This window comes from Aythya marila (genome assembly GCF_965140915.1).
Source record: "Aythya marila genome assembly, chromosome: 2".
Classification (NCBI taxonomy): Eukaryota; Metazoa; Chordata; class Aves; order Anseriformes; family Anatidae; genus Aythya; species Aythya marila.
This window is the reverse complement of record NC_139043.1, coordinates 151,644,918-151,933,275: the sequence shown is the minus strand read 5'-3', so window position 1 is coordinate 151,933,275 and position 288,358 is coordinate 151,644,918. Positions and strand designations below refer to the sequence as shown.

General features: G+C 39.5%; 1 protein-coding gene across 1 annotated transcript; it reads left to right on the top strand.

Moving 5' to 3' along the window:
- The first annotated feature begins 78,823 nt into the window (after nt 1-78,823).
- FAM135B (family with sequence similarity 135 member B) lies at nt 78,824-273,531 on the top strand. Its single transcript, XM_082753173.1, has 20 exons — nt 78,824-78,847; nt 131,442-131,537; nt 166,244-166,323; nt 198,060-198,199; nt 204,989-205,059; nt 206,826-206,999; nt 218,226-218,352; nt 243,594-243,747; nt 246,745-246,794; nt 250,971-251,126; nt 253,169-253,242; nt 258,259-258,413; nt 259,436-261,503; nt 263,126-263,292; nt 264,671-264,762; nt 267,346-267,443; nt 267,745-267,896; nt 268,464-268,574; nt 271,004-271,117; nt 273,136-273,531. Exons 2-20 carry the CDS (start codon nt 131,461-131,463, stop codon nt 273,339-273,341), a joined length of 4,266 nt encoding a protein of 1,421 aa, XP_082609299.1. The 5' UTR covers nt 78,824-78,847; nt 131,442-131,460; the 3' UTR covers nt 273,342-273,531.
- Nucleotides 273,532-288,358: the final 14,827 nt, after the last annotated feature.

Here is a 288,358-nt window from a genome sequence, read left to right as displayed (position 1 = left end):
GGATGTTGTAGGCAGAAATATCCAGCTCCCTACATTCTTCAAAATAGGTACCACTTGAACATCATAAGAGGAAACTGTATAAAATAACTTTCTTTCTATAATGTGTTGCTTTTTCAAATTACTATCCCTGATGGGCATGCTAAACAATGAAGCTGCACAGAACAGAATTGATTAGCATATCATTTGTTTCATAAGTAGATCCTGGGACTGTGGGTATGCTGTGAGTAATCCTGGGGATGCTAATGATAGCTGTTGTGGTGGTTTTACCGTGCTGGGCAGCTAAACCCCACAACCGCTCTCTCACTCCCCCTCCTTTAGATGAGGAGGGGGAGAAGTAAAGCAAAGAACAACTCACGGGTTGAGATAAGAATAATTTAATTAAAGGGAAATAATTATAATAATTAAATAAAGACTACCATGAACTAAACAATTTAACTAAGGGGAAGTAAAAGGGAAAAGAGGAAAAAGGGAGGAAAACAAACAAACAAAATAAATGAAAGCTATATGGAAGTGCAGAGGAAAGAAATTACTCTCTACTTCCCACAAATGAGCGATGATTGACCACGTCCTTGAAGCAAGGCCTCAACGCACGCAGCCGGTGTTCGAGAGGAGGACCGACGTCTTCTCAATGAGAGCCCACCCCTCCCCTCTTCTTCCTGTTTCCACCTTTTATTGCTGAGTGTGACACCACACGGTATGGAATATCCCTTTGATTGGTTTAGGTCAGCTGCCCTAGTGATGTTTCTCTCCTCACTTTTTGCCCACCCCCTAGGAGGGTTAGAGAAAGGCCCAATGCTGTGCCACTGCTGCTCAGCAGTAGACACAACACTGGTGTGATAACACTGCTGTTCCAGCTACAAGTACAGAGTACGGCACTGAATGGGCTGCTGCCGGGAAAGTTAACATTCCAGCCAGACCCAGTACAGCTGTGAGCAGAATTAAGGTGAGGATGGACTGTGCTTAAACATCAGCCCTCAGCAGTAGAGGAAGAGTTCAGGTGTTCCTCGCTGGCTATAGATGGGAACCTGTACTGAATAGGACACAATATAGTAATCTAGAATGTCTGTGTCCATCTGGAAGAGTTCCACTGAATTTATTGTAGATCTCAAAGCTGAAACTGGAATAGCTATATCACGTTCATGATATAGACACTTTCATTGAGCTTGCTTACAAAACTGTGAATATGGTATTGCCACTAAGGCTGTTACAGAATTTAAAAGGCACACAGTAAAGTAATGAATTAAAATGCACACTCCACATGCCTCTCATGTGCCAGTGTCCCCAGAAAACATTGTTCTAGCAGTTGGTTGTGGTGCTCCCTTGTGCATGGAGGCCATTTACTCCAGGGCTGACCATGCTTAGCCATTAGGAGATGAGATCGGATGAGATGACAGCCTGTGCAGTGTCACATGTTTCTGTTTATGGTCTTTTTTTCTTATAGCATTTGCTGCTCTTGTGAAGCAGTATCACAGATGAGATCACTTTAGCTTTCCATGGGAGGAAGATCTAGCTGATGCAGCAGGTATTCAGAACAGGCATGTATATTAGGTTCAAATTCAGCTCCTTCATCTGTGGCTGTCTAAAATTTAGGAATCTAGCCTGAGTAAGTTGTCTAGTAGTTCATGGAGAGAGAGGTAGCTCCAGGGGACAACACATCCTGTGGTAATATAGGGGTCTAAATTAGGCTGGAAGAAGGATTCTCTGGGGCGCCTATTTCTTCTGGCAGCTTTACCCTACCCGCCATGAACTTGGATGTTGGAGCCAACTTTCTGTTTTGTCTTTTTAAAGCCAAATTAGTAAGGAAGCCATTAATTAATAAGTCAATTAAGAAGGAAGAAAAAGCAGAAAAATAAGATAATGCTCCAAGGATGGAGCATTATGTTTTGTTTGTTTGTTTTGGCCAGGGAAACAACTCTGACAGAAATCTTTTAACAGTGTCTACGATGAAAAAGGCAGTGTTATTTCTGTTTCAGCCAAAGATAATGACTACATTTTGTGGTCTATTGCATTAATTTCTTTAATGAGCTTGTGTTCCTGAGAAGAGATGACAAACCTAGATGCAATTCCTGTCTGCTATAGGGCAGTTACAGCACATCAGCTGTCACGACACATCATGACACACATACAAAGATTTTACAGGACTTTGTGCAAGAAAGAGTCCTTCTCTCTATCTGTCATTTCCGAGAAAATAAGAAAAGTGATAATTAGGCCTATTTAAGAGGTCTGGTTTAGCATCATGTGTCTTTCACACAGGCTACTGGGAAGTTTTTATAAGAAAGAGATTTAGTTCATGATTAATCCAAACCTTATTTAAACCATGACCTCACTCATTCATTAATTTATTTCTCAATAGAGTCTGGAGTGAGGAAAATTATGTGTGTTTCTGTCACATAACGTGTTTACATCTGTAATCTCTTCCCATCAAAAATACCAACCTACAGACAAAAATCACTAGACCTAGGAAGAAACCCCAACTTGTGAATCTGAGTCTTGTGGGCCAGGACACATTTTATTTTGGAAGCATTTATTTCTCTTTTAAGTGTAATCATGTAAAAAGTTAAACATTAAAAACAGCAACAAAAGAAGATTATTGATTTATGTAACATCATAAAGGCATATCAAAACCCAAAGAACTTACCTCTGAAGTACATTTTAAGGGATGTACACTGCATAGTAAATTAATTTTACAGTAAAAGTATGGAAAAGTGGATTAATTTAAAGTTTGCTTATGAAACCTGAAACAGAAATACATAAATGGAAAAAAAAAAAAAAAAAGAAAAGGAAAGAAAATTGTTATGCAGGCATTACAGTGGAAGAGCTTACTGCTACAGGGGAAAAAAAATCAGAGGTTATTCCCACAAAACTACACTTTTGTCCTGGTTTCATTAGTTTACAGAATTATATGCATAAATCTCATTGCCATCTATAAATATTAATGTTTTTCAAAAAGTCTAGATTCCTACGTCTAGACTGTGGATACTTGACTGAAACCACTGCCAATGTCTGTTTAATAAAGGTTTTTTTTCTACAGAAAAAGAAAGGATTATTCAGGGTACTTTGTCTTTTCACGAGGTCTGAGTGCCAGTCTGGAGGACTCTGTCTCTCCACTGGCACACCGGCTCCTTAGAGGGAAGATGGATCAACTTTTTGCACTGGTGGATTGAGTCTGGACCTCAGTGTTCATCTGGATATTGGCTTTTCAGTCACAAAGTGATCCCAGATATAAGGATATCTGCTGTGAACAGAAAATATGCATGTGATAAAGAAAGCAAAGTTTCTTCATTTTAAGCCTTGATATACAGGCAGCCCAAATAAGGTACATACATACAATCAGGTCCCAAAACAAACAAACAAAAAAAAACAACCAACCAACCAACCAGAAAACATATTTCCTAGTGCAAATAAAGCCACCGGGACAAATTGTAAAGGAGAAAAAATGTATTTTGGTAATGAGATTGGCTATCTTTCAAATAAAACATTTTAGTTTATCTATCTGGCTTGATGCATATATGCTTATTAATAAAAAGTGAGCTAGATAAGTAATGATTATGAATTTCTGTGTTATTACAACTCTGAAGAGTACTTCAGGGGTCAGGAACCAGCAGTATGTGGGGATGTCGTAGACATTTTGAATGGGATGTCACAGAGCTGTGCCTGACTTAGAATGAGAGCAACTGGGCACAGCACCAGTGAGGAGACGAAGGGTCCCAATGTGCTCCCAGTGGGCGCTTTGTAGGGTTGGGTCCCTAGTCTGGCAGCATCAGACTTCATGTCAGAGCAAGAGATAGGTGTCACCACTGGAAGGAACCTGGGAGCAATGCTGCATTTCATTTAATTCCTCAATGGTAAGGCTGGTGAAAGGACAGCAGAAATTAGTACTGTTTTGAGGTACTAATGAGTCAACTAAATGAAATGAGGATAGCTTAAAAAGGCTTAGATCTTGTTTCTGATGTGTAAAGGAAGATGAAATGATCAAGGGAAGTTCATGGGCAGTGATATGCCCAGTTAGCTGCTGAGCAGGAAAGGAGATGAACTGAGAAGAGTGTTTTCACTGTGCACAGAGGGGGATGAGGCAGACTGAGACATGACTATTTTTGTACCTTAAAGTATAGGAAGTGGCAGGGCAAATTTTGGCTATGATCCAGTAGTAACCACAAATTATCTTATATAGACATTTATATAGAAGGAATAAATTTCTAACTTGGTTAAAATTAAAAAGCAATAACCTAAGTAATCGACTGGTTGATAAATCAGTGCAGTTCTGGGACAGAGATAGAAGGGAAAGAATCAAATGAGAAACATAAAATCATGAGTCCAGCTGGGATAACTCTGAAAAACATATGTTAATCACCTTTGCAAGAAAAGCCTCTATAAGCCATAGTTCCTAACACCACCTCCAGTTTTCCTGGTGCACAGCTGAGAGGTTGCCTTCATTTCAACTTTCACAGGACAGCCACATGAAATAATTAACTAGCCAGTAAACACATCATCAGCACAAGCTGCTCCAAATTAGAGTGACTAGAAATGATAGAATGATCTCACCCTCCTCAGATGTAAGTCAACTAGTAGAGAGGCCTATTTTTGTTAACACCACATGGCTTGAAATAAATCATATAGTCACAGAAACCATCCCTGGTGATGAGCAGGGACAAGGGGACACAAGGACTTTGGCAAGCAATGTCAAGTGCTTGCTTTTGTGTGGGTGCTCAGTAAATCTCTACTTGACTGCATCACTCAGGAGATACCAAACTCTTCAGGCACTGAATTTCCAGGAGCAAATTTTTCAGACCCTCATCTCTCTGTTCTTGAATAGGTTTAGAAGTACTTAAGTCTTGAAAGTCCTAATTAGCTTATATATTTATCCAGATCAAAAGTCTGTAGTGGTGATCATCTACTTCTTTTACTTTTTGTGATAAAAAGGCTTGAAGTATCCCTTACAAAATCTGTCCTTCAGCAAGATATAGAAGGAGGTATTATGGCACCTTTCATCCAATGGATCAGTGGTTATGGCAATTATGGAGGTTTGGGAGACTTAAACACTTCCTTTGCCTAAGGAAATAACATAGAACTATGCTCCAAATTCAAGGCAAAGACCTCAAACACTGGGTTTGAGGATGTTCACAAAAGTTCCCTTCATATAGTTTAATGAAGTGGTTTCACTTTGCTTAAAATAGTGAAATACCCTTAAGGCCAGCAGTGAGAGTATGTTTGTCTTAATGGTAGCTCTCCCCTTGTCATGAAGAAATGGAAGACTTTGTTTTAGTCTTTGGTTCACTGAAACCTGAAAGAGGAAAGAAAAAATAATGAATAGTATAAAATAATGAGAATAGTATTTCAAGGAACAAATCCCTTCAAGTAGACTGAGGGGAGGAGATATGGATTAAGATCAACACAAGCAGGGCAAGGGAACTGGTCTTGAGAGTCTATCATGTGGTTGTTAATAGTCTCTTAATAGAATTTCTGGATGAAAGGCCTAACTGTGTCTATTCTGGCTTTGTTTTATGAGGAGCCTGAATACAGAAAGTACAGTTATAGGGTCCCTGTGCTTCCCTTTTCCTTCCCCCAAGTAGTACTCTTTGGTAGTACTGGAAGAAGAATTGTTACCTTAGGGGTCCTCCCTGATATGATCCAGACCCTCAGATATTCTGACCTCCCTAAGGAAAAATATGTCTTGATATATTGTAAAGCAGCAAATTAAGTGCCTGGAGTTACTATTGCTGTTTCTGGTGCATCATAGATAAAGGAGGAGCTAAAGAAGGATTTTGAAGCTTATGATTTTGAGGACCCTCATGCTGACATTCTATTGATTCACAGTAGAATATATGCAAACAGTGTATATACCAATGGAAATCAAATGTCTTACATGCAACAAAATATGGGAATATGTAACTGGAAGGGAATGCCTGGGTCCTTTAGTTCAATCCAGCCCTTTGCAAGCACCAGGAAGAGTCAAGTCAACGTTACATCTGGATGAGTCTAGAGAAGGTTTGTTGCATATCTGTAAATGCTCTGATATGTGTGCATGTATATGCATGTATGGATTCACCTGCATAACGCTGGTACCAGTTCCTGAAGACTGTATAACAATGAAAGAAAGTGATCAAGGATGAACTCCTGCAGTAGGAAGGAGTTAGTTATGGCAAATACAAGTGAATAAGACTAAAAACAGATTCTAGGTAACTATAGGTCTGATGGTATTCCTTAGCCATCAGAAAAGAGATCGTAAACCAGCATCTCTGATCTACAGTCACTGAGGTCCCTACCACCAGCTCTACAAAGCAGACAATGGGTGTGAAGGGTCTACTTGTCTCTGGGGGTCAGAGAGCACAACTGAGCAATGTGTGGAGGCATGATGACATACTTTAGATTTGAAACATTTCTTTCTTCTGAAAAGAAAGTGTCAAAAACAGTTGACCCATCCCTGAAAAACATATGCTAAGATGGATACTGTCTGACTTAAAGTGGGTCAGTAACTCCAGGGGGCATTTTAAAATAAATAAATACATGAACAAAAAGAAGCCACATTTGGTCTGAAAGCTTTTCTAAGGTGTGTATGTGAGGGGAAAGCCTTCCATTTCCACTGCTGCAGTGCAACTTGCTGCACACTCCAATGTGTTGCAATGGCAGTAATATATGCTTTGGTCTCTCTATTGCTTGCTTTTGATGTCAATGCAAACCCACTGGACATGCAGAAGGTTTGACTAGATCTGACAAAAGTAACCAACCAGATCTACCAACAAAATATGCAATTTAAAAATAACTTAGTCTTTAATAGCAACTAGAAGAGCAATCCATTTCAAATTTAAGAACTAAAATTATCTATATTTAAATTTGTGTATTTCATATGAGTTTCTAATTGTTGCAATAACCTAACTGCATGGATTTTTCTTCTTAAAAGGAAATTAATCCTTTTGCTCTACCTTTGGGCATACAATTGATTTCTCATCATACTGGAGTTCTCATCAGCCTGTGCTAATTGTTATCCTAAGCAGCCAAATTAAAAAGGGAGGAGGCTTAGTTTGTCATCCCTAGAAGCATTTTCTCCACGGCTGGATCATGCTGGTGGAGCAGCATGATCAAGGTAGACTTTGCAATGCCTACCTTGTAACTATTTTGAAGAGATACAAGGTGAGTCCTCAGGGACTCAGTATATTACCTTTTCCCCTGCCCTAAATTCACTCCAATTTGTTTCAAAGGATTATTGATCTGAATGCTAAAGTCATTAGCCTCAGCACTTAACTGAGGATGTGAAGAAGTACATTTAGGTTAGCATCACCAGGTCAAAGACACATGTGAGATGAAAATCATTTCTGGAGTTCCTGTGAAATGATCCAATAAAAGATAATATATTTGCCTGAATTCCCTGGTTCCCATATGTCACATCTTATTTCCATATACATTTATGCCCCCATGGTAAGCCATTCTGATTTATTTATTTATTTATTTATTTTTACAAAGTCAGTAGCAAGCTAATAGAAAAGCGAGAAGGTGGTAAATTTTAAAGAGAAACAAGAAATTAGTGTATCAAAGAGGGCAACATGAGATAACTGGATACAATGTATCTTCTACTCTGTACCTTGGGCTAAAAAACAGTCATATAGAGTTGCTCATGTAGATGTTTTTAAGTACTGAGTATCAACGTGTCCTTCAGCATCCATAGTTCTCACCTACTGTGGTGGAGAAGACTATCTCTGGGCAGAAGGTCACTATGGCTCTGGACTGAGAGACTGCAATTTGCCCAAGAGCAGCAGAGGCCCAACCCCACTCATTTGAAACCATGGGATAGGACTGAAATGTCAGAAATAACAATTGGAAGATGTGAATAATCGGCTCTGCAAGCTGGGACTCATCCAGAGCCATTAATATTTGGAGATTGTTTTAAGCCCTACAGCATGAGATTTAATGTCCTTTCTCAATGTTGTCTGAGGGTGAATTATTTTAATTAAAAATTTTAATCATCTATAAAAATAACCGTGAGACTTCCTGGTATCTTATGTAGATGTTTTATCACATTTAGAATCCTGCTATTTTATTATTATTATTATTTTATTTTATTTTTGGCCTCAGCCCCATCCTGTAGCAATTAATTACAGTTTAATCACATGGTGAGTTAGAAATGACATTCCTTTGATCTCCCTTTCATTCCTCACCTCTTAATTTCCTTGAACATCTATTTGGACTCATGAGACAGAATCTTCTCCAGAGCATTCATTATCTTATATTCTTTTACCACATCCCCTCCTAGCCATCTGCTTTCTAAAATACATAATTGCAGCCTTTCTGAGGTTAGAATTTTGAATAGTCTACAAAGTGCTTTGAAAAAAAATATGGATCATTCTTAGATTTTATTTTTTTCCTTATGAACAGAAACTGTAGATATGCTGCATTCAACTGTGAGCTACTACTGATATTTGAATGCTACTTTATTACCTTCATGTTTCCAACTCCTCTGGGTCATCTAATGTGTCATTGCTGACAGAGTAAGATCAAGGCTGAAATTCCCCCCCAGTTTAGATGTCAGCTCTTGATGCCCCATTCATCTTGCCTAATCTGCTCACTATGATTTATTATACCCCAAACTTCTCAAGTGCAGAAATACGAGTGTCCTGGCTGGCTGTGTGTGTGGTGATCTCTGACACAAACCTCCATTTCATACCACTGTCCTCAGCCCCCAGAAAGCAAATAAAAAAATCTTAACCAGACCAAAGCCATGAATAGGTAGCAGGCAGGTTGTGAGGAAATGGCCTCAATATGCATCGGGACAGGCTTAGACAGGTTTAGACTGAACATTATGAACATTATTTTCACAAAAAGAGTTGTCAAGCATTGGGACAGGATGTCCAGGGAGGTGGTGGAGTCCCCATCCCTGGAGGTATTTAAAAGATGTGGATGTGGCACTTCAGGATGTGGTTTAGCATCAGATTTGTTAGTGTGAGGTTGATGGATACACTTGATGATTAATGGTCTTTTCCAACCTAACTGATTCTAAATGCTTTAGCTGTTTCCTTCCTGCCTCTACTCCTGTGTGACTGGGAAATCCTTAACTAAAGCCCATCCCTCAGCTCCTTTGAGCTCTTGTATTATGTTGGTGAAGATTACTGCAGTTCTGCAGCTATGGGATATAGAGAATTTGTGACACTTTTTCATCCAAAAGTAGAGGTTGTGGGTCTGTGGGCCTGCTGAGGGAGCAAAAATCCCCTGAGATATGCATGAAAATCGCCATGATGGAAGTATGCATGGTTGTTCCCCCTAAAACAGGGACTTTCGCTTCCATGCTCTTTTCTGGATCTCATCTAAGGTAAAGTGCCATGCTTCAATTATGTAGATATGAAATTTAGATATCACAGAATAATAGAATATCTGAGTTGGAAGAGACCCACAAGGTTTGTTGAGTCCAACTCCTGGGTCCCCAAAGGACCACACAAAAAATCAGACCATATATCTGGAAGCACTGTCAAAACACTTCTTGAACTCCAGTAGGTTTGGTGCTGTGACCAGTGCATTGGGGAGCCTGTCCCAGTGCCCGACCACCTCTGGGGGCAAAACCTTTCCCTAACCCCCAGCTTGACCCTCCCCTGTCCCAGCTCCATGCCGTTCCCTCGGGTCCTGTCGCTGTCCCCAGAGAGCAGAGCTCAGCGCCTGCCCCTCCGCTCCCCTCGTGAGGGAGCTGCAGGCCGCCATGAGGCCTCCCCTCGGCCTGCTCTGCTCTGGGCTCAACAAACCAAGGCTCCTCAAACATCATCCCCTCCAGACCCTTCACCATCTTTGTTGCCCTCCTGTGGACACTCTCTAACAGTTTTATATCTTTCTTATATTGTGTTGCCCCAAACTGCACACAGTATTCGAGGTGAGGCTGCACCAGCACAGAGCAGAGCGGGACAGTCACTTCCCTTGACTGACTAGCAATGCTGTACTTGATGCACTCCAGGATATGGTTGGCCCTCCTGGCTGCCAGGGCATGCTGCTGGTTCGTGTTCAGCTTGCTGTCAACCAAAACCCCCAGATTCCTCTCTGCAGGGCTGCTCTCCAACATCTCATCCCCCATTCTGTATGTACAGCAAGGGTTGCCCCTTCCCAGGTGCAGAATCCAACACTTGCTCTTGTTAAACTTAATATTGTTGGTAATTGCTCAGCTCTCCAACCTGTCTAAATCTCTCTGAAAGACTTCACCATCCTTGATGGTGTCGATAGCTCCAGCCAATTTGGTATCATCTGTGAACTTTCTCAAAAAACTCAAAAAGTCCTTCATCCAAATCATTTATAAAAACACTGAAGAGGACTGGTCCTGAAATGGAGCTGTGAGGAATCCTACTAGTGACAGGTCACCAGCCTGATGTAACCCCATTTACAAAAACTCTATGGGCCTGACCCATCAGCCAGTTGTCCACCCATCTTATTATGCTTTTATCTGACTGTTTTCTGGTCATTATGTCCAGAAGGATACTGTGGGAGACAGTATCAAAAGCTTTACTGAAATCCAGAAAGATTACATTGACTGGCTTCCTTTGATCAACTGGCTGGGTGATCTCATCATGGAAGGAAATAACATTTGTTAAACATGACCCTCCCCTTGTGAATCCATGTTGGCCCTGACTGATGACTGCATTGACCTTTAAGTAAGTCCCAGAATAATCTCCATAATTTTACCAGGCACTGAAGTGAGACTGATTTAACCTGTGTAAATGCACATTGGTAAACCCCTCTAATATGGTGTACTGGGTCTGGCTGGAATGTTGACTTTCCCTGCAGCAGCCCATACAGTGCCATACTCTGTACTTGTAGCTGGAACAGCAGTGTTATCACACCAGTGTTGTGTCTACTGCTGAGCAGCATTGGCACAGCATCGGGCCTCTCTCTAACCCTCCTAGGGGGAGGGCAAAAAGTGAGAAGAGAAACATCACTAGGGCAGCTGACCTAAACCAACCAAAGGGATATTCCATACCATGTGATGTCACACTCAGCAATAAAAGGTGGAAACAGGAAGAAGAGAGGTGGGGTGGGCTCTCGTGAAAACGTTGGTCCTCCTCCCAAACACCAGCTGTGTGCGTTGAGGCCCTGCTTCAAGGACGTGGTCAGTCATCGCTCATTTGTGGGAAGTAGAGAGTAATTTCTTTCCTCTGCACTTCCACATAGCTTTCATTTATTTTATTTGTTTGTTTTCCTCCCCTCTTTTTATTTTCCCTTTCCCCCTCCCTTTTCCCCTTTCCCTTGTTATTTCCCTTTAGTTAAATCATTTAGTTCATAATAATCTTTATTTAATTATTATTATTATTTCCCTTTAATTAAATTATCCTTATCTCAACCCGTGAGTTGTTCTTTGCTTTACTTCTCCCCTTCCTCATCTAAAAAGAGGGGGAGTGAGAGAGCGGTTGTGGGGTTTAGCTGCCCAGCATGGTAAAACCACCACATATGGGCCAGTAGAATGTAACAAGGAAAAAAATGAAACCCTGAAGGGAGATATTAAAAAAGTTAGTTCATCTTGGAAGTCTGTCTTTCTGCTTCTAAGAAGAAGGAAGAAGAAAACAAACAAAGAGAAAACAAACAAGCCTAATCTGCTTCTATGTGATTAAACCTAAAAAGCTAGGACAGAAATAACAGGGAGAGGGTAGGAGAAATTGTTCCCCAAAAAAGTTTGAAATTTAATCCTTTAGAAGTATGACCTGCCCTCACAGTCAGGAGCTGAAAGGAAAAGCTCTGCACCTGAGATCAAACAGGCACACAACAAATAGCAAGTCCTTACATGTGGCTGCTGCAGTTGCGTGCATAGAGGAAAAGAGGGTGCATCAGGAAAAGTCACATTGCAAAGGAACCAAGCAGGAGATACAATCGATGTTTGCACATCACCTCATTAACACCAGTGGGTCTGTGCCAGGTGTTGTCTTGTTTCAGGGCTGGAGAAAAGGGCTGGATGCAGCCCTCACACAACAGTGCTTGCTATTTTTGTCTGTATATAGCAGATTTCTGATTTAGAAAGGACTTGGGCTGGAGAATAGTAGCATATTCCTGTACTTTTAGGAAAGCGTCACAGCAGCTTGCTCTCTACTCTGTATTCAGGTGCAATGAGAAAGCCTAATACTTATTTTATTCCCTGGTATAGCTGCATGGTGCAAATGAAAATGCATGAAACATGATCATAAAGGACGCAAAAAGCCCTTTTTTTTTTTTTTTTTTTTTTTTTTTTTTTTCCTAGAGGACTTAATTACTTATAACTCCAACTGCCTTCAGTTTTTGGACTCAGTTTTGCAGACATCAGGCCTGAAATGCAAACAGAAAACAAAACAGCTCTGTTCCAGACAAGAAAGGTGAAATGAAAAAAGTACTTGAACATTATTTTTTCAGCTTTAACTCAAACTGACAGCCACTATGGTCAGATATATACTATAGCAAAACCTCATTACTGCAAAATGTAGTTTTCTGCAGTACTCAAGTAAAATTTTATTCAGCTATTATCTCCACCACTCTGCTGTTGTAAACATCATTGCATTAAATGTCTGTGTCTCTAAAGGGATTTCTGCTCCTTATGACAACACACTCGCTTTCAGGAAAAGAAACAAAACCAAACAAATCTTCAATACTATACACACAAACTATGTGCTTTGGCATCAGCCACTGCTTGCAGCAAGACAAGCTCACCTAATGCTGTCAGTGATGCTGTGGGTGTAGATGAATATGTATGCACATGTTTGGGATCTTAGTCCTTCCCACCACTTAACATAATCTTCACTGTGGCAGAGCCTCTCCTATAAATACTCTGCCTTTTAAGGCATATATCTTTGTTTTAAAAAGCTACCACACAGAAGGGAGAGCTAGCTTAAACAGGTAAGTTACTTGTACTAAGAAATAATGGAGATGGAGTAAAGCAGACTTAGAAAGAAAGAAAAAGCTATTCTGCATTGGAATAGGTTAGGGTTGGAAATGGATGTTACAGGTCAATATTGTTCTCTTTGCAAGGAGAGACTAGAAATCTCCTAGCTGTCTGTCAGTCTTGACATTAGTTCATTATTGTGCAAGACTTTGGTTATTTTCTGCACATAATTGAAATGCTTTGAATTCTCCTGTTTGAATGAGGTGTCAAGATCAGCTGCTAAAAAGCAACTGCAAAGAAAGTGAAATACCATATCGACTGTAACTTCATTAGTGGTGTCGTCTTCCCTGTGGTGATTATATTCTGTTCTCACCATCATATTTTTTTCAGTTATCTGAGGTAAAGGTGATAGTTTAAGATATTTACTGATCAAATAAGGGAAATCTAAGTTGTATGGAGTTTCCAAAAAATATTTCTGCTGTGATGGATGTGGAAATTGGTATGATAGCCTTTGAGGTTTCCTTGAGGATCTTGATATATTAGTACCCATAATGATGCGTGATGTAGTAAAAGCCACGTTGAAACAAATTATTCAGGGAAAATGAAAAGAGTAATCTGCTTGTTTACTTGCTGATCCCCAGCTTGGCTTTCCAGCTCAGTGGCTTGTGCAAAGTTCTCCTGTAAGTTACGGACTTGTACACAGATGTATTATGCTTATTGTAGAAATTAAATTAAATTTCTAATAGGAGACTTCTATTTCTTTTTCTATTTTTTTCCCTTCCCCGGGTTAAAAACAAACAACAGCAAAAAACAAAACAAACAAACAAACAAAAAAAACCCTACCTATCTGCTGCTTCTAAAGCAGCAGAAGCTATTCCACATAGTAGGGGGAAAGAAAAGGAGGATCCTAGGAGGATTCTTATGGTGGTGCTGATCTGAAGACATAATGCAATCTTCTCCACTCAGGACTTGCTAATTTGGATCAATTAACAGATTCAGCTGTTCAGATGACTATGACTGTTAGGCCTGAGAAAATGAAGTTTACTTTTCTGAAAGCATGCTGGAAAGAGATCTAAAATAAGGTTACTGTTGAACACCAACCCTTTAAGAAAGGATGGACAGCATTGAAGGAGGAGGGATCTATTTAGAAAGCTATAGGCAACAGGTGAGATTGTACCTTTAAGTAGCTAGTTTCATCTTCAGTATGTTGTCATACTGCAGAAATTATTGTGGAGCAGCTTGAAGACCAGCTAAAATGGAATGCAATTGGTTATTCACAGGTGCTTTATGTTTATTGAGTACCACCACAGAGTTTGAAAGAGGGAAAGCCTTCCAAGCAGAGTAGTGGATGTCTAAATGCTGAGGATGAGGGAACTGCTGAAGACACAGGGGAGGTCTAAACATGCAGCCATGGGTGTTTGCGGAGTGTACTTTTTTTTTTTTTTTTTTTCCCTCTCTTAAATATGGCTTATTTGAAATTTTTGGAGTAATGTTAGGAAAACCATGTGGCACGATGTCTTGAAAGAAAGACAGAATCATGTTCAGAAGGGATAAAAGTTGTGGACAGACTCTTTGATTATTGCACTGGATGGTTGCCTTGTCAGAGTTTACAAAGTAACAGGATGTGGATAGAGCCATGGGTGGCATCTGTAATAGGCCATTACAACTCTGTGTTTTATTGTGGGGGGGTGTTCTACAAGTAAGAGGATCAGCCCTGCTCCCAGGCAAAGCTGATGCCTACCTTTGCCTGGAGCAGGAATGACTAAATTTTACATCCTTGTTTGACTCACCATTAAGTCTTCGCCTCCCCAGGTCTTTTGCATGCCATTTATCTGGCCTGACTGGGGTTTAGTAGTTCACTTGTTCTAGATGATCTCCTTTCTGCCAGGAACTCAGGTAACTTTTGCCATGGTCCCTTAAATATGCATCATCATAGTTGCCTGGACTTGGCAAGGCATTGCACACACCCTTCAAATCAAAGGCAATGCCAAGCAGAACTTGCTGGGGTGTTAGCAGTGGTTTAAACAGAGTAAAATGTAATGTGTGAAAGGAGAGACTTCAAAGGACAATTGCACTACTGCATGTTTTGAATGTTTACTAATGTTAAGCTCCACTAAAATTACCAAAAAGATGAAGGTGCTAGTGATGGAAGGTAGGAGGCCGTAGGTGTTTCCCTAAGTGTTTGTGTGGTTCTCCTCGGGGATGTCCATTATTGAGGTGGGCTGTGGTGCTCTAACAGTTCTGATCTTTGCTTTGTTCTTCTTAAGTCTCCTCTGGAGATCAGACCTTCCCCAGCAGGTGTTTTATAGTTCTGCCACCTCTCCTGCTGGTATTTATTTATGGGCTCATTAAGTAGTATTTTACATAGTTAGTTTAATTAGGGACTCCTCAGCTCTGATAAAAGATTGTATTAAATCTTATATAATCCCTGCTTGGCTTATTTGTTTGCAGGCTAATTCTCCACCCATGTTAACTTAATAAGACATCTTTTAATACTCTGCTCCAACCTCTCTTTCTGGGATGCTAGTGGAAACTAAAGCTTTACTGGGAAACTAAGCCAGCCCCCGTGCAAGGAGACTGCTTTTTTTTTTCACTGGTGAAGTTAATTTAGACCTTGTGCAACCTCCTGGTAACACTGAAATCAGTGGAATGCACCCTGAAATCAGAGATGTCTAGGCTCTTCCTATAGATAAGGTCTAAACTAAGGACTTGATTTTATATATATATATATATTTTTTTTTTCTTACTTTTTAAGATAAAATTGTTTCTACTCTGAATACGCACCAGATAAGATCTATGGGGTGAAATCCTGGCTTTTGTGAAGACTATTGACACTGATAGTGCCAGATACCAGTTTATTTCATGTCCTTAACTCTGGTGTTAAATGCTGTGGTGGCTGAGTTGTTCACACAGAGCTGGCAGACGTGACACAAGACCTGCAGGAGCCCTGGTCTCTTCTGGAGAAGCAGCTGAAAGCCAGTGGGAAAGCCTGGGGTATCTCAAATGGCATCAGACACCTCAGTTTAGGCAACTGAATGCCACCATGGGTGAGAGCCTGTATGATGTAAAATCATCTCCTCTTTTTCCGTAAGAAATCCTTGCAATAAAGTATATTCCATATAAATTTAATAGTTTATATTTTCAATAGTACACTGTAAGCAAAGTGATTTTGATGTTTGCTGCTGCTCTGCGCTCTTGTGGTGACTACCAACCAGAACAGTTCTGCCAGAAACACAAAAGTTTAAGCCACGAGTTTTTAGCACTTTGACCAAAGGAAAATGTGTCAGATTTTCATCTTATCTGACAATTCTGTACATATCTTAATCAAAAATAGCAAGCAGTAATATAATTAGGGAAGACTGAAAATTCCTTTCGTTTTGAATATCTGAGATGTCAGAAAATGAAAAACAACAACAACAACAAATGAGCAAGGTGAGGGAATTAGCAGAAATCCTGATTTTTTTGGAAGATCTACCCCAGGCACTACACTTTCAATTGCTTTCTTGCATAAGCAACTTGTAGCACAAGGCTGGGCTGTGTTGTCATGGAGACTTTCAGGATACCTCATCATTTTGCTAGAAAATACAAGTTTTGGAGTGGCTGTCATATTAATTTAGTCACAGGACCAGACTTCCTACTGGTCCTATCCCTTCATCCCTCATTGCTGTTTACACTAAATCTTTTTTATGCCCTTGCAGAGCATAAGGGTGGTTGCATGTTCTTTTATGAAGCTGTCTTTGCATGAATTGACAGGACACAGTGGAATAAATTAGTGTGAAGAGGGATTTATGGCACGGCTGAGAAAAGAGTGCAGAAAGGCTTTGGTTCTCTGAGGGAAGAAATCTGTGTTGCCATCACCAAAAACATGGTTTATCATTTGCTCGGTCATGTGGCACTGACCAGATGGTGCCTGGAGGGAAAAAAAAAAAAAAAAAATCCAGTTTCTGTGTATGAGAGAGAACCTGAATAACTCCATTGTCTATATCTGACATGATTCCAGATTTAGTACCATGTGCAAAAAGATCTGGAGCCTCAGCTGACATTAGAAATGCTGAATATGAATGTATTAATCTGTAAAATGGTTTGTGTGTGTAGTAGAAGGAAACTTTCAGACCTCCAGGGCTAGAAGTCTTAAATGCCCCCAGGAGTCTACCTCTCCTTCAGATGGGATTTGCACAGCAATTATGCAGCAAAACGGATGTGATTCCTGGTGTGTGCAGTGCTGGTCTCAAGTTGTCAGCCCACTTAAAAGAGTATAAGAGAGAATTGACATTGAATTGTCACGTGCAGCTCTCAACCATGGTTTTCACTCTGACTTGTCTCTTGTCCTTCCAACCATTCTTTGCTCATTTTTGCCCTGACATCCACACTAGCATTCCTCTTTGGGTATTCGTGAATCTTCACTCACTTCATCCTCTGCTTTCCCTGCCCCAGCCTCAAACACAATTACACCTCCATGGTGCTCCTTCTTATCTCAGCTTTGCCTCACTTCCTTTTGCCTGAAACCAAGGAGGCTACCTGATGCTGCTGCTATCAACCAAGTTACATACAATTTGCAGGGACACAAATTTCTATTCAGGTCCTTTCCAGGAGGTGTGTGTAGGTGGAGCTGATAGATGACATTGGGACCTCACAAGGCTATTTCAGACAGCGCAGAAAGAAAATGAGCCTACGGTATGTTAGGTTGCTGTGTCCTGTCTGCTGTCCCTCAGATTTATTTCACTTCTGTAGGATATATATGCTACAAGAAACCTATTTCAGGCTATGTCCTGAAAGTTCTGTTTGTCCCCATGTCTGCCTTATTTCTTAACCCAACCTCCTTCACCCCCAACAGCTAAAGGCAAATTAAAATGTCTCTGGGTGGTTGTAATTTGTCAGTGCAAATTCTCACATCTCTCCAAGTCAATTAATTGTTCAAGGAGAAGGGGCGTTACACTTTGGATTCTAGCTGCTTGGTGGAAAAATTCTGTGCTTTCTCCTTCTGAATGTCTTCTTCCACGTTAAGGGATTGAGTGGTGGTGGGATGCCAGCAAAACCCTGGCTGATTGTAGGGAGGGAAAAAGTTCCCTGATGTCCAGAGGATTTTCCTTTCCTTTCTTGCCTCCTAGACTTTTTCAAGCATCTCCCTGGATGCTTTAGTCCTCTTGGTGGGTCTGTGGTCATCAACATTTCACACCAGTGGTTAGCCCTGGGGACCTGTACAGATGGAAACAGGGGTGTGCCCTGGTGGCCAGCAGGATGGGACATTCCCTGCTTGCCCCAGGGCAAATTACATGGTAGGGTTTAGCACTGTTGTGCTAAAACTTGGGGGTGATGAGAAATAACATTTGACAGGTTGCTCTGTAGTCTTCTAAAACCTGCTGTTGGTATTCTTACACATAGTTCCCCTCATGTCTGAAATGTCCCCCAATTCATAGAGATTTTCAGGTGCACAGGAAGGGGAGAGTCTCTGCTTCTGTAGAGCATCTTGACATCTCCTCTGCTCCCAGTTTAAGTTAGTGGATACCTATCAATTTACATTTCCTCAGAATTATTCCCAGAGAATGTTGTTTTCTGCTGAACAGCTCATCCTACTCATCTCTATACCCATAATCAGCTTCAAGAAATGCAATGAAATGGGAATGGAACTGGTTTCTGTTTGTCCTCACCTTCAAGTTGGTTGTACTCTGCAGTATGGAGAGCTCTCCCAGAGAATGGGTCCCTGTGTTGCTTCTCAAGAGTAAACAAAGAAAAAGGAACTATGTTTTCTTGCAGTAATAAAATGCAAAACATTTTCAGAAATAGGGATTTATTCGTTATACCTTTATTTTATGTTTGGTGGTGTGTATTCAAGCGTTTCCAGCAGAAGGCATTCTAGTTTCTGCATTGCTGATCAGTGACATGTTTGAGCAGGTAGAATTTTTCCCAAAGATATTGAAAGAATTAAAATCAACTACAGAGTGACAAAAGAGGAGTGGTTACAGTTGTAGTGTTTGTACAGGATCCTAGGCAGTTCATTTGGGGCCTTTAGACATGATACTGTTGAAAAGGACATTTGAACTAGGTGCTTTGAACTTCAAAGGTGTTGTAGGTGCTTAGTCCCAGTTAAGAAAAAAAAAATAAAATAAAATAAAATAAATATATATATATATATATATAAAACAACAACAACAAAAGCAAGCAAACAAACAAAAAAAAAAAAAGCACAAAAGACAACTCTTGGTCTCCGAAAAGCTAGGCAATGATAAGTGTTTGATAGTTATTTTAAGTAATCTTCTCTTCTGCATTTAGCAAGCCATGATAAATCTTATTTATAAATGCCAGCATAAACATTTGAAAACTCTTGACATGATGAAGCAGACTGGGGCTTTTAAGAAATTAGAGAAAAGCTAATTCATGTGTCTCTTTACCTGGTGCATGCTGATCTCTTCCAAATGCAGCACATTAGCCAAATTACTTGCAGTGCATCCTACTAATGCAAGCGTGTTTGTAGCAGAGGTATATATTTTATAACCCCAACAACATTCCTCTATAGTAAGAGACAAAAGAAACCCTGAGATATGTCAAATCCTGCAGTGATCTCTTTCTTTAAGAGATATTTAAATCTATTTAATAGTGATTGACTAGAATGTCCCAATTGTGTATGCATACAGAAGGCTTAGAAGAGATGGATTAAATGATTTAGCAAATTTCTCACCCTGCTTGGCTCAGATGGATGCATATATACCACTTATATTTACCTGGCAGGTGTTCCTTTCCCCTCTGTCCTTTGGTCTTGTTCCTTCTTCTCTTACTCCAATCAAGACTTTAACAAAAACAAAAAAAAGAAATAAGCAAGATGCTTAGGCAGTCTGGGCAGTTGGTATGAGTGTAGCAGTATGTAGGGCACCCAAAGATCTGTGAATATCTGAGATTTCCTTCAGACACTTCTGTGTGGCTGGTTAGGTAGGAAAGCTGAGACAGATGAATTAAGACCATGCCAATTAAAGGATTGTCTCATGGTGGGAGTTCTTTGTTTATCTAAATACAGCATTCAGGTAACATTTAGCTTGTTGGTATCTGTACAAAATTTTAGTAATTTGATGTATGCCCTACCTTACAGCAGCATGTCTACACGGCAGGAAAAATACTGCCACATTTTGAAAGACTGGGTAACAAAGTACGTGATAGAGAGTTGGCCTGGCTAGCATGTTTGAAGTCTGGCCTGAGCTCAGGCTTGGAGCTAAAGGCTGTTGAGCGTCAGGCAGGAGATACTTTGCCATCTACCATACTGCTAACTCCAACATCATGACAATGGAATACAGCAAATAAACCTAGAGATATCAGCCTAAGATATTTAGAACCTCAGTGTGAGCAGACAAGTCCTGTGTCTCTCTTATGCCACCTCTTCAAGGCAGTGGATTACCATGTATAGGGTCTTAGTGTCAGCTTCCTTGTTTTTATTTTCTCCATCCACTTGTCCAAGGATGCACGTGTCTTTGTAATTTATCAAGACAGGTGCTGTGGCAAGAGATTATGGCAGCCCAGGGGAAGTCTGCGAATTGCAGGTAATGTGCCAGCTTCCAGCTACATGGCCAGCTTTTCCGGCTCATTTGGGTGAGGGCTGTTCTGTTTTAAGATTTCATTCTGGACACCAGAACAGAACACCTTCTACCTTGTGGACACTGTGGTTGTCCACAGCCTCTTCATAGAGACTGAGAATAGTCCTATACCCTTCTGTCCACCTGTAAATGAAGCCAAGGGCTAGACTCTCTGACTTCTGTCACCCCAAATTATCAGTTTTTGTGTCTGTAAACCATTTTAAATACCTGATGCCATTATAAACACTTATCTGCCAAACTTGGAGGGACGTCATAAGGCTTAATTAAATGTTTGCAAAGTGTTCTGCCCTGCTGAGATGCAAGGTAGTGCAAAAGACAAAATATTATTACAAATATAAAGTCTATCATGATCTGGGAAAGTAGGTGTCTATACAAAAGCATAGTCACTTTCTGTTGCAGTCTGCAAAGGGAGTGTAAATGACAAACTCCAAGAACTTCTCCCCAAAGGCAGATTCTAGGTTGACACAAGATGCTGTTTCCTGCATAGCAGGTAAATTGTGAGTGTAAGACAGCTACACAACCAGAAGGTGAGATTAATTAAGTTTGTTTTTCTTTCTCTCTCTCCCTTTTTCTCTATTTCTTATAACAATGCTTACCTTGTTGAGGCCAACATCTGAGCAAGATACTTTACCTGTCTTTATAGCTGAGAAGAGAAATGAGCTCTTTTTTCACAGTCCCCAAATCTGGTTTTGGTTCTTTCTTTTGGGCAATATGAGTTTTGCCCTATATGGTTACTAGGAGAGCAGTTTATGCTTTTTGTTATATTTCTATATCTACCCTGTATACGCTTAAGTAGGCGTATACATGTTTCATGTCTTGAAACATGGATCCTGTCAGCCAATGTGCTATAGAAAGATTTGGGGTATAAGTATGACCCCTCCCTTTTCATGAAGATGACCTGTTTATAGTCATCATGGGTCTATCATTCGGTAATGTTGGCCTTCATGATCCTTGTGGGTCCCTTCCAACTCAGGATATTCTATGAATCTAATGTGTTAGAAGTGCTACAGAAAGTCCAAAATATCTTCAATGAAGCTGAAATCCAGTCCATGCTGAGACCATGAAGCTAAGCTTGTTTTAGCTGGTGAGTCTGAAAATTACTTTCAGAGAGATTGTCCCCCATGGGCTGGGCATCAGTGCTCTCTTCAGATCATGCTTTTTCTGCAGATGGGAGATCTCCACTTGGTGTAGATCATATCAGCAAAACTACTCAGCTTGGTAAGGGTAAGACCCATGGATTACACTTGCTCATTTGCTTTCCATGCTGTTACTAGTTTTGCATTTGATATCCTTTTCTGGGTAAAGTAAATAAAACTTGTATGTCACTAAGCAGCAGCCATAAAGGAAATCGGTTAAGCTTGCTGCTGGTGTCACTAGAGGGGAGCAATACTAAAAGCAAAAGAAGATGATGTGAATCATGTGTAAGAAGAAAATAAAATTCCCATCTCCTTCTGCAACGTCTCCAGGCATCATTTTATACTACAGCACAATCACAGCCATTGGAAAAACTCTATAGATCTTATTGCTGCTCCTGTTTTTATTAGTCTGGAATTAGTGCTGTCTGTAGTGTTTGTCAGTGCAATCTGAGAACAGATTAAAAGTGTCATAATGCAATATCAGGGCAGATAAACTGAGGATTATTCAAGAATATTTTGTTTTCTTGCTGGGACAGTATTTAGTCATCAAAAATTTTAAGGTATGGAAACCAACAGGCTTATGATGCTTGGAAGGAAATAACTAAACAACAGTCCATAAAGTACTTTCCTGAAAATACTTTCCTTTTTCTCTCCATGGGTTGGTATTTGATACATGTGTTTGGGAAGCTGTTGCAGAGCTAGTGACAACAGTGGAGAGTGTGACAATGGTGCTGCAACGCTAGAACTATTCAAGCAATGATGGGAAGAGATACTGGCCAAATGCTGGGGTCTGTTAGAGGAAAGTGGGTGTGGACCAACTGGCAGAGACAGCAAAGCCTTAAAATCTGAGGTGCAGGCAGAAATCAGTGGTGTTGTAACTCCTGTTTGTCCAGCATATCCTACTTAAAGGAGACTTCACTTCAATGGGAAAGCTTCCTGATGTTTTCTGAAAATTGAGTCTATTAAATTAATTTTGATTATATTTAATTAGAACTTCAAAACAGTCTGCTATCCTCGGCTCCATCAGTGTTAAACACTTTTATAAGATAGTAAAGCTACAAGAGCAATTAATGTACACGCTAATGCAGGAGCTGTAAATATTTTCAGTACAATCAAAGTGTCTTAAATAGCACTTACAGCATTGCTCTTTGTTATTCAAAGAGAAAATATTTTGATTCATCTGAATATGTGTTAAAAGCATTAGTGCTTTTGGAAGCATCTGAAGCCATGGTGATTTGTACTTCTGCCCCGACATTAATTTTCCCATTTCTTCACTAGTGTACTAATCATCAAGGCAAGAAACCTTGCACGTAAAGCATGCAAGCGTGAGCCTGGCTTGCTTCTTCCTGGATTTCTCTTCCTGCCTTACCACCACTGTTGCATTTATTAGTCCAGGAAGAAGACGGGAGTAAGAACAACGATTAAATGATAGCTATGCCACAGAGCCTCTCACCTCCTCTGCTTAGCCAGTCATCCATTCCACAATTAGGGTCAGCCTAAATTGCTTTAAGTTAATAATAGGCTAGTTAATCGTGCAGATTGGAATTGGTGGTGCTCATAGGTCAATCCTTTCTGCATGAGATCCCCTTCTTCCAGCTTATTTCTGGCATCACCTATCTGCTTCAGAGGTGAGAAGAGATTTTAAAGCATGAGGAGATTTGAAGTTTAGAGTAGGGAGTGTAGAAACTGCTTGGGAGAAGAACCTGCTGTGGGAAAGATGATGGGAGGGAACTGGAATGGACAGACCCCAGATTGGTGGGAGGAATGGAGTACCAGTGAAATTTGTTCTTAAAACCCTGGGATCCTCTTGACCAAGCTTTTCTGTTTCTCATTTGGGATGAAGAAATATTTCAGCAGACAGATATAACAGATCGAGCGTTTCTCACAGAAAAATTCAGTGGACTTTACTTCCTTTCTTTTGGTCCAAGTTCTAGTGTCTATGGAAAGGAAACTTTTTTTTTTTTTTTTTTTTTTCTTTTGGTGACAGATTAAATAAATCAATTTTAAAGTTCTTTGGCCCCTTCACTTTGATTTTATTTTTTTTTTTTCCTAAATCTCTTTCCTATTCATCTTTACTATTCCTGTTCTAATCAGCCTGTTTAAGAGCTAACTGAAAATTGTTCTGGAAAGAGGTGGATCACATAAAAATGCTATAAATGGTGTGATGTGTGCCCTGAATTTGGGACTGAATGCAAACTTAAACTATTTTAAGAACAAAGGAATCTTGAGAGTTAAACAGTAACAGAGATCAGCTGGTGAAAGATGAGCACAGAGAAAGGGATAGAAATTGGTGAAAACAAAGATACTGTTTTTTATCTGTGGAAATCTTTTTCAGAAGCAGCTACAATGAAATGCTCTCACTTTAGAGTTATCCATCTGCAGTTTTAGAAAAACATAGAGTTAAGATATACTGAGTTATTTTTCTATCCCTGCTCATTTTTGGGGATTATAGTTGAAAGACTTTTCTCTCATGATAAGGATTAAATATGCTACATCAAAAATGGGTTTTGACTTCAGAACTTTGTTTCTGCAGTCTTGTAATTTAAGAAAAAATAACAACAGTTGTGAAGTCCAAAAAGAAAATGGCAAATGAGCAATGGCATTACTGTGAAATGTCTGGCTTTCAATTGAACAATTGTTAAATGAAGCTAAAGTATACATTTCACTGCTGTTAACTGTTAGTGATTTGAAAAGATGTGCAAGAATTAAAAAAAATAATGAGACAGTGTCTTAAAAATAACTTTATTGTGAAGTTTAATGATGAAATTAATTTTGTGTATAAGTGCATCTGATGTCCAGCAATTTAAGTTGTAGGCTGTCTACCTTCTGTAGCTTGGCAATTTTGATCTGTGGGACTTGAAGAGAACAGCTAGGCTCAGTCATTACCCACCAGTGCGCTATGGATCTGCATAATCACAGCACTGTGACAGTTAAGTAAATATAGGATTTACCAGTAATATTCTGTAAGCGTAAAGTAGAAGAATAGCTCTCAAAGTGAGTGCATGCAATTACAGCCACCTGACCTAGAGATCAGCTAGGATGGAAATTCACAACAGCTTCATAATGATCACCACACATGTTGAGGCTATAGTGAGCAGAAGGCAGCTCAACTTTCATTTAAAGTGCAATAAATTACTATAGATTTATCGCGGCAGAATAACAAGTCAAAAGCTAAAACCTTGCTTTTTTTTTTTTTTTTTTTTTTTTGTATGGCTATATGAATAAATTACCAAGAGCTAAACACTCCACGTGAAACTTGTCGTTGTGGTAAAGGGATCAGGACAGGCTTTATTTTTATCTAAAAGAAAAATAAAAGGCAATTTAAACATTAGTGCTTTTAACTAGGGTCAGCTTTATACTACTTTGACTTGGCTATCTAATCTGTTCTACATAGCCTTTTATAGTAAATATCTCAATAATGGAAGATAGTATCCACATTGCCATTAGTGCTATGAAGATCTAATGCATAATCAATATGATGTACAGTAAAAGAAAACCAATTATTAACCAATATGTTAATGAAACAAATTAGCTAGAAAGATGGAGCTTGCACTTGGACATTTGTTTTGTGTAATTAAATTCCAATGAATCATGTGGGGCATCCTTCAGAGTAGCTCTAGAGAAAAATGAATATAGAAGAAATGAGAATGGATAGGGAGACTTATTAGCCCTGTGTTGGACATTCACAACTCAAATCCGGTATTGTGTGGGAGGAGGAAAACTTTTTCCTCAGTTTGAGGGAGGAAAAAGTTTTACTGTCTTAAGTCTGAGGAAGAAAGTTGTGGTTTGTGGTTCAGTTCCAGACCCTATCGGAAGGAGGATATCTGGGAGACACTTGCTTATGTCACAGCAGCAGCAATCAGGACAGAACTTATCAGGACATAGTTTTCCATGGTTGTTCATTCCAGTATATGAAAGTAGAAAGAATCTTATTTATCTCTATCTACAACAGAACTAAAAATGGTTTTTCATTTGTTGGATCCCTTTGATATAATTTGACTGTAGTAGTTGTCTCGTGCAAAATAAGAGGATTTCATCTCATCCTCAAACTAAAGCTTGCTTGCAATATACCCTATCTTGCTAAAGAAGAATCTTTGCAGGAGAATATCTTGTAAATACATTTATTTATTTATATATTTATTAAATCTGAGTTGTTCTTGCACAACTCTTCTGTTGCATCATTTTTGCAGAGATTTCTTCTCAGATATATCCAGAAGATCTTGAGAAAAGTCCTGTTTGCATTGTGTTTGGCACCTTACTACAGTTAATAATCTTGCTAAAGCCTCAAACTCAGAAATGTATTATGCACTAATCTAATGTATCTCAATATATCATGGGACCTCCCAGTCTGTGTGTGGGATAGAGAGCATCTGTAACATGGGGTTGTGTCATTACGTGTTCGTGTTGCAAGAATAATAAACTTACACGTCTTATCACGAAGCTATATGCAAAGCAAAAACAGTCCTTGAGAGCTTCAGTTTAAACAAACAAACAAACTACAACAAAAAAGAAACATGCTTGTAGCAAACTTACAGAACGTATTAGTCACCTTGATGTAGAGCTTATTCATCTTTTTCATTTTAATTGTAAAATCTGTTCCCTTCTGGAACCAAGGCAAAAATCATTCTCACAGGTGAAAATGCACAAGCTTTAACAATATGAGAAAATTCATTTCTTACTGCCATCTGCCTCTGGGATGTAAATAGGAAGGGGCTTGATACTGTATATGCTCTGCCTTTGTGATTTAGCTAATCCTGCTGTGATATGGTCCCACATCTGAAGCAGTGACTGTCAGCAGTTCCTCTGCAATAATGCACATCAAAAGGAGGGTGAACAAAAGAAATACAAAACCAAGAGGAAAAAGAAAACACAGGAATCTTAGTGCATGACAGCTTCACAATCAAATTAAATATTTTCCTGTTTTCACGTCACTTTTTTCTATCTTCTAAGGACTTTCATAGAAGTGATGGTCCAGTACTGTGTGGAAAAGCTTATACACTCAGAAAAGGAGTTTTTGGCTCTTTTCTCTATATTGGGCTTCCTTTGTGACCACTCTATGACTCTGGGTGCAATCTCACATTACAGAAATGGAAACACTACCATATTCAGGCCCCAGAGGGATTATGATGCCATGCCACTGAAGGTGGTGGGGTGCTCGTATACCTGAGTACTGTAACTGCAGTGAGTGCTGCTGTGGGTAAATACCAACAGGACACTGGTTTTTGCTTCTTTCTAGATCTAACTTTCCCTCTGGCTGTTTCTGGTCCTGCAGGTACCCTGATATTACCCTGACTATTCTAGTTTCAGCTGCTCAGGTACTGGCCAGCATCAATACTGACTGCTCCGTCTCTCTCTCTCTGGGTACCCTGACTTAGTTACCTTAGTTACAGATCTAAATTTCAACAGCAGATTTGTGTCACAGGCTTTGCTGCTTTACGCAGTAAACAGTAAGCCGAGGTATCCATGGTTAGCCACAACACTGAGCTCAGCAGCTGGCATGTGAGGGATGCAGTGCAGGTCTCTATTACATGCATTTAACCAAGTCCCTGTTTATTATATCATGTATTTTCCTATTGACTGCTTTTCTTTGCCACGCATTTATTTGAACTGCTAAGTCTGTTTGTGTGCTAAGCATTTACTTAAATTCCAGATATCACTTTTACTATGGGTTTACATTCATATTTCATATTTTGGAAATGTTTCACCTGTCTTCATCAGGTGATGCAAGTATTTTGGGGTGATATGTGGTAGCTGGTCCTGCTGCTTGATAGCCATTTCAACTCCAGGCTGACAGCTGAGCACTGTGCCTTCATGTTGGTCTTCCAAGTACCTCTCGTGCTGTATCCTCCTTCCCAGGGCCAAGGTGTGGTGTCTGAGCCCCTTCTTCTTCAGCTTTTTTGCATGCATGCATCACCCTTGATACCTGAAAGCACATTCTGAATACTCAGTGAAATAATCTATAAACCTGACACTACTGCTGACACTACTGATCTGACAGCTGGATGCAATGTTTCATATGAACTCTTGTACAGAGTACTTATTTATTTTTTTCCCCACACAGGATTTATCTGTATTTTAGTGAACTCTTTCTGAGGTAGGTAGAAGAGTTAAGTTAGGGAAAAAAAAAAAAAAGTTATTAAAATGCATTTTTTTGACCTCCAAGAATAAATATTTACTGAAAGGGATTTTTATTTTTTTAAGGTGATTTTATCATAAACCCATAATCATATCTGGGAAATATCCATAGAAGTAATAATAATAATAATAAAACAAAAAGAGCACATAAATGTACATTCCCACAAAATCTGTTCTGAAAGTGTCATCCTGTGTTTCAGGTGGTACCCAGACTCTGTACAGCAAGAAAAGAGGTATCATAGGCAGCAAGAATTGTTCACAAAGCTGTGAGAGATACTGGGTGCTGAGAGCAGAATGACCAGATACCTTGTTCTGCTTTAGCAAAGCAGATGGTGTTTTGGTCAAAGACAGGAAAAGGTCTTGTGACAATGAAGCTGAACTCTTGTACCATTGCATGAAGATGCTGGTCAATATTCATTGTCCCTAAAAACTGTCACACAAACCGAGGGGAAAGGATCATGATCATTTATTTTATAAAACTCTTTGTATAAAACACCAGACACAAGATACCCATCAGCTGTCCCAGACGTCATCTTAAATAGGATCAACATCATATGTCTTAGTAACATTTTTGACCTCATTCAACCACAGTTTAAAGAACTTAAATGTAGAAACCTCCTAAGAAAGAAGAATCTTTCCTGCTGCACTGAGTGAAAGGGTCTGAAATTGTCCTGGAGTAGCTTAGAAAAGATGATTGTGTTATTCCCTCTGATCTTGCCTTGGAAACCATAAACATATACTCTGGGAGATCTATGACTTTTGCTAAACTTTGTAATTATTTCTTAGCTTTAGCCTGACTGTAACTACATGGCCATATTTGTTGTTATTGCACTTAGTTCTCCTCAGAAACTGAGTTTGTGTCAATAGAAATTACACTTTTAGCAGAACAGATTGTAGGATTCCTTTAATTACTGGTGCCAAGGTTAAAAACTCAGCCTTTGCTAAGCCAAATACACCAAACTTTAAAAGCATATGAGTGCTTGGATGATAGTTGGCTTTGGAATATCCATCACATTTGTTCATTGAGCACTGAAAGTGAATGTTTGCTGGCAGGTCTAAGTTGGGTTAAGTTTCTGCTTAAATCAGAAAACATCTGAATTTGGTTCATTCGGTGCCTATGGAGAGGAGCAGGAGCTGGGAGTTATTCCAAAGTGCTTCTTAGCCCCATGGGTTTGAGCCTCAGATCAGAAAAACTTAGTTGTATGTGGAAATATTATTACTACCTTACTCTTTATAGTGGTCATAGTGACTGAGGTGTTAGAGCTAAACCTGTTCCAACTAGAACCAAAATGAGCTGAGCACTCTGAGCCTAAGAACAAAGGCTGCCAGGATGACTGGCCCTTAAAAATGATATAGCGTGTTTCCTGAACAAGATGAAATATGAAATGAAATAAAAGTGAAATAACTGTATATACATACATATATATATATATATATATATATAATTGACACTGGAGTTGACTGAGGGTAGAATTCACAGCTGAACAGTGTGATTTAAACACATCCCTGTTTTGTGCTCCCTCTGCTTAAGAGACCATTCCTACCTTAACCACCAAGAAAAATATTGAACGATATTATTTGTTTCTTTTGCTGGAAGTACCTTTCTTAATTTATTTTTATCCAGTTGGTGCGAGTTATTGTCCCTCTGTAAGGATTGTGTGAGGCCATAAATATCTGCTATGCAGACTGCCAACTCAGCCAGGGCTGCTGATTTATTTATTTTAAACAGCCTCTTTGATATTTTTTTTTTCCAAGATTTATTCTGTAGTAGGAGATGACACTGTTGTCTTGTGCCATTAATGTTCTCCTCTTCCAGTGACACAGCGTGTTAATTAAAGAAAGGAGATAAATTAAAAGCCAGGTGGTCGTCTATAAATCTTGACTGAAAAAGATGATTTTTCTTTCTATCAGGGTTTGGCACTTTTATTCTAGCATAAAAGAAATACGAGTGTTGTTGTTTAAAAAAAATAATAATTTTTGCTACTCAAGTTTCAATAGTACATATGTTGCAGTAGACATTGAACCATTTAAAATCTGAGTGTTTTTTATTTAGTTATGGGCTTTTTAGATTTCTGTGCTTACTCTGAGTTTTCTAGCTCTTGCTATATATTTCTTACAGGTGTCTTCATAGCAGTTAGCTTTCAGAAACAACATGATTTGTGTTTGCACAGTTTTTGGAGATACAGCTACAAATTATTAGATTTGACCCCAATAGAAAAATGAAATTCTTCCACAAGTTGTTGCAGTCTGTCTACCTGTGTCAGAAGCAAGAAGTATTATTTATTTCTCAGTGATCTTTCAGGCCAAGGGAGCACCCAACTTTTTAAACTATCCCTAGGCAGTAGCACGAGAGCTGAGTGCCAGGAGGAAAATAGCAGCAGCAATCCAGAATTTGTCGATGTCTCAACACATTCCTCCTTTGGGTTTACTTCAGGGCCAGGACTTCAGTCAGCTTGCCTCTTGGTCAGAGCATAGAAAAGGGTGATTGCAAGTGGCAGAAGGCCCAGAGAGGAGCCTCCTTCTGCTACAAAGAATCGACTGTACAGACAGGTTTCTGGGTGGACAAAAACTTCTCTTCCAGCTTGCTTGATTCAGGCATCTCTAGTGTTGAGACTCCAAGTGTTATGCACGCATCTTAAAAGAACACAGCAATTCTTTGCTGGCTAATGCCCATGGTAGACAGCTAGGTTTAATGACCTAGCACATTAAGCATTAATATGCTCACCACAGTGTCTTTGCTGGCAAGGCAGTCATCAATCAGACGGGGAAGGGCTCATCTCCATTGCTCCCTGGAACAGGCTGATCCCTGATGCTGCTGAGCTGCCATCTTCTGATTCTCTGCTTTTTTAATTAGGGTTTCATACCTTTTTTTTTATGTCAATATTTGTCTCTTGAATGCTGGAGCTGCTAGCTAATGCATCACTGCAATTACTTTTCTTTCTTTGTTTTTACTCTTCTGGTCTTGTGTAGCTTTTTAACTAATGGGTGTTCTCACCATGAGGATGGACTTGCTCACCACCATCTCTCAACAACGGTTGTGTTAGGAAAATAGAACCAGGGCCACACAGCTGTTCTGCACCAAGCTTGGTATTTTTTCATAAACAGCTAAGGGCTTCAAGGACATCAGAAAACAGGAAAAACTGGGCTCTTAAATATTATAACATGTGAACCTCTTTTGGATGATTCTTCAGGCTATAGCAGGTTACATAGTGAAGTGATTTAGGATGGGTTTTGGGTTGATTTATTACTGGAGGTAGAGGAGACTATATATATATATAATATATATATATTTTTTATTAAAATATATATATATATTTTATATATGGTCAATGAAAGCTGGTTTATTTTATCCTTTTGCGTATGCAGACTGCTATATGGTCCATTCTTACCGTAATCAGTTTGCTGATTCACCAGAAGATTGTTTCAGAGGTTTACATGTATATGCAATATTCTGAGCTTCTTCTGCTCATTTCAGCACTCCCTGAAATCAGGTCTTCAAGGGTTCAGGATTAGTTTCCAGTTGAAGAGGTAGTGTTCAACTTTCTCCTTTCCCCCATACTGTCTGTTTTGTTGACTGCAAGTCAAAATGTTCTTTGTGTTACACTTGGAGTAAATACTATGGATCTGATAGCTGTGTGCATAAATCGTTACTGCTTTGCTGACCTGGATTTATGGCGGGAGTTACTGTATTGATCGTCTAAGAAGACATCTGATTTGTTCTCTCAAATTATACTGTACAAAACCCAAACACAATTTGTCTCCAGCTGAGGGCTCATTTCTAAATGTGTCCCTCTCACTTCTTCCACCCAGTGCTCTTGGTTTAATAGGCAACAAGTTAAGCAACCATGTAGATACACTACCTGGTGAAGCTGCAGTACAGTTTCACCCTGATCTTTTTTCTTTGTTTTGTTTCTTTTTCTTCACAGTCTTCATTTTCCTTTATCTTCACCTCTGATCTCTGGACCACAATGTTCACAGCTGCTTCCTACAGCTATTTTTGTCTAGAAAAATAAGCCCAGTGTAACATGAGTTTGAGGATAGCTATAGCACTGAAACAGTGGGACCCCTGTCTTGTGGGGAGCAGTTTGCATCAACTCCAAAGAAGGTAAGGAACATCACTTGCACAGAGGGAAAGAGATGTTTCATCATCTATAATTCTATTTCTGCCTTTCAAATTCGGACACCAAGTCTTGTGGCTTTGCACCAGGCTGGTTAATTGGGAGGAGGCTTAGCACTATCATGTTGGAGTAAAATTCAACCCCTTGTTGTCCTGAGTCAAAATGGGACTAATTGGACTGGAGGGCACTGACCTGTGGAATGGGAAATAGAGTTTCTCCGTGGAAGAGCAGAGAGCTGCTGAGTTGATATACACCCTGGCTGCATTATTTTTCCAAGGCAGTCAGGAGGAAGCACTTTATTTCTGAAGGTCTTGTTGACTTCCCTGCTTCTGCCCTTGTCTAATCCCACATGCACCTAAGGATGTGTCAGGAGCTCTATGAGGGAAGCAGAAGTCTCTCCACAGCTAGAGACCTTCTGTGATCCTAACTGGTGCAAGATAATTCAACCTTTGGGTAATACAGGGACGACCTCGCAGGCTCTTCCAGGATGCACAGTGTTGGCTGAGCTCATACCTTTAGATGTGACAAAGTAATTTGACCTTTCAATAATGAAATCCCTAAATACTTCTGGAGGAAGAATGAAGGCATAATCCATGTCTTGGTGGTGCTGCCCCGAGAGTCTGTTCTCTGTGCTGGAGCTGGGAAAATGAGAATCTTTGGTTTCCATTAACGTGATGCCTGTGAACTGGACAAATATACATTAAACTAGACTATTCTAACATGAAAGAAACATTTGGAAAGGGGTGATGGAGGTTTTTACTGTGTCATACACCCTGCAAAAGCTTCCACAGATGGGATATTTTGATGAAGCAGCTGCCCCATCCAAATGTAGCTGAAGCAGTTGGTTGGTTCCCGCTGAGACCAGAGATACACTTGGCAGGATACTAGCAAAATGTTAATGTATTGTGAATGTATCTGCCAGCCAGCCATTTGAACTGTCACCACTCTCTGCTAAACATTGCAGCATGGCAAGGGCAGGGCCACGGGCACTGAATTTCAAGGCATTTGTCAGAGCTGTCCTCTTGGTACTCTCTCAAAACAGATTGCATGCCAGCAGCCAAGTTTTGTTCAAAGAGAACGTCCAACTGCATTACTGTCAGCCTCTTCGCAGCACGAGCTGTGCTTGTCCCCAGGTGATTCCTAACTGTTGTGCAAGGAGCAAGCTTCCTTTCTGGAGAGCAAGGACACCTGTTAATATTTATTTATTTATTGCTCAGTTTTAAGCAATCTTTAAATCAGGGTGATATATTTGTTGGGCAGCACGGACTCAGAAGAGAGAAGCAGCACAGTGTCAAGCAGCCTTCACTGGGCTGTGTCGTATAGCTATGAAAAGCCAGGATCGCAGCAGGAACTTGGGCATGGTGAGCGGATGAGTCTAGGAGGGGTAGAGTGGTGGAGGTGACTGTGCGTGCCTAAAATAGGCACAGCACTTGATGCAGATCCTCATGACACCCAAATTAGAATGGCTGTGGGTGTGTGCCTGACAGGTTGTCCCTGCCGAAGATGTTACTGCACCACTGTCATCCACAAAGGCTGAAAATAGGTGGAAAGCCTGGAGAATAACTGCATTTTAATAAGATGTCCAGAATTTCTTAAAGGCTAGCAGAGGACCACTGGTCAGATGGTGCCAAGTGCTACGGGCATGTAGATTTGCTGGCACATTGAAAGGGTAGTTCCTCCACTGTACTTGTGCAGAGGTTCATGCAGATGTGCCTCCAGCTGCAGTCCTTTTGTATGATCTAGTCCATGCTGGATCTTTGAATGTCTCATTAGGCACTGAAACCTAGTTAATTTGGGGGAAAAACAGTTCCTACTGTTCCAGGAAATGAGACTAAACTTGTTCTTTGTTCTTCTTCTTCTTTTTTTTTTTTTTTTTTTTCTTTCCTTTATTAAATAAATTCCATGTACAATTAATATATTGTGGGTGCCACTTCAAAGGTAGGATGTATGAGGTGATGTAAACTTGGACAGAAAAGCACAGGTTTTGTAATGGTTAATTGAATTGTTTTTGATGGAATTATCTCTTGCCTTTTCTCATAATGAGAGTTATACACATATCAGAATTCAATGCACCAGTAAAATTATTCCACGTGTTATTTTATATCCCTTTATTGGAGACTTCCTCTTGAAATTGGAATGACTCCAATACCTCTAGTTGTCCCTAGTGCCAACATAACTAACCTCTTCCATAATTAATGTTTGAATATAATTAAGAATGTAAACTTAATGGTGAATTCATCACTGAAGAGCCTCTCGCTTTCATGAAGAAAAAGAGTAGTGCTAAGACGAATGAAGATTACGTGAATTTTCTGAGATGGTGTGAGTGTACCACACTGCATGTTCCCTACTCCACCTCTGTTTCTGAAACAACAGCACCAGAAGGTGGCTTACCTTTCTGTCACTTAATGTATTGAGCATCATTAAATACTTTGATGTAATTCATCATGAAAGTAACTTTATCTTTGTCACTCTGTATCTTCACAAACAGTCACAGCAGTGTCATATAAATTGCCAGGATAAAATGAAATGAAAGAAAACAGACAAATAACATGAAAAGTTAGGAATGGTGCTTATGAGTTATAAATAGTAGTAAAGGAAAAAAAAAAAAAAGCCTGTTTTCTCATTACAAAAGAGCCTAGAAAATGCTTCTATGTGAGTTTGTTTCTAAAGCAGCTGAGATACCTCTCTGAAGGTCAAAACATTGGGATCTTCAGGGTGTTTATTTTGAATTAAAAGCATATATTTATTTTGAAATAAAACATTGGCCTCCTTTGACACAAATTTATCAGGTTTATTGTATGTCTGGATTTGATTTTCAAATTTCAAATTCAAGACTATATTATAACATTGTTTAGTAAATCATGTGTGTTTCCTAGAGATTTCTTATGTTTTCAATGAAGAGGATAGATAGGTATGTGTTCCCTGTCAGAAAGCAAAGAGGATTTAATAAGAATGATCCAGGAAAGACAATGATTCAGGAAAGAGCTGTGACAGACAGGCTCAGGTCAGTGGGAGCACAACTGTGCAGGACCGGGAAGGAAAAGATAAAAAGGTGATGCAGGTAAAAGGAAGACAATAAAAAATCATTAAAGAGCTTAGATGACAAACATTAAGCTCTAGACAGGAGAGATGTTTCTTTCCTAAATGTTTATTCCAAATGTAATGAAACAAGAATGAAGACCTATGAAAAAAGCAGAGGCTGCAGTTGCTGCAGGAATGGAGGAAAGTTGGATAAATGATTGAGGGAGACTTTTGCTAGATATTGCAACAGAGGAAACCAAAGAATTTATACATGCCTCATACTTTGAAAGCGAGGAGGAAATATTCCACTGTGGCTAGGAAAGAACAAGCATAATTGATTAATAGATATTATTAAGAAAGGAAAAGGCCATTATGATATCAATATTAATTTCATGCGTAGACCTTCCCTTGATCCTAAACCAACAACTGCTGTATTCAGATCCTGTCTGATCTGCAGTACACATCCAACTAATAAAAAAAAGATGGAGAAAACAGTTAAGAGGCCTGACTTCTCAATTATTATTATTATTAACAGATTATCCAGGAAAAAAAAAAAGGGGGGGGTGCATTATAAAGATATTAGGGTATTTTTCAATGGGAACAGAAGAAACTAGATTGCAAGGGTGCTGCTGCATCCGTAAATAGTAAAGCAGTCCAGGCATTGCTCTCTGGCCCCGAGGTCAAATGATGTGTTGCTTGTATCCACCCAACTGAACTCCCTCTCCTCCTCCCCTTCCTTCAGCCCACATTGCCTTCAGGGAACAGTCCGTGGCATGTTCTCTTCCTAAACCTGCCTGAAAGGCTTCTAATTGATACTTTAATTACATCAGAGCCTGCACTACCAATTAAAAGGTATGAATGATTGCAGCTAACTTTTGCGACTGTGCCATGGTCCTGTTTTTGTGCACTAACAGGTCCTACCCAGCAGAGCAGGAGGTGGTGAGGCCATTAAAGTTGAGAAACTGTGCCATTAGAATTTTGAATGCATGGAAAGGGACTCTTGGTTTCTAAGATGGGGGCTGAAAAAGGTGTTGCTTCCATGCCTGGGAGACAGGCATGAATATGACAGACATTGAATAAGGAGGAGAGAATTATGCTGAAAATGAGCCAGTCAGAAATCCTGGAGAGATGGGGTCAAGAGAGCAAGCCAAAGAGATAGAGATCAAGAGCAGGGGAGACAGCTCTGAGCCAGCAGCACTGGAAGGGAATCAAGTGAATTTCTCTCTAATGGCCTGGGGTCTTTTTATATAATATCTCTGCAGTGCTGGCAGCAGCAATATTTGCTGTAGCAGATGTGGATTTAATTAATGTGAGGCTTATTTCTTTCTACGGGTCACTTCAAAACCTCAAATGGAGGGCAAGGGTGTGTGTGGTGAACTGCTTGCAAGTTCAGGTGGGGTAAGGGGTGACAGGAGGATTGCTCCTGGAGGTCACAGTGTGAGGGAAGGAGAGATAGCTCTATCTCACCCTCATCGCTAGACTGAATTTGAGGTCAAGGGTATGAGTGAGACATGCTTGTTGTTTCTGAAACTGGAGCTCTGGGCACTGTGGCCAGTACAGTTTTCAAGGGACTCTTACAGCAGCTCATTAAGCTCTGGACTGGTGTGTTTGGCACGGCTGTGCAGGTCACTGTGAAATTTGTTTTCTGCTCAGCTGCCCTTTCCTGAGAACCCACCGAAGCCCACTTTTTTTTAGGAAGTGTTTCTCCGGAGAGTGCTATGTGACAGCAAAAAGATCATAAGGGAATGGATAAATGGGATGGTGTTGGCAGCAAAACTTTTTTTCTGCGCCTCTACCCCTTCCCTCTGGTGGGCATCTTGACACAATTCAACACTTTCAATTTTTAATAAAATTTATAAAAGTAAAAAGAAATGTTCCAGAGGGAAAATACTGAGGTTTGGATTTCCAGTATGTTATTTTGGGGAGTGAGGGGTAGATTTTTAGAAAGATATGAAGATAATTATTTTGATGGATCAGAATATGTCTCTTGAATGGGTTGCAAAGTTATTAGTGGAAAATTTCACCCCATAGCAGAGTTGCAATGCACAGTAAAACTGAAAAAAAAACATTTCCATTTGGAAGCCTTTTGTACAGGGTCAATGCCTGATACCCATGGCAGAGATAGCTGGGCTTTCTTGGAAGGGGTTGAACCTGGCAAATGTGGTTTTGGCTAATGTAAGATTGATGGAGGGCGATTTCACTTGTCACACACCACTGAACGGAAAAATGACAGCAGCACTACAGAATCACTGAATAGGTAGCTGAGATCAAAATGGTTAGATAATACCAATTGTTGGAAATGTTGGTAAAGAGTGGACAATTCAGGGTAAAGTTTTAAATGGCTGTTGACAAAGTCTCAGCAAAAATTTCTCTGCCTGTTACTGTCAGATTCACTAATTTTGCAGCTTGCATCTCCTGTTGAACCTATTCCTGCTTTCTAACCCTGCTACGATCACGCCACACTTTGTTCAGGACCTGCCTGCTAGCCCAGACCTGTAGATTCACAATCTGCCCCGGCTGAAAGGAAGCTTTGCAAGCTCTTTTGTTGTGAGGCTCCAAAGAGTGACTGATCATCTGCTGTGGCCAGTAATTTCATAAGGCACTTTCTGCTGTAGGTTGTAGGCATAATAATTAGTTGGACTGAATTTGGCTGGGCTGATTTATAGTAGGAGAGAACAATAAAGTCTTTTGGCTCCAGCTATGGGGTCATTAGTTTTTTAATCGCCAAGGCAATGCAGAACTGTCTCTGATAACAAATTTCTTGTTCGCTTTCTATTTCTATTTGGAAATATCTCATTTGCTAAGTGGCTGCCTCGCTCTTCTTGAAGATCAGCCAGGTAGCAACAACAGAAGGAGGTTATATTAAAGTGTTCATGCTGAAAGAAAGTATCTAGGGCTAAAACCTCTGCCAAGGGCTTGTTCAGACTTAACTTTGGGGGTTTCATTTTTAATGATGGATGTATTTGTTCCCCATTCAGAAACTGAACGTGCAACAATATAAATGAAACCCAAAATTCCCAGTGCCAGAGTCAAAACAGACAATGACAGGCCTCTTGTCCATATTCCTACATAGCTAGGAATGAACCATGTCCATTTGTGAAGACCAATTTTTATAACAAGATTATTTGTTTGTATTACAGTACTGCTAAGGAAACTGTCAAGGACTGACAAATATTTTATACAAAGACAAATATATGAATTAGTGTTACTGCTGCAGTCTAAGGGCCTAAGCAAGGTCATGTAAAACAAGTTCTGTAAGGAGAGGCAGTGTCTCTTAATAGACTAAGACAGACAGCCTTTTGGACACAGAAATAATTTTTAAAATAACTAAACGTATACTTCTGCCAAAGTGCTTCCTGCCTAACTGTAAGGATACAAGTGAACAGATGGATTTTAATGGGACAATGGATTCAACATGGAGTCAAGGCTATTTATGGCTAAGCTGACCACTAGGGAAGTCTTCAATCTTCAACTGACCCCTGAGAAAGGGGTCTATGGTTTCCTCTCAATTGTACTTAGATCTACCACATTTATCTCATTTTGGATTTAGCCTTCAGATCTTGGTGCCCTGAGGATGGCAGATCATTGCGCTGTCCTTTCCTTCTGCTTTCCAGCACTTTTCACATTCCCAGTGCTCCCACTTTGTCTCATAACTGTCTGGTTTTTAGCCTCCTGTGAAGGAGCTGGCAGTGAAAGCTCCACCAATAAAATGTTTAAGAGGAAAATAAGGGATACAGGAAATGGGGAACTGTGCTTATTTTGGACAACTCCAGCTCTTGTACAACTCCTGTACAAGCAGTGTGGTAAGGCTCTCTTAGTAATGCTGAAGGAGCTCGCCCTCTCCTATTATCTCTAATGATCTTCAGCCTGGACTTGCCTGTTTCAGAAAAGGTTTTCTGGACAGGATCTTATGGTGTCTTACCCTTCCCATACCTGCTCTATTCCATGAAAAAGAAACCCTCACTATCACAGTCTTTAATGCTCAGATCCTGTTCCTTTCTGTGTAAATGGATCCACTTAGGTCAAGTGCCCTTGCTTATAATTTCTTGGCTCTGGATCTCTGTGTTAAAAGATGTTAGGACTTGCTAGTCTTTGGAAGTCATTTAAAAGCACACCATAAAGGTTTCTGACTTATTCGCAAGCTTGTATTGGATAACAAAGAACCATTTTTTGCAAGTTGGAAATCCAAGACTTTGCTGCACTGTTTTCTACAGTGAACTCTTCCTGATGTGAACAGTGTTTCTGCTAAAGAATTTATCACTTCTTTGTAACGAAGGGATTGACGCATAACCAGATAATTTCCCCAAAGACATATGCTTTGAGATCAGGTGGAACAGGTTCTTGTCTGATCACCATCAATGAAGAAAGTCGAAGGACTTGCAAACTGGCCAATAATTTCTGCCGGTTTAGGAAAGTGATCTGATGATTGATGTAATTTCTGCATTTAATGATGGATATATCAAAGCTAATTTCTTCAATACTTAATTACCTTTTTCTAATACAGAAAAAATAGTTTATGACTAGCCTGACTTTAATTTATAATCTGCTACTGCAGGAAGCTTAACCTGCAACAGAGAGCTTTGTTTGACTGCAATAAAAAAGTGGAGAAATATTCACAGAAGCTGGTGGAAGATACTAGGACTTGTATTTTCCCTTGGCATTGGAGGTTTTATTTTGGAGCTGCTATAAGGACTGTTTCATAATTCAGTTTTGGGCCCCTCGCTACAAGAAGGACATCGAGGTGCTTGAGCGGGTCCAGAGAAGGGCGACAAAGCTGGTGAGGGGCCTGGAGAACAAGTCCTACGAGGAGCGGCTGAGGGAGCTGGGCTTGTTCAGCCTGGAGAAGAGGAGGCTCAGGGGTGACCTTATCGCTCTTTTTAGGTACCTCAAGGGAGGCTGTAGCGAGGTGGGGGTTGGCCTGTTCTCCCACGTGTCTGGTGACAGGACGAGGGGGAATGGGCTTAAGTTGAGCCAGGGGAGTTTTAGGTTAGATGTTAGGAAGAACTTCTTCACTGAAAGGGTTGTGAGGCATTGGAACAGGCTGCCCAGGGAAGTGGTGGAGTCACCATCCCTGGAAGTCTTCAAAAGACGCTTAGATGTAGAGCTTAGGGATATGGTTTAGTGGAGGGCTGTTAGCGTTAGGTTGGAGGTTGGACTCGATGACCTTGAGGTCTCTTCCAACCTAGAAAATTCTGTGATTCTGTGATTCTGTGATAAGGGGCAGCTTTGGCTTGCAGAAGTGTATGCTCTGATACCGATGCAACAGTGCACAGTATAAATGTTTACCTTTGACAATGAAACAAAATTCCCCTTGATGCAAAGATAATTTAGCACCTTACTTGCAAAAGTACTGTAAGTCCTAGACCATCAGACCCTTTCATCATGGCAGTGAAAAACTGCCAAAGAGCAAAATGGACAGAGTCCCTTCATTCCATAATGGTTCTTACACCATCAGATTGCTCAAGAGAAAGTTCAGAGGAGATTATAGATACACCTTCAACATTCAATCCTCTCTCATGAATGATTCATTCAGAACCTTCATTTATTTATTTATTTTCAGTAGATGCCAGATGGCATTTATCAACCCTGTTTTTTCATGCCATGTGTTTGAAGTACCAGTCAATCACTTGACCCTCACAGTCAAACTGTGCAAGACCAAAGGTCTTGCTGGCCGAGGATTTGAAGTGCATGTCCAAGGGGAAGCTAAAAAAGGTTGAGCATCCTCATGATATTTTCTCCTCATGTAACTCTCCCAGCCTTCTACCATTCTCACCTTCAGCAACTTGCTCAGTCACAATTGTTTGCTCCGTCTTTGCAAACTGCATTGAAATCTGCATTGGCCTTGTCTGATTTCACTTTGACACCATTCAGAATTGTGTGCTTGAAATTATTTAGCCCAGCCTGTCTCTCTGGTGTCTAGTGCTCCTGTCCAGCCCTGATCCCAAATAAACAAAACCCATAAAACCACATATCAACAAACAAACAGAAAAAGAAAAGCAAACAAATAAGTTGCAGTATGCAGTATGTTTCCTAAATGAATTCTCAATACCTTTTCATTTGGGAACAGTCAATCTAGAAAAGCCTGCATTGTTACTACCTTAGGGGGTTGTTTCACGGAAGGAAAAATATTTAGAGTTGTAGGTGTTTTAAATCAGCACCTTAGCACCTTTCAGGAGCTGTATGCTTACAGTATGGGAAGTGATATATCACAAAATATAAAATATCTACTAATTATGTGCTTTTTACCTCCCCTCCCAGCTACCCCACTTGTTTTTTGGAACCAAAGGAAAGACTGTGGCCAGGCTGATGGGGAAAATTGAAGAGCAGATCACTTAGTTAATCCCATTCAGCTGCTTTTGAAAGTAGTGTGGAGCAAGAACAAGCAAATCTATTCCATTTCAGAAAGAGCACTGAAGGTGCTCCAGTGCCACTCAAATGCATGCTAAGAGCACAAGGATTGGTGAAGCTTTGCCCTTTCCTTCTCATTCAGTGTTCTACATGGCCAAAGATGAGATAAAATTTCTTCATTAGTGAGAAACTATGGAAGTAGCAGATTACTTTTCCTGCAGCTAGAGAAGGAACTGTACCTTTCTGCCAAGTTTTACTAATTGACAGCTCTTGAGGAAAGGTGTAGGTCTGTGCTAACCTCCCACATATACTTAGCTGGGAACGTACTAGCTATTCTGATACACACAGAGCATTTTAAAAACATATATATATATATATATATATATATGTATATATAAAATGAATGAGAAGTAGGTATTGCTAAAACCTCAGTTCCATGCCTTTCTTTGGCTGAGGAACTTGATTCCAGTAGAAGTGTTTATTGATTTGCTGAGTCTTCAAGGAAGGTATCAATTAACCAAATGAGCTGAAACAAAACAAAACAAAACAAATCCTTGTCCCTTTTATTTCAAAGGCTTTGGAATGTCATGGCAGTTCTCAGTAATTTTTTAGTTTCACTGAAAATTTAAATAGCTGCTTCAGTTTTACTCTTCTGACAGCTCTGCTATTGCTTTTTTTTTTTTTTTTTTTTTTTAAGTCAAGTCTCTGGCACTTGGAATCCTGTGATACTGTTCAAAAACTAAAACAGCTATATAGGCTGGTTTCACTCTACCTTGCATGTTGATTTTTTTCACCTGCTTTACAGCCTAGCCAGTTTTACTTTTTTTTTTTTTTTTTTTTTTTTCATACTATGTTGTTAGTTTTTTTGTGTGTTTGTTTGTTTGTTTTTTCCCTGTCTCTGCCCATGGCTGTGGGGTTGGAATTAAATGATCTGATGATGTTTAAGGTCCTTTCCAACCCAAACTATTCTATAATTCTATGAGTTTGTCACTGTCAAAAGACATTCTATAATTCTTTTGCTTCTCTGTTTTTTCTTTTTTTCTTTTTTCCTTTTTTTTTTTTTTTTTTTTTTGCTTTCCACATTTGAGTATTGATGAAACTTCCTGAGTGAGTTTGTATTGTTTAGGATTACTGTGAAATGTAATAAGCTCAAGAGACCAGCAAAAGAAAACTGAAACCTTAGCATACTGTTTTGCAGCTGTTCCTTACTTATCTGATACATTCAGGATTCACTGGAGACCTGCAAAGAAATGTGCTTTTTGAGGAATCATGAAGACATCTGGAAGAGCTTTAGAGCTCATATATTCTTATCTATAAATAGACGTTTTCTTTCCTGTCCCTGAACTTTCTTCTCCCTCTCCTCTGCTCAGCTGCAGCTAGAGGAAGAAAGCATGTTGATAGTTAAGTGGCTAGATTGGTGATACTTCCTATCTACAGAAAGCAAGTAAACCAAATGTTCTCTTCTGACCTCAGAGGTGTCTACTATATTGAATGTGCACCAACTGTGCCTATCCACATAGGCATCCCATCACACAATAAATCTGAATTGCTCTCTTACCAAGCTACTTTACTTCACTGAGGGCAGAATTAATTGAGATGGTATACCTGTCTGAAAGAATTTTTTTTACAAAACAGTGTTGAACTATACAACTATGAATTATAGCTCTATATTCTTCAGCACACTTTCTGGAAAGTGCTCTGAAATAATTTGGCAGCTTTAACAGTGAGCTGAAAGCACTGAAGTTGAATTCAATGAGAGCTCCTGAAAATAGCACATATCTAAAGGTTAGGTTGCAACTACAGATTTGGGGTTCTTGGAGATGTGGTTCTTGATGATTTTTTGGAGTGATATATTTTCAGTAAACCCAATATTTTGGAATCCACCTTAGCTTGATGAAAGCATAATGAAGACCCTTTGTGCAACAGTGCTGTAATCTTTCTCTCTCAAAATAAAGAATATGGCTTCTTGCCTTCCCTGGCAAAGACAGTAAAAGCAAATTTCTATTGCTTACATCTGTATTTACTAAAGAGTAGTAATTCCTGAACTGAGAACTTTCTGTATTTTTCTTGTCTTTGGTTTCCTAGAAGATAGCAAATACTCTCTTACTTTGCAAATCCTTTCCTGCAGGGCTTAACTTGGGAACTAATTTGCCTATCAGTCACTCAGCCAGCTCTATATTTGTATTTTCAATGGAGACTTGATTACATAGGCTCAGCGTGGGGTAGATGCTGTCTGGCTCTCAGTGATATACTTGGAAGGATTCTGTTTGTGAAAGTATATTTAGTGGGTGAAGAAGTGAAAATGCATGATTTAATTCCATCCTTGTTTGATTCAATGTTTGAGTAAAATGGCAGGAAGTGTTGAATATGGATCAACACGAGCTTTGTTGGGGACAGAATATAGGGAGCACGTTTCATTTCATTTGCCCTACTTCATTCCCTTGGACCTAGAAGAGCTGTAATATGTAGGTAACTGTATTTTGTAATAAAAGAGTGCTCATTTTCATTCTTCTGTGCTCAATGCTCAAAATAATTTTAGTGGAGAAAGTGTGGGATTAGGATTCTGAATCCTATCTGTATCTGTACTGGCTCATCAGAAACGAGAGACCTGGTTAGCTTGTTCCAGTGAAAAGGAAGTCTCCATCTCCTGATGAATGCCCAAAAATGTTTAGACTGAATGGGTGTGCCTGAAAATGTTTGATCATACTTGGTAGTAAAATCAAAGATGTATTATACTATAGCACATCCCTTTTAACAGCATTCATTGTGTCTGTGAATTCAGTTGGTGTCTCTCCAGTTTCCCTCTTTTATTTTCTTCACAGCTAAAAGGAAATTATCTTGAGAGCCCACCTCACTTTCTCTTAGTGACTCCTATTTATTAAGAAATTCAGATATTTTGAAATGTCTCGCAAAAGAGAAATTTCCTTGGAGGGAAAGTCTTCACATTTAATTGGCACAGCATGACTACAGCCAACACAAGGTAGACCTGCAAGGGCAAAAACTGTCTTGAAGGCAAAGTATATTGCTCTTGTATTTTCTGTGTCTCAGGAAAGAAGAGGCTTAGGGAGATGTGCAGACTCTGAATTATGAACACTAAGGATGAAAAGTTTTCTGATAGCTATTTAACCCAAGTCCTCTAACAGGGCAGGGAGCAGAGGTTTGCACAATATTTGTATTAGAGGGCGTCTTTCTGCAATATAACAAGTCTTACTTTTGGGACTTAAGTGTCATTAAGTCCAAAGCTTTCTTTTATAGTGCATGCAGTGTTTGTGAAATGCATCATGGCAAAGGAAATATTGGATGGATAAAAATGTGATAGCCGACTGATTATTTTTGAATGTTTGCTTGTGAGCAGGAAGACCAGAGTAAGGGGAGAAAAGATTTGACAACCTCAGTGTGCTGTGAATGTCACTAATGCTGAATGAGGGGTGAAGTGAAAAAAAGGACAAAAAATGAATTGAGTGATTTGTATTCAAACTGTTTTTGGCAAAGAAGGAGAGGTAAAGGGTTACTAAAGCAGAAAATAACCCCATGGCAAACTAGGAAAATGGCCTTTGAAACTCCATTCCAAGTAGACAATGACCACAGCAAGGCTGCATTCATCAAGGCAAGAGAAAAGGCTGTTTCTACTAAGGGAGAGATAAGAGGAGCTAAGGGATGAGGTTTAGCTATGTGCAGAGATAACAAAGTTTCTGTCAAATGAAACTGCCAAAGTACAGACTAAATGTAAGGACCTAGATGTTTTCATTTAAGTTTAAGATCTTGCTAGATCAAAGTTTCTGTTGCAGGCAGAATAATGATTAAATTCATAGTGATCAAAAAAAAGAAGTGACCAGAGGTCAACTTTTTAGGAGGATGCTGGCCATAATTTAGCAGAAACTCTGGAGCTGACCATGCTGTGTGTTTTCTCTGATAATAATCTAATATAAAGTAGTGAATATAAAAACAAACAAACAAAAAACACTTCCTTAATGTATTTTATAATTTATTTTATTTATAATTTTATTTTTTTCCCAAAAAATATCCTTGGAAGGGAGGCTGGAAACAAGATTTCAATAAATGCTGTCAAACCATCTTTGTAATTAAAAGCAGTAAACAAACAACAACACAGAAATCCCACTATAATCAACACAACCTTTTCATATATATATATTTTTATTATTATTATTTTTTTTCCTATCAGTTTAGATTTGTGGGGAGCAAGTGTTAAGAAAAGAAAAATATTAGCTTTCAGAAAACATAGTCTAGAGGTTATGGAGCATACAAGGTGAGGATCTTGTAATTAGTCAACATAAGTGTTCCATATCTCAGAAAAATAAGATACTTTGATATCTATACTTTTTTCAGAGCAACTGAAACTGGACTGTGTGTTGTAGAAGGAAAATTAAAATTTAAAGTGATGGTGGTGGGGCTGTAAAGAATTCCAGGTAATGATCTAATGATCTGGGTTACAGACAGAGCCAAGATGACCTCCCCAAATAAAATTCCTCTGGCTGAAACGTCTACATGAAAAGACCCATAATGATTCTTTGAATGCATTTGCAGGCAAGACATTATTGCTGTATTAAGTCCCTAAAGACTGAGACAAGAACTGAGAGTGCAACTCAAGAATGGTGTAAGAGCTCTTTTATTATAGCCTGTGTACACTGGCTGGCGCAAACTCCCTCAGATGGATTGTATTCAAAGCTGCCACAGGCATAGTCATGCCAGAACAAGGCCCATTTTACAATTTAGCTGTGGCCAGAGACTGATCTATACTGAACAGTTTTCTCTGCAGTTGGCAGTGTTAAATGCTCAGTCACTACTCTGAACCAGCAAGCTTTTGTCAGAGATGATCAGGACGATCATGTTTTTGTAATGGGAGTGTGTTTACAATCACTTTGTTTTTCTTATCTCTGACTAGTGCTGTGTTGTATTGATAGTGGTGTGAGGAAAACCTCTACTGACTTGTGAAGAATGCAGAAAGATGTCATAGGACAAAGTCACTCGGTTGTGTATGTGGAACAAATTAGCTCAGCAAAGATAAGTCCCAGCAAAGATGCTAGTGGTGGTTCTGCAGGCATCACATACCACGTATTTGCAAAATCAGCCCTCTGGGTTACAAACTTTTTCATGAAAGCATACATAGGTTTCCATTTCTATGCGACTGAACGTTTATGAACTCCACTCAAGCTCATCAACTCTGGGAGGACTAACACGTCTCCCCTCTCATCAAATTATATTTGCATTGACACTAGTGTATTTGGGGGACTGGATTGAGCAAAGATGCTCTGCAGCAGATGGTCCTTTCCCACAAAACCCTCAATAACATTTTGGTAGACTTGTGCTCTCAGCCCAAGGTCCCAGAAAATGGAAGCTTTTCTTATCTATTGTAAGAAAGGTTAAAATCCTTGCACTTGCTCACATTGAGGTCTTCACAGGGCAGATGTCGATCTTTCTGAAAAGACTGTGGAAAGCAGAAACAGTTATGGATATTTTTGAAGTCAGAAAGGGCAAAAAAGTCGGCTTGGGGAAGATATTGTGACATTGCTGTAAAAAGATTAAATTCTGATTTTACATCCAAAAGTTTTCATCTTAGAATGAAGCTAAGATTTCTAAAGGAAATGTAAAAAATCACCTTATATTAATATTATCCACTAAATCTTTATGGAAGTTTTGAAACTTCAATTTAAAATTTCTTGATTTTTGTCTTTGTTTCATCCCTGGCAGCCTTCTATGCCACACACCTCTGAAACACCACTGCTGTAGGCTTGTGTTTTCTCAAAAACATTTGTATTTGTGTGCATTTTCTCTCTACAAAAGATTACTAAAATGTAGATAGAGATTGAATGCACTTACTGAAGTAGAGGTGCAAATTAATAACTGAAGTAACCTAAGAAGCCAATTACATTAATTCAGCTTTGTCACAAAAGACAGACAGGTATACTGATCATTACTTTACTGATGGGAACACTGAGAGCATGAAGAATGATGCTCATTGCTTCAGACTCTGCTGTGATATATGCAGAGAATCTATCACATGAGATATTGGCAAAAAGAGACAAAAGTAAACTTCTTTTGTTTCTTTATCTTTTTGTGGCTGGAAGGTGGCTTCAACTTCTATCTTACTAACTTCAGAATATCCTGAGCCCTCTTCTCCACCTTCTCTTAATTTTCTTTCTTGTACCTGCTTGTATATGAAAGATTATTTATGGCTTTAATCCACTTGGTATGTGGTTGCTGTGGTTTGCTCGAGACAATATCCTGTGGTTTTTGCTAGCTTCCACTTTGGATACCTCCCTGTGTTCATTGTGGTGTCTTTATTTTCATATCTGCTGATGAAATATGTTGTCTTTGAAGGTCTCTTAGGGAGTTTTCTGTGCCCTCCCCCTCATCTCACTTTTTACTGATGTTTTATATTCCCAATGAGATTTGAGAACCAAAGACTTCTAGTTGTCTTTGTTAATTTATTGTTTCTCATTCCTGAGCATCCTAACAGTGCCATATGCCATATTAGCAATTTACTGAGACCCTAGCTTTAAAAGTGAATTTTGCAAATTTGCATGAGTGTTTGGTACTTATCTATCCAACAAGGAGGTGAAAAATGTTTTTATTTATTTTATTATTTTTTTTTTTTTAAAACAAGATGATACTTATTATCAGTTTTGTTCTTTTGTGGTGCCTGAAGCCTTAGTATTGTAGTAGTATGTAGCTTAGGATTGTAGTACTATGTAGCTTTCCAGGAACAGTCTGGCTCACAGGCCATATTTTGCAATAGGAATGTATTTGCCATTTGATTGGGTTGATGAGAAGAGATTAAATTTTCATTTTGTTTCAAAATAAAAATATTTTCTCTTGGTTCTTTTGTATGTTTCTATCTAGTTATATAGCAGTACTTCAATAATTACTGTTTGACTTTGCTGGCTTACATAAAAAATTATCATTATCTCTCCTATCTATTCATATTCAATTCTAATGAGCTTGCATCCCCATTGGAGGGTTTTTCTTTTCCCGAGTGGGTAAGTGCCACTGAGCATGTGGTAAGAATTCTTACTGCTAGTGCCCTGCCGCAGAGATTTTTTGCATGCCCCAAAAGTCCAGGTCAGGTAGGACTCTTCCATTACACTGCAACAGAGCAAACAGTTTAGCAGAAGGGGGGAGGGAAGGGAGGAAAGGAAGAGAGGAAGGCAGGGAAGGAAGGAAGAAAGGAAGGAAGGAAGGAGGAAAGGAGGAAAGGAAGGAAGGAACTATGCCTTTTTTTTTTTTTTTTTTTGATGTTTACAATCTTTCTGCTTACTTTGGACCAGATCATGAGATCATGCTTGGGCTCACAACTTCAGTAGCTATAGTAATTACTGTGGTATTGTGGTATGTTACATATCTCTGACAGATTTTTGGGACAGACTTAACCACTTAAAATGCTTTCCCCAAATTGTTCAAAGATAGTTTTAAGACATGGAGGAAACTCCATATCCCAATGGAGTACAACCTAGCAGGAGATACCATGACGTTACTGCAGCATTGCAAAATATGTAATCTAAATACTAAATATACTACATTGTGAGGTTCAACTTTGTTTAGTTCCCTATTTTTTCTTTCTTTTCCACAAATGAACCCCCTCACATCTCTAGGAGGAACTCCATCTCATTCACACTATTCACACTATGAATAGCTATTGCTATTTCAGGAACTTTATACTTGAACAAAACAAAAACAATTTAGAACTATACAGACAGGAAATAAAAATAGAAATCAAGACTTATTATTTGCTGTGCCACTGGCAGTCAGCCTTTGCTTCCCCCTTTTCTTTCTACAGGCATCTGTCTAGGCCATTCATCTCATGGGGTCTGCCAGGGTTGCTAAGCCTTGTTAACTCTCCAAGTCTGTTGCTCTTTCCTCAGGAGCACTGCCACTAAGCAGCTAGCAAAAATTAAGCTCTTCACTTTGTACACTATTTGAGAGCCAGATTTTGGAGGGCCACGCAACCATAAATTCTAGCTGAAGCTGGTGGGAGAGTTTTAGCTGCCCTATACACCTGAGAAACTCAGTCTTCTTTCAGTTTCAAGAATTGCTGTCGAATTAAACATAGTGCTGTCTGAAGGCATTATCCCAAATATAACCTAAGTGAAAGAAGTTAGAAAAGAGGGGAAAAAAATGTTTTTGTTTTTTTCCATTGGTTTCCATTACTCATGTTCAGCACTACATTGGTAACTAGCAGATTTATTGATTCTTTCTTTTTCCTAGTTCAGGCTTTGATATAGAAAAGGGAAGATGTTCCAAAAGACACATCATGTGGTTCTGAAAGCATGAAAAGTGGCAGAGAGTCTGTGCAAAAGCAGAAGTGGAACTCAACGAGCTAATTAAAAAAAAAAAAAAAAAAAAAAAGGCTGAATTTTAAACAGTTGATGTAAAGTTGCCTTTTATGTCCACTTCAGAAACTTGACCTGTTGTTCAAAATCCTTGCTACAGCTATTTTCATGAGGGAATCTTGTTTTCTTCTTTAAGGGAGAAACACATAAGATGAAACTATAGGTATTTTAAAATTCCTTTTAAATCAACTTTCAGCTGGTGAGAACCTGGTCCTGAAGGCACTTCAGTAAATTATCATCAATCTAGAAAGCACAGAAGTCAACTGCCATGGCACAAAGAACTGCAATCACAGTTGCTGTTGATAATATTGGAAAGAGAGTTTTATTTTACAACTGTATAAAAAAATCAATTTTACTTTCTTTCAAGAGATCTCAATCATTTGGTCCAAGGTTGGATGGTCCTCATTATTTGGACAGAAAGACATGACTAGTTTTATATTTTTAACTGCTTTGAAATAATGTAATTGAACAAAACAAAAACAAATGAACAAACAAACAGTTTTGTTTTGTCAATTGAGATTTTAAAAAGCAAATCAGAAAACACATTAGGATATATAAAGATTGTGCTGGAAGTTACTGAGAATAAAGTGCATTTCTACTTGAGATAGTATGTGAAGAACCAATGCCTTATCTCCAAAATGGTATTTCATACTTCAAATGAATGCAAAGAAGGATGATGACTCTTTGTGTACTGGAAGAGGTCTCCTCTGAAGAAAGGCTATGAAGTTTAATAATATGAAACAAACAAACAAAATATTTAATAGTGTAGAGGAACTAGATCAAGAGCTTTCTCCTTATTTGAACATTTGGACAAAAGAACAGTTAATTAAACTAGGTAGTGAGAAGTTCAAACTCAACCAAGAGAGCTGTTATTTCCCACACAATTTGTGATTAAGCTGTACAAACTCCTGAGAGCGACAGTGAAAGAGAATTAGAAAGGGATTAGATGTTTGTACATGGATAACAAGAGAGTCAGTGGTGCTGGTGGTATATCTTTTAGAGTGGATCATAAATCCTGTGCTTTGGCACCTGGAAGGCTGATGGAGATCGAGTGAAATGGATCAATTTTTTTCCCTGTAGTGTGTCATTCTTTGGAACCTGTAATACCAGGGAGATGTAACATACTGTAACAAATAGACTTCTTCTCCAATCCAGGATGGTAATTTGGGATATCAGGCAAAAGCATCTTATGCTTTCAGCTAGGAGTTCAAATATGATTCAGCAAATGATGTGAATTAGATATGCACTTGAAATTAAAGACTTGTCTAAGTGTATTCTATAGGAATATATTTGCTGTCAAGAAAATGTTCCTGTTCATAAAATGTTACAGAAAAAGCTGTACAAATGAAGTCAGCATGAATTCAAAGTTTTTTTTTTTCCACTTAGTATTTTAAAGGTTTTTATCCAGTGTATATTCAGCCCTGATATGTTTAGAGAGTACTGAAAGCTGGTCTCAAGTTTCTTCTGCTTAGCAAAATGTTGTCACTGCTGCAATGTTCTTTCTATCACAACTTCTTGGCTCTATCCTTAATTCTTTCTTTCTTTATTTTTTTTGTTGCAATGGTTTGCAAATCTAGGAGCTATGTTCAGAACAGATCTGTGTAACACAAGCATATGTCTGTATATGCAAAGCAAAATTTTCAGTTGACCTATAAATATTTGTGGCTCTTTCAGTCAGGAAAAAACAAACAAACATACAAACAAACAAACAAAAACCACTACCTACAATTCATATCCTGGTAACCTAATCTAAGCATTTTGTGTGTGTGTGTGTGTTTCTAGATTACTATCATTAATCTTGCCGACCCACCTCTAATTCTATGTGCGTTGTCTTTATGAAAATATCAATGATCACTCTGAGAGCTCAGATTTCCAATTAACCTAGCTGGCACCTTGTCAGCTTGGTATTGTCTGGATTCTGTGGGGCGGTAAAGAACAGCTCTAAGCACTGTGCTTGGTTGATGTCTGTGTTTTTAGAGAGAAAGTTTTTTTTGTTTTCCTGTTCAAACAACATTTATTGCAACATAGTTACAGGTTGAATTATGTTGTAATATGTTGATCGTGTTGTAATATGATCATATCATGATCAACATATCATACGTGGTAATATGTTGAACATGTTCCCTTTCTAATGGACTCATAAAGGGAATGGTGACAGTGTTATTTCAGCCTCTTCTAACATCTAAATCTATCTAAGTAATTCAATAAAAACTATAGCTACAGTGAATCATAATTAAGTTTATGAAGGAAGACACAGCTACTCCATGTAAAAATATGAGGAGGACCCCTATTTATCATATTCTCCAGACACATTCCCTGTTCACTGTTAACATAACAGCAAATAACACCTTACTCATACTGAGCAAATAGTGCAATTGTATCTTGAGAAAGTTAAGGCCAGAAGATATCCTTGCACTGTTTATTACAGCTGTTAAGGTTCGCCTCATTAGCCTGTGCTTAGTTCTAAGTCTAGCTTGACATAACATCCTGATCTCCAAATTGGAGAGATATGGATTTGATGGGTGGACCATGCAGTGGATAAGGAATTGGCTTGAAGGTCACATCCAGAGAGTGTTGGTCATTGGCTCCATGTCCAGGTAGAGGCTGGTGATGACTGGTGTCCTTCTGGGATCTGTCTTAGGACCAGTGTTATTGAATGTATTTTATCAATGACATAGAAAGTGGGATGGAGTACACCCTCAGCAAATTTGCAGACAACATCAAGCTGAGTGATACAGTTGATACACCAGAAGGAAGGAATGCTGTCCAAAGGGAGCTGGACAAGCTTGAAAAGTGTGCCCATGAGAACCTAATGAAGTTCAACAAGTCCAAGTGCAATGTGTTGCACCTGGGTTGGGGCAACCCCAGATGGGAGTACAGACTGGGGGGAGAACTGATGGAGAGCAGCCCTGCTGAGAAGGACTTGGGGATTCTGGTGGGCAAAAAGCTTGACACAAGCCTGCAGTATGCACCTGCAGCCCAGAAAGCCAACTGCATCCTGGGCTGCATCACCAGAGGGGTGGGCAGCAGGGGAGGGAGGTGGTTGTCCCCCTCTGCTCTGCCTTCGTGAGGCCCCACCTGGAGCGCTGCATCCAGTTCTGGGACCCCCAGCACAAGACAAGTGTGGATCTATTAGAGCAGGTCCAGAGCTGGGCCTCTAAGATGCTCAGAGGACTGGAGCACCTCTCCTATGAAGGAAGGCTGAGAGGCGACTTTGGGGAGACCTCATTGCAGCCTATAAATATGTAAAGGGAACTTATAGAAAAGACAGAGAATATTTTTTTTACTTGGGCAAATAATGATAGGACAAAGGGCAATGACTTTAAACTAAAAGAGGGGAGATTGAGGATAGATGTTAAGAAATTTGTCATTTAGAGGGTGGTGAGGCACTGGCACAGGTTGGGTGGCCTCTCTGCCCATGCCCACAGTGGGTGGCCTCTCTGCCCATGGCTGGGGGGCGGGAGGGTGAAGGAGGGTTTAACTAGATGTTCTTTAAGGTCCCTTTCAACCCAAGCTGTTCTATGATTCTATGGTTCTATGATCTTCCAGTTTAGATGACAAGGATATTTAAAGCAGCTGATCAAATTTGTTCAACTAGACCACATCAGTTCCTCTGTGCACCCAGTTAAGCATTTAAAAAATGATTAAAACATTTAAAGGACCAAACATTATGAAAAATTTTGAAATGGGGGAGGCTGATATGAGTTTGATATTCAACCATCTACATTTATATCTATTTACTTAAGTAAGACTTCCTTGGTATATAGGACTTCATATGCCACCCAGTTTCTTTGACTCTTTTGTGTAGTTAAACTTTCAAAGTGCACTGTGTTCTTGAACAGCTTCTGAATGCCTGCTTGCTTTTGGGGTTAGAGGAGGTGAACACTAGTCAAACAAAATTTTTGCACCAAAATAATTGGATCAATTCCCTTTAGTTTGTCTTATCAGAATCCGTTCAGCTTGGTGAAATTCTGCCTTTCAAAGAATAATAGTCCAAAAAAGACTTTTTTTCTTTTTTTTAAACCACTGAGGTTAAATAAATAATCAAAGGAATGAGAAATACTGCAATACACTCTAGCATTATGCAATCAGTGTGACTGATGTGATTTATAAGTCTTTTACAGCTCCTTTTGCTGCCAAAGGGACTCTTCCATGAAAAACATTCTGCAGAGTAGGAGAGATGATCTTTTAGGTATGTCTTATTTTTATGACGTGCATCAATGTAGTTTCACTAAATTTATAGAAAAAGCCCACTAGTCACAAACAGCTTCCTTTTGCTTCCCCCCATCCTTGTTTTCTACTGGGATTCACTGCTTGGGGATCATGCCCTCCTTTTTTTCTCTGAACTACTGAGCCAGCAGCCCAGCATTGTATACCTGTAAGGAACACAAGTATTTCCTTGCTATGTGCTTAATATTTAATATGTAACATTCAGCTCTGTGTTAAAATGTTCAATAGACTATATATTATTCAATAAGGAAAACTTAGCATGTTAAATAAGTAGGAATTTAAGAACCATTTTTATAAATGGGCCTGATTACCTAACATTTCCTTGCTTTATTGTAGGTTCATTACTACTTTTAATTCTTTCATTATTTGATTAAGTTGAAAGTGAAGCAGTTTTCCATCCAGGACACTTCTAGCATTGACCTCCTTTCTTCTAGATAAGTACAAATGTGTAGTTAGTACCTAGTCTGAGTGTGTAATGCATGCAAAATTAATAGATGGGCAAAATCTGCTTGAGTGTTACAAAATTAGGACAAATGAATGTACTGGGTTATTTATTTATTTTTTCCTCTATATTGTTTAGAGACAGAGATTTAGAGACATTTTTGCAGAGTCTTCTTTTATTAAAGAGGGCAGAGGATTCATACTTGCTGGGACATGTGGATTACTTATGCATTCTCAGCTCCTATTGTTATTTATGTCACAATAACAACAGAAGTCCACATAAGGCTGATGTGCTCTGCATGCACACACTAAGAGTAAGGCATTTTCAATGACCCACGGAGCTCACAACCATCTGAGTCTAGAGAAAGGCCAGAGAACAGCAGCATAGATTTTTTGTGCTTTATTTATTGACCAGAGATTTAAGCATTTTAAAAAAAATAATAAAATAAATAAACGGGGGGCAATTTTTTCAAGACATTTGCTTGCCTTGCTCCCATTTATTTGAATGTGAATTAAGTGCCAAAACTGTCTGTTAGTGACAGCTAAAAAATTATGCCTTAAAGGCATTTTTTTTTTAGCAGTACCATCGACTCATTTGATGGTTATATATAATGGTATTAACCTTCCCATCCCCAAAGCAGAACCTAGAGCTGCTATGGTATGATTGCTCAAGAAGTAGGAGGGCTGACTGTTAGCACTTACCCTATTTTCCTGCAGCAGCAGAAATTCAATCTAACAAATCCCCTCTGAGATCTGAGGAAGATGACAATGTCTAGTGGTATCAAGACACAAGTTTTTTTCCCCTCTCTTCAATCCATGAGAAACCTTATCAGGTTTGCCTTGGCAAAACCAGTGTTCTCAGATAGATAGAAATTATCTTGTAATTTCCAACCTAAATGTATTTCTGAACATTTTCTATCCAACTGATCTTGTACTAGTATCATGCTTTAAGTTAGCTAACTCTTCCACTATCTTGACATTCATCCTTTAGAAGCTTGAGTAACCATTTTTTCCCTTATCTGTTGTACTCCTATGCCAAGTCAAGCTTTTTGTATGCTTTTGTCCCTCAGTAATCTCAGCTGACCTTTTCTGTTCCTGTTTCCATTTCAGATCATTTCTTTTTGAAAACAGATACCTAGAAATGTAAATAAATTCCATCCAAGGAATTACAACTGTATGTGTAATTTCTCACTTGTACTAAAACAATTTCAGAAAACTTTGCCATGTAGGCATGTACAGAGCTTGGCAAACACCATGAGTTTGTGTTGGCTATGGCCTTGCTGTGAGGTATTTGCTCATGGGTCTGAGCTCTTATGTCCACACAGAGGAAGAGCCATGGAGATGAGCAAAGATGGGGTGTTGTTTGTTGGATGTGCATTAAGAAAGGACATAGAAGGCCACGAAGGAAATACATTGGCCTTGAAGACACAAATTGTTGTTTACTTGCTGTTTTATCCTTATGAGCATATGATTATTTATCCTGTCATGGAGAGGTCGTTTGGAGGCACTCTGTTTCTCCACATGAGCATGTCGCAATAAGATCTCTACAGAATTCATATTAAAAAAAAAAAAAAAAAAAAAAAAAAAAAAAAAAAAAAAAAAAAGGATGAGATTGTATTGAGTGCCCAGGTGCTGGCAGGGGCTGCCCCATGCTGGACATGGCCCCATGGCAGGGCAGATCTGAGCCCAGCACCAAGCTGGTGGTGCCTTGGGGAAACCAGTTTTCTGAAAGGGCAGAGCGGGCACAGGCCAAGGAGGAGGCCCAGGGCGAGGGAGAAGCAGCAGAGGGCACAGGCCCCAGGAGGAGGAGGGCAGGAGGGGCTCCAGGCCTGCAGCAGAGACTTTTCCCTGCCAAGGTTAACACACCACAGAGATACCGAGTTCTTATAACGCTTCTCAGAATGATTTCCAAAGGATGGTGAGTACCACTTTTGTTTTACCAAGGGAGAAATACCCATTGCAGGGTCAGTTGAAGTGTCCCTTTCACCCCACCTGAAGGTTTACCATCTTGATGCTGCATTTATCCTCAATTGCCAGATGTCTGAGAGAAGGATCTTGGCTCTCCTGGCTGGCCCAGAAGAGACAGGAAACAGCAAAGTTGTTATCTGGGTTTGTGCGGGCTGTTTAAAGCCAAGTCTGAGCTGGAGACCATGTAACATAGATACATGCGGCTGTACACAAGTTAGTAAGTCCTTCTGAGAGCCCTTGAGATATATTAGCTCAGGTTTTGAGCCACACTAATGCAGCTGTATGTCTGTGCCTATACACTCAGCCAGCAGAGACCGGCTATTTTTTTTTTTTTTTTTTTTTTTTCTCCCTGCATAAATCCACAGGATGTATTCTCAGAGACCCTGGACTAAGGCTTGCCAGAAGAAAAATAATCCTGGCTCAAAGAATAGCAGATTTTTATTTTACTTTTTTCAGCATTTAGAAGAAAGCAGTTTCTCAAAACATCTAGGTGCAATTCGCATAGCACTAAATGTTGTGTGTGAGATACTGCGGTGCCTGTATTTGCATTTATGCTGAGAGAGCAGTGCTGCACCAAGAAGTGTGTTTGTAAATAGTACTGGCACATCCTTCTGAACTACAGCAGTCTTACAGGTTTCTGGTGGTGAGAAAAGACATGTTAAGGATGTGCAAAGTGATGAATGTTAAGGATGAGTTAAGCATGATTGGTTCATCCCAGGTGTGATTTGGAGCTTTCTCTGAGGCCGTGGTTGACTTTTTAAAATGAGTATTTATCTTGGCTGTCCTGCAGTGAGGGTGGATTGTCTCAAGTCTTTATGGGCTTCCTGTTTCTGGTAGCACAGGGGAGATAAACCTTTGGATATAAGCCTAAAACACGCTTACAGTTTCTGGTGTGCATGGGACTTTTGCCTCTAGTAAAAGCCATCAACATCTGGGAGTAATAAAAAAAATCATCTTTTACTCTCAAATGTAGAAAACTGAAGTGTATGAAGAAGTAGGAGAGGGGGATGCATCACTGCATGTCAGTGTTTGCTGAGGTAGAGGAACTGTGGCTCCAGGCTGGAATGAGGAAGCGCAAAGTGAGATGGGTGCCAAGTCTCATGTTTACTGTGTAAACACTTATTCCTAGGCATTTTGGTGGCTGTAACTCAAATGCACTTGCAGTATCAGTATGCATATGAGGATGTGAAGGATCCTTCTGGTTTGGTCCACAGGAAGGCTCCTGATGTCTATAGAGTTATTGCCATGAGTTATTTTCCATCAGCTGCAGGAAGCATGTAAGCAACAGTCTTTCAGCCTGGAAATCTGAATGAGATTTTTCTTTTCATGAAGTTTCCACCTTTGGTTCTCAAGGAATACTTAAGAGAAAAAAAGTAATGCTATGTAATTATGGTCATTGTTGTAGATATTTAAAGATAAAATAATTAATTATAGAATGAAAAAAAAAATACGAAATTATAGAATTAAAATTTTAAAGTAAAAATATTAATTTTATTATTATTTATTTATTTATTTATTTTTGTCTGAATGATGAGTGATAAAATTGATGGTTTGTTTCTGGTCTGCCCTCTAGTGTCCAGGACATTGTATCCTTTGCTTGCTCACACTTGAGAATGTGTCCCAAGAATTTCTCTCAGTACAGGAAAGAAATACATGGAGTGCAGAAAAAATGGAAACGGAATAAAGGATGAAATGGTGGAAAAACCTTTCCAATATAATTCACAACATGAGTTTAAAGAATTCAATTTATTTCACTGACTAGTCATATTAGAGAAACAGGAGAAAAAGCTACATGGGAAAACTGATCAACAGTTCCAATCTCATCTCGGCTTTCTGAGTTGCTTAAAAGATAGAGCTGACAAAATCTTTGAATATGTGCACAATAATGACAAGATTGACATTTTAAGATATCTGATTGAAATAATTATTTAGAAATAGAAGTAAGTTTGGTGTGCTTAAAAATTGAATGATATATTAGAACTTCAAAAATACCAATTTGAAAATATTTTAGACTTTTTTTGTATGTGTAAGGCATAACAGAAATTTTGTCTTAATTAATTACAGAACCAGCATAGTTCTGTAAGACCTGAACTCATGTTTATGCCTGTACATAAAAAAGCACACATACAATTTGTAATATTGTGTAATACATGATTATGAACTGAAATATATTTTCTATGTGGATGTATATATGTGTTTGTATAAATTCATATATATATGTTTACAGAATGTGTGTATATATGTGAATATATATAGATACATAAATGTACAACATTAATATTTAATACATTCAATATTTAATATATTTAATATATAATACATATTGTATATATATTATATATTATACATACATATATATATATATATGACAGTGTCACATTTCAGCCTGTTTATCTGCAAAATCACTTCCAACTGCTTGTTAGGTGGCACATCATTATTCTGCATCCAGCCTGACCCTGTTTGTTCGTTATGTTGCTGCCAGAGCTCAGCAGAGGATTTACTAATGTTCACCTCAAAGTGAGTAATGGCACTTTTTGTTTACAGAGTAGGACAGAACAAAAACAATTCCACTTTTTTTTCTCTGTTTCCAAAAATAAAAACAATAAATAAATAAATAAATAAATAAAAAGAATGTATGTGAGACAATCTGGCCATATTAATGAGTCTGTTTCTGACTGGAAAGAGAAAGGTCCACCTTCTGGGGACTGGGATCCTGGAGGAGCCTGTGCAGTTCATGGGAAGATAACCAGGGTTTGAATAAGTTTTCTCGAGGTTTATGCCATATGTAGATGGCAGGGGATGATGCTGGTGCCTAATTGAAGTATAGAGGAGATATTACCATTCCTTGTCCCATGCGGCAGGGCAAACAGGGGCATGTTCTGTGATGGGAATTGGACAAAGCAATAGATAAGGGTTCTTCACATCTCAAGAGACAAGCTACTAGAATGGTCTTTACTGCTTTCCACCTTCATCTGTTCCTCCTTTCTCTTCAATCATGTTCTCCTATCTGGGTGTTGGAAGGGATCTGGGTCATGCAGGCTCCCCTCAAGGTGGAGGGAAATGTTTACTTTTCCCTTTGCACTGAGGAGAGTGAGTCTCTCTCTCTTGCCCCATTTAATTTCAGAGCTGGGTAATGAAGCCAGTGCTATTGCTGTGTTTGTGACTGGAGAAAAAGGGGAAATAAAATGAATGTGATGTAATGCTCTGATAAATTCAGTGATTATCTTTAGTGTTCTGTAGTTTTCCTTCTTATTGGTTTGACATACACCTGCTGTGCCAATCTGTTCGCCAGAATGACTGTCGTCACTGAGAAGTACGGATGCAGATTATCTGTCTTTCCCTTTCACAATAAGTATAAGGCAGGCTACTTAGAAGATTTGGAAACAGGGAAAGAGACTTCTGTAGTGAGCCAAGTCATAAGTATCATTAGCATAATGCAGGAGTCTTTTATCTCAGCTCCCTGCTCAACATGGTCAGCTGTAGAGTCAGTTAAGATTGCTCAGGGTTTATCCGGTCCAGTCTAGAAAACTTCCAGGGATGGAGGCTGCAGAACCTCTCTGACAGCTTTTTCCGCTGCTTGATTGCCCTCATAGGGAAAAAGTTTTAATTTCTCTTATTTAATCTTATGCCTATTTTCTCTTGTTACCGCTACCAAAACCGGGGTAGTGAGGTCTGAAGAATGCTGAGGAGAAGGGTTCAAAACCTCGCCTTGATGTACAAGCTGCTCACTTGTTTCTGCCCAGGAGGCTGTTGGTCTTTGCTGTCAAGTCTCACATTCAGCTTAATGTCTTCCAGAACCCCCAAAGCCTTTTCTGCAAAACTGCTCCCCAGACCATCAGCCACAGTCTCTGTAGTTTTCAGGGTTTCTTCATTCCCAGTCTCCTGTACTGAATCAGCTACTCCAAGGATACAGCATTGTTTGCATGGGCCATGTTTTGCAGTTCTCTCATTGATCGTTTGCTGGATCTATATGTAAACAAGATGTTTTCTCCCCAGGCTGTGATGTGGTTTCCAGACGAGGACCAATCTACAGTTCTGTTGCTGGGTGGAGAGTACTGCAGAGTGCCTCATGCTCCCACCTACAGTTTCTGCCATAGAGTGTACACACACAGTTTCCTACTTGCACTTCTGTGGTGGGGAACAGCATAACACATATTTGAAAGATGGGCCTGTAGCCAGGGCATTGGGTTTGATTTGGTCTGTGACTGTTAGTGCAGGTAGGTGTTTTTGTTTTTTTTTTTTTTTCTTTTTTTTTCTTTTTTCATGCTGGAGTGGGATAGGGCAGGGGAAACAAAAACAAAAACATTCCCACCCCCACCGCTACCAACAACAAAGAGTGCCTTTCCTTCTGTCACATGTTTGTCCAACCTCTGCAGTCACCCCTGGACTCTGACCATGCCAAATTGTAAAAGGTGTATTGCAGCTATTCATAAGAATAACATACTGGTATCAGTAACCAGGCTATATGGTCTCAGTGTTAAAGATAGGCCTACATGGCTGGGGCATGCAGTGAGAAGGTGCTATGTTGCCATCACCCTGGATTAGCTCCATCTCCATGTCTGCTCCGTCTTTGTCCTCCCCATTGGGATAAACCAGCTGGTGGCACGTATTGCGGCTGACTCTTGTTACCATGTGGTCATCAGAAGCATACTGACAGCTGAAGAGGAGGAGATGTATTCATATTGTGTACTCATGGACTTCAAGATAAATCCTGCGCTATAGCAAATCCCTGAAACCCTGCAGTTGCTCTCTGCACCTCTGCTTTACCTTTTGCTTTAGACTTACACTAGTACTCATTCTCTCTTTAATAAATAATACAGTATAAGATAAGCAGCAAATGTCTACACAGATATTAAGATGTAGTTCTGTGATTTCTTATGCAAGGTAATATCTTTCACCTTTCTTTGAACTGACATGAACTAAAGAGCCTCATACAGCTCGAGTGTCCCCTCTTTTACATAAACCTTTAACATTCAGCTTATCTTTAAGGTGAAACACGTGTTTTCATAACCATTGTTTGGCCTCACATGCAAAAGAGGATTTTTATTTTGTTAAGCATTAGATTGACAAATCAGGTTAGTTTGTTTGCCGTTTAATTTTTCCAGCCACCCAGGAGACAAGTGAGAATTGGGCCTTTAGCACTATATAGGCATGGTCTATGGGATATCAGATGTAAGACTAAGACTCAGAAACTGTCCTCTGAAGTGCAGGCGATTTTCTGCTTCCAGTCCTCAATTTATGTAGGCAAAAACTGTAAGGCATTTCAAGAAGTCCAGTTGCACTAAACTTCCACCTTTCTATACAAACAGTATTTTTTCTCTCTGACCAAAAAATCCCAGGTTTTACTTTGATTTTCCAGTTAAGTCTTATTCTGAAAATAATAAATAAAATGAAAGCAGGCATCAAAGAGAAAGCTATCCTGAAATGAACCAGTGGCTGCTCTATCTTCTACAAAAGGAGCAGGGAGGGCCCCCAGAATCTTGTCCCAACATTTGATTATCCCTTAGGCTTTGTGGTGTATGCACTTGTTATAATACACAAGAATCATGCAATAGTTGTATAGTTATATTTGTGTAATCATGAGCTGGACGTTTGTTTGAGTTCTTTCAGGAACAAGGAAGAGCAGAAATAAAATTTAACACCAGAAATGCTCTATTATTTTCCTTTTTATTTTTATTTATTTTTTTATATGTGTATTTTTTATTTATAGTAAGATCTCATGAAATTTGAGTCATTTACTCAGTGAAAGAAGACTCTCAGCAATTAACTCGTGTGAAAGGTTTAGTTTGATCTCTTCTTCTAGCTTGCTTTGCTGACTTGCCAGAACCCAGAAACTCAGCTTTATGGTATACATCACCTTCATGCCTTTTCGGTTACAGGTTCATTGCTCCTCTCTAGATTAGTCTATTGTAGCCATTACAAACTTGATAACTTGCTTTTCTGGGAAGGATCTGAGGTTTCCTGCCTAATGATAACTTAAGAAAGGAGAAGTGGACACAAAATATATAGAGAGAATCATTGGTTATGTATTTATTTCTCCTTGTAGAAAGATTAGTAGGTTCACTTAAGGAATATACTGCTACATTTACACTCCCTGTGGAAGTTGTTCCAAAGCAATCTGCAATGTAGACGTGACTTAAAATTTTCTGTACTGAACTCCTTCTACCATGATCACTACATTCCCTAATAAAGAGTCCATCCGCAGCTTTCCTGTAGCCTCCTCCCCGGAGCCTTCTCTTCTCCAGGCTGAACATCTACAACTCCCTCAGCTTGTCTTCACAGGGGGAGGTGGTCCATCCTCTGATCATCTTTGTAGCCCTCCTCTGGACTCATTCTAATACTTCCATGTCCTTCTTGTGCTGGAGGTCCCAGAGCTGAACTCAGTACTCTAGGTGGGGTGTCATGAGAGCAGAGCAGAGGGGGAGAATCCCCTCCCTTGACCTCCTGGCCACATTCCTTTTGATGCAGCACAGGATACAGTTGGATTTCTGGGCTGGAAGTGTACATTGCCAACTCACATTCAGCTTCTTGTCAACCAACACCCCCAGGTCCTTCTCCTCAGGGCTGCTTTCAGTCCATTCTCTGCCCAGCCTGTTTACGCGTTGGATTGCCCTGACCCAGATGCAGGACTTTACACTTGGACTTGCTGAACCTCATGAGGTTTGCACAGGCCCACTTCTTGAGCCTTTCAAGGTCTTTCTGAATGGCGTCCCTTCCCTACAGCATATCAACTGCACCACAGAGCTTGGTGTCATTGGCAAACTTGTTGAAGGTGCACTCAATTTCACTATCCATGTCACCGACAATGATGTTAAATACTGTCGGTCCCAGTACTGACCCCTGCAGAACATCACTTGTTACTGATCTCCACCTGGACATTGAGCTGTTGACCACAACTCTTTGAATGTAATTTTCCAGCCAATTCCTTACCCACCAAATGGTCCATCCATCAAATCTATGTCTCGCCAATTTAGAGATAAGAATATCATGGGGGAACGTGTCAAATACTTTGCACAAGTCCAGGTATTTTGGTGTCGGTTCTCTTCTCCTATCTACCGACACTGTATCTGCCAAAGCAACATCCTAAGTTGCTTTGCTGAGACCTGTCAGAACAGTTTATAGTTTGATCTTATTTCTTTGCAACATTGACCTTCCATTCTGATTTAAGAAAGACAGTAATGTCTCTTGCAGTTTCCATATTACTACTTTTTAAATGGGCCTGGACCATATGGAGTTTTTAGCTGGTGATGACACAGTTGAGAGCCTCTGGGCAAGTGTTCAGGGAAAGCAAATAAAAGCAAATAAAGTGGATGTCATTGTGGGAGTCTAATATAAACCACCCAGCCAGGGTGATGACACCGATTAATTATTCTTTAAGGAACTAAGAGATACCTCTAGATCAGCTGCCTTTGTCTTTCAGGGGGACTTGAACTTGCCAGATATTAACTGGGAATATCACACAGCTGATACAAAGAGGTCCAGGAGATTCCTAAAACACCTTGATGATACCTGTACCTTCTTGGTACAGGTACTAAGGGAACTGACTAAGAAACATGCCCTCTAGGTCTACTGCTTGTGAACAGAGAAGGTCTCATGGGTGAAGAGGTGATTGGTGGCCGGCTTGGACATAGTGTCCATGAAATAGTTGAGTTTAAAATCCTTGGTGATAGGAGGAAAACTGCCACCAAAACTTCAACCTTGGATATGGGGAGAGCAGATTTCAGACTTCTCAGGGAGCTAAGCAATGCAAAACCTAAGTGAGTTCCCCTGGGAAACTGCTTTTGAAGGCATTGGGGTCTATCAGTGCTGGTCAGTTTTTAAGTACCACCTCCTATGAGTGCAGGGACAGGCAATTTCAGAATGTTGGAAGTCAAGCAGATGGGGCAGAATGTCAGCTTGACTGAGCAGGAATCATATTCTAAAGCTTTGGTGTAAAAAGAAAGTGTACGGCCATTGGAAACGAGGTCAGATGACATGGGAGGACTACAGAGATGCTGTTTGCCCTTGAAGGCAGAAAATTTGTGTGACTAAAGCTCACTTAGAATTGAAGTTGGCCAGTACTGTGGGGGACAATAAAAAGTGTTTTTAAAAATATGTTAACAACAAAAGGAGTACCAGAGGAAACATTAGTCTATTACTTGATAAGGATGGTGACCTCACAAACAGGGACATAGACAAAGCAGAGACATTCATTGCGTTCTTTGCCTCTGTCTTCAACACCAATGATAGGATATGGGACCCCAAGTGCCCTGAGTTGGAGGACCACGACTGTGGGAATGATAAACTCCCAGTCAGCCCCAAACTTGTGTGGAGTTGCATGGATGCATATAAGTCTGTGGAGTTTGATTCATCCCAGGGTACTCAGAGAGCTGGCTGATGTCATTGCAAGATCTCTCTTGATTATTGTTCAATGGTCTTGGGAATCTGGAGAGGTCCCAGTTGACTGGAAGCTGGTAAACATAAACCACATAACATAACATAAAGCACATTTTGAGCTCTCGAGTACTGAACTCTACCACTGTTGCAAATGCTGTTTTGCCACTTGCTTGGGTTTTAAACAGGAGATTGCCGTCCAGTGGCTGAATAACATGTTGCATGTGAGCATGTCTCAGGGTCGGCTGTTTGCTACCCAGTTCTTTTCCTACCTGTCATAGAATTTTCCTCAAGGACAGTTAGCTTACATGTGCTGTGGCTTATCTAGAGACAAGTAAGGATGGTGTTTCTCTTCTACATTGAAGGCTGCAATGTGAAGCTTATTGAATTAATATTGGACAAGTCTTTTTTTCCCCCTAAATTATTATATGCAAACTCCACATGATAGCAAGGTACTACTAGTACTGCCTGCCAACTGGTATTTTGCATTTAAAAGATGTATATAAAAAAGAAGCTGGAAACCACTAGGGAAGAGTCTTAAACAAACAAGTCCATCTGGCTGGTTAGTAAATTAATATGTGTTTTAGGTGGGAGAGATACCAATGAGTGTTGTTAAGGTTGTCCAGCATTTCTTATAATAACGCTCTAGCTTTTATTACTTATAATTTTGCTGTGTCTTAATTGCTTGGGCTGAAACTCTCTATGCAGGGGCATCTGCCTTGCACTGAATTAATTTTGGAAAACTCTAGCCAAAATAGTTTAGCTGCTTCTGTAAATGAATCGAGGAGAAATAATCAGTTTTGCCTGCATTTGAAATGGCTCATATACTTTTCTTTGGAATACTTGCACTTATGTGCTCTTGGGAGCAGATACTACAAAGAGAAAAGAGAAGGAGAAATGTTCTTTCTTTTGTGTCCATCTCTCTGAACTTCTGACCAACCTAAGCTAGCCCTTAAATGTTTGAATAAATACAGTTTTCTGGTGTTCAGCAGTAAATAAACATAAGCAACTAAGTTCCTTTGACACATCGAGTGCAGTGGATGATTTCTAGGCTGCATCAAAGGCAACATTCTCTACAACTTACCTGCCTTTCTCTGGGATGCTGTGGGTTGGATCAGCTCTGAGGTAGGACACCAAGTGGAATACCCAAGGCTCCCTGCACTCTGCCGAGGCTAAATGGGGGAGGAAGTTGCCCTTGTTATTTGAAGCACAAAATTGGTGTAGGAGGTGATGAGACCTAGGAAGAGACCGAGTGCATTGGGTTTTAGGATATTTTAGATTGACTGGGTTGGGTGTTTGTGTAGGGTGTGACTGAGAGGCAATATGTGTATGTGGAGAAAAATGAGGCTATGCTTAAAATTAAAGGAAATTGGTAGTGGGTGAGCTGAGTGGGTAGAGACTGGGCATCTCTGGAGTGTGTTCTGGGAACAGCAGGGTACAGGACTCATTCATGATTTCAGAGAGTAGTTGATAAAGGAAGGTACCTCTGGAGAACACCTTGTCCACCCTCTATCTATCTTGATTGCCACCTTCAATCAAGTTTTGAATATCCTCAATGATGCAGACTCTAAAACCTCTCTAGGCAATCTGTTCCAATGTTTAGAGACTTCAGTACAGACCTTCAGAAAGTCTCAGCCGAGTGTGGGGGTCTCTGAGGAAGTCCATGCTGTGTTTTCCCATGTATCAAATAAGTGGTAATGTCAGTCCTTTTTCTCATAGGGGTGTTCAGAAAAATAGTGATCATGATTGTGTGAGGTACTACTGCAGCTCATGAAGGTTTATATAGCTTGTTCTTTCAGGCCCGTATTACTCCCAAAATCCTCTTTCCCACTCCCCCATGGGCATGAAGCTGAACCTGGAGGATGATAGTCTCCACACTTGGGCTAAATTTTTGTTCATACATGCATTTGGGTGCATTGGTCCAGTTTCATCCATGGGTGATCTAAGGGACAAATCTCCAAATTAACCTCCTGAATTTTGCAGAGGTCTCTACAAAGATGTGCTTAAATAGATACATCACTCACTCCTTAAAGATATCCAGAATTTGTTTATCTCTCTTTCCTATAGTTCATTATGTGTAGATGTGTTATTTTTCCAGAACTTTTTTCTTTGACACACAAAGACACTTCAGAATTTGTTTTTGTGTTCCTAATACTGTTGTAGTTCCTTCAAGTCCTATCGGTTGTTTGTGTCATCTTAAGCACTTGAAATGTGCTTAGCTTATTTACTCAGGATTTTCTATCTAGTTTCTATCTAGTCTTCAAGAGTTGTGAAGGAGATGATTGTATTCCAAGCTTTCCAATTGCCTTCCAGGTAAGGGAAACACTGGTGGGTAAGCTTTTTTTCTGATTTTTTCTTATTTGAAACAAGACTATTGACTTGGCAGGTTGGCTGTAGCAAATAAGATGATGGACTGCAATTGAATGGCAGAATGAAATAAAATATCGAATGGGTAACAGCTGAATGAGGACTCTGTGTCTTTAGGATGTGACAAGTGTAAAGGAAAGGACTTGGAAGGGAAAGCATAAGCTTATGTCCTTGAAGATTTTCTTGGATACAGCTATTGTGAGCAAGACAGGTCTTCATGATCCTTGTATATATTATATGATACATATTTTGTGTAAAATATACACTTAGTGAAATGATGCAGTATACTTTATAGATCAAGAGATTATTCTCTTTCTACTGCTCTAGTTGTTCGAGTTAGTTCTCCTGTATGATATGTAAAAATGTCATGTGATTTATACACACATTTATACTGTGATACTCGCTTAGAACCTCTTATATTTATTAGCTCTGACTTTCACCATCTACAACAAAATAAATATAGATACATTCTAGTTAACCAGTCTGGACACACTTTATCAAATAGCAGCATGAAAGTCATCCTCTGATCCCCTATCCTGTTTTCCTTCTTCTCTCTTTACTTAAATGCTCCTTTGTTGCATAGCATGAAACTGGATTATGTGAGACTGAGTTGCCTATCGTGTCAGAGGGTGTTTCAAAAATGCTATAGCAATATGGTACTTTCCTTCCAGAAAGAGTCTTGGTCTTATGAATACTCCTGGAGAGTCCAAGGGATCCAGCAGAAATCAAACCCCCAAGATTTGAAAGTGCTACCTGTTCTTGGACTAGACACTTTCTGATTGGACCATACCTTTTTCTGAAATAATGAAAAGTGAGGAGTACAAAGAGACAGTGCCATAGAAACTCTGCGACACAACCAAGAGGTAAATTCAGCTTCTCAGTTAATCAAATGAACAGCTTGTTTTTTTTCTGTGCATTAACTACAGAGCTGTTGAACATCCTGCTGCTTGCCTAAAGCATGCATGTGGGCCTACCTTCTGCTCTCTAGCCGTGGTGTTGATGTGTTACACTTCCCCAAAGCAGTGTCAAAGGGTTTTTGTTTAACTGATTTGTTTTAGAAGTCTGCATTAGGCTAAAATGACTTACCTCTTTAGACTATTAAAGAAAAAATAGCTAGAGACAGGATGGAGATGCATAAACACTGGTGTCTAGTACCACCTAAGGTATCTGTAATTCCTGGCTTAAAACTATGACACAGTCTCTAGCTTTAAAAAAAATAAAGTTCTGACTAAAATTGCTGTCATTCCTCTAGGATATGCCAAACATGTCTGTGAGATATCCTTTTTACAGAATTTTATCTACTCATATCAACATACTTTAGGCATTGTATAGGACTTAGTTCCCTAGTGTGCCGATGCAAGTCATTGCTAGACGTCCTTGCATGACTGAGGACAAATTAATTTTTTTATTTTTATTTATTTTGGTGGTAGAGAATCACGTTCACATTGTACTGCTGAAGATCTGCACAGGTGCCAGACATTGAGGTAAAAGAACCATGGGTTTTAGTGGGGTGGATTTTTCCTCTGTGTTGCAGACCAGTGCTAGCAAGAGAATTAAGGTGGTGTAACACAGCCACAGCCAGATCCTTGGTGGTGTAACAAAGCCATGCTGATCTGAAGCACCTGAAGCCAAAGGGACCAGCTAGCTTTTCTCATACATATTTTTGAATTCAGAGATGCAGCTCTCAGAAAATAGCCCTTATAAGCAGAGATGGAAAATGTATGCTTTCAAACTGATTACGTGTATCTCAGCAGTTACATTTTGCAACACGCTCCCTGACTTAGCAGAAATAAGATCTGTCTGTGGTTTCAGTGATCTTTTCAGAATAACCACACATTTTGCTGTCAGCTAGTTACTTAGGGGATGGGTGATTTGGATTTGCTCACAATCAATAATGCAATGAGATCTTCTCCCCTTGCACCCCAAATCAGCAGAGAAGCCCCTGGGCCATACACCAAGTACTATTTTTCAGCTTATTTTTCAGGTTCAGAATACTGTATAATTTTACATGTATACCATTTTTAAAGGTTAAAACAGATAACATTTTTTTCTTTCATTTTCTGAGTGGTAGAAAAGCCCTCTGAGACAACTATTCCATATAGTCTCTGAGTGGGAATCAGAATTGCTGCCTAAATTAATACTAAAATTATTAATTAAAAACCCTATAGCAGCAATGGTGTATATAGCAACTAGTTTTATAAGATACATAAAGACAGGGAAATGGGAAGCTATTCCAAGGAAGTCTGATTTAATGAATGCGGGCTGGTGTGTTTTGCTCCTCAGATGGGTGGTTCCAGGTTCTCTTATAGCAAGGAGATAAATAGAAAATGCCTTTATATGAACCACATTATGAATCTTCAAATGAACATGGTTTGGAGACACTGTCTTCTAGAATACTTTGGGGTGAGGTGCTGCCAGCACATCTCCTGGAACTCCTTCTCCAGGATAATTTAATAGGAAATACTATCCAGTGCATCTTCTTGGTGTCTCAGACTCAAAGGTTAATATCCTCTGTGGCATCCAGGCTGCAAGTAAAGCTCTGACAGTGGGAAACAAATCCCTTTAGAAAGTTTCCACCAGTGATTTTTCTTTTTCAGTAGGTTTTAGACAGGGTATCACAACGTCCTGCACACAGTACCAGCTCTGGAAAGAACTGTCATGGCATATGAATGTTACGCGGCTTTGCACTGACATTTTTGGATGGAAGTGACATTTGATTGTTGTGACCTTGCTGCATCTTGTGATGTTCCAGTGCAAAATCAGAGCCTCGTGACATGCGTATTTGATAGATAAATGGCAACTGAATGCCTTGATTTCACATGTCTCTCTCGGTTAGGACTCCACGTTTCGATCCTGTGGCAGCCAATCCACCTTGGATTCTTTCCTTTCTTGTTTTCAGGTCCCTAGAGAAAGGCAAAGTTCAGCTTGTTTGCTTCATGTAATTAGGCATGAATTATTAGTGTCCTGGGCTGTGTAAGAAGGCTCCTTACAGAGAGATTTTTTTTCTCAGTGTTTTCTAGTAGGATGCAGCTCTATCCCTTCAACAAGGAATTGGCTCATAAGGGGGTTTCTCTATGCAAAAAAACAAAAAACAAAAACAAACAAAAAAACACCTTTACAAAAGATGGTAATAAAATCCTTCTCTTAAGCCCTGTTTTAAAGAAAAAGGATTGACCTTCCTTTTAAAAGAAAAAAAGTTCAAACTTGCATCAGAACAGGAACTTTGAAAATTACTCCCCTCCTCTGCTTTGCTGTTTTCTCCCCTTCCTAACAGAAATGCAGAGCAGCCCCGAAAATAAAACCCTGGCCTCGCAGAAGCTGGTGTTCGACCTTCACAGGGCAGCCAGCTTTTCACCCAGGAGCGTGCAGGGACTTTATTTCCATGCAAACATTTTAGAGACATTGCTGCATGTTTTCCCTGAGCTCCAAAGAGTGAGCGACCTCCATCCTCCCTCTGGAAGGGCTTTGGGGTGTCCCCCCCCCTGTTCCCGTCCACCCAGGGCCCTTTGGTGGGTGCCGAGGAGGAGATCTGGGTGCTGGGGCAGCTGTTGCGCCGAGCAGCTCCGCGCCGCCGAGTTGGGTAACCATAGCAACAGCATCACCGCCAGCATCCTCCTCCTCCTCCTCACTCGCTCTCCTCCTCCTCAGCATCATCAGGAGCAGCAGCAGCAGCAGCCCTGGCAGGAGCCAGAGCCCGGCAGCCAAGGCTGCAGCCAGCCGCCTGCCGTCCCCTACCTGCACCGTCACCCCGCCACAGCACCGGCACTGGCCCCGCTGCTCCCCAACGGGGGCAGGAATAGGGGAAAGGGAGCTGAGGGAGGTGCACTGCAGAGGGATCCCAGACAACCCAGGTAAGAGCCACGGGGCTGCTCGCAAAGTCCCCGTGATCGCTGTGGTGTGTGCCTGGCGTGTGTTTGCGTGCGAGTGTTTGTTGCTAGTTTTTCCGGCTCTCCCCTTCCAACAGCAGGGTGATGACAATTCAAGGCAAGCATGTTTTCTGGCTCGTGGTTCCCGTCTCTGCCATACTGTCCCTCTCTGTCTCCTCCATCCTGATGTATAAGGAATAATAAATAATATTTTAAGAGGTTGTTTGAAAACGGGGTGATTGGGGAACCTGATGTGATAAGAGTGCCGAACGGCTGTGCTTCCGAAATAAAAGTGGGCAGCAGCAGCACAGCAAAGGTTGACATGGTAATTAATAACCCTTTTAAAAAAAATTTAATGCGACAACGCACTTCTGTCTCTGCCCACTCCACAAATAAATCTCTCTCATCATATCCAGCAGAGAGCTGTAAACCAGAGAGGTGTATGAATAGCCAAGACTAGCAACCTCACCGTTAGTCCAGAACTGGCACGTTTACCTTAAGTGCTTCAAAGCCAGACTAAGTCATTGCAATAACAATGCAATCATATCTGTAAATATATATATATGCACATATATATATTTGCAGAAATATCTCTTAAACCTTACACTTTCTAAGCAGAAGAAAAAATGTATCTTCTTAAAGACGTGGGTGTGATGGCCAAGCAGTAAGTGATGCTCACTTCATCTGTGTATGAGAAAGCACGTATTGAATGCATTTTAAAAGGTAGGAATAATAGCTCTAATCCAAAGGCATACGGGGACAGTCCTTTTCATTTTAAAAACAGAAAGGATCCAAAGCTGTGGAGTGTCCTTGTGCAGGCAAATATCTGTGGATGAGTGTGTACATGTCTGGAGAGCGTGAAGGGGGAGAGAATAAGAAGCAACTTTAAACCAAGCTGTAAGTGTTTGCTATGTAATGACTGCAGAGAGCTCTTTTCACTTCCGTGTAACAAGTATTATATGTATATATTTCTTACTATTATATATATATATATATATTTTTTTTTTTTTTCTCTTTTGGTCAGCTGTAAAGAGAATGAGAGCTGCTGCTGCTGTCTCTGTCTCCTTCTCTAACCCCCTGCTCTCCCTGTCTGGTGTCCTTATCTTCCCCTGTCCTCCCCAAATAATCCTTGTCTGCATGGCTGGAAGTGCCCCTAGCTTTAATGATGATAACCATTTTAACAGAAGGCTTTTGAGCGTATGATACAGTCATAACTTTACTTCCTATTTATACTGTAGGGACAGTCTTGATATGACCCAATGCCAAGCAACACAGTCAAGGGGCATCTGTCTTTTATGTGAAACCTGATTAGAAAATCACAGGGCTTTTTTTGTTTTTTGTCCCAGTCCTGTGTTTTGCTACTTGCTTGCAGATCCCCCTAAAATCAGCTGGAGCTGGAAGATAACCTGTGATTTCCCAAAGAGGTATAGAACAGAAAAAAACACAGAATTGGGCCCACCTTTTCTATCTGATCATAAACATCTTCCTCCTGCAAGCTACAGGAGAGCAAGGAATTTGTGTAGGCAGGACCTTATGCCTGGTTCTTATGCAGAAATGTTGTAAAAATCACCTGGGACCAATGTCCCATTGCAAGTAAAGTCGATGGGATGAGGGACAGAAAAAGAAAACAGAAGCAAGTTTTTGGAATCAGTGCTATGATTTGCAAAATAATTTCCTTAAGAACCTGACCTTATCATCAGTACAGGTCTGCAAAGGGCCATTTGACCCTTGTTAATAACGGTGCTCATGGACATGAAGTTTAACCAAAGGGGATGATTTTGTATCCTTGTGCTATTTCAACAGAGGCACCGTAAGACTACAGTCATCAGGACATTGGACTAATCTAGTCACGTTACAGGGTATTTCTGTATGAGATTTGGTGTCTGCTTCAAATCAGAGAATGTTTCAGTTTTGAAACTTCTTCTGGGTAATAACAGGGAATAAAAATACCTATGAAATTGACTCTAAAAAGAGCACAAACCTCATCATGTTTTGGGCATGAAGACATCAGAGACAGGATTAAAATGCTGTTTATACATGTTGCAGAGATCTAAAGTGCACCTCAGTATGGCATGGAGCCGTGATCATCTCTATCTCTCACAAGCACAAGCAAATGACTGAAGGTCAAAGGGCTTCTGTAGTGTTACACTGCAAAACTTCTCCTAGAAATGGCTCTGGAAAAGGCAGGAGATGTACATTTTTTCATAAACACTGTTTTGTTATAAAACTCCTCTGTAGAAAAAGCACTGTGAAGTGCTGTGTGTTTTTGGAAAGTCAGGGCATTGTATCTGATATCAATGTAAACAGCAAAGATTTTTCCCACCTCAAATAACCAATTTTTATTGATTAGTGTCCCTCACCTCTACACCTCTTCCCTTTGTTTAAACTGGAAAGCTTAAGAGGGATTATTTTAATTTTGATTTTATTTTACCTTATGGCTTGTTCTATTATATTTTATTTCTATAGTAATGGAAGAGAACAGTTTTTCTATTGATTTGTGCACAGCTGTTAACAGCTGGTCTCTTGATGCCCACTTAGTGTTGCTCACTAGCGCATTTCTAAGCAAAAAAAAAAACTATTTTTCTATCTAATGATATTATTAAGTATCTTTTAAAATCCAGATCCTTATTTGCATTAGTCACCCGCTGTGTCTCTTGGAGCTCAGAACAAAAGAAGACTTGTACAATAGTTGCTGTTCCGAAGTCAGCATTTGCCAACAGGTTGAAACAGGCATCTCTGAAATGCTGCAGCCAGGGCTTTTTTTTTTTTTTTTTTTTTTTTTTTAATAAGGAAGCTGCCGTTTTCCAGATCCTACCATGTAGTAACCCGAGGCAAGAGAAGATCTGATGATCAATGTTGTACCTTGCATTTAGTTTGACAACGCTATTCATTGTATTTTGAGGCTATGCGTAAACTGCCTTTTATTACTCCACTCAGTAATCATACTTTGTGATTCTCCTTGTTTCAATATTGTAATTCTCTGCCTTTACACTATATGGAGATTGGCTAGATCTGCTGCTTAATGAGGTAGACATGTAACCATGGAAAATAAAAGTTTTCCCAGTGAGTAAGGGGAGGATGAGATCTTTTCATCAAAGATTGGACACTCCATATCTGCTTGGTTCCCTTGAAATTAGCTGGAGCTGTGGTTTGATAAGGGAAAAACTTTTTTTTTTTTCTTTTTTTTTTTTTTTGTCACCACACACCTTTTTGGGTGATCATTCTGGTATTGGCAGGTTCTTAAGTTCAAATTGTACCTGGATCTTACTGTCCATGTAGCAGACACCAGACTTTTGGTTAGCCTTGAAGTGGTCAAGCAGTTGGAGTTGATGATCTTTGTAGGTCCCTTCCAACTGAACTATGTTATTCTGTTCTATTATGTTCTGTTATATTCCATAACTTCACTTGAAAAGGTTGTAACTCCTTTCTCATTTATTGGCTCAGGAAGTGTAAGCTCTTAGCCTCTGCTCAGCATCTCCTGGGGTCCATCATCTTCCTCGAAGACGGGTTAAGACCTTCCCCCCAGCTTGGTGAGACAGTCTGTGAGCCCATGCTTCCCAGCAGCACAACTAGAAGGAACTGAGAAAAGTGTGTCCAAAGGCATGATTAGCACAAGTGTCTCACTGCATTTCTTCTGATCTCCCCTGTATCCAGTTCCCGTCCTTGCACACTGGCAGCTCCTGACATGCTGCAAGGGAAGAAGGGCCTGTGATGCAGCATGACCTTTGCTAACACTGCTCCAGGAGGTAATGGGCTGAAACAACCCGCAGTGGTTGTGACTGCTGGGCTGATCGGAGTCCTGTTTCAGAAGGTCAACACCACGGCACGCCTGATCTCAACTTGTCAGGCGAGTGAGTCATAAATTGGTTTCTTCCAAATCTAAATCCAAAAAGATATAATTTTATTCTCTCTCTAATCCTATTATTAGTGCCTGCAATGTTAAGGATGCTGTTATTCAGCAGTTTTACTTTTCCCCTGTCTGACTGCAGCAGATGGAGCATCCCAACAAAGTGTAAAAAGGGAGAATTCCTTTTCTTTGCTAAGATGCTGCTGACATCCATGTGTTGACGCGAATCAGCAGAGAATCCCTTGCAGAGGGGGATGCTCTCTCCAGTCCACCCACAGACCTTCCAGAAATCTGATGTCACTTCTCTCCCCAGATCAGACGTGCCTTGGTGTGATATCTTTGGGACTGGAGCACCCATCCCTCAGATGTGGTTATGTTTCAGTACTGAAACAAGCGGTTTGTGTGGCTGCATCACATAAAGAATGATTCTGGTTCAGCTGATTCCACAGAAAAAATGAAGCTCATCTTCCATGGACACAGAGGGAGCCGCACCATTTACTTGTCTTACTGCAGTTGAGGCACTATAGGTAGATGCACATTTCTGATGTGTAATTGATGTGGTATCTGTTTTCTCATTCTTAGGATCATACATGTAAGACTGTCTAAGCACTATTTTGACCTTATACTGGTATATGAATTTACAAATTTTTTGCTTTTGTACTTTCTGATCAGTTTCCAGTAGATGTATTTATCTTATTTTCAATTTGTTCTTTTTCTTAGCTATGTGGTATTGTCATGGATAGGCTAGACCTTACACATCATATGGGACTTCAAAGGAGGAATTGCAGATGTTAATATTTACACTACAGACCTCTAATGATAAAACACAGCAGTGGTGCTTCAAGAAGTCGGTGTCTCTCTCTTTTGCATGGAAATTTCAAATTCTGTCTTCCTGGTAAAAGTGTGGCATTCGAGGATTCACAGCATGCAGCACAATGACAAGTGGGGCTTTCTTAATGTAACTTGGTTTGGGAGGGACCACTCATCTGCTGCCATCACTTAGCAGCATGGGGAGCAGCAGGCTCTTTCTTTGTCCAGTTAGTTGGGCAAACAAATCTTTCCTGTTTTATTTCCACCCAGATCTGTGTGATTGGGAAAGAATCTGGCACCCTCAGAATCTTTTAACGTGTAATTTTAGCTTCTAACATGTCGCTAACATTGAATTTATTTCCGAGGCTAGAAAGCAGTGTACCATTAGTTTCTTATGGCATAAAAGAACATGAGTATTACTTGGAGGATATACCTTGAGTGAAACATTGTTTGCGTCTGTGTCAATTTATCAGCCCCTACTGCCAAAAACACTGTGTTTCGAAGATTGAACAGTAGGAAAAGGAAGCCTCTTTTCTGAAAATGATTTCAAAAAGAGAGCAAAAGGGCCGGTATTTTCCTCACTGAATTTTCTACAAGTGGGTTTTTCTCAATATGAAAATCTCCATTCCTATTATATTATGTCCTTCTTTTCACTCTTATCCTATGTTGCTTCTCAGTGGCTGTGTCTTGACTTTATTGAGGGCAGAGGATGCATGTGGATGGTGTAACCTCCTGATCTAACTAAAAAATGCCCTTGACTTGTGAAAATCAGCTTTGAGGGTGTCTGCATGAGATCATGGTGAAATGATTTTGTCTACGTAAGGAAACTTCCCTTTTGCTCTAGATGGGGAAGCGTGGGTCAACACAAGAATTTGGAAAATCAGATCCCTTTGACTAATCCTATTCTGGATTTGTGTGATCTAAGAAAATTTGTGTTCTGGCTGATAATTTTGTTTCTGCAGAGATTTAACCCTCTGAGCTACAGGTTTTGAGCCCAAGACAGAGGCTTGCAAGCTGCTGGAAACTGTGTCAGCTGCCCACCCGCTGCATGATTGAGTAGTGGAGTTCATCAGGTACCGGCTTACATCCGCAATAGCTCCTACGTTCTACTAGGACCCGGACTATCCCACACCTTAAAGCATGAGGAACTCCATGGGACAATGTAGATGGATTTCATTAGAGCAGAGCAGGATCTGCTGCTGCAAGGGACTTCTTACAGGTGTTTATAGACTACACCACATTGCTTAAATCTATTCTGTGCCATGCAGCAGTGCAGTCCTATTTATTTTCTTTGCCTGCCTGTCTTGGTTTAAAATCTCAGCTGAAGACATCTCTTTTCCGTCCATGTCTCCTCATTGTTTTCTCTCTGTTTCCCTCTCCCTTTGCAGCTGTGTTTAAGCTGAGCTGTGTGAGGGTACAGCTGGCCAGGGTAGATGTTACAGAAAATAAAGTTGCATTGTGTTAGGTTCTAGCATGCTTTGCTCTATAGACAGCCAGTCCTTTCACTGCTGCAGTCAAGAGGATGCTTGCCACTGACCTCAGAAACAGCAAGATTCATCTTCATGCACAAAAGGCTTTTCAGGAGAAAAGATAATGCACAAGGGTGCAAAGAGATTGTTGTTTGAGGAAGGTGTGGAAGCCTGAACCCCGTCAGTGGAAAGGTTTTTTGTTGGCTTTTCTGGACGGATCAAAGTCATGATCCAGTTTTAGCCAGCAATGTCACGACCACCAGAATGTTCCTCACCTTTGTGTGGGGAACTGAGCAGCAAAGTCAGGGCCACTAGGAGGCAGAAGAGGGACAAGGTAGAGAGAAGTCATTTCAGGAAGGCTACTCTTTCCTTTTTTTTATTTTTTTGCAAGAAGTAAACATCTGTATATTGGCCCAAAAGGAGAAGGAACAGCAACTCAATGTTATGTTAAAAACACTTGGATATGATCTTTCATGGTAGGATCCTTGGGAGGAGATTTTAGATTGCATCAGTCCTTTTGTCTGTGGAGGGAAGAAACATCATCAAAGAAGAAAGAAAAGCTAGTGAGAAATGATCAGCAGACTCCTGCTAATTTTTAGTAGCACTGTAAATGAAGCCTTGTTTTCTTTAGGTGACTTGCGTTGGTAGTGGGTGACATTAATGCTTTATTAAACTTGCCTCGCCGAGAAGCTCATCAGTTTTGCGTAGCTAATAATAATACCCTAATCGAGAAACAGAAGGTGGGATAACTCGGCATCAGAAATTGGAATGCAGAAATAGTTGCTGCTAGATGAACTAAAAATACCCAACAGCATAACTCTTGCCTACAGCAGCACATGCTGAACACACATTGGGCTCTGGCAGCAGGGAGAAATCGCTTTCCTTTATTTTCGGCAGCTGCTAGATCAGCAGTCCTCTATGGTGACCCACACGCATGACCGCCAAGCTCCACCTCAGATGAGTGCTAGGCCTGCTGTAGAAAGTTAATTAGTATCCTCAGCAAGTTAACCATTATCCAGAGCCATAAACAAGCTATGTAGGGTGACTTCAGAAACCAGTTTGTCCTAGGGTAGGACTACCTGATCAGGGTAGTACCCAATGAGGGTGGAGTGACCTGCAGCAGGGATAGGGGTATAACCTTGACTACTCTGTTCCTCTGCTCCACTCTCATGCTTTGGGATAAACATCAGATGTCATGATCCTTGCTGAATTAGGAGCCTTGGAGTTTTCACTATTTAAAGGTTGCTGGTGCTCAAAGAGATTTATACACTTTTCTCTGCAGCCTCTTAGAGCTTACCCAGCCTGTCAACTTGGGCTTTACGAGGGTGAAATTTGATTTAGCGTGTACATGTTTTTCTGCTATGAACTTTGAAGTCTCCATGCCAATAAGCTAAGAGTGGCTCAGATGCAGTAGTGATGGGAGACCCTGAAATAGGTTAGTTAGATTTAATTAGGACACATCTAATGCCAGAATCAGCCATGCAACGCGGAGTATCTACTGCATTGTCAGACAGTAGATCAAAGATGGGGCACACAGTGTAGAGGAAGAAGGGTGCTCGATGAAAAGAGAAAATTAATTGTGTTGGGCACACATGATGAGGCATTGTCCCTGGACAAAGGACACAAAAGCAATGTAGGCCTAAAGGAATGAAGGCGAGAAGCAAGGGCTGAATGCTCTGATTGAAATTCCTGCAATATGGATAATAAATCCCTGGCTGTGGTGGGAATCTTTCACTGGTTTGAGATAGAGACAACTGTGGTTGGGTTAGGAGTGCAGAAGGATATGACTGTGGCTAGTTTGCTCACCACACCTGCAGGTGGGAGGAGTACCTGTGGCTGTATTAGCACTCGTGCCTTGCTTTCCTTCCCAAAGTCAGGTGTCTGCTTACTATATAAGTACAGGTGCTTGCCTCGGAGCAGCAAATGGCAGTATGGTCTTTGGAGAAGTGTAGCTAACAGAACTTTTTAAAAGATTCAACCTAAAGGTAAGCCCTTTCCTTGATGCACCTGAGCTTTTCTTCTACCTATTTTCCTTCTGTGATGTATTATAACCAGAAAGTCTGAGGATGTGATTCTTCCTTGTGTCTCATCTAAGACTTCTTGGTGTCAGGGGGATTGGCTGTAGTCAGGGCAGGAAGAGCACAGAGGTTATTTTTTCTGCAATAGGTGCCTCTTCAGTGGACTTCTATGGTCTGAGGTTACTCTGGATAAAGGGAGCACCAGGAATGACAAGCTTGCTTGCCTGTCCTCCTTGGCCAGTCTTAGCTTCTTTCTGGGTGTGCTATTCTACTTACTCTTTGATGAACTGAATAGCAAAAGACATTTTTGCTCATTCATCATATAACTCAGGCTGTAAGGAACCTCAGGAAGTCTCTACTCCAATTTTCTGCTGAAATCGGGGTCAGCTATGGGTTCAGACCCTCTCTCTGTGGGCTTTTTTTCAGCCCAGCTTTTTACTCATCTATATTGAAAAGAGCACCCAGAGCCTGTAAAAGCTTTTGAATTGTCAGCACTAGGGTCAGCAGGAGCTTTCAGGAAGAGATCATATTCAGGAAGGGAAGAGATCTGAGAGTACATGCAAAGACCATTTCCATGAAGACTTCTGACCATGGAGATACTCAGAGGAAGCTGTGGCAAACACTCTGACAGGAGAGTGCCAAGCAGAGTGTGACAGAGGTGAGGACGAACTTATCAAAAGCATCCTTGGGCTGTCATGGGCAGTCTTATTCCTAGGCATAAATGGCTTCCTCTGGGGACTTGTGGAATATGCTTTGCCAGGGGGAAAGTGCTGATGTTTATAGTGCAATGGGTTTAGCTTGTCCTGCTTCTTCACATGGCAGATGACTCTTTGGGGAGACAGTGCCTCAGGTCAATGATTTAATTATGTCTGGTTTGGAGACCTTTTACCACACCTGAGATAAGGTTTGAAGGATGGCTTTTGGAAGAATCATCCATTGGGCAGCAATAATCACCAATTACTAAGATAAGATTATTTTAGAAAATAATCACCTTACTTAGTTGTTTCCCTCTTATCCCTTCTTGCCACCAAAAGCTCAGTTTAAAAAATCTTTGCTTTCAGGAGCAGTGCCACTGATAATCAGAAACCTCTCATTGTAAGCACATTTAAGAAAGAGTTTGAGGACCAATTATATAAATGTTTCCCTTTTGTAAAACAGCTTGGGACTTGTAAACATACTCAGTCCACATCTCTCTAAATAATTCATTGTGATGAATTATTTAGTTTTGTAAGCTGTGTTTTATGTAAGGAAATGCTTTTATTAATGCAGAAATTTTAGATATTTTCCAAAGGGGTAGCTGTCATTTTGCTCCTTTGCTTCCATCTGCATTACAATTGATTTTTGTTACGAATGTGTTCTTCAGGAGTGGCTGATGCCAGGTCTACAGCATGTCAAGGTGACTTCCTCAGCAGTGACAATAATAAGATCTTTTAGCAAAATAAGGTTTAGCAGAAGTCAAGGAGTCCACTTCCTATTGGAGATGTGAAGAGGGCAAATTTTAGAATGATTGCTCATTTTCCATAAAAAAATCAAGGATGACGACTTTAGTTCATGGGAGAGGAGAAAAGGGGAATGCTGTTACTGCCTGAGTCTTTTGCACAATGCTCTTTCAGTTTTGAGTCTTAACTGTGAGATTAACTCAAATTTTATTGTTTTTTTTTTTTTTTTTTTTTTTTTTTTTTTATATTATGATAATTCTCTTGCACTTTCTTTTCTCTCCCCTTCTTTTTCTCCCTAAAACAGATGATTTTGAAGACAGCATGAATGAAACAAAATGTTGGCATGTCCTAGCTGGATTTGCTGACAAGATAAACATTAAGTTAAATGTGAGACATATGCCTTAGTGTGTGACTGTAATTTTATAGGTTCTTTTATATGTTATGGTTGGCAGCAGAATCCCTGTAGCCTATTCTGGCTAGAAAGAACAGTATTTCTTAGTCTTAAGACAGACACACAATCTAAAATCAGCATATACCACTAGCTATAGTGTGAGTGGTGGAGTGAATCTTGGTTACAAGCAGTTTCCATTATGTTACATTTTATAAATGGAGGTCATTATTCAGACATGGTTCATTTGTGATAATAATGATGGTCTCATTATCAGTGGTCCTCTTTTCTGCCTTCATCCCACACTTGGTGTTGAACGACCTGGAGGCATTGCAGCTCCATGCACTTTCACTGTGGTGGACTTGCTTTGGGCAAGAATACCTAGTGCAGTGGTTGCGTAGGTGGAAAATGAGGTGTATATTGACTCCAAGTCATTCTGTGAGACGTCATTTTGTGCAGCCAAGACCACTGGAGTGGGAATGAATGACATGGTTCTTCCCACCCCCTCATGTTTGAGGACCAGTCATACCATCTGGGAACATTTTGAACTGCTGTGAAGTCAGCTCTCCCACCTTACTGAGAAGCTTGTACAGAGTCTCATCTTCCCCTTACCTTCTTATGTAAAGATCTCCATGAAGAAATGCTATTGCTAGCCCATGTATGGGAAGATGGAGACCCATGTGTGTTTACTTTTTATACAAGATCCTAGTCATGGGTGGAATTTAATTTGTTTTGCGTCGGTTATCTGTGATGGGGTCAACTTCATCTAAAGTAGATTCCAGCCTTCTCTTTTTGGACAGGGCAGAGGAGCAGCTATTTTTAAGGCATTAAACATAAGCTTTTAAGTGCCTACTTTAGCAGAGAAAGATCACACACAAGCTTTTTCTCCACTGTCTAAAAGAGAACCCGAACAAATTGCTGAGGAAGACTTCTTTACACTGTAGATGTCTGTCACTTTGCGAGGTATATCCACTCTTATTTACTGTCAAGATATGGCATAGACTATGGACATCCTGAGCCTTATCCCTCTTCTCCAGGTGCCCTTTCCACTTGTTTGTAGGTTTCCTGCAATGTGGGGCATAATGATTTTTGTTTTGCAGGAGGCGGTCACTTTTGTCATTCACATTTCCAGAATGTTCTGGTTGTTGGCTTCACAAGATCACCTTTCTCAGTATGATTTTCCCACTTTGGACTTAGGGCTGGTAGCTGCACTACCGCAAGTGAAAGAATGGTGAAGCAGCTGTTAGCACTGCTTCACCTTAAATATACCAAAGGATTTTAATGGTAAGACGTAGTTAGGGAATGAAGGGTGTATTTGGAAAAAATGTAGCATATTTGGGGAAATGCATTTGAGCTTTGAGGTTGCAAAGGCCCATGACTCATCTTGGATAGTAGACACACTGTAACTGCTTTAGCATGATGTCCACCTACAAGAGGACATCACTGGGATCTGCTCCTTTTTGCTAGGGTCTTTTTCGCCCTAGCAGAGCACCATCCTGTCTCAGCCATCCTTTCCTGAGAGAGCTTGTTCAGATGCAGCTTAGGCACACCTCTGCAGTGGTTCAAATACGCAGTACCCTTTGTTTGGAGGAGTAATTTAGTTCTTTGTGTGGGTGCTTTTATGGGAACACACAGCTTCTCTAAAAGAAATACGTATGCCTCCGGTAGTTGCAGATGTAATGGTGTACGTTAAGGAAAAAAAAAAAAAAAAAAAAGAAAAGACAACATTTTGGTGGAGGAAATTTCCAATATTCACCAGTTCTTTGCAAACAACATTATTAATTGTGAGCATTGCATTTGTATCTTAACGACCTTTTCTGTTCAGGGAGAGAAGGCTAGTTGGAATTCGATCCTCAAAGGGGTGAAGTATATCTGGTAGTAAGCACATCAACAGCTTTTTGAAAAGAATTGCACCATAAAGACCTGTATCTACAACTGCTATTAGAACCACAGTAAGCTATGCAGGCTCTTGAGGGGGACAGTGAGCCAATAAGGCCTGAGCATTGCTGCCTTCTTCATGACTCTCACCCAGGCTGCCCTTTGTCATTCTGGAGTCTAAACTTCTCATGTGCTTGTAGATTTTTTTCAGAGAATAATAGAATATCCCAAGTTGAAAGGGACCACAAGGATCATCAAGCCCAGTTCCTGGCTCCACACAGAACCACACAAAAATCAGACCATGTGTCTGAGAGCATTGTACAAATGCTGCTTCAAACTCTGGCAGGTTCAGTGCCATGACCACTGCCCTCTGGAGCCTGTCCCAGTGCCTGACCACCTCTGGGTGCAGAACCTTTCCCTAACCCCCAGCCTGACCCTCCCCTGTCCCAGCTCCATGCTGTTCCCTCGGGTCCTGTCGCTGTCCCCAGAGAGCAGAGCTCAGCGCCTGCCCCTCCGCTCCCCTCGTGAGGGAGCGGCAGGCTGCCATGAGGCCTCCCCTCAGCCTGCTATACTCTGGTCTGAACAAACCAAGGAACCTCAGCCGCTCCTCATACCCTCCAGACCCTTCACCATCTTTGTAGCCCTCCTCTGGACACTCTCTAATAGATTTTTGTCCTTCTTATATTATAGTGCCCAAAGCTGCACAGAGTGTTCAAGGTGAGGCTGCACCAGTGCAGAGCAGAGCAGGACAATCCTTTCTCTTGGCCAGCTAGCAACACTGTGCTTGGGGCACCCCAGGGTATGGTTGGCCCTTTTGGCTGCCAGGGCACACTGCTGACCCATATTCAACTTGATGTTGACCAGAACCCCCAGATTCCTCTCTGTGGGGCTGTTCCCCAGCCTCTCGTCGCCCCAGTGTGTACATACAGCCAGGGCTGCCCCTTCACAGGAGCAGAATCTGCAATTGCTATTGTTTAATTTCATGTTGATGGTGATTGCCCAGCTCTCTTTGTCTTGTCTCATTCATGGCAAGGAGAGCAGCAGTATGTCAGATGAATAACTAAAGCCTCAAGTGTGTAGAATTGAGAAAAAATTGAAAAGTCCTGAAAGCCTCAGACTGGTGTCTGTCTTCTCCTGACCCACACACACAGACTTGTCAAAATGGAAGTTGTAGATGAGGTACAGTCAAGGCGCCTATCTGGTATTGAGTTCTGTGTTTCGCACACCAACAGCTCTTGTGGCATTTTCTCTTGAGCAGGAGGATGTGCCTTGATGATCTGATCTGTGGTGTCCTCACTGATTGTGGCTGGTGGTGCAAACTGAGATGATCGTAGAAATGCTGATGTGAGGGGCTATAGCTGCTGGTGGAAGCTGTGGCTCTTCTCCAGCCTGTGGGGAGACAGTCTCTTTGCATAAATACACTGATGCTAATAGGGGATCTGATGGGACAAAAACACTGATTATTATTATTTTTTTATTATTATTATTATTTTTTTTTTTTCTGGCAGAGCATGCCACATTTTGGAAATTTATTCCAGAAATTGTCACTCCTGATTAGTGTCCTCTCAGGACACTTTATGCATTGCTGACAATACATTGGAAAGACAGTGGTTGTTTACTTCTCTGTCTGCCATTGTGCAACATAACAAATGATCTTGCACAACTGTTGTTCACTTTAATTCTGTGGTTGCTCTGGTAGGTTCCGCAGATCTGACATGTTGGTTATCAGCAGGAATCTAAACTATTCATTTAATTTTCTTCTCTTTTCCAGTCTGGGGCAATGGAACTGTTGAGAGAGAATACAAAATGCTTCCTCTTAATTTTAAGAACTTTATTTATCTTATTTTCCTTATGAATATTAAAAAAAAAATCACAGCAAAACTACTGTGCATTGAATCAGCATTGAATATATTAAATCAATGATCTAGAAAAAAGGGATGATCAAGAAAGTAGTAAAGATAGTAGGAAATCTGAAATTACCAAACTCAGTGTGCAGAAACTTAACAAATCTATATGAAGGAAACAGAAATTCTCTGTTGATGAATACAAGGTAATGTACAATGGAAATAAATAATTTTAATATTTAATACCCTTTGTTGAGTTCTAAGTGAATTCTTACCGGTTGAAGGGGGAACCTTCAGAAACCCTTTCTTCATGTATATTCTTTGTGTATAGTTATCTCAGGTAAAAAAAAAAAAATCTGTAAATAAATAGAATACTTGGTGCATAAGAACTGGAATGAGGATTATTTATGAAAATAGGAATTAATCATGTTTATTTTCCTTCAGTGAAATGTTTGTCAATTAAAATCTTTTTATTTAAATTAACATCATCCTATGGAAAGGATTGATCTTCTAAAATTTGGTTTCTGAAGAAGCTGGAAATTAAGTTTACTCTAATCCTCTTGGAAAGCTCAGGCTGTTTTATTTTGAAATGCCTTTTTTATTTCAAATTGCATTTGTTTTGAAAAAAAAAAATCCATAGAGATTAAAAAAAAAAATACACCAAAAAAAAAAACAGCCACCACAAAAAAACAAACAACACAAAAGAAATATGCTTATTCATTGAAACATAATTTTTCAGATCCATCAAGATACTTTATTTCTGTCAAAGATGCAGTTCTGTGGGAAATACAGGGTTTTCATTTTGAGTCTGAACACAAATAAACACACACCTACTCACACAGCCAGAGAATTACTTGCTATAGGTCCTACAGCATGCTCTCCAAAACATTTCGGTGTCTTATCAGAAGCATGGAATCCCCTAAAATAGTGCATTTTAATCAGATCGTTGTCTCTTATGGTGTTTATATCTTAAGTAGGAGGTTTCAGAAGCAGGTGACCAGAACTATTAGTGATAGGAAGACTCTTCCATGCTTTGGCATTGTGTAAAATGAATATATTATTTCAGTTGTGAATGTAGAATGATATTTTTTTATTTTTTTTGTTAAGCTCCTATGAAGTTAATTGAAAAAATTCCTCCTGCGTGTAGAAGGGTTTTCACCCCTGTTTTGAGGTCAGAGAGGTAGCTTATTTTCCAGGCTAGATGCAGAGTACATTCCAGAACTAGCTGGTGGGTACCTAAAATAATAAGTGGAGAAATGATTTACATTTTTTTCCATAATTTTTCAAAATGTAAGGAGAAGACAGCATTCTATGAAAGTAAAAGGCAACACAATGAATGTAGATTAAGAAATGTTTTTAAACCATGAATGTTGCCAAAAAGAAAAAAAGGAGGGCTTAGAAGAATTTAAAGAAGTGGAAGAAAAAAAAAAAAAGTAGTGTTCATTTTCATAGCCAGTGAAAACATTCACAGTTTCAGAGTGAATTTAAAATCTCTCATGTCCTGATGCAGTGGCTGAAAAAAGAAAGATTCCCATCAGATTCATTTTTGCATCAAGCAATATCTGAGGGCAATTATGACAAAACCTGCCCATCGGGAAATATATTCTGTAACTTTTCATTGCAGAATTATTTTTACTTTTCATTGAATCTTCTTTCATTGGTCTTGCTGTTGCATATCTGCTTGCTGTACTTGTCTCTGGTAGTTTCAAGTCAAAAGGTGAACTCTGACATCTATTTTTTGGTTCATAAACCCCTATCTGTATGTAGAGACATTTGTAAGTTGTTTTTTTTTTTTAGTGCTGAAATTGTTATGCCATAGTGCACATAGCACTAGACTTTAGTACAGAGGCTTCTATCTGTATTTTGCTTTGCTTTTTAAATGTCACAGTGCATTCCTTGCTAAAAGGCATTCAGAAAGCTTGGTTTTGGTGCCACGTGCTGTCTTCTGCAGTAATGTATATATTTTAAAAACTGTTAATTAACTTTCTTAGCACTGCTTTTTTTTTTTTTTTCAGTGAAAATAAGAATTCCATTTGTTCAATGTGTAGAAAGTAAGACTATACTGAAATTAAACTTTATACTGAAAAGAGAAAGAAATATAAAGACATTGCAGAATGCTGGGCCCCAGTGTATACAGAGAAATAAGATGTTTGTGACAGCAACAGAAAACAAAGCTGAAAGCAGTTTTCTCTCTTCCACCTGCATGGTGAGCTTGTCCTATAATAAATTGGTTATTAGCAATCTCTTCTTCAGGGCTCAAAGGAAACCCATCTGCTTTACCACAGTAGATTAAAAGTAGATTTCCTCTCTGAATAGTGACAGGACCCGAGGGAACAACATGAAGCTGCATCAGGGAAGGTTCAGTTTGGATATTAGGAAAAGGTTTTTCACTGAGAGAGTGGTTGGGCACTGGAACAGGCTCCCCAGGGAAGTGGCCATGGCATGGAGCCAGTTGGAGTTCAAGAAGGGTTTGGACAATGCTCTCAGGTATATGGTCTGGTTTTTGGGTGGTCCTGTGCTGCAGACCCAGGAGTTGAACTCAGTTGTCCTTGTGGGTCTCTTCCAAAACAGGATATTCTGTGATTCTATGAAAACATTCTGTTCCCTTCTCAGGAAAAATCTCTATTATGCCCTAGTAGGATTTAATGTTTTCAATTAATGTGTAGCTGAGATTGTGAAAGGCAGCTAAAAACTGAAGTGTTCATGATGGCACATTGAAATCATGAAGGCTAAAGCCAGCTCTAAAGCAAAGCTCTGGTATTTTTTTTTTTTTCTGTCTAGCTTAGAAACGTCCATTCAAGACTTGACCCCACTCTTTCCTCTTTTCTGGCATCTTCTGTAACCTCTCCTAGGTCATGTGTAGGATGGAAGCAGAGCTATGTAGATTAGCTCTCAATATAATGGACTTCTCATAGTGTTCAGGCCCATTCTTATCTCCTTGTCCACAGATAGTAGATTACCACAGAAACAAGGGAAATAGTCTCACAGCCACTTCCCTGTGAATGCATTGTGCCGTTGCTGCTTCGTGCAAACCTATCCTGGCGTTATTTGCCATAAGGAATAGGGCCTGAATTCACTTGGTTTACAACACATAGTAGCATTGGCCTGCTGCTGTCCAGCTTCATGAGCTTGCTTGTTGCTTCCTGCTGACTTGCCCTCAGCTCCTTTCTCTTTGTTTCTCTTGCCCCTTCATGGGAACCTGCCAATTTTCAGTTTCATCTCACCATGAAAACAGTTTGTTTTCCCTTTTGTCCCTTTCCCCATTAGACAAGACAGAGAGCTGTGCTGATCTGTCTCCTCTGTTTTTTGTTTTTTTTTTTTTTTTTTTTTTTTAGGGTAGTTTTCCCTTTCCTTCCTACCTTACCCTCAAAAGTAAATCTTATTTCGCATAGAATTGTAGAATAGCCCAGGCTGAATGGACCTCGAGAGATCATCAGGTCCAGCCTTTCATGGGAAAAGGGAGCCTACATGAGATTATCTAGTACCCTGTCCAGTTGCATCTTGAAAACCTCCAGTGATGAGGATTCTACCATGTCCTTTTGGAGGTTGTTCCATTGACTGATTATTCTTGCTGTAAAAAAAAATAAAAAAATAATCAAAAAAAAACCACTTTCTTATATCAAGACAAATCCTTTTCTGATGCAGCTTGCACACAATTTCCCCTCGTCTTCTTTATGTGACTCTTTGTGAAGATGTGAAAAGAGTCTCCATTATCTTTGTAGGCACCCTTTAAGTACTGAAATACTGTGATGAGGTCCCCCTGAGCCTTCCCTATTCCAGGATTAAAAGATCTAAGCCCTTCAGTTTTTTTCTCATGGTGCTTGCTAAACCTTGTGGCCCTCCTTTGGACCCTCTCCAGTCTGTTTCGAATTGTGGGGACCAGAACCAGGCACTACTCCAGGTGCGGCCTGACAAGCACTTCTCACACTTCCACCCCCATATCCCCCCACCCAATTTGGGAAGGTGATATTAAAGAGGATCTGTCCTTTTGCTTCCTCGTCTCATAAGAAGCATGTAACTCCTTCCCTCCTTTGCGTTGGTGTCTGTCTTTCTGGGAAGCAAAATGCGCATGCTGCATCCTCAGAGGTTTGTTCAGCTCGGAGGATTTAACCGGTCCCTGAAAACTTAAGTCACACAGAAATCTCTTATCTTTAGCCCTTTTATCTTAGGTGGGCTTGGGATTGTTGTATTTTCTAGTAAAATAAATGGGATCATCTTTATTCTTGCTTTAATTTGCTGGCTTCCCTTTCTGTACCTGCTTTCCTTTTCCTCCCAGCCTTTAAGCAATTTTTCCTTCACCAAAACCTCATTACCTTTCCATAGGAATGGGGCTTTCCTATCACTCTCTCTTCTCCTGCAGCACTTTTACAATGTAGATCCCCATGTTAGTGAGGGCACAAGTTCTTCCATGTTCTTAGCTCCTCTCCCATCTGTCTATTGGAAGGACCCCATCCACTTCTAACCCAGGAAAAGAAAATGGCAATCTTTAAAATTATCCCTCTCTAAGCAGTTGCAACTAATTACAAAGGCTACAGCTACTGTGAGAGCAGCTAATAAACTCCTTGAACGGGTCTCTGAAGTCTGTATTAGAAGTGGATGAGTCATAGTTGCACCAGCTGATTTCAAATAAGTGGGTGGGAGGGGAATAGGCCCCGTGCTTTATTCTGGCAAGGTAAGAATAAAAGAGCTGTCAGCAGGCCCAGGAAATGAGCAGGGGTGAGTTTGGACTGACAGCTCTGCAACAGGGGGATGGAGGCAGCTGAGTCTAAAAGTAAAACCTGAGATTTTGAGTTAAATCATGCTTTGGAAGCGTCCCATCCCAGTGATGGAAGTGGGAGATCAGCATAGGAACTGTTGGGCTGTGAAACTGTGGTTTAGCATGCTGAGTGTAAGATTTACTGTCTGTGCACTGGCCTCGCTATTTGTATGTAGCCCCTTGAACATAAGTGTTTGGAATAATAATGTGCTGTGATTTGATTCAAATCAGCAAATGTTGATTCTTTTCCAGCATTTAAGATCAGTGGGATGAAGCTATCTGTATACGTGGCCCAATACCCCCGTTACCACTGTCAGGGATTCCAGGTGTAAAATCAGATCTGAATGGGGGTCCTCGCCAAATATAGGGTGAAATTATGTCAGGGTCCATGCTTGCCCCCATGATCTTGCAGAGGCTGGAGTGTTGTATTTGATTTGCAGTAAAACTTTGCATCTTTTTTTGAGGAAAACCCAGAGCAAGGGAAGCTGATAAAATAATTTTGTGCATCCCACGGCAGCGAAACACCCTGCCCTTCCACATATTGCTGCTCAGCCTTACTGTGGTTTGTGTGTTATAGCACTAGATCAGAAGAGATTTGTCAGCTGTGTAAAACTAAGCCTTGGCCTGTGGTTATCTCCTGAGACTTAAGGAGAAACACCATCTGTATGGAGAAGATCTTCTGCAAGCACTGCCCCCCTGATGGATGAAGCTTCTTGTGGATCCCATCAGTTTGCAGAGTTTCACTGAGAGTGGCTGTTTCTGTGATTGGTGTTTTTGAATGATAAATGCAGCCAGCAGGATTTACAGGATTAGTGTTTACAGATGATAATATTTGAGAATACCATGGAGGGTGGGGCACAGGTCTGTGAAGATACAGGTCTTGTGCTTTGTTGTTGAATGTGTTCTTATAAATTAGTTCTGCTCATCTTGTAAAATTCACCCAGCCTAGACTACGTAATGTTTCCTGCTCTATCCAAGGAGATAACACATTTACCATCTTTGACACATCTTGCTTGTTGGTTTTTTTTGAGCCATTATTTGGTCTTTTGAGTTGTGCATATCAGCTTGCTGCTTTCAGCACGTCACAGGATATATAAAGCGGGATACAGTCTTGCAGGTGGATGCACAGTGGTGGATGAAGAGCCAAGAATTAGGTTTAGCATAGAGCCAACAATGCATTTCATACTGGGAAAATAAGCTATTTTCATGCCTTGGGGATGAAGACAGTGTGAGAATGTGGTCTTCTTGCAGCATAGAAAAGCAGCCCACACTGGCTGATCAGGAAAAAAAATAATTGTACAGTAAGTTAAAACAATTCAGCCAGACACATCATCAATAACTGATTATTTGCAGCTAAAATTAGACCTGGAATTGGCATTTTGTATCTTAATTAAAACAAAGCTATCTTTATCAATAAACTATGACAACTTTGAGCAGACATTTCCTAGTGAATGTTAATCCTTCAGTCTCTTTTGATTAGTAGATGGGATTACATTAAAATCGATCCTCCTCCCGAGGTCCATTTGTGCACTCTCTCTCTGTATTGAATTACATAGCTGGCCTCATGCCAGGCACAGGTCCCCCATCGGGACAATGAAATCACAGCCGCAGTGATGCTCATTTGTGTTTTACAGTATGCCATTTATTTATTACAATGGGCTCAGGAGACTTAGCGCCTTGGTGAGATATTATCTTAGGCTTCAGATCTCTGTCAAACCTTATTACTCTCATTTTAGTTCAGTTTGCACATAACTGGCTTTTGAAGATAGGAGGGGAAAAAGTAAGGAAGGAAAACAAAGTCATATTTAAAATCTAGGGCTAGTTAGATTTCCCTAGGTGTACAGGCTGATTTGAGAAATTGCTAAGTTTCAGGCTGGGACAAAACATCACTGGAGGAGCTCAGAGGAATGGATCACCTTGGAAGGTTGTAGATCTTTTTAAAAAAGATGGTCCCCTCTTATTAATGTTTGAACTTTGGACAGCCACACCCTGAAAGAAGCTGTCCCTAAACTGCTGAATTGTTATAACTGTACTTTTAGGGTCCCTGTGAAGCTGGTGGGAATCAGTGACATGGTCCTCACTGAGCAGAGAACTCCAGTGTCTTTGTTTTCTGTTTCAAAGTTGTTTCTTCGAAATTGAGAGTAATTAAACCTATGAATAATTCTTCTTAGGGAAATTGAGAAAAAAAAAAAAAAAAAGAAAAAACTGCATAAAAAGTAACTGAGAAGAGCTGTTGACAGTCTGGTAAGTGTAAGAGCTGGACAGCTTTCCATTTAACTCCCTCCCACCTTTTCCATCTGTAGCTCTTGTCATCAGTCAGCAAGCCAGCCAGGAGACGGTGATAGCTAAATGGTGTGCATTCCCTTAAGGTTTGAGATTACATCTTTCCTTTCCTCTCTGACATCCTTTAATAGCCAGCTGCTTTTATAAAGTGTTCTGTTCCTTGACTTGTGCAGTTGTGATCTGGAAGCTATCTTCCAACACCTGACTGGTTCAGTGGCACTTGGAGTTATAGAAGCATCTTGTGAGGGTGTGAACTAATCTCTTAACTGCACCTCTAAGCTTAATTCTGAGCCTGCCAAGGCTGAGATGTGAAGTGGAAACATATATATAATTTAGACAGGAAATATAAAACATTATGGGATTCCTTACACTGTTGTAAACAATACTCTGTATCACTTTGCTTATGTGATTTGGCATTTCTAACAAAAGTAATGCTCTGTGATAATGCTAAGAAGGATGCTGTGCCAGCAGCATGGAAGTAATGTGGGATGGTAGTGACTGATGTTCCTTGAAACAAGGAATATGAGAGGTTCAGGGTAGCAGACCAATTATGTAGCTTGTTTACTTTTCAAGGAGGGTCACATTCCTATGATTGCTGTCAAATGGAGAAGTCTGTTTCGTTTTGTCTTGGATCTGATTATTCTTAGATTACAGGTTGATCTTTGAATATCTGGGGGATATGATAGCAGTCGCAGAAGAAGAAAGATAGACATAATACCTTGTTGTACTTTGTAGTAGTGATTCTCTGGTGAAGATTCACACTGGATGCATGTTCCATTTGATTTATTTGCTTATATGGTATCTATGCACAGTGTTCAGGGTATTCATCTTTGACCATGTTTCAGCCAATATCTCATCTGTAACCTAGCTTGTGCAAATACACTAAATTCTATACAACACTGCGTGTTTCCTGAAACTACACCAACTCCACAAAAGTCTGGGAGTTTGTATTTTTTTTTTCTTTTTTTCTTTTTCCTTTTTTTTTTCTTTTTCTTTTGTTTTTTTCTTTTTCTTTTTTTTTTCTTTTTCTTTTTTTTTTTCTTTTTCTTTTTTTTTTGTTTTTTTAACAGTGATCTTTTAACTCAGGAGAAAGCAGCCTTAATTAGACTGGTTAAGACACAGAAATGTTAATGAGGTTTGCCAAGTGGAGTTGATGATGATAACTGTCTTGGAAAGACAACATGAACATGAACATATGTATCTTTAAAACAGCTAGTGTCTTCTGTAGTGTGCTGAGGCAAGAAACTTCCCATGTGAAACTGAAAAATAAATAGAATACCTTCAGTAGTAAAAAAATAATTAAAAAAACAAACCAAAACAAAACAAAACATACTTCAGATCTTCAGATGTCTTTACAAAGCTGTGGGAAACATGCATTGCCTTGTTTCTTGGTTCTTTTAGGGCATCTACAGTGTAAAAAAAAAGTTGTCTTTACACTGTTTTTGCTTGCAGAATCAGGGTCTTTGCACTCTCCAAAGACCTTGTGGTGTATGTCTGAGTTGTGCTTATTTGGGATGCTGCCTCATCTGACTTTTTCAGGATACTCCATTTTGTCATATGATAGCTGACAAATAAAAAACAACAAAAAAGGATGAGGAATAGTGAAATTTCCTTTTGTATTTCAGAGTTTCTTCAGTCTCGTGTGGCCAAATCTCTTCATGCAAAGGATTGTTTTGTTTCATTTCATTTTCCTAGATGTTAGTGGCTGTCTCCCAACACAAAGAAAGCTTTCAGTAAGCAAGCCAGTTCTATTTTTATGCCTACCTTGCTGTGTGGAAGCTGGAAGTTGCTTCTTACTGCAGCAAGCTCCCTACTGTTGCGATGAGCCTCGAAGAGTCTTGGGCTTTCACGTACATACCTGAGCTTCGTGGCAGCATTCCACATGCCTGTGTTACCTGAAGTCAACTGTTTTTTATAACGAAAAATGCTGTTCTTCAGCCCACTGATTTATTTGGGGGACTGGGGAGAGACCGCAGATCTTTCTGACTGCCACAAAATCTAATAAACGAGTAGATCTGTGCATGTTTTTGAAAGCCAACTGAACTGTTGCTTAAATTTGTTTGATTTTACTAGAAATGGAAGGAAGCGTATTTTGGGAGCAATCAATCCAGTGGTGCCAACTCAGTGTTTGACAGAAAGCATGAAGAAATACCACAAAACAAAACACAGTGATTTGGAGCGCATTGCAGATAGCAAAGTCTAATTCCCTGTGGATTTGCTTGCTCAGGTTCAGGCACAATTTTTGCACACTATTAACCTGGACACCCTCTACTCTGGATGTTGTGTCTCCAAAGTCAGGCTTGACTGCGACCGGACTTGAATTGCCATGTCTCCAGGTTGACCTCAGTATCACATTTTGTCTGGAAAAACAGAATTTAATTTCTTAGGTGTTGCAAACAAATCTGTTTGGTGCTTTTTCATTATTAGAAAGATGATTTTACTTGATTCCTTGTCTGTTGAGACAGCATTTTACTTGAGCTTTCTGGTCTGACACACAGAAAAGAAGCATTTGTTTGGGCTTTGTCAACCCAGTAGACCACTACAGATAATTCCCTTGTACCTTTTGTACAGTTTCTGAGCTACAGTAACACCGTTCTTCCTCTACTGGTGATTTGAGTTGTTAATGACTCGGGGGTGAGCCAGACTGATCAATGCCGAAATCAACCCTTCCTGCAGGTCACTGTACTCCACTGATCAATGCAGAGCGAGGTGGCAGCACTTTGTGGCCAATTAATTGTCAGAGTGACTTTAATGATATTGGTGAATATGAGACAAAGTAAGGAGTTCAGGGCCAGCTTAGAAACAAGAATTAAGTTTGATTTGAAATATAAGTGCACTCAGTGACAACTATCCGCATAGGGAAAATTTAAGGAGTTTCAACTGGTTCTAGTGTTTTAAATTATTGAAACCTATCCCCAGGCATGGAAGCAGAGAAACTTTTTCTCCATATCTACTTCCCCCCTGCAGTAATGCTGAGGCACCTGAGATGGACGTGTTCAATGATTCCAGTCAGTCACTGGGGGCAGGTGAGGTGGCTTCTTCAGAAGTCTGCTTACCTAAAACGATCTGCTGGTGCCTAAATGAGACAAACACCACCATGAAAGTTAGTGTTTCAAGACAGGCATTCTCTGAAGTCAGGTCAAGAAATTTATTGGCTTGAATAAGACCAGGATTTCACCTGCTAGTTTTTCAGAATTAAGTGTTCAGAGGCTTATTGTTGGACAATCAATAGCTGCTGCAAGAAGAGTTAGCACAGACGGAGGGTGAATAGCTCTGTAGCCATTTCAAATGTGACTCTTTTTTTTTTTTTTCTTTCTTTCTTTTCTTTTTTTTTTTTTTTCCCCAGTTTGTGTGCATCTAGCAATTCTTTAATTATAGTACCCAGCACTTACAGCTATTTACCTCTTCAAAGCACTGCAGAATTATTAACAAATTAATTACTGCTTCATTTCCCTGTGAAATAATACCCTGATAGTTGTCTGATTATTGGACTGTCATCCAGTGAATGAGAATAACCCTATTGGTTATAATACTAGGTCACCTATGGTAGAAAGTTCAAATATATTTTTTTTTGGCCAAGAGGGACAGCTGAGACCACACATTCCGATGATCAATGTTTATTTGATGATGTAATAAAAATCCGGTAATGTGGCAGATAACTTGGGGAGAACAGGAAGAGTGAAGGGATGTTTCTTCAGTCAGTGGAGCAGTCATGTGAGCTTCTTCTGTTTCTATGAGAATTCACTCTGGTAGGAGTGGTTTAACAGGCAGAGAACTGTCATCTCTGCAAGCTCCTTCAGAGAAATGGGAATGCAAATGCTGTGGTTGAAAGGAATAATGTCTGAAATGTTGCAATTAGAGGAAGGTTTAGGTGTACAGAAAGTCCAAACTATCTTTTTGGAAAAGGGGAGCTTCCATTTCATTAGTATTCTTACTTTGCCTTCTGCAAATTTAAGTAGTTCCTTCTAAGAAAATATGATCTAACGTGAGGATTAATTAGACTGTTAACCACATTTATCTCCTTTACACAAGAGATCATTCCCTGATGAGGGGGGGAAAAGGGATGTTTTATAACGAGTAATGAAAATATGGCAATTTAGGGAATTAACATAGTGTAGTGGCTGACGCAAATGTTTTTCTATTTATAAGACTAAATATGTTAGGCTGTCAGAGCCTCGAGAGCTAAATGCTGGGAATGATGGACCCCTATTGCCAAGGCTGTACAAACAAGCAAGAGGAAGAGTTGCTTGCTGAGGGCTAAAGGGATCTAAGTGACATGGGAATTGTTCAGTGCCTCATAAAGCTCCAGTTTCTGTGCCCCGCTGCCTCTCTTATGAAGTCTACAAGTTGAATATATATAAACGCATTTATCAGATTTAGGAATCTTTAGGATTTCCACTTGATAACTTTGAATAGACTTTTGTGTGTGTGTGCATGTTAGATTTAGTGCATTTAGCACTTCTGAGTGGTGTCAGTGGATACTTAGGTTATTGGCATGAAAAGGCAGCTTCTCTCTCTAACAGCTTTCTTGTACTTCCTACCTGTGTTGTCTAATGTGCACCATGCTGGTTTGGGTTAATAAAATGGTGGGATTAGAAATCAGCGGTTGCCTTGTGAGGGATGCAACCACACATCTCTTGTAAAAATTAGGCTTCTTGTCCAATTGGCCTCCAAGGCACTGGGAAAAAGCAGTAAATTCCTGCTCAGAAAGTGTCCTCCCTTTCTTTCAGACAGTCACAAGTGTGTTGTGTGAACCACAGAGCTGAGCTACAAATGTTCCTAAGGCATGTGGATTGGGGTGGTGCCCTGTCAATTTGATGCTGTGGACGCAATTGAGATTATGGGTTCTTCTGTAAACTCTTTCTCCCCTTAGTCATTCTTTTGTTCACTATTATTACTGCTTTATGGATTTGTTCTCCTTCTTTGGAACTTTTTTTTTTTTTTTTTTTAATTATTATTTTTAAAGCAGGTTATACATCTGTTTTTCTGACAGTGTATTTCTGTTCTCCAGCTTTTAGCTGAAGTTTCTGCTAGAGACACTGAGTCAGTGATTTGGCCATTAGATTGCTCTTGCCAGATTTGTTCCTTGCCATTAAAATAAGACTGACAGCGTGTCTCTGTGTTTTTCATTTAAAAGAATGGGTCTTCCTAGCTAACAGAACCCTAAGCAAAAAGGATGGTTTTCCTGTGAACAGTGTTTATGCATATGAAATTATTTCATTCCAAATATGTAATTAAGATCTTGTTTTGTAAGGCCAGGAATAATGTCACCATTTTTTTAGTTTATTCTAGCACTTTAAAATTTAGCATGTAGATTTATTTTTTTTTTCCAAAAAAGATTAATGCAGAGTTGTAGACTAAATAGTTCAGTACATCCTCTTTATATAACCTTTTTGCTGGGCTGGATTCCAGATTTTCTTGATTTCATATGTTTTATATCTCCTCAAGAGAGATTAATTCTATGTTAATTACCATATTAGGGTCAGCAAAGTTAACAAATATGATTTGTGATTTACATAACTTTAACAGCACTTTACCTGCTAGCTTTTTTAAGTAGAATGTTTGACTACATTCAGGAAATATTATTTTTTTAAGAACCTTTTAAAAATTTTTTTCTCTTTTCCCCCCCCCCCCCCAAAAAAAAAAAAAAAAAAAAAAACTAAAATAATGAGAGACTGAGAAGCAGTCTACTCTACTCACTGGCTGCATTTCTGATTTTCCTATTTTAGAATACATTAGAAACTCCCCAGGCTCCACTACTGACTGCAATGGGAGATTATCTAGATGTTCATGTAGACACCTCCACTCAGATGTCTGAATATGGAGCTGATCCCATATAAAGAGGTTCTCTAAATATTCTCTGTCATTGCATGGTTACATGTTCCTGATAGTCAGCTCTTGCTCTTTGTTTCAGTGTTGCTGTTGAGTGTGTTTTCCATGTTGACTTTGAACACCATTTCACAAGTAGTCAATATAAAGATTATATTTAATGCCAATACCATGGCATTACCAATAGTTACACCATGAGTATTTGTACCATGTTTCCCTATGTCCCATTGTGTTGCTGTTTGTCAGCAATGGTAGCAATCTGTATTACCTGTGATTTTCTTAATTTGATCTGAAGTCCAGCAACAATTCTAATCTTTAAAATATTCTTCCACTGTTTTATTTAGAATTTGTTTTTGTAAAATTTCTTAGTCTTTGGATATACTGTCAGACAAGCTATTTAAAAGCTAAAATTGTAGCAGAGTGTGAAGATTCCAGTGTAGATCTGCCTCTGAAACGATAAACTCTGACCAGGTCACAGTTGCTTCCATGAACTGTCATGCTGTGTGCAATGTTTGGTATATATTTCTTCTAGTATATAATTGTTTTAGTATATATTCATATATTATATTTCATTGAAGCATTAAAGATTTTGAAAGACTCTCATTGTCTGCCTGTAACCAGTGGTATGCATGACAGCTTCAGAAGCGTTTAAAGAAAAGTCAGGTCTAGGAAAATAAAAAATTTAAAATCATGAGACTGCAATGGGGGAGAAAAGCAGGTTGTAGTTATGTGTTGCCCAAGTACTTCAGCCAGTTTCCCACACTGTCAATTCCAAAGCTATCTTGTTAAGTATTGGTTAAAGGAAACGCTTATGGGATGAAGTGAGAATGGATGGTGAGCACTCGTGGAATGCTGTTCAGTACCAGAAAGCTGGAGCACAAAAGGCCTGGTGTGATGGAAGAAGAAGAAAGTACTGGGAATAACATAAGAAAAATACTTTCTGAAGTACTTTCCTGGGATTCATAGCTCTCATGCCTGTGCATTTCATTGTAGCCTTTGAGCCAAGTGAGTGCTATTTGTTCTTTTTTTTTTTTTTTTTTTTTTTTCATAAAGGGAGTAGAAACATAAAGAAGCTAAATGACTCATCCAAAGTCAGCTAGAAAATGTGTAACAACATAGAAAAAAAATCAGATTTCTTTTATCACAGGGTTGCACAGTGTTCTTTCAATCATTCTTCCCCTTTGAGATGTGAGCAGAGTGCAAGGCTATATTGTGTTGAATAAATATCTATGCAAGAGCGGGGATGTGATAGGAAGTTTTGGAAATGATACAGTGGCTGCAGGAAGCACAAATTTGAAAAACAGATTAGGTTTGCTGTGGGTCTAGCCAAGAAACAAATGGTAGAGAAATCCAAGTAGTAGGTAGCTTAGGTCTAACTTCAACATGCTATTTGGAGCTAATAAAAATGATGGTTAGAGTGACGTTTTGTCTCTTGACCAATTATACTAGCTGAAGTGACTAAGAGGAAAAGAGGCAAAGTTCATAGGCAGAGGAATTTTTTTTTTTTTAATGTTTCATAAAAGTTCCCGGTCTTTATGTAGTTTCCTTTGATTGGAAATTAGCTACTGAATTCCTTCTGAGTTCTTACTGGCATCCATGAGTGACAGCAGTTACTTTTCGCTCTATATGAAAATCCACAGGAGACTGGCAGGTGATGGACAGATTTTAATTTCATTTCTTCTCAGCTGAGTTATGAAAATGTGATATTTCTCTGCATAAACCTCAGAAATTCCAACTCATACAGAATACTGAAACACGTCCCTTCAGAGATCAGGCAACCAACCCCAAGGAGATATATTTTATCTACTGTCCAAGAATAGCTGAAACATTTCAGCCTTCAATAGCATCAAACAACTACATGACACCTCAGAGATCATCTAATGATGATGAAGAATGTGGTTTGTTAGACAGCTCTTCTGATCCATTTGAAATGTATGAGATAAAAGCTCTTATGCATATAAGAGTGGAATTTTTCAGTGGAAAACCACAAAGTGACATTCCAGAAGCAGCAAAAGACTGTCATGTCTCACTATTCTGTCCATAAGAAATATTTTTTTAAAATATTTTTTTTCTCTAATGCAGACAGTGAAATGAATAGCTAGAAACAAAACTAAGCTGGAAAGGTTAAAATTTTTTAAAATTCCAAACCTGTAAAACCCCTCTGTGAATCTGTAATGGAAATCACAATTTTTTTGAGGTTTCTGCTGTATTTGAACCATTCTTGGAAGAGAAAACCAAGGAATCCAGTTCTGATCGGGCTTGCTGCATAAGTCCAGGCTATAGCAGAAATGCACCTTGATGTCTGACTGGTTTTGCTTTTGTAACTTGTTTCAATGCTGTTGATCTTTGTCAGCATCATTAAACTTGAGGGTGCCCTTTTTGGGTTTGGATTTGAGCCGGCAATTTAAAAGGGTGCTCCTTCAGCAGCAAATGCTAACACTTGATGAAGTGAGAGATGAGACAACAGCACAGTGACTGGCTGCAATTTGAAGCATTTTCAGTACAAATGATAAAAACACTTAAAACCGCAGGGTCTGCTTTTCAGTGTTGACATGCACTTGGCATGTTTGTACAAGTCTTCATTCACCATCTCCCTGTGCTTCAAATAAGCACTCAGGATATTTTCAGACACTCTGTGGCAGAGGATGAGCTCAGATATGGAACAAACCCCTGCTATTATCAGGACTCTTGCAGGGATTGCTAGCCACGCTCATAAACAAGAGGAGTATGTTCTCCTAGAGGTTTAGATTTAGCTATTAGATATCCTCATCATCCAAACAACAAGCCTGGAAGTTATATAAAGAACTGCCCTGTATTTGTGGTATGTAATTCAGCGGGTGTGGATAATTTAGTGCATGTGTCTGTGCATATGCACGCACACATGTTGGTAGGCATATGTCTTCTTTCAGTCTAGAATAAACATAATTTAAACAAGCATCAGCCTCAGCCACAGGGTTTCTTTCCTTCTAGTTTCTGTGGTCTGTTGACTAAGGAAATCCTTCACTAGCAATACATCTTCATAGCTTGTTTGCAGACTTTAAGTACCTAGCTGTATTCCTGTTGTGGTTTAACCCAGATGGCATCCGAGCACCACAAAGCCATTTGTTCACTCCTCCCACAGTGGGATGGGGAAGAGAGCTGGAGAAAAAAAAAAAAAAAAAGTGAAACTCATGGGTTGAGATAACAACAGTTTAATAGGACAGAAAAGGAAGGGAGAATAGTAATGATGATAAAAGAATATACAAAACAAGTGATGCACAATGCATTGCTCACCACCTGCTGACCAATACCCAGCTAGATCCTGAGCAGCACCAGCCCACTGCTCCAACCAACTCATTCAACTTTTTTGCTGAGCATGATGTTATATGGTATGGGATGTCCTTTGGCCAGTCTGGGCCAGTTGTCCTGGTTCTGTCCCCTCTAGCTCCTGGTACACCACCAGTTTCATTGCTGGCAGGGCAGCAAAAGATGCTGGCAAGTCCTTGGCTCTGTGTGAGCACTGCTCTGCAACAACTAAAACATCAGTGTGTTATCAGCATTATTCTTACTCTAAATCCAAAACACAGCACCATACCTACTAGGAGAAAATTAACTAGCTATTAGGAGAAAATTAACTCTATCCCAGCCCAAGCCAGTATAATTCCTTCACCCTGCTGAGGACTGAAAAAGAAAGTACTGTTTCTTATCGAAACATGTAGCCACCTCTTCGTAATGACAAAACCGTCTGAGCTGTTGACAGGTGGAGAGGAATGAAGACAGACTTCACAAAATGTGGCATGTAGATACCTCCCATGTGCACTTCTTGTGGCAGTAAAGTGTAATAATCCACTCACTCCACTCAGCTGGAGTTTTATATGTTGCAGAATATAAAAACTTTATATATTTTAGTGTGACGATCTCTGAGAAGGAGGGATGAGAGCTGTTTCATTGTTTTCAGCTGTTGACTGAGTATAAAAGGATTAAGAATTTAATTATGAATTTACTGAAAACTGAATTACTTTGGTACTTCAAATTCAAGACAGCTTCCTTCATCTCTCATCTTTGCTAGTTAAATGCCTAGACATATATCACCATGTTTGTACACCAGATTGACAGAGTATCTGATGTCCAGGCTAAACCTGAGCTTTCTTTACTGAAATCCACTTACTGAAGCATCAATAGTGGATTATTAGTTTTGAGGTTGCTAGATCAGATGCAGTCTATGGCTGAATATTGTTTTTTTTTGTTTTGTTTTGTTTTGTTTTTTGCATACAAAATAAACTGCAAAATGGAAGGAATTTAGCTTGAAGTTTTCTAGTCTTACATAACACATCAAAACAAGAGACAAAACTTCTTTAGGGTTGAGAGAGGATTTTAGCATGGGAAACGAGAGAAACAACTTTTTCTCATCCTGTAAATAATTCCATTGACCTAGGTTGCTCAATGTATATGCAGGCCAACAAGGTATGGCTCCTAAAGTCAATTTTCATGTGTACTAAGGGTATAAGGAAGATATTATTTCTCATATCCTCCTGCTGCAGCTCAAGCTGGGCCAATGTTTGTGTTTCCCATAATCCACTGTCATAGGTTGCTGGTCTTTGGATTTTGAAGTGGATGACTAGCATCTATTTTCCTTCAAAAAATCATGTTCAGATGTAAGGGAAAAATTTAAAGGACTAGAGCCAATTCCTCTAAAATCTTCAGATATGGTGTGTTACATTCATTGTGTGATAGTAGTTTGTCTAGGCTGGGCATGCAATAATCATTTTCTTGTAGATGATTTTGAGACTGTGTACATTCTCAGATTCATACAATCACAGAATGGTTTCGATTGGAAGGGACCTTAAAGATCACCTAGTTTCACCCCGCATGCCATGGGCAGGGATACTTCCCACTAAATCAGATTGCTCCAAGCCCCATCCAGCTTGGCCTTCATATCCTGCTCAGATTTGCTTTGCTCCCATTTGACCTCTGTGATAATATTATTCAGTAGCTGACTGCAGATTATAGATCTAAATTCACGGGTGGAGAAATCATCCATATATCAGACAACACCTGCATTTCTAGTTTTCTATTATCCTTCTCCACTTTTTTAAGTAAAGATTTTTTTTGTCTTTTCTCTTTTCTAAAAAGCTATTTTTAAATAAACGCTCTCCCACTAGGGTGCAATGTAAGTAATTAACTAAGCAGAAAGTTTTTATATCATAGATCATGACAATATTAAAAGAGAAGCCTTCACGTATTGGTGAGCCACAAGATATTTACTCTATGTGAAAAAAAGACAAGTTCAACACTTTGTTCTGCAGTCTGCAGCTCTTATCAATTTAATGTCCAGTGATGACTGTTGATACAAAAGCAGCAGTACACTTAAAAATCCTAGGAGAAGGTTATTGCCTCTTGACCACATCACAGATGCTTTTAACTCAGTTAAATGAATAAATGCTTTACTGTACACACATGAAATTGCAGAACTTGCTTCTTAAAGCAGTATCAAAATTTGTCACATGAAGGCGCACATTAGTTGAAATGGAAATTTATGTAACATACTGGTTCTCTGCACATATAGTAGCCTTGTGTACGTTAGAGTTTACGTGACCATACATTTGTTGTGTAGTTAAATACTTGCACTAATGAGAATGCCTGGTTGTGCTCTGTTGTAAAAATCATCTTTTATTTATTAAATGAGTGCAATAGTGATACGCTGACTGCACAGAAATAGATCATTGGCGCTTGTGTTTAGAATAAATACCAGTTCAACTGGCTAAATGACTTTGAACTACTAATGGGAGATTTTTACAATAAAAAAAATGAGTTTCTATTGTTCCTGCAATTTAGACTATGAAAAATCCATTGAAATGTTAATCTCTGCCATGACCACTGCTGGCTAACAATTGTGTTGATGTCCTCTTAGCAACACTGAATGGCTCCTAAAGCAGCTATATTGGCATTTCAGGCTCTTCCTGGCAGAAAAAATATACAGTGGGATGGGAGTGGGTTCTGAATTGGTGGGTTGTTTCAAAAAGAGGATGTACCACAAATATTATTTGTTTAATAGCTATCTGAAAAAGCAGATGTGCAGATAATGTATTGAGCTAAATGAGGTGTTGAAAGGGTTAGGCATTTGCTTGCGTGGCACATGCATACTTCACTAACAAGACTTCCAGGCGGGCTGTTTACAGGTGTTTTTCAGTAATTATTAGTTACTTAGATTATTAGTGACTTGCTGATGTTAAAGTACCAGTGTGTTTTATTTTAATGTACTTCGTTTTGTGGGCATAGGGGCTGATTTCCAGATGAGCTGGGCTTCCACAAATTGCAGCTAATGGGAGCTGCAGGTGTTCAGAAGCTCTTTAAAGAAGAGGTGAGCAAAGAGGTGAGCAAAGAAAATCTCTGATTCGCCTGCAGTGCTGCTGCAGCTGCAACCCCCCGCCTCCTCCCACTTCTGGAGTTAAGTAACATCAAGGCTCAAGTGCCATCCATGAGATTTTAGGAATTTAAAGTCCTCTATTTGGGTGGTTTGATTGCTAGAGAAGACTACCCAAAGTAGAACTGAATCTCCCGTTTCCCAGGAGAGAGCTCTGCCAGTGATGCAGAGGGTTTTCCGTTTTAGAATGGGTCTTTCTTGATTTATTTAAATTTTCCTATTTTGTATTTTAAAAATTAAATGCTAATGAGAATGTGGTTGGAGCCAATGTCTCTTGCATGCCCTCCGATTCTTTAAACCCCACTTGAAGAGAAATTTTCTCTGTGTAATCAAATTTTTGGTTATTTATACACATTGGAACATGTCCACTGGGGGAAAGCCAGGATGAGGCATTCTAGAATTTCCCCCAATTACAGAACTGTGAGGATGGTGAGTACTGGGCTACCTGCTGTAGTTAGGGAAGAAGTAGAATACGAAAGCCAGCACTTTGCCTCTCACAAATGACCTAGCCACTGGGACAAGGAGGGACACTGATCTCTTTTTCTTCTGTCCTCTCCTTTTTTTTTTTTTTTTTATTAAGATAAGTTTTGCTTTTAATAAAATTGCCTATCAGAAGAGAAAAATGTTCTTTTTCTTTTTAATAATCATATATTTTGCTATTTATATGCATTTATTTTGAGGAAGGTTGGGGTGATGAAAAGAACAACGCTGTAGTTTAAGCTGATCTTTATTTCACCCAGCCAGTGAACTTGCACCCTCTTCTAAGTCTTCCCATTCATCCTCCTTTAGGATATTTCTCCATGTTCAGCTATTTCACAACACAATTGTTAGAGAGAACACAGGAAAAAGGTGTTGATCCTTCTGTTGCAAAAGCCAACCTATGGATGTTAGCAGTGGAGGAAACAGTAAATTTCTATTTAACACGTTTACTCTTTGTTTTGTTTTGATTCCAGGGCATGTACAGTAGCTAATCCTCCCCTACGGTTTTAAAACAGAGTTCTACCAAGTAATGAGATGGCAGCTACTATTCAGCATGTTCAGCTTTCACCATCTCTCAATATGCTTAAAATAGCTTAAATATGCTTAAAAACAGGTTCAAAATGTAAACACAAAGTGATTTTACCGCGATGAAGCTGACCCTGTCTGACTATTTGCTGATTGACATATTGCTATGCTGTGTGAGTGCAGGTATACATTTATGATTGCAGCCCTGGCAATCTCTTTCTCTAAGCCTTCCTTATCCCAGTGTCACTTATCCCAGTGTCCCAATGTCACTGGGTCTTTCAATCCCATTTCTCCCACTCCTAGTCTTGCAGCCCAAATTGTCCCCAAGTTGACCTGGGCAACTCAAGGCAAGGAACGAAATGGGTACCATGAATCTACAGAGCTGCAGCTCATCCCCACCCTGGGCTTCCCCCCTTTCCTCCCCCTGCTTTCTGTGTGTGCACTGCTTCAGTTATCCTTCTGCACCCAAGCAAGAAATGATTTGGGTGGGTCGGTACAAGCTGTGAGTCTCACAGTTGTGAGCAACTCTGCGTAGGCATTTGCCAGGGGCCTGCTATTAAAGCTCATAGCGCTGCAGAGTTTCCACCTACCTCCCTCTTGAGATACTACCTACAGCTCCTTTAGTTTGACTGATTGTTCTTAGACTGTGATCTCAACTTTGCAGAGTCCTGGGCTATGAGGAAAGGACATCATGGAGGTGGATCTGATAGCCCTTGTAATAGCACTAGAAGATTTTTTTTTTCTTACAGTTGTGACTGCTGAGTTACGTGTTGAATTTTTGCTCCAAAATATTCTTGCTCCTAAAGACAGGGCCACAATAGCTGTGTTGATGACTTTCTTTGCATTTGATGTCTTTCCCTACATATGCCCAGAAAATATGTCCCTTCGTGGTGTCCTCCTCCCATTTATCCTCCAGTAGTAACAACACAGATGTGTAGTCTAAAATGCCCTGATTTAGCTATATCTCTTGGGAGGATCATCCTTATGCTGTAGGTTTACAGCAAGCTTTAGCAGGCATCATGATTAGATTAAGCTGCTTGTCACGACATGACTGCACAGGACTGTAAAACTTGGTCACATATTTACGGACTAATTTTGGTTGGAAGAGACCTCTGGAGATGATCTAGTCCTATCCCTGCTCTAGGCAGGTCTGCCTTTGTCAGGTTGATCAAGTCCACGAGGCCACGTCTTGCTGAGTTTTAAATATGCTGGATGGATATTCCACCACCTCTCTGGGCAACTTTCCAGTGTGCAACCACTCATGTAGTAAAAAATATTTTCCTTACATATGATCATAATTTCTTTTGCTGAAGCTTATGTCCATTGTCATCTAAGCAAAATAATTTGGCTGATTTCATCAACATTGTCTCATACATAAAGTGATTCTTTGTTTATTCATTTCTCAGTGAACAGAAAATATTGTTGCACAGCAGTTCCTTTTTTTTTTTTTTTTTTTTTCTTTTTTCTCCCAGAAAAGAAAGGCAGCACTTAATGTCAAGGATTTAAGCTGCCTTTTGTGTAAATCTTGGGTGCACTGAGTGATGCCCATTAGAATACATTTGTAAAAGAACCATAGCTTCTGACAGGAGGGGCAGCTTAATGACTTTGCCTATATCAGTCAGGATAACAGAGAGGCTGGTACCATGAAGAACCACTTATTTTCAATTGTTGAATACCCAGTCCTATCACACTCGCCTAATTCCTCATCTGTGAGCCAAGCAAGCCTAATAAATTAGATTGAGGATGTTGATGTTAAAATAGCATATGTTCAGAGATACTTAGGTAAGCAGAGAGGGAAGCGAGCGAGGTATCTGACTCCACAGAGCTGTTAGGAAGGTGAGAAGTCATTCTTGTGAAGGGTCAAGACAGGAGTTCTTTAACAGATTAAGACAACTGGTCTTGAAATGTCACCACAAATCTTATACATAATGGTGCAGGTTTGACCCTTTGTAAGTGTAATTGAGCATAGCTCCATTGACTTCCCTGTATCTCCACTAGATGCCAGATGAGCATCTTGTCCTTAGTTTATTTTCATGTTCATTTAGTGCCTGCGGCACAATGATATCACAGTTGCTGTGCAGGGAATAGACTGTGCTGAACAAATATCACAGCTCATACTGGAGGACGAAATTGTGATGAAATATTTTCATATCAGGAAATGCTGTTTTTGTCAAAAAAAGGTAGTAATTGTACAAGAAGGTGTTGATTGTGATGAAATTTTGCTTTGAGGAAAACACACACACACACACACACACACACACCAGAACTGAAACATACTAAAACACATCAGCAATGTCCAAATCATCTATTTTAAAAAATGGAGTATCAGAAGTTTCATTTCATTCCAAAACAAACCACAACAAAAACCCACAACAGATTCTGTACTTCTCTTGCTGTTGGAGGTGGGGTGGGGTGATGAGCGGGAGGAGAGAGGGTGTAGGAAAGAGGGAGAGAAAGAGAAGAAAAAATGCAGGAAAAACAAACAAACAAACAAACAAACACAATCCTCCCAGTATTCTTGTACTGAAAATCTTCCATGTGAAAAGTCAAAATTTGACAACAATTCTGATAACCAACCTTTAATTCTGAAAGTGACCTAATATTGCTTTTGTTTGCGATCTAGTCTATTAACAGCATGACCAGGGAGATTGCTAAGGGTCCCCATTCAAGGCGGACCCTTGCATCTGTTGCTTTCTCTTCTTGCATTTCTAAATAAACAGAGAAACTTGGTCCTACACAAAGGACTGACCAAGAGGGACTTCTTCCTGGAGCTGTATTCCATGGTTCATAATTCCATTGCAGGTTCTCCATTTATTGAGAAATGATCATTTATCATTTATATACATGGAATCAGAGACTAATTTAGGATGGCTTCTAGAAGTTCTAGTCCAAATTCCCACTTAAAGCAGAGCCACCTTTAAAGTTAGGTTGGGCTGCTCAGGACCTTGTTAAGCTGAGCTTTGAGTATCTCCAAGGATGGAGAGCCCACAGCCTCTCTGGTCTTTTGGCCTCTGATCAAAACATATACATGTATGCACACAACCATTTCTGTTATTTATCACCTTGATTTTGACCTTCAGAATTAAATCATTCTGTGGTTTTAGAGATTTTCCTTTAAAGCTTTGGAAATTAGAATGCATATGGTTTTATTTTTTCCTGTTTTGCCTTTTGTAGCAAAAGATGAAAATTTCTATATCCATTTATGTCTGAGATCTAGAACTTTAAGAAAATAGACAAATATTTAGAAATAAATCACATTTTTACCATCTCCCTTTACCATTCTCCCTCCTCTTAATCCAGGATGTGGAGTTTATGACTGAAGCAATTAAGTCTTTGGCAGAAAACATCTCCAGGTTAAATGCATAACAAATGCTTTCAGTTTGGAGAGTTATTACAAAGTAAGACAGGTCAATATTTCCCTTTAAGTTTCAGATTTTGTCTGAGCGGTAAAACAAGCAGGACTTTGCTAAAAACAGTTGAGTCCCCCCTCTTGATAAGAAGGGTCTTGGCATCTCATTGCAGGTTCTTAACAACTTTGGTAAATATTTAAAGTGAACAGATTAAAAATTAATACTGCAATGATCCCTGGTGAAATGAAATAATTGAGCCTCCAGGCACCACCATCATAATACAGCTAATTAGAATAATATCAGAGAAATGCAGACCAAAGAAAAAACTTCTAATACTGGCTCCATAGGACATTATAATCCATTGGTCTATTTGGGGTGCATTGATCTTTCCTCAGCTGCTGGAAATACGTAAGCACCAGAGGAGACAATGAAAACAACAGGACTGATAAGGTTTTCCACTTCTGTGCATTTTTTTCCTTCACATTCACGTTATCCACTTTCTGTTGGAAATTCCAGGTTCTTTTTAAATGGTTTTGGATTTTGTTCCACTTTTCTTCCTTAAATGAAAACTCAAACATCTCCAGATGTGGAGAATGCAGTAGCTCCATCCTTTGGTGCAGCATTTTCCCCCTTGTTCTCAAGTGAGCATCGGGCTACGTTTCCCTCTCTCCTCAAAAATACTGTCAGCACTGCAGACACGCTTGCCCTGGTACCTGCATGCAGGAGGGAAGACCTATCCTGCGCCAACATGGCTCCACTCCACACAGCCCCATGCCTCCAAGCAATTCATTGCAGCAGAGAGAGCGCGAGCCGCCAGTGGTGTCAGCCCACATCAACCAAAGGAGGATGTGCAGTGGGGTGCTACAAGGGCTGTTTATCCTTTTGGCCATAAAACTCCCACTGCTGTAGAGGTTTACAATCCACTCACAAAGTGGATTTTTTTTTTTTTTTTGTCCCTAATTCTTTCTGATTGCAAAGCCCTGCTGCCTACGATGACCTTGTCTAAGCAGTAACTGGCTTGTAGTAAATAAAGCAATACATACTTCATTTCAGCAGCCCATATGACTTGCCTTTTTTCTGGCTGCTCTAGGAATTTGGTGGAGATGTGTGTCTTTGCTGTTCCTGCAGCTGGAAAAGGCTGACGAGAGACTCCATCATCAGAAAGGACAAAACCACTGCTTTCCTGAGCCTGTTGAAGCAGGATTTCTGCTTAAATTAGGGTGCTTTTCTTGTGTAAGATGGATGCAGTGCTCTGGAAATCTTTGTCTCTCCCACCCCCTGATCCTCCAGTCTCATCCTTTGGCTTTTTTTCTACCGTGGCAACATTCTTGCTGTACAGTCTGTTAAATATAGGCTGGGTAGTCGGCAGATAACTGAACGTTTGTTATAGTAAATGAGGCAATAAACGTCTGAGGTTATGATGAGCAGAAAAGTCAAGGTATTTATCAAATTGCCATGGGAAATAGCTTTGCGAAGCGTTAAGTAATAAACTTTCAATTATCATTTTTATACTCCTACTGCTGAATGTTTTTCAGATCGGATTTGCTTTTGTTGGTTCAAATAGGGTGAGAGGTGAAGTCGTTTTGCTCTGCGAGCAGAGAGGAGATGGATGTCCCTGTGTGTGCATATGTGCTCACAGATGTGCCTGTACATTCTGTTTTGCTTGTTTATTTGGTGGTTCTTTTCCTTTTTTTGCTTGCGGACTTCTCCCAACTCTGGATTAACAGACATGCATGCTGATATTGAGGATTTCAGGATAATCCTTTAAATGGCTCTTAGAAAGGTACTTACCTATAGATTTGAAAAGACGATTATACTTTGTTATTGTTGCTGTTATCACTGTAGTATCATCCTCTGCCTGATCTGAACTCCACAGCTGTAGACCGACTTCTCTGTCATCTTCTTTGTGATAAAAGAGAGGAGGATTCACCTTCTGCTTGACACCTGGTTTGACATGGTAACCACCAAAATGCAAGCTGTTTTTAACATTTACTTTGTCCTTGATTTCAGTGAAAGTCAAGCGAAGCCTACATGAACTTTTCTGTAGAAGCAGAATTTCTGTATCTGTTGAAAAATACCCAAGGAAGACAATCCTCAAAACTGAAATGGGTAGATGAAAGGAAGGGCTTAAGGTATTTTCTTAGGGCATAAAGAGATACTGAAAAGACAGTGAGAAATTCTTGAAAGCAGCAGTTAGGAAACTAACAATGAACAAACCCAGAAATTTGTTACACCATTGTATCGTATGCCATCGACAGTACATATGCATCTTAAATATGGTTTAGATTTCTGTCTTTTCTGTTTCAAAAAATGTAGAGAGCATGGCAAGAGTTATCACAAGGATGGAAGAGTTTCTACAAAGACAGAGGCTGTAGACCATATTCAGCTTGGAGAGTAAGCAACTTGGAGCCAGGGTGTGACTGCAGAGGGCTGGAAAGATGTGTAAGGAGGAGGGGGGCTCTGTGCTTGTTTTGTCTCTCGTGGTCTCTAAAAATACACTGTAGGCCTAGAGGGACTTTTAGTTTGATTGTTTATGAATGTGCTTGTGGCACTGGGGCTCTGTTCTCCACTTTTCTCCTGATTTTCTCTTAGCAAACATTTCACTGCCTACACATAGTTATAAAGATGATAATGTAACCCAGGGGAGTACGGAGATGAAGCACTGCTAAAGTTTCCACATGATGGGCTTTGTACAACTACTAAGTTTTGCCACTGATCTATTTTCCCTGTTATTATGAACAGTAATGAAATACGGTGTTCCATACGAGGGTCTTTATGCGTAAATGTTCACAGGTTTACTCAGAAGAGGCCACACATGGTTAGTTGGTACTGACATATCCCAGAATCATGTTAGCCAGGCTCCAACATTCTCTGAAGCATGGAAACAAATTTTTCCCCTCTTCAGTTTTCCTACTCTCCCCATCTTATTTTTGTATAGCATCTTTGCAATTTTTAAGACCTGCTCTATCTGGAATCAGCTCCAGCACCTGGCTGCTTAGCCAGCAGCTCACAGGCTAGCCTTGTAAAAGCAGACTCTTTGAAAACATGTTTGTTAAAAAGCAGGCTTCTCATGAGCTTTCCAGCATGCTGAATTCCCACTGAAATCCAATGTGTTCTTTTATACCTCCGAAATAGCTGGTGATTTCAGAGGGAGTCTGTGATGTGCTGGTTCTGTAGAATTACAACTCTAGCAGCTGTAACATCACTAAAAGGTTTATTTCAGAGAAAGACCATGTCGTAAATGAGGTGTTCAAAGACTGAAAGTTCTGGCTGCAGCTTGCTAACTGTGCCTGCTGCCAAAAATGAGACTCCCCAGGAAAGTCCTACTCTCTCCATATAGATGATTTTTCTTTTAAAATACCCACATTTAGAGAGTTTGAAAATAAAGGACACCAGAGAAGATTTTTGTTGGCTTCTGAAATGATGGAATTTCAGATGATGAGGTCCCTGACAGATGAATTATTGCAGTTAGATCTGTGAAGATTAAGGATGCTGTCACACTTGTGTTTCCTCTCTCCCTCTTTGGGAAAGTTTTGCCCCTCTAGCCAAGGAGAGGAAAGATGGGAGATAATCTGTAGTTCAGAGAGCAGCTTATTAGCTGAAATATTGATGAAAGCGGTCTTTTGCTAAAGAAGCATTTTGAATACTCACAGCGCACACAACTTCTGCAGCCTGTGCCCCAGCAGAGAAGCTTCTGCTGGAAGGCTGAAAGTAACAGACAAGGATCTCTTAGAGCATCAAGACTAAAATTGTCAAATTCAAAGCCAGGAATTTAAATGTAGGAATTGCAGTGTTGAACTAGATAAGGTGTAAGGTGGGGAGATATAGCAGTAGCTGTGCTGACTATGTTTAAGCGTCTCTCCTCTGATCTTTAGGGTGCTACTTTTCATCCCTCAAACCCTTTTCCCCTACAGACTTTTCAACCAGCATTTTAGATTTGGGGTGAAAGTACTCTTAGCCACTGCATTTGGGGTGAAGTTTTGCCTTATGGACTGGCCACTCAAAAGGACTTCATCAATATATATGTTTTGAAGCTGCCTTGTCCCATTCAAAAGAAAAATGGGAACAAAGATGCTCAGCCCAGCCAAAATGGTGTTGGTCAGGACTTGTACAGAATTGCAGGTATTAAGGTAGCTTTGTCAGTAAAACCTTGGAGTAGGCACTGGATGGAGTAGTAGAATTTCAGGAAGAAAAGGCTGGTTCATGACCTTAGTTTTGTCATAGCAGGGCTTTAAATACTTGAGCCATTTTGTGCTTCTGGATTTTAAATGTCTGAGAATTCTGAGCTTTTTGTATGCCAAAAGAAGCCATAGAAAATAAATTGGAGTTCATTTTCTTTACAGATGATTCTATAGGCGCAGCAATTGGGATAGAACAGAAGCTGAATTGAGTTGATTTTACTTCAAAAGAGGTTGTTTCAGACTTAAATTGGTATTTTATTAAGTTCCAAGGGTTAATTACGTATTGTTACTCTGTGTCTATGGGGCTTATTAAAATGGGTCTTCTGCCTCAGACAGGTGCTTTAAGAACATAAACGGTAATCATATTGGAGAAATACAAAGCAAAAGGAAGAAAGTGCAAGTTTTACAAATTCTTACCATAAACAGATTCCTGCCCCTTTTTCCCTCTATATGTCTAATAATGGATCTATGAAATGTTTTTAAAATCTAGAGGTTAATTTTAGAATTGTTTTGATCTTTTCTTAATGCTGCTGTACGGATTTGGCTGAGGAAAGTGTATTATTTGTTTCAGATCACCATTTCAAATTTACATTGAGCTGAAAGGATCAATAATAAATTCCACCTCAAATTGTGAATCTTCTGATGCTTTTCTAAATGAAATCCACTGTTGTGTCAGGGATATTTTTATCCCTCTGACACAGAAATCATGTTTTGCAGAAGCCTCGGCTGCAGAAATAATGCGTTATTATACAAGAACAGAGAAGGACAAGTTATTTTAAAGATAGTGAGAAATATCCTCCCATGGTGTAAGTAGACAAAAACCTCTTGATCTCAGTCAACCTGTACTAATATGCACTGGCTGAACATCTGACTATGATGAGAAATATTGCAGATATCTTGTTGTTCAGATTACCTGCTGTTTGATAATTAATGTTCTTTGTACAGTATCAACCCACAAACCCATTCAGCTTGACAGATTCGTGAGAGCACTCTTTGTAATATGCAGAGTTATTTGTACCTTCTGATCTGAACAGTGACATGTAGTCATATGCAAAATTTTTCAGAATAGCCATTTTATTGCTTTGGATGGGAGCGGGACCTTTCCTGGAGCAAGTTTTATTGATGGCCAAACTCAGAACGTTTCACAAGGGAACTGCAGAATTTAAGCAATTTTTTAATAGCACAGACAGACGATTTTTTTTATGGTTTAGCATGTGCATGAAATAAGATTATGTGCAATGAACAGATCTCAGTGTAATTCATTTTATGGCTGAGTATATCATTACTTCATCCATGCAAGTAGAAACGTGTTTTCACTATTCTGAAAAACAAACAAAGAAACCAATTCCAACACAAATCATTGCAAGTTGTTCTATCTGAAGGAGAGAAGTCTGGAAAGGGAGGTAAATGTCAAAGTCTACACTGTACCAGAAGGGTGTGTGTGACGTTAAATGTATTATTTAACTTGCAAAGATTTTGCTTCTGCAGTACTGAAGCTGCTTTTGAATTTAGCAGATATAGTGTCAGAGTTCACATGATATTTCAGATGCTCAACGTCAGAGTTATGTGAGAAGCTAGATCACTAAATTAAGAGTCTTTTGCGCTCTCTAGTGCACACAGTGCTGCTGTTGATAACATCTTCACAGTGACCTCAAATGCAATTTTGGAGTAGGAAGAGGGATATAGTGCTTTCTATTTTCTCATTTTTCTGATCTCCATGAATAGGTGTTTAACACTCATCGACAGAGTAAGAAGCTATTCTGTTGACGACAGTGTGACCAGAATTTTACCCAACATCGTTACTCTTACTGCAATCAATATATTCCAGGAATCACTGGGCTATTACTCAGTGTGTGATGTTGTCTTTGCTGCCAAGATTTTATCTCAGAAGACACACAGATGGCATGTTTCTGCATATAAACACAAAGTAAAAAGTGCTGGAGCAGCGTGAAACATGCTCCTCCTGCAAAAAATCCTGCAAACAGGACTCAGTGACTCAGCCAACATGGACTCTCCTTTGCAGGATCAGGGCATGATTCTAGACCAGGTGAAATGTATATTTCATGAAATCCTGGCCCACCATTTATTTTATTTTGGGGGGGCCTGCATGTCGCTTGGCTGCTCTGAAGCACAAAACACACTCAGGAAATACTCTGCCATCTTCTGTCTCTGCAGTGAGGGCATTGTGGAAACACAATTGCGATTTCCTTATGACAGAAGTTGTGAATAGCTTGGGTTGCCTGTCTTTGGTTGGTTCATAGTGATATTTATTCTAATGCAGGAGAACAGAACATTTCACAATTTGCTATTTTCAGCCTGATGAAATCATGTGCCTGCCATAGTTGTGTGTTCTGTCTGTTTTCCTAATTCTCAATGTTGCGTGAGAATTGCATTTTATGGATGTCTGGTTGCTAATAGGTGGATGAAACCTGAAATCCGTGATGAATGTTTACTCAATACAACAAGTTCAAGATTGTGATTAAAACTCCAAAGGCCTGGTTGAGGCTTTGCGCCTTAATATCACACTTTTTTCAGCTTTATAGCTTTTTTAAAGAGAGGGATCTTGTGAGGCACTGAAAACTGATCTTGATGATGATAACTTGAGTTAGAGAAATAAGCCCTTATATTTTCTTGTCCAGAATGACAGGCCATCACTCCTGGGGAAGAAGTGACTTGCTGCTTTGTTACTTTGTTCTAACAATAATTCACATTTCTTTAACCCAGAGGAGCACCAAAATGCTCTCCAGCATGCTCATATTTTATTTCTTTCTGTAAGCTGAAGAAAGCAACTATTTTATAGCAACAAAACTAGAAATAGGATTGAAAAAGGCAATATGGCCATGGAAAATTTATTAGCCAGTAAATGTAATTCCCTAAACTGGGAGTTATCTGAGGGGCAGTGGCGTTTCTGCTTGTGAGTGGACAGGGTTTAATTTCATAATACAATGCCTGTTGCACTTTTTTTGCTGTTATTTAATCTTATCTTTCCTTTCCATGGAGTCACTGGAAAATAGTAAAATATAAAGACAAAAAAAAAAAAACAAAGTTCTATTTAAAATTACTGTTAGTGATTGAGCTGAGTGGTGCAGTTGATACAACAGAAGGAAGGGATGCCATTCAAAGGGACCTGGACAGGCTGGAAAAGTGGGCCCACATGAACTTTATGAGGTTCAAAAAGTCCAAGTGCAAGGTGCTGCACCTGGGTCAGGGCAATCCCAGACATGAGCACAGACTGGGAGAATAAATTGAGAGCAGCCCTGCAGAGAAGGACTTGGGGATTCTGGTGGACCAAAGGCTCAACATGAGCCAGCATTGTGTGCTTGCAGCCCAGAAGGCCAACTGCATCCTGGGCTGCATCACCAGAGGGGTGGGCAGCAGGGGAGGGAGGGGATTGTCCCCCTCTGCTCTGCCCTTGTGAGGCAACATGTGGAGTTTTGCGTCCCGGGCTGGGGCCTCCTGCACAAGAAGGACATGGGGCTGTTAAGAGAGGGTCCAGAGGAGGGCCATGAAGATGGTCAGAGGGCTGGAGCACCTCTCCTGTGAAGACAGGCTGAGAGAGTTGGGGTTGTTTACCCTGAAGAAGAGAAAGCTGTGGTGGAGAGATATCATTGATATCAATGCTTAAAGAGGTCTTATAAAAAGATGGAGTGACTTTTTTTTTTTTTTTTTTTTTTTCCCCACAGGCAGATAATGGTAGGACATGGGGTAATGGTTTTAAACTAAAAAATAAAAAAATAAAAAGTGAAGATTTAGATTAGATATCTCTTTACTATGAGAGTGGTGAGGCACTGGCACAGGTTGCCCAGAGAAGCTATGGACGCCCCATCCCTGGATGTGCCCAAGGCCAGGCTGGATGGAGCTTTGGGCAACCTGGTGTGGTGGAAGGTGTCCCTGCCCATGGCAGGAGCATTGGAACTTGATGATCTTTAAGGTCCCTTCCAGCCCAAGCCATTTTGTGATTGTATGAACTGATGTTCATACATGAAGCCCCTACATCAAAGTTTTGGATCAATTTTAAAAGCCTTTTATTTATTGTTCTGTTTGAAGCATACTGTCTGTAGTTTAAAATTCCATTTAGATGCTTAGAAGTAGTGTGTTTTTTGTGTGTTTGTTTTGGAGAGCAGTGAAATATATCAATCTAAAATTTATAGTTTTAAATGCATCTTAGGTACCTAAAGATAGGTATAGATGTTTAGTGATATTTCTGAGAGGCAGGTGTCTAGTTCTTGATCTCTAACCACTTTCACAGAAGTGGGATTTCTCATCTATCTTTAAGAAGTATACACCAGAGACGAACTGAGACTCTCCTGCTAGTCTGTGGAGATAAAGGGTGTGACTCATTTCAGTGTAAAATGGATGTAGAAAAATGGGTCAAAGGAATCTCTTTCTAAATGTGCCTGCTTCTTTTTTTCTTCACTTTGCTAGACAAGCAACCCATATGTAGCTATAGACAATGTAAATACCTAGAATAGGTGAGATGAGTTTCACTTTGAGAATGGAATGCATTCCCACAGTGAGACACCTACATTTAGGTGTTAGTGCACACAAAATATATATAGGTCGAAGTGTTTAAGCTCCCATTACAACCAAAAGAGATGCAGTCACTAAAGGTGGAATGAGTTCTATGAGTTCCACGGGTTTCAAGTGCCATAAATTTTCATTGTGTTGTATAAGAATTAAAAACAATGGGAATTAAGTTTTTGATTATGGGACACCAGGAATGATTCATCTGTTACCAAGAATCAGGCTATGAAAAATCAGCAGGAACAGTGCAGACATCTGTGTTAAACATGCCTGAAAATGAATATTCACATGATGGGGACTTTTACTTAGATGTTAATGTACATATTTTTGCTTACAACTTTATGGATAACTGCATCCTCTTGACGTCAATTTCATGCACACCTCGCCTTCTTATTTGGAGACTGAGGAAAAACCCTCTGCTTGTTTTATTGTTGATGCTTGATCTGTGCCCTGCATCCATGTCTCATCTTGCTCCAGAAGCTGTTAGCGCCTCTCTTAAGATGAGTCTTCATTCTTAAGAGATCTTGAATGTTCTCCATGTGGTGTGTAAATAGAAGGAGCTCAAAAATTTATCAGGGTCAGGATATGGAGGCTTGTCCTCTGCAGCAAATTCAGTTACTTAGAAGTAATGTCAATGACTTTCAGAATGACATGGTAATTCAAACTAGTAAGCAAACGACCTGGCAAGTCACAGTGTGCCAGAGGAATAGTATTGTCATTCAGTTTGGCATAAAACTAAAAACTTAGCTGCTTCTCCGTGTTTGCTAAAGATTCCTGCTCTGAATAAGAATTGCTTAATCCATACTGCTGTCCCATTTTCTGCTTGGGCAATGAAATTTCCTCTGCCCACAGATAACCTCTCTTGCTCTGACTAGGTGTTCTTTTCTTACTGAATTCCTGGCCTGGAGTACAAGGAGCTGGTTTGTTTTGTTTTTCAGCACAGTAGCTTGGTTTGTGATTCTGCAACCACAATGCTGTACAAGATATTTGTGGTGATATATATTTTCATCAAGATATGCTTGTTCTGGGAACTGCATTCCATTAGTGAAATAGGATCAGATAAATAGAAAGGATACTTTTGCTGGCTGCAGTTTGGTCTCAGTGAGTACATGGTGCTGGGTGATTCACTTCATTTTGCTGTGATTATCCCACACAATGAAAAGGTCTAGCAGGAAACCTTTTGATTTCATTATTTCTTTTTCCAAGTAAATTTATACTTTTTTTTTTTTTTTCCCCCAACCTTTCAACCTCAGCCATTCTGTGATTCTGTGAAAGAGTCATATTCAACTTTCTGTCCTTAGACAGAAACTGTATACAGAACAGAAACTGACAAACTGTAGGGTCCTGGTGTGTGCTGAAGAACAGCTCTGGTCTCAGCCAGCCACTAGTGTAGTGAACCCCCTTTAAAAAGCAGCATGACCTCAGAAGCCCCATTTGAAAGGGGAAAGTTTCTTCACTGCCCACGCCTCAGCGGGAGATTCTTGCCTGGGTGTAGAGCTGTTAGCAACACAGTTCTGTCTGATTTTGGCAAGAAGCATCTCCTGCTGCCATCTGCTAAGACCCTTGCAAGCTGAGGACTATGTCTGAATGGCAGTCCCTATAATTTCAGTGTATAGGGCCTTGATTGTTTGAAACCAGCTCATTTGGACACTGGTGCCAATGTAAATTGTGGCAGTATGTAATTCATTACAGGCTGAAAAAACACTACAGAAAAAGAGCGTGTTTTCCTGCTCTGCATGCCATGCTGCTATCACCAGACTGCTATCTGCATCAGAAACGTGCAGTTTATTGCTGGTTTACGTATATCTGCAGCATGCCATGGGCACCGAGTCTGCTCACACTTAATCAATTGTTGGGGAATTTTTATTGTACCCCTTGAGGCGAGTTAAACACGCATTCGTGCTTAAATATAAAAAGATAAAATGAACAATGCATTGGACAGAGTCCCACCATCATAAGCAGATCTACAGGGAGGCTGCCAAGATACGTTGCTGCCCAATTCCTCCACTTGCACCTGCACCAGTTCTGTAAGCATCAGTATCAAGCCCCGCAGCCCAGTTTTTGGTTCATGCTCCAGCACCACTTCTGCTCAACAAAGGTGGCTCCTGAGCCCGTGCATTCCAGGATTGCTGCATGACAGTGATGAAGCCTTTCTTACCTCATCAGCAGGGAAAATTTACTGCTTACACAAAGTCTTTCCGTCTCTGGCCTTCCTGCTACCAGCCAGTTTAACCCATTTTCCAGTTTAACCTTCTTCCCTCCATGACAGGTCATTCCTTGGTCACAAATGAGTATTGCTGAGCAGCTGCAATTTTAATTTCCCCTTTGTATTGCTAGGAAAGCAGAACTTCAAGTGACACCAGGGGGGCATGGCAGGATGAAGGTACTGGCAAATCAATTGCTGCCCTTCTAGAAATCTTCCTGTCTGTGTTGCCCCCTGTGACTTCCTTGTCTAAAAGTAATTGGGCACAGGAAAGGAGGATTTCAGGGAAATTAACAGCCTAGAGTTGGTTAGCTTTATCTTGTTATCTCCTTCCTCTTCAGGCACTGTTCACTGTGCACCCACTCAAGTAAGTGTGTTAAGGACAACAACTTACAAAGACAACACTTAGATGCTTTGGAGAATTAACTGATTCACACCATGTGATGGGTTACCAGTGCCCCTAGCTCTTCAAAGGGAAATCCAACTCCTTCTCCAATTGAAACACAAGAGCTCAGCATCCATCTTACAAACCCTTATGGATTTGAGAAGGGTCATTAGCTCCATGAGATGACTGAGCAATGTGCTTACAGTACGAGAGAAGATTTGTCAGGCAAAGCTTGAGGGACAGCTGCACTGAGAGACTGGAATAAGAGCCAAGGTCTCCAGGAAAAATTACAGCCTAGCTGTACAGAGCCATCCTTCTGGTGAAGTTTACCAAGATGCTGGCCTCAATTTGAGAAATAAATGGTTTTCCTGTTGTTTTGATAGACTCTGCTAGCCTAGTCGGCAGCTTATTCAGCAGCTGTATTTCAGGCCCTGTTTTGTTAGTCCCATGTATAGCAGTGGCTCACTTGGCCCTTTTCTTCTTTGTCAGAGATCAAGTAGTGCTGTGACAAATAAATCAACCTTTTCCTCTGTTTGTAAACCACATAATTTAGCTCTTGCTCTACAGCAAAACCTGGTGCAGTTATTTATATCAACATGGCCCCAAGCACTTAAAACAAGTCAACATTCTGATTATGGCTCTGCATATTTTATTGCATATATTTATATCATGATGCTCTCAACCAGCACCTGTTCCTCCTCTACCACATTCCAGTTTAATAGTTACTGCCTGTCCAAAGAACTATTGTGATGGAAACTAACCTACAGATTTTTATTTCTACAGTGCTGAATGTCCTTTGGAATACATGTTTCAAAGTTCTCATGAAATCTGTTGAATATTTTAAAACTGTGGATGGCTATAAAAAAGACAATTTTATTTATTTATTTATTTTTTGGTGAGCCTGAAAGTAAAATATTGTGCTGTACTAATGTCTGTACTGAAAGTATTCCCTCTTCCAGCTGTACCAGGACCATACTTCTTCTGATGCTCCTCCCATGGTCCCTCTCTGTTCAATTCTCTCTCCACCATCTTTATCTTCTCCCACCACTCTCCCAGCCTGTGAGTATTTTTGGTGGAAACAATCTGATCTGTAACTGCTTGCCAACCTTTCAAGGCTCTTGCCTTGCTCAGTGTGCGAGACCATGGCACTGCCTGCTGCGCTGTTGTCTTTTGGTCCAGCAATGCAAATATGCAATTCAAAAGCTCCTTATAAGCATCAATAATTCCTCTGATTCCATGGGAAACCTCAAGACAGGTGTCAATGTTTACCTTGTTAGTAATTTCAGAGAAGTTAATTAAATAAAAAAGGTTGTGTTAAGAGCCTTTATTTGATCAGACCTTAGATCAAGCAATCAAGACATAAAAACAGGCTTTATGAGAACCTGACTTTTCAAATACCTATAAATTTACCAGCATAGAGACCCCTCTTATTTCCTGGGATCCTTTATCTCCCTCTTTTTAAATACATGCTATTAGTGTATCTATACAGACTCATACATTTTGCTTTTCTCACCTTTTTCACATGTGATTCTGTAGATATTCAAAATCCTGTTCTTACTGTTCTTATTATATTTTCAGTCTTGCTATGAATGACATTCATCTGACTAGATGTGGATTTGGGCTAGTCGGTTTTAGTTTTCTTTTATGGTCAGTACAGAAGTAGGTGTCGATGGTCACATGAATGTTGTTGACTGCATTTGCCAGATCTCTATTGACTATAGAGCAACTCAACACCTCATATGTATGAAGGAATTTCTAGGTGTTTTTCTCATGGACAAACATCTTTGCTTAATAGCCTTCACAAACAAGGATAATTTCTGTGATTAACGTAAATTATTTGGAATCATAGAATTGTAGAATGCTTTGGGTAGGAAGGGACCTTAAAGATCATCCAGTTTCAACCCCCTGCCATGGGCAGGGACACCTTCCACCAGACCAGGTTGCCCAAAGCCCCATCCAGTCTGGCCTTCAGCATCTCCAGGGATGGGGCATCCAAAGCTTCTCTGGGCAGCCTCACCACCCTCTGAGTGAAGAATTTCTTCCTTATATCTAATCTAAATCTCCTCTCTTTTAGTTTAAAACCATCACTTCTTGTCTTTTCACTACACCCCCTGGCGAAGAGTTCCTCCCCAGCTTTTCTGTACGCCCCTTTAGGTACTGGAAGGCCACTCTAAGGTCTCCCTGGAGCCTTCTCTTCTCCAGGCTAAACAACCCAAGCTCTTTCAGCCTGTCTTCATAGAAGAGGTGCTCCAGCCCCTTGATCATCTTTGTGGCCCTCCTCTGGACTTGTTCTAATACTTCCATGTCCTTCTTGTACTGGGAGCCCCAGAGAGGAATGCAGTGCTCCAGGTGGAGCAGAGTAGAAGGGGACAATCACCTCCCTTGATATGTTGGCCACACTGTTTTTGATGCAGCCCAGGATATGGGTGGCTTTCTGGGCTGCAAGCACACATTGCCACCTCATGTTGAGCTTCTCATCAACCAGCACCACCAAGTCCTTCTGATCAGGGCTATTCTAAAACCACCTCTCAAGCCTGTCAAGGTCCCTCTGGATGGCATCCCTTCCCTGCAGCATGTCAGTCACAGCCTGGTGTCATCGTCAAACTTGCTGAGAGTGCACTCAATCCCACTGTCCATGTCACTGATGAAGCTGTTAAATAGTGCCGGTCCCAGTACTGACCCCTGCGGAACACCATTCATTACTGATCTCCACCTGGACATTGAGATGTTGACCACAAGATTTTGAGTGCAACCATGTGGCCAATTCCTTACCCAACGAGTGGTCCATTCATTAAATCCATGTCTCTTCAATTTAGAGATGAGGATATCATGGGGGACATTGTCAAATGCTTTGCACAGGTCCAGGCAGATGATGTCAGTTTCTCTTCTCCTATCTAATAATGCTGTAACTCCATCATAGAAGGCCACCAGATTTTTCAGGCTTATCTGCCCTCAGTGAAGCCATGTTGGCTGTCACTAACCATGTCCTTATTTTCTATGTGCCTTTGCAGAGTTTCCAGGATGGTCTGCTCCATGACCTTGCTAGGCACAGAGGTGAGACTGACTGGCCTGTAGTTCCCTGGGCCTTCCTTTTCTCTCATTTTAAAAATAAGAGCCTTTGCCTCCTGGGGCCCAAGCTATGTGGATAGAGCAGTTGCTGGTGAAGACTGAGGCAAAATAAGTCATTGAATACCTCAGCCTCCATGTTGGTGAGAATGAGTTCTAAATATCTTAACCCCTTTCTGTGGCACCAGTTCTGTAACCATTTGTTGACTTTCCAGCTTTGACTGGTCCTTTTTATCCCCTTCCCTTTGACCAGGAGAATTGATGAAAAAAGTACCTGCACTCCTGAGTCCTTTACTGATGCTCTCAGGTCTCTGTATAATCCTTCTTGAACCCCCTTACACTGCTCCTGGCTGCATCATTAGTCCCCACATGAAACAGCAGCAGTGGATAATAGTCCTTAGGCTGTACAAGGCCTGGCAGTTTCTCGGTGACATCCCTTACAGGAGTCCCTGGTAAGCACCATATTTCTCTCAAGAGCGGATTGAGTTGGCAGATGGATGCCTCTGTACCTCTCAGAAGAGAGCCTTCTACTGCTATCACTCATTCCCTTTTCTTGGTGGGACTAGTTGTTATTCAGGGAGCAGATCAGGCTGTATTATTCAGCTCCACCCTTTCTGCAATGAGTCTTTCCTTTTCAGTTTGCAGAGGAGTTACTTGCTCTTATATCTTACCTAGATGTCCTTAGAACATATGAAGGGGACAATAACTTTCCAAGTGAAACTCTAGAGTGAATTTGATAAGGTAAAATGCAATATAAGCATTTAAAATCTGACAAGGACAACTGAGTTTACAGCTCATTTAGACAGTAGCATGATTTTTTTTCATGACCAGAAATGGAAATGCAGTCAGAACAGTGCCAAGGAACACATAATTCATTAGCCTTTCCATACAAGACTGTCAGTAGCATTGTGGTGACATTCAAGAAGCTCTGTTACGCACTTGGATTCTTTGGAAATAGCTCTATTGACATAACAGTTTGTCCTCAAGATAGTTCCTTGACTCATGCATCAGGCAGCCACATGGCTCAATAGCTCAACAAGAGGATGCTTCTCATCCAGCTCCTTACATCACCTTTCCTGCCCTATAGCACATGATTATGGATTTTTTTCCAAGGAGAATCTCAGTCAGCGTGTTTGTCCTCTCAGATGTGGCCTCTTTAGAAGACAGACAGATCTGTCCTGTAGGTGTTGCTAAGATTTGAATGAGGTCAAACATCCTGATATACTCCCAAGGACTTGGTATAGACCTATGCCCATACAATTTGGAGAACAGTCACGTATGAACTTGAGTAGAACTTAAAAATAAATAAATCTTTTTGGCTGTTTTACAAGTACAGGAGAATAATATATGGTCTGTGTCTGAAAGAGCTCTAATTTCCTGTTTAAACCAATAAAAGAACTCAGACCGAGAAGAACATGTCCTTCTTTTATTAAATAGAGGACCATACTCAAGCATGAGAATGATGGATAAGTGCCTAAGTGTCCTAATTAGGCTTCAAATACTTCAATTACTGTTTTTTTTTTTTCTTGTATTTTATGGTTCTAAAAGGCACAAAAGGAATTCTGGGGTGGAAAAAATATGAACAAGAAAAAAATATGAACAAGATTCAGGTGAACAGTGGGAGCTGCTGAAGATTGATGATGATGATGTTCTTAGGAGTTTGGATTTGGGGCTCTGAGTTGTACATAAAGCTTTAAAACCTCTTTTTCTTTTGGAAGTCGCAAAGAAGAGATACAAGGTGGGGAAGGAAGAGGCAGGAGAGGTATGGTGAGGAGAGGATTATGCAGTAGTGGGAAGCTAGTCCAGGTGAAAGTTTTTATTATCTCCTTTTTCCTTCTGTTTTGCCCTCCCTGCTCTGTTGCCTGAATTTTCCCTGCTGTTTCATTTTATGCACAATACCAACAGCAGGTTATTATTATTAACTGTGCAAGCAGATAGTGATTTGTGCTGAGCTGAACTCAGATCTGCTGTCCTGACAGGCACGTGCTTACAGAGGACAAATCGAGGTTGATCTTCATTCTTTTTGTCGAGTGATCTGACCTAAATTTGCACAGCTGTGTTCACATTTAATCCTGTCTAATAGCTCAAAGGCTTTATATCTCATAAGAGCAGCCTACTGGCACCTGACATTTATTCTGGCCCTGGTTCAGTTCTGCCATACAAATCCTCTGGCACAACCTAGTGTTTTTGTTTTTCCCTAGTAGATTTGTTCCTCCATCTAAACACCCTTGAAATGAACAATCTATGAAGGGTGTAATCTAGACCATTGCTTTTCAGCTTTCGTGGATTTGCTGACCTGCACAAATTCTCCTGCGTGGATTGAGATTCTTCAGTGTGGATTGGTTCACGCAGAAAAAACACGAGAGAAATTGAAGTGAGTTGTTGGCTTGTTTTCCTAAGTGACTACCTTTGGATCCTTGGGCTGCACCGTTTATACCCATGACTATGTGACCCATATGTTTGAAGATATTGATATTGATGGTTCTTGACTATGAGATGCAGCTGATTTTTCCTCATAATACTCTAATTATGTTGCTGAGGGTTGAACAAGTATTTACCCTGCTCTTCTATGTGAGCCAATGAACTAGGTACCACTGCTACTTTGTGAATTCCAGCTGGCAAAAGACATAGCGTAGCTTGTAAGTGAAAAAACAGCAACTAAACAAACATAAATAAAACGGCTCCTTTCTTATTTGCTCCCCTTTGAATACTCTTTGGGTTATGAGTCATTTTTTAAGGATCATTTATTATCTGTCTTCTGCATCTCTAACTCATAACATTTTGTTGGTAGAAATCAACGAACCTCGGCAAAAGTGATTCATGATGTTGCACTGTTTATGAACATATGTCTAATGCATCTGACAAAATTGTGGATATTGATTTTCCCAAGAATATTAAACCGCACACTTGGTATATGTTTTTTTTTGTTTTTTTTTTTAATATTGGAATATTATTTTCAGGGCTTGCATCCAAACTAAGTTAGCTCTCTGCAGCATAAAAACAAATTAGTCTTTAACATTTTGAACCAGACTAAATGCTTATATGGTGAAAAAAAATAAATATATGTTTAATGGCTATATTTGGTTAACATCATGTACCTTGCATTTGTTTTTACCCGTAACACAAATCTCTGCTTTTGCTGAAATATTGAAGAAAACAATTCAAAGTCAACAATTGCAATAGACTGGAAAACTAAAAACCTTGGCAAAATAGCTGCAAGGGATTATTGCTAGTTTATGCTGTGATACTATCTCATTCTGTAAGCCATTCTAGTTAATGTGAGATCATTGTAAAAACTGGAGATCTTACAAAGTAATTCCTGATAGTTCCATGTCTAAACAGAGCATTAGAAGGTTTCTCATGGATAAGAATAACATGTTTTCTGTGGGAGACTTGACATCAGAGTCCTAAATGATAATACATACCAAAATAAACAGAAAAAAAAAATCACAAACAGGCAGTGACCGAAAAGTTTTGGTTTTTTTGTAAGTGTGTTCGAGAACAAATTAATGAGCATTATGGTTGGGTTCTAAATTCGGTATGTGCATCATCTATGCAGAATTTATTGCATATATTCTTCACTTTCAACTTAATAACATATTGTTGAGTGAGGCCATATATTGAGTAAGACACCGTCTGCATCTCATTCAGTGTGGATGTTTTATCAATCTGTTACAGTGTTTGCGCATGAGTGTGGGAGACCAGGCAGCACTTTTTTGTTACTGTTAAAGCTGTGGCAAAAGGCATCTCTTGAGGGCTCACATGTTTCATTGGCTTCCCTTTACCTAGGGTAAATGCTCTACATTGTTGACTGTGCTATAGTAAAATGAATTTTACTAATTCAAGATGTCAGAGGGGGCATGAACTCATACTTGAATCACTTTTCTGATGTAAAACCATAACCGTCAATGGTTGTCCCTGGGTTGACAGTAATGTGCCAGGAACGAAGTTTTATAAGAAGTTGAGTAAAAACTTCACATTCCAGTAATTAGTTAGCCTCAGTAGTGTTGGGGAAACAAAACAAATTGTTTAATGAGAATAAGAAGCATTCTGAATGAAAAAGAAGGACACCTTTATCCTAACTAGTCTAAAAAATATAATGCTCATCAGGTCCTAGTTCCTATTATGTCAGTGATTTGGACCAAGTATGGTGGTTTCATACTTACGGCTAGATAAACACTACCACGCTGCTCTCTTACTCCCCCTCCTCAAAACGTACAGGGTTAAAATATGAAGTATTGTAATTACTTATCTAATAGCTTTGCTAAACAAGCCTTGTCATTTCCTATTATATTTTCATATTGTATTTAGATTGTTTCTTTTTAAAAGTCTAAAGGAGATGTCTTGCTATCACACACAATCTTGGACGAGAATTGCCAGCTCTGTTTATTTTAACAAAATGAGGTGTTACCTTTTGAAATCATTGTTTTGCTGAAGGTCATCTCTGCCATTTCACTGATGTTCTGGCAGAAAAAAGCGATGGGTACTGTGAACTGGAGAACAGTTGCTGACAATGCTATAGTGAAAGATCTTACTGACACTTGTGACTGCTTTGACTCAAGTTGTGACTGCTTTGACTCAAGCGATTCATGTATGCTCAGAAGAGGCTACTGAGATGCAATTTTTGCCTTAAGAACTGGGATCCTTTTCAGCTGCATGAAGGTGAACAATGGAGCAATTTAATTAAACAAAAATTAAAAAAAGAGACTTGGTCTAATGTGAACTTCTCCTACTGCTTTAGAACTTACTTGCAATGAGATTTTGTTTATAATCTTTCTTTTCCTGAGTTACTTTGTCCCTTACTTAGATTTTTACAGAAGGCATTTGTGGAGAGGAGAATAATGTTAACTTACAGTGGGTTTATGGCTATATACTAAACATTTGATCAAGGAACTCTTTAAATGAAAAAAAAAAAAAAAAAAAAGAGTGAAAGAGAGACAGACAGACAGAATGCACAGGTAGCTACAAATACCAGTTTCTGAAAAAAATCGCAATAAAGTAAAAGACGCTTTAAAGGCATTAAGGAAGACAGTTCTATCCTTCCATCCTGGAGATAGTATGTGCTGTGTTTTCTGAGAGGCAGCTTTATTCTCCTAAACAAATGTTTCTAGGTTTATGAGTCATTGCCCTTTATCACATGCTGTTTTGTTCTTTTGTCCTTGATGTGTGTGTGTGTGTGTTTTTTCTTTTTTTTTTTTTTTTTTCCTTTGGCTTCTGTGACAGAGATGCACAAGAATTGTGAAAGCAGTAAATAAATCTCTGGTTCATTTTTCATTCAGAGGTAATTGCAGAAATGCTAGAAAGTTCATAGACTGTCAGAGTATGCAGTGTCCTGTCCTTATTTCCACCCAGGCCTGTCCCTGTCTCACCTTTATCTCCTCCCTTTGGTTGGGTTGATGCTGACTGCTGCCTCAGCAGGTAAATTTTCAGACTCCTTTTTAGCTTCAAGATGTGTAATAATAGAGTGTGTGTGGTACATAACCAATACTTAACTGCTGTCAGATGGCTCAGTCAGTTGGCTATCTCTAAAACGTCATTAGCACAACCACTATGAGTCAAAAAGATTACTGAGAGCAATGGAGGATAAAGATAAATAAAGCCATTGTAGTTTAACCAGTATCATATGCTGAAAAATCTCCAATTCAGAAGTTATCTTTAGAAAAAACAATGAAATGGAGAGTTTAAAATCAATTCTTCCTTTAAAAGAACACTCCAATATTTAAATATATAGATTTTTATAGGGCTTTATTTGTATAAAGGATTCTGATTTTCAGTTAGTGTCTCCTTGCTACAAGTAAAATGACAAATGAAATTGATTGTCTTTTGCTAGGACAACTCTTGTTGGAAGGACAGACTTTCAAAGCGGTGACCTGACTGATAAAATCAGTGCCTGTAGGATAGCGCAGCACAATCAGTGATAATGGCAGTGCCTTACAAAGCAATTCATTGCTCTGGAAGTGACAAGACTAGTCATGGGCACTGCTTTTACACAAGCATATGGCCAAAACACTTCCCCTGTATTTCTTTTTTTCTAGCTTTCTATAGAGATTTACTTGTGTCTTCTTAAGTCTCTTGGAAAATACAAAGGGTTTAACTTAAAAAAATTAAAAAAAAAATAAAAATTAGAAGAACCAGTGTACTAAAGACTTACCAAGGATCACCTCTGCATTTTTCTTTAAACTGCTTATTATCAAATTGCTGATACTTTGATTCTGGCAACAGTCCGTATTGTGTTTTCAATGCTTTCAATTCAGTATTATTTTTACCATCTAATTCTCTATTTATATCCTGAGGTTATTCCCCATGGAGATCAGTGAGTAAGGGGTAGTCAGAGGTCCTTCACATGCCCTGGATTTTGAAGGGTTGTGATCAGCTTCTTTTAAAGAGCTACGTGGTATGGCAGTGAAAACTCGGTACATCATTTGAAGCACTTGTGTTTTCTCCATCTGGGATTTCTGCAGCTGTTTTGTCTTGTTTTGTAGCTTTTTCATTGAAGCATGTTGCCAACAGCTCTGAGTAATTTTTCTTTGAACCTTGCTAAGTGTCGTGATGAGCAGGTGTGTCAGACACCACTTCTAGTGATTGTCAGATGTGTCCTGAGGTGCCAGGCCTGGCTGGTAGGGGCTCAGTCCCTCTAGCCTTCAGATGTAGACTGGTATGCTCTGAGCCACTCTTTTTTTGGTGGAGTGGATGGATGTCTAACATGGTGTGGCAGCTATTTCCCCTTTCATTCTGGTGATCTGTAAGGGAAATTAAGCTACAGAAACTTTTTTTTTTTTTTTTCTCTTTTTGTCCCGAGATATTTTTTCCACATTTGCTACGAAAAAGTACAAAGCATGAAAAATAAAAAGTATATGTAGTGAATACCTGCATGTGTATTTCCATGTATTTAATCTTTAATTTTTCATTCATCCTAGCTAACCTTAGCCTCATCCCATTCTTTCTGTCTTTGAAAATATTGGTCCTGATCTGAACTGTCTGGCCACCCATTCACAAGTCTCTTTAAACTGGTGTCTTCAAAAGCACACAGTTTCCTTTGATCCTGAGCTTTTGGTCTAGAGAAATATGTCTGAGCACAATATGCAGATTTATCCAGAGGTAATTCTTCCAATTAGCACTCTCCTCAAGGCTGAATACCTTGTCAGAGTATCACTTGGTGTTGTGTGATTTTCTCATCCCCCACACAGTCTGCCTTGCTTTGATGCTATATGCTCAGACAAGACTATCACACACATTACCAGGCGAATATGTGATATACGTGCCCTATAAACAGTATACAATTCCTTCAGGCTGTGCAGAAAGGCAAAGCCAGAAAGGATTAGTCTCACGCCTGTTTAAATGAAAAAAATAAATAGGCAGGCTGAGAATTACATGCATTTGGTCCAATAATACCACTTTACCTTCGCTTTTTAGAAGAGTTTAGAAGAATTTACCTTCACTGCTCCAAAATTATACCCTGGCACTAAGATGTAGAGTTTCTTACCTTGGAGGTATATCAGATGGATAGCTTAGCAGCTATACACATATATTACAAATACTGCATAAATCCTGTGTCCCGTTCTTGTCATTCGACAGTCAACATCTGTAATGCTTGGTTTTCCAGAGGGTGGATGAAAAAACAACAACATTTTAACTCTGGAATAGCTATTTTTGAAACTGGTAGTGTTTGAAAGGACAACCAGAAATAAAACATATAAATAATTTAAAATAATCAGTGTAATAAGCCAGTCAGTTGGAAAATTACTAGTCAGTATTCAGCACAGAGACTTATCAGAAAGCTACAGCTTAATGCTTATCTCAGACCTTCATGCATCAAACTTTTCATTCTTGTTTCATTGTAGACAATGGTCAAATCTTTGAAATTACAGGTTAGCATGTATGGAGAAATTCTCCCATTTGCAATCTGAGCTCAATGTCCCCTTAGAGACCCAAGTGTCTCTGACAGAGGAATTATTAATAGTCATAACATGGGTCATCCTCAGAGATTGCACTTGGCTGCTGTGAAAAAGCAACCAAATGATGCTTCTGAACTGTGCTAATTAAGCAAATCTGATGGCTGTCTTGTCAACGATGCCATAGACAATTTCCAGATAGCTTACAGCTCGCAGCTTGCCAAAAGAAGACTTTCAGGGAGAAAAGCAGGAAAGGGTAAATGGAAATTGAAAAAAAAAAAAAAAAAAAAAAAAAAAAGCTCTAAAAACCCTTTGCTTGGCTCTGCTGCAATTAGGGAAATGTCAAAGGTTTACACTAGTATATTAAATAGTGATGGTTTGGAAACTTACTTTGGCAAAACTTCCTTGAGTCAGGTATGTCTTCCTGAGCTCCCTTGCAACCTGAATTATTCTGTGATTCAATGAACTGTGTGTATATATATATATAAAATCTGTAAATGGTTGTAATGCTTCAAAATCTTTATCTGGGTGTTGTGGCCTATTAAATACTTTGATTGTCAGTATTTCCTTAGAAGAATCTTTTCCATTTATTATTCTTTAAATTATTCATATTCCCTCAGAAACTTCCCTTCCAGGCCTTCAGTTATGTCACAGAAAGGGTCAAAAGCATGAGAATTCTGAATTCTACTCTCATCTGTCTCAGGGTTTTGTCTTTTTGGCCTGTGGTTTTACAGAAATGAGCTGTGCTGCCCCTGGATATCTGCCATTTGGTAAAATGGGATGAAAAAATCAATTTCCCATACAAGAGTAGTAAGACAGTTAATTAAAATCTGCTTTGAGATTCTTGCACATAATATGTTATTTACTTTTTGCCTCTTCTTGTGCTTTCCATAATATTATCATTCTGTCCTCAGGCCTAATTAGACATTTTACCTCTCTTAATTACTGCTTTGATCTCGCTTTTAGCAAGTCTTCCTGAAGATGGAGCTCAATGAAGTCATTGGAAACATTCCAATCAATTTCAGTGAGCTTTGCATGAACCCCAAGTGCCAAACAAAATGTAGTAATATGGTTGAGGATTTGTTAAGCAAAATACTTCAAATGTTTACAATTCCTGTTTATATGTGTTGTTTAGGTGATGACCTGAAAAAATCATGTCTGAGGTCCAGGGAACGGTCGAGTTTTCTGTGGAACTACACAAATTCCATAATGTGGACCTTTTCCAGAGAGGGTGAGTTGATGTTTCCATTAATTTGCAGCTGATTACAGAAGGGTTGTTTACAGAAAACAGTTCAAATCCACAACAGATTGTTTTCTGCCAAATGTAGTTTTATTTCATGCAATCTCCATGGCAGGGAAGGATGTCATTAGGTTTTCATTGCTGTCAAGGAAGGTCAATGTACATTACTTTCACAATAAAGTCAGAGCGACTGACTTGTTTTGGTAATACAATAGTGTAATGCTCCAAATTATTTTAAGCTCTGTTCAGACATAAGCACAATAGATGCTTTAAATGTTTCTGGACTGGTGTTGAGTCTCTGTGCCAAATGATAGCTGCACTGAATTGTAGTGAAAACATGTTCATTTTAGGGTAATAAATCCAATGACTATTCTTTTAATTCTTTTACTGAAATTTAACTGAATTCCATGATTTCAGAGAGGAACAGGAGCATTCAAATTTGCCTAAAGTTCTAGTTCTAATGGGCATATTGTATTTTCACATCTCTTTAAGTTAGAAGAACATTTACAACTTCTGGTTTACTCAAAATTTTGCCCCTATTCTTTTGCACCACTGTTCCTGATAGCTTTTATAATAGCCCAGTGGCTCTTAAATGGAGAAGCCTAACCAAACTTAAGTTATTGTTCTGCTTGCATGTTGGACCCCACAGCTGTTTTTCTGTGAGGGAAAGATATAATACTGAAATACTTTTTGAGGAGACCAGAAGACCCAGATGGGTCAGAAGAATGGACAACAGTGGGTTTTGCTGAATATTATTCTCTTTCATCTAGGAGGACTGATGTATACAGCACACTAGATATTCTCTTTAGTGCCTTAGTTTTGTACAAGCTGATTTGTCCAGCTTCATTTCTACTAACAAAACTACGGAACTGTTTCAGGTATTGTGATGGATTAGTTAAAGCTGTTTCCATCTGGATACAGGCTTTTCATTATTTGTTTTTGCTGTGATGAACTATGTGGTAAAGATGCCATGAACGTTAATAAAGGAAACACGTCTATATTTTAACAGCTGGCATCTGTCATTCTGTTCAAACATTCTGACTATAACAAGTACTTGTGCTTAACAGGGGAAAAAAAGAAAAACAAAACAAAAAAAAAAAAAAAGAGAGAGAGAAAGAAAAAAAAGCTCTGTGGTTGAGGTGTTTAGTTTATCTGAGTTATAAAAGAAGACTCCTGTGTACTATCATGCTCATTACCTTAGAAGGCTAACCTAGCTATATATTTTTAACTTGGCTTCTGGTGCTCAGTGTAATGTATTTGATCATCCTCATGTTTGAAAATCTGCACACATGTGGCTTCAGTAATTTCTTTGGACTTAGATGGTAGGGGGTTCAGATGTTAGCCAGGAATTTTCCTATATCTCATGTTGGATATTAGGAAGAACTTATTTACTGAAAGGATTGTTAGGCATTGGAATGGGCTGCCCAGGGAAGTGGTTGAGTCACCAGCCCTAGAGGTCTTTAGAAGACGTTTAGATACAGATGTAAAGATTAGTGATATAGTTTAGTGGTGGACTTGTTAGTGTTAGGTCAGAGGTTGGACTAGGTGATCTTGGAGTTCTCTTCCAACCTAGATGATTCTGTGATTCTATGTCGCTGTGTAATGAGCTGCCTGTTTTTGTTTGTATGTTTGTTTGTTTTCATATGGGCCTGCTCTGGCATTCAGTAATTTCTATAAAATGCTTTATTTGGCTTTGACAGTCAGATCAAATCTCTGGTGTGGGGAAAACCTAGCACTAACATAGATAATATATTCTAATTAGGGAAACTAATGAGTCCCTAATTGCCTTACTTTTTTCCCCACTGGCACTTACCCTGCTTTACTGATTAATTATTCCAACCATAGTACTATAGGTCATACTGCATTAGTATTGCATATAGTACTATGCACTACTATAGGTTATACTGCATTAATTTGTTAATAGTATTTTTTTTTCAATGTATCCTGCATTGCTTATTTGTTTTCTTTCCATAGTTTTACTGTTCACATTTGCAATACAATTCTTTACTGCATCTCATATTTGCCAATCAATATCCTCTGACTGGCTTTATCTACTCTGTGGCCCATAGCACTACAGCATGAGAGTATGAAGAAAATAAGTAAATAAGTTTGCCAAATTTCATTTTAACTTGGGCACACTTTTTATTTTTTCCCTACTGTCATTGTATATATTCACTGTGGACATCTGGGATATCTTGGATTGACATACAGTCTTTCCAGAGGAGAGGGTGGTTGAAGTAATAATAATGGGAGCTTTCTATTTAACTAGTGTTTTTCTTCTCTGAGTGCCTTGCAAATTAAGTCAATATCGTCCTGTCTCGCTGAAGGCTAGAAAGGTGATTTGTGAGAGGTTGTCCATCAGGATAGCTGTGGAGCTGAAATGAATCTTAATTTCTGTGGAAACACAATATGCTGTGGGTTTTTGTTGGTGGTGGTGGTGTGTTTTTTTTTTTTTTTTCTTTTTTTTTTTTTTTTCATTGAAGCTTTCAGTACTGTTTCTCACTTGCTGAGGCGATCGGCTTTGGGGCAGACGCGTTCTACCCCAAAGGGTCTATGTGGTCTACCTTGGGTGGTATGTGGTCTACCTTGACTTCAGTAAGGCCTTTCACACAGTTTCCTACAACATTCTCCTCAAGAAACTGACTGCTCGTGGCTTGGACTGGCGTATGCTTCATTGGGTTAAAAACTGGCTGGATAGCTGGGCCCAAAGAGTTGTGGTGAATGGAGTCAAATCCAGCTGGAGGCCGGTCACTGGTGGTGTCCCCCAGGGCTCGGTACTGGGGCCAGTCCTCTTTAATATCTTTGTCGATGATCTGGATGAGGGGATTGAGTGCACCCTTAGTAAGTTCGCAGATGACACCAAATTAGGTGTATGTGTTGATCTGCTCGAGGGTAGGAAGGCTCTGCAGGAGGATCTGGATAGGCTGGACTGATGGGCTGAGGTCAACTGTATGAAGTTCAACAAGGCCAAGCGCCGAGCACAACAACCCCAAGCAGCTCTACAGGCTGGGAGAGGAATGGTTGGAGAGCTGCCAGGCAGAGAAGGACCTGGGAGTGATGGTGGATAGTCGGCTGAATATGAGCCAGCAGTGTGCTCAGGTGGCCAAGAAGGCCAACAGCATCCTGGCTTGTATCAGGAACAGTGTGACCAGCAGGGCTAGGGAGGTGATCGTCCCCCTGTACTCGGCTGTGGTGAGGCCGCATCTCGAGTACTGTGTTCAGTTTTGTGCCCCTCACTACAAGAAGGACATGGACGTGCTTGAGCGAGTCCAGAGAAGGGCGACAAAGCTGGTGAGGGGCCTGGAGAACAAGTCCTACGAGGAGCGGCTGAGGGAGCTGGGCTTGTTCAGCCTGGAGAAGAGGAGGCTCAGGGGCGACCTTATCGCTCTCTATAGGTACCTCAAGGGAGGCTGTAGAGAGGTGGGGGTTGGTCTGTTCTCCCACGTGCCTGGTGACAGGACGAGGGGGAATGGGCTTAAGTTGAGCCAGGGGAGTTTTAGGTTAGATGTTAGGAAGAACTTCTTCACTGAAAGGGTTGTGAGGCATTGGAACAGGCTGCCCAGGGAAGTGGTGGAGTCACCATCCCTGGAAGTCTTCAAAAGACGTTTAGATGTAGAGCTTAGGGATATGGTTTAGTGGGGACTGCTAGCGTTAGGTCAGAGGTTGGACTCGATGATCTTGAGGTCTCTTCCAACCTAGAAATTCTGTGATTCTGTGATCTTGGAGTTCTCTTCCAACCTAGATGATTCTGTGATTCTGTGTCCTTCTGGACAAAATGTCCAGCATACAGCTAGATAAATGCATAATACAATGAGTGAACAATTGTCTGATGTGTTGAACTCAAAGGGTTATAGCAAACAGGGTTACATCAGGCTGCTGGCTGGGTTCCCCAGAGCTCCATTTTAGGGCCAATTCTCTTAAATGTTTTCTTAAAATACTTGGGTGTAGGACTAAAAGGTGTACTGAGGAAGTTTGCAGATGGTAATAAATTAGCAGGTGCTGTTAACTCTGTTGAGGGTAGAGTGGCCTTTCAGAGAGATCTTGACAAACTAGAGGGTGATCACCAATTGCGTGAAATTTAATAAGCAAGTGCCAGCTCCTGCACCTGGGACAGGGCAATCCTAGATACAGACTAGAAGACAAAAGGCTGGAGAACAGCCCTGCAGAATGGGATCTGGAAGTTCTGGGTAATGGCAAGCTGAATATGAGCCAAAAGTATGTTCTGGCAGCTAGGAGGGCCAACCGTATCCTCGAGTGCATCAGGTACAGCATTGCTAGCGAGGCAAGGGAAGGGATTGGCCTGCTCTGCTCTGCACTGGTGCGGCCTCACCTCAAGTACTGCGTGCAGCTTGGGGCACCGCAATACAAGACAGAGGTAAAACTACTAGAAATAGTTCAAAGAAGGGTAAGCAAGATGATGAAGGATCTAGAAGGGAAGACATTCCAGAGTGGCTGAAGTCACTGGGTTTTAACATTTGGCCTAGAGAAGAGCAGACCAAGGGGAGGCCTCATGGCGGCCTGCAGCTCCCTCATGAGGGGAGCAGAGGGGCAGGCGCTGAGCTCTGCTCTCTGGGGACAGCGACAGGACCCGAGGGAACGGCATGGAGCTGGGACAGGGGAGGGTCAGGCTGGGTGTTAAGGAAAGGTTCTGCACCCAGAGGTGATCAGGCACTGGGACAGGCTCCCCAGGAAATGATCGCAGCACTGAGCCTGCCAGAGTTCAAAAAGTGTTTGGACAATCAGACACATGGTCTGATTTTTGGGTGGTGCTGTATGGAGCCAGGAGTTAGACTTGATGATCCTTGTGGGTCTTTCCAACTTGGTTTATTTTATGATTCTGTGATTCTTTGTCCTTTACAGAGAGCATGTCTGGGCCAACAGTAAGCCCTTTGGAGAAGAGCACTGCATGCAAATGATAGCATGAATAAATCATCAAGATTTAGTTAAAGATTCCAGGGAAAATCAGCCCTTCAGGAGCTGTTAGGTGATGGTTAATAATCAAACTTGATTAAGGACATGGTCTGCTGGCCTTAAGCCACAGAGTCAAAGTGCTTTAAAATGTTAGGCTTCCTGTAATGGTTCTGGTTCTATTTTTGATTGCTCTGGAATTTATTTTGCATTGTGTAAGCACACAGAGCCAGTTGCCATCTCTTCCTTCCCATGAGAAATTGAAATTTCTTAATCTAACTGAATTCTACCTTGTGAGATTTTAATCATTCTTTTAGGATCTGAATCTACTGTTTCTTAACCTGTATATGCGGTTAATATTGAAAAGACACTCTGATACAACAGTAACCAGGAGCTTTTGTAAATATTTGTTATGGTTTTATGTGTCTGGCATATATAACAGAAACTGTCATGAGCAAATTAGGTGTTACACGTAGTTCACTTTGGTCAGTTATTAAATTTATCTTTTTCTGAAGCATAAACATAACATTTATAGACATCAAAGGTTAAATGCGGTAGGTACTGCTGTAGGGGAAGAAAGAACCTTTTCTTTGGTCGAACCAAAGGATTTGCAGTGGTGTTTGATGCCATACTTCTAAAGGTTGAGTAATAAGTTATGCAACTTCTGGGAAAAGAAAACCAAACCAAATCAAAACAAAAAACCTCCCATTTTTAAGTTTTCTGTCCTAATTCTCTCCATCATGTTCCACTTAATAACTGGTGACAGATATTTTCTCTAGTGAAATTAGCTGACTGGTTCTGATTTTTCTTAATAGAGTAGGAAATAAAATTATCCCTGGCTGCCAGAGATCAATTAATTGATTTGTCTGGTTCTGTCAGAAGCAATTCTTCTGCACCTTTTTTCTTAAAGCATTTCAAAATCTATTTGATGGATTTCCTAACTTAAAAACAAACAAAACCTACCACCACCAACGGAAAAAAATACTGTGTTCACAGGATAAGTAACTTTTGGAGTCTGGGATGGAATAGAGGGCACAAAGAAGGTGAAACACTGACTTCATAATGCTAAGATTCTGGCAATGATGTGTTATAAAACAAGGATCAAGGTAAATACGTACCAATCACAGGGCTGAATCAAATGCTTATCAGTCCTTTCAGTCCTCAAATTCAGGTCACAATTTGTAAGTGTCTAACACTTACACCGGTGTCTGTGTGTGTAGAGGGTGGTAGTGATAAAAATTAGTGGGAAATAAATTCCAGCTTCTTCTAAAATGAATGCAGCATTACCCTGGGGAACAGACCAGAGGTCTCAGAGTTTCCAGTACCCTGCAAGTATCAGACAAAGAACTCTCATGATTCAGAGCTGCTGAAAAGATAATATTCAGTCTTAGCAGACAAAGCCTTAACATAACAAAGCATCCCTGTTGCCTGCTGGATGGACAGCAGAGTTTCAGTGTAGATAACCATGAAATTATCCCCTTCAGAGGCACAGTGCAGCAGTTCCTCTCTCCTCAGCATCCCGGGGTTCTTCAATTAACCAAGGCCTTTCCTGTCAGGATGGATACCTGGAAAATACACATCATGGTCAGAGGTTCAGACCTCATTTCCTGGAGTCTTTGAGGTACAGTGTCAGGATATGGAAATAAATAAATAAATAAATAAAATAAAATACAGTACAGAGACAGATCTCGATACTTTGTTCCTGATGATATTCATTTCTTCAAACTTCCAACCTGTAATAAAATATATATAACTTTTGAATTGTAAATCTATTTCATTTTGAATGTACTTACCTAATTCATTTAAGATGCATGGATTCTTTTTAATACAAATGAAGTAAAAGAAAAAAAAAAAAAAGGAAGAGAGCTAACAGGCATGCCAAAGTGAAGCATTTCTGGAATAATGATTTCTGTCTTGGAACAGATATATTGACAGAACTGGCTTATTTCATGGCATGAAGACATATTATTTCTATGACTCTTGAACAGACTTTCACTCTAAGGCAGCAGATTCTTTCCAAAATAAAGGACTCAAGTATAAGAAGGCAATGGCTGTCTGTATAGTCATACAGTGACAAATATGAACCTGCTGCACTGAACTGACAGGACTGAAACCAGTGGAGGTTTGAACCACAGGAGGTTTCATCGCCTTATGAGGAACAACTTCTTCATGGTGGGGGTGACAGAGCACTGGAACAGTGCTCTGGAGCTCAGAGAGGTTGTGGAGTCTCCTTCTCTGGAGATATTCAAAACTTGTTGGGATGCCATCCTGTGTAACATGCTCTAGGTTACCCTGCTTGAGCAGGGGGTCTGAACTAGGTGATCTCTGGAGGTCTCTTCCAACCTCAACCACTCTGTGATTCAGTGCAGCACAAATCTGTACTTATGAAGGCAGACAAGGTGCAGGTGCTCAGTTAGCTAAATGTTGATAACCTAAACTGTAGCAAACGCCCAACTTCTGGAGAATAATATATGATTAGTTACTTTCATGACTGTTGGTCAAGACAGTTCTCTCATCTGGTTATCAGTGCTGCCACCTTTAAGGTGCCCCATGCTTACTGAAGAGAGGTGGGTTCTCCAGTGCCAGTGGTAGGGGGACAACATTGAATCCAAATAGGGTGAAATATGACATACATAATAAATTTTTAACATTATTTACAACAAAATTTTAACAACATTTATAACAAATAGAATGGTTTGCAGATGATGAGCATCTTCTCAACAAACTCTCAAGTAAGCAATATATATTGCCATTTTTGCAGAGGTCAAAGCTCCTGGAGCGAATGAACACTCCCAAGATGCCCAGGTGGTCACTGTCCAGCTGGAAAGAGGAGTCTCTGCTTCAAGCCTCCCTGCAGCAGCCTCTTCGCTGCATGGGGTGTGCCTCCCCCAGGGGTGGTTTTGCTGTGGAGAGGACGCAGAGGAGCAATTCCCACTGCCCACGGAGCAGCATCTTCTCCATGGCCAGCGTGCTCAGCTCTGGGGCATGTGGCAAGCAGGGTGTCAGTCAGTCATCTTTGTAGCCAGCATAATCATCACTGGTGTGGAGCTGGAAATCCCTCCTGTACATGCTCACCACAGGGATGGTGGTCAGGAGGTGTGTGATGGCTGTCTTCAAGGCATGGGTGGCAAAGTTGGTGCCTAACAGGATACAGACACAGAGCTGCAGATGTCTGAGGTGGAAGGTGTACCAAGCATGCCTAGCTGTTTCCTGAAGGAGTGCATCTCTGGCACAACACAGCTCTGTGGCCACCTCATGCTGCTGCTAACGATGTTCTCTGCCTACTTGAAGGTCAGGAAGGTGTCTGAGTTGTCCTGCTTTACCCCAAGCATGATCTCAATGGAAAGGGTGTCCTTGGAGGCGTTGGTCAGCCTGAGTTCACAGAAGCGGGTGGAGGGCAGCACTGTTAGCTGCAGTTGGGATGACTGGGGCATAGCCACCCAGGCTTCTGCCACCAGCTCCTGGAACCACTTTGCCATTTTCTGCACATCCAAGTAGGAGCCGCTGCAGAGGGTGTCCAGTAGGTTTGGGTCCTGATGTCTCAGCTCATCCTCAGGATGGTGGAGGAAGCACAGCACATCCCCCAGCAGCCCCTCGCGTGTGCACATGCACTACAGCTCCACGCGCAGGCAGGAGTTCCTCGCTAGTGACTCCCCTTCGGTGCCCAGCTCCAGGTGGAAGGCGTGCCCAGGGGGTGGATTCAGGGGCATGAGCAGGTGGTAGATGGTGTCGTTCCCAGTGGGACTGGAGGCGCTGCCCACTCCAATGGCTGGCTGCAGCCACAGCATGAACTTATTCCTGGAAAAGGTCTGGCAGACGGAAAGAAGCTTGTCCACCAGTTCCTCCATGAGCTTTTAGGTTTCTTCCAGGCTCCTCACTGGCCACTGCAGGTACCCATTGACAAATCTGTGGGCATCCAAAATGCCATTGGGGTCTTCCTGAGTGTCATCATCCTCCTTGCTTCCAGAGATGCCCTTCTTGTTTCTGTTGCCCAGCTCACAGCACAGTTTCATGAGCATGCGGCAGAGCACAAAGAACCAGACAAGCTCTCCAGTCAGGGCCCAGAACTGCCAGTGCTGCAGCACAGATAGGAGCAGGGCTCCCACATGTGCCCAGCTGTGCTCCTGGTCCCTTTGCTCCATTTCCAGCAGCAGCTGCATCATGCGTGCTTGCAGCTCTTCTGCACGCTGCCGCGTGTGCTCATTCGTAGCTGCATCTAGTTCTTCACTGACCTTCTGTGGGCTATGGATTAAACCCAGGAATGTCAGAGTGAAGAAAATCGCCAAAACCATGGTCTAAAAGAGTTGAGAGAGAAGCGGGTCAGTGGGGCTGGGTGGGAGCTGGCTGGCGGTTGAGGGAGCTGGGGCAGAAGCTGCAGGCCCCTGGTGTCATGTAGGAGATGAGGTGAGGGAGGTGAGAGGCAGCAGAGACTGCGGCCAGAGCTGGTGGTGACAGCCACGAGCCCTGCCCGGAGTGGCTGGGCTCTCGCTGCAGGCTTAGCAGCCCTTTTGGGGGCTGATGGTTGTGGTGTCACCTGCACCCCTGACCCTGCCTTCAGTCCCCACACAGGCCCTGGAATTGCCTGAGTGCCGGAGCTCCTCAGGCTCCCTTTGCACGGCCTGTGGGAGCCCCCCCGGGCTGTCTGTGGAAAGAAATTTGGGTGATGTAGGCTGTGGATGCTGTGCTCCTTGTGTGCCACCCGGTGAGATGGGTCAGCTGCCTTGGTGCTGGCCTCGTTGCCTTGGTGCCAGTGGCAGCTGGGTGCTGGTGGCTTTGCCTGTGGTGGGATGTGGCTTCTCCCTATCTGGATCCGTGTGCCTGCAGTACCAGCACAGTGCTTTGGAGGAGACATTTCTAAATGGGGAGGCTGTGTTTGAGGGGAGGTGCCCGGAACTGCAGGAAGCTCGATCCTCCTGTGCCCGCCTGTGAGGAAAAATCTCAATAATTTTTTCAGACAGGATCTTCTGTGAAACTATTTTATTCATGATGGCGATGTTGAGTGTCCTGCATGCAGGAGTGCCCAGTGAAAGTCTATCATAACCTTATATTCCCTATTTGCGGGACCTCTCACAATTATTTTTCAGTGGTCTTGGGAATCTGGAGAGGTCCCAGTTGACTGGAAGCTGGCAAATGTTGTGCTAGTTTTCAAGGAGGGCAAAAAAGAAGACCCTGGCAACTACAGGCCTGTCAGTCTCATGTCAGTGCCTGGTAAAATTGCAGAGAAAATTCTCCTGAGAGTTACTGAAGTGCACCTGGGGGACAGTGCAGTCATAGGTCCCAGCCAAATGGGTTCATGAGGGGTAGGTCCTATTTAACAAACTTGGTTCCCTTTTATGATAAGATCACCCATCTACTCCATCAAGGGAAGACCAGGGATTGTCCTGCTCTGCTCTGCGCTGGTGTGGCCTCACCTTGAGTACGGTGTGCAGTTCTGGGCACCACAGTACAAAAAGGACATGAAATGGTTGGAGAATGTCCAGAGAAGTGCTACAAGATGGTGAAGGGCCTAGAGGGGAAGACGTATGAGGAGCGGCTGAGGTCACTTGGCCTGTTCAGCCTGGAGAAGCGAGGCTGAGGGGAGGCCTCATTGTGGCCTACAGCTTCCTCTTGAGGGGGAGCAGAGGCACAGGCACTGATCTATTCTCTTTACTGACCAGCGATAGAACCTGCAGGACTGGTGTCAAGCTGCAACAGGGGAGAGTCAGACCAGACATCAGGAAGAGGTTCTTCACTGACAGAATGGTCTCGCACTGGAATAGGCTCCCCAGGGACGCAGTCATGGCACCAAACCTGTTAGAGTTTAAGAAGCATTGGGACTGTGCTCTCAGTCATATGGTCTGAATTTTTAGGTAAACCTGTGTGGTGCCAGGAATTGGACTCAATGATCCTTATGGGTTCCTTCCAACTTGGGATATTCTATTGTTCTATGGTTCTATGACCAATATTGTCAGTGTTGAACAGTACAAATACTGCCAGTACAAATTCTGCCAGGCAGAGAAGGACCTGGGAGTGATGGTTGGTAGTCGGCTGAATATGAGCCAGCAGTGTGCTCAGGTGGCCAAGAAGGCCAACAGCATCCTGGCTTGCATAAGAAACAGTGTGACCAGCAGGGCTAGGGAGGTGATCGTCCCCCTGTACTCGGCTCTGGTGAGGCCACACCTCGAGTACTGTGTTCAGTTTTGGGCCCCTCGCTACAAGAAGGACATTGAGGTGCTTGAGCAGGTCCAGAGAAAGGCGACGAAGCTGGTGAGGGGTCTGGAGAACAAGTCCTACGAGGAGCGGCTGAGGGAGCTGGGCTTGTTCAGCCTGGAGAAAAGGAGGCTCAGGGGTGACCTTATTGCTCTTTACAGATACCTTAAAGGAGGCTGTAGAGAGGTGGGGGTTGGTCTGTTCTCCCACGTGCCTGGTGACAGGACGAGGGGGAATGGGCTTAAGTTGAGCCAGGGGAGTTTTAGGTTGGATGTTAGGAAGAACTTCTTCACTGAAAGGATTGTTAGACATCGGAACAGGCTGCCCAGGGAAGTGGTGGAGTCACCATCCCTGGAAGGCATTGTCCTTCAAATAAGCAATATTCTGCCTTACTTTACCTTACATGTATTAGATAACTGTTCTGTGTCACTTCTTTATTTACAAAGAACTGAGCCAAAGGCCAACTCCAAGCTCATCTAATTATTTTGAATTGGTCAACTACCTAAGGCAGTATACAAGAATGTCTACAATCTGGATTCAGATATAAGGGGCCTGGACAGATAGTACTCAGGACTCTGAGATTATGTTTCACCAGCTAGAGAACCTTTGTGTGTCCTTTCTGAATGCAGAGTACAGGGATAAGAACTGTGCCTTGCCTTCTGGAGCTCCTTCTTTTGTGCTCTTCTGTGGTCAGCTCCCTTTGCGTCTTTACCACCATTTTTGTGCAATGTTTGCAGATTATACAATTAGCCAGATGGCACAAAATCAGGTGACAACATTTTGCAGAGAATATGAAAATCCATCTGTTGCCTATCTGTGTCACACTACAGTGGTTCAGTGAGTAACTGAAATAGGAGACACGGACCTAAAGACACAAGTTAGCAGTTAGAGAACGATTTCTTGTAGAGTACAGCTCTCTATCCTTTTGTGAGAGATCTTTGTATCCATAGCTGGTCTGTCTGCCCAACAGCTTAGCACTGTCCCAGGGTCAATAATATGTGCTACTGATACTTCTTACTATCTCTGTTTGCATAGGAGATACCCTCTCACTCTGATGTATTAATACCAATTATTGTGGGCTGCAGAATGTCTTTGTTAGGGAATTACCACTGCTTCAAAGCACTGCACATTATCTATTCAGCCACACAGGTTACTGTCAGCAAGTTGGACACTGCATCATATAGAATGCAACTAGAATCTACATAAAGGTTCTTTATCTCAGGATTGACCATGATGTGCAGCATTTTATTTTTTTTTAAATATTATTATTATTATTTTTAACCAGAGTAGAACTTTGCATCAGAAATGGAAAATACATCTATGTGAAGGATGATCCCTTCTCTGGGACCTGAAGCAGTGCAATAAACCCTTACAGGACAGGAGATCATCTCCAAGGGTCGGGCATGGTACAACTGATCTGCCATCTCTGACAAAAGCATGCAATACATACAAGGCGTGTATGTGCACAGAGTATAGAGTTAAAATAGGAAAAGCTCTACTGCTCAAGTTTCTCCCCAAAGGGAGAAAATAACAGGCAAATTTTATGACAGACATCAGTCTTGTTGGAAGCACTGCTAAGCGTTGCTCAGATATTAGTGATGAGTATCATATAAGAATCTCATAATGAGAATGGAAAAAAAAAGTTTGTCAGGTGGTGTCTATCTACATCTTTGTAAATAAAGAAGAATATTATGTTTGGACAAAGCCAGTACCACAGCAGAATGGTAGCAGAATTTGTAATGATCTTTTCAACTACTGGTTTTGATAGATGCATAAAATAACATAAATATCTACATCTCTCAAAATACAAGATATCCACTGTTCTTCTACTCTCAGTTTTCAAGACTGCTGACCACTCAAGAAGTCAATTTAAACCATGTGGCATTTTATGCTATTTAAGCTTCCATAACCTTCTTCACAACCATTAGCATTAATAGGAGTCTCTCCACTGGCTTGTTGGATTATGTCTTTGCTGATTTAGAGGCTGGCAAGCAATGCATCTCTGAAACACATGCCTCTAAAGAAGATTCTTTGTGATACCTAATATTAAGCAAGGAGTAAGGAAGATTTCTGTGCCAGTTTGTAACTGAGCCTTTGGCAATGTCTGTGCTTTTGATGCAGGTCTTACATTTATTTTTAAAGCTGTATTTCCTGGAGTCAGGCAATTAGAGAAGAAACTCTTGTAATATTTAAAATTAACCCATTGATGCTTATGACTGGTCTGAAAACCATGGAAGGTGGTATGTCTCCTCCAGATAGTTTCATATTCACTCATATTTAAAATAGATATTTTTAAAACTAAGTCTAGGTTCCATTCATTCACCTGTTAAACAACCTTTTTTTTTTTTTTTTTTTTTTTTTTTTTTTTTTTTCCTGACTAGCTGTTGTAATTCGTTGACCAAAGAATAAACCATTGCTCCCTCAACAGCTGGATACTGTCTCTTCTAAGGAAAGCAAATAGCACCCCATTCCAAGTGACATTTACATTGCTCCTTTGATGACTTTGAGTGAATTATGTCAGAAAGCAGCTTCAACTTCACCTAACATGATTTACATTTATAGAGAGAAACGCTTCAAATGTTGACTGCAGTTACTAATTCATAGAGCTACAGATGGAACAGTGGCTACCACTGGGAATCACTTGGCTCTGTGTTATGTGTGCATGTGTAGGGAAAAGGGGTCCAAGCCCACAGGCTTGGGAAAGGATAAATGTGTATGTGCAGCAACGTTTTACTACTTAAGAACAAATTAAGCGAGACGTTTTTAAAGCATTGAACTTAACTAGAACAAGCCAGAAACATGACAGCAGCATAGGCAGTGTCAATGCAACTATTCTAAACAAGAGAACGAGTGCCAGAATTTTCTGAATGAACAGCTCTGGTAATAAAATAACTATGAGATGCTTCAAAGAAACACTGTGTTTCTTGTATGCAGTTTTTAAGGAATGGGAAGTTATCCTCCAAGTTTTCATGTGAGGGTGTTTTATAGCTCTTTTGGCACTTTTCCTTTCAAAAGCACTTTGCAAACAGCAACTAATTGAGGCAGATGAAGTTGTCTGTGTTCAGAATGTGTTCTCACATTGTTACACATTGTGCATATCCCTAGAGAAAGCGTGGCATATCATCACTAGCAAATCTAGTCTTTAAATATAGGACAAGCTGTTGAGAGAACGGCTAGACCTGATCTCTTCCTACGGCTCTTGCTTACAAGGGAAAAAAAAATAATCCTATGTGGATAGTCAAGCACTGGAGCTAGCTATCCAGAGAGGCTGCAGAATCTCTCTCCTTGGAGGTTTTAAGACATGACTAGACATGGACCTGAGCAATCTAGTCGCAATTCAGTGTTGATCCTGCTTTGGGCAGGTGCTGGGCCAACGGTCTCCCAGGGTCCCTTCCAGCTTGAATGATTCCCCAAGTCTAGGATGAGTGTGGCCATGACTTTCCTTAGAACTGAAGAACTGGGAGAGCTCAGCTTTGAGCAACTTCCTCTGCATCACTCAGTTTCAGTCCATGCAGCAGACACTACTTTGTAATGATTTACTGTCAGCACCATGGTCCCAGTAATCCTACAGCTGTTTAGACTGCAGCACAGAACAGGCTGATTTGACTAACATTAGGAAGTGATTTTAGCTAAGAAATGCAGTTCACAAATAAGATTACATTCAGCTTCTCTTCTGTATGCAACACTCTACTCCATAAGCATTGATGTTTCTGAATTCTGACCATCTTGCGTCATGTCCTGGAGAAGCCCAATTCTGATGCTGCACTTAATGCCCTGAGATTCTTCCTGATATCTTTCAGCACAAATACTCAGTGGATAAAACAATTAGACCTGAATGTGTGAATGAAGAGTGCAGCTGTCTCTAGAAGACTGAAGAATGAAAAGCAACCATTTATTGTATAATGTCTATTGGTTCAAGTAGACATTCACCTTAAAGACATGGCTTTAGTCTGCTAAATGGAAGACTTTGCTTTGCTGAACTTAAAGCTTAATCAACTTTCTAAGGATGATCAAAGCCACTCTGTGATATTTAAGATCTATGCTTGCAGATATATTTTTTATTTTATGAAATGGTTTCACAAAAACGGACAAAGCACTCTCCAATTAAACACCAAGAGCTTTGAAGAAAATCTCATGATGGTCAATTGTTAATGTTATAGGTGATGGAATGAGCTGTATTCCAATTACTAATGAGCATTAAACATTGAATCCCAGAAGTTTCATTTTAGTTTATTCTCCCGTTTTTAACTGTGTTTCCTCCAAAGATTTTCATCTAACATCACACCTTGCATTTTATTTCTTAAGAGATTGGATTCCATTTGTTTGCATGACATTCCTCTCGGCTATCACTGTCTATATGATATAATTCAATGTTTGCCTTCCAAGAGAAAGCAGTATGCCTTTTCTCTCTGTATTGTTACCTCCTGACTTCTGAATCTTCCTGGTGTGTACAAAGCTTCCACGTGGGTAGCCAGAATATCTATACCAAACTGTGCTCTGCATAAGTATCATCACCTTTTATCCTTGGATCACAAATCACATTACAACCTTCACTTATCCTTCAAAATGTCTTTTGGAAGTTCTACCTGTTTATATTTTTTATATTTTACAGATGGGAAAAAGCTGATACAACTCCAAAAGAAAGAATAGCATCAGAAAGAAAGCTAGGAAGTGAATATATTGATTCACTAGATTATACTTTTTTTTTTCTTTATGATACCTGTGAGTCAATGGTGGCCAATTTGCTGCATGTCATGCAATGTGTCCTTTTAAATCATTTGTGTTAATGACTAATCATCATTCTAGCATTCATGACCAAGAAGAATCAGCTGCTATCCCATGTGTGAAAGGTGATGGAAGTAAAGTGAGCACACTCTTCCTCACCACATGACTCAGCTGGTTCTTGTTGTGCTACATGGGCACCAAATGGGAGCAGAACAAGTGTTGAATCTGGCCCATATGGATTGAAGAGTGATAAGATGACATTTGGAATTCTCATAAACTCTCAAATTATTATAGCATTTCTGGGCTCTCCAACATGTGTTTGTTTTAAATAACCATGTTGTCCAGAAATTTGCCTCTGATATTGCACATGCTTGGCTTCAACTCTGTCTTAAGGACTGCTGGGAACTAGATGTGTAAAATTTCACATCACCATGCAAGCTAGAGTTGAAGAAAATAAATAAATAAATCAGTATTTTCTCTCGCTGTTATGTCACTAACTTAGTACTGCTCCATGTCCATCTTTTTCAAAGAGGAAACACTAAGTGAGTTGAAATGTGGGTTCAGCTCTATTTCTTTGCACTATATTTGAAGAAATCCTGTCTTTTGACAATACTGCCTGCACACTTCTCCACAGTCTTGTAAGGTGCATTTTAATGCAACTATTCCAAACCCAAATGATCTTTGACTGTTATTATTTTCTGGAGTGAATGATGAGTTCAGGAAATTTCTTGAGATGGGTCTGAACAGCCTTTTAGTCCATCAGTTTTTATCTACAAACATGGGAGCAGTAGTAATTTTTCAGAAGATTGTTCTCAACAGTAACAGTATACAATCATGAATGCTCAGATGGTGTGGTAATAGAAAACATTATTGTGCATGGGAGAGTGTCTCTGACTTCTGTTTTCCAGGTATTTTTGTATTCTGCTTAAAACATCCCTCCATTTTCAGAAGGGAAAATTGTACCCTACCTCCAAAGGTCTTTAGATGGCTTTGGTGAGGAAGCCAAATCATTACTCTTTTTTGACGCTTCATCCTTTAGAGTTGCCTTGAGGTAATAACTGCTTGTGTAACTGGATAGTTTAATTCTATGGATGCAATCAAACTATATAACGTGTATACTGCAGACAAGGTGCACTTGAGCTGCAATGAAAAAAACAATTGGCCTTTGTCCTTGCTTTAATGGAGTTGACTATACAGTGTATCTGGATGGGGAGATCTTTTTAGCACTTTAATTACTTAATGTGCTTGCTGCAGCAAAAGTACATTAACAAATGCAGATCAATTTCTCCCATCAATCCATGTCCACTCTGTTACTTCAGAAGATTCATTATTTTGTGGGGATAACATCTGCCAAGAAAAGGCATTACAAATAAAATGCATCTGAAAAATGAACTCTTCTTTAGTAATCTCTTGTTCCCATTTGGTTATGCAAGATAAATCTTTATAATGATGTCCTGCAACAAATGAGAAGTCAGTTTATAATGTAACTGTTTGTTTAATGTCTGCAGCCAGCCAACAACAAAAATGCTGAAGATGCTGTGTATTTTTAATTAATTTTGTGATTCTTTGCTGACTAGTTTAACATATACTCTTCAGGTAGATATTGCCAGGGCTCACATCCTCCTCCTAAGATAAAATTTGTGAAGCAGTGGAGAGAAATAGTTTGATGAAGCAGACCTACTAGAGTTTGAGGAAAGTTACTGGACATGAAGTTTCTCAGACAAGAGCAGCCCTGGCTTGCTCAACCACTGGCTAGGGAAAGACGTCTGAACTCCTTAAAAAAAATACTGAACTCAAACTCTTTTGGCAGTGGGCACAATATGTAAGCATTTCAATTTTAGTAAAGAGATCATTTCATTTAGGCCATTAGATCAAATTACCAGTTTGGGATGGATAAAAGAATTTAGGGCTGAACAATATGTTCAGATAAAGAAAATACACCAGGGCACCTCTAGTTTGTGGAGATATTGAAAAGCTAAATACACTGGTACGTTTTACAGAATAAGATAGTAGAGAAGTTTTCAGAGAATAAATGAAGAGAAGATTTGTAAACATTGAAAACAAAGATACTTTTTGAATCTAATTGAGTTGACAATTTTTGTTTCCTTACTTAAAGCTCTTTACTTAAATACCTTACTTAAATAACCTTTTCTGAAGGGATTCCTGAGAATACCTGGTGTCTGATACATGCTGAAACTCAAAAATGAATTAAAATTGCACTATAAGTCACAGCAGGCAACCAGCTTTCCCATTAGTTTATGAGCCAAACAATATAGATGCATATGATCTTCTAGCAGATCTAACCAACAGTACTTTGTCATCTGGTATCATGGAAACTCTGTCTTTTATTACCATGATAGCACTTTTGATCACATTTGTACTTTTTTCCAAGTAGAAAAAATGCTATTGGAAATAGTTGAATGTTGGTGCCATCTTTATTCACTTGTCCTATGCCTGTAATGATGTGGCATCACAGTAAGAAGGAAAACAATCAAGAGTACTTGTTCTGTGTGCTGCAGAAATTATTATATGTAATTTCAGATAGCATGCAAATAATGTAAGTTTTTGGAAATTCCTTCTTCATGGCTTAACTGAGTTCCTGTAACAGTTCTGTCTCTTAACATTTAACTTCCTTAACTTCAAAATTTTGTAGCTGATAAGGCTGTCAGCTTATAAGATATGACGGTGATTTGAATACTCTCTTGAATAGTCTCTTTTGCCTATAAGAACACTTGAATTCTGGTCTTGAAGTTGTATTGTATTAACTATCTTTTGAGCTTTTTTTTTTTTTTTTTTTTTTTTGCTTTTTTTTTTTTTTTTCTGAAAAATTGGACTGTTTTCCACCTCCACTATGCTCTATGATTTGGAGCTCAGTGTCTCCGTTTCAGCACCCACCAGGACAGTATGACAAAGTTTACTGCTACCTGTCCTATCTGATAAAAATGGTTCCAATCTAAACACATATTGGCCTATTTGTTGAGTTGGTAAGATCTGTCTGAGTATCTAACATTCATGCCATTTGGACATCTGTCTTTGTTCTCTCTATTTCACAAGATAATACTGTATTTTCAGTGTGAATGTACTTTCCTTTTGCAAGGTTTGTTGACTACAGCCCTATATACATCATCGTATCAAAGGCTTTGTGTCCTACATCCTGACTCTGCTTTCCTTTGTCAACATTTTCAATGAATTTTGAAAAGAAAAAGTCTGTTATCTTACTCAAATTTTTGCACCTAGCTTTCTTTCATAGTCTTTCAGCTGTTGGCTGCAATTTTTAACATGCTGATATATCTTTCTGCCAGTAAGAAGGATTAAAAGTTGGCTCCTTCTGCGTTCCTAACGTTTCCTTCCTTCAAAGCCATGCTGGATTATTCTTGACCAATTCCACAGCTTCTTGACTCTCCAGAAATTAGCTGATGGTCAAGCCTATATCCTACCTACAGATGGACATTGTGCTTTTGGGATGGTTCAACCCAAAGACAGGTCTGGTGTCAGATAATATCCCGTATTTTACAGGATTCTCTGCTAGCCATAGTAGACAGTAAATACACTAAATTCTGGCACTGGATGTTACAGCAAAGATTAATGATTGTCAGGAATATGGTTAAAGAGAGTCAGTGACGTTTTAATTCTTTAATGTAGAAGAACAACTTAGGTGTTTGGAGAGAAAAAGAATAAACAGGTTAGGATCATTTAATCAATGTCTGTCTTCTGTACTCTTGTGGTGCTCTTGGTGTGGAGAGATTATTCTTAAGATTGGTCTGTTCCCAGAATCAGTGCCTAGATGAAATGAACATTTATTCTACTATAATGAAGCATCAAGTTTATAGATTGAGGCACCACCTGAGATTCTCTTTAGACTTGGCTGGTTGTTCCTTTTGGAGGATCTCATATAAAATAATTAACATATCTGTCATTAGTATCTTAAATGCTGGTGTGAAAATACAGATCTACAAAGGGTCTTGTGTCTGATTTTGTTTAGTGTTATCATACCAAATATTTAGTACTTTCCTTTCTAGACTGGAATCTACAAGTCCGGTTTAGGCTAATTTATCTGATACATAGTGAACGAACGGAACTAGTGAGTAACTATTCTCAAATAGGATGAAAGGTTAGAGATAAAAGGACATGTAGCTCCGTGGCCCACTAATTGGGTGAATTCACTTATGTCAGTGGAGTCCTCAGATTCCTTTCTTGCTTCTCCTAATGCCTATTATACAATGCTGATCTGAGATCCAATTAATATTTTTATTCGATGAAAACAGGAACAGCCTCAGCAGGAATGAAAACAATACCATATGGATAAGCATAGAAAAGATAAATTACACAGATGATCTCAGACATGGGAGGGAACTGGACTGGGCTGTGTGATGAGTTAGGTTACGGAATAAGTGCAGAGAAGTGTGTCAGCACTCTCTTCTGTACAGACCTTGGTTGAACAGGTATGATACTGAAGAGTATTTGATTTGTGGATCCTGATGGAAAGTGTAGGTTTCACTTCTAGCTATTTAGGAGATAAGTTCTGTTCATACCAAGAGCATATTTGCAACCATCTTGGAGCTTACTAATGTAAGCTTAAGGAGCTACAATCTCTAGGCATTTCCAGGACTTGGTGACAGCTCAGGTGTACATATCATTTGTCTCTGCCCTTGTATAGCTCATTTTTGCTCTGCTTCTATTTTGTCTTCTGTAAAAAGTATATCCTGGGAGAAAAATTATGAAACAATTTCTTTTTGAGAATTCTTACGTAATTAGCATTCTGAGGATTAGCTCAAAAATAAGGTCAAAGCTTTAGCAGAGGTGGCAGATTCATGAGGCAGGTGGGAATGAAGAGTCTATTCACCTCCCTGTACAGAGTTTCTGTAAAAGAGCAAGGACTTGTATTGACAGAAACATTCTGAAGAGAAATTACAATGCAGTTGTTAATGCTGCATCCATTCCACAGAAAACGAGATTTGCATCTCTAGAGCTGTCAGGTTTGTGCCAGCACCGAGTGTACTTTCAGAAGAGAGTATTCATCTTTCTTGGAAGAGGGGGAAAAGTCCCATCAGTGTTGCCAATGGTTCAGTGAGAAAAATAGGTAAATTTGGGTAAGACTCACATTTAGCAATTAGTTTTATTTGTGTGTGGAGTGAGTGGGTGGAAATAGAAACGACCCATTTCCTGAGAAAGAGTAAGGAAGAAAATCTGAAGCAAAAACTAAAAATAAGAAAAATAAGAAAAATAAGAAAAATAAGGATAAAGGGATGAAGGAGGAGAAGGAGAAGGAGAAGGAGAAGGAGAAGGAGAAGGAGAAGGAGAAGGAGAAGGAGAAGGAGAAGGAGAAGGAGAAGGAGAAGGAGAAGAAGGAGAAGGAGAAGGAGAAGGAGAAGGAGAAGGAGAAGGAGAAGGAGAAGGAGAAGGAGAAGGAGAAGGAGAAGGAGAAGGAGAAGGAGAAGGAGAAGGAGAAGGAGAAGGAGAAGGAGAAGGAGAAGGAGAAGGAGAAGGAGAAGGAGAAGGAGGAGGATTTCTTTATGGGGCATTGATTTGGTCATCCCCAGTCCTGGTGTGGGGAAAATGTATTTCTATTTACATTTACAGTAGACAGGTTTACTTTGGGGTTAAGCACGATGGCTCTCCTTTCATTTTGTTCATTGCAGGAGTCATAGCCGTTAGCACATGGGAAGTGGAACAGTCACGCATAACAACAATCTGCAACACAGCGCTATGGGAAAATGGATGAAATTAATGAGTGAGTCCTGGTCAATGCACCAACGTCAGGGAAGAAATGCTGAAATGATCAGTGTTTTTATAAGACAGAAGATCCATACAGTGGTTATATGAAGTTACAGCAGGGCTGATTATGACAGCTGAATCTTGAAGAGTGTTTTAGCTCATGCTGGAGTCTCTTTCTCTGGTCATTCCAATGATCAGTTTCTTGATATGTCAGTTGAAACAGTGCTTCTGGGAAAAGGAAAGGTGAGAAGACACCATCACACAGTGTAGCGAGTGTTCATTCCAAGGTGTTGGCACCACGGCAGAGGCTGGGGCTGCCCCATGCCGGACATGGCCCCATGGCAGGGCCCAGTTGAGCTCAGCACCAAGCTGGCAGCACCTCTGGGAAAACAGATTTCCTAAAGGGCAGAGTGGGCACAGACCAAGGAGGAGGCCCAGGGAGAGGGAGAAGCAGCAGAGGGCCCAGGCCCCAGCAGGAGGAGGGCAGGAGGGGCTCCAGGCCCACAGGCAGCAGGGATTCCCTGGCAGCCCTGCAGAGCACCCGGCACTTTGCTGAGATCAGCCCACCACAGCCAGGTCTAGGTTTTGCTCAAAATGGAGTTTTATTAGATTGCTCTTCAGGTGTGTGTTCTCTGGCTGAAGCTGAGTGAAGCTGGAAGTCCTATGGTTTTCCTGTAACTGTAACTACAAGTTCAGCTGTGATATCTCCTAATTTTTCTTATCTTATTATCTTTATATTGCTCTAGTTGGTCTAATAAGGTTGCAATCTCTCTCTCTCTTTCGTCACAAGTGCTTCCTGTTCTGCCTCTAACTTTTCCTTCAGCGCTTGATCAGAGCTGCCGTCTGTAGTTACATCATGCCCTGTATCATTCAATTTAAACTGTAGAACAGAGATCTGAATCAGGTTATTGTACTGGTCCTTTGCAATGCTTCTTCATTTTGTTTTAATTCTGTTTCCACTTTCTTAATTTCTTGTGGTTGTGGTTTGAAGTAGCTTGCAGTCTTTGAGACTTTAATACCTCTTTTCTCCTGTTCTTGTATGTGTGCCACCAGTTTTTCTATTTCTTCATCACAAGCTGTAAATTCTGGATGGTTTTGGTCCTTTTCTAATAACAGCTTATTGTAATCATCCATCTTCACTTTTTTTTTTTTTTTTTTTTCCTGCTTGAAAGATTCTACCTCATATTCTCTGGGCACTATACAAGCCTTTGACATTACTGTAAGTTTTAACTGTTCTTCCAGATCCCTGCTGAAAACCATCACATTCATTTTTCCTTTCTGTAGCTTACTCATCCATCAACTGCCAATGTTTTTCAAGATGCTTTTCAAGGACCGTAATTCACTGATTTACATGTAAAACCTCCAATAATTGCATAGCCAGGTCCTGCTTACCTCACAGTTGTACTTCAGGTTCTCTATCCATTTTTTATTTTTATTTTTTGAAAGTGAAAGTTCAAATGGTCCTTTCCTGCCTGACACTGAACTGTTCATTTTTCCTTTGCTAAAACTTCCACTCTCAGTCCTAGAAGGTAGTTATAACAGAAAGAAAGGGGCTGTGTTAAGTCTTTTACAGTTTATGGCACATCACTTTGTGTTCATTGTCTTACAGAGTTTTACAGGTTATATGAAACTAATGGAAAAACAATCCTCTGTTTTTACAAAAACTGTACAGCTTGTTCCATGTTTGACTCATGAAAACTTAGTCTCTGCATTTCCTAGTTGTTGTGTGAGTGTTCATTTCTGATTCTGTGCTGAGACCTTTAATCTTTTAGAATAGGAAATGCTGTCTTTGTGTGTGCTTTATTTCTTTAGTTGTGTTGTGTATGACAGTCATGTTCTAATCTGTGTTTACAAGCCATAGGTGTTACCCTCACAAAAAAAAAGCTGTCTTTCTGAATGAAGAACAATATTTTGAGAAGAGATGAACCACTGCAACCCCATTCTGGAGGAGAAACTTAAATTTTAATGAATTTTAGGTACCAGGCCGCAAAAGAGAATAAATTGAAATTCCTCTCTCAAACCCACCTCAGACATTCAGACATCTTAGAAAGAGGGTCAGGGGCTTTCCATTGATTCTTGTAAAGGAAAATGCTGCTTCTACAAAACTTTTTTTTTTTTTTTCCTCTTTTCACTTTCCTTAGTGCCTTCAAAGAAATTGGAAATTCAAAATTATTTTTAATAAGTTACAAAATTACTAATCTTCCTTTTAAGAAGATATAGTTGAGGCCTCATGTGAGTAAGAGGTTTTCTAAATCAAGTGATATATGTGGGTTCTCTTAGATTACACTGTTTTTAAGAACTTGCCCAGGTGTTCTAGGCCACAAAATGTAATGCATTTATAACCTGCAGTGCATGAGAGCATTATCACCAACAAAAACAAACACAGCTTCATTTCAGAGGAAAACACTGACAAAGTTGTCAAATTGAACCATTGACCACACCTCTTTGAACGTGGCCATCTAGCCAATTCATTATCAACCAAATAGTCCACCCTTCAAATCCCCATCTTTCCAGATTAGAGCCAAGGATGTTGTGTGGGACCGTGTCAAAGGCCGTAAAGAAGTTCGGGTAGAGGACACCAGTTACTCTTCCCTTGTCCACTGATGTAGTCACTCTTTCATGATTCACTGTGTGTCAGATCACTCTTCATCTCCACTTTGCTCATGTCCCAGACTTCCTTCTTTTGGAAGTCAGCTCAGGGGCAATGGATGGAAGATGCTCAGGTTTTGTATTCATTTGGAATTGGACAATTGCCAGGCTGTGCATGAGCTGAAAATCTCTCCTTGGTCTGCTGGGTTAGATGTACCCATTATGTCCCCAATGAGTCTGCATCTCTGTTTCAAGGTCACTTTGGCTTTCAGTCTTCTGGGAAGGTGTGAGAATCAAAATGTGAAAAGATTTGTACATTTTTTAAAGGAGCAGCCTCTGAGAAGCCATTTCCTGGCTATTATTTTCTCTTGTCTCCTGTTTCCAAGAGTGGGATCCAAAACTCAACAAAATTTAATGTAAATAATGCCTCCAAATCTAAATACTTGTATATTCATTTTAGTCCACAAACATTGCAGAAACAATTTAGAACTCTCATGAGACACCATGTTTGTCTGGCTGTACATCTTATACTAATAAAATATCTGTAACGTAACGTAAAAGTTTGAATTAAGAAAGAAAAGAATGACCTTCAGTAATATTCAGCTCTCTTTATATCTATTAAACAATTTCTATAAGTGCTTTTTGTTGGCACCCACAGCAGTTAAGGATTGCATACCTCTGTAAGATTATTGAAGTTTTTTTTCAGATGCTTCAGTTACAAGAGCACAAAATCTCTTCTCTAGCTGCTCATATAATTTAAAAATGGATTGAAAAATGTTACTACTTGACTGTGAAACTAAATTAAGCCATGTTTCCCAGGTTTCTCATTGCCTTTGAGAAAAGGATCCAATTGTCATATCTTTACTGGGGTTCTAATTTTCTGCCCTTTCCTTTGCCTACCTCTCATTGCCTGTCTCTTTCATTTTACTCTGCTGTTCACTATTCAACTACCTACTCCTCTTCACCCCTACTTTGCTACGCTGCCTGAAAGTAAAGTAAAGGGCAGATTGCTTTAAGAGTATGGATATGGGACCAAATAAAAGGCAGCATTGCTACCTTGGTGAGCATAAAAGGGCAAGAACCCCTGAGGTGAGCATAAAAGGAGATATAAAGAGTGCTGGTTGGTGTAATTGTCAGAGAGCTGCAGGGATGCAAGGGCTGGAGCGTTTATGGCCTGTAGAGTTGCAAGTTTCTGCAGTGAAGTGATATCTGATGAAGCTAGAAGTATAAAAATTATCAAGGCTGTGGCTTACCTGGATCCAAATGAAAGCCTCAACTCAAAGGCATCAGGTGCCTAGTGTAGGCTCTGATTCAGTAACAGAGTGAAGTATGGAAGCTGTTCTGTTAAGTTCAGTGCTTGTTTGCCAAAAGGTATATATTTTTCTACATCACATTCACAGCATTCAGCTTTGGAGAGCTTCCAGCCCAGATTCTTGGGTTCTAAACATACCTATCTGTGTTTGATCCTGGGACATGCTAAGCATCTTCAGCAAGGTGCTGAGACCCCTCACACATACTGTTTGCTTGGGTGATAATCACACAAATACTTCTAAGGTTTGTAGAGCTTGACACCATTTATTGTTAGAACAGGATTTTCTATTAAAATAAAAAGTCTGAAAAGTTGGCTTCCAAATGTTTACAATTGGAGAATTTCCTCTTATTGCATGCCTCCTTGTGTATGCATGCTACAGCCTCCTTGTAGGTGGGCAGTTTGCTTTTCAGTAGACCAACTATGCCTTCTAGCAAGTCAAGGGCTGTATTAATTACTGTACTGCAAGGAGGGTATGGATTGCACTCCTCTTTCTCTATTAACATTAGATCTACCTTCATCAAAAGTTAAAGAGCCTGGGGATAAATCTGCCATGAGAATCGTGGAAACTTGATGTGATAAATGAAGTTGGAGTGCCGTAGATGCTTTTGACTAACCTGCTGTTGTGGGCATTATGGAGGATGCTCCCTGACAGACCTGTTCAGTGTTTGTGTAAGACTGAGCACTGAGGGCTGAGGAAAGCCTTCCTCTTGACACCTCCAACAGCCATTTTTATGCTTCCAAAATTATAAGTTTTTTTAGGCAGAAGCCCTGAGCTGTCCATGTTGTTCCTTCTGCTGACAAAAAAGTGGGAAGGAAATGCTGATGGTGGGAAGGGTGATGGCAGTTGAGAAGAACAACCTACTGCTTACTGGTAGCTCCTGTGTGACATGTTCTCACTCCTGTATTTTGGGGCTCTTCAGCACCGTGCTAGGAGCCCGTGGTAGAGGTGGTCACACAGGTTTCTTGAAATACCATTTCATTGAGAAAGCAGCCTGACTGATGTGTTTGTAGATGTGTTTAGGTTCACAGGAAATATCCAACAAATGAAATGTTTGGAAATAAGCTTGCAGTTTCACTTCAAAGCTTACATCTGAGTTGTATGCATTTTTAATCACTTAAGAATGCAACAGAATAGGCATTATTTTCCCTTCTTTACAGGAGTAAACATAATTAACATAATAGTTAACATAATTAAGAAAAGCTTTAAGGTCATCCATCTTTTATTCTTTTCTCAGTCAATGTTCTCCTAGTCCCTGTTACAATGGAGTGTGACATCCAAATGTCACTGTTTGCATATGATTCTTTGCGGTGTAGTAACAAACTTCTTGATTTTTACATGAAACATTCTCCCTCGTATGAAGAGAAAAATATTTTTGCAATTGGAAATCTTTCATTTTTGTTACGCTCAGCCCTCTCCCAGCCCCTCTCGGCCACCCCTTCCTCCTCACCCATGGCCCTGCTCCAGCAGGGGCCCTGCCCCGGGCTGCAGCCCTTCAGGAACACCCTGCTCCCGTGGGGGCTCCCCATGGCCACAGCTCCCTCAGGAAATGTCCCCCTGCTGCGGGGTGCAGGGTGGAGATCTGCTCCAGCGGGGCCTCTGCAGGGCTGCTGGGGAATCCCTGCTGCCTGTGGGCCTGGAGTCCCTCCTGCCCTCCTCCTGCTGGGGCCTGGGCCCTCTGCTGCTTCTCCCTCGCCCTGGGCCTCCTCCTCGGCCTGTGCCCGCTCTGCCCTTTTGGAAATCTGGTTTCCCCGAGGCGCCGCCAGCTTGGTGCTGAGCTCAGCTGGGCCCTGCCATGGGGCTGTTGGAGCCACCACAGAGGCCCTGTAGCCCCTGGCCAGCACCTAGGCCCAGACATTCAGTTCAGTATCATTGTTTGTTAGCGGGCTCCTGTTCACCTTTGATGATTAATGTATGTTTTATATGCAGTATTCTGTAATGGCTTGTGTTCCAGTCAGCAATATGCAGAGCCGCTTTGAGCCCTGTGCTGGTTGTGGTCGACTTTGGATGCTGATTGTGGGAACTTGCTGATGAACTGCTTCTCTGGAGGTGTTTGTGAACCATGGACACTGGATGCTGTTTAGCATAAAGAGATCTAAGAGTTTGTCCTATTTTGCGGTTGTATTGTTGAGCTTTCTCATGTTTGTTTTTTTTTGCACATTATCTTATATAGCAATACGATTCTTCCCCCTCCCAACCACCACCTCTTGAGTTTCATCTTCCAGTATCTGTCTAGGAAATAATACTTTGTAGCTTGGTTCATTAATTGTTGGGTGAAATCCTAGGTGCTGTGTTTCTCTGGAAATCATTGTCGATAATCATAATTGCTTCATTTAACCAGCAGAAACTTCTGGAATATGCAGTAGGTAGCTCTCAGAGGGCAGCACACTTTGTATTCCTCTTCTGGGAATCATCAACACAAGACAAAAAGGTCTGCTAATATGCTAATATTGCCAAAGAACAAATGTATATTCTTTCCAGCAGGGGGGAAAAAAAAGTAAAAAAAAAAGAAAAAAAAAAGAAAAAAAGAAAAAAAAAAGTTTAAACTCCCTTTATAGCCAATGATGTAACTTCTTGGATAGAGATTTGATATCTCTTCTCATGCTGTTCTTAGGAGTTTTTACCTCATTGTTTTCCTAAAGAGTGTACTGCTTTGGCTCCCCTGCAGCAGCAATTTGATAGGGTTTTGCTGACAGGGACTGCTGGAGGGCAACTCCGAGACACTGGTGTGAGGAACAACAGAATCTCAAGGCTGAGTGACAGAGCTCAGCCTACAGTTGTTTTGTTTACAGTATGTACTAGCTTAAGGGTTGTTTATTAAAACACGGCCTAAAATGGAATGAAATGTTAAGCCTTGGAGTTTGTCAGATATAATTCATAGCAAGCAGAAGTTACATAGTTTTGTGGTTTTCTGTTTTCTGTGGCAGTGGTACTGAGCCAATCTTTTTGCTTTCCATGCTGCAGAAATGGATAGGGAGGAGCAGCCTAGTCTACCGGGGCTGCTGGTGGGAGTGATCTGGCTTGGTAGGGTGATGCATCAATATTACCCAACAAATTGCTTCTCTCAGACTAGTCATCCCCAATCCCATCTTCTTAGTCTAGTCTCTGTAATGTCACTACTGGGCAATGGCTTGGGGAGGCAATTACATAGCAGCCTGTAGGACTAGACGGGAGCTGAGATGGTCTAGCATTGATCAGAGCGGAGGAAGCAAAGGGGTGAGTCCAAGCATCAGTAACAAGGCTGGCATCAGCCTTCTACATGGATGTGTTCCTCTTCTGTTTTGTTGTAAATCTGTTGGAATTAGGCACTGCCTTGTGTTCTGGTTAAATTACTAGAGATGGCATGATGACCTATCTGAAACAAAAATGTTTGATTCTCATAAATCTGAATATTTCCATTGTGCATTTGAGTACAATAGTAATAAGTAGCAGACAGTTAAAAACAAACAAACAAAAAACATCCAAACAAACACACACACACACAAAAACAAACAAACAAACAAACCAAAACAAACCAAAACAAAAAAACAAGAAAAAACAACCTGCACCTTGCCTGAGCGTTAAGTGAGCAGTTAACGTGTTAACGTCTAAGAGTGATGTTGGTGCTCCTTAGAGCAGGTCTGACCATCACAGAGCTGGGAGGGTGAAAGGTGCTGAAAGCTTTGCCCTTTGAAAGGGGGAGGCAAGGGGTGGCTGCATAACCCAACACAACCATTAGTGGAGTCAGGCTCCTGAGGGAGGTTTTAACATCAGTGCCCTAGGTGAGTCAGTACAGGTCGTCAAGGATTAATGAGTGTCCAGGCATAGAAAAACAAAGTTAACATTCAAATTAGCAATGACTTTAAAGACGAGCAGTTCACAAATGACCAGTGAAGGTGTCAATGGCAAACTCATTGCTACCAGGGTGACCCGTGCAGAATGTCTCATAGGAGAGATGGGACTTGGTGGTACAGGCTGCCTACGTAAATAACATTGGTCCTGCAAATGAGAAGGATCCATACCCTATAAATTATTCAGAAATTAACTGAGCTTCCCCTAAAAATAAATTGGCTTTTTTTCATCCCTGCCTCTGCTAGGAGGCTGTTTCATAGCCTTGCTCCTTTGCCAGCTACAACTTCATATTTCTAAATTGCATTTATTCATGGGCAGTTATACGTGGTTGTTCTTGTGCCAATGTTGTACTTTCTTGTACCTCACTCTCCTTCTTCCTTCCTGATGTTTTTCCTTTCAGTGTATTTATAGATAGAGAGGGGATCTGATTGCTCTGTGTTTTGCTGAGTTGTGTGCCAAGTTCCTTTAGTTTTTTGTTTTTTGTTTTTTTTTTTGAAATCAGCTTGCTGTTTCCTCATCTTCCCCTCACAGCACCTGTTCCACATTATCTGACAATTTTCAATTTTCCATGGTCTCCCTACTTTACTAAAGTCTAAATAAGCTTTTTTTGCACTGTTCTTGTTTAAAAACATATAACAACCAAACAACCAAAAAAAAAAAAAAGAAACAACAAAAAAACAACAACACAGTAACAACAACAAAAAATGCACACACGCAAACAGCAGCTGTTTACTCAAAGAGAGGTACCACCAACCCAACTCTAATGAGCCAGACACAGCCTGTGGATTGGATATTGGATTAGATTATTAGACTGGATGCTAGGAAAAGGTTCTTCACTGAGAGTGGTTGGGCACTGGAACAGGCTCCCCAGGGGAAACGGTCATGGCACCAAGCCTGCTGGAGCCATGACTTGGACTACATAATCCTTGTGGGTCCCTTCCAACTCAGGATATTCCATAATTCTGTGATTGCATTTGTAGTAAAACATTAGTTTTATTGCAATTTCTTATTTATTTCTTAATTATTATTTCTTTCAAAATCTACAGTAAAGCCTTGTGTATTTGTAGGACGCCACTCAAAAACCCATAGTGGTGTCCATTTAAACATCTTTGAAAAATGACTTTCTTCTGCATATCTCCAGCCCTACAGTATATTTATTGATTACTTGGGTTTGTTGTAAATCTATATGATCAATTTTCCAGACCATGTGACACTTCTGCCAGGATTTTCAAGCTTCCTCCTCACTAAGCTTGCTGATCTCTTTGATTTTGGCATCTTGGTTATGATCTTTTCCAAAGCTTTGTACTCTTCTTTAGCTTTCGTATCTGTGTTCTTCATGAAAAGTAAGCAGGAGAGCAAAACATTTTGTTATTTTGAGGGAGAATATATATATATTTTATAACAATATATATTGTTAGTCAGTGTTGTATCACTATTGGGCAGCCCTTTCCTTTGCTTGCTCATATGTGGTGGAGAACATCCTGAAACTATATTAGTGGCTTTTGCAATGCTTACCTCAGCCTGATTTTCCAGTGCTAGGTATAAATTTGACTTTAGATCCATTTCCCATTCCTTGTAGTTTTTGTGTTCACTCCATTTTGGAGATGTTTACTCAGCCGGGTTGAGCTGAAGTACGTCTCTGCAGGAATTCTTCCCAACCCTGCAATGCAGATAATAGCTACTTTAACACAAATAGAGTTTGTTCAATTGCCTCCATGCTCAGCTCAGACCACTCTCAAGGCTCTGCTGCTCCAGTGTCCAAATAGCAAATAGTCCTCCCAGATGAGAAGAGGTCAGGAAGATTCCAAAGAGAGCTCACATCTCCATATTGATCCTTCTCTTGCTTGGGTGGATTGAAAGAGACTGGTGACAATGACTAGCCTTTGAAGCCATTTCCTGATGAAGGTAGTTAGAACCAGCTATAGATGTTTAGGTTCATTCTGAGGAAAAACAGGAACACTTCATGATCAGCTGTACCTGTTGCTTCAGCATGATTTATCTATCCCATTTCTAGTTCATACAGCACCCCAGTGTAACAGAAGGAGTAGTAATCGCTAGTGTTAAAAGCTGTTTTCCATCTGCCATCCTGTTAGCAAGGACTGAGCACGGTATTCACTCATATAACAGCGTGGATATTTGTAGAGGTACTGACAGAGAGAGTATTTTATTATTTGCTCTCATTAGTGGGGGTCTGTTTTATGTCTTGTTCCCAGTAATACTTTTACAGCACAGTCAAGAAGGGAGTAGGGCAGTGGCACGGGGAAGTGGAGCTATTTATCTGTGTTTGCTGCTGAAAAAAAATACGGGATGCCATACTTACAATGGACTGTATTTTGATCAAGAAAACCCTCTTCAGTAATACACAAACTATTTTGAAGTAATCATCCAACTTCACAGTATGGGAACAGGAACCTTAATTTTCATGTTTTTGCTTAGTTGTAAAGTCAGTATTTGATAATTCCTCCCTACTTGCAAATAGAGGAAGATCTGGGGAAGAACGGGCAACATTTGCCTGTCTTGTGATTTAAACATTGATTTGGGGATTAAAATTAGAAATGCAGATAATGGGTTTAATTTAGTTTCCTGTAGTATGTTTACTTTAACTGCACGACAAAGGGTCTGGTGAAACTCAAATGAGGATGTCTTTTCCCTTTTCTGGTCACCTAAGTTGAAGCTATTTTTTGCTCTTATTATGTATGTGGTATTTATAATCTCCTTCAGAGCTATTGTTAACATTTTGCCTGAAAACTTTCATTGAAAAATGACTTGTTCTCAAAAAATTTCAGGGAAAATATTCTGTTTTAAAGCACTGAATTGATAAAATGTGAGCATTTCTATTTCATTTTTAATTTATTCTTCTGTTTTGATCCCTTGATGCTTTCACTGCCTATCTGTTGAATTCCATGAATATCAGTGGGATGTTGGGGACATAATTCTCCGTTGTCCTTTGCATTAATCTAATGGACCAACAGTGACACTACCTCATGGTGCAACACGTTGCAGTACACACATAACGCATGGTTCCACAGAGCTTGGAAGACAAGAGATATTCACAAGTCTCCTCTGTATTCTGCGTATAGAACTATTCTCTAAAGCCTTTCTTTAGGATGAGTGTATCAAATTCCATGATGGAATTCCTTCTTTTCCAGTATGGAATTCATACTGGAAAATGGCATTTATCTGACTTGTGTCAGCTTCTGGACTCTTCTCACAGAGGCCACCCCTGCAGTGCCCTGCTACCAAATCTTTGCCATATAAACCCAATACACACATATAAAATCTAAGGGAAAATGATAGTCATATTCCTCAGCATTGCAGACCTCACCAGTCTCTAGATTCTCTTCACATTTGGACCTGTAAACTAATTTTAACCTTTATCATGGAGTGCCTTAGCTTTCTATCATTTTTTTGGTGCAGTTTTTGTTTTGAACAGTTAAACACATTGGGTACAGGAAGTAGGTATATTTATGACTTCATTCAAATGATTTTGCCAGAATAAAGGGGATGAACAGGGAGAGGTTTAAATAAGATAAAGAGCTAGCTATTTTATGCCATTGCACCTAGCCCACTTTGAAAAAACAACAGTAAATTTAATATTTAGGTATCTTCATGTATTTTTGATGTCCAACGCTGTGTTACAGTTAGCAGTTCTAGTCTGGGCCAAGTGAAGCCATTTTCCTGATGAAAATTTTTAGGGTTGTTTGAGATGCTTACAAAGCATTGGGTAGTGTCTGTGGACAAAGAAGCAGATTATAGGGGCTGTGGTGGGCTGAGCACAACCCTCATCCCATTCCCTGAACTGCTCAAGAGGATGGAGAGGAGTTAGGAGCGATGTTGAACCTGGGAAAAGGGGCATGGAGTGGGGGGGAGGTATTTCTAACTACTTAAATTAGCAAGAAATTATACTAATTTTCCCAAAGGCGAGTCTGTTTTGGCAGTGATCGTAACTGGTAAATGACCTACCTGTCTTTATCTTGACCCACAAGATTTTTCATATTTTCTCCTGCTGTTCTGTTGAGGAGGGTGGGTGAAAGAGCAGCTAGGTGGAAATTTGGCTCTTAGCCAAGGCTAACCTATCACAGTCTTAAGAGGCAAATATCTAAAAGAGTTACCAGGCAGTTTTGCATGTTATTCTTATGGATAAATCTAGTCGAAGGGACATGGAACAAAACATCATTAATATGTGCATACTGAGTAGTGTCCTATTACCCTGCCTTGGCAATGCACTAATACCACAGTGCTGTAATGTTGAAATGTTTAGACTGTGTGTATAGCCCAAGGAGGGTATTTTTGTCAGTTAAATATTTGTATTGCATATAATTGTAATGAAAATACAAAGGGTCTTAAGGCATAATTCTGGTACTCGCTCTTGAAGAAATCAGCAACAATAAGTCAAAACTCTTAATCATTGTACAAGAACAGTGTAAGGGAGAGAAGGATCAAGCAGTTTGATTGCTGGTATTTTAACTGGATATTGTATGTTTAGAATCTGAGCTTTTTGTTTGTTTGTTTGTTTTCTTTTCTGAAAACTAAAATATAATAGAGAGGTTTTATTTCCAAGTTCTTGCCTGAAACAGAAACCAAAAAGTGCTAGGGGTTGTGCTAGGACTATACCCCAGTGGCAAGGATCTGTAAGTTGGAGTAGTTAGGGTAAGGTGAGCTTTCAGCTGTGAGGGACCGTGAGTGAATTGTCTCAAAGACATTTTTTATTGTTGTTCTCTCCCCATCAAACCCCTTCCATCAGCTTTCAACCTAGCAGAGAGAGATCTAGATTATTCGGTATTATATCCCGAGTAAAGATTACATTGCTAAGCGTGGCCTGTATGAGCTGTTGTTTATTCAGCAGTTCTCAGAAGACTGGATTTTCTAATAGTTCATTTCCATGTACTGTTATACTCTTCTTCTGTTTCTCCAACAATTCTGCCAACTGTCATAAAGTCTTCAGGTTCTGGGTAGACCTTTACAATTCTAATTTAGCTTTCATTTTTGTATTTAGAGGATGAACAGTTTTTCTGGATATGAGATCAGCACATCTGTTTTCCTTCCACAGAAGTTTCCAATTTCTTTATTTTGCATTAAATTTTTGTCACTCCTGGTCTGATCTCCCTGCATTTTTCCATAGGTATTTCTCCATCTCTTTTTTTCCTGCAAGAAACCAAGATCATTTCACAGCCTTTCCTTATCAGTCACACATTTGGTCTCTGTTCATTCAGACTGCTGTAAAACAGGATGGGGATGATAACGTCAGTATAAATTATAACTTCAGTTAAAAACTACAAAGCAGAGAAAAGGGCTCAGTATTTCTGAGCTAGTCTGTTCTGGGCCCTTCTGTTTGTGTCTAGATGCCCAGGATATGTTCTCAAAGATTTTTTAGACGGATGAAGCAGTCACCTGTGTAACAGCATGACGTTTTTAATTCTGTCTCCCCAGGTATTACCAGATAAGAGCTGGGCTGAAAATCCCATCCAGGATTCCTCACAGGCTGTTTGCTACAATTGCGGGACAGACAGGTAAGGAGATACCTGAGGGGTGGGACATGGCTGGAGGTGGGCCAGGGTGCGTGAGGGGAACAGTGAGGGGCCATTAATTTCAAAGTCTGATCTTGGGTTTGGATCCAATCCTGCATTTCCTTACTGATCTCTGACTGTTCAGGTTTCTGTTCTTGTGTGGGATGTTACAAGTTGCTCTTTTGTTTTAGTGAATATGTGTGTTTTCATGTTCAGCTCTGGGTGTGTGCAAGGGGGCTGGTTTCAGACTGGGCCATGCTTGGGTGAGTAAGGAGGCAGCTGAAGAGTAGTCATAGAATGGTTTGTTTTGGAAGGGACCTTTCAAGATCATCCATTTTCACCCCCCCTGTCATGGGCAGGGACACCTCCCGCCAGACCAGGTTGCCCAAAGCTCCATCCAGCCTGGCCTTGAGCACCTCCAGGGATGGGACATCCACAGCTTCTCTGGGCAGCCTGTGCCAGGGCCTCACCACCTGCTGAATAAAGACTTAATTCTGAATATCTAATCTAATCTAATCACAGATCCACTGTGCAATCAAAATGTTACTTAGACATATGACTTCTTTTCTGGACTTTCAAAGCTTGATGTGCCTGATGAATTGGGGTGGGACTGAAAGAAGGCCAAAAAAAAATCACATATTGAGGAAAAAACATGTGTATAAAGACACTTCTTCACTTTCTGCTCTAAAAGTGTATATAACAGTGGGATGCTGTCTTGGCCTTACAGAGGTGGGAGCTTCTGAGTTAGTGAACACTACTGAGTGTTGGCAGAAACCATACCAAATCCACAGCCAGGTTCACGTTGGAGGAAACCGGTACAAACTTGTGTTCTGGTTTTGGCTACTGTAGAGTTAATTTTCCTACTAGTAACTGATATGATGCTGTGTTCTGGATATAGGATGAGAATAATGCTGATAACACACTGATGTTTCAGTTGTTTCAGAGCAGTTCTCGCCCAGAGACGAGGACTTTCCAGATCCTTGTGCTGCCTTGCCAGTAAGGGGGTTGGGGGTGCAGCAGGAGCTGGGGGGGAACTGGACCAGGACAGCTGGCCCAGATGGACCAAAGGGATGTCCCATACCATGTGGTGTCATGCTGAAATATTACTGTGAAGTGGCTGGCTGGAGTGGGGGGGACACTGCTCAGGAATAGGATGGACATTGGTCAGCAGGTGACCAATTATCTCAACCCATGAGCTTTTACTTTTTTTCTGTCCCAATTCTCTCCTCCTTCCCAGTGGGAGATGGGGGACTGAGTGAACGGCTGTGTGGTGCTGTGCTGCCTGGTTAAACCACAGCTTGGATGTACTGTCGTTAGTATAAAAATATCCACTGGTAAAGCAATGTCATACCATAGGATTATTGTACCGCTTTCTCAGTTAGATGTTCTTCAGGTGTATCTTCATAATTCTGACATTTCTGGACACACACCACAGTTAGGCACACCAATTAATTCATTGCACCATTATTATTATCAGCATAGATCCTTTAAGTACTTGTAGAATTTAAACTGCCCTTTTCCTCTTGGGTTTTTATGTCAGAAAAGCAATGGAAATTCATACCACCTTATCTGCAAGCACTCTTTTACACATGGCTTTCCTTGCTAGCAACGGAAGGAGTAGGTTTACTATTCTAAATGATTTCTGGATGAAAATTTTTCAGTGTTAGTGACAGCTTATAGAGAATAAGCAACGGAGTCCTTTTCACTCAATACTGTGCAGAGAGGAATAAAAAATGTGAGTGCAAGATTAATGAGTTCTTGAACTTGAATATTACATTTTGATTTTTTAATTTTTACATTTGAAATGCTCAAATTTAACATTCTTTCATAGATTAAATATTTGCTCTTTTTCAGTTTGGAAGTTTGGTTCAGTTAACTAAGATTATACATTAAAATAAAAAATAATTCTACAAATTACATTTGTATAAAGTACAAATATATATACAAAAATGAAAAAAAAAAAAGTCTGAATAAAAATTCCCAAACTCAAAGGCAGAGTAAAGAAATTGATTCTACAGAAAGAAAAAAGTCCGGTTCTGGTTTGGCATACGCTGTAGTGTGAAAAATGCCCAAGGAAGGAAGAAAAATATTTTTCATCCTGTTCCAGTGTAAATCACCCTTGGCATATACAGAATCATATATAAAATAATTATTATTTTATTAACTTCTGTGGGATTTGCAAGAAAACTGTGGGAACTGACAGCATTAGCAATGTTTAGTTTGCTTTCTGCTACTTTTTTTTTTTTTTTTTTCATCTGCAGAAGCAGTATAGTTTCAAAGGAATAGTTTCAAGAATTCATTGATTCGTTGGAGGGGAAGGCACTCAGGCTTGACTTGACTCAGGCTGTTTGAACTTAAATATGCATATAGCATGCATATATATGTGCATAAAAATATATATACACATAAAAATGTATACTATTACTTAATACCTCTAACCATTATTAGCGTGGTGGTTTCCTTAAAAACAGGAGACTGGTGGCTGGTGACTTCCTCTGCTGTAAAAGGAGAGTAGTAACAAGGCTGTTTGTGCACAGTCTTCAGTTTATCTCTGCAGGTTTTGAGACCCCATGAGATTTAGTTTCCTGTCTCTGAATAGACATCATGACTGATGCAGCCTGCTTTTGGCTTATGAAGAGCAAACTATGCTCACTGCTTTTTCTTGTGCAGCTCATAACGTCACATACTTAACAGTCTCAGCATCAGTTCTGCAGGGCTGAGTTAATGCAGACATATCTTAAAGCCAAACTGTAGAAGTGCCTCTCTGACTGCATTTATTTATTTATTTATTTTATTTATTGCGTCTCTTTTCAGAAGCATGGCTTATTAAAGTATGGTATGGTGATGTCCACCGGCAGGATACATTAGGCTGAATCTGCATGACTCAAACACAAACAGTCAAAGCATCTGGGAAAGGGAATGTACCGTCTCATACTAGCCCATTGGTATAATTAGCTCTTTGGCAGAATTGCTTTATGATCCACTAAGTGTGTTCCATAAGTTTTTAGGGTATCATATAAATTTGGAGACAAGGATTCATAAAAGTTATGAATACACAGTCATTCAGTGGTTTCCGGGTTATAGATACAAGATGAAAGGTTGCAGGAGCTTATCTTTAAATCATATTTTTAAAGCATTTTTATATAAAAGTTTGCCAGTAAGCATACAAGGTGAAAATAATGGGAGAAATGACAATGGTCAGAAGCAGTTATAATTAACTGTTGTATCTTGATTTCCTGGACCACCTGAGTGGAGAACAGTGGAGGCCAGACCTGTATAGGTGAAGATTACTAGTAAAGTGGTATATTTGGGGTAAATTTTAGGAGTATTATCACCTAGGAAGATATACAAAGTTGAATTACATTGTTGAAGATATCAGTGTAGTTAAATCTTGGTAAAAGTATAATTTTGAATTTCCTCTGCAGTGTTTTGCAGTAGAATACATGTACATACCACCTTGAAATGTTATTTTTTTTTGGACAGAGAATTATGCTTTATTAGTGAAAGCTGCAGTCAGGTTTTACTATATGCTGTTTTTAGACTCCCTGTGCCTTATTCTCATGCAGCACAACCATGGAGACCTTCTTGCCTGTTTACATTACAGACCAGGGAATAAAATTGGTGAATACTGAGAAAAAAAAAATAAAATTGCATGGCTTATAACTAAAGAAATTACTTAGGACTTTGCTTTGTGCAGATTTCCTTTGCTTCTCCCCTCCAGAAGTACCACATTACAAATTTTCAAAACTTTCCAAACAGAGAAATATTTTTGACAACTTGTTCTGAAAGTCTAATGATGAGTAATACAAAGTATTTAAGAAAAAATAGTACCTGCTAGTCTAATCTTTATTAGATTGTAGCAGTGTTGTACCTAATTTTACTCAGTTAAATTGTGTTATTTGCTGAGTAGAAAGCTAAAGAGAGTCAAGGAATATGTGTTTCTTTTTCAGCTATCTCACATAATGCAGGGGAGGCGAGATGCAGTATTTGCCATTACACATTAGCTCTTTTAATTGGTGTCATAGAGATGTTTCATGTATGCGTAGTTTGACGATTTATCATAAAATGGAATACCTGACATTAGGTTTCAAAAAAAAAAAAAAAAAAAAGCCTGATTTAAATTGTGATGTGCAAAAAGGAAAGTAAAAGACTATATGAGAAAATGAAGAAAATTGCTGCAACCCATGCTTGCATTTTGCTAGACCAGTTCTTAATCACTCACACTGAATGCCTGCAAGACAATTTTGCCTTTTCCTATAAATTAAATATTCATTCGGAGACTACCTCAGACCTAAAACCTAATCTGAAGGGCTAATTTTAATTCTAATATGCTCCTTGACTAACTGTTTGTGTCTGTTTTTAATAGACAGTTAGTGATCCTAATCTTTTTAATACCATCTGTATATCTCAAAAAAAGTTTCTACTGAAGGAATTCTACCTTGATTTTTAAAGAAAAAATATTTTCTCGTAAACTGCTTCTTAATGCAGTCATAACAAGCATTTGCAGTTAGTTGCTCATTAGAGCAAGAAGAAACAGCACCATGACTTGTGGAATAGTATGAAATTGCAGTCATTAGTTTCAATAACTTTTTGAAAGGTAATTTTTGCCTCCATTAAGTGAAGCTTACTGCTTTTGAAGCATGAGAAAAGGGGGGAGACATTCATATTTTAGCCAATACATGTTTTTGTTTTCAAGGCTTGTTAAAGTAATCTGAAAATAAAAATGTATTTTATATGTAAAATAAAGCATATCTGACAGATACTAATTTTTACCTACCTTGTTGTGTGAGGAGTGACTTTGTGATGATTTATTTTAGAAACTCTTATTACCTCTTATTAACTCTTATTATTCAGTGATACTCTACGAGATGTTAATCGGAACATGTTAAAAAGATGGAGAGGAAGAAACCAAAGATATCTTAACTGTTGTGCTAGTGCTGTGTGTATGTGTCATTCCTCTTCTGGACAAGGCCTTACATAATAGCTCAAAGGATGGAAACTGAAAATGAAGCAACAGGATAGACCACGGGCTTGGAAATGCTGAACAGCATCCCAACCTGAAGTTGAGACAGACCGAGCACAAGCTGGCCATGGTCAGTGAAAAATCCAGAACTGGAAAGGGCTTGTAAGCACCAATGTATGCCAGGGGGCTCTCTCCCTGGGCAGTGAGTCTGAGACAACAAAATTTCATCATCAGTGGCAACCTAAAGTTCTGGTAAGAGCAGAAATCAGTTTTTCAGATGCAGAGAGAGACCCCACACCATTTTTGCTGCTTAAGTTTTAAATTTTAAGTCTTAAGTCTTAAATTTTTTCTGTCCTTCAGTTTTATTGTTAAATGATCCATAGGAGGTTTTCAGACCTACTGCTCTGGAGGCAGGACCTTCACGGGTCCTTACATGTTTACTTACATGTCTCTGATTTCCCCACAGAATGATCCTTTCTGCTTTCAGTCTAATGTACAGTTCAACTGTGCAAGTCCTTCAACATCCACAACTGCCCTAAACACTGAATGGTCATTTTCACTTATTCAGTAGATAGTTGCATTCAGACAACTGTTTCCTCCTGCTGCACACTAAAGCAAAAAATGTCCTTTTGATGTCCTATAATTTATTGGGGGAATTTTCTCACCTGAATTAGTATTTCAAATAAATATGTGGAGTGTCAGCTACAAAGTTAGGTGACACAGCAAAGAAATATTTGTTCACCTAGGTTTCTGAAACTAACTGAACAGGGCTCTTAAGGAACTGGCAATGAGCTTGAAAACAACAATAAATCAATAAAAAAAAATGTTGTTTTTTTTTTTTTTTTAACAAAACATTGAGAAAGCAACAACAAAACTTTGCATTGATGCTAAGTGCAATCTATCATCTCACATTTCAGCATGTCTGAGAAATGAACCTGGGTTTGCAGAGCAATACAGTCATAAGAAACTGCATTTATATTAGGATCTTTCATACAAGGGAATTAATAGGGTACTTTCTTTTTATCCTCACTATGTATTGGCAGGGAAGCAGTTTTATGTAATTCCTTCCATGAGGCTAATTGGAAGTGTCAAAAGGTAAGGTTAAAATAAAAGATTCATCTTAGAAATATGCAGCTTTAATCAAAAGTCACATTGAGGGAGAAAACATTCTGAACTTTTTGATCAAGCAATTTAAAAATAATGGTGTCTCCTTTAGAAATGATTTAATCTAAATATAACATCTGCATTTATTCTAAATATAAATATGCTAAATATAATATTTTAAAACTATAAGAAGTCTCTTCAAACATTTAAATAGGAAAATGATGATGCATTGGAAAGGTTTCTGCCTGAAAAATGTTGTCTCGGCACTTTCAAATCTAGCTTATTTTAGCTTAATTGTAAAAACGGAGGGTCTGCATATATTCCTCTGCTTAAGAAGATTTATTTTCATGCTTCAGCAGTAGAGTTCTCAAACCTTCTAAAAGTAGATGCACAACTTAGTACATGCAGACGAAAGCGGCAGGCTCGGTGGCAGTTTTTAGGTTAGGTCTTGTAAAGTGAAATAGATGTTTGTAAAGTGAAATAAATTTTCAGAAGTTACTGGTTATTTAGATTGCTTCAGTCCTTTTTTTTTTTTTTTTTTCTTCTTCCCCAACCTGAAACACTACAGTTTCTGTAGAAAAGTACTTCTGAAACTAGGTTGTCAAAATGTGCTAACTAAATAGCCCATCACAACAGAAAATCTGCAGTAAGATCCAGTATTTCCTGTATACCGATTGCCAAGAAGGAGAAATCATATTAAAAATAATGGATAACTTGTGACAAATCATGACAATCTTAACAACCTTCTTTTAAAAACTATCACATAAAAAATTTATATAAATCACAGGAAAAAAATAATCATAAAATGTAGCTGGAATCCTATTTGGGAAACAAACTTGTTTTACCAGCAAAACCCCTTCAAGTCTGTCATCAGAGCCAAAAACCAAATGGGTTTGGCTTCACAGTTCCTGGGAGTAATAAATTCCTGTAAGCTTCAAGTACCTGAAAGCAGAGTTATTGCAGAGTTATTGCTATTAAGTAAAGAGTATATTGTCTTTCTGGAGAAATAATAGAACAGAAAGTTTGTCCTTCATCTCTTGATTTCATTTTGAATTTGGGACACTATCATGTTAAACTGACAGCTATAATAACCTCATATTCCCTCTAGATAAGATGTATCAAAGGGAATACAACGTACTGAATAGAGGGCTACAAAAATACTAGAAACTTCTGCAGAAGATGCCACTGGGCTGGATTTATGTTAGTTAAGAAATGGGCAGATGTTATGACTGAGTTGTTTTTCACTAGTTCAACCTACAGATAAAAGGACATAGACAACTTTGCTAAAGGCTATGAATCACCTGTTAAGGGAGCATCTTGCATACGTCCAAAGGGCTTGAAGAGGGTGAGGGGGTACATGAAGGAGCCGTGTCTGCAGTAATGAGCTGGCCCACCATGATCACAAGCCCTGTCACCTCACTCTCTTCATATGTTTTACCTTCGGATTTAGCAGGTAATTCGAGATTGAAGATTTTGCTACCCAATGAGGTGGTAAATCTCAGACTTCACCAGACATCTGAGCCTCAAGATTTTAGGATCTGAATTAGCAGGGATTAAATGGAACTAGTTGAAACAATTTCAGGAAGATGCAATTGTATTTTTGCATGGGGACCACAAGCACTTGTAAATCTTTCTTAAAAACATTTTTGGATAGTGGAATATGTCTCACTGTTCTGCTCAGCAAATTATTATAGATGTGCTGCAGGGAGCAATGGCTTCCTGGGAGTATCAGGATGTCCTAGTGATCATAGGACACAGTGGATTATCAGAGTAAGGACTTGAGGAATGAAGTGTTAGACTTGTGTTCTGGAGCAGCTGGATGGAGCCCGTTTGTGGCACTACAGTTGGCAAGCCTTGTTTCACCTCTCTGCCTCATATACTGAACAGAAGTGGTAGTGTTGACCTCTGTAAAATATCTTTAGATCTACAGATGACAGGTTTTATGTAAGAAGTAGATATTCATTAGTTGAAACATATGTATATACTCAACATTTACAGATAATAGTGGTTGTTCCCGTGAAGCTATCTTGCATGATTTATGAATAAGCCTCTGAAGAAACCTTACTTTACCAAGTTTTCTATACTTTCACAAAATACTTATATCATAATGATGTGCTAGGTTGTATTTTAAGGGCAGGCAATAAATCATCTGTAACCTGAGTTATGGCTGTGAGATGGAGGCGGCCCTGGGAACCTGTGACTAAGGGTAAGAATCATCTTATCTAACTGCTGATATCAATTCTGTGAGCATCTCCACCTAAGCTAATCAGCCAGGCTCCCTTTATAGTCAGAGAAGAGAAATAAGTAATTTGAGGGACTGATTTAACATATCTATTTTAAGATGAGTTGAATCACACCTATGTCTCTCCATTTACTATAAAAGAAGTCAAGGAACTTTTGCAGAGAGACATTTCCATTGTGTTTGTACAAGCCTTGGCACAAAAGGACTGTGATTGCACTATGTGCCTTCATGTATATATGCAAATTAAGAAGTAATAATAAAAATCAGCAAAGGTGAGTCAGGCAACAGAGGGAGCAAATGGTGCCCATGTCTATCCCAGCAAATAATCACAAATGATACTTTGAGGCAGGATTTTGCATAGCACTTCAATATAATTTCTCAGGCTAAAAAAATATAATAAAAAAGAAAATTATAAGACTCCAACATGAGATCATCTTTCTTCTATCTTTCTTTTTCTTTTTATTAGACCTTATTGTGGCACCACCAATTTAATAAATAAATAAAAATATTAACTTGTCTGTATAAATGGTTCCAGTTTGTTCAGCAAGAATTGTCCCTGGACAATACTGAAATGGCTGCCCTGTGAAAACAATTAAGCACAAAGGCAATGATCTAAAAAACGAATTCACATTTTCCTTCTACAGTGTCACAGTGATTTATTAATTGAAAATGAAATTGTGTTAATGGTGGTTTGTTTATTTATACTTTGCAAGACTAAAATAATAATTGTATTTTCACCATAAATGTCATAGATGGACAAAAAATATACTGGGAAAGAGCCAGGCTTGAATTTAGATGAACCAGGAACTGAATTCAAGGTTCAGCAAAGCCTTCTGTGCTATTAACAGTTCTCTAGGACATTGCTCTGTCGTTAGTAGCCCCAAAGCTTAGCATTATGTATTAGATGTGATCATAAATTAGAAAAATGAGAAATTTTTCTGTGCATTCAATTGTACTCATGGGCCTTTCAGACATATATGCTTAATTTACTATTCTGGTCAAGGAATTCTGGTTAGTTTAATTTCGCATTGATAACACTGTCAGGGAGTGCTCTGAAAAATCTTGTGGCCTACGGATTGAAACAGGGGACATAGACAGAACAACCTGTGTGTCCTTGTCTCCATCTTATCTGTAAAATGATGGTATTACTTCAAAGATATAATTATATATATGACAATAACTTTCTAAGTGTGTAAGATAAACAGGAATCCAAATAGCTAGAAAGCTGTACCCTTCAGGTAGTGATTCAAAATGACCTGATAAATCTTCCATCAGCAGAAAAATTTATGTCCCAGGCAAGGTAATGGTGTCATGATGAGAGGCAAATGTTCTGAGAAATTTGTTCATTGCTTCGTTTGGTCCAGATAGGACCATTTTTATAGTTAGTCTGACCTAAGCCACAGAACCTCAGCAAGTGCTTTGTGCACAAAACACAGCTCTGGCGTTTGAACTGTGGCATGTCTTTGTAGCAAGATGTCCAGGGCTAATTTTTAAGAGAGGATTTTTTTTTTTTTTTTTTCCACTTGAAAGAAGGGGTGGACCTGCTTTCTCTGAATAACTTCATGCTAGAAAGAAGTGGAGCACCCACTGCCTTTTTAGCAGCTGTAATCAGAGAGAGTGGATGTCTCCTACTCTTGTGGTTTTAGTTAGTCTTCACTTCCCCCATGTTCTCCTTATTGCTGAAAGAAGGCAAAAAGATCAGATAGAGGGAAGTAGGAATTGTTGTGACCAGCAGAACAAAGAGTATTGGTTTGAATACAGCTATTCCAATTTTCTTTGTACAGCTACTTTATTTATCCATTAACTGTGAGAAGAAATAAGTCAGTAAATAAATTGGTCCATTTAAGCATAAGCACTTTTCCTGGACTGAGATTACCCTTTAAGTCCCTAGATTTCATTTTGATGCTTAAATTGCACAGAAGGGATATGTGCGATGGTATAAAACCCTGCCTAGTGTCAAATCACTTTCTCACTGTTGATGTGTGTGCTGCCCTTAAAGAAAGGTCTCCTTGTGTAGGAGCTCTCATATCTCTCAATATCCCATCTGTGGCAGGACCTTTGAGACATCCTGTAGGCAGCCTGTCCAGCAGTGCCTAGCAACCTTCTACAGCAGTGCTGATGATACACTGACAAGTCCTGGCATTGAATCACATGTCCCAGTGGGAAATCCCCAGTTTTGCTTTAGATTTTGCCAGCATCTGTTTACATGGAGAGCAAGCCTGTTTTGAACAGCAGCCTTGAATCCTCTAATTGCTGCCTATGAGGCCTGATCTTTTTCTCTCTGTGAGAAATACTTGAGATGGAGTCCAGGGGAAGTACAGCACACTGTGGAAGAAAATAGAGGGCTGAGAAAAATGTGACCTGAGTTCTGTAGAACATACTGAAGAATAGGAGAATGATTCCAACCTTCTTCTTCGTTCTTTAGACTTGGATTCCCTGCAGGTGTGACACCACAGTCAGAGCCTGCAGGTAATGCTGGAACCCAACACTTCATTTTGTATAGATTTCTACATGCAGAAGTTACTCAAATACACTTATTGTGTTGGATTTCATACAAAACTTTCACACCTTTCAGGAAGAGAAGCAGCGTACATCCCAAAAATGGAACAGTTTGCGTTGTCTTTCCACCTGCCTGAATGGTTACGAAGCACTTAATGTGGGATATTAAACCTGATGGCTCAAAGAGCTGCAAGCGATTTGGGAGAAAACAAACAAAGAGATAAAAATGCCACAGGCACACTACCTTTTTGTTTTGTGTTTTCTTTTCTACATTGAGGTACATGTAAATTTGGGTCCTCATTCATGTCCCTTGATAACATCACAGTACAAACAACTTTCTCCACATTATATGGAGCCTCTGCATATGACCTGATCTATTAAGAGCAGACACCTTCTCTGCTGGCTGCTGTAAAATTCTGCATAGGAAAATTCTGGTTTGTGACTTGAAGCTTGAAAACAGTCCTGTTGCTATAAATGGATCCTGCTTATTTGTTAGATGAGCACCTGCTTAGAGGTTTGCTAGATTGGGGATCAATCTTAAGAAAAATTCTGATTTCACCTTGATTTTAAATTACAGAGCTGGTGGCATAAAAATATATGGTGCAATAACATGCATTCTGTAGAAGCCAACAAGGTTCAAAATTACATTCTTGGCTTTCACAGACAGGCTGTAAAAGGTCACCTTCTACGGCAGATACTGCGTAGCTTAGTCTTCCCCTTGCGTATGTGTGGGTGAAGTTATAGTGCATATAAGTTATATGTGCTACCACAACACCCTTCACTCACAAGATCAGAAACACCCTGAAATTGCACATTTAAATGTGCCTCCAAGGGCTGTGTGTAAAGAGGGTAGACCAGCAGAGTAGTCAACTTGTTGCATCTTTGTCAGGAGAGAAAGTGATAAAGTTGGTCTGCAGCCAATGTAGGCCATACTTCTAAAGTCTAGGACTGCAGACTATAACTTTGAGAGATCTGTTTCATGGAAGTGTTTTATAAATGCTGCAACTGACATTTGAGTAGCAAAGGAAAACATGAAAAACGGCATGTGACTGAGGGATGGCATTATAACTTTTTTTTTTTCTTCTTCTTCTTCTTCTTAAAGAGAAGAAAGAAAAGATATTGCACATTATTTCACATTACCTAATAGGCATCAGATATTAGTGTCAAAAGCTGATATGGAAAAAAAAAATCTAGGCAATAAACACAATCTCCCTTAAGAATAAGAATAAAGCTTTCTCATTATGTTAGTAGAAACACTCATGAAATTGCATCATTCAGGTTGTTATTTAGATCAAAGAAATTTATTTTAGCATTTGTTGCTTTTATAAAGAAGCTCCTTTGAAAGTACACTGTAGAGGATATCCTTGTGTTACTGATGTTTCTTGTGGTTAAACAAATAAAGAAAATGAAACTACCGCACAAAGGGATGGAAACCGATGTATCAGAATTCAAGACAGTGAGTACCAGAAGCAAAAACCTCAGGACAGAGCTTAACAGAAGTAGAAACCCTTATATGTTTTTTAACAGGGGGCTTTGATGAAGTTATAAATATGCTTGTGTGGCATATGATAACTGGAAAGTTTGAGGACCCAGAAGGACTTAATCCCTATGATTGTTAGCTCTTTTTCCTAGCGATGATCTTGAGCAATCAGACTCTGTTTTAGTTTCCCCATATGTGTAATGGGGTTAATTGTATCATAAGGCCATTGTGAAACTTAATTACTTAATATAAAGAGCTTTCATATTCTTGGATATGTGACAGTGTAGGAGAGCAGAAAATTATTTATGGTCTTGAAACTTGTTATGGTTGTTTCACATTTTAGAGAGCAATACAGTGGATCCAAAGAGGGAAATGTTTGACCTACTATTTCTACCACGCACTGTGTAATGAGTTGAAATAATAACAGTAATCTGGGAGTCTGTTAATATAATTAAAACCACTGACACTTTTCTAGGTGGGGTTTTTTTGAATATGGCTCATGTCCTAAATGGAAGTGCGCTTCAACATCATCATAGCTGCTGTAACACGTCCAAAATTAGGAGAATAGTTCTGTTTATGAAAATATTTCTCCCCCACCTCTACACATTAACTTGCCAGAAATAACTAATATGCATTTAGAAACTCTGCAGCAGTGGTTTTATCAGCTTCTGCTTTTCACAATCTAAGTACAGCTGCTGGCTCACAGCCAGAAACAAGGGTTAGTTTAGTGGAAGGAGCTAGCCCTAAGCACTCCAGGGTAGGTGGCATAGTAAGGGGGTTAGGGATGCATAGTACCTGTTATTTTACTACGTGTGAAGGAAAATATGAAGCTTCATCCTTTATATGCAGGTCACAATTACTGTCAGTTCACATTAACTCCAACATGGGAGACTCCTCTCAGTGGCTGGTGCCTTGTGGGTGCTTGATGGATGCCTCTACATCCAGACCTAGGAGGCAAATCATGGCCTGAGCTTAGACCTGAATGCAGAGCTTCCTCAGACCTCAGGCTGCCACTGTCCCAGGAGACTGCATGGTTTCCTTTGCTCCATGACCCTCTGTGGCCATCAAAGCTCGAGGCTGCAGGGGCACTGTAGATGCATTACTCATCGGGAATATGAAACAGAGACCAGCTGAGACAAGTGTGCAGTTAAGGGCTGTTCAGAGGGAAGGAGATTTAAGCTGCAAACAGCAAAAAGTGTTTTTCTCCCCAGCTTAACTGTGTCCCTTCTGCGCAGTGCCTGGGTAGGATAACATATGCAACCAGATGCTTTCTCACTGGGAACTTTCTCTTTAATGTCTTCTTCATCTCAGGGCTATTCTTAGATGAAATCTTACTGTTTTCAGGGCAGTGTTCTTTCGCTTTCTGGGAAACATAAGCTAAATGGCTGTCATGTATATAGAGATCCGGGAAGATGCGTATTAATGTGTTCAGGAGAAACAGCAAACCAACTGAAAATGTGGGCGAAAAGATCTAATTTAATGTAAACAGCTCAAATAAACAGCTTAATGATTTTTAGTATTTGTTTATTAATTACTAGGTCTTGGCACTTCTATGTAGCACTTTCCTTCTGCGCTAATCAGCATGCCTTGTTATTGTGAATTAACTCAAGTCCTCATGAGGTAAACAAGAGCTTATGCCTGTACCATAATGCCCCAAACCCTGCTGAAGATCTTTACCCTGTCTTTGACCTGATACACTTCTGTGACCTAGTACAACATCTACTTTAAACCAGCTTACCTCCTGAGAGCAGTGTCCTTATGCTAAATGTTTCTTTGTCAGCATACTCTACGTTATTCATCCTGCCTCATGTGCTGGTGGTAGTTTGCTGTCTGTTACCTTAGGGCTATTTTCACCAACTGTTGTGCAGTTGTTAGTATCATGCCAAGTCTTTCTCACAGTTTCCACCAAAAAGTCCTCAAAATGCCACAGAGGTGTAAGCAAAAAATGTTATGTTTTGTCTGCAAGAAGCCTGAAAACAGGAGGTAAAATATCTGTGGAAGTAATCGAAAATAATGATTTATTTATTTATTTATTTATTTAATGTAACTCCTCCTGATTGTCTTCTCTTCCCTCTGAATACTATAAAATTTTCCAGCAGTAATGGTGCTCTGGTCAAGGTTCAGGCTTAACGAAAGGCCAGCCTAGTGTTGTGCTAAGTGTACTGCCAGTTGTGGTGACTAACATGGTCTCATTATTTCCTGGATTTATCTGTTTATGTCTGTCCATCTGTTGTCTCCCATCTTACACTTCAACTAGAACAAGTTTGTAAGAGTAATATCACTTTGCTCTGGATTTATGTTTATATATGTCTATATGTCTATATATGTCTATAGTTTACACTTGGTAAGGTTCAACTCTCTCTTGCATTGGTGTCTGCAAGGTCTTGACTTTAGACTTGAACTTGCAACCTCAGGAGGAGGAAAGGGAGCTTCTCACAAAATCTTAGAAACAATTGCAGACTTGAGTAGTCTTAAAGCTAGATTAATTTCCATAAAATGACAGTGCAAGCTTTCTGCATAGGTTACACTGGGAGGGCTTCATTCCACATGCTTAAAGAATGTATTTTAGGTTACATTGATTAGATGTTTCTTCCTCTCTATGTGGTACAAAAAATAATAAAAATTAAATAAAAAAATAAAAATAAACTTACATTAGTTGCCCGTTTATTTCTGTGACTAAAATGGGACATGACAGATCTCACACTAAAATTTTATTCAAGGTGATTATGTGTAACTGAGTGATGGTACTGGTATGATGTGGTTCTGAGGAGCCTTATCAGTACTGTCTGTTATAAGAAATATGTGGAAGTTAGGATTTGTCGCCATGGCAAGTATTTTCTTCTGCTCAGAAATATCAAGGTTTAATTTCCCCCCTTTTAAGTAGAGGGAAGTACAATAATAACTCCAGTCGACCACTAATAAAGTAGGTATTACATTTGTGGGGGATGAAAAATCTCTTCTTGTACAAATAACACAATAAGGACCTCTGTGGTACTAGCCATAATAATATTTGATTGAAAATACACTCACCAGAGCTCTGAGTCTCAAGATTTAGATTAGAAGAGACTACAAAGGACCTCTGCCAGGATCCAAGGAATTACCATGTGCTGTCATGTTGGTGTTGCAGGCAGGAAACAGAAGCAGAGTTTTAGACTTCTATAATGAATTTCTCTGGTTTGTGGATTGTAATAGGAAGGCTGTTTATTGTGAATTGGGTTTTAGGTTTTAATGAAACCAAATTAAACTGCAAATTATTGTGTGTTTTGATTTCCAGTAATAGACATTTCTACAGTATTAGGAAGAGAGGAAGAGGACAGGGAGTCTAGACTATTGCTGGACTGTGAGATCTGGCTTCAATCTCCTCCTCTGCAACAGGCTTCCTCTCCAATGTTAGGCAAGACACTTATCTTCAAAGTCCCTCAAGGGCCTGATTTTATTGGCTTATAGTGAATATTGAGGAGACAGGCCCAAGTCAACCTCTGCCTCAGCTTCCGACCTGTAAAATGGGTATAAGCAAACACCACAATCAAGATCATGCATGATAACAAAGAAAGTGAAGAACTAACACTGAAGATGTGGTGACAGGCATAAAAATGTTCATGTGATAGATTGCCTCCAAGCAATTCCAACAATGTTGGAAGCTTTCATGTCACATCAGATAAATTTAAGTCAGAATGATGCTCATTTTTACATTACACTGTGCCTGGTTTTGTTAGCAGTTAGCTGTGAAGAGAAATTCAGTGACTGAGGACAATGAAGTAAACTCTTTGAATAATAAAATCTGGAAGTGGGTTTTAATCCCTTTTTCCCCTTGGGGGATAAAGACAAAAATCCTTTAAAAAGTCTTTTTAAAAAAAAAAAAAATAAATAAATTCTTTACCTAGCCTGAAATGAAAGTTATTTAATGTTGTTCATCTTTTTAACTATGAGCTGAGAGGAGCCAATGGGAATGATTGGGAACTTCACCTTCATTTACATAATTGCAATGTGGAATGGGAAATTGGCTTATGCAAGGAAGAAATCTGGGGCTTATTACTGATGAGCATCTTCAGAAGAGAGAGTACTCCCTGACATGGTGTTCAGTTGCAGGAGGTGACTGGTCTTAGGGGATACATTGTGTTAGCCAGTTGATTAACAAAAAACACAGGTGAATTGAATTGAATTTAGTGCTTGCATGTGTCTGTGAGGTTGCTTGTTTGGTGATTGCCTACAAAAGCCTAATGAGTATATTCATAAAACAAAGTAAGATGGTGAATACAAACTCAGGTAACCATGGGAAGAGGTACTGCTGTTTGATAGTGTGCTCATTATAGGCTGAATAGTGCTGATTTGTGGTGCAGAATATAATCGTCTATAAACAGGATAAAAATCTCTCCCTGTTCTTTAAGCCTTTAGGTCTAAATGCAAATACTGAGGTAGCCAGCCTGTTTCCTGCACAAAATTTTATTGCATTCACTTACACTTGTGGTGGTTTTACACTGATGGCTAGCTAAACTCCACCTCTGCTCCCTCACTCCCACTTCTCAGGGGAACTGGGGGGAAAACATGATGAAAAAGTGTTCAAGGGTTGAGATCTCTTCAAGAACTGCTCCCACACGGCTCTGTCCTGTCAGCTCTCTCAGCTGCTGTTGTGCAGCAGCAGTTTGTTGTTGTTGTTTGTTTGTTTGTTTGTTTTCCACTTTCTTAAGGGAAACAACAACAACAACAACAACAACAAAATCTCCTCTCTTACTGAGGCCCAACCAGCATGGCTCATGGCTCATCACTGGCCTGTAGCAGGTCCCTTTGGAGCTGTCTGGAGCTGACTCTGATTTGACATGGGGCGGCTGCTGGGCTCTGCTCACAGAGGCCGCTTCTGTAGCACCCCTGCTACCAAAATCTTGCCATGTAAGCCCATTACAATACTTGTTTGATTAAAGTGACTTGCCCATTACAAAGGGAAGGGTTAACAGTGTTTTACTGCTGACCTTGTACAAACAAGAAACTATCAAATCTCACATCTCTAAAATAATTCAAGTAGGAATAATGCCTCCATGAGGATCAGTCATAGGACTTAAATATATAAGTCCTCTGACATCCTTATTCTCCTCTGCCCCAAACCTTATACTGAAGGCATCTGTTATTGATATTATTCCCATCTCTCAAAATATAGGCCAAGGGGACCACAGCAATATCCTTAATTTAAAAGATGATAAGGTGGAGATAAAGAATGGAAAAGTTAAAGGACGGGCATCAGATGTGACTGGATGAGTTAAGCAAAGCAACTTCTCTTTTTCCCCATATTACAAGGGTCTCCTTGTTGCTACAAGTTTTGTGACAGTCTGAACACAAGGTAGTGTATATTCAGCCATTGCTGAAAGGAGATGCATGAAGGGAAAAGCTTGGGAGAGCTCAGTAGTACAGGGAGTCATATGAAACATCTCAGTAGTAGCAGAGAAGAAATACACTCCAGCAGTGATTACTCTTTAAAGCCTGCAGGCTCAAGTTGAAAGTGATCTCTTTTTCATGTATTTTGACAGTTCCCAGAAATGACCCAATAGTAAATGATACGACAATGTTCTTGAAGCAGGAATAGCACAGTTGCGCTGAAGAAAGACACTGTTCTGACATGAGTTCTCTTCAGAGGTGCTGATCCAGCTTTAGAGGAGATTTTTCTTGAAACTGGTACACTGAAAAAACATCCAGTATCATACTTGAGCTGCTTGAGTTTAAGTAATTTCAGCAAGGAAAATGTAGAAATTAAGAAAATGACAACAAGATGCTAAAGAACCGTTTGCCAGGTGTTGATATTAATAGCCTTTAAATTATTCATATGGTTATAGAAATTAAGGTTCAGTCAGCTGCTCAGCCCTAATTCTAGATGATATAGACAGTTTCTGCAGGAGTCATTCCTGCAGAGCATCTTCTTGCCTTTGCAGAACTTCAGTTAAAACTAAGAAAAAACAGAGACAAAATGTGATTTTTTTTCTTCCTGTTTCTACAAAAAAAAAAAAAAAATCTTAATAATTTTATTTTGGTGTTAATGGACCACTTTTTCAAAATCCTGAATTTCCAACAAACATCTGTCTTCAGAAAGGTCTGCTGGCTGCACAGTGCTTCAGAGAAACAGGCTCCTTTAAATTTTTCCACTGTTGGGTATAGAAGAGCTTGCGATGGCAGGGTCTGTATTAATGATGTAGCTTTTGGTATATGGAGACAGGATTTTAATCCAGTCACATGTAATTTACTCGGTATTACAGATAAAGTCTCTGATTAAGCTGGAACAGGAGTTTCTGGTTTCAAGTTCAATGCTAAGGTCACTTGAACTGAATTAACATTTGTGCTATGGTTTTATTTTTTCCTTCTCACCTCTGTATTTTTTGTAATAAATAAGGGAGGAGCACAACCTCTCCACATAACACTGATTAAATAGATATTGACTGTGTATATCTTCTACTTCAAGCTTGCTTTATTAAGAGTTTTCATAATACCTCCCACCATAGCCTTCCAAAGATTATTCTGGCCTTGACCATTGTATGAAGATAGTGTCACAAATTGATAGATTTGTAATGGGATGGAAATCTTTGAAGAGTTATCTGCAAAAAGCTGCATCCATGTTTTTTGACTGACATTTTAAACCTCTTTGCTGTTGTTCCCTTACTCAAGGCTAGCTGTCCAGATAGATGTGTGATTTGAAATATAAAGTAGACATGGTAGGCAATATGAAAGGAAAGAATGTGGCTCCAGTGCACAGGAGAATATAAGAGAAGCATCACAGGAAGAGCAGTATTATAGGAAACCACTGAATATCAGTTGCAGTTCTAGAAAGGTTTGGCAAGACAGTCTGTAACAGCTAAATATTAACTAATACATGGAAATGGTTATCATGCGGTATGGATAAACTTCACAGTTCTGAACTCTTCTAGCTCCTTACTGGCATCTCTCTTATGAACCACATAAACAAATTCTAAGCCTGACTACTGAATTTCAGATAGAAAGAGAATAATAAGTATATAGGAATGCTGAAATACCACAAACTTAAGCAACATCAAAGAATTTTTTTTCGAGACAATAAGCCTCTGAAATTCTCTAACACAAATAGCATTGAATTCAGCAAGAGTGGACAAAGGTGGATAAGAATATCCAGATATCTCAATAGGGGTGTAACAAGTAAAGTGAACTGGTGTGTCTGAATGCCTTAAGAAGTTCAGGTGCTTGTGAAACAGTAAAGAAGCAAACAGACATCCAGTACAGTATTCCAAATGTTTTCCAAGAAAACAGGAAAGTTTGAACAACTTATGCAACTTGTGCAGTAAGATTTATAAAATAAAGATGGTTTTGTACAGTAGTGAAGTCTGTAGTGTTCCTTCCTTCCTTTCCTCTTTTTATTTTCTTCTTCTCCCTCTCCCTCTTCTACCATTTCTGCCAAAGGTTCTTGCCAAGCCTATTTTGGACGCTTTCCAGTTTACCCTCATTTTTTGATTCTTTTTGCCTGTGTGAAAAGTTCCTATCAAGTCTTTTAAATCCCTCTATTAATTATAAATAAGAACAAGCTAACTCTTAGTTGTTTTTTTTTTTTTTTTTTTTTTTCCCACCATGATTCATATCCATAAGCTATAAGCTCTTACATGATTTCCCATAGCGCTCATTTTCAAGGACAGCCATCCTTACAAGGATGTGGACATGTGGAAAAGCCTTATGAGAAATGAACAGATTTTTTTTTTCTCCTTCTTAGTAGAACAATCTTAACCTAAATCACTGTTTTGGGGGTAATGGAAATTAGCATCCTGTTGGTTTCCAGTGTTTATAAAAATATTGAAAAGATAAAGGAATTTATGTCTATGAATTTAGTTTCTTCTTTTGCTACTTTATAGGTTGGAGTACTTTTTTGATTACGCTAGTGTAATATTTGTTAGTTGGGATCTCCAATATTTGTTTTTCTCCCAGTCTTTCCTGCCACTGAAATCCAGAGGAAGAATGTACTTATGTGTTCATGCTCTTCATTCAAATGTAGCTGCAAAAATTATGGGCTGTCTCCAAAGTTATGTCATTTGAATACTCACTGTCTTATCCTTTGGGAAAGCATTTAAAAGCTAGGAAGGAAACTGTAGGCAGCTGCAACATGGTTCTGATTTGTCGTCTTCTGTGAACTTTGTACAAAGTGATAATTTCTCCAGGAGAAGACCCCAGATGCTTGAAAGTCCAAGAGCCTAAAATTAAACTATGGCAAATTACGTATACTGAATATTGTCAGCTTATGTCAGGGATGCACAGTTATCTCCATAGACTACACACTTGTTGATTCCAAAATCATTAGGATGGTAGATGAATAAGTTTACAGGATGAAGGAAAAAATTCAAGATTTTATGAAGTCATTAGGAAAACTTATGAATATGTCACTATACAAATTATATCCAAGGAAACATCTTCACAATTTATTTATTTATTGTGAAGTCAACTGAAGACTTGCATCCCAAGGTTCAGCATGCATTTCTTAGCCAAGTTATATATAACAGCTGGTAGCACTGAGATAAGCATTGTAATAAAACTTAGGGCTCAAAATAGCAGCTGCAGACTGGTTAAATGAGATAAAAAGTGAGGGAGAAGTTAATATGTGGGAAACTGAGACACGATGAAGCTTCATTTTTTGCCTAATGTCTCCCCAGAAGGCAATGATAGCACTGGGCATTCAGATCTCTAAAGTGCTAAAGTTTTAGTGTGGCCACATGCCTCTACACTGCAATGTCTGATACAGTAGCAGTGCCTGCCTCTGTTTGGCAGTAAATAGATGCCTTTCTTTACACTAGATTAGAGTTAATTCCCAGCTCCGACAATGATTTTCAGGATCATCTTGAATGATTTACCATACTTTTTTATAAGTTCACTGTCTATAAGATGGTGGTAATAACGCTTTTGTAACATTTATTGGTCTTGGAGTGGCAAATTGCGTTTATAACTTTTTGTCCCAGGGAGTTTAAGTGAGACTATTTGGACAGAAAGGATGTGGCCCATTTCAGTTGCAAAGTCTTAAATGGGTTTTGTTGAGGAAGGCAGATAGAATTAGACTCGCAACCTTCTAGTCTTACAGTGCTTAGTTGATTTAAGAGCTTACTGCAGAACCACGATGCATATGCAAAGTTTAAGCCAAACAAAAAGACAGACTGTTCGGAAAGTGATAAGGGATCCCTTTCCTGAAAGACCCTTAATTCAGACTGAAGGCGATAAATAGCCTTACCAGACACCAATCCAAAGAAGAACAGCTAATGATACTCTTGGCACATCAGAGAGAGAGAGAACGGTTTAATGAAATCACAGACAGAAAGCCAAATGGCTTGTGCCTGACATGGATTGAGAAAGTATCATCGGTCTCTTTCTGATTTATGTGCATGTGTGATCCAGATGAGGCTGCAGGATTTCAATCGAGATAATGTGCATAATTAAAAAGCAAAAAATTTACTGATGCAGTGGCAAAGGTTGATGGAATCTAATTGGAGAAGCAAATGAATAAGAAAAAATAATTTTATTGCATTTTTGTGCTAAGCTGTATAGACAGCTCTGCAATTAAATCACTAATCAGACAAGAACTGGCTGACCTCGGAGAGAAGTAATCTCATTCCTCAGCTGGATAGGAAGATTTAAAATATCTGGTCAAATCAATGTTAAAAGATATAAAACATACAGAAGAACATTTTGGGTTTCTGTTAGGTTTATTGTTTATAATGAAATGGTTCCTCTTACAGATAAGTGATCTAGTTGACTTCTTGGAAAGCTACTTTATAATGATGCTGTTTTTATTTTGAACAGAAGCTATTTTTCAGCAAATGGAATTGCACTTTTGTGTGTGTGTTAGTAATTATGTGCTTTTTTTTTTATTCTTGTAGCCTTTTTAATAAGCAGACAGAATTGTCTTTTTTTTTTTTTTTTTTTTTTTTTTCAAATTTTTGTACAATTTTGCTTGAATATCTAAGAGCTACCTGTCTGCTTCTAAGGTTGTGATAATATTTGAGGTGAAAACATGAAGCCTTGACATGACTTACCTGTGTCTGATTCTGCCAATCTCCATCACACTGACAGTTTTTCTGGAGGCTGATTTGTTTTCTGCTGCCTCGAAGAACCCATGCAATGTATGCGAAATGTCTTCAGAGCACAGATCGTATGGCAATTCATGGAAACTATAGGGGTTGATTTATTGCTATTATCTTGCCCTCGGAGCTCAGTGCATTCTTCCATCCTTTCTATGGGCAGGTAAGGAGGTATATGTTTCTACCCTTTCTCCCAACAAATACCAAATCTAGTGCTCAGAATCACAGATCACCAGGCACTGGGATCAGGTCTCTTTCTACTGAGTGAACAAAGGATCAGGTCTACTTCAACGCAGAGGAAGAAAATCATGTTTATCACTGTTCATCAAGGATCATGAACACTTTGTGAATGGGAATATGAAAAACCCACCTTGAACATCACACTAGAACTAGAACATAGCCTGTAGAACAAAAGAACCTCAGCTGCTGCAGCTGCAGCTAAAAAATCAGGTCTCTTGTATCTCCCTTAACTCTGAAGAACTGTCATGGAAGGTATATGAAAGACATCCTCGTATTATACACAATGAGGAAAAAAATTGTAAGACCTTGAAGCATTTTTTTGTGTTTTGTTTTGTGATACAAGGTGGGGCTTGGAAACTTGTATTTAAATACCTGGATAACTTGCCTGGCTTTTCAGAAACACTAACCGCCTGTGGTTGCTCCTGCCCATGAGAGTCTGATGTCCTTCATGGTGGATCCTAAACCTTTTTTGTTTTACAATGATATCTTAGGGACTACCTCTTACATATTAAAAATTAGTTTTACTGGCATATTTTTATTAGACTGTCAGAAAATGTTTTGCATATTTAATTCACAGCAATTTGCCCTCTAAGTCCAGTGCAACTGGCTGTAGCATTGAAGATAAAAGTTTGGTCGATATATGGCTTCCGTCCATCCCCCTGAACACAGTGTGCATAAAATGGTACCATTGCAATAGTACATCAGGAGAGTATTTTGTTCCCAGTCCATACCATTGATCAGGAGATCTGAAACTGGTACATCCCCAGCAGGGAACTCTTTAGTCTCCAGTTTGACTTAAAGTCTGTGATTTTAGTTCAGGACTTCTCTGATTCTGTTGCTGCTGTGTTGATTAGATGATGACAGCTATGCTTCCCTAGCAGCAGTAGGGGAATAATGGGTGGGTCCTAGTGTTACACCTTGAGGTGTCTGTAACCCATGTTCAGTTTTTTTTTTTTTTTTTTTTTTTAATGTGTTTCAGCTCTGATATATCTGGATCTGTAAACACTTGTGGTGTTCCACCCTTCAAAACAACATGTGAGCAGTGGTGAGAAAAGTGCAAAGGAATTTTCCTATTGGTAGCCAGAGGAAAAGACTAGCTGAAATGAGATGCTGCAAATGCTCCCCCCCCCCCCATACACACACCTCACTCCCTTTAACCTCCTTGCTGGGGCTTTCTTCTTTGCACACCACTCATTCACACAAAGAATTTGTGGCAGTTATAATGGGAAACAGCTACCTGACTGATGGTTGGAACAAATTAGCTTAAAACTTACTACTTCAATTTCCTTTTTTTTTTTTTTTTTTTTTTTTTTCTGAAAACTCTAATTTCTGCCAGAATGGTTCTAAACTGCCTGGAAGGTCAGCATGACACTCTGAAATTACTGCTGTCCTGTGATGCTGAAAGACATACCTCGTGTTTGGAGTTTTTTAAAGGCACCTCAGCTATTCATTTACCATATTTAGGACTGAAATCATTTTTATCCTTCAGTCCTTTCACATTACACACCAATGAAAAGTGATATTGACACTGAAGGCAATTATAAAACATTTGCCTGAATGGTGTTAATGGACATTTATACAAAGAGACATTTATGCAAATGCCTATTGGACTTCAAAATGAAGTCTTGTCTTTTTTAAGACAAGGAGATATATTATGAGATATAATTTTCTCTAAAAAGTCTGCAGTCTCTATTCCAAAAGTTAGTTTTAGTCTTGGATCCTTCTTTGCCTGGGTATTCACTGCTAAAAGCTAGATAAGTTTACGACAGGTGTATTTCTTGTCTCTCTTTCCCTTTGTAGAACAACACAGGGACAGTGAAGGAAAACTCAGAACATTAAGAGCTCTGCAACAGTACATATCAGTGAATATATTCATCGGGCAGTCACTTTCTGTCCCAAGGTCACTCTTCCTAATGTATTTGGTGAGAACTGTACTTTGGCACTTATTGTTCTGCAGCTTGTTATGAATTTATCCCGTATGTTAACACAGATGTGTGTATCAACTGCAACTACTGTGTACCCAAGTCCAGAAAACCAGAGAAAGGCCGCTATCTCTCTGTCTGTTTGGGAAGGAATTTTCATAAAGAAGAAATGAAATTTCCAGCTGAAGTTTGCCACAGTTGCCACTATTTGATTAGTTGCAGTGGAGACCTATAATTAGCTCTAATTTAAGAAGGCATATGGCTCCAACAGATGGTAAAGGGAAAAAAGCAAGTTAGATAAACATGGCTATTTGCACAAGATTTTGTGGTCTCCTTTGGTTATATTTTGCAGTACAGTTCTTAGGTTCTAGCAAGACAGCATACTGTTCATTCGAGGAATGTCCACATGCCTTAATGTTCACTAAAAATAGCAAAACTAGCATGGCCTACAAGCGTTTAAGAAGTTTGGCAACAGTAGAAGAAATCAGATGACACAGAAACTTAGAAGTTAGTATCTGAACACATATTTGGTGGGGACTCTAAACAGGCATCATACATGTATCTCGTCTGATGTTACTGGGAATTTCATATGAAATGAATAAGAACAAGAGAAAGTGTGTGTCTGGACAGGAGAGGGTAATCAGCAACTAGGTAGTTTCTGGTTATGTTTCTGACAGTACCAACCAGGAAGACGTGCAATAAAAATCTCTCAGATTGCAGGGAGGTGGGCTACAGCTAGTCCAAACTGAGATCTTAAAGACTTTACTACGTACACCCATCTATAGCCACCCTCCCTGTTCAGCTGCGTGAGAAGACTGTGTGACTGCTGCTAATCCGCTCCAGGGCAAGGGCAATGAGCTCAGCTTAAATTGCCTTCTACTGCGATGTACCAGGAGATGACTTTCCACTCGAGAAGATTAGGAAAGATCACATGAACCAGTGACACAGCTTAGCTGTGTGGGTAGTAACATAAGGTTTGTGGGTAGGAAGGTGTTGATGCTCACAGCTCTTTCTCGAGTGAGAATGCCTTTCATCTGTCTGTGCACGAGTGACCTGGGAGAATGAATCTATCTACTTCTGAAGGTATATGAGATTTACTTGTGTGGGAAACCAAATATAGAGGCTATGGTATGTGTCTTGTAGCTCTGAATTAATCTGAAATACAAATGCTTTGGCGTGCACTGTTATTCATAATGAAGTACTTACAGTAAAGCTCTGTTTACAACTACAACAGCTTGGTTTGCCCATGTTATTGAAGAGTATCTCATTAAATCAAAGCTTAGCTGAACCCTGAATTTCCATTTATTTGAGCAGCAATGTAATAATACTTCATTCCTCGGATAGAAAGAGAGATTCAAGAAGTTTCCAGCTACTGAATGATTATGTTGTTTCCAGTGCTATAGCTGTAAAGAGGGTAGTTTTGAAGTTATATTTGTTTTCCATAAGGATTTTTTTTCCATGACTGCATAATCACTTTCCGTTCATTTTAGACCTCTCGCTCAAAGCTCAGTAAACAGCAGAGAGAATTCTGGAGAAGGCAGGATGTAAACCTGAAGTCATCTTTCAAAAAGGCCATCCACGCTGATGCTCCCTGGAGTAGTAATTTTGTGGTTAGAAAAGAAATATGATTTTATTCTCTTCCCTGTGTAGGGGATAGGAAGTGATGTAACATCTCCAGCAGCAGAGTGCCAAGACTGAGTCGCCGTGCTTCCTGCTTCCTTACTTTGAAAAAGTAATCATTTATCTTACTTCTCTGGGCTGAAGAACAGAGGACAAAGTCAGGGTGAATCCTATCTCTGATCTTTGTCAAGCCCTGAAGGTGAAGTGTACCAGAAGCAGAGGTAATGGAGGATTATGAGTATGGCGATTTCCCCTTGTAATTCTCAGCAAAGCTGTAGCAGTCAAGTCCTACAAGATTAATAGAAAAGTTGTATGGGAGAAAATGTGCTTTGAAGGAGGTTTTAATGTATTTTGCCTGGAGAACACAGCTTTTTCTCATTTCATTTATGTCTCGTGGTCCTTGTTATGTAGGGTAATCTGACATTATTTAAGGTTATTCTTAGCAAAGTATTCAAAAAATAAAAACGGGATAAAAAAAAAAAAAAAAAAAAAAAAAAAAACAAGAATCTAATTTCAAGGCTTTCTCTGTGCTTCTGGTATCCAATGGAAGCAGAGTTTAAAATAATGCAAAGTGATTTAGTGATGATCATCTGAGCTGTGTATGGTCTCTGTAGCATTATGAGTAAGAACTGTTTCCTTTCTAATAGTTGGTTTTTATTCAAAAACTGTCTAAAATATACTGTCTTTTAGCCTCAGCTCCCACGGCTTTGAAGGTACCCTTATATCATCACTTAGTGCAAGAATTTGAGTTAGGAGCTGTGTGGTTAGGCATTTATTTGTTTTTAAGCCTTGATGTACTAAACACAAACGGAACTCCAATATTTTGGCATCCCTGCCTATGGCACAGGGTTTGGAGTTAGATGATCTTTGAAGTCCCTTCCAGCCCAAACCATGCTATGATTCTATCATTTCTTAAAGATCATATTATACTTAAGTTCCTAAACAAATCTGGGTCACAGGCAGGGATGCCTACTACCATGAAAAGGTTTGTAGCTTAATATTTATTCCAGTTTTCTTTGGCAGTTATAGACATCAGGAGGAAGAACAATTGAAAATATAATTATGGAAATAATTTAGCTGTTGAGATAGGAGCATGATAATCACTTACATGCCAAACAGAATGTAGAGGAGTTAAAAACTGGTCAACCATATTGCTAGCAAATAGCAAAGATCCACATGACTTAAGTGGCTCTGGGGGAATCATTCATCATCAAGTCTCTGCTGCACCAAGATCTTGCCAGTTAAAAGTCTGTCCTTGACAGAAATCAGAGGTTGATATATGCATGTGTCATTGCCATTGTTGATTTTGCCAAGGTGAGTTTTATGTTTGTTTGCTCGAGGAAATGTTGCTGTAGAACAGCTCTGAAGCCTCTCAAACCATTTTTAGAGAGGTAACAATAATAATCATAATAAAAAAGTGAGTACATGATGGTTAGAATAAGGGAGATTTAAATGAAGGGAGATAACAGAGAAATGATGGGAGTAGAGGAAGGAGGTTAGAAAGGCTGAGTTGGTATAGCTGGAGATGACAGCTGGGATAACTGGCCAGTGAAGTTTTGGGAGTTAGTCTATCTGGTATATGCACTAGGATATTGGAAAGGTTGAAAGAGCAGTTCTGACTTGCAGAATACTGTCATGATCTTTAACTATTTTTCCCCAGTAACATTTTCTTTCCCCATATGAACATCTGCTATCCAAAGGTGTAGGGATAAGATCAGGGAAGCCAAGGCACAGACGGAACTGAACTTGGCAAGGGATGCAATGAACCATGCATTTCAGGGTCCTGAGAAAACTGGCTGATGTAGTTGCAAAGCCACTCCCCAGCATATTTGAAAATTTATGACAGTCAGGTGAAGTCCCCAGTGACTGGATAAAGGGAAGCATCACTCCCATCATTAAAAAAGGTAGAAAGGAGGGAAAGGAGGACCCAGGGAACTACAGACTGGTGAGCCTCACCTACGGCCTGGCAATATCATGGAACAGATCATCCTGTAGGCAATGTTAAGGCACTTGCAGACAAGGAGGTGATTTGAGACAGCCTGCATGGTTTCAGCAAAGGTAAGTTGTGCCTGACCAATCTGGTGGCTTTCAGTGATGGGGCGACTGCATCAGTTGTCAAGGGAAGACCAGCTGATGTCACTGGGAGAAGAATTCATTGAGAGCAGCCCTGTGGAGAAGGACTTGGGGGTTCTGGTAGATGAAAAATTCGACATGAGCCAGCACTGTGCACTTGAAACCCAGAAGGCCAACTGTATCCTGGGCTGCATCAACAGAGGAGTGGGCAGCAGGGGAGAGGGGTGATTGTCCCCCTCTGCTCTGCCCTCATGAGGCACAAATAGAGGGGCTTGTTAGGCACAAAAGTTGATTTGATTATCAACAACCACAGAGTACGTCAAATTATACCTACTCTTAGGAGGCAAAGACATAGTTAAGTGAGATTTGATCTGATCTCACATATTGCTGTAGGGAACTATGGTTCCTGATTGTGTTCTTCATGTCCTGGTGCTCTTTGTGAAAGATGTTAAAACAGATTTTTGTATCCATTGCTTGCTTACTTCTGCTTTCCTATAACATCCATATTTATACACTCTGAGATGTTATAAAAAACTAATTTGTTTTATACAGGCTTTTTCATGCCTACCATAGATAGCCCTTACTTCAAGTTCCTTTCTTTTTTAAAATGCCATTACTTAGAAGTCTGCAAAGGGATTGCTAGGGGTGGTATTAGGATGGCAATATATTTCCTGCGGAAGGAGTAGAAAGAGAAGGAGATGCATCAACAGACTTCTCTCATTCCCTTAAATGAACAGCAGTGCAGGACAGCTGTCCTCTTCATGCTTAAGATGGTTCCTACAGCCCTGAGAGCTCTTTCCAGGTATTTTGAAGGCTTTTTCGACCCAAAGAAGATAACCATTAAATGAAATAGGCTTACGTCTAGCTTAAGGAACACTGGAAGTGTCACAAATACAACTCCTAATGAGGAAATTTAGCAAAAGCACAGGTTGATACAGTCTTACCTCTGGCAGTTTCCACACACTACATCCATCTTCCTTGGACTGCACGAGTGGTGAGCAGTGCAGGCACATCCTAGAGCTGTTGGGGTAACTGAGGTTTTGCTAGAAAGGGGGAGTCTTTGAAGCTTTGCTCTCCTGCCACCCTATGCTTTGTGCCAAAGGCGTGTGTGTGCACAGGTGTACATCTGCTACTTCTTCTGCCAGCAACCAGCTCTAAAGAACGTCAGCCGTGCAAACGCCAACCTTCCTGCCACGGTGTCTGCTAGCAGACAAGTTTGTGGGTTTCAAAAGACATGGCTGTCAGAAGGCATCCCAGGAAAAAGGAGAAATCTGTAAAAGTTCCCAGGATGATGACAAGGTTTTTGTGGAGCAGGCTAAAGAAGCGCCTGTCTGGCATGGGTACCACTTTGTGAGTGGAAGAAGCTGAAGCAGAGCGGCGCAGCCTGCTTGCTGCCTGCACAACAAAGCACAGGGTGCGTGAGTGAGTCCTGCTGCCTGACGAGCGGCGTCTGCGGCGATGTTGTCATCCCCTCTGCTCTGAGGGGCAGGACGCCTGTATTGCCGTCAGCATTGCTGAGATGTCTTCGTGCTGCTGAGCACTCCTCTGAGGGATCTCCTGCCACAGCCTTATGTCATTCTTCAGGAGATGGAGAAGCAGGCGGCGGCCGTTGAAGCAGGCAGGGACGGGTTTTGCTTAGGGGATGATCAGGCACTCATCTGCTGCAGTTCTCTGCCAGATCTCTGCAAAGCTATATCTGCGTTCTCAAAACTAAGCAATTTTTGGCCCTGTAGTATACCCACATGCACGGATTTGAGACATCCCTAAGCATAGTAGCTTGTCTTTGATTTCGACCTTCCCAACAAGAGAAATGACTCTTTGTGCCACCTTGCAACTCCAGCTCCTAAAGCAATTACACACTAGCAGTGGTCTGTGCAGGAGTGCATTTGAAAAGTAAATGACATTAAACTTTCCATCTTAGAAGAGTACCAGTATATCAATATCCAAATCAAATAACATAAAGCTCCCTTTGTCTGCCAGATAGGAATAAGAATGCATTATACCCCTAATATGATTTTTGCAGTGTCTCTAATATGATGAGATTTAAATTAAAATAAATATGACTGCATGCTTTGAAGAGCTAATCAGGCTGAAACGTTCTAGCCTAACGGGTGTAGCACAAGGAAATAAATGTGCATTTATCTAGGCTGTCTGGCAGAGCTATTGTGAAGGATATGAGCTGGGAAGACAACAGCAGAGTGAAACACAGGCTGATCCTGGGTGTGCTTGGTAAAAGTCAGTAACAGGAAAATGATTTGAATGTAGTTTATATCTATAGACCTATGGTCCTGGTCCTACTAATTAATTAGGACAAGTACTATCATTTTCTAATCAACTCATTTGCTCTCCTCCCCTCCCCCCTCCTTTTTTTTTTTTTTTTTTTTTTTTTTTTTTTTTTTTCAAGAAGGTGCTTCTTTGTCTGGAACTATTCCAGTTCCAACAGACAGGTGCCACAAAAAATAATCATTATAATGACAATTGTTGTCCCAGGACCTTGTCCCAGGACCTTTAGTACTTTTTTTTTTTTTTTAAATCCTCTCCCTTCCTTTTTTTTTTCCATCCTAAATAAATGTTCCCTCTGGAAATCTTTAGTCCTTTGTCAGTATCAACTCACCAACTTCTGATTGCAAGTTATGTATTCAGCAGCTCTACAAGTTATGCAGCAGTAGCTTTAGCACAGCAGAATAGACCTGTCCTGATTTGAAGCTCTTGACAAACCAGCAGTCCCCAAGACTTCTTGACCTGGTCTTTTATCCTCCCCCAGCTCATGAGCTCAAAACAATTCTGCAAAGACACAAATTCCCGGAAGTACCTCCTGAAAAACTGTTATTCTTTTTAAAAATCATGTACTTGCTGGCTTCCTGATGAAGATCACAGATCTGTCTCTCTTTGAAGGACTGATATCAGTACAGCTTTTTTAAGCACACCTCATCAGGAGAGTTCCAAAATACCATTTGCTAAAGGATTACATTTCAAAAGCTTAGGTCGCTACAGAACTGAATGCTGGAAAAAAAAGGTAAAGCTGGCTCTGAATACATTTTGGAAGTTGTTTTTGCTCAGGGGCAATGGAAGTAGAATTAGCAAGTGATTCAGATTAAAAGCCAAGACTCCATTTGAAAGTACCTCACTCGGGTGCCCAATTGCTCATTAAATGGTCACACAGGTATTGCAGACTCCTCTGGAAGGAACTCATTGCAGTAAGTGTTGCCTACAATGTAGTTTTGTACAGCTAGACAAGCCAAGCTCTATTCCTGTCAGTGACAGAAGATCTAATAAGCAGTGGGCTTCAGGTGAAAATCTGTTTCATTCTAAAGCATGCACCTTTTTCTGTTGGATGAACATCTGTTTTCTTTAAGTGCCATGCTTGGGAACCTGCAATCCACAACAACAACCTGCTTCATTAACATTAATTATTGATAATGCAAGTGTTTAATTAGAAGTGCTAATACAACTGGCCTAGATAATCATGAAGTGTAGGAGAGAAAATAGTCTCCCTGCAGAAATCACACTGGTAGTCTGTCTGTGTTTTGTGCAGGTGATTCCAGCCTTTGCTCGGCCTGCGTGCATGAAAACAACGTTTACAGCAGAATATTTCAGATTTTGTACAGGAACGAAGAGATCATTCTTAATGAAACAATGAACTTCAGAGTACACCTGCTTCTGGATGGCGAAAGGGTGAGTTGTCTTGGGATACCCATAAAAAACAGGAGGGTTGGGATTCCTCTTACCTAACTTTTAGGTGTCCATCACACACATACTTCCATATGAGAGGTAACTATGGGGTTCCTGTGTTGTCACAGGTCAATATAACTGAGGGAGGTAATGGCAAGGCTTATCTGACCTCTCATCAGCATCTGCCTTAGAAGGAGATCCTGTATTTATCATTATCTCTGTTGATGAGGGTGCATGGGGTCATTTGTTCAGATGTGAATGCCAACACTGAAAACATCTGCATTAGGTCAGACCCTATGCACTGCACCTATCATGACGAGTAGTCCACACCCTGGCTTCCCAGTGGAGTAACTTGTTGACATACTCTAGTACATCAGTACTAGTGCAGCCAGTGTGAATCAAATGCTATGCGTTGAACTTGGATTTGGGGCCAGAGATACTTGGCTGTCCTTCACTTTGTAACTTCATATTTAAGCATGAAGAGATTTGAAATTTATGTTTTGACTAACTTCAACCCAAACATACCTGGGTTATATATAGATCTAAATTGTCTAAATTGTTATATATAGATCTAACATTGTCTTATTAGACACTGGAACAGGCTGCCCAGGGAAGTGGTGGAGTCACCATCCCTGGAAGTCTTTAAAAGACATTTAGATGTAGAGCTTAGGGATATGGTTTAGTGGGGATTGTTAGCGTTAGGTCAGAGGTTGGACTCGATGATCTTGAGGTCTCTTCCAACCTAGAAAATTTTGTGATTCTGTGATTCTGTGAAACAGCTGGAGAACCTAATTTAAGCTCATTTCAAATGCTTCCCTTCCCCTCTCACTTTTTTTTTTTTTTTTTTTTACATGCAGTTTGATCAATTTATTCCTCCCTAGAACTGTTGTTTTGTGCTTATAGGAAAAAGTACTAAGTGCAAGGTTATTAATATTCGTTAGAAAAATGTTCCAACATGCTTAATTGAATATTAATTTTATCCTTCCACAGTGGAACATCTCTGATTAAATATCCCTCCCCTCAAATTACAGCGGTTTCCGCTGTGTTGAGCAGGGATGATTTCTGATGATTTTTGCATTAATATTCAGAAAGCTATGCACCTCACAAAATGAAAGAAATAATCCCATGATATTCCTTGCAGCTAAAACTTGTCCTGACTTGTGCACTGTGCCCATCACACCTTTATATAAGAGGTTCCTTGGGAAAAGAACACCTGCCCAATTCTGTACTTACAGAGTGGTTTTACAAAGAGAAAGCTCCATTATCTCTGTGTGATGAAGTTGCTTTGGCTTTTCAAGGGTGTAGAACAAGAGGATAAACGGGTTTGTTCACCCAAAATGCATTTCTGAAGGTATTAAAAAGAGTCAAATGCAAAAAGTAAAGGTTTATAAAACTTCTTGCATTTAGCAGGTTGTCGTGGTTCCGCTCGAGTGGGCAGCCGAGCTCCACCACAGCCGCTCTCTCACTCCCCCTCCTCAAAGAGGAATGGGGAGAAAATATGTGAAAAGGGCTCAAGGATTGAGATAAGGACGAGAAAATCACGCAGTAATTATTGTAACGGGCAAAACAGACTCGGCATAAGGAGATAGCAAGATTTATTGCCTATTACTAACAAGCGAGAGAAATGAGAAAACAAAGGAAAAAGCAAACCAAAAGCACCTTCCCCCCCATCCACCCTCTACCACCTCCTCCCCCCGAGCGGCGCAGGGGAACGGGGGAATGGGGGTTATGGTCAGTCTACAGCACTTCTTCTCTGCCGCTCCTTCTCGGTCACTCTCGTCCCCTGTGCTGTGGGGTCCCACCCACGGGATGCAGTCCTTGATGAACTGATCCGGCGTGGGCTTCCCACAGGCAGCAGCTCTTCCAGAACTGCTCCAGATATGGGTTTGTACCACGGGGTCCATCCCTCAGGAGAAAACTGCTCCAACCTGGCTCCCCTACGGGCAGCAGCTCCTGCCAGATCACCTGCTCCTGCGTGGTCTCCTCTCCACGGGCTACAGGTCCGGCCCGGAATCTGCTCCGGCAGGGGTCTTCCACAGGCGGCAGCCTCCGTCGGTGCAGGGCCACCTGCTCCACCGTGGTCTCCTCCACGGGCTGCAGCATGGAACCCTGCTCCACCGTGGTACTCCATGGGCTGCAGGGGGACATCCTGCTTCACCATGGTCCTCACCACAGGCCGCAGGGGACTTCTGCTCCGGCACCTGGAGCACCTCTCCCCCTCCCTCTACACTGACCTTGGTGCAAGGCTGTTCTCTCACTCCCTTGACTCTCCCGGCTGCTGTGTGGCGCAGCGTTTTTTCCCTGTCTTAAATATGCTCTCACAGAGGCGCAAAACAACATCGCTTATTGGCTCAGATCTGGAAAACAATGGGGCCCTTCCCAAACATGGGGCAGCTTCTAGATCTTTCTCACAGAAACCACCCCTATGGCTCCCTGCTACCAAAACCTTGCCACGTAAACCCACTACACAGGTTCGCACAATTCACTTATGATTAATGCTCCCAGTTCTCTGTTTTCTGCTGTTACATCTTGTCCTCTGTGACTGTAAAAAATCATCGTAAATATGGGGAAAAGCAAATTGTGTCACTTAACAGGGCACCTTGCTCAGAATAAAAGCTATTATATTTTCAGCTACTGTTCAGAGATGGTATTGCATGTCTATCACATAATGTCAGATGCAATTCCTGCAACTGGGCTTTGGAGAAATACCTTGAGTTCAGCAAAGCCTTTTGAATATTGTCTCTGTTCATCACTTCTTAACTTAACTTATTTAACACACAGAGTATGCCAGTCCTATGTGTGCCTGTTGTGATCTATGGTGGCATTTTTGGTTGAGAGGTGTAAGTCTGTTTGCTGCTTTCTCTGTAAATGGGCAAGGCAGTTAGGTTGGGTAATGGGAGTGTTGGGTTTATATGCTCCTTGTAGTTTCTGCTGCCAGAGCTGGCATATTCAAATATTACATCAAGGGAGCAGTATGCTTTCTCCTCATGGTGCTAGGGTAGTTCTGTAGATGAGATAGGCTCAGTACAAAAAAAGAAAAAAAAGAAAAAAAAAAAAAAAGAATTGCAGTGTGCATGTTCAGATTAGATTGTTTTCTTTTTTCTTTTTTTCTTTTTTTTTTTTTTCTGTATAACCCTTGATAAGCTTAAATATGGAAATATGTCTTTTTTTTTTTTTTTTTTTTTGGTGTTATATGGAAGAAGCCTCAATTATCCATCTACAAGTCACACTGAGCATACCTTTCACCATTTAAATGGTTCTTTAAAACTCTGACATTTATTAGATGCCTTTTTCTGTATTATCCCAGAATGCAGCATTCCTTGAATTCATAGGAAACAATATTGCAGGGCTGAGGCAGCCTTTAGTGTTACAAAGTCTAATTTATTTTCATAAGCTTTTGCTTTCATTCCTATTAAAGAAGGAGCACTGCCTTTTTCATCAAGCAGTAAAACAGGTAACTTGTCTCCTTGCTTGCTGGCTCCATTTGGGGACAATTTAGCAGCTGGGAGAGGACAGGGTGAGGCATGCTGGGATATAATGGTATATTAGATTTTGTACTTTCTAGAGAAATTTAAGTGAGATGGGACAGCCAGATGATTCAGTCTGACATCCTGGCTAAACTGTTAAATATTATGGTAGTACATCACAAGGATGCTGGAAACTTCAGTTACAACTTTTATTGCAGCTCTTAGAAACAAAACCAAAAAAAAAGTAAACGTAAACCTGAAAACTTAGAAATAAAAACTGAAATGATGCCTTTGATTCCAGACTGGTTCAGCAGAAATAGGAGTATTTTGGTTTCTATATGTTCTTTCTTGCATAAACTACATCTACTTTTATATGCAAATACTTTTTATTGAACAGATTCCAAACAGTGTTTAATAAAATGCATCTCCCTGTCAGTTCTTTCCGTTGTTGAGAGAGGCAGAGGGTAGAAACCAGCCTGATTTCTGGACAGTGCTTTCTGGAGAATTTTGTGTGCTCACAGCCAAATATGGTGTTTTTGGCACAAGCTAAGGGCCAAGGTAGGAACACGGGGAAATATAGGCCCATCCCAACGATGAGGAACTTCCCACAAGACACAAGATGATGTTACAAGAAAGTACAGAGTAATATAACACTGATGCAAACAAGGAAGAATTAATCAAATCTGAAAGAACAAAATTAATTTATTTCAGCCTTGCTTGATTTAGTGGGGGGGCAGGGGAGGCTGGGGAAATGCATGTACTTATTTCAAAGAAAGCTTTCAAAATCTCTCTTCAGAACTGTCTTATTTCATTTTTGACTGGACACAAGATCAGCATGTGAAACATTTCACAGAGGTCAGATGTTCTGAACTTCCTTTACTTTTATTTAGTTATATGGAATATTAGGGAAAAGAATAATATTCCTTCTTTCATATGAATGTATTTCTACAAATAAAGATCTTTATCTCCTCTTTCATGAGTTGTGATTTCAATCATTACTATTGCTGAGAAGTTGAAGAACTTTTTAAAAAACATCAGAAGACCGTTCATACCTTCTCTGGAAGGACCACTTCCTGGCTTAGATAGTCAAACATGAATTATATTTCAGAGATTTGTTTTCAAGCTGATTTCTTGAGTAGGTTCATTTAAAACTTTACATCTTTTCTTCAGAGAAAGAAAAAAAACTGTTTGTCTATCACACTGTTGGGCAATTACCATTTGTAAATAACTGTGAAAAACACCATAATAGTCCCAGTAGTGCTTAAAGGAGCAACCAATATTTCATTTAAGGACAATATTATTGCATACAGAAGACTGACAAATAAATGATAGAAATCTCAATGTCTCTTCAGTATGAGTTATGGAAAGGCCATTTCATTTTCTCTCCTGTAAAAGATCTTATATACTTTGGTTCTAATATGTGAAGAAAAGTAAAACACAGTGAAGTCTAGCAAGAATCAAAGCTGTATATTAACTTGTGTCATGTAATTTTTGTATATAGCTGTTATGTCTGAGGGTTGGATTAACTTCTAGATAAGCTGTGTTTGTGGAGAGCTTTAGATACTCAACTCATGCATAAACCTTTCAATGCTATTTTCTCGTTAAGATTCCAGTATAGAACCACAGTCCAGTTTTCACTTGCTTTATTATATACACCTCCAATATATACAGAAAAACATGCAATCTCTCTAGTGACAACTGTGACATGATTTTATATGGGTTCTTACACTGTGCTGTGAAGTCTAATTTCAATCCACTTGTGGGACTAAATATACCCTATTGTACAGTTGCACAGTAATTTTTGATCCTGTGCAGCTGTGAATACCTCTCAGATACCTGCTCATTGCCTCAGCCTGTTTTGGGCTAGTGTCACTAGCCTTCTGTCTCTGAAGCTATTGAACTTGTTTAAACTCAAGCTAATTTCAGTGACAGTTGCAGGTGCTCAGCAGTACTTAGGCACAGACCCAAAATTTCAACCCTCTGTTGGCAGATGAGGTTTGCTTTGTCTGCTGCTCTATACTTGAGATTAATTCCTAGTTTAAATTCAGTCTGTAGCTTCAATAATGATTATTTCTTTTGCAACTGCCAGCAACTGTGATTTTTAGTGACAACAGCTCATTAAAAAGGAAAAAGTCTTTTTTTGCTGAAAGACATACTTCCAGATGTTTTGAGACAAACACAAAAGAGAAGGCACATTTTCAGTAAACAGAGGCTGGAATTTTCTTCTCACATCTCAGTGCCTGTGATCATGCTAGAAGAAACACCATATTACTTTGGAAGGGTCTACATTGATTTTTTCAACAAAGTACAACCAGTCCTTGGCTCTAATTTTTCTTGCTTCCACAGAAAAAGGCACACTGCAGATGGAGTTTCAGCTTTGGGAAATGTAACTAAACATGTTCTAAGCTATGTATTTTGTGGATCCTACCTGTTAGAGTGGGTTAGATGCCTCTGACATTGTCTTCAGTATATTTTTCGTATATTATATTAAGAAGGTGCTAATGTGCTGGAGAAAGAAGACTTAATTTTTCCTAATTTAAGCCATTTAAAATTTGAATATATCAAGAGCAAGGTATTTGTCCATGCTCCATCTGTTGTCAATGGAAAGAGACAGGCACAAACAAATCAATTATCCTTTGTAGATGTGAGCTTCAAAATGGGTCATCTCACTGCATGTGTGTACTTGTTGCTTTCCACTGACAAAAGACCGAATCTAGATGTCTCACGTTACTTTTTTTGTGCCTAAATTAGGCTAAAAAGATGTCTCTGTACTACTTGATCCCCAGTGTGCAATTCTGCTTTTCCACCTACGTTCCCATATTTTTCCAGTGTACTATGGTGCACAGCAAAGGATACTTATACTCACAGAAAAGGAGTATTTTGATAATCGAGTGATTTTCTGTTCACATTTCCATTTATGTTGATAGTAACAATTTTCATTTTTTTTTTATTCTACTAAACATACATGGCTGTGGAAGAAAAGACATCCCAAAAGAATAAAACACAGTTTTGGGCAGCTTAATCCCTCTTCCAGTCTAATTTAGTTATTTCCTTAGGTTATAGTTACTTCAGCTGTGCCAAGCTGGAAGTGTTTTCCAATGTTGACTTCTCCAGGTGAGTGTAAAGAACTGACAGCTGTCCTCATGTGCTGTCTCACAAAATCCAATCCAATATTTCACTGACCCTAAGAGAAGGGTGATCTTGTTAGTGGGATCTGTTGGATGAAGGTACCAGTGAGTCAATTTATTAGGAAAAATCATCCTCCTTTGTCTTCACTATTGTAGGTGCCAATTTATAAAGATAACTTTGTCTTTCTCTTTTGTAGGTGGAAGATGCATTGAGTGAGGCAGACTTTCAGCTCAAGTTGGACCTGCACTTTACTGATAGTGAACAACAGTAAGTGCTGTTTTAAAGCTCAGTTGGTAATGCAGGGTTTATTCAATTGGGAAATGACTTTGATGAAGTGAGTCCTTTTGAAAAAGGATGTCTTTGATATGTCTTTCCTTTTCCTTAGTGTTGAAGTCCTTCTGTTTCTCATCTCTGTATTTGAAAAGTGTGTCTCACACTCCTCTATTAATGAACAACATTTTTTCTCTTTTAAGTGTGAGTTTTAAGTGTTGCTCTATCTCTACTGTTATTGAAGTCAACGGAAATATCATCACTGACTTCCATGTGAAAGGGGCTGCTGTTCAGGAAAGCATTTATCTCAGGAGACAACTAAAGGCTGAAGATATGTGGATGAGCATGTTGAGTGCTTTTCTTGTGAGAGGAAACCAAAGCGGTCTTGATATTTTAGGAGGAAAAAGTCTTCCCATTGACTTTGATCTCTTCCCACTGCATTTGATTCCAAAATCTTGGTGAAATGGAAATAGCATCTGTTCCTGAGACATAGCAGTAAGCGTAATCCTAGACCTTATTCAACCTTGCTGAATCACAGAAAAGGCTTCTGATGACTTCAGCAGCTGTGTTTCATGTGTTTTTATTCATATCCAGAAGCATCTTAACAAATTTCAAGGCATGTGTTTCCTTTATCTTCAAGACACAACAAGTGAAACCTTGTTCACAAAAGCAGGTGGGACTGGACCATCAGTCACCAGCTGAGAGAAGAAACATAAATGAAAGCCAAAAATAAAAAAGAAATGCAACTTTCACATTATTGTGAAATTGTGGCATAAAGCATACGTTTCATTTCTGTTATCATTTGAATGATTAATCCGGTTTACTTTAAACAAAAGCAGTGGTATTTCTAGAAATGTATTCTGCAAACCTCACTGAAACATTGCTTGGGACGACACCATACTCAACCAAGACATTATAGCTTTTCTTAGCTCTGGAAAGCAATTGGCTTACATCAGAAGTGTCTTTAATGCTGTAAAATAATTCTTTTTTTTTTTAGGAATGACTTGCACTTACTTCGGGAGGACGTAGTTAGGCATGGTCTCAGATCTACATCTCATGCTTTACAGATGTCTTGGATGTCATATGGCTGACTGCACACTAGGAAAGCTGTTCTAGGATAGTTATAATCAACAATGAAATGAAAGCATTGGGTTTTATTTACTGAAAATAGAAGAAGCTAGTGTTAATTGTATAATTTCTCTGCAGTTACTTAACCTACTCCTTTGCCTGACCTCTTGCAAAAAGTTTTTCAGAAGATCAGCTATCTAGAAAGGTACTCTGAATATGTTCAGTGCTCTGACACAGGACTGCTTTTACCTCTCACAGATTGCCTAAGGAAAAATAGATTGGTTGTACACTAAAAATCACAATTAGTAATCTTTTCTAGCTATGAACATTCAAGCAAGCTGAGTACTTTGCTAACTGCATATCACTTGGTTATTTATTAGTTCTTGATGATTCCAGAACTAGTATACAGGTGGACAACAAGGGTGATCACAAAGGGAAATTGGATCTTCATTATATATCTCTTTTGTTCATTATATTTTTACTTATTATTTATATTTATTATATTTGTATTTACACTAGACATAAGTACAATTCAAGATACTCATCAGTTATGTAAGCTCTCTTGAAGCTCTGAATGTTACCAGGCAGTGATAAAAATTCAGATCAAGCCATCTCCCAGACTGCTGCTTGTATCACGTTACAGGCTGTGACAACTCAAGCTTTCACTAATCCTTGTAAACCTCTTTCTCTTCCAGGCTGAGGGATGTTCCAGCCATTCCCATGATCAGCAGCCGTACACTGTGTCTTCACTTCCACCCCCGGAGAGGTCTGCACCACCATGTTCCTGTCATGTTTGACTATTTTCACCTGTCAGTGATATCCGTCACTGTGCATGCGTCACTGGTAGCATTACACCAGCCTCTGATCAGGTAAAGGACACAGAAATGTCTCATGAAAGGCAGAGGAGATCCCTCTTCTGAATACATTTGCTTATTATATAAGAGAAGCAGAGATCATAATTCAATTTCAGTTTTTTTTTTTTTGTTATGGGCTAGGATTCTGGAGACTGGATCCAGCCTCTGACACGGGTTCCTTTCTTTGATAAGACACTAAGGGCCTGATCAAAAAACATCAGTCTGCAGAATGTCAGGGAGACTTGATCTCTCTAGTCCCCACCTGTAACAAGAGAATGGTGAAATTTCTTGCCTCCTCCTTGTCTGTCTTTCATCTTTAGTCCAAAAGCGCATAAGAACATTAATAAATATTTTTTTCTGTTGTTTTGTAAAGCATTTTAGACAGTAGGTCTCTAATCTCATTTCTGACCTCTGGGTATTAGCATAATTCATAACATGGCTGGAAGGAAGCATGCATGAGTCAATACTGGATAAGCCTCTGTTGATTTTTCCCTTGTAGCATCATCTGATTTAACCATGGAGCAGTGCAATACTAACTGCCATGGGGCCTAGGTGTGATTTATGTTATCTGATTCGTAAGGACATGAAAATAATTCAGAACTCCTTCAAATAAAACAGGACTGGAGGTCAATATCCTCTAATATTTAGAACAGGCAAGGGGAAGCAAAGGTCTTTCTGGTAATTTACTTTCTGTCCAATCTTGTCATCACATGAGATAAAGAGTGCTGAAAGGGAGGGAACTCCTTGGGTCCTGGAACAAAATGCAGTGTTCAGTGTTGTTCAGATCCTTTTACTCTGGCAAGGCCTTGATGTTTACCAAGCCTACATTGAGTTTGACAAATACTGAGTGACAACCACTGTGTGAGAAAGAAAAGATGATTCTCTAGACTCTCTTCTTTTCTTAGATTTCCTATTTTGACTTAATATATCTTTTCTTCAGTTCTTCATTTGTATAAATGTATGGTGCCATTCAATGAATTAAGATTGTAAGAGTTTGAGTAGTGACAGAGATGTGAGTTTATTAGTACCTCAGACTGCAAAATCTGTCTTTTCTTCCTCCACTGAGATGCAGGTAACTGCTGTTGTGACTTTCCTGCTATGTAGATTTTTAAAATAGTGAATTAAATTGTAGCAGACTACTCCTAACCAGATCGTTCTGCTCAGATAATTTATCCATTGTTCTACTATACAAAAGGGTGGAAGAGCAATAGTTATCAGGCTTAATGACTGTTTTCAGTGCTTTGTTATCTTCTAATGAATGGGGCTTCAGAGAGTTGTTACTGCTATTACACATAAATTGCATAATGAGCAACTGTTCCAGATTATTATAGCTTTCAAAATATGATTTTGTGGACATTTATGAAATATACAATATTTTTACTTAGTGCAACAAAATGAAGATTTTTGACAACACAATGCAGAGTTTCATTTTCTTAAGCCAGTAAAATCATTTTGAAGTGTGCTACTGAGGATTTATCTTCTTGTTAAATTTTCAAAACCCGAAGAGTATCATGTGTTCTCTAAATATAAACCAAGGTGAACAGTATAAAAGAAATGTCAGTGCCAAGCATCCTGAAACAAAACCAACCCACAAAAACCTACTTGCTTTTCTCTCATCTGAGATTACTTGTTTAGCACTGGTCAATGGGATTTACTGGGAACATGAAAAAAATGTAAAAGCACATCTTTATTTTGTAGCACAACAGAGCCCAAATGATCAGAAAGCCTTTCTGACACATTGTAAAAAAAAAAATAAAATAAAATAATAAAATCAATGCATGATTGTTACATTATGTGGGAAATATATATATATACTATATTTTACTTTGCCAACTTAAACCATCCTATTGTCTATGTATTTTATATATATATGTACATTCAAGGGCCATGTGTCCTGGAAGAGTACAGGAACACTGTCTGGATGTGCAGGGATGGGATCAGGAAAGCCAAGGCACCGACAGAACTAAACTTGGTGAGGGATACAAAGAATAACAAGAAGGGGTTCTATGGGTACATTGGCCACAAAAAAAGAAGACTAAGGTGAGCGTACTGCCTCTGAAAAATGAAGAACACTGGTAATAACAGGCGAGGAAAATTAAGAAGTACTTAACAATTTCTTTGCTTTGGTCTTCACTGGTGATCAGGCTTCCCACATCTCTTGAGTCTCCAAACCTCTAGATGGGTGTGCAGAGTCCCTCCAACTGTAAGTGAAGAGCAAGTTCAAGATGTCCTGACACAACTTAATTACTACAAGTTTATAGGCTCTGATAACATGCACCCCAGGGTCCTGAGGGAATTGGCTGATGTTGTAGCCAAGCTCCTACATAACTGAATTTCATCATAACTGAAAAAGCGTAGCAGTCAGGTGAAGTCCCCAGTGACTGGAAAAAGGGAAACATCACTCCTATTTTTAAAAATAGAAGAGAGGAAGACCTGGGAAACTACAGACCAATGAATGTCTCCTCTGTGCCTGGTATTATCATGGAATGGATCCTCTTGGAAGCAGTAACAAGGCACTGGCAGGACAAGGAGGTGATTTGAGGCAACCAGCATGGCTTCAGCAAGGGCAAATCATGCCTGACCAATGCCTTCAGTCAACAAGAGAAGACCAACCAATGTCATCTACTTGGTCTTCTGTAAGGCCTTTGACACAGTCCCACACAGCATCCTTGTCTCTAAATTGAAAAGATATGGATTTGAAGGGTGGACCATCCGGTGGATAAGGAATTGGCTCAATAAATGTTGATCAGTTAGAGTGGGTCCAGAGGAGGGCTACAAAGATGCTCAGAGGGCTGGAGCACCTCTCCTATGAAGAAAGGCTGAGAGAGCTGGGGCTGTTCAGCCTGGAGAAGAGAAGGCTCTGTGTAGACCTCATTTCAACTTTTCAGTAAAAGGGACTTATAAAAAAGATGGAGAAGGACTCTTTACTCAGATAGATAATGATAGGACAAGGGGGAATGGTTTTAAACTAAAAGAGAGAAGATTTAGATTAGACTTTAGAATAAAATTATTCACTGTAAGTGTGGTGAGGCACTGGCACAGGTTTCCCAGAGAATCTGTGGATGCCCCATCCCTAGAGGTGTTCAAGGATGGGGCCTCGGCTAATCTGATGTAGTGGGTGGTATCCCTATATATGGCAGGGGGGTTGGATTAATATGATCTTTAAGGTCCCTTCCAACCTAAGCCATTCTATGATTCTATGATTTATTTCTACACATATTTGTACACTTATATCTAAGATAAAAATTCTAGACATGCTCTATAAAGTTCACAAATTATGTGAAGTTGAAATTTACTTCTGTCTTGAAGTTGTCCTGGAAAACAACTTTGCCTGAAACACAGATATCTGATCACATATCCCCTGTGGACTCAGCTTTTCATATTTTATTAGATCTGTTGGCAAATTATACATTCTTCTCCAAAGTTCTTCCGTGTTGCCTGTATTTGAACAGAGCAACCTGTAGGGAAAACAGCAGGATAGATTCAGGCCCTTCCCTGCTGGGTAATATTCACCTTCAAAAAGCTCCCACAGTGCAAAACTTGCCAGCATGCCTCCATTTACTCCTATTTATTTTTTTTATTTTATGTTTTTGAAAATTAACATTTTGCTATAAGTGTCTGTCCTGGTTAATAATTCCTATACTGTAAATATTAGATTTGGTACTTTGAACCCTTCACTTCTTATAGAACTGAGAAAAAGTGAAATTCTGGATTGTGGAATTCTTTTTAGGACCGTGCATGGAAATTTTGTGAATCGGCTTTTCCAATGATCATACCCTTCAGCTTTGTAATGGGGTCCTTATTCATAGCAGATGCTAATGGCTTTATGCATTTCCTAAGGAGGTGAGAGCCTGGATAAAAAGTTGATGAGGCAGAACTAGAGTCAATTCAACTCCGTAATCCCCCCAGCAATCGTATTGGTTCCAGGTATGGGATGATGAGGAACAAAGTGGGATTGTCTTGGTCTTCAATTCCTCTCGTGGCTCTCTGGGCAGCTTTATCGCTTTGAGATGCTGCTGCTGAGCAGCAGAGAAGGAGCTGGGTAGCTTTGACTTCTCCTTACAGAGCACCAAGCTAGAGCTTGGTTAAAAATTCCCACTTTGACATTTAGGGTCCTTTGACTTTTCAAAAAAACACCCCACAAGCAGTTAGGGAAGCTGGACCACTGGAGGCTGAGTCCAAATTTTTTGTATTTCCAGGCAGGGGTGCAATAATAAGGGACAGGCTGGAGAGTTGGCTGGTAAGAAAACTCATGAAGTTCAACAAAGGCAAATTCAGGATCCTTCACCCCAAGGAACAACCCCAAACACCCATACAGGTCAGGAGGTAACCTGCCTGAAAGTAGCTCTGCAGAGGGACCTTGGAGTCCTGGTGGCCAGCAGCCAGCCCATGAGCCAGCAACGTGCCCTGGCTCAGTATCCTTGGGTGCATTCAGAAGATTGCCAGCAGGTCAAGGGAGGTGATCCTCCCCCTCTACTCAGCCCTGGTGAGGCCACACCTATAGTACTGTGTCCAGTTCTGGGCTCCTCAGTACATGAGGGACATGGAGCCAGTCCAGAGGACCTAAATTAGACAAGGCAGTTGGAGAAGAAAGGTGAGGAGGATCTCCCAGTTTGGACACCAGTTTTCTGTTTTGTCTTTTGTATATATCAGTTAGGTTTCTGGCCTGAGACATTGACTTTTCCTTTAGCTCCCTGTCATTGGCTTTGCAACAGGCCCCGTTTATAAATGAAATGAACAGTTTAGCACAGCATCAGTACTTAGAAAAAGAACTTTGCTCCAGCTTCGTTCAGACCTCAGTAAATATTTCTTCTTTCCTTGGGACACATCCATCTCTGTGGTGTGCAGATCTACTTAGTTTCAGGCATGCTGCATGCTCAGTTTCTTTCTTATACTGGACTTCTGTAAGAAACAAATAGCAAGAAGCATGGTTATGTGCATCATTAATTTCATAGACCTTTTGGCCACTCCTTCCCAAGAGGAGTTAGCATAAATTATTGTTTATAAATATATATATATATAAATGCCCTACGTGTTCTATTTCCTTTTAAGCAGCATGGCCAGTAGGATCAGACTGTCACTTCTGCTGCAAGTTTATCCAGGGACATCACATGATTTGTACTTTCTTCCCTTGAAAGCTTTTGGGAAATTTAAGTGCTGCATTTCACCACCAGACTGGTACTATCTGTACAGATTGGGTCTCCCCAAAGCCATGCTTTGTCTAAGGATCAGCTCACTTGATGGCCGCAGCATCTGCAGTGTTATTTGCTGTGGCTCTTGGGCTTCAGCTGAAAACATTTTCAATCTGAATGAAAAAAAAATAAAAAGGCAAGATTTGAAAATGCTGCAAATAAGCGAGTACCTCCTTCACAGGCAGCTGGCAAACCTGATTTCTCTTGTTTGCATAAGAAAGGGATTTAATTTCCTCAGCTGTTTGGATTCTCCTCAATTTTTATCCTCTCCCCCAGCTTCACACCTACATCTATGTGAAAAGCAATGTAGACTTCAGAGTTGTGACTTGTTAACATTAAAATCTTTTTTTTGCCCAAATCCAAATCACTGAATAAGAAACAGTAAATCTTCATGGTGGCATCTGAGATGGGGAAACAATATAGCACCCCTTTTGCAAGCAATGAAACCACGATGCAGATACTGAATTTTGTAGTGCCCTGAGCTTGCTCTGCTGTGGCAAGAGGAAGCACAATCAAAGGGACATTGAGTATTTAAAGGTTTCAGCCCTGACCTAATTCAGCTGTGCTCCACTGCACTGAGGAATCAGGCCAACCCTGGCCATCCTTGAGTAATTTTATCATGACTACAGCCTTTTATTCTCAGGCATCCCCCTGTTCCTTCGAAGCACCATAACTGATATATCTGTGTGATATACATGCTGTTCTACCCTGTGCACCTCAATTCTGGGTGCAGACTATGCAGGTCAATTTTTCTACAATTGTGAGTGTAGCTGGCACCTACTTATGGGCAGCTTATATCTGAAACAGATGTAATCCTGGGTAGCAAAGGTCATGACTTACTTTTCCAGTAATCTGTAGAAAGAAAATTGAATATTTATCCAGGAGAGAGCTATTGCTTCCATAACTTGTTTATTAAATAATAGTTTCATATTTTTTTCTCTAAGAATTCTTGCATAATAGCTGCATGATTGTTCCTCTGAATTTTGTTTTATTTGTTACTATTTATTATGCATCTGCAAAGAGAAACTTCCACTTTGACATGCTATTCTCTTGAGCTACCAGCCAAGAAGTCATTTAAGGAAAACGCCTGACTATTTTTGAGTCAAGCTTTCATTAAAACAAAACTAAAGTAAACTAAACCAAACCACATAAATAAATATCACCACCTGACTTTGCCTGATTTCAAGTTTTATAGCAGCTAAAGTTAGGTTCAGGGCAACTGAACCAGCATTTTCCAGCAATCAAAATCACTACAGGTTTCAAACCAGTTTGCACCCTGACTCTATTTGGGATCCAGGCACAAATATCTGTGTCCATTACTAATGTGATTTTAATATTTCTTAACAGCCTTACCCAAGAATGTCAGAATATTCTACAGTCACTCATTATAACCTTAGTGAAACTTGTGTAAGATAGCTAGGTGAGCACAGCCTGCAAATATCCAACTGTTATTCTCACAAAACAAATAACAGATCACCCATGTATTCTATGGCTGTATGCCAGCAGTAATTTGCCACAAATAATTTGCTATATTAATGTTTTGAGTTAAAACAGTAAGGGAAATTGGTGTTGTGCAATGTATATTTTCCTGTCTGTGGGAAGCAGAAGTTTGTGGTGAAATGCAATGTGGTGCTGCCAGTGGAAGATGTAGTTACGTTAGAGTTTTATATATTGTTACCACTATGGAACTTGCTTATAGTTTTCATTTTTGAAATCAGTGATATTTTATCCATAAAAGACTCAGGGAAAAAAGACAGAGTGATTTTTTTTTTTTTTATAGAATGTGGCCTAAATGGGATGCAATTTCCCTTCCTGAACTTCCACTCTGGTTCAAACAATTTCTTGTAATTGTAAATGTGAGGGTGCTTGTTTTTTACAGTTTTACTAATTCATATGCATGATAATCTTTTTTTTGTGAATATTCAGACTCAAATCTGATAACAGATAACTTTTTTCCCATTCTGCTAAAAATTACAAGTTGTGAAGCATTTAAATTTAGCTTACCAAGAGAAAAAAAAAGTCTTCATCTTTAAAATAATGAATGAAAAATTAAATGTGAATAAAAGAAAAAATAAAACTAAAGTTATTTCATTTGGGGGGCATTTTAATGGCAAATAATATATTTTATTTTATTAAAATGTCCTAAAGCATTTATTCTGAATTTCTTCAATAATGCATCTAATTAATATTTATCAATGACAATCCATTCCTTGTGCTAGGGAACTGTCATCTCATTTATATGTTAAAGAATTGTCCACAGAAGATAAAAACTAGGGAATTTAACATTTTGTGCGGTGCAAGAACTAAAAGGTGCCATATTCAATTCTGTAACGGCAGGTTCAAAACAAGCATAAAGTGCAGCACATATTACGATGTGCAATTAATTCCAAAAAGTTATTAGAGAGGTCAAAAGTAAAAATCAAAAAGGCATGGACACAAATTAATGGAAGATAACCATGACTGCTGGAAATAGTTGCCTAAATATAACCTCTGAGTCAGAAAGTTCGTAAATTTTGATTGCTATTAGCAGGCAGGTTATACTACTGGAAAAACGGGGTTTTTCGAGGACAGTTCATTATTATATGTGTCCATAGATAGCTGCTGAAAAAGCTATGAGACTCTTCTGATAGATAAAGATATCTCATGATTAAAATAATCAAAAGAACAGTTCAACAAAAGCTAAAATAAATTGTTTCTTTCACTGAAAATAATAATAGTGCTGCACACATGTTCATTTACTTTGACATACACACATGAACTCCTTTACTTCTTTATCCTGACTGAATAAAAGCTAAGGTTAGCATATAGGATGAGGTTCTAAATGTTGATGTTAGATTAGTTCTATTAAGTAGATGGTTCAAAAGGACGCATAAATAACCAGGGTTCAATATTCATACAAATGAGCATGGTTTCTGGAATGAATGGAAAAAAAAAAATAAATACAGTAAGCAAAATATTAAAATAACCTGCTTTTTATTGCTAATTAAAATTGTCCTCAAGTTTTTTGGACTCAGTGCCTCCTTTTCAGTACAAACCCGCATTTTGAGGGCTCAAAGCCTCTTTTAAGGACCTGCAGCCTCTTTTCAGGGTCCAAGTTCTCATTTCAGAATCCAAAATATCATTTTAGGATGTCAAGACTTCTTTTTTTTTTTTTTTTTTTTTTTTTTCAGTACAACCCCAACTCCCCATTTGGGCCCCAAGGTCTTGCTCTACAGCTTCCTCATGAGGGGAGCGGAGGGGCAGGTGCTGAGCTCTGCTCTCTGGGTATAGCGACAGGACCTGAGGGAATGGCATGAAGCTGGGACAGGGGAGGGTCAGGCTGGGTGTTAGGGAAAGGTTCTGCACCCATGAGGTGGTCAGGCACCCCAGGGTATTGATGATAGCACTGAGCCTGCTGGAGCTCAGGAAGTGTTTGCACAGTGCTGTCAAGACACATGGTCTGAGTTTTGGGTGATCCTGTGTGGCGTGGTAAGTTGGACTTTATGGTCCTTGTTGGGTCCCTTCCAACGCAGTATTTTCTATGATTATGTGCTTCAGAAGGCATTAGGGGAACCTCAACAATCTGTAAGCCTTCCAGTTAAACTTTTCCTCAACAGACAGATGACATTTTGGCAGGTTTCCCAAAAACGGTTTTTGTTTTACAGTGCTATGTGGGATCAATTTCCATAAAACCAACAGATTAAAATCCCTTCTCTGCTGTAAAAGCAAAAGATAAATAAATAAAAAAGGCATTAAAAAGTGCTTTTCTCTCCCTTAAAACCTTTGAAAGCTTTGCAAATATTCAAATGATGAGTTTTTCATGGGCAGGCAACATTTGTTTAAGCTTCTCTCTGATACCACAGCAATCGTTTTTTATTTCTGCTTCCTGAGCCTTTCCAATAGACCAGGGCAGACAACATCACCCAATAACAGCTGAAATTATTCTGAGCAGCATTTATCTCTTGGCTCTTCATAATTGCTTTAGTTTATTTATTTATTTGTGCCTTAAATTTAGCATGTAGGAAATAACATGGAAAGACTTCCTGCTGCTTAAAAGCAGCCAACTGGAAATTTCTTGGATCACATCAATTAATATACATAAACAAGCTCAGATATATGCAAAAGCTTTCTACACCATCCTCTCCCTTATGAGATGTTCTTTTTGTCAGTATATGAATGCCTGAGGATATATAAAAAAATAGCAGTTTTGACTTAGAGAGGAAGCAGGGATTTGTGATCAACCTGAAAAATTTCAGTTCCTGATTTTGCTTGATATTAATTTTCTGTTCTTCCAAAAGTTACTGAGTTTCTCTTCTTTTCAAAACCTTATTTTTTACTAAGTCATAGGAAGTATTCCTGTACCTCTCTTTTGTTTTGTGTCCTTACCATAAGACACCTTTAATTTGTTGTGTTTCTGTACAACAGCCAACACTCACATCTGTCATTAAAACTGAAAAAACTGTAGAACTGCATGAAGTATGGCTGATCTGAATTAACATGGACACATGATACACATCGACATAGGGGAATAAGGCTGGAAAGTTCTGGCAGGATGAGTAACACTGCCCTGTAGCCTTTGTTACTGGCACTTTATGGTTTTAATTTGTGTGTGTTTATGTGTTCCCTATCTTGGAAGCTTTTGTTCTTCCAAGGACAACAGGTCTCCTGAACAGGAGTTATTTGGGATAGCTGGCTGGGGTACAACGTCTCACAGTGGATGGTGATCCCAGCCTGAAAGCTATAGCACAAACTCAGTGGCATTACCTCTGCATTGATTAAGAACAGCAAATTTGGTGGATTTTTTTTTTTTTTTTTTTCTGTGCAGTTCATTATTTCATTTCCACTTTTGTTTGCATGCTTTTTTTAAAAACTATTATAATTGCCTGCATTAATATTTAGACTCAGTAATTTCACTCACTGTGTTCTCCACAAATAGCCTGGTTTCTCTCTCTAAATCTTGATAAAGTTTATGTGCAGCACATTATCACAGGGACTAATAGTGGAGTTTATCTCACCTAACCTTAGTTGTTTATGAGACAGTCATCCTTGCCTCCCTTTATAGTCCACAATTAGAAGTAGCACTTCGAGGGTGAGATTCATCTGACCTATTTGATACGACTACTTTAGAAGAAGATGACTCACCCCTTGGATATGTCTATTCCTCTTCAGCAACTATAAAGGCAGCCTACATCATTAATGAGGATGTGGACATTGGGTCAGATTAATCCCAAATAAGATCCCTAGCTATGAATCATGATTCTGGTGGGATCAAGGCTGAATAGGCTCCAATAAAGGTGTTCCACTATTAAGGGGTTCATCCTATAAGACAGGAAACATGCAGATATGGTCAGAAGGGAACACTGTAGCCATGAGTCAGCACTGAGAGGTAATGACCTCAACAGTAAAACAACTTAAATCCTGTCAGGTTTCTGAGGAAGGTTTGAATAAGAATTAACTTACATTTCATATGGGTATGGGAGAACATGTCCAAGAAAACAAACTGCTCCCAGTAAAAAGAAATGCAGGTTTGTTTGTTTGTTTGTTTGTTTTTCATTATAATTCTAGAGGTTGATGCCCTGGGACAGTGAGAACTGGGACCTGTGCTTCCAATTAGTACTAAAAGATTTGGATGAGCTATGAAGGATATTGATAATTAACATAGATAATGGATAATTCAAACAGGAAGGGTGATATGGTTAAAGCCAAAGAGAAAGTTGCCTCATCAATCAAGATACAAGCTGATGAGAAGTTGGATGAGAGTGTTATCTATGTAGATGGAAAGTTTGTGTTGTTGATATGTTAGTCTGGAAAAAGATCTGTAAGACAACAAAGGAAGGACTGAGGATAACACACAAGCAATTGGACTGAATGCCAAGAAATAAGGCTCCATTCACATAATTTTAGCCAGTACATACTGGACAATGTTCATTTAATGAGGGAAACATGGTGTCTGGGCTTATGGTGTCAGCTTGAAATAAATAAACAAATAAATACCTGCATTAGGAAGGAAAAGATTCTTCTGTAACATTACTGCTCTGATTATTTTTATTCTCATTTCTTCTTCTTTTAGTTTTGCTCGTCCAGGGAAAGGATCATGGCTTGGTAAAGGCAACCTGGATGCGGGACCAGACCAGTCCAGTATGTCATTAGAAAATCTAGTGTTTGGAGCTGGCTACTGCAAACCTACTTCATCAGAGGTAAGGAGGGTGGGACCATAATACCTCACTTCCATTTGGTCACACAACATCTGTGTTATCTTGGAAGAATGTTTGTCTCTAGTACAGAGAGTTTCTTTAAAGAAGAGCCCTTCAAACATTTCTGCATGAACTACCTGGCACTTGGATACACAATTTGTGGATGTTCAGACCCCACATATACCAACCATCTCAGAAAAATTCGGGATGTGTGGATATTCCCCTGATTAACAATGGACTTAAAAGGTTGAATTCACTTAACTAGATGTCTGCTTTAGGGTGAAATTCAGTAAAAGATCCTTGCTTTCCAGGCAGAGGAATTGAGTCATTATTAAGGATGCTGTAATTAGCAGCAGGTCAAAGCTGGCATCAGGAAGGAAACCTGGAAGGGTTTATGTCTGAAATATCAAGGAATGAGTACTGTGTATGTTGCTGAAGGGATGTTATGTACACTGCCTTACTCAAGGCAGATTTCTTAGTTAGTGTTTGCCTTTGATCTTACTACTTACTGCCGGGGATGAGCAGAGCTTGTTGTGCAATTTTTAGTACAAAGTTGCTTGTTTGGAAAATAATGAATAATTGGATTCTGATTGGAGGAAAGTGCTAGCTTTGGGGTGTTTCTTTTGTTATTTATTTATTTATTTTGGTCAGAAATATTTCCTCAGATCTAGAAATATCAGATCTAGAAATTCAACCTAGAACACTGGAATCATCACATTGTTGGGAAACCCTGATTCAAAGATTCTGATTAACATGCTGCCCTCAACTTCCCTCAAACTTTCCTGTGAGAGCTGTTCTCTTCTACATAAGTATTAAAAACGTGCTAGCCTAAGGCAGTTGGTGGAGAACTGTCTGATCTGATGTTAACACTACTAAGTCATGTCTTCCAAGTGTCTCTTGAGTATGAAGTAGAGGACTCTTACCTTGACATATTATCTCTAGGTCATACAACCTATTTTACCTCTTTGTTCCTCATAAAACATGTGGATCCATCAGAGAGCTAATTTTCTTTATAGGTCCATAGACTGACTGTACAAGTTCTCAGCTAGTTTATGTACTCAGTTTGCTTTTTCTTTATTGAAAGTGCAAGTTACTGCCTTCATTTCTAAAGAAAGTTCATATCAATCATCAGCTCCTCTTGCCACTTACTGTCTTAATCTTCTGCATTCAGGCTGCTTAGGTGCCACTGCTTTGTGATAGATCATGAAGGCTTCTCATTCTGTGCTTCCAGCTTCTCAGGGAAGAGACTAATTAAATGCGAGCAGTTCTGGTCTGTATGTGTGCAGTTTCCGTAGCTCCCCACAACTGACTTCTGAACACCAGTGACAGTTTCCTCCTCTCTCATCTCGACAGAGAAGTTATAATAATTGAACCTGTTTAATCCTTAGTGTTTGTTGTTGTTGTTTGATTTGTTTTGTTGTTTTTTGTTTTGTTTTTGAAACCTTCCACACATGTCCAAGTCACCTTCCCCTTAGTCACTGCACCAAGCCTGTCTGAATTTAAGAAGCAATTGGACTGTGCACTTAGTCACATGGTCTAAACTTTTGGGTTGACTTGTGCAGAGCCAGGAGTTGGACTTGATGATTCTTATGGGTCCCTTCCAACTCAGGATATTCTATGATTCTATGATTCCCAGCAAACAGGGATTTCCTTTCCTCCATTCCTCCCTTTCTATTCTCCTCCTCCCTCCCTTTTCTCTCTATATATACAGAAGGATTTTCTTGAACCATGGCAGAACACAGAACAAAGTGTCCTTGTTTTTCCTCTCTACTGTGTTTTCCTTTCAAGCAAAGTTAAAATATCAAAGATATTTCTTATTGATTAGTGCCTTTTGTTGTTAGCTAAATATGAAGGAAGATGCTTTTCTGATAAAGAAACCAATAGAGAGCAATCTGCAGAATGAGAAAATGTGCTAGCAGTTTCTCAAGCTCTCATCAGCTTTTAACCTACAGTCATAAGATAGGTATATAAATGTTTAACAATGATATATAGTTATATATATAAATGATTAACATAGACATCAAGAGAAATATATCAATGATTGACAACATTCAAAATGCAATCATATCTATTGGAGGCTTGGGAGATCTAGATCACAGACCCATGAGCTGTGTGTGACTGGTTTCTCTCAGGGGCACCTCAGTTCCCAGAGGGACTGATCTATTTTTCTTCCCATGTGAAAGCTCAAGGAGTTGATTTGGGTGTTACGTGTTCTGTTTCAGAACAGCACACAGATTCACTCTTTCGTGTGATCTCAGCAGCTATATGAACTGGACACTGAAAAATATTGACAGATTCTAAACCTACAGAGGAATAAAAGCGAAGTGTTCGTTGCAGAACTGGCACTCACACCTCTGGGGTTTTATGCCTTCCTCTCTACCATACACCTCTTCCATATCCACTGCTGTCAGGCTGTTTCAATGACATTGTAAAATTGTGTATTCCATACTTGTGGTGTTATCATCAAGTTGAGTCAACAACATACTGCGGGTTAAGAATAGGGAAAGGAAGGGAAGGGAAGGGAAATATTAGATTTAGAGAACTAAACTTTTGTGAAAGACTCAGCATTTCCCTTTTAAGGAAAAGGCACTATGTATTTTATTTTTAACTCCGTCTGAAATTAACAGAGGTTCTCTATCTCATGCTAGGTAAAAAGGGATCACATGTATCTATAGGGCTGGTGAATTTGCTAAGACCTTTCTCTCTTTTTCCTTATTTGTGTTTCAGTAGTGTTTTTTTACAAACAACACTTGATTATCTACAAATTTTAGGCATAGCATACATTTGGTTTTTACCAGTTTAAAGCTAGAGCATTTGATATCTGCTGTACAGTATTTCACATTTAAAAATGAAATTAAAGAAAAAAATATTTAAATTAATTTTGATTTATACTTATTCCATATAACTGATCCAAACAGCGCAAATATAGCTCAGATCAAAATTTCTGCCTTAATTTCTAATTTTAAATTTAAACCACTTTCTTTTGGTCTCAGGCTTCTGTTTTTTTTGGAGTGGGACAGATATGAAATGCATCTCTCATGCCTTTGTGTGCTTTTGTGTGGTTTTAAAGGAACAGGAGTCCTTCAGTGTCTTGCTTATGCAAATGGTGACTAGTTGTGATTGGAACTCCAGCAGATGTCCACCACATAATTATTCTGAAATAGTAAGAGTTGATGTACTGTTCCTTATAAGGTATAATGACAAGTATCTTTAATCAGTGTGCTGAGGGCACCATTTGTGATAATTACTGATGAAGTCTTTAATCTTTAGTTGCCTGAAGATAAATGGCTGATCTTTAGAAAGAACTGTAAATGATTTCCTAGCTCTAGCAGAAAACATGCTAACTAATAATGTGACACTAACTGGTTTCTTTAATCACTGGCATGTTTCTTTTCTGTGGCTCTTAGTGTTTGACCTGGCATATGCAGAGTACAGCAAAGCAATGGTCTGCATTATGGTAGAGTTCAAAACAGGGATTAAACTGGGATTAGGCATAAAATGCGATGTTGAAAAAAATTATCTGTCTTTTCACTTTGGCTTTCACTGTCATGAAAGCATCCAAAGATTCCTGTGAGACTTCAGCCAGGGTGGCGATAGAGTTTTCTTCTGGAGAAAATCCGTTTTGAAAATTGATGGAATTTGCAATGGAAGTTCCATTTTTCATCCCTGTATTTTGCTGTTTTTCTATGGCATGTATGTATTGGACAGAATTAAACTGCTACATCCTACATGTATTTACAAATTTACCTGTTTCTCTGCGTATTGCTGTGAAAGAGTTAATCACACCTAGAGTTGTGCAACTAAAATAAAGTTTTATGTAGCTAATTTAGAGTAGCTGTAAGTAAAGTGATAAAAGGCATACTCAGTATGGAGAATTTATTTTTCTTTCATAGCTACGATTAAAGTTATATACAGAAGAATTTATTAGGCTTATTATTTATTATCAACTGTAATGTCTTACTTGGGGGCTGAAATCCACTGAAGTGGCTTGTACTGTCACTCATTTGACCGACATCCTTCCAATTAAAACTTTCCCTTTCTACAGATTTTAGCATTGATTTTTCAAGGTAGTTTATAGGAGGGGGATTGAGACAGATGTTTCTTTCCTTCTGCCCTGAAACAGAGTACACAAGCAGCAGGAAGAGCCTTTCTATGCTTCAGTTTGGGAAGTGGACTTGGCTGCTCCCTTCCTTTGGTAGAGTGCTCTATAATTCAGTTTTTCCTTCTTCTCAGTACTTTTCCCAGTGGTAGTTTGTTGAAAAATTATCTTCATATGCCCTAAAGAACACTACAATAATTCCCACTGACTGATGGTGAGAGAGTTCTTGAAAGGAGACCTAATCAAGTCTCATAGCTTCTGAGCTGACGGCCTTTCCAACAGGAGCACAAATGCCAACAACAGCACAGTCGAGATCCATCATCTGGAAACTAACTCTTTGCTATTGGCAAGTGTCCCAGACAGCAGCTCACGGACTGGGGAATAAGAAAAGAGATTCCCTCTTTTTCCAACCACTTTGTCATGTTTTGTGGAAACAAATCCTCGAGTGACAGCAAAAGCTTGTACCTCTGTTCAAAGCGACCATGCCAGTCGTAATGACCCAAGAATCAGTTTCACAGCTAATATGAATTATAAGTTTTGGTGCAGTGCTTGAGAGGAAGACTTGGAAGTGCAGTCCTTTTGGCATCAGCCTGTGTACAAGCACCTCTCTCTGGTCCAATGGTCTTACAAGTTCTCTGAGGATCTGACAAGCTTCAACAATGTGACAAACAGAAAACAAGGGGATGAGTGAACAGAGATGGGCCAGTGTATGATTCTCAAAAGCCTTTCCAGTGAATACCAATTGTCAAAGCTTTAGCCAGTATAGACAAAACATTTTTGGAGCTTCATGGATAAGATAAGAAAAAAATGTAGAAGTCCTTTAATACAAGAACAAAATCCCCTGAAGTTGTCTGGACTTAAACATATGTTTAGAGTCTGTATTTCAGTGTTTTGATGGGTGGCAAAAAAATAAACAATTGCTGGGTAGAATGCTTGAAGAACAGTAATGCTGTTAATGCTTGAAGGAAGGAAGGGCAAAAAGTTGGAGTAAAACCGTGAAATCAGAACTACTGTATTTGCAATCTATCACACTTAGTTTAGCGTTCAGTTTAATTTGTTTTTCTAAATCAAAGAAGTCCTGAGCATAGGAGTGTTTGCCTGCACAGAAGTTAAATAGCCTATCTGAATCAAGCTGGCTTTAGAGAGAGACTTTATCACTTATTTACACTAAATGATCAGATGGCAATAGCTAGGAGAGTTGAATTCAGCTATTAGGTACTTTGGCAAATGTGACTAGGGCTTTTATGTTCTTCCTACTTAATGTTCCTGATAACTCTAAAGAAATTCTTCAGCCAGTAAATCTATTACTACCTTAGTAATAATTACCACTTTGACTGCAATGTTTGCATTTCAAGTGTATGCTTTTGACCATAATGATACCTTGGTATGCTAGGCTCAAGACTGCTTATATAGTCTGTAAATGTTAATTCCTTAATTTGGAAGGAGGGTTTGTGAGAGGGAGCAGAACCAGCATCAAAGATTACTTAACTTCCAGTAGTGGGCCTGCAACAAAAAGATTTTCAGCTTCTGAATAAGAATTGGCCTGAAATGAGCTGAAAATAAAGGCTCTTTTGTCAAAATGGACTCTGTAGATCTGGGGAACCTGGGTGGGCTGGGATAAGTAGAACACAGACAACAAGGGAAAATGATGGTTGTAGAAGTACTGGGACTGTTTAAGAAGACTGTAGAAGACTGGGGACACTTTAAAAACAAACAAAAAAAGCTAAACCAAAACCAAACAAATCCATATCTCCGCGTCTTTACATAGATGAGAAATGTTTGTGATTATTCAAGCAGTGAGTCATATGGATATCTGAGAATCTATGTCTAGACATTTATATAGGGTAAGCTAGACACATTCAGTATGCCTGTAAACTTACGCTGCTTCCATCACTGGCATAAATCTGGAGAAATCAATCTTCCAGGCAGTCTCATTTTACAGTAGTGTTTGCCTCTGCTGATCCAGCAACACAACATGGTATTTGAATGGGGCTGGGTGCACTGATGGTGTCTGTTCACTGAGACACTACCATCTCTAGGTAGCTGGCTGTGTCATGAAGTGTGTTAAAGAGCTGCAGTATCTTTCACTCTGCACCCTCTGACTTCCAGTAGGACAGGGAGGTTGGAATCAGATCATCTTTAAGGTCCCTTCAAACCCAAACAGTTCTATGATTCTATGATTCAACGTGAAAGAAAAGTCCATGAGGAGAACAGAGGCCATTATATGTCTGCTCACTGATGAACCCCCCAAGAAAATCATTATCATCTCACAGGTTTCTTGTTAGTTCTTGGAGCAATCTGTAACTCCTGTTGGAACCAGCTCTAACTGTCATTGGAAGAAAGTGTTGATTGAAGCAAGGGTAAAGGCCTCATAAACAGGACAGAGGGGTTCCTCCAAAGCAGTGTTGAGTCTTGTTCCTGGGGATGGTAAAGCAATGTTTCTGCTCTATATATTATGCTTTATTGTAAACAGATACAGGTTGAGTCTCCAGACCTACCAGTCAACCTCCCCTTTCTCATCTACTAAACTGACTAGAAATATTTTATTTAAAACCATAAAATGAAGGCCTGCAGAATAAATGGTAAACTACTCATGGCTCATGAAATTTGATTGTCTTTAAGTGTAAATGACTTGAGGGCTGGAATATGTACTATGCATAATACAGGAGGTATCTACTGAGCTAGGAAAATGAACCTGTGAAAATATAATACTTATGCAAATTTATACAGGTCCAGCTATTCAAAAATTCCCTGTTTTGTTGCAGTAAATTATACCAAATTAATATAATTGCCTTAAAGTAACATACTCAGGAAAGTTTCTGATTAGCCATTACTTCTGTTTCAGTGTTAAAATAGAAACAGTGGATTTCTGAAATGATAAAAAGGCCAGTATATTGTTTTATAATTGGCTTTGCAATTTGAGGTATGTTTGCATGCATGTCAAAGAGGTATAAATGATTCAGTGCCTGAGTATGTCATAAGTGAAGACTTCAGAAATGCAGCATAATGATAGCATTAGGCATTGAGTTGTTTTTTGGAAGCAAAAGGCATAGAAACCACATCCCTCTATGTCAAAGAAAACAGAGACCAGCCACATAGCACGTAGGCTCGAGCAGAGCAATTCTTGTGAAGACTAATTATTTGCAAGAAGGAAGGGTTCTGCAGCCAGGGCTGTAAATAATTCTTTTGGGGTGTAGTTGGTTGAAATAAAGTAATACTCCAGAAAGAAAAGGTTTTGAAACATTGCTATGAGAAAAATTCAATAGATTTCACTTGGTCACTTTGAAAACTTGAACTATGTGAGTGATGGAATTCTCAGAGCCATAGAATTATCTTCAGCAAAATAGCTGGGAAAGGAATGGAAATTTATTTACAGCAAACCTTGGAGTAGGATCTTGCAAAACATCGTATGTTCATTGTTTTTCCCAATACAAAAACAGACAAAATTCCATGAAGTCAAAAAGTAGCATATTTAGAACTAATAACAGAATTTTTACCTACAGTTTTATAGACCCTATTATAGCCAGAACAACACATATCTGGAAGGTGCTTGTGTGATCTTAGGAGGTTCTGCCGTGATTGTGAAAATGACTGCACGTTCTTCAAAAATCATGGCACTGTGAGGAGTGCTGCATAAACCAGTATTTGGGCATTTTTAGATTTTGCCTAAAGGCATGCAATTTCTGAAATTGTCAGAGCTTAAATTTGGGTTTTCTTTTGGTTACATCTGTCTCTCCTGTGAGTATTTGGCAGTTAACTACAGCTGGTTCTAAAACACAAGACTTTTTGGGCTTCAGTTCTGATCCAGTTTGACAGAGCATATACAGAACAGCATATTTTGCCCACACCTTTGAGGGAAAATGAGAAGTTGACTGTGAACCAAGTAGAAAGAAGGGGATATGCAAGAACATTTGGAAATAATAATAAAAAATAATAATGCTATCAAAAGAGACTTGATTGCTTCCCACCTGCTCATGACTCATAGGAACCTACTTGGTAATGGCGTGACTGTGTAACAGACTGGAAGAAATAATAAAACAAAAAATTTGCCTTAGTAACAAAATGTTAGACTGCTATGTTAGACTGCTAAAAAAATTAAAAAAAAAAAATAAATAAAAGAGGAACCCATAAAGGTTGAAGTAATTTGTCACTGCCAAATGGCAAGTAGATATTTCCTCTTTAGCCATTGTTTGACAGTGTTTCTAATGTTAAAAGCTGCCAAGTTTAAGAAGAGATCTGTAGTGTTGTGATTGTTCTCATTTGCATCTGCATTTGTGAAGAAGCTAATTAGCCTGCATGCAGCAATAGCCCTGATTATGGAGATTTCCACACTGAACTCTGGGCAAGTAATAAAACCTTTGGGTGGGCATAATTAGCTCTATCTCTCTTTTCTCCTCTAAGACTCTGTGTAATTAAATACTAAAATGACCTACTGAGAAGCTATTTCCAAATATCCATTATAAAGTCATTTCAGAGTCCAAGCAAATGGAATTAGAAAGAGAGGATCCAATGTGATTTCCAACCATAGAAGTGGACTGAAAAGCACATGGTACAAATCATAAAAGTCCTGTTCATAGGCAGGAATGACAACATATCACAGATCCCAAGAAGATCATGTCCCCGGTCCCTTTCTATTAAAATAGTACACAGGCTTTGTTGGTTGCTTATTGTCAACATGTGGTGTTGCAAGACAGTAGATATATATTCCCCACAGCTCATACCAATGGGTCTCTGGGTCTTGATTAAAGCATGGTTCAGACCTGTAGCTTCATAAGGATGTAGACAAATGCTGTAAGGCTCAGAGAACCTGTTCCTCCTATCACTGTCTTTCTTCTTCTTCTTCTTCTTCTTCTTCTTCTTCTTCTTCTTCTTCTTCTTCTTCTTCTTCTTCTTCTTCTTCTTCTTCTTCTGCTTCTTCTTCTTCTGCTTCTTCTTCTTCTGCTTCTTCTTCTTCTGCTTCTTCTTCTGCGTCTTTGTCTTCTGCTTTGTCTTCTGCTTCTTCTGCTTCTGCTTCTGCTTCTCCTTCCTCTTCTGCTTCTGCTTCTCCCCCTCCTTCTCCTCCTCCTCCTTTCTTTTTTCTTTTTTTTTTTTTTTTTTTTTTTTTTCTTATGGCAAGTTAGTGCTCTACCACTGGAAGTAATTACCTTTTCCTCCATATATGAACATACATGTACTTGTAGCTGAGTAATGTTTTACTTTAAGGGAGTAGCAAGGTGCAAAGCGTCTGTCCTTTTTAGGTTTAAAATGCCAGCGTTGTGTGCTGCTGTCTCAAGGTCTTACTGCAACTCTAGCACAGTTTCTTGTGAAATTTCACAAGGCCCAAGATAAGTTTTCATTGTTATGCTCCGCTGAATAAACAAAATCAAATAGGTTGCTAGAGGTGGACTTCTGTAATGGAACCACTATGTTGATTTTATACCTCCTCTTTGATTATAGCCTCCTTTTCTCTAGACTAAACAAGCCAGTTCCCTCAGCTGCTCCTCAGAGGACTTGTGACCCCACTCCATGTGGGGTCCCTCCCAAGGGATGCCATCCTTCCCAAACTGAGCCTGCGGGGCCTGCCCAAAGGCAGCAGCTCTTCAGGAACTGAACATGGCTCTGTCCCACGGGGTCCATCCCCCAGGAACAAACTGCTCCAGCACAAGTCCCCCACAGGCGGCAGCTCCCCCCAGACCTCCTGCTCCTGCGTGGGCTCCTCTCCACGGGCTGCAGCTCCGGCCCGGGGCCTGCTCCTGCGGGGGCTCTCCATGGGCGGCAGCCTCCTCCAGGCCACATCCACCTGCTCCACCGGGGGCTCCTCCATCTGCTGCAGCGTGGAGATCTGCTCCATGTGGGACCCATGGGCTGCAGGGGCACTACCATTAAACCATGTCCCAAAACACCACATCTACACATCCACACAGATGATAGGATCACTGAGTTCAGTCTACTACCTTTGTGGGAAACTGTGAAACAGGCATTTATTACAGTAGGTTGGAAAATATTTCCCATAGGAACACCTTTTCTGCATCCCATTCTTTATTGTTTCCTATATTAGACATCATTATGGCATGCCATTTTAAGTTAACTGATTTAGGACATGGTTCTTTATCTAGCTTCACAACATGAAGAAGTTTAAAGTATGTTTTAATTCATATCTGTAGTTCGTTAAGAGGGTATACAAGGTCTGTTGTGGTGCTTAACTGATAGATCTTGACTTGTTAAACCAGAATAATCTGATAACTCGCAGTAATTCTTAAAACTACCTTAGGAAAAAAAAAAAAAAAAGTCTTTTATTTCACTATGAACAAGGAAATTCTTTCTGAGTTGACCTAACATGTTCCTTTTTCCCAGTTCTGGCACTGAACTGTAAAATCAATTATTCCCATAGCTCTAGTCACATGTGAACAGAGATTCAGGCCTGAAGTCACTCTTTCTCTGACAGAGACTGGCACTGTTTAATAGAGCCTGACATTTTTAGATAGGAAGCTGTGGTTCCCACTATTGCTTTTATTCAATAAACAGCATTTCAGTGACCATTTGCTCGGGCTCTGTGCATCAGAAAGCAACACTGAGACAAGTTCTTTGGTGCATGCAGTATGATATAAGTTCTGTATGTTTAATAGCATATTGTGCCAAACGCTATGAGAGAAATGTCATGTGCAAGAGAACTGTTTTTCAGTAATACATTTGCCAGCTCCCAGCCGGTCTACATGCCAGTACACAAGTAGACTCAAGTAATTCTGCTACACTGGCCTTGGCCACATATGGGGAATGATCATCTAGGTGTAGACAGAAGGGCAGGAAATATGTCCAATTCCACCTTTGCCATTCTCAGGTGTGCACATCAGAGCTACTACAACCCTGTGCTCATTCAAAAACTCTTCCCCTCAGAAAGCTAACACCAAGCTAAAGCAGAATTATGCCAGCTAACATCCTTTAAAAGTTGCTCAACAGATGCTTTTCTCATGGCAGTTTTCTTCTGTAAAAGAAAACACAGAAACTTCTCTCTTACCTTTAGATAATTCCCTTCCCTTCCCTTCCCTTCCCTTCCCTTCCCTTCCCTTCCCTTCCCTTCCCTTCCCTTCCCTTCCCTTCCCTTCCCTTCCCTTCCCTTCCCTTCCCTTCCCTTCCCTTCCCTTCCCTTCCCTTCCCTTCCCTTCCCTTCCCTTCCCTTCCCTTCCCTTCCCTTCCCTTCCCTTCCCAACCTGCAGTATGTTGTTGACTCAACTTGATGATAACACCACAAGTATGGAATACACAATTTTACAATGTCATTGAAACAGCCTGACAGCAGTGGATATGGAAGAGGTGTATGTTAGAGAGGAAGGCATAAAACCCCAGAGGTGTGAGTGCCAGTTCTGAAACGAACACTTCGCTTTTATTCCTCTGTAGGTTTAGAATCTGTCAATATTTTTCAGTGTCCAGTTCATATAGCTGCTGAGATCACACGAAAGAGTGAAACTGTGTGCTGTTCTGAAACAGATATGTAACATCCAAATCAACTCTTTGAGCCTTCACATGGGAAGAAAGAATAGATCAGCCCCCCTGGGAACTGAATGCCCCTGAGAGAAACCAGTCACACACAGCTCGTGGGCCTGTTCCTTGCCACTAGATCTCCCAAACCTCCAATAGTTACGACTGTATTTTGAACATTGTTGACCCACTGCTATATATATATATCTTAACAGTGCAGGTTAGAAACTGAAGAGAGATTGAGAAAGTGCTAGCACATTTGTTTATTCAGTAGATTATTCTGTACTGGTTTATAATGCATTATACCATGATAGTAGGGGAGGTAAAATTGCTTGTTTCCCTCCAGGTGCTATGAAGGGAAACTAGGATGATTTTCTGAGTTGTAGATGCTTGTAGTCCAAATATAAAATGGAGATATTAATCTCATTCTTCTTATGTGAGCAAAGTGGGAGATGTGTTAGAGCTTTGATAATTGCCACCTAGGTAACTAATTGTAATATTTTCAAAACAAAAGCACTCAGAGACTATACAATATTTGGGTATACTTATTCATTTAGTATCAGGCAGTACATGGTAGTAGTGAAAAGGATAAAATTCCTTCACCAGATGCTAATCTGTGCAAGTACATAGCATAAGACCATCTCCACTGTAGCCAGAGCAGCAGCTGGACATGTCCTTTCCTATTGCTATGTGTAAAAGTTGTGTCAAAACATTTCTGATACTTTCTGTTGTCCTTAATGTGATTTCTAATGGTACAATTTCCTTATGACTTTGAATGGTCTCTCTTATATGCGTTAGTGTGTACATAATGTGTGGGAGAGACAAAAAATATGCTAACAAGTTTCCTTTTAAAACCTTACTGATTTTGTTTGCTGCCTGCAGTGATGTGTTAAAACAAGGCAGTTCTTCAGCTCAGGGGTCCTTGTTTGATCACAGCAACAGGAGTGGATTTGCTTTCCTTATCTGTTGGTAAGCAGCATGGACTCTATTTAATCAGAAAGGACAGGGTACTAAGGTCCTTTTTGATATCTGCACTGTGTTATTTTGCTTAGGAGGTCTGCATTCACACCATATATATGTGTGCATTTGTGAATATTTATAAATATTAAATTTGGAATTACATATAGAAGTAAGCTTTATATATGTATATATATATATACACACATGTATATCACTGTCTATCTAAACTCGCTCTCTCTCTTTTTCTCTTGACACAAGGATTTATGTTCACATTTTTTGAAAAATCAACCACTGCTTTTTCCCATAAAATAATTATTCAGTACTTCTGTACCATCTCTTAGCCAAAGGATACTTCAGAAAGCTTTGTGAGTGTTCTCTAAACCAGACTCTTAATACCTACAAGATGAAGATATGGATTAATGTGTCATTTTCATACATACGTCTAATGGAGGGAAAGGGAGGCATATGACTTTTCTTGTGCCAGATGATTCAGTGCTCTTGGAAGAAGTATGCCTCTTGTCAGACACCTGCTCTAGCTTTCATAAGACGTCTTCTCCAGTGCTTAATTTACTGCTAGAAAAAATATTTTATGGCTTTCCAAAGTGATGTATAACCCTAGAGTTCAGGTGGATAAAACAATTTTTTTTCCTTATTCATCTTCAGCAGGTTTTTTTTAAGACTTCTTTGTATGTCTTTACATGAAGAGCTGTTGTGATGCTGCTGAAGATATGTTAGGATGTAACTCGACTTAGGCAGTCTGCCTAGGTATAGTTTTCAAGGTGATTCAGGAAATAGATTTGAGACAGTCTGAGGAGACTGCAGAATTTGGTTTCATTTCTATTGAAATGAAATGTAAAAAATATAAAATGTAGTGTAAAAAAAATCTGAAAAAGCAATCAAAACAAACAAACAAGGAAGAGACCTGTGCATAGAAAAATTTTTGTATTGCTTTGCACTTTTAAACTGTAAAATATCCTACAATTTTAATATGATTTTGAGAAAGAAAGAAAGAAAGAAAGAGAGAGTAGCCAGAGGCTTCATTTGTAATGAAAAAATCAAAATGTTTTGCTTTCAGAGTGTCAAAATGAGGCATTTGGACCTTTATCAGGGGTTTACCTTTTTATTTTTTCATAGAAAAACTTTATTGGAAATCAATGTGATCTTTGTTGTATTTTTGTTTTACTAAAATGATATTTTGAAATGGAAATTTTCCTATCAAAAATTTTCTTGGACACTTCATCTTTCTCAGCCATTTATTGTCTCAGCCATTCTTAGCTGAGAAACTACATCTTGTGTTTTTTAAGTGTCGTGTGGTATTGAAATCTTGAGACACAACTGTTAGAGCTGACCAGGATATTTCTCTTGCAACTGTTCAGATGATGGATCTTTTTCAAGCCTGATGATTCCTGTTTTTCAAGGGTCTCAAGTTAAATACTTTTTTCATGCTAGCTTTTATACAAAGTGTAAATTATTAAGTCTGACTCCAATCTTAAATAATTGTTCTACTCTATTGTCACCCCCGTGGTTTTGGAAAGTAACCCTAACTCTTAGGAGTTAACAGAAATGTCAAATTATACCTTATATTATGAAATACCAATCAACATTCTTTCATAACAGATTTCTCCCCCAGACAGGATCAAGTTTTGTGCATCATGCCCTTTATTTACAGCCTAAAGTCTTTCTGTTAGGACAGCATTTTAAGTCCCTTTTCTATTCTGGCTGCCCATTTTCCCTGCACTTCAGGCACTTAACCTATTGGAAATGTCTTGCTATCTCTCAAAGAAGGCTAAATTCAGCCACCATGTAGAAAAAATTCTGGAAGCACTGTCATACTGACATACACAGACAACCTCATTGAATATGCTGTGTTTGCTGAGGAAAACAGGCAATGAAAAAACATTATCTCACTAGAGCATCTGCAAGCTCGTCACTATGGATGTTCATGCCATTGACCTATGAAATGCTCTTGAATTTGCTGTTTTTATTGTTGTTGTTGTTTGTTTGTTTGTTTTCACTGTCTGGCACAGGAATCTATGCTATTTTTTATTGGTGAGTGAATGAATGGGGAAGATTTGTTTCTTTTTGTTGTTGTTTTCCATAGCTGAATGGAAGTGTAAATATACATGTATGCATAAATTTGTATATATGTATAGTTTTTTATGTATATATATAAATTTTTTCCATGAAACATTTTAATTAAAACTACTTCATTTTAATTGATTGATTTTTTTATTATTATTTTTTTTCCTTTTGAATTTCATTCCTGCTATAAGAACCTCTTTGAGGCTCAGGAGAAGGCATTCCCCTGTATCTTTGGTCTTTTCTCAGAGTTCAGTTTAACATATTTACACAATACTCAAGACAAAAGTAATTTTGACAAGCAACCAGTTTCGGTAAATGGGATAAGAACTTGCCCTCCTCCCACCACTGGTTCATTGATGAGGCACTCTGTGCTGAAACTGTGGGAATTTTACCTTTTTCATTCCCAACACTGATTTAATTAACAGGGATATCACTTCTTCCTCAGCATGCATAGTCATGTGTATCAGTTCAAGTGAAAATGAAGTTCTTTCTCAGTGAGTCTAATATTGGTTTCCCAGAAAGAAATAAAAAAAAAGAAGAATATTGAAGGAGGGGGAGAAAGGAAGGTCAGTAGAAATGAAAAGCTAAAAAAATTTTAATAATTTGGTAAATCTGTGTTTGTTTACTGTCACTTTGGAGGGCTAGATATAGCAGACCTTCATTTTTTCAGTTGGGACCTCTGTCTTAACTGAAATATAAGTAATATTTTAAAATTATTATTATTTTACATATTTTTGGAATTTACAATTATGTTTCTGAAAGCATTTCTAAGCTTCTGTTTAATCTTCTTTCTTTTTTTTTTTTTTTTTTTTTTTCACATTGGTGGCTAGAGATATTAATTTAAGTGATAAGTGTGATACAAGGGTGAAGATCAAGTTCATCCTATAATATAGTATGGGGGTAGGATGGTGTTAGGGCTGTGACTATGTGCACCCAGAGCACTTAGGCTTTAATACACTGGAGGTCCAGGAACATCTCATTACGTTATCTGCATGAATCACAGCATCATAGAATCACAGAATTGTGTAGGTTGGAAGAGACCTCAAGATCATCGAGTCCAACCTCTGACCTAACACTAACAAGTCCTCCACTAAACCATATCACTAAGCTCTACATCTAAACGTCCTTTAAAGAGCTCCAGGGATGGTGACTCAACCACTTCCCTAGGCAGCCCATTCCAATGCCTAACAATCCTTTTGGTAAAGAAGTTCTTCCTAATATCCAACCTAAAACTCCCCTAGCACAACTTTAGCCTGCTCCCCCTCATCTTGTCACCAGGCATGTGGGAGAACAGACCAATCCCCACCTCGCTACAGCCTCCTTTAATGTACTTATAGAGAGCGATAAGGTCGCCCCTGAGCCTCCTTTTCTCCAGGCTGAACAAGCCCAGCTCCCTCAGCCGCTCCTCGTAGGACTTGTTCTCCAGGCCCCTCACCAGCTTTGTTGCCATTCTCTGGACTCTCTCGAGCACCTTAATGTCCTTCTTGTAGCGAGGGGCCCAAAACTGAACACAGTACTCGAGGTGCAGCCTCACCAGAGCCGAGTACAGGAGGACAATCACTTCCCTAGACCTGCTGGCCACACTGTTTCTGATACAAGCCAGGATGCTGTTGGCCTTCTTGGCCACCTGAGCACACTGCTGGCTCATATTCAGCTGACTATCAACCAATACTCCCAGGTCCTTCTCCACCAGGCAGAGTGGAGAATGAGACAAGGGATCAATCTGAGATAAACTGGCACCACTTAGAAGCAGCATTTGACTTGGTGGTGGAGGAAAAACCTAGGTGGGCATTTCAGACTGTCCCAAAGATTCCCCTGGGCAGGTCTCAGACCTGTTGACTGGCACTACTTGTGTGCTTTGGTATGCTAACAAATATTTTCTGGGCAGTCCAGCTGTCCCAGGGACTCTGCTGGGAAGTTCCTGCTGCAAAATTGACCAAAGGTAAGGAGGTATTGTGGGTTGTCAATAGGTGCTATTCCTGCAGAGGCAGAGATGGTCAAATAGGATGGACTTTGATAAATAGTTGATGTATTAATAAAATACTTCTTACATGGTATAAGACACAGTAAAGATGGGTCATGTATGTGCTGGAGTGGTCACACAGGATCATGGCCCAGTGAGATACAGGAATTCATCAGACCAGCACTCCGGGGAGTCTGATCTGATCCAGCTGAGGATCACTGTAAGGGATCTTGCACTGGAGACTCCTGTCATTTGTCATCATTTAGATGGCAACCAACTGTTCAGGAGACTGGATTCCCATAGAAGTGCTAGCTGGATGCAAAGTGCCTAATAAATTAGGCTTTTGTTTTTTAACAAAGACTGCACATATAAATATTTCTGAAACAACTGACTGCAATAATATAACTGAAATAGTATGTTGTGTAATATAACTCCTAGTTCCTTTCCTGTTGTTTAACTTTCTGAATTTTTATTGTTTAATTTTTGTTTTGTTTTAATTATAAAATATGAATCTCTCTCTTTGTCATGTATTTTCTTGCATGTGAAAGCATGTTTCTGTCCTTATATTTCAGCCATGTCCCTAATGACCAGAAATCACCTTTTAATCCTTTCTTTTTTACAAACATAATAATGAGGTGTAAATATAATGTATTATATCAAGCTATTGACTATCATTTCTGTTCAAACCACCAGCTGACAGGAGATCTCCTACCTTAAAAGCAGTCTCCAGAGTAGAAATATAAAATCTTCTTTCTCAGTGGTTTTGAAGCTAGACCAAAAATAATATGCGATGTGACAAATATGGGCATGAAGATGCAGACACTGTGCTCTCAGAAACTGCATTCATCTTGGGGTGCTGACTTTTCTTTCCCTGTTCTAAGCAGATATTTTGATCTTTGCCAAAAAGGTGGGCTAATACTGTCTACTAACGAAAAACTGCCAAACTTATCTAATTAGTCTGCAATGGCTTTTTAGTACCTCAAAATTCTTGAAAAGCAGTTAGAATTTGAATCTAAATTACAAAATGCTGTTTTGAATCAGATTAAATACAAAGGGTGTAATTTACCAGCTGCTAGTGCTATTGTTGAACTTTTCAGACAGTTAGCATATTTTGTGAAACCAATACAAAAGAAATACAACTTAGTGTATATAACAGAGCGTAAAATCCAATTGGTGTCTTTTGATATTAGGTGGATTTGGTACACTGGAAGTGGATATCCATAAATTGTTCTCTGCATTACAGTAATGAATTGGCATGAACCTTGTTTAATTTGTGTTTGTTTTTCTCAAGTAATTTTCCTTTCTCTTGTTATAAAGGAAAAGTACATTTATAAAGTAATACACTCTAATTATAGCAGAAATCTGTTGACTGAAAAGAACATTACATGGGACGCATTCATTTTAAAGGGTGATTTATTTGAATATATTTAGCAGGGATGTTGTCAAGAGTGTTTTGTTTGTTTGAGGGTTGTTGTTTTTTACAAGCTATTTTACTTGGTTGGATAAGCCCTAGAGGAACATCTTAGAGGACAGATGGACAAAGGACAGTGAGAGTCCATTGTCAGAATCTAGCTTTGCAGAACATGGCCAAATTGAACAGAAACCTTTGCACATACAAAACACAGCATTTTTATTTGCTTGTTTATTTTAACCTGGCATTTGACTAGGTTTTTCTTTATGTCATCACATTCATATTCTATGATTCTATGATCATGATCATTTAAATGAGAAAAAGACAGATTAAGGCTACATGTACGTGGTTCTTCATTGCACCCTGCAAACAGACATAAGTGATACATCCTTTCTGATATAATGTGTACACCCAGGTGCTCACCTGATCTTTTAGGAAAACATTTTTTTTTCTATTTCACAACTAATAAACAAAGAGTTAGGAAGTATTTTATACTTACTGCCATTACAAACCACCCAAAAATCAAACTCTGTGTCTGAGAGCATTGTCCAAATGCTTCTTGACCTCTGGCAGCTCGGTGCCGTGACCACTGCCCTGAGGAGCCTGTTCCAGTGCCCAAGTGTCTTCTCAGTGAAGAACCTTTTCCTAACATCCAGCCTGACCCTACCCTGTCCCAGATCCATGCTGTTCCCTCGGGTCTTATTGCTAGTCAGCAGAGAGCAGAGATCAGTGCCTCCTGCCCCACTTTTCCTCTTGAGGAAACTATAGTCTGCAAAGAGGTCACCCCTCAGCCTTCTCTTCTCTAAGCTGAACAAAACAAGTGACCTCAGCCATGTCTCACCCTCTAGACCCTACACCATCTTTGTTGCCCTCCTTTGGACACTCTCTAATAGTTTTATATCCTTCCTAAATCGTGGTGCCCAAAACTGCACACAGTACTTGCTGTGAGGGTTCATAAAAAAAATATTGGCAATCAATGGGACAACTTCATTTATTTATTTGTTTATGGAATCAATACAGCTGACATCTTTTCACACATCACAGGGAAAAAAACAAACAAACAAAAACTCTTAAAGCAAATCATTGCAGTCTGGAATTATAACCATTATTTGCAGTTCTTTGTGTTGTTTTCCTGACTGCCTCTTTTTCTATCATCTCTTGGCTTTCTTGATCTGTTTTGCTTCTGATGCTGTTGGCACAATAGAAGTCATACTTTTCTCTGCTGTCAGTACTAGTAGCTTCTGTATCATCATCCATCACTGCTAGCAAAGTACCTTTAGGTGGTAAGTCTTGAAGTGAAGATTTGTCAGGCATTCATTTGCTCCCAAAGTTTTCAGAAGTAGAGAAGGGCAAAAGCCAGAACTAAAGTCTACTATTACAGACAGAAAGTGTCTTGGAAAAGGAAGACAGCACAGATGTATTTTGCAACTAGCAAAGAAAAATCTGTCATTAACTACAAACTAATGAGATTAGAATAACAGGAGGCCAAAGGAATTAACTTAAAATGTGTTTACCAAGGAAGCTAATGTGTAATTTCACAATGGATTTTACAAGCTCAGCGCAGTCATCATGCTTTGGGCAAGCTGGGATTGTTAGCTTCAGTATTTGTTTTAATATAAGTTGCACCTTAACAAGAAGTAGACCTTTTGGAGGAAAAGATGTCTGTCCTTGCAGTCCAAGAAGCCCAGAGTTCTGAGCACTTTGTAGTTATTTAATGGGTCAAAGCTAGTGCTTTTCCTAAATTATTTTTGCATCACTGTTTTTCCTTAGAATAACATGTATCATGTTTGCCACTAAACTTGATTTGTTAGTGTTGTAGTGTGGAGCCCTCTTCCAGGCTATAACCTAGCAAATAGTGGACCACCTAAATGGCACAGAAGAAAAGGTAATTCACATAGAGAACGTGGAAGGTATGCAGTCTTCAGACCATCCCAAAGGAGGGCATTTCCTGACATTTCTCAGCTTACTGAACAGTGACGGATAGGCTGGTTTAGCTGCAGCAGGTTATAATGGCCTCATCTGACAGATGCCTGCCATGCTTGGGTCCTCAGCAGACAAGGATGCACAGACCTTAGCTCATATTAGTTAAACTGTCCGTGAGGTGGGTTTAATAATCTCTCTTATGTCCTGCTCTGCCTCCTCTCTGTGTGTGACAACTTTCTAAGCAGTTCTGTGAAGTCATTGAAGGACCAGAGATTTGGAACTTGGTGTCTTTTTTCCATCACTGTCACTTTCCACCTCGACATGGTGATTTGTCAAATTGGGATGGATGTTCTTATTAAACAACAGGATTTTGAAGTCATCTGCCACTTAATGGAGGTGCACCATAATGCTCCAGATTAATGATATGGCTTCTAATAACACACGGCATGGCCTAGTTTGTGCCTGTTTGGCATTGCCTTGAGCTGCAACTGTGCAGTGCTAGCCCTCCCATGCAAAGGTATTCTGAGAGCACAGCACCATTCTTCGGCACAGATATTCCTCCTGGAGAGAACTGTGACAGGAAGAGAAAGGAGATCTGGGAGTAATCTCCTCAGGCCCCTATGCACTCATGTATATTATCAATATCTCACGGTAATATTTGAAGAAATACACTTTGATGCACAGCAATGGTACAGGAAATTTGATTCGTCTGTTGTGGCCTTATTCGGTGCTCCTAATTATGCATCTCTGCAGTGTAGAATATGTCACCAGTTGTCCTATGTTTCCTTCATTTATTGGGAAGAAATGGCCACAATTAAATTTCCTGATTTTAGATGACATTTTAGTCATGAAAACAATAATTACACAGCAGTGTATTTTTCTTCATCCGTTCTCCATCTCTCGAAAGAGCTTGTAGCTCAGAAACATGTATGTGTGTTTGCTTGTGTGAGTCCTTCTTTCAGAGCCCAGGACTTTCTTAATTTTGTCTTCTTTCAATGAATACATTTGACAACGTTTCTCCTCATATGTTTTCTCTTCAAATGGAAGGTATAAAACTGAAACTTTATTTCTGTGAGAAATACCCCAGGTTAGTTTTTCCTTCACTGTGCTGCTTCATATTAGAAGATGGTGCTCCATGAAGGAGGAAGCAGAACCAACAGCTTGTGTATCATAAGTATCATCCTGCATATCATCCTGCATATATAAAAGCCAACATTTCATTGGAGGACTGCACCACTTGCTAGCCATATTTCTTCCATCTGAAAACAACTGCTTTACTGAAAGGAGGATCCAGTCTGAATTGTATAGAGCATGGCTGAAATGATGGCAAAGGTTCTGCTCTTTTGATTTCACAGGACCCTAGAGCTTGGAAATTATTAATATGGAGGTGGCTTTTCTCTATTACTATAGAAACAACCTATTCCACCATACATATACATACACTCTTGCTATTCATGCATACCCTCCCTCCCCAAAAATGACATAATTACTAGAGATGTCTTTAATAAATAAATGAATTTAGGTTGGCATTTGTACAATTTCTGTCATAGATTACTAGGGCAGTGACTCCAGATGCTTGCTGCTTTTGCAATGTCTCTGAAACTAATTGGTCTGGGACTTAATGTTAGAGGATCTTCAGAAATATCTGACCTTTAAAATAGAATTTTGGATTCACAGTAATCTATTTCCTGAAATCCTGAGTAAGTCCATAGAATTAACTGACAGAAATGATCAGAAGTGGACATAGGTAAATTCTTCTCATACTTCTGTCTACAAAAGAGAAAGTAAAATTGCAGTCCTTCTTACAAGCTGATACATTTCAAGCTCTCAGGTGTGTATAACATTGCTGCCAAAAATGGCAAGTCTTGGCTGCATCCCTGAAAAGGAGTCACTGGAGGAAGCAAATAGCCTATGTCAGCATCACCAGTGAATGTATGGGACAAATGATTATCACAGAGTCACACTTCAAGTCTGATGCATAAGAATTAGGCCTGGGACTTGCCTCTTCTCATGCCTATTAATGGCAGCCTTGTCTGCCACAACTGTATGACTATGGAGTTTAACATCCTGAGAGAAGTTAGCAAGTTAAACAGAAGAATTACAAGCCTTCAGAAGATCAGATTTTGGCCTGTTCAGGGACTATCTTGTCTGGATCCTTTGGGAAACTACCCTGGAGGGTAAATGAGGCCTGAGAGTGCTGTTTAATCTTCAAGAGCAAACTCCTCAGATAAGAACAGCTCATTGCCAAGCTGGATAAAACCAAGTTCGAAGGAGCAGTTACTACAGTGGAGGGCAAAAAGGTCTGCTATTCATGGTGTCCTCAGCAGGCTGAAGAAATGGAGCAGTAGGCACTTCATGAATATAACCAAAACCAAATACAAAATCTTGCACCTGGGATGAACAAACCCAAGGCAGTAGTGCATATCAGTGGCCAACTGCCCCCAAAACAGCTCTGTGAAGATGGTTAAACACTGGAACAAGTTGCTCAGAGAGGTGATGAAATCTACTTCCTTGGAGATGTTCAAGACCAAACAGAACACAACACTGAGCAGCCTGATCTGATCATAACTGTTTAAGCAGGTAGTTAGACTAGATGCTCTCCACAGATCCCTTCAGACCTAAATTATTTTATATTTCTACAATAACGACCAAGTTCTATTGCTAATATATAACATTGAGAACTATTTTTAATAACAGTTATTTCCCCATTCTGTGTTTTAATACTGTGTAAATCTTTGCAAAGTATGTTCTCCTAAATTCCCATACTCTGCAAACTGATCCATCTGATCTCTATGAAATTTTATTAATTCAGAAAATTTAAAAAGCACTATATGACTGTTAGGCAAACATTAATGCATTTAAAACAGCTAATTAATTCGGATTTTCATTGTCTTTAGTTCACACATTTTTGAGCCCACCTGCAGTTGTGCTTTCCTATTACTTCTTCATTTTAGTTTTAAACAACAATTTATGACAAGAAAGGCTGAAAATAGACCTATCAAAATTTAGACTTGCCTGACAATACTGTGTTATAGTGCTGGTATGAACTATGAAATTATCTCCCATTGTTCCTTCTGCTTGTCAGTGTAGCATTTAAATTCCAGAGCTATTTCTGCTTAAAATTTGGCAATGGATTATAAAACAGGACTTTTTTTTTTTTTTTTTTTTTTTGGTGACATTGTGTATCAATCCACATCAGATTTTCTATTATTCCCAGCAGCATTTCTGTATGCTGCCTTTTTTGTGTTTTTCATGGTGAGAGTAAAATACAGATTCATGCTGAGGCTAGAGGTTTTGAAACCTTCCAAGAACAATCTACTCAGTCAATTATTGTTAGCCATTTCTCTAAGGGGCCAAGCTGAGCAGTCCCCATTGTGTCAACCACAGAACATGAGTTAACATCTTGTTATTTTACACAAGAAAGTTGAGAATCACATCCTAGCTCAAGCTAAAAGCCATGAAAGTCTTTATTGGGGGGACTCAAAGGGAGAAAAACAAAGGAGGTGCACTGACATGTAGTTGAAGTCTTCACTGTTCTTCCTGAACGTGCATAGCTACTTAGTGTCCATATACATAATTAGTACCTAACAGGGTATGTAGGAATTGTATTTTTTCCCCATAAATGATCAGCAGTGGAGTAACTTGCAAATTGTTCATGTTTCTCCATAGATAGACAGTGGGAAAGTCGTGTCCTGGTGCCTTTGTGCAGCTCATATGCCTTAAAATGCACATCTAGATGTATGCTTAATTTACCTAATACTTCATAAAGTTCAAGGGAAAAGTACCTTGCTGTCTTTCTCTCTTTGTCTTCATAACCCTTGCTCTTCATGCAAAGCAGATAAATTAATCCTTTGTGGTTGTTGTAGAGTGATGCACTTCACTTGTAAGAGAGAAGCAGCAATATGTTTCGTTGATATAAGATGGTGATTTGATGAAGTTAATGGTAAATTAAGACAGTGGTTTAAAAAGACTCAATGGCAAGGTATGCTCAGTTATTTACTGCATAGAGGACAGGGTCAGATGAAATTGTCAGGAGAGCCCATTGAGTCATGAGATTCAGAATGGACTCTTTTGCTTTTCAAAGGAGTTTAGGTATCACTGGATCCAATGTTAGTCCCAGACTTGGTCAACAGTTTATGTCTAAAAGACTATGTGCACGATCAATCTGAAATGTAAGTTTGCAAAGTTTCAGCAAGCTATTAGTGCCTTACCGAGGATCTCTAATAGGTGAGGAATCTCTCATCCTCAAGGAGTAATCTTAAGAGGTGCCCCTACTCAAGCAGAGACCCTAGCAATCCTAGCATACAGCCCACTGACTGTGGAGGGCGCTCAATGGGCTCTGGGTTTCCCCCTGGTTATGGGGTGAGATAATGGACTCAGTCATATTTGCATACCGACCATATTTTGGTTGGCACATGCTCAATTAGCCCTTGACTATTGTGTTGTTTTCTGTCTCCTCAGAGTCCAATCTGAGCTGTCTGCAGCTGTCTGGTTATCACTTGAGCAGAATTATGGGTGAAAAGCTCAGGTGTGTGGGGGAATACACCATCACACCCCACCCCGTGACTAGAGTCAGTGGGGGATCGAGAAGCAGCTATAGTCATTGACTGCAAGTGCTCACAGGCCTTTCTGCTGCACCATTTCCAGAAATTGAAAGAGGATAGCAGTTCCATGATGTGATGAAAACCGCTAAAATGCATCGTTCACAGAGACCTAGGAAATAGACCTATTACTGACAGTTGACATAATATTACTTGCAACTCTCCTGGAAATCCTGGCCACAAAAGCACAGTTTAAGAAACAGTTTTATTTTGAAGTCTGAACAGTTCAAATTCCAAATATAAATTATTTCTAGAAGTGGTGCTTTTGATGGAACTGAAAACTTTTGATCTAGGATACCTTATTGTAAACACAGCTTATGTTCTAAGTGTAAAGAAATTTGGGATATTTTTGTATAATTGTGTTGTAGTCTGTCCAATGACATCTCTTCCCACGAGAGGTAATAATCATGCTGTTGATCCTGGAGGACAGAATAACTTGCATTAGTGAAACAATGCATATGGTATTGCCATTCTACCTACTAATATGAGTTATTCTTTCCTCCTTTTAGTTTCAGTGTATATGTGACAGCATTCCTGGGACCTAATAGTTTTGATATGGTTTGGGCAAAGCATACACAGAGAATGAGGTACGGTTATGGTTACATGGCTAGGAAGTAGATCTAGGTGCCAAACACTTGGTTAGAAGTGGAAGTCTGACCACAGTTAGATTTTTATGGAAATTTGTAGGACAAGTGGAGAGCAATAATTGTATTTCTGTATTTTTCTTTTCTTGATGCTTCTGTTATACAGGGCAGCTTTTATGTCCCATCTGAAAACTGCATGCAGCATGCATACAAATGGCATAAGGACCTCTGTCTTCTGCTCTTGAATGCTCAAAGAGGACTTCACATGTACTACACCCTCATAATGAAGGAGATTCCTGATTTACCACAGCTGAAGTTGGGTGAGAGAACAGACATTTTAAATCACTGAATATAGAACATTGCTGTGTTTTCAATACACAGTTTAGTACCAAAATTCTTGGGCTGTGTAGAGATTTTAGAGGATTTTTCTCCCTGTTTCCTGATTAGTGTTTATTTTGGCACACAGTTAAAGACTAATGCTTTCTCTGCTTATGAAAATCCTTTTATAGGAACTGAAGGTTGCCTGATGTGTAGAGGGGTAAAATGTTCTGATAAATTTCTCAGAATACTTGCCTCTAAATGGTATTTGGACTCCATTGCTTTCTGAAGATTTTAACTTCCATTTCAAAATCACCATGAGATCTGGTGAAGACTGTAGTAATTTTTAATCCCAACCAAATTTGTTCTTTTTAAACTGAAAACAAAAATCTGAAAGGTGATATGAATGTTTATGAAATGTGCTCCATCCCCTTGCAATGCACTTCTCTGCCCATATTATAATTGCATTTGTTTAAATAGATTTTCTAGTTTTTTTGGCAGAAACATTTTTAGCTGGTCAGGCGTATTGGGTCCAACATAGAAGTGCTGTCTGGCTGGATTTGCAGGACAGAGCTCCGTAATTTGTGTTTAGTCATGTTTGTAATGACAGCATGAGCTCCTGTGAAAATGAGGAGCATCCCTGACTAATTCCTGCTCTCCCACCTGTTTCTTTGAATTTAAGGCATGTGTCTCATTGTGTTTTTGTCTCATTGTACATCTGAATGCACATTTTTTTCTAAGTTAGCAGTTTGTTGTATTTCAGGGATAATTATATTATGAAAATTGATTGCATTGGGCAGCAGATTTAAAAAGGGATGATAAAATCTTTCTCCTTTTTTTACTGTAGTGCTTTTTTACTACAAGCACTTTCAAATATAATACATTATTCTGTACAGACTTATGAGCTTGATAGCTTCCATTTTCCACTTTATGTTTCTTTATGTTTTGTTCCCTGATATATATTTCCACTCACGGGAAACCTGAAACTCATGGGATGGGAAGAGCACATACTGTGTTATTCAATTCAGCTATGAGGAAAAAAAAAAAAAGTACAGCATGTTTATTTGCAATTTATGAGCTGTCAAACAGAATCTAACATGCAACAAAACCCATGCTTCGAGCATTTTGGTTATCAGGCACATTTTTAGATGATTTGTGTTTTACCTGGACAGGCTTATAGACTGGGAGATGGCAGAGTTATGTATGGTTGGTTGACCACAACTGAAGAACAGCCCCAGATATGCACATATTGGCTTTCTGAATACAATTGACTTAGTTTTCAAATGACTACTGGTACTGAAGCAGGCACTTAATTTGCAAATGTACTTGTTGTAATACATGCAAATTTGCTAAATGCAAATACCCTTTTTAGCTGCTTGAGCAGAGCACTCTGCATCATTTTATTCACAGCCTGAAAATCTACTGAAGATTCAATTTTAAGGCTAGCCTTCTGAGGCCTGATGCAAAGCACAGAAAAATCATGGGGTGTAAGATTTACCCAGTAGGATGAATATCAAGCCAGTTTTTATATGAGACAATTGCTCGGACTGTCCTTACAGTCACTGGGGAGACACAGGCCCATTTAGGACAATAAAATGTGTTATCTGACAAGTAATGCTCTCTAACTTAGAATGACATGAACTGCATCTTGTACTTGCTCATTTTTCTCCACTGACCAGGAGAAGAATGTAAATGACTCATTCAGTTTTAGACATCTATATTTGGTGAAATTAATCTCATCATAGGTTTCTAAAGATAGTTAAGATAAATATGAGACTATAAATCTCCTCTGCGGACTTTCTAAATTCCTTTTTCTAGCCCCCTGAATAATATATTAAAAAATTAATAGCCTAGTTTAGACTTTAAAAGTGGAAATTATTGTCTCCCAATTTTTACCAACTGTGGAGAGATATTTTTGAGGTGTTACACATCTCACTCTGTCCTCTTAAATTCCTTAGTATTATTTAAGAAGAATCACTTGGGTATTGGGGAGGGGATTGGTTGCTTCTTTTCTCTGCTTTTTTTCTTTCTATATACTACTAGAAAGTTCCACATTGCAAAATCTGGCTGTCAAAGTTGGAGAGTTGATTTATGTCTTCCTCTGCTTTATAGTTTGTGGTGCATTTAATGTGGACAGTCCCTATGCTAGGGACTGGATCTCAAGGCTATATCAAAGCAATGCTGCATAGTCTAGGGGTGGTGACATACTTCACATTCCCCAGGGTGATACAGAGACGCTTTAGTATTACCAGTCATACAACTAGGGCGTTTATTACATGGCCTCATGTAGCATGATAAGGAGAACCACTTATTGTATATCATTTGCTCGCATTTTCCAATGGTGAGATAATATTGCATTTAGGTCAGAAATTGGCCATAAATCACAGAATGGTTAAGGTTGGGAGTGACCACGAGAGGCCATCTGGTCCAACCCTTTACTCAAACAGGGACACCCAGAGCAGGCTGCCCAGGACCATGTCCAGGTGGCTTTTGAAGATATCCAAGGAGGGATATCCCATAACTTCTCTGGGCAACCTGTTCCAGTGCTCAGGCCCTGCACAGTAAAGAAGTGCATCCTGATGTTTAAACAGAGCCTCCTGTGTTCCAGTTTGTGCCCACTGCCACTGAGCACTACTGCAGATCCTGTCTCTTTGCAGCCTCCCTTCAAGTGTTTATATACATTGATAAGCACCAAAGACTAATAAAAAAATTCTACTCAGGGGAAGGGTAAACAATGAAAAGCCCAATTCTGTCCTCTATGTCCTGACAGCCTTCCAGAACATGTACAGGTTTAGCGGTTCAGCATAAGCAGAAATTGTATCTGTCCCTCTGCAGGTACAATGTGTACTGTGGAGGACCCACATCCTAACAGAAACTCGTCCATTGGCAAAAAACATCAAATGACTATTTATTGTGTGAATAAACTGTAGAGCTTTAACATTTCACACCTACTGTTCTCAAACCTGGTATGTTTCTCTCTCTGTGTTTTTTTCCCCTAGAAGAGCTTTCCACGGAAGACACGTTATCTCAGCTTTGTACAGAGCTGCAGGTATTTTCTTCAACAGAATCGGTCTGCTTTTTACGCGCCCATTTTTCAAGTGCAGTGAGACAGTACAATCATCTATCAGAGTGGGGAGAGAGGGAATTTGGTGCCAACAGAAAGTTTGCTGAATGTTTCTTTTTCACCAACAATTTCACATAATTTTGATTATTCACTTACATAATGTTTCTGTCACTTTTAACGAGTCACCAGCTGGATTGCTTTAGGATCCTTCAGTGATCCTAGCCCTGAGTGTCAAGAGTATGCACAAAAAATGACTTGGGGATAGGGTGCAATTACAGCTTTTGTGCTGACAGGAGAAAAGATTTTTTGGCAAGTTGTGCAGCCACTTTTTTTTTTTTTTTTTCAAATAAAAACACCTAAATGTGTAGGGAGGCTCATGGGAAGACACAAGTGATTTTGGCACAGTGTGACTGAATTACTGTCTTGAACTTCTGCTGCGTTGGCTTCAAGTGAGACACAGGAAAGTCAAGGTTGTCAGGAAGAAATGCAAACAGCAGTTGATGACTGGGAAAAATGTTTTGTAATCAGAGATCTAATAGTTTTGATTTTCTCAGGTTATTAGCAGGAAAACAGGATAGGAAAGAATGGCAAAATAACAATTAATGAAGGGAATTTGAAACCAAATCAAACTGCAAGTACATTTATGCTACGGTTACAAATGGTAAGCTAATGTTTGTCAGCCATGTGTGAAAAATATTTGGAAAGGCGAATTTCTTGATTCTATGTCATAAGTTGGATTCTTTGAAAGAAATTTGATTTCATTTAAATTTGATTTAGGGAAACCTAAATTATGTGGCTCAACTCAACTAGATTGCAGAAATTTAGAAACCTTAAGTATATAGGGGGTCAGACAACACTCACTAGAGACTCCTTAGGACTTATTTTTTATGAGTCCAGCAAAGTCCAAACTGGCTTGGCATACAACAGAAAATGACAGCTCTTTTTTTTTTTTTTTTTGTATTTTCTTATTTATGTCCAATTATTATTCTCCTAAAAAGCTTCTTGACTTGTTTTGCATAGCCATATTAGTAAAGCAAGATTGCCCTTACTGTTTTTTGAAAGCTGCCCATAACAGTGTAGCAGCAGAAAGGAGAACACAACAGCTAGAATGGCTTTGGGTTAACAAAAACAAACAACAACAACAAAAATCAACTATGATTTTCCTATATGCTAGGAAAATATTTGGCATTAGCATCCTTGAATCATAACTTTGTACTGATAATGTAATGATTAAGACAGTGAATTTGCAGAGACTCTTTAGACATAAATGTTGAGACCCTGTACAATATTGTTGGGACCTAGAGGAAGCACTGACCAGCTCTGCAATGTATGTGCAGAAGTTGTGTGGACCTCTGTATGGTGTTCAGATGAGTATTGGCAAAGCTCTCCCTATACTTTGCCTCTAGGAATATGTGAACTGAAACCATTTCTCTTCAGTAGAAAATACGAAGAGCAGTCATTTATAAAGGAAGAAAATGCTATTAAAACCATACAGAGAGAAGCCTGTGGGGTTAGTTTCCCATTACCACTGTGTTACCAGAGTCAGGCCCGTTTTTAGAATTAAATAAAAACAAAAGAAGGGAAGAAAGTGAGTTTTACCCTATTTTGTATTCAACCCAGGACACAGCAGATATTCAAAATGAGAAAATGGAAGGACAATATTTTTCTAATTGTGTGATTAATTTGTAAGCAATCGAGCAAAAAATAATTCCTCCAAAAAGCCCTCTAAATGTGTTTTGCATAACAGTGTTGTTAAAACCAGAATACCCTGAGTGGGGTTTGAAAGGTGCAGTCATGATTAACAGCCCAGCAGCAAGTACTTGAGCAGAATAACCAGAATCATATTTGGTGATCATTTTAATTGTTGGGCTTTGCTTTGAGGAACTGAGTCCTTGGGAATTAACCTGCATTGCAAGGGTTGCCAGGCTCTTGCTCTGTACATGGCAGCAAAATTCTCACAATTAGGAGTAGGTGTTGCCTGACTTCCTTTATTTCCTTCCTTTATTTTCCTTCCTTTATTTTCCTTCCTTTATTTTCTTTCCTTCCTTCCTTCCTTCCTTCCTTCCTTCCTTCCTTCCTTCCTTCCTTCCTTCCTTCCTTCCTTCCTTCCTTCCTTCCTTCCTTCCTTCCTTCCTTCCTTCCTTCCTTCCTTCCTTCCTTCCTTCCTTCCTTCCTTCCTTTCTCCCTCCCTCCCTCCCTCCCTCCCTCCCTCCCTCTCTTTCTTCCTTCCTCCCCTCCTCCCTTCCTCCTTTTCTCCCTTCCTTTCTTCCTCCCAGTTTTCCTTCCTCCCTTCCTTCCACTCTTTCATCTTTTCCTTCCTCTCCTCCTTCCTTCCTCTCTTCCTTCTTTTTCTTCCTTTCTTCTTTCCTTCCTTCTTTCCTTCCTGTTCAAAAGGTTAAGAATCAATAAACTAGAAAAATAGCCATCATACCCCTTGTCCTAGCATGGCTGACATTAATAATTCATGTTCTTTGAAGACTGTGCTTTTGGTCTTTGATGTAAGAAGTAGCTTACTGGCTAAATTTCAAATAAAAATAAAATTGAATACAGAAATAAAGAAGTGTCCTAACTCTGCAAAGAGTGATATATGGGGAGTATCTGTTGTTTAACAACATGTTTTCTCTGGTACCAGCATGGGTACTGGAGCTTGTGACATTTTGGACAAATCATTAAAACAGAATAGCACCCCAACAAAGTAAACTCTGACAATACCTGTGGTTGTCATCCATATATGCATCTTCTCTGTTTCTGTCTCACACAATTTGGTTTTAATCATGACTTAGTTTGCAGTGTCACCAGTCTGAAAATTAACTGCATAATAAACTGTGCAAGACAAAAGCAGGCTTTCAACTAGACTGCAGTTCCAACCAAAAGAAAAAAAAAAAAAAAAAGACAAGACCTGGACAAGAAAGAACAACTCCCTGTGGTATTATTTATGGTATATTTCTGGAAGTATTACCTGTTTCATAGAGGCAGGTAGAGTCCCTAACAACAGATACAGTCTCTGTTGCTTTTGTGCCAATCCAGTAAAGGTAAAATGCAATGCCTGTCTGTTGTTGAAGAAATTGTCAAACTGGGAGGGGTCGGTATGCAGACTTTGCTGATGACCTGCACTCCTTGGGCTGCCACGCTTCAGTGCAGAATTCCATCTGGGAACACCAAAGATCCCATCCCATCCCCGTGTGGGACAGAAGCACCAGCAGACTCTGTGATGTCTGTTTGAATTGTGTGTTGACACAGTGCTTTTTTGCCTTTTTTTTTTTTTTTTTTTCCTATAATCACCCATCTGGCATTCTAGTGTGATGTGGCTGAGAAGGATTTATTTTTATTTTTTTCTTGCAATCAGAAAGGAGACAACGGGCCATGCTGCCATGCTTTATTATTTCAGAGCATCCAGCACCATCTGGTGGGTAGTTTGGAATCTGCTTTTTCTTTTTTTTTTTTTTTTCCATTTACTACATGTATATCTACACTAAAGTTTCTGGAAAAAAATGAAGCTGTTGCCACTTCACAGAATGACAGAATCACAGAATGGGTGAGGTTGGAAGGGACCTCTGGATGTCATCAGGTCCGAGCCCCTGCTCAAGCAGTGACACCTATAGCAGGGTGCCCAGGACAATGTCCAAATGGCTTTTGAATATCTCCAAGGAAGAAGACTCCTCAACCTCTCTGGCCAGGTGCTCTGTCACCTGCACAGTAAAGTGCTTCCTGAAATTCAGACAGAATCTTCTGTGTTCCATTTTGTGCCCATTGCATCTTGTTCTGTCACTGGAGCCTGGCTCCATCTTCTTTGCACCTTTCTTTCAGGTATTTATACAAATTGATAAAAACCACTCTGAACCATCTCTTCTCCAGGAAGAACAGTCCCAGCTTTCTCAGCCTCTCCTTCTAGGAGAAGTGCTGCAGTCCCTTGTTCATCTTGATCTTTGTTTTCCTCCAGATACATAACTGAGACTCTGCACTAAAACTCATGGCTTTTAAAAAGAAAAAGCAAAAGTTTCTCCTGCATTATTTTGGGGTAAAATAACTCAAAATAGTGGCTTTAATAATAGTTCTAAATCAAGGGGATTTGTTGTTGTTGTTTTTCCTAAAAAGTCTTAACCTAAGATGCTACCTGATTTTCTGAAATGCCATTCTCAGAATGCTCTTTCTCCCCTCCAGCTGCTGAGCAACCCAGAGAAGATAGCAGAACAGATAAGCAAGGACCTCGCCTGGCTTTGCTCCCACCTCCTGGCCCTGTGGACCCAGTTCCTGGAGGTGGCAACACTCCATCCAGAAGTCACAGCTTATCTGACTCAGGAGCATCATATGCTAAGGGTAACATTAAGAAGTTAAAAGCAAGTTCCATAATGGTAACCTCTTGACAGACATTGGTGATGTACATGTATCTGGATAGATATCTCTCTTACTATTATGTCTTATGAACCATTATGGGAGATGTGGTGAGTAGGACAAGGAATAAGAAGAGAAATTAAAATTAAAGATTTCAATTTTTGCAATGATGTTGCTTTTATGATACCCAGAATCCTGTGTAAAATGAATGTACACTGAATACTAGAATCCAGCATGGAACATGAAGTGGGTGAAAAGAGGTAGATGTGCCCCATATTTGCTAGGTATCTGTACATCACAATTATATGTTTTAAAAGGCATAAGCATCACAATGCGAAATAACCAAAAGATGAGTTTATCTCAATTTCTTTCACAGAACTACCATGAGGAATATAGATTTGTTCTCTTCACTATGTCACATACATACAGCTAGTTCTTGCCTTTCTCCTAGTGAGTTTCACAAAAGGAAATATTAATACTGTTCATGTGGAAATTGGTTCTTGATAATAAAGAAGGCACAAAAGCAATTGCCTTTTGGGCTAACTGTATCAAAGCTGCTTACCTGATTAGTTCAGCAAGTGCTGTGCCTTCCATGAGGACGTTTTGGGTTATTGACTATACATCATTTTCATTACATTGGTTGAGCTGAACTCATAGCCTGATCTAATCATTAAAAAAGAGACGTAGAGAAAAGTAGGGTTCATCTTGCTTAGCTTTAGAAGGCTACAGTGTAGGTGCTAACATCCCAATTTACATACTGGTTCTTGTTAAAGTCAGTGGAGGTCCAGTCACTGGAGATAAGATAATGTTTATGCTTGCAAAAGGGAGACATAAAATTCAGAAAGAGGTAGATGATGCTGAGACTCCACTGGCTATTTTAGCTATGTCTCCTTTGACTCTGAGAGGACCTGGATGGCTTGATCAGCCAAAGGACCTAACTCTGTAGGCCCCCAGCTCCAGCAAGGTGAATCCTAGCCTCAAATTATGACAACTGCTGGCATGACCTGTGGTAAATGATGTACCTTCATGTACATCAGTTCCTCCCTATCTAAGCTGTGTGTAATAAAACTTTCCTAGTCCTAGAAAACACTTTGAGAGCTCCAGATAAACCAATGCGCTCTTTTTAAAGAAGTGATAGTCATTCTTTTATTAGAAAAGCCATTTGTTGAAGTATGGCTGGGATTTAGGGAGATGCTGAGATGCTGTGACATGTGGTTTTCACTGCCATTCTCTGACACCATAATAGAGGTCGCTCTTACAAATATTATTAGTTATGTATGGGCTGCAGTTTAACAGTTCAGTACAGTTGACTGCATATTATGATGGATTGATTGAAACTCAAAGCTTATTCCAGGGCAGATAGAAACACTGAATTTTTTATAGCTTATTACACACTCTGTGCTCTGCCAGACACTTCAGATCTGTGACTCTTTTGTAATTGATTATCCAACACTGAGCAGATCAAATGTCTATGAAGAGATTTGAAAAGCTCTCATTTGTAAGTATCGTGACATAGGCAGATGTGTTTCTGCCATGACAGGGCTTATTCTCCTCTAGGCTGAAGTGTAAAACTTCCTTTATCATCTTGGGAACCACTGTGAATGTTCCCACAGAAAAGATGATCAATCATGAGTTGTTCTAATTTAGTAACTCACTCCACCGCTGCTATGATTTGTACAGTGGGAAAGGAAGAAATCGTCCTTGTTTTAATATTACAAGGAAAAAATGGTAAATCTGACAGCTTTTAGAAAAGTAGTCAGAAGATGCATATAAGAAAATCTTGATTTCCTCTCAAGGTACACTTCTTCCCTCCCAGCAAAATATGCAACAGCAGCAGCTGCTTTGTGCTGGACTGGGAAAGTGAAGCAGAGTTGAGTTCTTTGTTTTCTTTCTGTCACCAGAGTGGTGCAAAGCAGACAGAGCATACTAAAGAATCTGGTCCTGACAGTCATTTCTCTGTTTTCAGCTTGATTGTGCTTGGCACCTTTCAGTAGATCTTAGGTTTAATTTGTATGTTTCTTCCTCAGGTAAGGAGATTCTCAGAAGCCTTCTTCTACACTGAGCACCAGAAACTTGCTGTGCTGACATTCCAGGAAGGCCTGTAAGTAACTCATTGACTCTCCTCTGTCACCGGGAAGGCTGAAAATGTAGTTGCTTAAAATATTTTTCTACCAAGACTGAGGTCTTTTCTGCTGGGTATGGAAGGCTTTGGTTTGAGAGAAATCACTAGGTCTATTCTAGCTCCATATTGTAAATCCATTGAAATCAATGTCAAATGTAAGTAACTCCAATCAGGCCCAAGAGATGATTAATTTTAAGATTCCTGTAAGACATTTCTTTTTCTTTCTCTGCTCTCACAATACTTACGACATCAGGGAGTGGCTAAAACACTGTAGCAAGAGCCTTCAAGGGATATGATGTGGTATATGATGCCTCTTTCCCTACCTTTCTTCCAAACCAGGTACATGTCTCTGCAGAGCTTATCTCCAACAACATCAGCCTCAGGGTAGTCAGAAATATTTTTGATGTCTTTCTTCAATTAACTTCTAAACCTTCCTACACCAGATCTAGTACTGGCAATTTTAAAATGAAGTAATAGCTGAAAAGCAACAGAAAAAATAACATTTAAGAGTTTGCTTTTTACTCTTCCTTATAATGTTTTTAGTTATAGGCAGTCATGGATTTATTTTAGTCTTTAGTCCATCCCTGCTTTCTATATCAGAAAGGATCATCTGTACATGCAGATAGGAACCTTGATTCATTAAACAGACAACGCAAAGATGTGAATGTTCACTGGAAGCAGCAGTGAAGGACCACACGGGAACACCACAACATTAGATGGAGGAACTGTAGGAGTGATGTGAGCTCAGGGCTGATAATTTGTTGATCAAGAATCAACAGTACAAAACACTTTGGGAAAATAAACAATGCACTGGGCTGCATTCACAAAAATATGCTATGAAATGTGAGCAAGGTGGTTATTTCATAGAATCATAGAATGGTTGCAACCCTCCTGCCATGGGCAGGGACACCTCCCACCAGACCAGGCTGCCCAAAGCCCCATCCATCCTGGACCCTCCAGGGATAGGGCGTCCACAGCTTTTCTGGGTGGCCTGTGCCAGTGCCTCACCACCCTCTGAGTGAAGAATTTCTTCCTTATATCTAATCAAAACCTACCCTCTTTTAGTTTAAAGCCATTACCCCTTGTCCTATCCCTACACCCCTTGACAAAGAGTCCCTCCCTAGCTTTCCTGTAGGCCCCCTGTAGGTACTGGAAGGCCGCTGTAAGGCCTCCGTAGAGCCTTCTCTCCTCCAGGCTGAACAACCCCAACTCCCTCAGCCTGTCCTCGTAGGAGAGGTGCTCCAGCCCCTTGATCATCTTTGTGGCCTTCCGCTGAACTTGTTCCAATACTTCTGTGTCCTTCTTGTGCTGGGGGCCCTAAAGCTGCATGCACTACTCCATGTTTCCATCTGCTTGACACTGCTTGCTTTTGACCAAAACTGCAGAGTATGAGGGGCCCCTTTCAACGCTGCAGTAGTGCACATCCTGCCTTCAGTTTTAGCTAGTGATTCCAAGTAGAGAGCATGGATACTACTCAGGATCTGACCCCTGATGGCAGAGTTAAAGGAAAGCAGCTCAGATTTGAATTTCAAAGTAATGTCCGAACTTTTGCTGCACTGAAACAGCCTGTTATCACAGGAGGACCACAGCATTACCAGAACAGAAACCCACTTTTCAGAAGTGGCTTAAAGGCCATGACATCAGGTTCTGTCATGATGATAAGTCTTAAGTGAGACATCTGTTTCCAACCAAGAGCAAAGAAGAAAATGAGTTTCTCAGAGCTGTTGCTAGGAACATTAAGGCTGATTCAGTGCTGGTGGAAAAGGCCATGACTTCATTATTGGATGGGTTATACAAGGGTACCTTTTTCTGACAAACTAGAGCAGGGCCATGGCTGCAAGGGCCCAGCTGTGCTCACTTAGTTCTCCCATGTCAGTTTTTAAGTAAGCTGTGTACATGGAAAGACCCATGGCAGGACCCCAGGGTGAGGTCAAAAACACTCACGGCCCCATCTAAGCAAACACAGCCCTGCACAAGGGGAAGCCTAATTGCATGAAGTGCTTTTATTTCTCCAGACAGCCACAGAGCTAGCCCATTTCCTACAGATAAACATAATTTTCCTCAGTGATTATCAAGGAGATAGAGTACAAAAAAATAAAATTGCTTGCAAATGCTAAAAGTTGATCTGTAAGGTAAATTCGGTATATATAGGCCTCATGGCAGAGTCCTGTTTTCCTTTTGGTTGTGGTAGATGGTGCAGTTAGAAAAGCAGAATCTTGGCTCCCACAGTATTATTAGTGTTGAGGGTGCCAGCAGGGAGTATTAATTGTGTTCAAAGAGGCTTCAGATGAGATCAGCTCTTCGTGTGCTGGGTGCTGTACAAACAACTCACACATGAGCAGGCTTTTCCCCCAGTTATTTCTTCCTTGTTACCAGATGAGGTTTTTTTTTTTTGCCTCCCATACTGTGGTTGTGAATTCTGTTAGGTCATGCACCTACATGCGTGGCAGTACTTGACTGCTCAAGTAGAATAGGAAGTACAGTTTCCAATAGGTTGGATATCACACAGCAGGTGGCTCTAGCAGGTGACATAGCCTCCCAACACTTTGCAGAAAAAAATATTTTTTCCTACACCTATCATTAATGATTCATTTTTCTTGTGCCAGGAACTGGTCTCAAAGCAAGTTTACTTATGATTTTTACACGTGGCCTTTAGTATAAACAACAATGCTGTTTATTAGTATGTCAGTGAGAACTTTGTTATGGTGCTAGGGCTTAACTCCAAATTCCCAGGTGTTGCTGCAGGCAAGACTGAGCAGCTAGCTGTTTGTGACTTCTGTCTGATTCATGCTTTAGCAATCAATGACTCGCCTATCTTTGAGAAAAAAATAGCTAGTAAGAGCAAATGATAGACAACAACAATTATGTTCTGAAGTTGAAGCCAGTATGCTGGTTTGCACAAGGTTTTTTGTGTATGGATATAGGAATCTTCTGTGCTGGCATGTGCTGACAGACCAATTACAAGAATTACAAATTTGTTGTTTAAGTTTTGCTTCATAATGTATAAAGAGTGTTTCTTCCAGTTAACTATCACAAGGTGATTACCTGACTCCCGCCAATGATAATCAAAAGTATTATCACTGTGCTGTCCTGTGGTAGCTGTCCAGAATTACCTTCATCCAACTGTCTACAAAAAACTTGCTTCCTCCCTCTTTATTCCTTAGGATAATGTATTTATTTTAGCCAAATCCACATCCCTGTGCCAGCTTAATGTAACATTCCTTGATGAAATCCAGGTAGCATTTTACATGTGCAAAAAGATGGAACAGAACAGCTATTCTAGTTCTACCAACAAGCAGTAGCTGAACCAATATGCCTTAGCTCTTTCATAAGTGTGTGAGATACCACACTGCTCTGAAGACTGGCATAAGCAAGATAGAGGGCCTACCATGTGTCCTTCTTGGCCTTGTTCCCCGCTGTTCTGGTCAAAGACATTTTTGATTATTGCTTCCTGCACCTGGGTTTTGAAACCCTTGGAACAGTCAGAGCAACAGACCTCTTTTCCTGATGAGAAAGCCAGTGGAGGGGCCCAGTCTCAGCCATCTGCAGTGACCCATGGGCTGACAGCAATGAGTCATGGAGCAGCAGGAGTGTTTTCCAATAAAGAAAGAGGTTTTGCATTGAGGGACTGTGCAAAGAAATCTCTATCAGAAAGAGAAATCAACTCATAGGACGTGTTCTGCAAGCACTGAGTACTCCTTTCAAACACACTGCCTCTGTCTTTTCCTACCATCCCCCCGTTAGTAACTGAGTATGCCTAAAGTTATCCACAGTCCACAATACTTACAATATTTGTTGTGATATCCAAATAATTCATGTTATTTGTTTTAAACATCTGTTATGGACACAGAAGATTGTTATTACACTAGAAGTACTACTGAGTGTGGAATAGAACCTGAAGTTCTGTTCCCTCAAACCTACTTTTTCCTTTGTCTGTTTATACCACTCATAGTTTTCAACCACCTTCAGTGCTCTTCTATCAAAACAGAAACCTTGGTGTCTTTGTCCTTAATCTTATCAGCATGGTGCAGTGGAAAATACTACTGGACTTCTCTGTGTCAGATATTTTACATGCTCATAGAAAGAAGCAGTTCTTGCTATACACAATTTGCCTGGTAGAATTGTTGAGGGGTTGTATGTCTTTATATCTACTCTGAATGCTGTGCAGCAAACTCTTAGTACATTCCTTCAGCTGGGTTAGGTTAGCCAAAGACAAATTCAAATGATGAAAACTCCATCTTATTTCTAACAGCTTTGTGCAGATGTACTTTTTGTTCTGGTCATGTGACTGTTCTTTTGTCATCATGTCTTCTGAGTGCAATGCTCCTGGTGTAATGAACTCGTCTCCTTTGTGTGATATCCTTCAGCATACCACAGTGGTCTTTATTCTACTCCATAAATTCAGCCAGATGTGGACTAATTCGTTAGCATTTTACCTAAACTGGCATTGACAGACATTTTGTAATTTGAAGAAGATTATAGATACTGAGTTTTAGTCTCAGGGCTAGCTCTGCAACATGGTCCATGGTGCGACAGACTGGGAGCTATTGCAACTTGGAGGGAATTTCTGAATGAATGAGCAGCAGAGGACATTACATTGCAGGTAGTGTGGCAGATGGGTTGCAGCAGTGATAAAGAGAGGGGAAAAAACATATCTTCCCACAAGGAACTTCCTTTTGCCTAGATGACTTCCAGTCTGCCCTGCTGCAGGGGATTGTGCCATTGTCCATGCACACCTTGGCATTTGTCTTTACTGAACTTCACGAGATATCTGCCTGCCCATCTCAGTATTACCTGCAAACCTGCTGCTGTGCACCCTGTCCCATCACGGAGGGTGTTAAATACAGGCATTAAATGGTATTGCCCCATATCAGCTGAAGGGCAGACACATATAGTAATTGTCTACATATCTGCCTTTGCTGCCTGGCTTGCAGTGACTGAGAAAAAGCATGGTAACCATTCGAATACTCAATTTCTTTTGTCCTTTGCTGCCAGGATCCAAAGTCACGGACAGATTTCTACAGAAATTCGTAATTCAGAGTACTTCACCAGCATGCCCCCGCTGCCAGCAGAATGCCTCGACATAGATGGGGACTGGAACACACTTCCAGTTATTTTTGAAGACAGGTATATGGATTTGCCTTGCAAAGGTGAGTGAAACACCCCAAGGTACATGAGACAGCTTGAGCTGAGGAGGTTCACTTCCCCAGCTGAAGGTAAATGATCCTATATAACTTGTGCTGACTCTGCCTTGGATCAAAGCACAACCCACTGTAAAATATAACTGAATCCTCTATTTTCTCTCATAGTGAACTTTAGAGTATTTCCTGTAACTTCATAGTTTTCATCTTCCAAGTAAGATGTTAAGTTGCAAGGACTGGAGGCAAAACCTAGAAAGAAAGCAAAACCATTTTTATTACAGCAACTAACTTCATACTCAGAGTGACATCTAGTGTTAAGAAGAGTCAGAACAACAACAAAATAAAATTTGTGTGAAGCCTAACATGGTGTCCAAAAGGGAGTATTGCTTTTTTTTTTTTTTTTTAAAAAAATCCTCTAGAGTAGCCAAACTGGATTTTTCATTAAGAAAAAATACTTAGTTCTTCAAGCGTATAGTAAAACCTCATAGCACTTGCTTCCCTTTTCAACAATTGTTAAGTGTAGCAGAGAGATAGTATCATAAGTAAGTATAGCCCAGTAAAGATGACCCGTAGCCATTTCCAGAGCTATCATACTTGCTAAATTTTGACAGTAACAATTACAGATATTTAAACTATGAAACTCCATATTAAACTGATTCACAAGCAAGATCTACTCTTCATACAATGTGGTACAACAGCAGGAGTGCAACGAAATGCCAGCTTTGATTTACCAATTCTAGAAACTAGCAGTATAAATACAGTTGTACAGAGGAAAGTTTTTTTTTTCACCTAACTGTAACTGTTTACTGAGCATAATTCCAATTAAATGCCCTGGGCCATTTGTATTTGTAATATAACTCTAATGTAAAGATAATTCTTAACATAATAAATAATGTAGAGATAATTTACAACATAAATATACATACTTCTCTAGGCCTTACAATCACTTTTCCAAGTCCTACATCACATTGGGATAATATGTCATGTTCTTGCAGATACCACTTTTTTTTTTTTTTTTTTCATCATTTCAGATCAGAATTTGGATGTTTTCCCAGATTTTGAGGTTCCTGAACATACACAAATGGATGTAATAGACAACAAGGAAGATTTTTCGTCAAATGATACCACTGCAGTAACAAAAGGGGACTTTGGAAAAGGTACTCTGCTAATACACACAGACAGGATAAATGGGAATCTGTCCTGCTTGTACAGTGGTACTGAAGGTGCTGCTCATGCAGCAAAGGGTTTAAACCCACACTCCACATCTCAGGTATGTACATTGAACAAAGAAGGCCAAAGGAAACCTGAAAATATTTTTGTTTCAAGTAAGGAAACTACTGACTCAGAGCCAGGCAATACAGAATGCACATCAGAGGAATTTAAAACATGTAAAGAAGTTTTATTAAAAGACAATAGACTTGCAGCAGATGTTACCTCTGGAGACATGAAACCTAGCAATAAGGATGCCCACAAAAGTGAGCCTGTGTTAATTGTCAGTGCTCAGTATGAGTGTGAAGCATGTGGAACTGATAGCTTGGAAGACAGGTCTGAAATACAGAAAACAGCTGAATCTGGTCATCCTGAGAATAATTTCACTTCTGAGCTTGCACTGAGTGAGTTAACCAGTCTTGAAAAAACAGCAGATACAGACAACAAGACTCTGCTGCCCGTTTTGAAAGCTTTGCCTGCCCACAGCTTGGAAGTAAAACTGTTCGCAAAGGAGCAACGAACTGAAGAGTGTGAAGAATTTACCCTGATGTCAGGAGTTATAAAGAGATCCTCCTCTATAATATCTGATTCAGGCATTGAAAGTGAACCAAGCTCAGTGGCATGGTCTGATGCTCGTAGCCGGGCTCTGGAGCTGCCTAGTGATCGAGAGATCCTGCACCATTTGGTACGGAGACACGCCATCCACCGAAATTCCTTGGAGGGTGGCCACACAGAAAGCAATACCAGCTTGCCCAGTGGAATCCAAGCATCACTCACATCCATTAGCTCTTTGCCCTTTGAAGAAGAGGAGAGAGAAGTGGAGCTTACCAAACTGACCAAGTCTGTTTCAGCTCCTCAGATCAGTAGCCCAGAAGAGCCTGTGGAGGAGGTGGATATATCCAAACACAGTGAAGCAACCTCAGGAGACTCAGAAAGATATTTAAAAAGTTGCATGGAAACAGAGGACGAAGATAGGCAATTAATCATGGACTTCTCTGTGTGTCATATCACCACTGAAAGTGGACAGCTAGAACCAAAAGAACATCCCATACCCACTGCCAAACACAGTAGTGGTCACATGGAATTACATAAGGAGGAGGCAGAGGAAAGTCTTTCAGAGACTTACTGTAGTTTGGAATGTGCAAAACCACCTGCATGTCCAAAGTCACTCAGAGATAACATCTCTGAATGCCAGTCACTGGAGAGCAATGGTGAGTGCAGCTTAAAAACACCAAGGGCTAATAATTACTTGGACAAAAGTACAGAAAAGTTTGATGCATGCACCAAGGATCCAAAGGACAAACCTAAGCCTGACACTTTTGAAATAGAACAAGGCTTTTACACCGATATCAGAGTAACAGGAGAGGAGAGTTTCTCACAAAGCAAAAAGGTGTTACCAGATACTTGTAATCCTGTTTCAGCTGCTTCAGAGACTTCAACAGAATTTGGCTCAATGCAAGGAGAATGCGGTAGGTCTCTTGCTGATGAGAGCCAGCTGGTGTACACAGAAATGCAGGGGTTACAAGAAATTGAGCTCAATGACTCACCTGCCTCAGCAGACCCTGCTTCAGGATCCTACCAGGATGAATACCCTCAGGAACCCAACAGCCAAGACCATAAACTTGTTGCTAATGGCACTGGGTTTCATTCGGTGACGACAGAGGGGGTAGCACTGGAAAGCAGAAAGGCTGTTGATGTGGTTAACCTCTCTGTCTCTTGCACAGCCACATGTCTTCCCTTTTCTTCTGTGCTCAAAGAGACCCCTGCGATGGTCGGCTTCTCTGCAAAGCAGGCTGTGTTCCCCATCACACGACAGCCTCTAGGCTCCTTTGGAGTTGTTTCTTCTAACTCAAATGAGGTGGATGAAGAGGCCAATGAAAGGATGCTGAAGTAAGAATGTCTAATTACTTTTAATTAATGTTGCAGTGATGCCAAGAGACCCTGACAAAGTTCAGAGCATAGTGAAAGTTTGCATTCAGAGACAGTTGCTGGAATTACAGTATAAGTTATCCAAATAGACATATGGCTTATACACAATAAATAATCTAAGTAGACAGGAAGAACAAAAACACAGAGAATCAAGATCTTTAAAGATTATTAGGTCCTTAATCCTCATGGAAATGAGTGGGATTTAGGTGTCTAAATAGGCTTTAAAATTTGGCATTCCATCAACAAGTCACATTACCAAGACGTGGATATTGATCCCAGATATTTGCTTCACTATAACAGTGTCATAGCTTGTTTTTCTTTTCTGCTTAATTTTACTCATTAGTGAAACTATAAAAGGGATACACAGATTGGTTGGCAGGGCATCAGCTTCAGTGAAACTGGAAAACGGGAGAGTAAGCATACTGAGAAGAGGTGTTTTTGTTTGTTTATGTGTTTTTCTCTTGTTTCTTACCCCATGAAAAAAATGCCACATCATGGTCTTGATTTTACAGTGGCCTATGCCACAGACTGACATGCTAGTAAATATACAATTTTGTTATATTTTTTGTGTCTCTGCTGTGCTGAAGGAAAATGGTAGCATGGGAATTTCTCAACCCATTCACCCATGTTGGTTCTCTGCACGTGCATTCATTTGGGACCTAAGTTTTACTTTCATTTTTATTTTTTTAACATCTTGAGGTTCATTTGATGAACCCTGCTGTAAATCCCGCTTGATATAAGCACAAAATATATTCCTTCTTTGTGAAGCAGAATACTTAACCATGTATTCATGCATTGATGAATTCAGGGCCTCTAGGTCCATGGCCAGAATATTAGATTTTTTGTTCTTGAGTCCTTTTAATGTCAGTAGGGTTGATGTAAGTAATTTTCACCATCATACTGATTGGCCTTAGGCTACCCCCAAGGTTTAAAGGTTTATATCTCCTGGCCAGGTCCATCACAGTTTTCTAATCCTACACTTATATTGTGATTTTGAATTCCTAAAAGCTCTGGATAAGTTTTTCTACTTAAAAAGCCACTGAAGTGTTTGTCACCTTTGGGTAGCTTCAAGGTGAGTTCATATGTCAAACTTTAGGCCTTCATCAGAGGAGGGGTTATCTTAATTCTTTCAGCTCTGAGCTGCTTTTCCACTTAGCCACTAAATGTTTTCAAGACTACCCCAAACCAAACCAAACCAAAATATGTCATCTCTGTAATGAGGTGTACCCTTAAACTCCACTGTCTGAGGAATGGGGAGAGCAACCTGCCTATAAATGTTTCTGATGGTATAATTTTGCTTTTCAGTGTCAGTATGTCTGAGGACATTTATAAGATGCAAATTTTGCAATTCTGCATTTTATTCTCATAGTTCTTGGCCACCAGAAGGTTCTTTGTGTTCCTGTAGCAGGTGTGAGATACTGAAGGTTTTTACCTATTCCCTGTATGGCATCAAACCATTTGGGAATAGTTTTTCTTCCCTGCATCTTGATTTCTCTCAATCAGAATAGAACCTTCTTATTTCTAGTTTGAGGGTTTTTTGTTGGACACCCAGTTCTACTGTGATTAATTAATCTATTCTCCAGTTTTTATCAGGCCAAAGAAAAATTTAAAAAAGAGATGAAGATTGAAGGATTTCTGTACAGTGACTTATCTGTACTAGCATCTGATATCCCATATTTTCCACCAGAGGAAGAGGAAGAAAATTTGGAAGATGGAATTCACCTGGTTGTCTGTGTCCATGGGTTGGATGGTAAGACCAAGAGGAATAGATATGTGTAAGAGTCACTCAAGTGTAAACAAAACAAAAGAAAGGCATATCTACAGGAAGTGGGAAAGAACAGAGAGTCTATGGAAAACATTTATCTTAACTAAGTATTCAGTTTCCTTTATGTTATTCAGTTCATTGTAATAAAGGGTCTAGGAAAATATTAAGTATTTTCTTTATGAAATGGGTGCTGCACTGTTTTGTTTTGTTTTGTTTTTCTGTTTTATTTTATTTAATCAGAATTCTACACCAAATCACATCATCCCTTCAGCATACAGTAAGAGTACACTACAGTAGTTCCTCTTGTCTTTCCGGAGGTATCTGGTTGTTTAGCAGTATGTCACTGGGATGACATTATTAAACAAAATAAACTGATATTATAGGATAGATAGTGGCTGGACTTAGAATGTGGGAAAATTGAAATCAATATTCACTACAAAGGAAGCCTGGCCTGAAATATTTTAAATACATGCTTACTAAGCAGAAAGCAGATATATTAAAGTTGAAACTTCTCTTGATAAGCTATTGGCTTCAATGGGGAAGGTGAAAGCGTTAACCTTGAGACTATGGAGAAGGAAGGGCAGAGCCTCAGAAAAGTGTGAAATTCTCCTTGGTTTGTGCAAGAACCATTGCCATCCAATACACCAATGACAGTGATAAGTTTCTTACGAGGAGAAGGTACCTCCGTTTCCAGAAAAAATAATTCAGAATACCTTGTAATTTACCTAATATGGAATTGGGACATTTTGTTCATCTCCCAAAATGATAGAAACATACAATGGCAAAGATTGGAACTTGAAAATCATGTAGTTCTAACCACCCTGCTAGTCTTGTAAAATATTACTAGACTGACATCATTTTAGCACCAAATTTAATTGTGAGAGGAGAGGCAGGCTGCTGTGCATATGAAGGCACATCCTTATCCCCCTTATCCAGGTACATGTGCTGAAGTTCCCAGCATGGCTGCAGTGTCTCCTTGGGGTGTCACCAGCTGCAAATTGGGAAGGACATATGTTAACCTTTTGATGACGCCTTGTCTTACCTACATTGTTCAGCAATTAAGGGACAGAGTTATTCTGGGCCTGATCTTTGCCTTCTCCTCCCACTTTTTAGAGAGCACATGAAGTGCCCAGCAGCAGGATGTGAGGTCCAGCCCTCCTTGCACATGTTGTGGGTATTCTTGCTCTCCTGATGTTTCAATGCATGATCATATGGTGTGGTGAGCTGCCTTAGCAGCATTTAACAAGAGGTCCCTGGTGCCAAGGTTTATAAGAAGGTTTATAAGAAGAAAAATTTATTAAATTGAATTTATATATATATATTCCTGTTGAATCGCATGTTATAAATTGCCATCTGTTTCCAGGTAACAGTGCAGATCTACGGCTGGTAAAGACTTTTATAGAACTGGGACTCCCTGGTGGAAAACTGGACTTCCTAATGTCTGAACGAAATCAGGTAGTGTAGAGCTAATTTCTGTCTTCATTTAGATCTCCTACAACCTGTTGCCATTGCTGCAAAAGGACCTTCAGTAAGGCTCTTTCAGAAGCTGGATAAAGTAAAAGCACTGAGGAATTTAGGGAATTTTATGTAGGATTTAGTTCAAAGGCCTGCTCCTGTCTGAGGTGATAGGGTATTCAAACACACCAGGAAAGATTCCTTGCATTGAACTCAAAGTTCAGTGTATTACTTATAGGACTAAACCTTAGAGAAACCAAATGGATTTATCCTCTCAGTTTGCAAACTTAGCAGCTGGGTGCCTCTGCCTTTTGGATGCTGTACAACACAGCACCGACAGAAAGCAGCAGGTTTAGTAATGTTAAATTCTCTGGAGGATTAGAAATATCCAGAAGGTGTTGTCAGTTGCTTTTGATGCATCAGCCATTGTTTCTCCTGTTGCAAGGCTTGTGAGATTTATTTTCTTGAATGATAAATAAGTGTCTTCCAGAGCAATTCATTGCTAGCCTAGGCAGAACACCAGAAATGAATTCTTTGGCCTGCTTCGCAATGAACCCATATTTATGACACCTTTATGCATAGAATAAGGATTTCCAGTGCCCAGTCAAAAACATTATTCTGATTTATGAGCAGCCAAGAAACTAGAGTCAAAACTCTCTTTGTTCAATAGCTTTTATATTTTGAAATGGCCAGTTGTTGTTTGTCTGTGAACTTGCCGCCTTTCAGTGTACATCTCTGCCAGAAGTGGACCTGCATGGTTAATGTGAACAAAATGGAAATAATGAGGAGACCAGACTTGCATCGAAGTTTCTCCTGATGCTTTGCAAGGCTGAAAGGATTAGCTCTTACAACATCTCTGTTTACTATTATATTGAACCCATAATGGAAACTTTCAGTCCTCCTGTAGTAAGGAAGTGTGTGCAAGCTCACATAGAACTGGATAGGACCGATATCTTTTGATGAATGTTTTGATGCTTTAAAACATCCTGTCACAGTTTTTTCCCTGCTCTGGGAACCACATTTAAAATGATCCATGAAATCAGTCATTTAGCTGAAGTTTGCTTTACAGAATAAAATTTAAGCCACATTTTTATGCACTCATCTGTAATATATTTGACAAGCTCAGTCAGGCTGAGATGATACTGAAGAATGGAGGTATAACCAGGTGAAATATGACATTTGATGTGTTTTGTTTGTGGTTAATGCTCAGGCTGGTATTCTTCCATTTTTAAACAACCTGAAAGATTTGGGATAATGAGCCTAAGGGGAAATTGTTAATTATCAATGCAGGCTAAACAAACCGGCAAGAGGTTATTGGACTGTTTGTAGTATAGAAGAACATTTATTTTAAGGCAGTGTTGCAAAGTGAATATGCTCGTTTTCCTTTGCAAGAGCTGCAATTAGTAAGATGGGTTGTGTTACAAAAGCATTAATTACTAGATATGCTTGCTCTGAATAGCTGTTCCAACATTTGATGATTTTGTGGCATCTCATTAGTTACAAATTTGATTTAGAGTCCTGTTAGAGTGCCAAATGACACAGTTCTGAATAAGATCTGCCTGCAATTGTATAGACTAGACAATATATTATTAGTTTTATTGTATCAAAACTACCATAACTGTTGCAAGCAACAAATTGTTTAAGTCCCTCTCTGGCACTCATTATCTTACTGACATTCTTGAATAACAAACACACAGCATTTAATTAAGATGGCCTAATAATTTTGTGATTGTGTCTGTAGTGTCAACATCACCTATATGTAGTGTATAAAGCTGTAACTATTTTATTATAGTAATCCATTAAATCCAAAATATAAAAAGCTTTTCTTCCACACGCAGAGTACGGTGCCTGGAGAGGCTAAGCAGTTCTCAACCTTGTCAAGTCAGGCTGCTTTAAAACCTTACTTTTGACTCTGAAATCACTCGGCCTGACACTATTAATCTTACTATTAATAAACCTTAGGCCCAGATTTATCCAATTATGCCTAAATTAGAGGCACAGTCACTAGAGAAACAGAAGCAACCACAGAAGGTAATGTAATCCCCTTAAAATACAGTTTCTAGAGGGCCCTATTTCCATACCCTACAAAGGAAGCACAAGGTAACTCCTGTCCTAAATTGAAAGCCCGGGTCATATTCCTGAAGCTAAAAGGCACAATATAGAGTCAAAGAACCTCCGCGATGAAAGATTTTGCCTTATCTTACATGGGAGCTTAATGAAGACAATTAATTTCCATACGGGCTATACTGAGAGCCCTAAGACTGATAGTGACAAGTGTTGTTACTGTTAAAGCTGTGTGAGAAAAAAAATACTTGCCTTGAATAAGTTAACAATTTTAGTTGAAATAATTTTGATATTAATCTGAAAATGAAAATTTATGGCTGTTTTCAAAGGGCTTCTATTTTGGGAGGACTAAGCAACAGAGAAAAATTCTTCCCCATTGAGCAAGTACAAAGAAAATTTGGACTAGTTATTACTTTTGTGATTGCAGCTTACTTTGAAAATAACGTTAGTCTATGATATATGTATACTTCAATAAGAGCAATATATTTGAATTCACCTACTCAATCCTTTTTACACTAGACTGATACTTTTGCTGATTTTGATACAATGACTGACCGATTGTTGGATGAAATTATTCAGCATATTCAGTTGTATAACCTCTCCATATCCCGAATAAGGTAAGCATTCTGATAGTTAATTGTCTGTAACTATTTGTGGTCATCAGCATTGTTCTGTGAAATTAGCTTTTTCAAAAGTGTCCTGTGTCAAAGGCCATTGAAGTCAGTGAGCTGAGTTTTTACATGTGTTATAGCTGGAAGAGTATCCACTAGGCTGAACAAAATGTAAAATGATAGCTAAAGGATGATACTGAAAGCTCTGATAGAGTCCCCTCAAGAGCAATTTTTGCTGCCTTTACATTTAATTTAAATAACATACAGATGGATTTTGGCATTAATATAATTCTGTTTCTCCTAACAGTTTTATTGGACATTCCCTCGGTAATGTCATCATCCGATCTGTACTAACTCGCCCCAGGTTTCGCTATTACCTCAACAAGTTACATACCTTCCTGTCCCTCTCTGGACCTCACCTGGGAACACTTTACAACAATAGCACTTTGGTTAGTACAGGTAAGAGTTAAATGGGAAAGCTATGACTTACTGGAGTCCATGGCAGAGTATATGAGAGAGCAACATGTGGAGGTAGCAGTAAATTGTGACAACGTGACACATACACTGTACCTATGGCAAATATTTGTTGAAGACTTCAGACTCAGAGAAAATAGCAGTGAGAGAGGCTTTCAGGGCCTACTACATGGTCCAGCATTGTGGAAAATCCAGGGGTGTGGAGCAGCAAGAGATGACCTTTCTTCCACTGTGTTCTTCCACTTTTTATACTGCCAATAAAGAGAGGCATCTCCAAGGCTGAAGAAAACACTTACAGTACTATGGAAAATGAATGGCCCTATGTTCACCCTTCCTGAACGTTTATGTTACCATGACACTGGATAGTCCAGAGAGACCCTTAGACTTTTCTCTTTGTTTATTAACAATACAAGAGAAAACAAAGACTTACACTGAGTTACAGTGCTAACTGTACTGTAATCTCTTCAAGTTTATTATTATAGGCACACAACTTCAATCCCCTTGTTTGATAATCAGCAAAAAGGCTAAAAATATACACCAATTTTATTCCAGGTCTGTGGCTCATGCAGAAGTTGAAAAAATCAGGGTCACTTTTGCAATTGACCTTCAGGGACAACGCAGATTTGCGCAAGTGTTTCCTCTACCAGCTCAGCCAAAAAACAGGTGAGTAGGGCTTAATGTTGTGTAAATGTTGGGGGATGTTCCAAAGGATTGTGCTAGATACTATGTATTCCAGGGGGTAAAGAAAATCTGCATTTCATTATTGATCTTTCTTTAAATGTCTTGCTTTCAAGAAGGTCTGCCCTGTCTAATAAGTGTTTTATCTGCCTTTTATCTGCACCATTACTAGTGGATGTAGTTGCCAAACAGTTAGTGCCCAATAAGACCTACATGCTGTAATAAATATGCACCTAATTTTGTATTCTTCAAGCAAGAAATACTATTCTTGACAGGCCACCATAACTTAATTTATGTTATTAGATGCAAACTGTTTTTCCTTTTTTAATATTTTTTTAAGTTCAACATCTCTTGTCTTTAGGAAATATGGTGCTGTGAGATGAAGAGCAAATTTTATTCATGTCTATTGTGGCACCTCTGTACTACAGAGAAAGATGTATGGCCATACGCTGTAAAAATGATGTCTACATCATTTTACCACTTCCTTGGTCTGTTATGAATAAATGAAATAAATCAGACTTTCCCTAAGAAAAGAAAGCAAGCATTATCCTTCTGTTCAGACAAATGTTTTCTTCTAAAAGTTATTTTAATATTGTGCGTAAGCTAGTGCTAAGGATGCACTCACAGTCACTACTTGATATTTTATTTTTTTCTCTTACTCTGCTATGTTGCTAATAGGAAACAAATACTATCTTAATACAGGTACAACTTAATACTTGGTCTGACAGACAGAGCTGTTTCATAATTTTCTGACCACAATACATGACCTAATCAATGACAGGAAGATGCTATATCTTGGCATTATTTAAATTTCCTTATTTGAATTTTCCTTTGGTTCTCTAGCTCCCATTTTTTATGGACCACAGTGGGATATTTGCTTTAAGACAGTCATGTTCAAATAAAATTTGTTCTACATAGGAAGCTCGCATTGTTACTTCCCAAGCCAAGAATTCCTAAGTATTCCTGTGAGTTAAAGTGACTTGTTGCCTGTTAGCTTGATAGACTGGAGATCTGGCAGACAGTAAATGAAGGTGATGTCTCTATAATAGCAGAAAGTTAAGTATCAAAAAGGTTGCCTGTAAATTAAAACGATCCAGGTCGATGCTTAGGAGAAAAATCTTAAATTGTAAAATTCTATATTAAAATGTATGAGCTAGCACAATGAGTCAGAATTGAGGTGCCCTTACTCTAGCACTCTGCTCCCAAAAGTGGTAAGAGCACCTACAAAGGGACACATTTGATTGAGAGTACCTACAAAGCTGCAGTGTTTTGCTTGCTCTCTCTTTGAGCCTCCAGCAATTTCTGACTTTCTTAAAGTAGAAATCCCTTCCACTATTCAATTTCATTAAATGTTTCTTGTGCTTGTCTCAGAAGAAAATAAAAATGACATTGCTCCCTACTGAGTCTCTTTACATAAGATTTTAGTTATGTTAAAACTCATTGATGCCTCTTACATTTTACCCCAGAGAAGTCACAAACGCAATTGGTTTGATTACACAGGAAGAAAATGATGGCTTCAGCCAGGCTTAGTAGAGGCAGCTATCAGGGCTCTTCCTCGTGGTGGTGATGGTCAACTTTTCTATTAAGCACTAGAAAGCAAAGGACTTTGTTCTGGGTCTCTTTTCTGTAAGGGGAAGGGAAGGATGAAGGCCAAACCGACAACATTCCTATGTACAGAATAATCTCTGAGTTAGTGTAGATTATCTGTGTCCATACTCCTACTCTTCTGCTGAATGTGGGTGATCTAGAGCTCAAGAGATCTCAGACAGAGTAAGTAGCAGGAGTCTTTTCATAGCGAATGGTGGCTCCATTACTTCCAGGGAAGAGGGAGAATTCCTGGTTTCCAGTCCATGTACCATCAGTGTGTATTTATCCAAGGACTGCCGGATGCAAGGACTGGATCCCAAGGCTCCTTCCACACTGATGTAATAGTATGACATCATAGTGGTGAAGCTGATTTCTCTTCTCCTTCTCTCTCTATATTTTGTTTGCTATTTTACTAATTGGTTGTACTATTTTTTAAAATGTGATCCCCAAATCTGTGAACATTTACTCATGCAAGTACACCCATGGACTACAGTGATCCTGTACATGTGTTTGCAATGTTTACAGGCATAAATATTTGCAAGATTAAGTTTTTAATCATTTACTCTTTGAAACGTAGTCAGTTCTCACTTTTTTTGTTGTTATTGTTGTTGATATACAATTAACTTGTATGAGCATTGATAAGTAACAAATAGTTCATAGAAACAGCAGCAATGTTTTTAAGTTATTCTTGTGAATATTTCTGTTTTGTATGTTTTAATTACTCTTCATTTGTTTTTCACAATAGATTTTAAAGTGCATTTCAACATGAATATGATTGTGCTGTTCAACACTGTAATAAATGCATTTAATGAATTTGTTTGCCACAGGCCTTCAGTACTTTAAAAATGTTGTGTTAGTGGCCTCACCCCAAGACAGATATGTACCCTTCCATTCAGCAAGAATAGAAATGTGCAAAAATGCTCTTAAAGACAGACACACAGGTATGTTTAAGATCCATTCTATATTTACAAAGCTGTTGAGAAATTGTGATTTTGTGTAAATCAGAAGGGTTTTTCATAAGCATGATGTAAACTCAAATGTTTATTTGATAAGGAAGAAAGTATTCTACTCTCACAGGACATGACTGAAATCAAGAAAATATTTCAAAGATACTCTTTGTCTGATGAAAATAGGTTTCAATCAGGTTGTAATCAAAGATTTCATATTGCTCTTGCCTCCGTAAATAATTTTTTAAATTGTGGAGATAATAGAACTAGTTCCTAACAATGTTTCTCTTTAGTCTACTGAATTATTAGTATTGTCTCACATGACAAAATCTCTTTCAGCACATCCAAAGTCAATGGGTTTTCCATTTGTTTTCAGTAGTATTTGGGTGATTGCCGGGTAATTTGAAAGATGTAAAATCATACTGGTTTGTAATAAAATCTGCAAAGTACATCAGCACTCATGCCATTAGAGGCCTAGCTTTCCTGTGAGTTTAGTTTGTGCATTGTTCCAAATACTGCCTTTGTTATTTGCAGTCTCCCTCGCTTATAAAATGTTTCATCGTTTCAGTTTGATACCACTTCCAGAAATATGTTCAGTGTAATTTTATACCAGTTTCAGATACATAGTTATGTAGAAATGGAGGTTGTCCTTGGAAGCTGGTAGCTAGTCCCTAGTGGGGTTCCCCAAGGTTCCATTGTAGGCCAGTTCTTTTCAGTGTTTTCATAAATGACTTGGATGTAGGACTTAAAGGCGTTTTGAGTAAGTTTGCAGATACTAAACTGGGAGAAGCTGTTGACCCCCTTGAGGGTAGAGAGGCCTTGCAGAGAGATCTTGAGAAATTGAGCTGGGTAATCACCAAACATATCAAACATATCAAACATATCATAACAAGAGCAAGTGCCACATTTTGCACTTGGGAAGGGGCAAACTTGTCTATATGTACAGACCGGGGGACAGGAGGCTGGAGTGTGGTCCTGCAGAAAGGGATCTGGAGAATTTGGTCAACAGCAAGTTCGATATGAGTCAGCAGTGTGCCCTGGCAGCCAAAAGGGCCAACTGTACCCTGGGGTGCATCAAACACAACATTGATAGATAGTCAAGGGAAGTCCACTCTACTGTGTGTTGGTGTGGCCTCACCTTGAGTACTGTGTGCAGTTTTGGGAGCCGCAATTTAGAAAGGATATAAAATTATTAGAAAGTGTCCAAAGGAAGGCAATAAAGATAGTGTAGGGCCTAGATAGGGCCTAGAGGGCAAGACATGGCTGAGGTCGCTTGTTTTGTTCAGTTTAGAGAAGAGAAGGCTGAGGGGTTACCTCATTGCAGGACTACGGTTTCCTCAACAGGGGAAGCAAAAGCAGGAGGTGTTGATCTCTTCTCTCTGCTGACCAAGGGCCAACATGGTTGCCTTCACACAGATCTTTTCGTCTTACCTAACACATGAATTGAAAGGCAGTTTTCTAACTCTTTCTTCAGGTGTTTTTTTTTTTCCTCAGGGACATTTTTGGCCTAGTAGAAGCCAGACCTACATCCATGAGTGCAAGCTTCCTGAGCTGCTGTTGTTGCCCTATAAACTTCTAAACTATCTGCAGAAAGGCATGATGTTCTTCCTGCATTAGATTACCCAGAAAAAACAAACAAACAAACAAAAAAACCACACATATCTTGCCTGACCCTTTTGCATTCAGCTTCACAGGCAGTATGAATCCAGACCTCTTTCCCTGGAGGAAATGTGTGTTTCTTTCCACCTCAGGAGAAATGGAACTAAATGCTGAGGCATGTCCCACTCTTCGTGCTAGCAGCTTCACTAGGTCTCTCTGGGTGGCCAGTCGCTCCATTACATTAATAACATCCTGGTACATGGCAAACCATTGAAATAAACTGCTTTCACTTGCATTTTGTTATTATTTGTTCCATTTTCCTTCTCTTTGTGACTGTAATTAAATAATACTGGAAAGAAAGAGGGGATCTGGCAGTTTTGGCATGTACGTGTGACTTTTAAAATCTTTTGCAGGTCCTGTTTATGCAGAAATGATTAACAACCTGCTCCAGCCTTTGATTGGGGCGAAGGACTGCACTTTGATCAGACACAACGTGTTCCATGCTCTGCCAAACACCGCCAACACATTGATTGGCCGGGCAGCCCACATTGCTGTGCTGGACTCTGAACTTTTCCTGGAGAAGTTTTTCCTTGTGGCAGGACTCAACTACTTCAAATAGTGCCTGAAGTATGGGGTAGCAGAAGCAAACCATTTCACTGAGTGGAGGAGAATCCCTTAGCCAAAAGCGTGCAGTGTTAGAAATGAGATCAGGTGGGACTTTCAATCTCTCTCCATTTCCATTTCTGTTTCAGAGAATAAAGTGCTATGGCTTTAAGGCATTCAAGCTTCCAAATATTGGTGCTTTTGGAAGAAATAAATATTCCTCTTCTGTTTATATGTTGTTTGTCCACATAAAGATATGAACTACTTCTGAAGTAGAGAATCAGAATAAAGATGGTTAATATTATCTAAATGTGATGGGACCAATATGATCACCATTTCTCTCAGATAATAACCCAGGAATTTGTCTGTTCTTGATTTAATGCTTATTTACATTTTAACAAAGCTATACATCTGTAGCACTTTGAGGTGGCTAATACAAGAGGAAACAAGTGTATATGAACTCAGGTTAAAACCTCCTTTGCAATGAAATGAAAAGTCTAAAAAACATTTATGACAATTTCAACATTTCTGTTTCTCAAAAGAAAATGGTTCCATCATTGGTAATCATTTGTAACATGCACACATTCAAATCATGGAAAGGAGGAAAATATTTAACATAGAATGAAAAAAAAAAACCTTGATATTTGACTTTATAGAAAAAAAGAAAACAACACAAACTTTTAGTTGGGAAGACTTCTTCAAGTTAAAAGCTGCCAGACTGATGGGAATCTATTGGATTACTTGTGAAATATCAGTGGCATCTGTTAGCACTTCTCCTGTTTACATTTCTAGAATACCATTACTGTGCTTGTTATTATAACCTCAGAGGTACAATTTTCACTTTTAAATTTGTATCAAAATACATTTACCCCAAGGTATTATACGTACATATATATATATGTATATATGTATTATGTATATATATACATTAGTCTGAAATTCAAAATCTAGCCAGTAATACTCCTAAAAAACACCAATCAGATGAAAATAGGTTGGTGACCTAGAGCAGTAATGATTGTCAAAAGCTTAAAAACCATACATATGTTTTAGATTTCTCTGTAATGCTATAATAGGGTTTTACTAATTCCCATTTACAGTGCTATAACCAGTCCTAATTACATGGTTACAGCTGGTCAAAACAGTTAAAATATTATTCATACAATGTTATCAGAATTCTTTTCAGGGGTTTAGAAAATAACCCATTTTTCACTTTTTGTATTTTTTTTTTTTTGCATTTTCAATTTTATTTTTTTTATCAAAAAGTTGTCAGCATTATAAATGACACATTTCAATAACTTTCTATACATTTTCATACCACTTTGATAAATTTTCAATGTCACAGCAGTTTTTCAAAAAGAAGGAGGCAAATGATTCTTCACAAATATTTGTGTTTGGAAGGAAGGTAATTTTTTAAAGCAAATGCAATTTGTTTAAAAATATAGGTGACCAGACCTCTATATCTTGTGAAAAAATAAAACAAATGAACATAAAAAGTGACAAAGTTGGTTCTAGGTTTCAAGACTGTCATCAGTGAACTAGGATGAAGATAGTGGAAATTTCTGAAATAAAATAATTAAGAAAATAAGCCCCAAAATTTTGCAACCCCAGGGAAATATTTGTACATGCAGAAGGTAAAACTAGCTGTGTTTAAAAGAAGAAAAATGGAAAACTTTTGAAGAATTCGTTCGAGAAAAGAGTTGCTGACAAACTGGGACTAGGTGGTCTAATAATGCAGGCATGTTTTGAAATAGAAATGAATAAGAAGGAATGTCCAAAAAGGTAAGACTAAAACATGAAAACAGAATGGTATATTGCACCTTAAATCATCTTCTGCTCTTCAAAGTTGACACTGAAATGAAATAGAAGTGGTCACATGGTGCATTTCAATAGCAATTAGTTTTGTAAACATTAAATATTACCGCAATACTTGAAGTAAATAGGTAGATACTATTCTCTTTTTTCCTTTAATAAATTGACATTTTAAAGCTAAAAGATGGATTTGCCCAGTTAAAAAAGAAATTCTTTGTCAGGAATCAAGAATTTCTGGGTCTCACGTATTGTTTTAGAAGTCTTTATCACTGTTCCACCTCAACATTTTAATGCCAACTAAACTTACACATCACAGCTTACTTCTTCCTTGGAGAATTGTTTACACATTATTAAACATAATGGGGCATGGAGGTAAAGCTTTTGTACAGAGGTTTTGATCCACAGACACGGACTTCTAAGGAGTACATGAAAAGCAAGAAAGAAAAGCAATCCCCAAACATTAGCAGTCTTTAGTGATTTATATGGCGATCTATTCCTCTTTTAGAAAATTTTTGGGAGTCTGCACATGGAAAATTTTTTAAATTGTTGAGAGGCTATTTTACAAATATATACATACCTAATGCGTGTGTGTATTTGCAATGCATACAAAGAAGTATGCTTATTTCAAGGTCAAACATTCCATGTTTTTAATCATGAATATAATGGATATGACAACATACTGGTGTAGTGCTTCTTAAAATCATACAGGTGGTTTCTTGCCTTGCCTTGTACATTAGACAGCATTCCTAGCCTTCTATTTATGTACGTGTGGAAGAGGGGAAATGTGAAAAAGTCTCTTTTGTGTTACTGCAGAAATTGGTAGCCCTTTCGGTACGTTCATGTTCACACTGTACACTGCTACCAGTGCTGTGACTTATGGACAAACATACCTAAAGATTTCCATGTACCTGTCCATAAACTGTTCTTCCACATCTTAGAGTCTGATTTCAGCGGAGTTGGATTAGGTTCATTCAGCTTGCTCCTTAGAGGGTGTGATAGAGAGCTTCTATAGAGCCTCAGAAAAATCTGGGAGATGTCATTCCTGTGAAATGATATGACACAGATTTTATCTTCCTTATGCTGCCAGAGCGTTGTGGGATATATTGGCAATAACTGTCTAGCTTAGCATTCATTTTGAGGTTCTCAGAATAGTCTCCCTTTCTTTTATGCTTTTTAATGGGATATTGCCTTGATAATGACACAGAATATTGTAAATCTTCTCTAATGGTATAGACTATATTGCAAAGAAATCCTCATTGTCATTATAATGTAAATAACATCTGAGTGGTTGCACTTCATCAAAATATAGCAATCAACATGGAATCATTTTTAGAAGTTTTTTATATATTGATTTATATGGAGAGAAATATAATATTAGAATTATCTTCATAGGAGATGTCAAAATAATTGCACAGTAAGCTTTTGTGTTTCTGTGTTTTGGAATTTTAATGTATTGCCCTGTCACATAAAGTCACTTTAAATGGATTTAATTGCATTTTCAGTATTGATACAAGGATTTCCCTTCAAACTTTACAATCTCTGCTTGTTTTGGTATATCCATGGAGGCTGTGCTTAATTTTTTAAGTGAAGCTCATACATTCACAAGAAGACATTTTTTCAAGAGGTTGGTCAGAGTGGAGAACGCGGTTGTATTTGAAGTGAAACTCCATCCACTTCTTTGTATCTTTTCTCTAGATAAGATAAAACACAGAAGACAATGCAGGGCTGTTTCTTGAGCACCTGGGTGTGATGTCTTAAAACCAGCATGGTAGACATCCTGGCTCCAACTGGTAAAATGAACTTGTCTAGTAAGGTTTGACAGTGTTAAATATGAGGTATGGGCTATATGAGAAAATTGTTTCAAGGAATATGCACAGGCAATGGCAAATTACCTTACAAGTAATTGAAAACCTCCACACAGAGTAGTATCATTACACTTAACCTTAGATAATTATGGTATAGAAGTCATTTTGTGACCTGGTAGGAGAGACTTTTAGGGTCAGTGGAAGGAAAGATACACTTTTAGGGTGTGCTTTGTCGGATCTGTTTTATTTGTCTGTTCTATTTTTCTTTATGCCTGTTCTTCTCCACTGACTATGCAGGATATCAGATTTTGTCGTCTACTTTCTAGATACCTAAGCTTGATCAGATGAGGCCACCACACCAAAATTTCAAAATTTCAAAATATCAGTGGGAGTCCCCCACCGATTTCCCACTGGAAATCTTATGGGAATCCATCCCCACTCCAAAGGCCTTAATAAAGTCTACTGTACCTTGAAATAACACTTGCCTTTGAAGCTATCTCCTTTTCAGTTTCACAGTTATCTAGTTTGGAATAGCACAGTAATTCTGGAAGAAAGAGTATTTAAAATATCACCAATTTTATTGACAAAGTACTTAGAATGAGACTACTGAACTCTGTTTTATAAGGATTTAATCTCTTTTGAAACAGAAGAATTATTTCTTGAATACAAATGGAAAGACATTGCAGTATTGACTAAATGTGAGTAGGTGAAGGACAAAAAGGGTCTAGCTCCTCCTGCGGCACTCTTAAGGATCTTCAGGGGTCTGTTTCTTAATCTCTTAGTAATTGCTGACTGCCCTTCACAAAACCTGGAGAAACCTCTAGAGATGTTTCTGCTTGTAGAGTAGAAATTAGCCTGTTTATTTTTATTACCTAATTTGTGCTTAAAAATTAGTTTCAAAATGACTTTGTTCAACTAAAGGAAGTGTCTAAGTTCTTACTGTAGTCAATGAAGAGAGGTAAGTACTCTGAAGGAGTGCTCCTGTTTTCTCCTTTGGTGGCCTTCAGAGTCACTTGCCTCTCTTCACTGACTTATTGTAAGGCTCATTTTTTGGGTCCCTAAGGTGTTGGCATAAAGTAGAGGACCAACACTGGTGGACTGGTTAGAAAACTGATCTGTTTTTCATAATTAGGTGTGAATTTGGACTAGTACAGTTGGATCATAAGCAAGCACTGAAGAGACAAACAGGTTCCTTTAAAGTTAGCCTGAAAATGTGTCTTTCCCAGCCTCCAATGATGCCAATTTCTCTTTAACAAAACTGTTAATCTGTTTTTAAAATCAAGTCTTTCCACTGACAAAAGTGGAAGCTGAAATTGCTTAGCTTTAAAGGATTGTGTCTTAAAGGCTTGAAACCTTAGCACAGAGCCTTGGAAATTACTAGTACAAATGCTGAGTGCTACTTTACTTCAAAGCACTTCATAAGTATCAACTGACCAATCCTCTTCAGCATTTCCTTGCTAGAGAAGTGCCAAGCTTGAAAGAGAAAGCTGTCACAAGATTATGTGAAAACTGGGAATTCAGGCCAAAGCTTTCATTAGAATTTGTAGGTTCCTCTGTTCATTCTGCAAGTTAAGAAAAGAAGATCTCTTCCTTTCTACTGCTGCATTTGAAGTATCTAAGTGGTGATGCAAGAAGAAAATGAGAACTTCTAAGAGTGTTATACCCTTGTGAAAGTTTACGTAAATATCCCATGAAACATTATATACGTTGAATAGTCACGGGGCACTTCTACAGTGGTCTCAGCATGCCAATATGTGCCGGCCTAACTGAGTGATTATTTTCTTTATGGACTTAAATTTCCATTTGAAAATGATCATCAGAACAGACCATGATATTTCACTCCTGCTGGTTATTTGGAGCCTAAAGGTCATGTTCATAAGGAGCTCTCTAAGAGTGTTTTATTTCAGTGCATATACTCAGCAATTTTGATATTGAATGCTGTTAAGTAACTGTCAATTCCTAGTTCAATCTTCAATATTTATTTACCACTCTCTTTTGGATCAAATGTTGTGACCACAGCAAGATTGTCCCTCTTGCTCTGTTCTTTGACTATGGTTCCCAAAACTTGCTATTTCTTGAGTAGCCTAAATGGCCCCAAGCTACTATTCTGTCTTGCCCATTTGTATAGTCACTTTTCCATTATCTGATTACATCTCCTGCCTCTTTTTTTTTTTTTTTTCTTCTTACAGCTCCCATGAATTCCTTTTCTCTTCATCATTCAGTCCTTTCCTTCATACAAAGCTACAGCATTGTCCAAGTGCCCAAAAACCTTTAGTATTCTCAAGATTAACCCTGGTCTTGTCCACATAGTTGAGCAGTTAGAGGAAATAGTCAGAAGGGTCTTATGCAGTCTTTCTGCACTGTCATGGATCTGGCCTCCAGGTATCAGGAAAGTCCATTGGATAGCAGCTCTGGTCCTGACTGGTGCCTTTGCCCTGGGAAGGAGGGAGTCACTGGCAATCGACTCTCATCACATCCTCTTCCTATCTCAGGTCCTAATCTGGACAGCTGGAGCTGGAGCTGTCCTCCTGTTGCCAGAATTTGTAAACTTGCAGATTGCATCCCTCTGTGAGTTCATCTTTACTTCTTGATTCTTTGATCCTTGATCTTGGTTGAAGTGGTTGCACCAGCAAGGGCAAAGAGTTGTGACCTGTGTCATACCACCACCATTGGTGGGCCTCTCTTTCAGCACACAATACATCTGGGAGTACATTATACCCCTGGAACACCCACAATGATGCTAATGGCTTCCCTCCTGGTTTTCCATATTTTTATTTTACAGTCATTGGTAATCTTCAGGCACAAATAACAATACATAGAGCCTAATGTAAGTCTTGTTCACCCTGGCATGAGTGACAGGTATGTTCTCTTACCTTTTGATCATCAGGTCCATGGCATGTTGCTTCCCAACAGGTTGTGGTCTGAAATAGATGCTGCTGCTGTTTCTTTTCTTTTTTAGTAAGACTATATAATACATGTGCAGTTCCCTAACAGAAGTCAATGCACTGAATTGAAATGCTTATGAAAACAGTTTAATCATTGTATAGCTGCTTTAAATGCAGATGAGTCAGGCCTTCCCTTCATAGGTTAAGAGGCATAAAGAATAAATATGTATAAGCTCTGCTTATGCAAAAGGTCAAACTGAATTAACTTCTATTACAACCTTGAAACTTGATTTATCTGCTTTTGTGAATTCAACTCTACTTCTACCCAAAGCACTGGAAGATCCTATTATCTGTGCAGAAAACTAATCACTTCTGTGCAAAACTGATTCCCACAAGTAGATAAACGTGCCAGAAGTCCATTAGGTATATGCATGGAGCTGCACATCTTCAAGTAGCTTCTGCTTCTGAAAACGTGAAACTGTGACGTAGTAAATAGGACTATTCTGGCATGCAGTTCAGACTTTGAGAGCTATCAACTGCAAACACAAATAGCTTTTCCAAAGTAGCAAACAAACCTCCCCAAAGTCTATGAAGAAGTCCAGCCTCGAGCAATTTTTTATGTTTTATTTATTTATTTTTTGAGTGGGTGGTTCAAATACTGTGATGGCCTCACTTTTCTCCATTACCTATACATGTGGTTAGTCTAATAAATAGAATAGCCAAGAGGTTCAATATTTCAATTTTTGTAGTAGTTTCTGTCAATTAATTTAAGAAGCTTTTAATTCCTTCCTGAATGCTAAAGTACTAGTAGAAATCTACTTGTCCCAATTCAGGAGAAATGCTCACTTACTCTTACTTTTTTCTTTGTAATGTGGATAACATTACCTGCATTACTCCTAATGGTGGAAAGATATCAAGGCATTTCTGATACACTACCATATATGCAGCTACATGCACTACAAAGGTTGAGGAAGAAATAAGGGGAATCTTTTTGATCTGAGATATATCATCACTTTCAGTAAAAATGATAAAAAAAAATAGGTCTTGTATGCCCCACATACCATTTTTGTGGTATGTCTAACATCCCTATGCATACAAAAAGTGTCCTTTCCCTGATGTAATGTATGTTATAATCTTATATGTAATGAATGTATGTTCCCATATGTAGAGTATGTACATGTATATCATACCTTACTTTGAAGCTTGTGGTGACTGTTGAATTTCATAGGTTACTATTCCTTTTTGGAGGAACATTTTGGTTATCTTCCAGAGCTCCTGTGAAAGAGCAGTTTGCTGGCTTCCTCCACCTCATTGGAGGAGAGAGATTGGTTTGGACAATGTCAGCCTCTTGGCAGACCATTCATTGACTAATCTTATCTAAGCAGTCTTGAATTTGATGGGTGTTATCTACCAACTCCATGGCTTCCAAGGTCAATGTAATGTCAAACCCAGCTGCCCTATCTTCTGAGACAGGAAGCTTGTCACCATTTTTAAATTTTTCTTGACATCCCTCCTCTTCAACCAAGCATTTATTTTTAAGCTGATGGACCACTAATTTATCAGCTTTACAATTCTGCTTGCTAATTTTAGCCTTGTGTGTATTTGGTTATTCATACAGTTTGGGGAATTAGCTATTTCCTTCTTCTGCTGTTAAATCTTCTTATGAAGTAGGAAGGAGATCAGTCTAGACAAACCAGGGTACTCCTTTGCAAATGTCTTGAAGAAAATAAATAAATCACATCACTGGTAGTGTTTTCAAGGTTTATTTTTCACTGATTTACCAAGAAAGAAGCAATACTGGTAATTTGTCCCATGACTTTTAGGATTATCCAGGTAAGTAAGAGTCTGGATGTAGATAAAAAGATAGATAAAAGACAAAGATGCAGGATAAATCATCCTATAATATTTTTGTATGTTTGGGAGAAATATTGATCCAAAATCAAAATATAGAAGAGCATATTCCTAAACACAAAGTTCAGAGATAAACTGAAATCCATATCTATATTTGTTGCTTGTATTCAACTTTTAATAGCAAGCTTTCTTAAATGATGAGCAGTTTAATGGTTCAGATTAACCCAGGACTGGGCTTCATTGACTTCAGTAATGAATCCATTTAGTACTGAAGTTTTTTTTAACCCTAGTCTTACGTACTCATCTTACTAGGCCTCTATCATCTGCTTAAATCTGTTAACATATACTCAAGTATTATTATTATTTTTTAAATCTGACATTATATCTCCATCTTCCCATTTATGTTTGGATAATTAGTGGCAGCATCTAAGATATCAGAAAATGTAATTTTCCCTATAATCAGAATTACCTTTATCAAGCCCTTAGTTGGGAGGACTTGCTTGCTGGAGAACTTTCTGTTTTCCTTAGAAGGAACGTGTAACAAGTTTTTAGGCAATTCACAGGAGTAAGTGGATCTCTGCCTCATCCTATCTCTCTATTTCTTGCTGCAAATTTCACACTCAGGTGCTTAAAATCAGAAAAATAGCGTTCATATTCCAAACAAAGCACATCCATGAGGCAGGTCTTGCTTGCCATATCTTTCCTTGTATGTGATGTACATAGGCAATTGCTATTTTTGATGTTGGAACCATTATGTTGGTTTGAGAGTCTTGGAAAACTTGATGAAACTCCTTTTTCAAGTTTATTAAAATTGTAACCCTCAAAATCAGCCTGTAACTTTTTAATAGTTAAGGTTAGCAAGGTCACCAGAAATAGCTTTTCAACTGTACAGTATCTATTCAAGTGGAACACCTTACATTGCTGGATTATTTCTCAGCTCAATGGCAACACCTAAAATTGGATCTTTACTGTTCCTCAACAGACATGTGGAATAGAATTTGCTGGAATTTTGCTGATCACAGTTCTGTGAAGATCCCTATTCTATGTTATAAAAAATATGTTTTATTTACTATACTAATTAACAAGATAATAACCCTTAGAACTAACCCCCCTGCTTTTTCCTCTAAGTGATTAGCTCTGAAAGTAGTTTTCTTTAAGTATACTTTTACATTTCTTAGTTAAAAAGGACAAGGTTAGAATATTTTAAAAATAAATACATATTTTAAAGTAAACAACTGACATAAATAATAATGGGCTGAATTTCAAGTGATAAATTCATCATCAAGCAGTTCAATTTCAAAACAAAGAAACAGACAAACAAATAAAGAGGCTGATCCCTGGACTTAATAACCGTTTGTACCCATGCATAGTGGATGTGTTAAACTATCATTGGACAATGTGTCCATGTTTGTACACACAGGATGCAAAGCAATGCATCAGAAATATATTGTTCTCCAAGTATTTCCTTTAAGGCTGGTTGTTCAGGGTGAGCAATATGCATGATATAAGTGATGCATGTACAACCTTCTGCAAATTTGGGTCTAAAGACAGTAACTTTATACTGAGTTTGAACTTTGCAGATGACTAATGTATGGTATTTTAAAGTATAACCATTTCTGTGGTCTGAATATGAGTACAACTGATTCTGTCATGTGACACTAGAGGTTGTATTTTTAAATTATATATTATTACATTTGATTGAGGCAGTTATGCTTCTCACAAATTGTATTTCAAATCAGACAGAAGAGGCAATAATTAGAGTCTGTGAGCTTGGAAAATCTGTACTGTTTCTTTGTTTATTTTTAAGAAGACTCTTTTTAAGAAGATCTACAAAATGTGTTCTGTTCTGCCTCACTCTTAATTTACTTTCCTTTCCCTAATGAACATTTGTCAACTGCCATACACTTCAATTTTCTTTAACTGCGTCTGTCAAGATTTAAGTAAGACATATCAAAAACCCAAACTGATCTCACAAAGTGGGAACAAATGAAGTTGAGTCAGTTCTGTGACATTTTAGGGAAAATGCAGACACAAATCAATTTTCTTGAAATGTATGTTCTGACTCAACAGCATCCACAAAGTCTTGACTAAAGGTCTGATCCTGAGAAATGCTGCTCAAATGCACTTTTGTTATAATGGGCCAGATCCCCAAGTGGGTTAACCTGATAAAGCAGTTTATACCTCCTAAGGATCTTGCTGAATGGCAGCCAGTAGCATTCATGGCATCTCACAGTTGGACCACCAGAAGATAACAAATATCCTGGGTTCTTTCTAAGGCCAATTTTCAAATTGGTCAATTATGTTTTAGAAGTAATGTCTATTTAGACAAATGCAGACCTCTTCAAGGGATCAAGTCAATGGATTAATGTGGACAGATCCTTATAGGTTAAGGGAAAGGGCTTTTAATTTTTAAATCTACTACTTAGAATCATGATCATACAAAAAAAAATAAAATAAAATAAAATAAAAAAGCGAAGAAACCTGACATGGTCCCTTGTATAAACAAGATCATGAATGTAAAGCTTATAATGCCACTGTGAAATTTTAATGCTTATTTATTATGGTTATGATGAAACCTGTATAATAAGATGATGATAATAATAATGAATAGTCATCAGTGCCAATATGATTCTACTATTTTTCTACATATGCTTTATTGTGGCATTTTGTGTAGCTTGTGTTCTGTGTAAAGAAATGTCAATAAAATCTTTGCTTCCTTTTGTCTGTACTTTGTGTGGTTCCTGGTATTTACACAGGAAGTCCCAAATTTCTTTTGTCTTTGTAGTGTGAGGGAACATGATGCCAGTGATAAAGAGAAGTCAAACAAAAAATTCTGAAAATGTGAAGTAAGAGAATGCATGAGCTGTATGAGCAACCTTGGCCAATTCACATTGTGACTTTCTGCTTGAAGAACATAAAACAACTCTGAGACACTGAATCAATAATACATAGAAATTATTAGATGAACTGATCATGACCTAAAAGGCTTTTAACATGGAACTTATGTTGACTGATTAAATGAATAAGACCTCGAAGCAGAAAAACATTGAAGGCAGCAATGTATTAAGTGCTTGAACACTTCTTTTTCAGGCTTTTGTATGTATATTTAAGAATTCATTTCAGGAATATAATCCATAACTAAACTTGAGCTCCTCTGGTCCCATATATTGAGGTCATGAACCTCCTTATAGGCAGCTGCCTACCATCATCAGGAGTTGGTGTTGGGGTGGGGGTGTTGCTGCTTCTTCATGTGCCTTTGGCAATTTCTATACCAGTTAACTATACAGGGAAAGGACATTTCTGCTTTTTGTCAAGTGAACAGGGACTTCAACTGTAAGTTCTGGTGTTATCCCAACAAATTTCCAGAAAAATACATCTGCATTTAAAATTAGTCACAGATATATGTCAACAATGCAGGTCTCTGTTTTATCCTTTCCTACAAAGATAAGGATATATCTCTGTCTGTCTATTTATTTTATTTTACCCCAGAGATAGTTATGATTGCTGATGCTATCTGTGATTTAGTGTGGTAGAATCACTGGGTATCTCTACCTTGAGACATAGAAAGGAAGGCAGTGAGGATGAAGCTGTGTGTGTGCAGTCCCAGAAGAAATTTCCTGGCCCTTTTTTATCTTTATGCTATTTCAGACAATTCTACGGGAAACAGAGGTGCTTGATGACATCTCCCACAGAAGCTCCAAAAGACAGCAAATACATGGAGCATCTGATGGAAGCAGGGGCATGAGCACAGAGGGAGTACAAAATCTAGGGGATTGCTGCTTTCCTAGTGCAAACTGATTAGTAGCCAACAAAGGGGTCTGGTGATGTGCCTGTGTCTGTAGAGATAGGTTTTCTTTTTTCTGACTCACTCCTCAATCATATCAAATGGCAAAGGAACCAGCCACAGGGGGAGGATAATGTGTGCATTGATTATATGCATTTCCCTTTTACTTTTGATGACAATTACATTGCACTTTCACAGACAGAAAATGAATTGGCCTCACCTTAATCCCAACAAGTCATTTGTCCATCCTCAGAATGTTACAGGATTTGACGTATTTTCTGGGATTTGGCAGAGTGCACTTCTAAATAGTCCAGATAAGGAGATACTCTGGTCAGCACCAGGAGATACTCATTGGCACAACTGTGCTGCAAAACAAACCAATGCCAGTTTCACTCTGCCTGGTCCAAACTGGTATTTTCAATCTGTTGTTTTAATAAAGGCTAAATTTACCTTATTATTCTTGTAAGTCATATTGTGGTGTTATGTACTAAACTGTATCCTTGTCAGGCTGTAGTGTTCTTCTGGGGACTCCTAGTGAAGAAACACCACAATTTGTTACCATGACTGTCCAAGACAAAGTAGTGCTTTCAAAATAGAGCTATGGTACTGTCCTTACTCCAGGTAGGTTATGGTTGGAAAACAAGTAGTTGGGCTAATAAAATGTTACTGTATATAGCCCTTGGTGAATCTAGGCCAAAGCCTTTTAATCACCTGGAAGCACAGGTCATTCTGCATGGCACCAACCTGCCTATGGCTGGGTTCTCATTCCTCCTTCCCATGTGTAAGACATTTGTAGTTGCAGCCTGTGTCCTTTCCTGTAATGTTTATAGGCCAATTTCTCTCTCCTTTTCATCTAACTCAAACCTCCCTGCTCCCCCAACACAAACACATCCTTCTCCCATTATCCAAAGACAGCACAGGTTGGTGTGTGATGGACAATTGGCTGTAAAAGTCAGGAGACAAATTAAAGGAGACTGAATTATTGCAGACCCAAACACCTATTGACATAATTAAGACTTTAATTAGCAAACCAATAAGTCAAAATTGGTTTGTTGGACTTTGAATTCATTACTGTGCTGGAACTGAAGCCAAATTACTCAATAAAGGAATGAGAGTGGGCTTTTGCGTTTCATCCTTTTCAGACGTCATTGATCAGAAACTGATATGTACAATGTGGTGGCATTAGCAACCTGATCTTCAGTTTGGATGGGTCCCAGGAGCTTACACTTGTCTAATCAGGCTTTCATTATCACGCCCCAAAGAGTTTTCCTCTCTAATTTGAGTCATACAAGGAGTGAGAGTATACATTCACATGCGCACACAACACCAGCATCCACTCTACAGTTAATTCTGCTGTAGGTCTATGTCCAAATAGGTCAGCTAATAGCTTCGTATTCATACAAAATTGCACACATTTGGAGAGGGAGATGAAGCTTGGGATGCACTGTTCTTTCTTGAGCCATGAATTTGTGAATATAATCAACACCCAACCTGGAACATCTCTTCCATCACTGCTTACTTTTTCTCCCTCTCGTTATATGTCTGCTATGTTTCATAGTCAAATTCAACCACTAATTGATCATTAATAGCAGTTATTGTTCCTGCATATAGAACAAACTCATCCCATAAACAGTGTGAGGTGAGGTTTTGAAATAATATTCATTACAGGGACTGTGGAGAGTGATGGTGTTATTCTACTGCAATACAGAATGCCTGCCTTGTGCTGTGCAGTGGGAATAGATTAGTTCAGGCAATACTGACCATGCTCCACCCACTTGTCAGATAGACCTGGTGACTTCTCTACACAATTTCAAATGATTTTGGTGGAACTTGGACATCAAAATCATGGAATTAAATTGTATAGCCTCTTGCCACAAGCATGTCTCTTATAATCCAAAGCTCCCACAAGCTTTTTAGCTGCAGAGTTATTTATGGATTACCTTGTTTGATCTTTAATACAGGACATATACACCAATATCTCTCTAGTGCTGTACACTACTGTGCTAACTGAAAAAAAAAAAAAAAAAAAAGCAGCAGGCAGCTCAGAACATCCTTAAGAAGCTTTGATAAATCATAAAAGCAATCCCTACATGGCAGAGATTCACAGCTAGTCAAAATGAAAGCTATTTTAAATCACCACTAACAGTAACTGGAGACTCTCTGTATCTAGTTCAGTCTGGGTTAGATGGGAACTTTCCCAAGAGCATGTTGTACTTCACACAGATGTGATGGTGAAACTGGCATGCTGCATTGTCTCCTTATGAAAGTCTTTGGCATGCAATGTCTTTGGAAGGGCTAAACAGGCAGCAAATCTCTTTTTCTACTCATGGAAGTAAGCTTTCAATCCAGCATAGTGCCAATATGGCCATGTCATCTTCATGGCTGGAATGCCACTGACTACACAAGTGAACCACTAGGGTGGTATTACCAACCATGAATTTCCTGAAAAATCAGTTTGCACATAACAAGAATGATGGCGTTTTTCACTGTAAGTTTTCAGAAGGAAAATGAGTGAAGGCATTTTTTGTTAGTTTTATGCTGTCTTCCCAAGCTCCAAATCACTAACATGCTTTTAGAAGTCATGGGGATTGATAGTCCAACAGCCAGCAGTTACAAGTGAAGCCTGAGGAGGTCGACCCTTTCCAGGCAGCCACACGATGTCAGTGTTGGATCATACAAATACAATGAGCTGTGCATTTCCTTGGCTGCCACTGCACACCTGTGCAGGACTGTGACGGGCCAAGGGATGCTATATTGGAAGTGACCCAAGGTAGGTGACACGCTATGTACCAGCCCAGGACCAGGTGCACCACGACATGACCATAAAGACAAAATTGTGTGTTCTTCTGACTTGAAATTTTGCCTCTGATAAATCATTTCTCTTTTCTAGACTGCCAGC

Excerpts from the sequence above, each read along its gene's own strand:
- FAM135B (XM_082753173.1), top strand. The coding sequence starts at position 131,461 with ATGTCTGAGGTCCAGGGAACGGTCGAGTTTTCTGTGGAACTACACAAA. Across the intron at positions 207,000-218,225 it reads TTACACCAGCCTCTGATCAG|TTTTGCTCGTCCAGGGAAAG; the intron begins GTAAAGGACACA and ends TTCTTCTTTTAG. Across the intron at positions 263,293-264,670 it reads CTGTGTCCATGGGTTGGATG|GTAACAGTGCAGATCTACGG; the intron begins GTAAGACCAAGA and ends ATCTGTTTCCAG.